This window comes from Scomber scombrus, chromosome 5 (genome assembly GCF_963691925.1).
Source record: "Scomber scombrus chromosome 5, fScoSco1.1, whole genome shotgun sequence".
Lineage (NCBI taxonomy): Eukaryota > Metazoa > Chordata > Actinopteri > Scombriformes > Scombridae > Scomber > Scomber scombrus.
This window is the reverse complement of record NC_084974.1, coordinates 23,084,407-23,372,764: the sequence shown is the minus strand read 5'-3', so window position 1 is coordinate 23,372,764 and position 288,358 is coordinate 23,084,407. Positions and strand designations below refer to the sequence as shown.

General features: G+C 39.2%; 15 protein-coding genes across 15 annotated transcripts; 5 read left to right on the top strand and 10 right to left on the bottom strand.

Annotated features, from left to right (window-relative positions):
* The first annotated feature begins 4,605 nt into the window (after window positions 1-4,605).
* gipr (gastric inhibitory polypeptide receptor) lies at window positions 4,606-15,437 on the top strand. Its single transcript, XM_062419899.1, has 14 exons — window positions 4,606-4,656; window positions 6,193-6,289; window positions 6,593-6,700; window positions 6,898-7,019; window positions 7,807-7,913; window positions 9,725-9,878; window positions 10,747-10,906; window positions 11,194-11,254; window positions 11,463-11,532; window positions 12,329-12,417; window positions 14,120-14,258; window positions 14,381-14,422; window positions 14,578-14,688; window positions 15,153-15,437. Exons 1-14 carry the CDS (start codon window positions 4,606-4,608, stop codon window positions 15,435-15,437), a joined length of 1,596 nt encoding a protein of 531 aa, XP_062275883.1.
* Window positions 15,438-17,405: 1,968 nt separating this feature from the next.
* Window positions 17,406-24,173, bottom strand: LOC133980620 (THAP domain-containing protein 5-like). Its single transcript, XM_062419379.1, has 5 exons — window positions 24,014-24,173; window positions 21,673-21,856; window positions 19,795-20,612; window positions 17,973-18,159; window positions 17,406-17,746 (listed from the first exon to the last, which is right to left on the bottom strand). The coding sequence occupies exons 1-5, from the start codon at window positions 24,085-24,087 to the stop codon at window positions 17,624-17,626; spliced, it is 1,386 nt and encodes a 461-aa protein (XP_062275363.1). The 5' UTR covers window positions 24,088-24,173; the 3' UTR covers window positions 17,406-17,623.
* A 1,951-nt stretch (window positions 24,174-26,124) lies between these two features.
* ppp5c (protein phosphatase 5, catalytic subunit) lies at window positions 26,125-35,434 on the bottom strand. The gene is made up of 13 exons (XM_062419378.1): window positions 35,338-35,434; window positions 33,084-33,325; window positions 32,253-32,400; window positions 31,905-32,026; window positions 31,762-31,827; window positions 31,556-31,654; window positions 31,274-31,379; window positions 30,911-31,053; window positions 29,056-29,143; window positions 28,901-28,941; window positions 28,607-28,785; window positions 28,432-28,513; window positions 26,125-27,316 (listed from the first exon to the last, which is right to left on the bottom strand). Exons 1-13 carry the CDS (start codon window positions 35,432-35,434, stop codon window positions 27,254-27,256), a joined length of 1,476 nt encoding a protein of 491 aa, XP_062275362.1. The 3' UTR covers window positions 26,125-27,253.
* Window positions 35,435-51,743: 16,309 nt separating this feature from the next.
* tgfb1a (transforming growth factor, beta 1a) lies at window positions 51,744-62,850 on the bottom strand. The gene is made up of 6 exons (XM_062418915.1): window positions 60,704-62,850; window positions 56,076-56,360; window positions 55,720-55,945; window positions 54,974-55,124; window positions 53,109-53,219; window positions 51,744-52,992 (listed from the first exon to the last, which is right to left on the bottom strand). The coding sequence occupies exons 1-6, from the start codon at window positions 61,032-61,034 to the stop codon at window positions 52,945-52,947; spliced, it is 1,152 nt and encodes a 383-aa protein (XP_062274899.1). The 5' UTR covers window positions 61,035-62,850; the 3' UTR covers window positions 51,744-52,944.
* A 3,375-nt stretch (window positions 62,851-66,225) lies between these two features.
* On the top strand, window positions 66,226-73,339 carry LOC133980255 (cyclin-dependent kinase-like 1). The gene is made up of 10 exons (XM_062418916.1): window positions 66,226-66,390; window positions 66,725-66,913; window positions 67,194-67,315; window positions 68,646-68,718; window positions 69,773-69,863; window positions 70,233-70,433; window positions 71,040-71,122; window positions 71,215-71,271; window positions 71,671-71,823; window positions 72,780-73,339. Exons 1-10 carry the CDS (start codon window positions 66,364-66,366, stop codon window positions 72,873-72,875), a joined length of 1,092 nt encoding a protein of 363 aa, XP_062274900.1. The 5' UTR covers window positions 66,226-66,363; the 3' UTR covers window positions 72,876-73,339.
* A 1,337-nt stretch (window positions 73,340-74,676) lies between these two features.
* Window positions 74,677-80,374, bottom strand: LOC133980252 (cytochrome P450 2F5-like). The gene is made up of 9 exons (XM_062418913.1): window positions 80,113-80,374; window positions 79,810-79,972; window positions 79,309-79,458; window positions 78,216-78,376; window positions 77,085-77,261; window positions 76,704-76,845; window positions 76,201-76,388; window positions 75,933-76,074; window positions 74,677-75,788 (listed from the first exon to the last, which is right to left on the bottom strand). The coding sequence occupies exons 1-9, from the start codon at window positions 80,281-80,283 to the stop codon at window positions 75,604-75,606; spliced, it is 1,479 nt and encodes a 492-aa protein (XP_062274897.1). The 5' UTR covers window positions 80,284-80,374; the 3' UTR covers window positions 74,677-75,603.
* A 3,215-nt stretch (window positions 80,375-83,589) lies between these two features.
* LOC133980253 (cytochrome P450 2G1) lies at window positions 83,590-88,090 on the bottom strand. The gene is made up of 9 exons (XM_062418914.1): window positions 87,820-88,090; window positions 87,307-87,469; window positions 86,997-87,146; window positions 86,236-86,396; window positions 85,773-85,949; window positions 85,345-85,486; window positions 85,010-85,197; window positions 84,347-84,488; window positions 83,590-84,098 (listed from the first exon to the last, which is right to left on the bottom strand). The coding sequence occupies exons 1-9, from the start codon at window positions 87,988-87,990 to the stop codon at window positions 83,917-83,919; spliced, it is 1,476 nt and encodes a 491-aa protein (XP_062274898.1). The 5' UTR covers window positions 87,991-88,090; the 3' UTR covers window positions 83,590-83,916.
* A 2,996-nt stretch (window positions 88,091-91,086) lies between these two features.
* si:ch1073-83n3.2 (uncharacterized) lies at window positions 91,087-93,472 on the bottom strand. Its single transcript, XM_062418917.1, has 3 exons — window positions 93,360-93,472; window positions 92,911-93,097; window positions 91,087-91,599 (listed from the first exon to the last, which is right to left on the bottom strand). The coding sequence occupies exons 2-3, from the start codon at window positions 93,089-93,091 to the stop codon at window positions 91,244-91,246; spliced, it is 537 nt and encodes a 178-aa protein (XP_062274901.1). The 5' UTR covers window positions 93,092-93,097; window positions 93,360-93,472; the 3' UTR covers window positions 91,087-91,243.
* Window positions 93,473-101,182: 7,710 nt separating this feature from the next.
* LOC133980524 (tyrosine-protein kinase receptor UFO) lies at window positions 101,183-128,801 on the top strand. The gene is made up of 20 exons (XM_062419277.1): window positions 101,183-101,754; window positions 105,172-105,382; window positions 105,757-105,857; window positions 105,973-106,155; window positions 109,373-109,453; window positions 109,602-109,717; window positions 112,073-112,268; window positions 117,586-117,725; window positions 117,885-118,029; window positions 118,380-118,397; window positions 119,092-119,221; window positions 119,536-119,627; window positions 121,925-122,020; window positions 122,389-122,466; window positions 122,999-123,091; window positions 123,861-123,982; window positions 124,627-124,736; window positions 125,179-125,338; window positions 126,648-126,784; window positions 127,597-128,801. Exons 1-20 carry the CDS (start codon window positions 101,595-101,597, stop codon window positions 128,054-128,056), a joined length of 2,829 nt encoding a protein of 942 aa, XP_062275261.1. The 5' UTR covers window positions 101,183-101,594; the 3' UTR covers window positions 128,057-128,801.
* Window positions 128,802-130,668: 1,867 nt separating this feature from the next.
* Window positions 130,669-137,853, bottom strand: LOC133980523 (galectin-4-like). Its single transcript, XM_062419276.1, has 14 exons — window positions 137,809-137,853; window positions 136,649-136,737; window positions 136,023-136,227; window positions 134,463-134,576; window positions 134,165-134,272; window positions 134,062-134,088; window positions 133,901-133,963; window positions 133,773-133,799; window positions 133,588-133,623; window positions 133,376-133,402; window positions 133,235-133,264; window positions 131,448-131,536; window positions 131,179-131,344; window positions 130,669-131,051 (listed from the first exon to the last, which is right to left on the bottom strand). The coding sequence occupies exons 1-14, from the start codon at window positions 137,851-137,853 to the stop codon at window positions 130,905-130,907; spliced, it is 1,173 nt and encodes a 390-aa protein (XP_062275260.1). The 3' UTR covers window positions 130,669-130,904.
* A 4,349-nt stretch (window positions 137,854-142,202) lies between these two features.
* Window positions 142,203-222,540, bottom strand: ryr1b (ryanodine receptor 1b (skeletal)). The gene is made up of 105 exons (XM_062419898.1): window positions 222,180-222,540; window positions 206,874-206,993; window positions 206,628-206,735; window positions 202,529-202,603; window positions 202,330-202,408; window positions 201,527-201,639; window positions 201,325-201,424; window positions 200,993-201,089; window positions 200,815-200,889; window positions 200,538-200,694; window positions 200,108-200,275; window positions 199,606-199,727; window positions 199,259-199,427; window positions 198,071-198,206; window positions 197,880-197,975; window positions 197,453-197,571; window positions 197,047-197,180; window positions 196,689-196,930; window positions 196,408-196,600; window positions 195,574-195,790; window positions 195,372-195,476; window positions 194,864-194,967; window positions 194,689-194,772; window positions 194,439-194,598; window positions 194,014-194,161; window positions 193,678-193,883; window positions 193,051-193,225; window positions 192,677-192,885; window positions 191,446-191,792; window positions 190,881-191,016; window positions 190,618-190,778; window positions 189,670-189,832; window positions 189,472-189,558; window positions 188,262-188,488; window positions 187,560-188,004; window positions 186,853-187,461; window positions 186,536-186,736; window positions 185,422-185,533; window positions 185,172-185,315; window positions 184,525-184,798; window positions 184,100-184,217; window positions 183,880-184,018; window positions 183,480-183,574; window positions 183,245-183,380; window positions 182,979-183,162; window positions 182,407-182,518; window positions 182,164-182,284; window positions 181,894-182,063; window positions 181,507-181,727; window positions 181,128-181,218; window positions 180,269-180,409; window positions 179,987-180,150; window positions 178,660-178,738; window positions 178,462-178,551; window positions 178,089-178,231; window positions 177,635-177,695; window positions 177,454-177,529; window positions 177,247-177,370; window positions 176,846-176,961; window positions 176,647-176,714; window positions 176,121-176,242; window positions 175,787-175,836; window positions 174,833-174,893; window positions 174,577-174,703; window positions 174,379-174,487; window positions 174,202-174,283; window positions 173,113-173,243; window positions 172,682-173,002; window positions 172,107-172,347; window positions 171,016-171,103; window positions 170,806-170,898; window positions 167,053-167,223; window positions 166,790-166,849; window positions 166,548-166,682; window positions 165,884-165,996; window positions 165,676-165,772; window positions 165,483-165,589; window positions 165,338-165,389; window positions 164,043-164,105; window positions 161,287-161,386; window positions 159,969-160,048; window positions 159,721-159,797; window positions 159,524-159,591; window positions 158,037-158,060; window positions 154,611-154,691; window positions 153,715-153,803; window positions 153,007-153,135; window positions 152,119-152,223; window positions 149,244-149,325; window positions 147,846-149,155; window positions 147,668-147,762; window positions 147,218-147,392; window positions 146,549-146,635; window positions 146,143-146,397; window positions 145,905-146,035; window positions 145,350-145,392; window positions 145,135-145,268; window positions 144,714-144,774; window positions 144,479-144,625; window positions 144,242-144,376; window positions 143,961-144,117; window positions 142,855-142,919; window positions 142,635-142,735; window positions 142,388-142,439; window positions 142,203-142,298 (listed from the first exon to the last, which is right to left on the bottom strand). The coding sequence occupies exons 1-105, from the start codon at window positions 222,225-222,227 to the stop codon at window positions 142,203-142,205; spliced, it is 15,216 nt and encodes a 5,071-aa protein (XP_062275882.1). The 5' UTR covers window positions 222,228-222,540.
* Window positions 222,541-227,352: 4,812 nt separating this feature from the next.
* Window positions 227,353-243,119, top strand: rasgrp4 (RAS guanyl releasing protein 4). Its single transcript, XM_062419807.1, has 17 exons — window positions 227,353-227,821; window positions 233,457-233,632; window positions 234,343-234,454; window positions 234,681-234,743; window positions 234,863-234,994; window positions 235,130-235,271; window positions 236,113-236,286; window positions 236,436-236,552; window positions 237,302-237,577; window positions 237,670-237,750; window positions 237,994-238,098; window positions 238,244-238,353; window positions 238,484-238,634; window positions 238,739-238,775; window positions 239,773-239,901; window positions 239,986-240,188; window positions 241,874-243,119. Exons 1-17 carry the CDS (start codon window positions 227,805-227,807, stop codon window positions 241,988-241,990), a joined length of 2,142 nt encoding a protein of 713 aa, XP_062275791.1. The 5' UTR covers window positions 227,353-227,804; the 3' UTR covers window positions 241,991-243,119.
* Window positions 243,120-244,004: 885 nt separating this feature from the next.
* hnrnpul1 (heterogeneous nuclear ribonucleoprotein U-like 1) lies at window positions 244,005-260,533 on the bottom strand. Its single transcript, XM_062419806.1, has 16 exons — window positions 260,453-260,533; window positions 259,645-259,939; window positions 258,129-258,464; window positions 256,791-257,004; window positions 256,551-256,624; window positions 255,784-255,923; window positions 254,570-254,669; window positions 254,339-254,451; window positions 253,850-254,116; window positions 253,285-253,407; window positions 253,073-253,201; window positions 249,389-249,557; window positions 248,225-248,488; window positions 247,510-247,658; window positions 247,153-247,404; window positions 244,005-244,269 (listed from the first exon to the last, which is right to left on the bottom strand). Exons 2-16 carry the CDS (start codon window positions 259,901-259,903, stop codon window positions 244,153-244,155), a joined length of 2,706 nt encoding a protein of 901 aa, XP_062275790.1. The 5' UTR covers window positions 259,904-259,939; window positions 260,453-260,533; the 3' UTR covers window positions 244,005-244,152.
* A 1,157-nt stretch (window positions 260,534-261,690) lies between these two features.
* On the bottom strand, window positions 261,691-263,872 carry opa3 (outer mitochondrial membrane lipid metabolism regulator OPA3). The gene is made up of 2 exons (XM_062419251.1): window positions 263,725-263,872; window positions 261,691-262,622 (listed from the first exon to the last, which is right to left on the bottom strand). The coding sequence occupies exons 1-2, from the start codon at window positions 263,864-263,866 to the stop codon at window positions 262,285-262,287; spliced, it is 480 nt and encodes a 159-aa protein (XP_062275235.1). The 5' UTR covers window positions 263,867-263,872; the 3' UTR covers window positions 261,691-262,284.
* A 1,731-nt stretch (window positions 263,873-265,603) lies between these two features.
* ppp1r13l (protein phosphatase 1, regulatory subunit 13 like) lies at window positions 265,604-287,810 on the top strand. The gene is made up of 13 exons (XM_062419250.1): window positions 265,604-265,784; window positions 272,484-272,546; window positions 272,660-272,781; window positions 273,779-274,358; window positions 275,012-275,104; window positions 275,217-275,305; window positions 276,087-276,447; window positions 276,559-277,022; window positions 277,394-277,531; window positions 284,736-284,869; window positions 285,082-285,248; window positions 286,248-286,441; window positions 286,539-287,810. Exons 2-13 carry the CDS (start codon window positions 272,510-272,512, stop codon window positions 286,572-286,574), a joined length of 2,415 nt encoding a protein of 804 aa, XP_062275234.1. The 5' UTR covers window positions 265,604-265,784; window positions 272,484-272,509; the 3' UTR covers window positions 286,575-287,810.
* The last annotated feature ends 548 nt before the right edge of the window (window positions 287,811-288,358 follow it).

Below are 288,358 nucleotides of genomic sequence, written 5' to 3'. Positions count from 1 at the left end.
CGGCTGCCAGCTGCAGCGGTTTCGCTCAATAGTGGACCAGTTTTAAAAAATGTTGTCCCCCATTAGTCACTTTGACACAAACAGATGAAAAGTTGAAAAATACAGACATTTCCCTTTAAAGCTGGACTGCAGGACTTTTGTCTCCCCCCTTGACTCCGCATTAGTCTACTCCATCACTTCTGTTGCAGCAGTTGATAAATTATTTGACACTCGCGAACAGATTGTAATTAATTTCCTATGTCCTCTTGTATGTTGTGTTTGTGTTTTTTGTCTCTACTGCAAGTCAAATTTGTCATTTAGCGACAACAAAGATCTGAACTGAACTGAGCATCACACAACCCCTGCAAGTGAGTCTTTTTATCGTCATTATCATCAGAATTTGATCCATTTGGTTTGATAACATTTGGAAAGTCTAAAAAAGCAGCACAATTAAATGATATTATCCCCATTCAGATTAGCAGAGGGTTAACCGAAAGTTAGCTGGCTCGGCTGACAGAAGTTTCTAGTGTTTGCTCTGTTCATAGAGCTGAGAGCATGTGCAGTATGCTTCATCTGGCCAGCGTGGGAATGTCGCCATTGGCAGCAGATTTAAAAACTTTGTGTACTGTCAAAATTCAGAGAAAGCTTTATCTGGCAGTGATCAGGCTTAATCAGCATTGTGTGAACTCGTTTGGCAAGGGCTTGAATGTCATTTACATGTTAAAGTTATGAACTGCAGGTTTAAAGAAGAACTATTCATTCAATACTCAAATAAAAGTGTACAAAAAAACCTCAAACAATGTAACTAAACTTTCAGAAAAATCTTGTGGGTTTGAATCACACACACACACACACACACACACACACACACACACACACACACACACACACACACACACACACACACACACACACGCACACACACACACACACACGCACACACACACACACACACACACACACACACACACAGACAAGATTAGGCTATTACAGACTTTCCTTCCTCCCTCATGACATGCTGCTTCCTCCTCCTCCTCCTCCTTGTGGCCCTGATACATAGTACTTCAGGCAGAACTGCATTGCCAGCATACTGTCCATACACATACACTGTCACATGAGGGTACACCAGCAGTTTTCATCTGCCAGCTAGAAGACCAACCACTTTACTCTCTACTTATTTCTTCACCTGGTCTTCTATTCCTTTTCTTTTCTGCCTGTCATATTCGTAACATCTTACATAATTTTTACCATCTGAGATCTTGTTAAAATTATACCAAAATGGCCTTTTCGGTAATAGTGCAATTAGTGGCGCCACTACAACAAATTTCATTTAGCTACACAGAAAGCTTTGTGAAAACAAAAAAAAGACGGAGGTGGGGGACATTTCAAATTTCCTTATTGATGATGTGCACTTTCCAGCAAATGTCATAACTGATGATTAAGAGACACATAACTAAATAAAAACAGAGCTGTGTGACATAGTAGTTTTGATTTCTTTGTCAAATGTTTATTTTCATTAAACATAGTTGTGTTTTTAACTCTCTTTGAAAATAAGTCTTTGGCTTACGTTATAAATCTCGGTCTGCACTTTCTGAGTCTTACTGCGGCGATAGAAAAATTGCATTTGAAACTTTAAAGTGTCATTTTGTTAGTTCCTGCAGATGTAAAAAGTGTTTACATCTAACATCTGTTAAACATGGCAGCCACATGGTTTTAAAAGAGACTTTAAATCTGAAATAAAATCCAAGTTGATTTTTTTTCACTATTATTATTATTTATTTATTCTTTTTTTTTTTTATTCTTTTTTTTTATGAATGTTGGGTCTCTTTAACTTAAATTGTAAAAGTTGTACTAGACCTTGTGCCTTAAAATGACTGTTGTTGTGATTTAGCGCTACATTGATAAAGATTGATTGATTAATGGATTTAAAATAACTATAATATACTATTACCATTTAAAGCTGTACTGTTATGTACTGTTAATGCTGTTATTGATTTACTGTAATTAATTGCTAAATTAATTAGTTGTTATTATGTTGTATAACTGGGTGACAATAACATGTTGCCAAAAAATGTTTGTCATCACTATGTAGCTTATATTACATGCACAAGATGTATAAAATGACATGATTATAATAAAGTATATATTTTTTTTAAAGACATGGCTGCCACAGCTCAAAGTAAAACAAATGTGGGTTTAACAGCATTATTTCAGCAGTAACTTATTTTTACAAAACACTGAACCACATTTAACACCTCTCTGAAATATTTCAACAAAAACTTTACACACCACCCTCATGAAGGTAGGATTTATTGGGCATTAGTTTTAACCCTTACCCAATAAACTGGCAGCTCATCCAACTGTGTAGCAGCTAAATCTAAAATGTGACATGAGGTAATTTAGCTTTTCTTAATTGAATCCAAGCTAAAACTACAATTTGTGGAGATATATTTGCTTGGAGTCTTTCCACCGAGAAAGTCCCCAGAGATCAGTCTTTAATGAGGAATTCTTCTGTACCCTCTCTCTCTTTTTCTCTCTCTCTCTCTCTCTCTCTCTCTCTCTCTCTCTCTCTCTCTCTCTCTCTCTCTCTCTCTCTCTCTTCTCTCTCTCTCTCTCTCTCTCTCTCTCTCTCTCTCTCTCTCTCTCTCTCTCTCTCTCTCTCTCTCTCTCTCTCTCTCTCTCTTCTCACGCTACAAAACAGGCTTTCCTTGTCACATTCCAGCCCACCAACTTCTTGGTGAGTTACAGTCGTTACCCACCAGTATTGACAGGAGGATTAGAGACAGGATTACTCTGACATCTTTCATGTTCCTCCTCTTTGTGCTTTGATGGTCTGGAAAATTCATTCACTAATCAGACTCAAAAGAGGATAGCTTGAGATGATCTCTAGGTAAGGTGATGTTATTATCTATGAGCAGTGTTGGGGAGTAACGAGTTACATGTAACAGCGTTATGTAGTTTTATTACAAAATAAATGTAACTGTAATCCGTTACAGTTACTGAGAAAAATGTGTAATTAAATTACAGTTACTTATGAAAATGTTGATGATTACAAAAGATTATTTTTTAAATGTTGATGATTATTTTTAATATTTAACATGTTACTGAATACATATATTGCTGTTTTTAATTCTTTGAAATCAATATTTTTCATATTTTGTAAATAAATCATGACATGGGCTTATTTAGAGCACAATTAAATTGTGTCACAGAACCAATTAAGCCCATGCCCGAATTTTGATTTTCTTTCATAAAATATCTTTATTTTATATTCCAAAATCTACATGAACTAATGAATACATTTTCAAATGAGAGATCAATCTTGCTTTATAAGAAATGATCTCTCTTATAAATCATGTCAATATCAATGAAAACACCTGAACTTTTTGGTGCTTAATGGGTACACTTACCCTAACAGCTGAAAACAATTAGAAAAGTAATCAAATGTAATACATTCTATTACATTGATGAAGTAATTGAAATAGTTACATTACTTATTACATTTTAAATAGGGTAACTAGTAATCTGTAACCTATTACATTTCCAAAGTAACCTTCCCAACACTGTCTGTAACTATAAAAGTGTAAAACGCATTCAAAAGATGACAAAATATTCAATTGAGCAATCACTCTATATAAAATAAATTGACTTTAATGTGATTCCAGTACAGAGTGTAACAACACATAAACATCACTGCACAGACAAGAGTCATATAGCCTTATTGAGAAATCACTATTCTATGCAGCATATATATTATTCTACATCTAAACTAAATCTTGGTAAATATCTAAGTACAGGTTCACAACCCTCCACACACATTTACAAATAATTACAGAAGCTATAATATTGGCTCCATACAGTATATTTAATGCTCATCATAATTTTAATCCAGACATCAACAGGATCCTAATCACAAAACTGAAGGAAGAAGATATTTGAATTATTTTTTTTTATAAATAACTATAGTTGGACAATGAGCCAACCTCATTAAGTCAGTTTCTGGAAGTGATTGCCTTATTGCCTGCTGACCATCACCATCACTAATCTCTATAAATAGATATCATCAGAAAGATAGTGGATGAGTTCCCAGACTGCCATATCACAATCTGAAGTGATTCAGTCTAACAATCAACAACAAGACAGTCTGAGCTATATGTCAAGTTAATTAAATTTATATTTCATAATCGCAGGAAAATGGAGTATTTCTATTTATGGACTGATTCCTGAGATGACTTTGCAGTTGACTTAAACTACTGTTGATTTCTTGTCTTCTTCCTGAGTGGCTATTAAACACACTCTTGAGTCCTGAATTCAATCTAGCAGCTGGTATTGAGTGCAAAGTTTGATTGTCAGTTGTAGTTTTGTTTATTTCTCATGCACTGCCACATTTTTAGATGTAAACCAAACATTAAATGACAATTTTTCTTTGTCTTTATCATCAGCAAACCGTTATTTTATGTAATTCAAGGCAGTGAGGTGCAGAGTTGTAAAGGGACTGACAAATGATCTTCAACTTATCCCATGATTTCCTGTACTTGACCTCTGATGATCCCTCAGTAATCCTGTTTTATCTTCTTAAACTCTGAGATGATCTCCCAGTGGCCACACATGGCATACCGCTAAGTGATGAAGGCTTCTGACACATTCCTCATCCTCATCCTCCTGGTCGGGACTGTGGTATGTACCAGAGAGACATTATGTGACATTTAACTGATGACACAGCAGCTTATGATGAGCAAGTGATGTTTTTATTGCTTTTATTTATCTGACATCCTTTACACTCATTTTGATTTTAATTTTGGGTGAAATTTGAGTCTTACAGCCTATTTCTAATGAGAAAGGGAGAGCACAGTTGTAACCTGAAACAACCCAGTCTCTGATGTTTTAAAGGGGACATATTATGCTTCTTTTTTTTTCTTCTACCTTGCCGACAAGCTGATGGTGGCTTGTCATACATGCCTATAAACAGCTGTTCATTTTGTAGCCTTGTTGCTAAGGCATGCATTATCCACTCACATATTTTTGATTAGAATTCGGCTCAAACACAGATTTGAGAAGTTGACATTTCAAGTAAAGAATGAGGAAAAACTAGTGAAATCCTGCTATAGTTTGTTGCATGATTTGTTAAAATAGCCTCCAGGGCTAGTGAAAGTCTCTTGAGTGGTCTCTTGAGAACAGAGTGGAGGGGGGGCCTTATAGAGACAGGTGTTAAAATGGACGCTTTCAGACAGAGGCTGAGCTGAGGGGGTGCATAAAGGGTCAGAACAGTTAAATTATATTTTTGAACTGTATAACTGTCAAATACAACACATAAATATGCATAATATGTCTCATTTAAACCATGTCCCTGTACAAAATATACTATCAGTTTAGTAGCTAAACCTAGCTGAATGTAATGGGAGCGTGTTTATGTTCCCTCAGTCCTATGTTCCCACAGCCCTATTTTCCCACAGCCCTATGTTCCCTGAGCCCTATGTTCCCATAGCCCTATGTTGCTACAGCCCTATGTTCCCTCAGCCCTATGTTACCTCAGATAAATAATAAAATAAAGAATTTCAGTTATGTGCATTAGGGAAATTGGTGGAAAATGAGGGAACATAAGGCTGAGGGAACATAGGGCTGTGGGAACATAAAGCTGACCCCTAATTGGGAACAGTCCTGCTTTATCTTAAGAATTTATCATCCTCATTTATAACAGTCTGAAATATACACCCCCATATTTCAGTTTAATGCAGCCCAATACAACAGTGCCTTGGCTTGCCATCTCCATCAGTCTTTCCCCTCTTCAGTCTCACGCTGTTCCTACTCAAGGTCCCTGTTCACTCTGTCTGCTGAGTCTGCTTTTAACTGCTTGTCACACAGCACTACCTCTAACTACAGCCTCGGAAATTACAGTAGATTTAAATAGACTGTCCATAAATATGTAATATGCTAAACTTCATAAAAGATGGATTTATCACAGGGTGCTGTGTTGAATTACGTCCAGTTGAACTTGTTCATGCACAGAAAATAGAGTCAAGCACTACAACACACAGGCAATGGTAAGAAATCATTGTGTGTGTTATGAGTGTTACTGATATTGATATTGTGTGTGTGTGTGTGTGTGTGTGTGTGTGTGTGTGTGTGTGTGTGTGTGTGTGTGTGTGTGTGTGTGTGTGTGTGTGTGTGTGTGTGTGTGTGTGTGTGTGTGTGTGTGTGTGTGTGTGTGTTTAGTGTGTGTCAGGGAGGACTGCCAAAGCTACATTGGAGCAATGGATCCAATACAAGAATGAATGTGAACTCCGGATGAAGACAGAGCCCAAGCCTATAGGTAACGCACACACAACTGCACCTTAATGGCAAAATTTTAATTTTTTTTTAAAAAGGATTAAATATAAATGTTAAATAGCTGAATATAGTCCTAAGAGAGTTTAAATAAAGTCAGACATCAAAGCTAAAATTTGGAAATTTCATAATAGAAATGAATGAAGATAAAAACTGCTGCATCCACTACATAATGTAATTTCCTCTCTTCTCTTCTCTTCTCTTCTCTTCTCCTCTCCTCTCTTATCTTCTCATCTCCTCTCCTCTCCTCTCCTCTTCTCTCCTCTCCTCTCCTCTCCTCTCCTCTTAGGAGTGTATTGTCATCCTTCGTTTGACATGTACGCCTGCTGGTTATATGGAAAGCCTAACTCCACAGTCAAAGTGCCCTGCCCCTCGTTCTTGCCCTGGTACAACCAAGGTATGAGTACACACACACACACACACACACACACACACACACACACACACACACACACACACACACACACACACACACACACACACACACACACACACGCACACACACACACACACACACTTTTCACAGTTTATTTTTATACTGCTATATTTGATCAAGCGTGTGTGTGTCAGCCTCTGTTGTGTGTGTTTGTGTAGTGCGTAATGGTTTCGTGTTGCGGGAATGTGGCCCTGATGGTCAGTGGGCCACCAGCAACTCCAGCCCCACCTGGAGGGACCATTCCCAGTGCAGCGATGACAACAGGCAAAAAGAAGCTGAGGTACATACACACACATACATAATGCAACAACTTTCATCACTGTGGAAAAGAGAAAATGAAATATTGATCACTGATAAACCTTAAAATTACGCAGGTTTTACAGTTTGTTTCTACTTATTACTACTGCTTATAAGGACATATTCTGATGTATTTCTCTTCTTCATGCAGAATATATCTTGGGTTGACACACTGCAGAAGGGAGTGAAACCTTAAAAAAAAGGCATTAGGCTACTTATGGCTATGGAGCCAGTGCAGTAATTTATCAGCTATCAATATGGAACCGGATTTTACACTAGTAGTCCACAAGCTGTTGGTTTTCTGTGCTGATAGTAGTTTATTTTATTGGTATGGAATGGGTTTCGGCATTAAGCAATTTAGTGCTGTAAGACTTTAGTGAGATTGTATCACATTTTACTGTTTAACCCAAACCATGATCTTTCCTTTACCCTAACAAAGTGCTTTTTGTGCTGAAACCATTTTTTACCCAAACCACGGGAAGGATTGGCGTATCATCTGCAAAGAAAAGCTCCAATTGTGCAAAATGTGAATTTGATCACATGGCTTTGTACAATCAATATCAATGCAAGTGTGTAATAATGTTGTACCAACAATAAACAGACTAGTGACATGGACGAATCTGTACTATTAGCCACTTCCTAAACAAATTAACAATTAAAAAGAATCAAACTTGATGCACAATAAATAAAAAAAAAATTCATCGTGGGGGGGGGGGGGGTTTGTCTACAGTATTTATTCACTCTTGTGTTTTGGTTGCATTTTGCTGCAGGAGAAGCAGATGTTGATCTTCAGATTCTTCAGAATAATGTACACAGTGGGATACTGCCTCAGTCTGGCCAGTCTTTCCCTGGCTCTGATTATTCTGCTGCTATTCAGGTGAGGCTTTTATATTTTACTTTACTTACTGTCTCATAACTTTAACTAATTAACCATTTCCAAAACTAGTATGTATGTATATCTTTAAATATCTTAAATACTGTATCCTAAATTAACTTTTTTTTTTTAAGTTCACCTAGATTTTAATAGTTTGATTAAGCATTTTCTCCCATTTAAAGAAAGAAAAATAGATATTCATTCTATGAAAAAGGTTTTACCACTTGCACTTTTTTTTTGCAATTATCGAGGTCAGACCTTTTATGCTGGTCGTTAAAAGCAAAATTCAATGCTTCTGTGTCTGTTATCTGTGTTGACTTGGACTGTGTAGTTATTGTTGGTGATTTTAACGTCCATGTTGACAACCCCCAGGACAGCAGCACTAAAAAAAACTGTGTTGTGTTCTTGATAACTACGGACTAACTCAGCATGTGACGTAGCCCACACACAACAGGGGCACACTCTGGACTTAATCATGTCCAAGACTCCAAGGGTCTGAAAATGTCTAAGATTGTGGTGATGATGTAATGTTACATCACTGAAAACACCAGTGAAATATTTAATCTGGTTTTCTCTTCCACACTACCCCCTCTCTTGGGTCTCAGTCAATGAGCTTGAAGGTAATTTAAATTCTAAAATTTCAAATGTTAAAGACGTCATTACACGCACTAAAGTGAAGCTGGTCCCTGGTAAGAAAAGATTTCCATGGAGAAATAAAATGCTGATTAAAATAGACAAAAGAGAATGTTGGAAAGCTGAATGCAAGTAGCGAAAAAACAAATCTCCTGGTTCATTATGACATTTATAAATTTGGAATTGAGAAATGCAAAGCAGTCATTCTCTGACATTATCACCAAAAAACAATATTAACGCACGCGCCTTGTTTGCTGCTGTCAACATGCTAACAAACCCTCCATGTTAGTAGCCTCTGAACTTCTCTCCAGCAGGGCGATGAATTTGCCTCCTTTTTCACTGACAAAACTTTATAAGATTAGTCGAACAGTCAGTGCCTTATATTTATACCTTATGCATTTATCTTCAGTAGACTCGACTACTGTAACAGCGTCTTTCCAGGTCTCCCTGAAAAGTTGATCAGAATGCCAGTAAGACTAAGAAAATGGATCATATCAATCCAGTTCTCAGATCCTTTCACTGGCTTTCTGTCTGTCAAATAACTGTCTGGATACCACTGTTGGTTTATAAAGCACTGAATGGTTTAAGGCCAAAATACGTTTCTGATCTGCCGCTGAGATATGAATCATCCAGACCTCTCAGGTCGTCCGGAACAGGTCTGCTTTCTGTCCCCCAGAGTCCAAACTAAACATGGAGAAGCAGCATTCAGTTTTTATTTTCCACATATCTGACACAAACTCCCAGAAGACTGCAAGTCTGCTGCAACTCTCAGTTCTCTCAAATCACGGATGAAGACTCTTTTTATGTTGGCATGTGTTGCTTTTATATCCTGTCTTGAAGCCTTTTATGTTTTATGCAAAGCACTTGTTGTTGTTGAAATGTGCTAACCATATAAACTTTCCTTGCCTTGCCTAAAATGATGTAGTGAAAAAAGCAACAGGCACTTAAAAGGAAAGATGCAGCAAAATGAAAGTAAACAGACCTCAGATTTTCACTTAACCTCTGCAAACAAGTGTGCGCTCTTTGTGTATGTGTGTTTTTTCTTGAGGTCAAGTTTATTCACTCACTTCCATAATCAAATCTGAGAGGCAGTGCTGACATTTCACCCTCTGTGTGACATGTATTTAGCAGTGTGATTGAATGTGTTTGACACAGCTGTGGTGTGTGTGTTATGTCTGCAGGAAGCTGCACTGCACCAGGAACTACATCCACAGCAACTTGTTTGCATCGTTCATCCTGCGAGCTGTTTCAATCCTGTGCAGAGATGCCCTGCTGAGCACTAACACTCCTGAGTTCAGGGACGACAGGAATGTCTCTGAAGTACTCAGTGATCAGGTAGGAAAGACACACACACACACACACACACATACAAACACACACACACACACACACACACACACACACACACACACAGATATCAGTTCATGGTCACTTTTGGGGACAGTACATAGATTAACATTCATTTCTTGGAGACTTACTTACACACTCTAACCATCACCACTACTTGCCTAACCCTAATCCTAACCCTAACATTAACCAATGACCCAAAAATCTTTTTTCCCCAATTGGGGACATGGCTTTTGTCCTCAATTGGACAAGTCCCCTAAGTCTTAAATGTATCCCCAAAAGTAGCATATGACAGACCACATGCACACACAAAAGAAACAGTGAGAGAGATTAAGAAAAAAAATGCAGAAAACAAATTATTTCAAGGACACTCATTATTACATTCATAAACATTGTTGTAGAATGTATTTTCAAACCTGTTTCATTCCTTAAATGAATGTAAAAACATTTATAAGAGAGAGTCGGGTACTAGTTATAATGACAGGACCATGGAATTAATACAATTTAGACTTGAGTTTGGTCTGACTGATACAGCTGGTTTATTGCTTAGTACGTTTACAAAGAAAGGGAATTTGCCTTAGGATTGTGGTGCATAACAGTCAAAAATAAGTAATCCTAAATAATATAGGAAGAGAAAGAAAAAAAATTGCAATACAAATCTGTAAAATATATTATATAAGTGAGAATGTTCTACTGGTTTAAATTGTAAATTGAAGTGAATGGAATGAAATATACCATTAACACTGAAAATGTGTCACTCCTGACATTTTGATGACATTTTATCTCTTCCCACACACACACACGAACACACATATATACACACACACACACACACACACACACACACAAACATCAGGAAGTGTCCAGCTGCCGCGTGGCTCAGGTGCTGATGCAGTACTGCGTGGGAGCAAACTACTACTGGCTGCTGGTGGAGGGCCTGTATCTACACAATCTGCTGGTGCTGGTGGTGTTCCCTGAAAACCGCTACTTCTGTGGCTACCTACTCATAGGCTGGGGTACACACTACACTACACTACCCTACACACACACACACACACACACACACACACACACACACACACACACACACACACACACACACACACACACACACACACACACACACACACAAGGAATCAGAAAAGTAGCCACATACAGCACAGTTGAAATGGACATAAAATAAAAATAAAGGGAAATTATTTATTGACAGCAATGTATACACATCATGTTTAAATTAATTTGCTGTAGTGTTTAGAACTTTCTATACTTACATATTTCATGTCTGTTTTCTGTTTTGTGTCAGGCACTCCAGTGTTATTTGTTGTTCCTTGGATTATTGTACGTTACCTGTTTGAAAACACAAGGTGAGACATTTTTATTTTAGCTTCTTTGACAAATTTTGTGCTGACAGCTTGCCTCACATTTTACATTATGATGTTCTATACTGAGTAGCCATGATGTAAGCCTGATGAAAAACACTCCAAAACTCCTGGATATAGAAAAGTCATCTGAGGAAAACCATATCTGCACCTCATAAACGTATATTATTGGTAACTTTTTGTGTGTTTGTAGGTGTTGGGAGATGAACGAGACCACGGAGCACTGGTGGATAATCCGCACTCCAATCCTGTTGGCCATTCTGGTAACGTACACACAAACACACACACACACACACACACACACACACACACACACACACACACACACACACACATACCGACACACACACACACATAGTAGGATGTTTCACAGCCTACTAAACTCTCTGGTCCATATTAATGCAGACAGCATGCACATAAAACAGACACATTGAATATGAGAACACATGTTTTCTATGTCATGTCTCTCATCATATGTGCACTGAATACTCACAGCTCCTCTTCAGGAGTGTGTTGGGGGTCACTGGTTGACATAGTGCAGATACATCACATGTACGGTACATGACATGACCCGCAGCGTGTGCTCACTGAAATCATTCAATCATGAACACACACACACATATAAAAAGAAGACTCACACACAAATGAACATGTACATATAACGAGGGTGGACATGTCTGTGTTACATTTGACTTTCAGAAGCCAGTCGGGGATTAAAGGTCATGGGTGGCTCATAGTAGCTTCCAGTCAATGAGAACTTGGTGGCAGTAATGTGAACTGGATGTATTTCAGTGTTAGGTGTTAGATAGTGCCAGATGTCTACAAATTGGGGTCAAGACTCAGTTCCAATTTAAAAGCGGTCAAACATCTAACTACTGATTTGTTTGATTTGTTTGTTGAAATCAGCTTTGATTGAAAGCTTTCATTAAAGGGTGTTCTAAATGTGATAGCTTTAAGTTCGTGCTCTGAACTGTCATTTAATGAAATTTGGAACCATATCTTTGGATGTGAACGACCTGTTTGATGAGTCTGTTATTTCTCTCATTTTTATCTCTTCAGGTGAACTTCTTCATCTTTATACGCATCATCCAGATCCTTATATCCAAACTGAAGGCCCATCAGATGAGATACACCGACTACAAGTTCAGGTTAGACACAAAAGAATGGCAGTTTTGATGTCATTTTAATTTCCCCTCAAAAAACACTGAGGGGAAAAAAATAACATAAACTTCCCCCTGCACGTACATCTCCCTATTCATTGGAAACGGTATTTGCAGTGGGCATGACACTAATTAAGTAGTTTGGGAAGCCTCCTTACTGGTGCATTTCTATCAGGAGAATAAAGTAAAAAAGAGTTGTTTATTATACAGATGATATTAATGATTATTAAGTCTTTGGCGCTTGGACCGGTTGGGGTTGAGGGGAGAGAGAGAGAGAGGGAAAGGGAGAGAAGGGAGAAATAAAGAAGAGAGGGAGAAAGGGGAAAAAAGGAGAGAGGAGAGAGCACAGAGACAGTTGACATCAATGTGACTTCTGCTGAGACTGATCGGGCTGATGAGGTTGATGAAGTGATGCATTGATGAATGTGACTGGGTGGTGATGGGGAGGTGGTGGGTCGCAAAAAACAGCATCAAGAAAGCACCTGAGCAGAGAAGGAGAACATTTAAAAAAATACAGCTGCAATATGATCGGCTGTCAAAGAAGGTGTGTCACCAAATTATTGGTTAGATTGGACCAGGTGATGTGAACAGCTGACTTCTTAATAAATGGCCCAGAAATGACGGCAGGGAAATTATGAGCTTTGACAGAAATCAGTATGAGCTGTGAGAAGGAGCGAAGAATAAGAAATTAAACTATGACGTGAGCATACGAAAAAGATGATCTTCCTGTTTGAACTTCCGCTAAGCTTCATTACAAGATCAGAGCTGAATTAATATTAGTGGAAATGCACAGAGCCCATGTCAGCACTTATCTTGAAATGAGCTTCTTATCTGTGACTGAAAGTGCTCAGAGGTTGAGTGATAGCTTTCATGGCTTTCAAATGACCTGGGTGGGGTTATGAAAGTCAATATTAATGTATGTGTAATATGAAAAGTGTGCAAAAGTTCTGCATGGATTTTTATTTGTATCAGAGTAGGACAACCTCTGAAACAACATCATGTGACACTAAAAACTGTTTTTTATAATTATTTCAAAGTTTCAGGGTTTGCAAGGCATTAGCAGTAATTGCAAGGTTCACTGTACTTTACTGCATGTCATTGTCACTTTCAGGGAAACATGCCATGGTCTTTAAAAATACCAGAGAAGACGCAATTCATAAACACATAAAGATGTTAAACATATGCAATAAACTAGAAATGCATCAAGCCAAAGACCAAAGAGGCAGGAGAGGTTAGATTAATGCCTGTAAGGAAAAAAGTATGTTAAAACAAAGCAACAAGAATAAAAGTGTTTACAAAATCTGCAAAGAAATATAATTGAATGCTTAATGCCCCTCTTTTTTCCTCTTTGTTTCTTTGCATCTCTGTGGACTGTAATAGACTTCTCTGTTTTATTGTTGGATTATGTGATTTTTTGAATTTTTTTATATTTCTTTTATGTATTTGTATTTATACATATATGTATTTTTAATTATTTTATATGTACATTTTTAATATTATTTTTTAATATATTATATTTTTATTATACTTATTATATTTTTTATTATATTCAGTGTTCTTGTCAAGCAGAAGGCATTTTTAATGCACACAATTAACCTAAAACGCAAAATTAAATTAAATGTAACTGTGCTGACACAAACTAAATCAATATATCAATGATCTGATCTGTTTCATGTGTCTTTGTCTCCAGATTGGCCAAGTCCACCCTGACCCTGATCCCTCTGCTGGGGATCCATGAAGCGGTCTTTGCAGTGTTGACAGAGGAGCACACAGAGGGCGTCCTGCGTAATGTCATCCTCTTTTTTCAGCTCTTCTTCAGCTCTTTCCAGGTACAGTCTGGATTTGTTCATCCAGGCTAAAAATAGCTGAACAAAAGCAGCACTACAAAACATAATTTCATGCTGTTTGTGCGTTTGGTTCAATTAATAATTCTAGTTCACCCTTTACACAGGGTTTACTTGTAGCCGTCCTCTACTGTTTTCTCAACAAGGAGGTAAGTGGTGTGTTTGCATGTGTGTGTGCCTTTCCAACAATGTTTAGCCTCTTCTATTTGTTTCATTTCATTTATCTCCATTTAGTATATTTACTCATTGTTACAACCCTACCGCCCACTTCTTTGTCTCACTCTGACTCATCATTTGCTCACAGGTGCAGGCAGAGATAAAGAAGAAGTGGCAGAGGTGGAAGCTGGGAATGACAGACCTTGACGATCTGAGAAACACTGGGAGCAACACACCACAGGTGGGCGCCAACGCTGCAGCCTGTCACATGAATGAATACACATTGTAAATTGTTCAAATTGTTTTTCTTGCTGTGTGTACATTTACAGGCTCTGTGTATATGAGATAAATGCATTCAATCAAATTGCATGCTTCATGGCCAAAAGAAAAGACTGTTTAAGTTAACATGGAAACTATGCTGGTATTATAAGTGTGTATTTTAAAGTATGAGCACTGGAAACATTTAACCTTTATTTAGCTTTTACTCCACTGCAGATCTTTCTTCTGTAGCTACAGGCTATGCAAGTCATTTATAAATATTTCCATAAATCATTACATTACTTTCAGTAGATTTTAGGTTGGTAATCTTTTTTATTCATATTCATAACTTAAACAGATTATTATAAGTTTGATACACATTAATACAGTGGAAAAAGTTAACTTATGTTCTCTACACTTGATTTTCCTAAAACAAAATAATGTTGTAATTTTATTGTTTTGCAGGTTGGTGCCAGTGTGCCAGTATCCAAGCATTGCTACCATCCCTGCCTCCCAGTCGCACGTTGCCTAGACAACAGTCGCCTCTCCGCCCAGCCTCACCTTTCTCCTTCTCCTCCTCTCTCTCAGCTGCCCATTCCTCACGCCTACACCAACCACCAGGATCCGCTGGGAGCCAGACAGCTGAAGAACTACTGCTACATCCCCACTCATAAACATGATGGAGGAGGAGGAGGAGGAGGAAGAGGAGGAGGAGGGGTTGACGAGAAGAGCTGCGAGAGCTACTGCTGAAAATCAAATGTGGCCTTTAAAGTCTTCTGCAAAATGAGGAAGAAACAGTAATTAGTACATCCAAAGCAATCAGACCGACTGACTGAGAGGATGTACCATCCGTTGTTATGATTGAATTACTTAGAAAACATTTAATTTAGATTTAAAGACACGCCTGGACTGCTGAGCAGAAATAAATGGATGGATCTACATTATCTTCAGTGCCAGCTGTTGATGATGTCATATAGGAAGTTGTGTAGAGACAGCCCATCGCTTGAGGAGGATCTTGAGGATCTTTAGGTATCGTGTGTTTTTTATTGATCCTGCTTACAAGTCTTAGTAACAGTGAATCTCACAGCATATCCTGGTGTGCTTCTGTGTAGCTGGCCCTGACCTTTGACCCCTCTGATGGAAGGCAAAAAATGTCCATTTGTGAATCAGTTAATATGAACTCAAGGGCTTCATGGTGGTGTCCTGCACAGTAAATCAACAGCTGACGGGACTCGTCTCCACTGGTTTCATCCCCACATTGAAGAAGCTACACAAGCTGTTCTTTTTATAACCCTAAAAATTTGTTTTGTGTTGAAAAATGGAAATGTGTTTAATTGAACGGTTTTACTGTTATGTGGATGACGTCACAACGGTATTTATCCTCTTTCTGAGAAAAGCCAATCTTCATCCAGTCATCCAAGCTCTCCTCATATCTACAACAGTGTTAGGCATACCCACCCTGAAATATTCATGTCATTTCAATCCCCATGGTACACTTTTAGATATATTTTTTTTTTTGTATTGTTAAGTTGTTTCTTAGCTCAATGTGTTCATTTTTCTGCATTAAAACAGATTCTTCATATTTCTTAATACCATTACCTTACAAATTAGTGCAATCATACAAAATTAGTCATTTAAAACCAGCTTTCATCAAACACCAATAAACACTGCTGAACAATGTTATTTGGGGGAAGAGCAGCCACATATTTTCATAAACCTATTAAAGTCCTACATGTATGGGTTTTTGCCAGCACTAAATGCCTGTTTTAGCTATGAATTACACCTGATAATGGATAAAGGATAATAATGGGTACTCTATAAACAAAGTGCAGGGTACGGTGCAGTAAGACTTGCTCTGGTCCAGCTCCTCCTGTCATATGAGGTCTTTTTACCTCTCTCTGCATCTTCTCTTTACTTCACTGCTTCCTCTTGTTACTCAGAGTCATTTCTTGTTCCGATCCAGTTTTTCACACATCCACAATATCGTTAATCTTGACAGCCTCTATTACCACCCAAAAAGGGAAAACCTTGCAGCAAATTAGATAACGCAAGTCATTATTGGCTAGTCCAACTTTCATAAAAGGATGTGTTCTGTTACATCCCTTCCCCTTGTTCATGTGTGTATAAACTCCTCAGTTAAACTTCATATTAGACTCCAGATTAAATTTATAATACAACCACGTTCTCTACTGGCTAGGAAGGGGGAGAAGCAAATGTCGTACAAGCTTTATTAGCCTTACTAGATTTCTTAGATAATTCACTATGTAGAAAAAATATTGCATTTTACATTTTATTCATCTATAGGGCAGAAACCGTAGTAGTAAACCTACTTTTGGAGATGTGAGCTGAACAGACTGTTGAGCTCGATTCAGCTGCTTTCTGTCACTGTTGAATTATCACTGTGCAGCAACATGTTCAGTGTGAGTTGGAAATAAGAGCTGAAACTTCCATGAATCAGACCTGCAACCGTCCCTAACTGTGAGCCAAGAGATAAACCAGAGTGTAATGACTCATTTTCTTTGTTGCTACTGAAGGAGCAAAAGGTCAAAAACTGTCCGCGAAGACAATTAAATCAAACTCTTTCTTATATCACTGCTGGCTCAATAATCTTTGGTAACGTTAGAAATTCAGCCCAAAGCCCATATAGAAGTTATTTTTTATTTCATATTTACATTATTACAAACTAAAAAATACTTCAGTAAGTCAAATAAAAAGTGGTTGGAGGAAAGAAGTGAAAACCTTAAAAAAAACACATTCAATATTGTCCTAAATTACTCATCAGTATTTGTGCAAAGCTAAACAGCATATCAACCACCAAACTCCCGCATTTTATACAGATTTCATTCAGTTATTAGAAAAAGGAAAAAAAAAACTAAATTAGGTAGCATTTTGTTTTCAACAGTATTAGACACATATCTATAGATTTTTTAGACACCTCACAGCATTTCCTCTGCATCATTCAGCAGTGGAGTGTACAAATATGCACCGTCATCTTCCTCATAGATGATGGCCACAGTCTGATCGGCGTCTGACACTGCTGCACTGGTCTGTATGTAAGCCTGAGGAGGATGAGACAGGAAAGAGTGAATGCAGTGAATAATTCTTTTTTTAAATGATTCACAGAGGATGCACAAAACAAATGATTTCCCAAATATATGTAAGTTCAAACATGAGAAACATTAGAGTAACACCCACATCTAAAAGAAACTTGAGTAAAAGCAGCTAGAAGATTAATGTCAACATAAATCTAGACTTGATTTACGTCAACCCCCTCTAGCTCCTCACCCTCTCCAGCAGCTGCAGTCGCTCTTCGTTCAGCAGGTTGTTTTGTCTCAGCTGGCTCACTGTGTTCTCCAGGCCCAGAAGCTTCTCCAGGTGGCGGCGGTGTCGCTGCTGCAGCACTTTCACCTTTTTCTGCAGCTCGGCCACGATCGCCTCCAGCTGCTCCTTACTCAGACTGTTCTTATGGTAGCTGTTTATGGGGAAATGGTAAAACAAGAAAAAGGTGAATGCTGTACTAAAGCATCAATAAGAAGTCAGTCATCATCCATTATGCTAAAATTACACATGGGACACATTTCTAAATATTTTGCTCTCATAAAACATGCTTTACATTTATTATTAAATGTGATGTAAAAGTACTTTTGGCTAATTCTGGCATGTTTACATTTGTTAAAATGTTTTATTAATGTGCATTGTCCCTGATCATTAAACCTTTAAATAAATAATAAAATTAATAAATAAAAATTAAAGGCAGAATGAGAAGGGCTTGTCTGTTGAGGTTTGGAAACACAATACATTTAAAGTGTGCCCCTTCTCACATGCTCAATGATACCAGAAGCACTAAAAACTGCAGTGCAAAACTATGTCGCTATGTTTTTATTGAGTACCGGTGTCACACCCTGCATGCTGTTATTGGCTGAGGACTACACACTCACTGCCCAACGGCTGACGCCCAGGAACATCCAAAAAATGAGGTAGAGGGCAGATTTTCTGCAGGCTGTCACACAGTTCTAGTGGGTCATAAGTGATGATTGAGAGGAATTACCAGGGTTATTATAGTTTATTACATTTTCATTAGTTTTTATTTTTATTTAGTTTTTCAGTTAGTTTTTTTAATTTCAGTTTAGTTTCAGAAAGTTTAACAAGCGATTAAGTAGTTTTTTTAGTTTAAGTCTTAGTTTTAGTTTTCCAGGTATTAAAAGAAGTCAAACTTAACAGGACAGTAAAAAGGGACAAAACAACAACAAAAACGAAGCTGATTTTATCTGCAATTCAGTTTAGTTTTAGTTAGTTTTGCATTGTTCTTTTAAGTTTTTACTTAATTTTAATTAGTTTAGTTAAGTTTAGGTTTTTTTTTAAACTATCATTTTTATTTTTATTTCAGATAACTAAATTATTTTTTCACCGCTAGTTTTAGTTTTAGTCTTAGTTTTAGTTTTAGTTAACTATAATAACCCTGGTCTATACATTGTTTGTGTTAGGGAAATCCTTCTCATTCTGCCTTTAATCAAAAATTGAATTGAAGAGAAACGCTCATGTTTTGGGATAACAAGTGGTTAGTAAGGAAAAGGTCTGTGTGGGGCAGAGCTGTATAACTAATTGTACAGCAGTCCAATCCCCAATAAGTTTGTCCCTCAAAATTAAGCTATCAGGGGTAATTTACACTTTTATTTACACTGTTGTTGGCTTATTGAATTCAGTGTTATGGAAGCAGATTTTTTTGAATTAAAAGTTAAAAGTGCATTAAATGTTTTATTTTTTTGCAAAGGATGGATGAATATCATGATTTAACATTAATTAAAAAAAAGATATGACTGTTGTTTCAATTATTATCATGCAGCCTGTATGTGAGGAAAACAGAATGATGGATATGAGAAAGAAAGCACGACTATTTAAGTACACCTTTGTAATTTAAAGTCAAATGTCTAATATCGATTTTTTTAGTATTGACTGTGTGCTGCATCTTTATAGGCTGCTTAATTAACTCTGATCTAATATTTAACCCAGCATCATCTTCGGCCTTGCATAATAAAGAAGATTCTCCATAAATGTTTGGATTTATATAAAAATGGACACGTGTTTGAAATTGAGAGTCAACGCTCACCAGTGCTCCTCCAGCTGGTGTTCCTGTCTCTCTGTGCCGTCCTCCTCTGGCATGCAGTTGTTGTCTCCCTCCTCCCCCTCCGTGTCAAGCCTTTCCACAGTGAGGACCAGGGACGTGGGCGACGGTGACACATGTTTGGACACTATAGGCAGAGTTGACGTAATGGGCTTTGAGCTCAGAGCCGACGACAGCACGGTCTCCGGGGAGAGCGTGAACTGAGAGGTTTCGGAGGGAAAAACGTTTGGAATTTTCTCAAAGTAGGCGATGACTTGCGTTTCGTGGCCTTCTAGGATGTCGGAGAACTCCTCCGTCGTGTAAGTTATATCTTCGACGCAGAGAGAGGTCGCATCTGTGCAGCCAAGTGTGGAGTCATTCATCACTAGCCGCTGGCCCTGAGTTAAAATGGCAGCGGTGATCCCATTCATAAGCTCCTCTTGGCTCTCACCAGCAGTACATTCGGACATCACCACCACCTCTGTGTTCTCACCGTGGTCACTTAGATCATCTACTGACTGGATCAAAGTTAACGGGAAGTTTGCACCAGCGTTGAAACCATTTACAGAAGCCCATTGATGATTCATGTCTGTCTGCAGAGATCTGTCAGGTTCTTCAACATCGCCTGACTCCACCGGGCTGGTTTCACCCTGCTGCGCTGAGTCGACAGTGATCTCATACAGGTGCACCGTATGCAACACGCTTTCTGCATCTACGGCGTCATTAGCCACCGCCCTGTCATCCAACACTGTTACGCTTTGATTACTGTTGTTGGCTCGAAGCACTTTTGGTTTCTTCTCAGTGAGATCCATGGCTTTCCGTTTCTAGAAAGAAAAAAAAGAAAGAAAAAAGCAGGTGAAATGTGAGTTCATCAAAACACAAGTAACATGATTTGTGTCCACATGTCAACTTTGAGCAATTTAAAGAGTAAAAGAAACAAAGAAAAGGAAAGTTTCCCAAAGGATCACGATGACTCATTGTTAAATGGTTGAATTTCGCTCTGGTACAAATATGATTTTTAATATTTCAGTAACTCTTTGCATTCTGGTCTGATGTAAGATCTTTTAATTTCACTTTAATAACAATAGATTTTAACATTTCAGTAACTCTTTGCTGTCTGATGTAAGATCTGCACAATTTACTAAAGGGGAATGTAGCAGCCAATAAGGTAATAACGACCAATAGCGTAATAATTTTGCCTGTTTTTAATGTAATAAAGCCGATAATGTAATACAATTTCTGAACCAATAACGTAATAACTTTTTGCCAATAATGTAAGAAGTTATTACGTCATTGGCTAGGTATAAAAATAAAAATAAATCCTTTACAAATATAATAACAGGAGCTGATAATGAATAACGACCAATAAGGTAATAATAGGTTATTGGTTCAGTTATGTAATTACATTATTGGCAAGTTATTACATTATCCGCTTTATTGCATTAAAAAACATGCATAATTATTACGTTATCGGACGTAATTACATTATTGGTCGTTATTACGTTATTGGCTGCTACAGGAAAATCACCAACTATACAGTACAACTACACTACTTCAACATCCATATTGAATCAATGAATCTGCAAATATTTCATCAGAGAGGGGTTTGCTGAAAACAAACTCCTCATAATGATTGTGTCACAAATACAAATTTGTGTCCAATTAATCAAGTGAAAGTAATTAAATGCTGGAAAAATTACACAAGATGTATTCAAACATTGCAAATATTCAAGAACTACAGCGTCTTGAAAAAAGGGATATTCTGTTGGTAATCTGTACAAAGACCACTTCAGTATCCTACACCCACGACTCCTTCAAAATGACTCATGTTGTGAGGAGTCAAACTTTCTGAATAAGACAGCATTAAGCTCCTTTTTGCTTTACCTCAGCCTTCTGGAAGACAGTGGGTACTGCATCGCTCTCAAGGTAACGAATGCCCCATCGCACTTTAAAGCACGAAGGCGCAAAATGCTCGTGGCAGATGTACTGGTGTCGAGACGGGATCCAGTTCTCGCGTTCCATGTTCCTGAGCCACTGCTGCAGCCGGTCTGGGTCCTGTAGAGGGAACCTGGGAGACAATAAAGACTCCAGATGTGAGACACTGGTCGCACTTAGGCTCTTCCAAGTGTTAAATATGTATACAATTTAATTAGAAAAAGGAAAAACATAACCATAAAGCAGAATTTACACTGTGCTTATTCATGATGATTTGACACTGTAGACTCATCACATTTTGGCTTGAGTAATTAAACACTGTTTAATGTAATGTGATCCAGCTTCAGTGTTGCATGAGCTGGCATTTATGTTGAGACATGTTTCTAATACTTTGCATAGCTGGTCTGTTTACTCTCACCGCCCATTTTATTAGGAACTCTTGTGCAATGTAATACAATCCAGTACAAAAGCTCTGTCAATAATTATACATTTACAAAGATAATACATTTCCAGTTTTGGTTGACAGTGTCAAAAAGTTGATTTTTTTTTTACTTTATGTTGATTATTGAGGTTGTAGTGGAGTGCATTATATTGAAAATGGACCCTAATATTTCGCCCTCCTCATACTAATGGAGTGGACAAAATATTACATAACATAAGATAATTATCCTTTTTTATACCCACAATGGTTCAATTTAAAGTGTTACAGTAGCAAAGTGAATAGCAAAAATAAAGAACAAATAACAAGTATAACAAGCAATATGAACAAAAGGAAATACAAATAGTAAAAATCCCTTTTTGACAATGTCAATAAAAACTAGAAATATATAAACTTCAAAAATGTAGAATTTAAAGCAGAGCTGTTGTACTGGAATGAATTAGATTACACAGGTGTATCTAATAAAGAAGCCAGTGAGTGTATATTGAATGGTGTGCCAACATACTGTTACTATTTTTATTTCCTATTGTTCATATTGCTTGTTATACTTGTTATTTATTGTTCTTTATTTTTTCTATTTTTACTATCCACTTGCTGCTATAATGCTTTAAATTTCCCCATTGTGGGACTAAAAAAGGATTCTTATCTTATTATCTTGTCTAATATTTTGTCCACTACATTAACATACATGAAGAGGAAAATATTAGGGTCACTTTTCAATATAATGCACCCCAGTACACCACCACCACTTAGTACGACCTCAGTAATAAACATTAAGTAAATTATCACCTTTTTTCAACAAAAAATCAAATCAATAAACTTCATAAATGTAGAATTTATAGGCCTAGCAGAGTATTGTGTGTTGTATTGAAGTGAATTAGATTACACAGATGTACCTAATAAAGAGACCAGTGACTGTATATTTGCATATTTATAGACTCTCTATAATGATTGATTGATTGATTGTAGTAGCCTTTTTAAAAGGATTTTAACAAGATCATTTTACTTTTTTGTGTGTGGCACAGGTGTACCTAATGAAGTGGCCGGTGACTGTAATGCACCCTATTGCACGTTCACCACCCAATATGACCTCAAAAATACACATAAAAGTAGAATCATCACTTTTCTGGCAATGTATAAGCTTCACAAAAGCAGGGTGTATGGCAGAGCTGCGCATTAAATTGCACAGGTGTTCCCAAAAAAGCAGTTTAATATGGTAGGCAGGCATTCTTAGCGCTATGTGTATTGTGTTTAATCTTAATGTAAACTTATTTTTTTAAAGATACCCCCCACACACACACACACACACACACACACACACACACACACACACACACACACACACACACACACACACACACACACACACACACACACACACACACACACACACACACTGAATCATGATGAGAGCTGTTATTCCTGTCCTGTGAATCAGCTCCGGTGTTAAGATGACATCATCATTACAGTCCAGCTTCCTGTATTGCTCGACAAATCCACGTATTACAACTGAGTGCACCACTCTCAGAAATAATAACAATTATATATATTTATATTTATGCATATATTTAAATAAATGTTTGCCCCTCTGTAAAAACTCAATTTAAGGATTTTCTACAACAAATGATGATCTAATCAGAAGAAATGAGACCGTTTCAAAGGTCAAAATAAGACGAGAATATGTAATTCGTCCAAAAAAAACAACAACAGATACTGATATTTAATGACTGCTTCGACTTATTTTAGTAGGCACATATGTAAAAGATGTTGCTTAAAGTGAGATGACGCTCATCCCAGCAGCAGCATTAATGAATCAGCTAAAACACTTGTTCAATATAAAAAGCAGCTTACTTGTAAAAGCTCCTCCTGTCGCTGCCGCTGCCGGAGTCGCTCTTACAGTTCGGGGCTGAACAGTATTTTGGCATCTCAGGTGAGTCCTCAGGTAGAGTCTCAGGGGTTGTTGTTACTGTTTGTTATCTATCTCCGCGTGTGTGCAGCTGGCTGCTCCAACAACAAGGTGAAACTCGTGCTGTGTGTTGTCAACGCGTGGCGCATAGCTGACGAAAGACGATCAGCTGTTCAGACTGTGTGATGTCAAATAGATGCGACTGTCATGCTGGATAGATACGGGAGTGTTTCTCTTCCGTAGTGCACAGTAATAAAGGACATTACAGCTATGTGGCCTATAAAGCTGATTATGATAGTAAAGTAATTTCACATTTTTTTCTAAGCTTCGTATTTGGCTTAGATATATTTCATGTTCTTGTTTTATTGATATTGTGTGGTTTGAAGTTGCTGTCTCTTATTTTCACTGTTGGGAAGGTTACTTTGGAAATGTAATAGTTACCCTATTCAAAATGTAATAAGTGATGTAACTATTTCACTTACTTAAAGTAATGTAGGCTAACTTATTACTTTTGATTACTTTTCTAATTTTCTAACCATGTTTTCAGCTGTTAGGGTAAGTGTGTTTTTCATGGATACTGACGTGATTTATAAGGGAGATTATTTCTTATAAAGCAAGATTTATCTCTCATTTGAAATGCATTCATTAGTTCATGTAGATATTGGAATATAAAATAAAGATATTTGATGAAAAAAGTCAAAAGTTTGGCATGGGCTTAATTGGCACTGTGACACCATTTAAGGCCAACGTGTGCTCCAAATAAGCCCACGTCATGATTAATTTACAAAATATAAAAAATATATTGATTTCAAAGAATTAAAAACAGCAATATATGTATTCAGTAACATGTTAAATATTAAAAAATGAGGAAAAAACCCTCCTGAGCAAAATCTTAAAGGTCTGATTTCAGATGTAACCTCCCTTGTAACCCCCAACATTTTCACAAGTGTAATTTAATCACACTTTTTTTCTCAGTTACTGTAACAGATTACAGTTACATTTATTTTGAAATTAAATTACATAACGCCATTACATGTAACTAGTTAGATACTGCGTATTGTTGTTATGGTGTGGAGGATAGTGACAGCTAATAATTACATCTCTAGAATAGAAAAAGGTCGAACTGAAAACTATGACCTATGCTTGGGTTTTCCATTGCAAAGGTGGAGAAGGAAGTAGCAGCAGCAGCAGCAGCAGCAGCAGCAGCAGCAGCACTAATGCTACAGGTGCTCCTGCAGAACTGGAGGACAGTTCAGAGTCAGACACAGAGCAGGAACTTTCAAGTACCACTTAAAAGCACAACGCTGAACATGTAGAGTATGCTATATGCAATTGTTGACTGCACAGTGCCAAATTTATAACTATTCTTTGAACTGTTATATCAACAAATAGTGTTAGCCTGCAAAATTAAAGGTCTGGTGGTGTGTAAAACAAGGGTGGCCTGTAATGAAGTCAAATTCCCAGCCTGAATTATTGTCCCAATATAAAATATTCTAATTTGAACCATAATATTATTTTAATATATGATATATGATTCAAATCTACAATTATTAAACATCTAGTCTTCCTCCATTGTTAAAATTTCCAGAACCTATGAACATGCAAATATGTGATTTCAGAAGTTAGACAAAAGTTGTCTCCTAATACACTTTTAAGTTCATTCTCAGTGTTTGTGCATTGAAGAAGTTTCAAATTTTCAGATTACACTTCTTTAAATTGAATATTGGGTCAGGATTGTCTTCAAATTAGTTGTGATGTTACAAATCATGCTCATTAGAAATATGCCCCTTTTAAAATATGTTCAATAAGCACAGAGCAGCTTTCCATTTTCAGCAGATGAAAACAGCCTTCTGGTGTCAAACTCTGCACATACATCATTCTTCATAGGTACAAGGAAAGCATATTTTTGACTGGAGGGAGGCTTTTTTTTTTGTCTTTTTGTGAATAAGTAAATAATTGTTTTTATAAATAGCCAAAATTTCAAAAATTCCCCCAACAAGAGGACACCATCAGTGACATAAATAAAGATACAAACTTCTTTCTAAAATCACTGGACTGGATTTTTTTATTCAATAATTTTTCTCCAAACATTACACGGAATCTCGATAAATGATACAGTATATATACATACACATCAGTGTATTTTATCTAAAAAGTTGGGTCACTGGACAATGCAGCTGTGCGTTTCAAGACAGGATTGCATCTTGGACATTTGTGTACTGAAGAAATCCACATATGGGGAAGTAGGGGATGGGGTGGGGTAATAAGTCACCGGTAATTGAACATGTATTGGAGACTCAAGTGCCATCAGTGTTTGCCTTACACCAAAGCTAGTTTGGAGAGGAGACTGTGCGGGAGCTGCCGGGTGAGTGGCACAATGACTGTCGAGGATGAAAATATGGAGAGCAGCAGTATCTTCCTCAGCGGGAAGCAGTGCAGCAGTGCAAAATACATGTTACCATCTACATGACTGGACTACCTAAATACACCACTAATGGCAAACAGCACCTTTCAGAGTGTACCAAGAGCCAATCTCTCTTTTTTTTTCTTTTTTCTTTTTTTGGAGACTGGGATCATCCATGTAATTATTTTTTGTATTCCTGTAAAATAAAAAAAGGAGGAAAAACATACTGTAGGATGGTTTGAGAAACACTGATAGACATGCTGCTCTAAACCCATTTCACAATGCTTTAAGCTGTGTACACAGGCCAACAACAGTACAATGCTAGGTTTCAGAGTCACAAGTCGCTCCTTGTAAAAACTGAACAATCTTTTTTTTTTTATTACAGATCTTTGGTACATACCAGCTAGTCGATCCCATCTGCTGAGTATATCAAATATTTAAAAACCAAGCAGCTCCAAGGAGACTCAGGGATTGGTTTCTTTTTCCCAGTGATGCAACACATTGATGGGGCAAAGTGGAACGTGGAAATAGGGATTTTCCAGTTTTAACTGGTAACATGAAAAGAATGTACCCAGTTCTGGACTGGGCTGGTCTAAGTGATCTCTTCCCATCTGAACTACACGTATTATATGCAAACAACTAGCGGAAGTTTGTCGGGGAGAGGGATCCCTTAGGCTAAGCATGAATGAGAGCATGTCCGAGCACTGGAGGGAGTGAGGTGGCTGGGATGGTTCAGGTCAGATGAGAGGTCGTCAGTGTCGCAGACAGACTAGAGTGGCTTCTACATCATCCCCATCTGCATTAGCGTGTTGGCATACGCCATGGGCTTGACATTCGGATGAGGCTGTAAAGAAGAGTGAGAGAAAAATAAACATTAGATTACACTTCAACAAGCTTCTTAAAAGCTTTGCAAGATGACAAGCCAATTAAATCAAACTTAAACAAAGTTTACTTCCCCAACTAGTAGCTGTAGTAGTACTTTTTACAACCCTTGTTAGTTGTTTCTGTCATCATGGCAGTTATTTATGATACATTTTTACATGCGTTTTTAATTTGTGTCATTTTAACTTATTTTTAATAAATGTGTTTTTTTTGGGGGTTTTTTTACATATTAACTTATTTTATTTTAATCTGTATATTTGCTGTTGTATAGTTTTGTATTTTGACTTTCTCTGTAAAGCACTTTGAGCCACATCCCTTGTATGAAAGGTGCTTTATAAACAAAGTTTATTATCATATTATAATATGAGCTGTCATTCATTCACATAAATTCTGTGGGTAACTTGATGAAAAGGCAAAATTAAACATGGCTGCTCTCACTGTAGCTGTGAAGGAAGACACTGTTCTTTAACACTAATGTGCAATCATGAGTCGACTGTTTTTGTAACAGTGATAAGTCTTCTCTGGTAAAAAAACAGTTTTAGGGAGAAACATGCTCAACAAATAAACCTTCATTCATATCATATCAAAAATGTACACTTATAAACTTATCATTTTGAAACAGGACCTTCAGTATTTGGATTAAGTTATTCTGTGAAAAATAAGGTTTCATGAATGTTTTTAGGTACACCCATTAACTCAATATTTAGGATACATTTTAAACAAACTACATTTAGGTAAATATAGGAAGTATTAGAATTAGTAGTATCAGAACGACTCGGATCAGGATAAAAGCCAAAGACAGTTTGTGTATAGAGGAAACACTACGTAACCCTTACAGCTCTTGAATCAATTATTACCAAAATCAACAGTCATGATGACAAAAATTATAATAAAAACATTTCATACAAAAAATAACATCTTTAAACTAAAAAGCCCAATTCCAAAACTTGTCATTAATATTTATAATTAATAAGAGTATTCCCCAAAACACTTACAATGACTACACTTCCCTATAACTTTCAATAAGACTCCACTAACACACAACCAAGTTGCCACTTCAGAGTACAGCATACTGACCACAGCAGTGAACTGGTGAAATTCTGGCTTGAGGTCAGATCCCCTGAGGTGGATATAAGCTCCTTTGTTTCCCATCTGATCACTGGTGGAGGACAGAACACAACAAGTTAAAGTGGACCAGTCTTAGTAACAGCTGACTCAACGTTTTTTAAGTTAGCAGATGTGATTTACGCACCAGTAGTTGGGTGCTGAGAACACGGTGATGCACTTCCCTGAGTGAGTGACCTCATATCCCTCAGCTTTGACCTCATGACTACGAATGATGAAGTCCAGCTTGTTCTGTTCCAGGAAGCGCTCCGTCACGTCTGGCCCAAACTGGCAGCTCACCCCTCGCTTGCTGATTGACCGGCCATTCTGTTGATGATGATATAAAGATAGACTAATTAATTCATTATAAATTCAGAAGAGAAATCGATTAAATGTTCATCTAACACAAACTAAAAATGGGGTCGGGTGGGTGTTAGCTGACCTGAGGCTGTGGATCTGACCAGAGGAGGTCACACATGGGACCTGTCAAAGAGCAGAGGAAGGTGTTAAAATGTTCCCATCTTCTTTTCGGCAGATGGTTTGTTAGAAAGCAGTTTTATACAGACGGAGAAACAGAGAGTCTGACCTGACCCCTACCTGAGTCTGGAGGCTGTCTGTTCCTTTCAATCTTCCTGAGGTCTTCCAATGTGACGCCATCTTCACTGAACAGTCCCCCGTGCATTACCTGAGATAGAGAATCTGATTAGGATCTGCGTGTGTATAATAGAAAATATTTAACTTACTGTGACATTAAAGGCTGCAAAATATCCCATTAATAACACACAACAGCAAGATGCACATAAATTATAATCATAATCAAATAATCTAAAGGGAACTCAAAACCTACCTGTTCATCTTGGCTTTTGATTAATCATTTAATAGTTTATAGTATTTTAATTTTATTCTATTGTGCTTGTTTTTGAAGTTTTCTTCTTTTTTTTTTAATTTATTTATTTATTTTTTGTCTACTTTATTATTATCATTCTATAGTTTTATCTTCTTACCAATTGTATTTGTCTATTTCTTTTGTCTTTTAGTCTCTCTTAACCTAGTTTTAGTCTAGCTTTTATTAAACTTCATCTTCTATTTTACTTTTTGTCTTTTTTAATCTATTTTAACCTTATTTTTACTAACTTTTAATAAACAGTTTTGTCTTTTAAAATTATTATTATTACTACTTTTTCTTTTCTTTTTTTAATTGTGTCACTTGTCTTATTATCAGCTTGTCAATCAGCTAACTGTAAAGCACTTTGAACTACACTAGTCTGTATGAAAGGTGCTGCATAAATAAAGTTTGATTGATAGATTATCAATCAATCAATCAATCAGAAGTTGAACTGCCTAGTAAAGGTCTCTTGAAAGACAGTGTGTACTTTCCTCTCACCTGTAACACATTTCTCCTTGTCAACTTTTTCAGTTTATTCAACAGATTAAATTTAAGGAGGTTATACTCTATTCCAAAAACATTCCTAAAATATAACACTGGTATAAACTGGCTGCAAAAATAACGCATCAATTAGACCCTGTTCACACTGTTTTAAAATGTGTTTTGGTGATCCGAACACGAGCGGACAGCCGAGAGACATTGCCGTTCGCACCTGTGTCTATCATGAGTCCACATAGAGTCCAGCTGATCACTTGTGTTCAGATTTCATTAGTGCCTACATCACTTCTGCTAGATGGTGAAAGGGTCCTGTGCACAGTGATTATATTAGTCTGTCCCCAAGACAAGTGCCAGATTTGTTTCACTCAAGCTAGCAAAGAAAATAAAAATGTTTCAAGAAGTAATGCACATGTATGGGCTAATCCAAGAGATTAAGCATTGTGATGCAGTCACCAAAACCACAACCACGTGCTGGATTGTTGAGGTATTTTCCTGTTATGTCCTTGTCGAGGACACATCAGGACATGTTAGTGTTTACACTACAAGAGATATATGGTCAAATGTGTCCCAGACCACCTCGGCAAGCGGTTTAGGTGATCAGATCATAATCTGTGTGAGGGCATACTCACACTAGGCCCGAGCACGATTGTCCCCCCTCCTCTCCTCCGCTGTGCACACATTGCATATAACAATCCAGGCCTGAGCGCGCTTACGTCATCGCGGCGCAATTTTTATGTGTTGCAGAAAGTGCTATTGCACAGCACAATGGAGATCATAATTTTACTTACTTTGTGGCTTATTTGGAATCAGTCGCATTATTGACATCACGGTTAGCACACACCACCTGAGTCCAACTGAACCTTGCCCGATCGCACCTCTTCAAAAGTGCTCGGTTATGGTACGGATCACTTAGTGTGAGTCCATCCCTAGAGGTCGTTTATACTTGTATTTAGCCCTGTCCACTTTTGATCCAGAAGCATTTTAAAACCAAGTGTAAACAGCACCTTAGACACTATTAGTTGCATAGCCTCATAACTGCTTTAAGCTCATAATGCCACTGCTGCTTACCAGTACTTTGTTGTTCATACACTGTGCGAGAGGCAGCCACTGGAAGACCTCGCTGAAGAGCTGGAACATCTGGGCTGTGTACTTGGCCTTGACCTCCCCTTCAAATCCGTACATCTGGTTCATGTTGTCTGTCTCGTGGTTACCTGCAGGTATAAATGTTAGTTACTGCATGATTTCAATAACTCAACAAACAAATACATAGTCTGTAATTCAACAGCAGAAACCACATAAAAGATGAACATGAACAAAAGCTGATAAATGAGATTGGTGTTGTGTTAAGTTTGAAAAAGTGTGACACAATAATGTTACATATTTCAGTTCACATTTGCAGATACAGCACATGCACACTGTGAGCGTTCTCACCTCTAAGCAAGTGAAAGTTGTTGGGGAAGAGCAGCTTGAAGCCAAAGAGGGTGAGAATGACCTCAAGAGAGAAAGAGCCGCGATCGACAAAGTCCCCATTGAACAGCTGAATTTCTGTGGTTAAGTGCTATGACGCACACATTCTTGGTTTAAAGCTTTTGGCTGTTGTTTTTTTGTTTGTTTTTTGAGACCGAAAGATATAAAACAGAAAACAAGCACTGCACTGAACATGTATTCGTAAGCTGTTATGACTAACTTAATGACTTTAAGCAAAAAGGATACATAGGGGTTTGTCTCTGAAGGTAGGCCGTTTAAGTTGAAGATGTTGAGGAGGTCGTAGTATTGCCCGTGGGTGTCACCGCAAACTGTTATTTTTTCTGTCTGTGGCAAAGAAACAGAGCACGTTAAATAGAGTACAAACACAAGATAACCATATTGAATGTTTAAAATACGAACATAAAATAAGGATCATTTTGATAAGTCCTTACCTCTTTTAATGAGATTTCAACAAGACTCGGTAGTTTCGATAGGACATCTTTGACTTGCACCAAAATCTGAAAGAGTACCAAAAAAAAAGATTTTAATTTCAGGTACATTTCCTTCAACAGGTGTCTTAAACTAATATGTTTACCTGATAGGCACACTTTCTGTGCAGTTTCTTCTGGTCTTTGAACCAATCCATCATCTCCTTCATGAACTTCAATGTGACCTTGCCATCTTCAAGTTTAGGGCCTACGTAGTCATCCTCGATCGCTGCAATATAAGATCATCTTAATATCAGATCAAAGATTAGAAGTACAATGAAGGAACAATCAAATAGTTCAAATCAGTGCATTTCATTATCATTACTTTCTGTTTTATGAGTTACACAATGTTTAACCCAATCAGCATAACGTTAATGTCTGTTGTAAGGCACATTTTTATTGCTTTACAATAGATTTGCTTTATAGACTTGTGTTAGATAACAGGGAAAACTTACTCATGCTTTCAATGTCCAAAGAGTCAACGACAGATTTCTTTATCTCGTCGCTGGCGATGGCTCTCTCAAAAGCCTTCTGTTTCACAATCTTGTTACATTCCTGATACTTCATCTTTGCATCCTTGTCATTTGGTCGAACCCTCACTACCTATCAACCAGAACAGGGAAATGACACATAAATTAAACATGATGGTTAATCATCAACTGGCAGCAATGCAAACCCGCTGTAGCTGCAAAGAACAGGATGTGAATAGTAATAAAAAATATGTTAAGGGTTCAGTTTATTTATCATGTAAACAGTTTCAAGTGAATTAAAAATAATCTGGTTTGTATGTGTGCTGTAAATGATCTAAATCTGATTTATTGACAATCACACACTGCTCTGCCCTACACATTTCAGACATCTATAAATACATATGAATCTTCTTTCAACCTCCTATAGCTTCATAAAGGATTAAGTCTCATTTTCTGTTGTCATGGTGCTTGATTTGGTTTGTGCAACAAACTGCAGCGTCTACAGCTAAAGCTTTAGGTCTTTGTTGCCAGAGCCCTGATATATTTATGTTATTTAATATGAGAACAGGATGAACAATAGACACCAAATTACTGGTGGTATGAGTGCCTTCAGACTTGACTAATTGGCATGATCGTGACTAGATTAAAGGATAATTCCTGCGTTGGACTGTTAAAGCAACATGAAAAGCCTAACTCATGGTGACAGATGGATAACTGGATAGCTCATTCTTTAGTTTTTTTTGAGAAAATCAGGACAAATCAGCTCTACTGTGCACATTTCTCATGTCCTAGAGTTCTAGAGGGTGTATTTCTTACCGTCTCATAGTCCTTCAGTGCAGCTTTGAACTTGCCCAGTGCCATGTTGGAGGTGGCACGGCGGTAATAACCCTTGATGTAGTTCTTGTCTATCTCCAGGGCCTTCGTAGCATCAGCCAGGGCATAGCCATAGCACTCTGTGCGTAGGTATGCCAGGCTTCGGTTGCTGTAGTAGATGGCATTGGATGGATTGAGATCCACGGCCTCTGTGTAGTACTTGATTGCATTTTCATAGTCTTTCTCTGAAAAAAAAAACACAAAAAAATCAGATGTCACATCTTTACTGGACAAGGACCATCAGCAGTTTTATAAAATGTCAAATACAAAACAGCAAAGGTTTATTATTTATGTCCTATTGGAGTGATACTGGAGCTTTATAACAACCATCAATTCATTGTTAAAGTCTTGTTTCAAGTAAAATACAAAACATTTTCCAGTAGAGCCAGACTAATATATTGGTTAACTGATATTATCGGATGATAATATTGGCCTATCATAGATATATCGGTATCGGCATATATGTTGTCTGCACTGATATTTTTTTAAAGTTATATAGGCAGCATTTTATATATATGTATCCTTTTTCTTAATTAAAGTTTAATGCGTACATATAGTTAAACTGTAAAATATCTCTCCTCCAATACATATCAAGTGTTTGATAACCACATAGCAAAAAATTTGTTTTTTATGTACATATTATAACATTAGTGGCCAATGTATAGATTAACAGCCTCTTTAAAAAATTAACTTTATCTCCAAATTTTATAATCACTGCAACTTAAATACATTTGATAAAATGATATAGTGGAAGACATCGCTTTAGGCTTAACTAATATTGACACACTGTATATTTTATGAATACAAAGTATTTGACACTAAAGATAATCCTCTCCCTAAATAAATAATAACAGCAATGTGCCTCATTCAGTATCTCAAAAAGAGCGTGACAGTATTCTGTCCAAGTATATTGGTTGTTTTAGTCATGTTTACACAGTAAGGTTGTTGATATGGCCTCTTAGAATTGCCATTGCAAGCTGGTATTAGTCAGAAAACGTACAATAATTTTACAATAATGAAAATCCCTCATGACATTTGGGTTCATGTTACTATATTGACAATTTTAACATATATATAACATTTCAGTTCCAGGCTACACACACACACGCTAATATATGTCTTGTGCATACATGACACTGCACAGTTTGCTCAGTGTGGAAAATAAAGTTATGAGACACAGTTATAAACAACCTTTAATCCCATTAAGTGTGCATACTGTACGGAGATAGCCGATGCTAACCGCGTGTAGTCACACAGGCTTGCTCTGTGTGACCTGCCACATGGGATGCAACACTTGCCAAAATCACTGCCATAATCGATAAATAGGTGGATGGATAGATAGAAAGATGCCTTTCTTTATTTGAAGTGGAATAAAGCATAAGTATGTGGGGGAACATGAGGGGTGGAGATTTGGTATTTTACAGGAAATACGCATGCAATATACTAGGACATAAAAAGGAAAATGGTGGTAAACAGAACCTTAAAAAGTATTATGACAGGACAAAATAGACAGTAATTAACATTAGATAGTGCATGTGGTTTAATGGCATTTCTAAATAAACTAAGAAGCCTTCAAAAGCAGAGTTTACACAGTGGACATACGCAGGAAACTTTACTTTCATTATTGACGGTTTTTTATAATGTCATGTTGAATGATTTCTTACTTCATTTAAAAAATACACAAACATCCAACAAGATACAGCAACACACATCGAATAAAATGATGTAAACGCATAAAAAATATTAGTAAAACAGCCAATATTACAATGACTATTAAGTGTGTGCTGTTAAAACGAGGCTGCTGCTCACACGCCTCACTTATAAACTTACACTAAAATAACTATAGACAGGTTTGAATAAAACACAAGGTAAGATTAATAATGAGTTATAATCCAAATAAACAACCAAAATTAGAGCAAATTCTGCAGTGCACTATAAATGACATGCGTGACGGCATGCGATAATACCGCTACTGCTGCTAGCTCCGTGTTAGCTCGCCGCTGTTAATTCAATGCAGTAATCCAATGAATGAAGTTAGCTCGCTGCTACATTAGCCTAGCATGCATTTAGCGACCGGCTCAGCAACTAAAGCGCCCAGCAACGGCTTAATGTCGCTCGCTGTGGTCAATGGTAACACGGTTGTCTGTTTTAAAACCGTCGACTAAAAGCCATTTCCTTGACAGAGTTGCCAGCTTACCTTTAAAGTACTTATTCGCCTTCTCCTTGAATAGCTCTGCATCATTACCTCCCTCCGCCATCTTCTTCTCACTGCCGTTTTCCAGTTGCTTCGCCATTGGCGGATGTCGCAAAGGTCGCAAAAAGTTCCTTCTCTCCTGTATGGAGTTTTTTTTATGTATAAATATATATATATAAACACTACAGCCACAGTTTTATCAGTCCTTCACTCACTCCAAAAATAATAAATCCTGTTAAATATAAATGGACAGATCAAGCTCTTGATGGTAGAAATGTATTTATCAGGGTTGGGAAGCTTACTTTGGAAATGTAATAGATAACTAGTTACCCTATTTAAAATGTAATACGCAATGCAACTATTTCAATTACTTAATCAAAGTAATGTAACTTATTACATTTGATTACTTTTCTAATTTTCTTACAAATGTTTTCAATTGGTATAGACTAGTGTAAGTGCACCCATTAAGCACCAACATCTAAGTTAATTTATAAGGGAGATCATTTCTTATAAAGCAAGATGTATTTCCCATTTGAAAATGTATTCATTAGTTCATTTAGATTTTGGAATATGAGATAAATATATTTGATGAAAAAAGTCAAAAGTCTGGCATGGGCTTAATTGGTATACTGTGACACCATTTAAGCCCATGTGGGCTCCAAATAAGCCCACATCATTCATTTACAAAAAAACATTTTTTAATTGATTTCAAAGAATTAAAAACTGCAATATATGTATTCAGTAATATGTTAAATATTAGGAAATGAGGAAAAAACCCTCCTGAGCAAAATCTTAAAGGTCAGACTTCAGTAACCCCCTTTGTAATCATCAACACTATAATTTAATTACACATTTTTTTCTCAGTAACTGTAACTGTAACTTGTTACTCCCCAATGCTGGTATTTACTCTCCCATACAAATAACACTGGTATTTACTCTCCCATACAAATATGTGTTGTCTGACAAAATCAAAGGAGTCACACATAGGTATTACCCTGTCAACTCCATTATTTGCAGATTTATTCCCAGTATAGATATGCTCTTGTTTGTAATAATGACATAGAATCTCTAGAACATGTTTTTTTTCTGTGTGTTTATGTAACAATGTTTTGGGATGACTTTTAATTGTATCTTAAAACATATTTCGAGAGGGATAGTTTGCTCTCAAATTCATGCAAATGCTTCAAATTTTTACCTGAATAACAAAACCTCTTGTGTGTGTTCATATTCACCACATAATTTCCATTGTGAAATGTCAACAAGGAAAATTCTAACCACAACCCCAAAACAACTGTATTTAAAGTTAATAATTTGAACAGTAAGCGTTGTTAGAATAGGCTTTTACTTGTAAAATTCCACCATTTGTACACTGAAATAAAATGTGATTGTTTATTTGATTACTTGAGATTAGTGTTTGTATGAGCTAGACAGACACTGATAATGACATTTCAGTGCAAATGGTAAAAAAATTAAAAAAAACCAGTAGAAAAAATGATTTCACTTCATTAACCAGCAGGGGTCAACACAGACCTTCACTGAAATACCCATGAAACACTCATGAAATTGAGCAGCATAAGTGGTTAGGTTTGCAGGCAACCATTAGACTGCCGATGAGGTTAACCAAGAAAAATGTTTATAAGGTGAGTAATATGTTACAATCCAATCATTAGTGAAAGATTAGGGCAACTGATTCATGTGGAGTTTTCCAGGTTTTATCTGGAAATGAGATTTAATCTTTAAGAATTTGAAGTTCAATAAAATAGTTAAAACGTTAGTCAGTTTAACATATAAGTACAGCCACGATCATGATTCCTTTTGGTCTTCTTCCAGATACCTCAAAACTTGAGGATGCTGCAGTGGAAGTTTCCTGCCATCTAAACGCAGCAGTTGGTCTCTGGCAACCACAGGCATGGCAATGAAGGGACAAATATGGCACAGGTGCTCGTGTATACAACTTTACTCACTCACACATGGCATCTGACGCACCCAGCCTTCAAATAACTGGTTTTCAAAAACATCACGCAAACCTTAAGCAGAAGCACATCCTAAACCGGCCACCTTTCCGCTCCCTGCACTGACGGTCAATGTGGTCAGTGGAGTCAGGAGAGGCCAGAGGGACGTCTGTCATCAGTACCAGAGGAGGAAAAGGGCAGCCTTTTGATATATATGTTTGTGGTTTGGGTTTTAGTTAGGGTTAGAAGTTCAACAGAAAGAGAGACATTTAAGAGAGGCTTGTGAAAGAGAGGATACAACCCAGTCCAGTCTGCTGCTCTGACTCACAAGCGACATCCCGCAGTCAAGAGTAAGAGGGCAAACAGTTGGGTGACTCACCACGACCCCGGTCTAGCACTTACTAACCCCACAGTGTGAGTTCACTTTCCCTTTGTAAGATTACCTATGACTCGCCTCTTTCTCTGAGCCATAACTTGTCTGGTGCTGTGATAGTTTTACTAGTAGCTGCTAAAAGGAAGAAAAGGGGAAAAACAAAAAACACACAACGAGGATGACTGAGAACCAGCTGACGTTACGGCCTCAGCCCCACATGAGAGTAAACGCAGACAGTGAGTGGGAGAGACAGTGTGGGAGGAAGAGAGGTAGAGAAAATCTGGCAAGCCGTGGTGGATAGTGGAGGGAAATTGCTGTCCTCTTGGGTGTACGATGCATGAGCGTGGGCTTTTGAGGGGTCCTGAGAAAGTTAAAACAAACACAAATGGACGAGCGCGGAGATATATGAGCAACCAGAGAAAGAGACAGATGAAGGTCACGGGGAATGTGAGTGACATTCCAGGGCCTGGAGCCAATGAATGATGAGGCCTCAGAGCGAGTGGAGTATATGTTACATAGGCCCGATCCGACCTTCGTACTATTTATTATTTGGTAGCATGTAAAACCATTGCATAGCGAGTGTTTTGAGCACCCCCCCCCCCTCCACTTTTTACTTTAACTCTCCACCTCTCTCTTAACTTTCATGTCAGACTCTGCCCAGTATTCTGTAGAAGCTGCAACTTGAGTCTTGTTTCCCCCTCCTTTGCTCCGTTCTGTCCAAATAATTCACTAATGAGAGAAGTTTGGCTTCAAGGGTCTGTGGGGGGCCGTACTTATTTGAACCATATGTTTTTCTAGCGGGCAGGGCAGAGAACTTCAAGCTAAATTAAAGATAAATTGGGAGAAAACTCATCCTCTGAAGCGCCACCCTTCCTCCTATTTCTTATTTCCCCCCCTATCTTGATTGTGCTTGCTGGGGAGACATTTGGTTCCTCTTTGAAACCACAGTTGTTTTTTTTGCTGACACTCTCTTTGAGTCATATACACATTGCGTGGATTGCTCACATTTTACAGCAGCCTTACAAAAGGGATCTCCATCTCCCCCCCGGTGGAACCCCCTGTTGACGAATGCCCCCATCAGCTAGCTTGTAAATCGACATCCTGAAATGACTCAGTGCATGTTCACTGAAGTTATTTGCACTGCAGGGGAGTTAGGAGTTGGAAATATCATGTAATTGGAAAAAGAAATGTGATGCATACCTGTCTAGAAAGAATGCTGCTGCCTTTAAAAACCCTCCTCTGTGTGCTTCTGTGTTTCTTGGAATTGCAAACAGGGTGGGTCGGAGTAAGAGTATAGAAAGCAATTGTGTTTATATTTTGCTGGGAGTCTGTTTACATTTCTTGTAGGGCTGTTTTAAGTATTAAGTAACCGTCAGTGCCTGCAAAGAAATCAGTTGTAGTATAAATCCTTGTGAGCATATGTGAATTTATAAGAATCTCAATCCAGATTAACAATATTTTAATGAAAATCCTGTTTTGCTTGTTTCTAACTTGTGCATTTATATGAAACTTTTAGACAACTACAAAGTTATTCAATAGTGATTTAGTTAAAGTGACTATAAGGAACTTTTAACTGGTCTCAAGGGCCTCTGATGTAGAGATGAGCAATATATTTATATATCAAAATCGAGATATAAGACTATATATCATCTTAGATTTTGGATATTGCATATTTATTATCTATTCCTGGTTTTAAAGGCTGCATTACAGTAAAGTGATGTAATTTTATGAATTTATCAGACTGTTCTAGCCATCCTATTGTTTGACTTTACCCATTATATCCAGATTACTGATGATTAATTATCAAAAGTCTTATTGTGTAAATATAATGTGAAAACACCAATAGTCATCCTTACTATATTATCACAATATTGATTTGAATGTATTTGGTCAAAAATACTGTGATATTTGATTTTGTCCATAGTGCCCAACCCTATCTGATGTCTTCATAAGCAAATGAGGCCATCAGTGAGAAGATTTGCCTTTTCTATAGTTATTCTAAATGCCTGCCTAATTGGACAAGAGGAGGACATTTCTCTTCCTTTAATAATGTTAAAAGTAAAGTTAGACTTGTTGTCGGCTTCCTGACTCATTAAAAAAAAAGAAGACGTGCTTAAAAGAAAAAGTGTGAACAAGCCGAGAACACCAGTGAGAGAGAGCAGCAGTGGTTGAGGCAGCTAGAGAGTGAATGAAGAGAGCGAGTGGCGCTGGCGAGAACATAGGACTGAATCTGATAAATTCAATGTTGTTTCACAGAGGTTATGTTCTAAAGCACAAATAAAAACCTCTGCACAACCCTGCGGGAAGGTGTCACATTGCTGGATTTGGTGTGAAAGCAGCCTTACATGTAACCTCAGTGTATGAACGGTACTAAAACAGAGTTAGCTTTGCTTCACCAGCATCATATCACAATTATTAATCTTACATAGCTACAGATACATCATCTCATCTCTATGCATCCTGTAAACAGCTGTGTTTACAAAAGAAAAAAAACCTTTAAAAATAAATTGCCTCTTTCTTTGACTCGCTTCCAAAACAAATGCACACGCTAGCCAAGATCTTTATGACACAAGACGGGGATGGTGCATGGGAAATTTGGTTCTTATTTCAGGAAACAAACACTCCTGCGTTTGTCCACAGGGGGTGCTAAATTCAACACAAAATGAAAGGTCTATGTAGTAACTTTAAAAAGGTAGGGACTGATGCTCTCTTAATTTCTACACTTGATTATAATGACTGAATACCAGTTTTGTTGGCTCCATTTATCCATGTTTTGATTAAACGACAAACAGAATTTACTAGAAGTGGGTTATGTGGCTGAGGTTTGAGGAGTTTCTGTCAACAATTTGCTCCTTTTTTCCGCTGTAAAAACACTTCTTTCCATAAACAAAGACTTGATTGTAATAAAAAAGCTTTTTTCAATTGAAAACAGGACAAAAAGGAACTTTTTTTTTTTTTAAAGAACTTTCTCCCATTTGTCCGGTTGACTCTCACATCCTCCATCATTAGCTTTTATTTCAGCGCTGTAACTTTGCTAAGAAAAAGCAGTGTATGGTTTTACATCATATTTGTCAGTCAGACAGACCGTGAGCATGACTACGACTCATTCTCACTCCTTTCTCCCTATTAAACAAACCAGTTTGATTTGTTAAGTTATACAGTAAGAGTAGTTGCATTAGCCACTGAAACCACAGCTCCATACCTGTGTGTGAGTGTAAGCCCACACACAGCCTGAATGGAATAAATTCTTAACTGTGGAAATGTGAAGCAGACTATGTTAGCTGTTAGTTTCAGGGTTAGAGTTTTTTTTGTTTTTTTGTTCGTTTTTTGTTTTTATAAATGGCTCATATCCAGCAACCTCCTCCTGATCGACTGGCACCACAGCCTTGTTAAAGCAAATTTAGAAAATGACTGACTTAAACAGATAATTAGAATAAATAAAAACAAATTGTTATGGGAAGCGAAAAGCAGCCCAGATTCCTTAAAAATTAGATTAGGATGAAAAACGATCTGGCAGTATGAACTCACCGGTTGGTTCGAGTCTGGCCTTTTTTGGCCATATCCAGGGATATAACGATAATTAACCATTTCCTTTTTTTTTCATTTTTTCTCTGTTTTTCAATGTGTCTGTGTCATCAGTCAGGACTTTCCCTTCCACTCATGTTCATTATGATTCTCCACCGCACATACACTTCTCCCATTCACATTAGTCTTGCCATCATTCCCTCATTTATACGCTTGTCTCTGTGTATCCCCCCTTTTCTGTCTCTTTTTCTTATTTTGAGCAGCTCGAGTGTTTGATGTGTGCTGGGCACGAGAACAAGGGATCGGATACACACCCCAAACAGGAAATGAGAAATTCAAGCAAATAGACCCATGTCTCAGTGCCTTGCAGAGAAAAGAAAGAAACTCACAGGGAGGAATGCAGATAGATAGAGCAAGGGCAGACAGTGGAGGATGTGAAATAGACACACCACACTGAATCAAGAGCGTGGTAAATGCTCGAGGTGAAAAGGTTGTTGTATACCGTATGCGAGTGAGAGAAAACAGAGAGGAGGAACACCCCGGGTATGATATTTATAGACGATGACCACCCCAGACGCTGCTCTGCATCGCCCAATGACATCACCCATCCTACGGAGCTGTAAGAGTGACAGTAAACTCCTATTTAACTGTACATGTCACAGTCTCACAGCTCTCAGCTCACAGCGCATCTTATTTTTCTCAACAGCAGCTTCTCAGTGTCTATTTCAGGCTGCGGAGGACACCAACAGTTCACTTGGGAGTCAGACTGGGCAGCATTTCTGTTTGCTTATTTCACCCGAAGATAACACCAGCTTTGTGAACAGGCTCTGCATCGCACCCACACCCCACAGTTGTACTAATGTGCTAGACGGCAACCCCTTTTGCAAAGAGTCCTAGGATTATCTATCAAAGCGACAGTGGCACACTCACACACACACACATGCACACACACATGCACAGAGCACTTGTGTGTGACCCCCCGCTGCAGCCCCTTACATCTGGCAGTGTGGTTGTTGTTTTCACGCCAGTTAACGGTAGCGGCGAAATGTTGTGGCGGGTAGTTTATTTTACATCGCAGGCTGCTCCTACTGTTTATGAGCAATGAACAACCGATCACAGCGCACATGGTCAAACTTTCCCACAGAAAGGAACCCGCATCATAAGTGACTCAGGATGTCTGGGTGCACACACTCTGACCATTAGATGACTACAGGACTTAAAAGGGAAGGAAGACTTCAATAGGACTCTGCAAACAAGGTGGAAAGGGAGACAGGGTTGTTGAGAGCGAAACCACCCCGGCTTCTCCGTCGGGGCTGAATTGTCTCAAGTGGTGTGAATAACTGCAATCTGATGTGGTGAGACAGCAATAACAAACAAGCAAAGCGGCAGACAGACAGACAAGCATGTCGCAGGAGTTCAAGACAAACTGTAAATATCTGTCAGTAGAAGAACATTACTTTCCCAAGCACGGTAATCATGAGGACAACTGGAGCACAGATGCTTTCTTGAGCCGCTAATGAGAAACTTTGCCATGTCAATACCAGCTGCGAAGCACAAATACAGAACCAGAAACGTTGTGTAGAGTCTGAAAATATCCCGTCACACATAGACAGGCCATCCAGGATGTTGTGGGGGAGAGTTTCCTCTTCCTGTTGCTGTTACCGTTGGACTTTCCTGTCAGTTAGCATTAACTACTGACAGACCTTTGGGTGCCTTCCAGACTCATCCCTGAGTCTTTTTTTTTTTTTTTTTTTTTTTATCTCTAGGGAGGATGATTCCTTACTGTGAAGTATTAGTTTACATCCTGTACACTTGGGTGGCCAGGCAGAGGAAGCAGCATCAGATCTAGGCACTCTCTGCAACTTTTTTTTTTGCGCCTACTTCTTCAGAGCAGAGCCCAGCAGGTATATCATAAAGCAAATGAGGACCACACTCAGTGGTGCAGTCACATGTGTTCATCAGGTGGTGTGAACTGGAAAAAAAACAACTAATTAAACACAGACAGTCACACTGGACCACAGAGGAATTCAATAGACTTTATGATTCTCCTCTTCATCATCATCATAGTTGGTCACCTCAAATTCATTTCATTAAAAGATTTCTCGGATACCACAGGGGACGTTGATCTGTGTGCAGAGCTGTTTGTGTCAGCTCTTGGCCGTCCCAGCGTATTAAGCATTTATGATTCAGCAGTGCCAGAGGGACAAGCTGTGGTGCCCACATTTCAAGTCTGTGTTCTGTTATACCTGCACACACCTTTTTTCCCTTTTTGTCCGTGTGTTGTGCACATGTGTATTTTTAGGTGTGTCTGTGTGTTTGAGTGTGCATGCCAAGACTGTAATTCAGCATTCAGATCGAAAACAGCCCTGCATTAAAAGCAATGCATGGGGCTGCGTTGGTTGGTGCATGTTTAATATGATCCAGGGAGTCCAAAACTGTAGTGTTAATCAAACTTTAAAAAAAGTACATAAAGTATCTTGCTTAATTTAGGGAAGTCTTTATTGTGCATGATGTTGTCCGTATAGGTAAGTGTTCATGTACTTGTGTGAGCACTTTTGTTCATACACACACACACGCACTGCACGTGTATGCATGAGTCTATTTGTATGTTCTCATGTGTTCATGTATAAAATCATTGCTCGTGTGAGTGCATTGAATGGGAGGGGGAATGAGGAAGGATTGAATAAACCAAACACTTAATTTCACCCTGCTGCCCGCTCCCAAAGTGCCTTGATCACAGGAAATGGGTGTAAAGGAATGACTAAGCTGGCTTTGACCTCCCCCCCCCACCCCCCACACCACCCCCACCCACCCCACACACACACACACACACACACACACACACACAACCCCAACTCCCTAACACCCCCACCCTCTCCTTCAGGGCTGCTTTAATTAGAAAAGCAACTCGTTTGTTTTTCTTCGTCTCAACACCCAGTCTGCCCCTCTCACTCCATGCCTTTTAAAAACGAGCGCATCCCAAGTTTGATGATGACTCATAGCATTCTCCTCCACCCATCGCTCTCATGCACTCTCCCTCTTTCTCTCTGTGTAATTCAATTGGCCTAGATTCCCTCTTTGGTGCAGAAATGTAAAAAAACAGCTGTTGCACAGATACAGTACGCGCTGTTATCTGCTCAGGTGTGTCCGATTTGCAGAATACTCACAACACACTCAAACATATGATTCAACTTTCATAGCGTCATGCCGACACGTCCATGCAGTCACTCAGGCTCAGTTGCTCAAGGCTTACACATAAACACACACATTTGTGCAACCGTGCACATACATATACACAAACACACACACACACACACACACACACACACACATGCTGCTTCAAAGGATGGCGTGTCATAAACAGAGAGACTGGGAAGGAGGAATGTGTTGTTCATTGGGGAATTCAGAGCCAGTGAGGAGAGGAAGGAGGGGTGGGGGCACACTGACCTAAGGCAATGGAGGAACACGCCACCAAGCCTTTCTCTCCGCTGTCATAATCCTTGTGTGCCCATCAATACAGATGTAAGCCCCAAGAGGCCACAGAGCGCAGCTGACTAATCTAAAACAGACCCTACACCACCTAACTGCACTGAAACACTTAACACCTCCCTAACCTCCTATTTATTCAATTAGAAGAGTCAGGTTACCATGTGATACAGACAATGAAGAGGAAGATGATATTTCTTCCTGTCCACTGCTTCAGTTTAACACAAGTGCGTATGATTTGTAGCTTTAGTCACACTTCTCTTTAATTGGAGTCAGCAGCCTTTCCCCTGCTTTAGTATGTGTGCATGTCCAAGTAAGTGTGTTTGTGAGTCTACGTGTGTGTGCGTGTGTGTCTTTGAGTGGACGTAGGAGGGTATGGGATGAGTAATAGAGTGTGATTGAACTTAAGTTTATTCCCACTGGTGAGGGTCACTGCCTCAGGGGTTCATGGTGAGCTGAAGCAACGCCCCTTCTCCCAGCAAGCCCTCGTTTCATGAGCTTCTGTAACTCCAAAATCATTCAACATTCACTCTTTAGTGCGCTACATACTGTGCTATTTTGTGGTCTTGTCCAAATATAGTGAGATTTTTTAAAAAGTGTCAAACAATGGTCGTGAAGCAGGATTTATCTACCATTTTGCAATTCACAAACAGAGGAAAAGTTTTCTTTGGACAGTCAAATGTCAAGACAGACCTAAGTAGTGTTTTTATTTTATTTTTTTCTGGTAACACAGTTCTCTATGTACAATATGAGTGTTGAAGAGCAAATGAATTAATGATTCTAAGCACTGACAATTATCATAGAAGGTTTGTTTGATTGTTTGTGTGTGCTTTGTTTTTTGTCTGTCATCCCATTTATATACCATATAGATAGATGGATAGACAGACATAAGTTAAAGTAAAGCTGTCAGCAAATTAATAAATAAAGCACTAATAGTCAGAATTACTATCTGGGAAATGAGGCTGTGCACGTACGCACATTATTATTGTGTCACACCAGCATCAGCAGGTCAGCCTTGAGCTAACAGGAGAGTGAGTATTGGGAGAGTTGAGTATTATGGTTAGCTATTAAGACTTTATAAGTCACCTTGTCAGCTTGTTTTTGAGTTATTCCGTTCCCACCAAAAAAAAACCCAAACAACAATTAAGTCCATTACATATTCAAGATGATGGGTGTTCAATTTTAACAAGCTAGTACAGCATTAGATAAGCATTTACCTTTTAAGATGGATGGAAAACCAGAGAAAGATGTTTTTTATAAATACAGATAAAAGAAACTTTGCTTTAAAAATCTTTGAGTTACAGATACTAGTGTGTCAGAGCCGAATGGAGCCAGGGGGATACTTGGGGGAATTATGGGACCCTCAAGCCCCATCAACCCCCCCACCCCCCTCTGCTGGGGTATGTCGCTCCGTCATGTTTATGAGATTAAACTGCTATTTAGGGGCTGCCTCTCCTCTCCTCTGGGTGTTCATGGTTGGACATTGTTTTCTTTTCAGACCCCAGAGTCAGATCCTTTCCTCCTATTGCCAAGGGAGATGGTAGCTGTTTATAGGGGCTGATCTGTCCCTCTGTGTCCAGGGACAGAGAGCAAGAGAGAGTAAGAGAAGGAAGGAAACGGAGGGGCGGTACCGTGAGAAGGAGCCAGTCCGGAGATGTAATTGGTACCTTTCCTTTTTTAGAAAAACATTTCTTACTTACTGAGGTCCAGCAAATGAGTCAGGGCGCAGCATGTTTTATAACCACACTCAGACATACTTTCCCTTTGTAGTTTTCACTTTGAAGAGGGTTTGAGTTTCTCCTGTCTTTGATCCACTGTGAATCAAGCTATGATGTTAGCTACTGGTTATGTGCATGACAAAAGAGAGCACAGCCACCATCTGTCGAAAAAGAAATGGGAGATCTTCATTTGCAAATGGGGTTGTTTTTTATTCCTCAGCTCATTTATTTTACGGACATTAATGTTAAAAACCTTTTTAGCTAAATATCCAGAAAAGCAAAGGTGTGTGTGGTCCTTTGTTCAGTCTCTCCCTCATTCATTTACTTCACTCCCCCTTACATCTGTTTTCTTCCCCTATCACTTGCCATGTTTTGTTCAGGTGATAACACAAAATGGTCAGGGAGTGTCTTCAAAGAGTTGGAAGGGGTTAAGAAAAAGATGAGAGAGGAAAATGGAGAAAAAGAGGGGAAGGCGCACAAGAGATATGGTGACTCAGGCTTTGATAACCATCTGGATTTAAACTGCAGGTGTGAAGTCAAGCGAGGGAATGGTGGTAAAGACAAGACAGGTGGAGAAGGGGAAAAAACCTGTCAGCAGCAAATTGTGAAGCTTTTGCATATTTAGCAATGCTGAAAACATCTAAATATTTAGTCTGTAGACACTGTGGTAAATTTTCAAGGACTTGCAAATATTTTGTTTGTATTATGTAAATTTGTTCCATTTATGGGAAAAAAATTAAAAAATCTGTGTGTGTGTGTTGGCACATGTGTGTGTTTGTGTGTGCCAAAATACGTCAACTGGAGGAGGATGCAGTGTAGTAATTGAGGTTAACAACAATTAAGAAATTATGTAACAGCTGTTTCAAATCCTTCAATTAAAGTGAATCAAAAGTAAAACACTAGAATTACTGTAATTTTATTCTACAGAGGCTATAATATGGCCTCCTAAAATGTGGTTGAATAACATTAAGTAAACCTAAATAAATGAATAAAGAAAACGGATTAAACTAAATAAACAAATATCACATTACACAGAAGAGAAAAGGTAAAAATGTTTAAAATAAAAGTCAGTATTTGCTCAAGTTTATTCAATAGATATATTTCAACAATATCAGCAACAAAATATTACAGTGAAGACAAGTTATAGCAGTCGTAAATTAGTTAAATGGTATTTTAATGATATAAATCAGTGGCGGCTGGTTAATGCGTGTTGCTGGGGCACCGCCCCCTCCAAATATCTAGAGAAAGTATATTTGAACATATTGAATATAGATTAATTAGATAATGCTAAATAATTATGAAATAAAAAGTATTTGCTTGTAAAATGCGCCTGTTAGTCTCTCATCACCTGTCAGCATTCATTATAAATTGATTCCAAATGGTATTTTATTAATTTCTATATGTACCTCCTGTGTGCGGGGCGCCAGTGTAATGGGAGTCAACGCAAGCCCTCAAATTTTTGATAAGCACATGACCTGAAGCTTCTCTCTCATTGCGCCCCGGACACGCCCACTTTTATTGGCAGCGAATTGTTGTTGTTTTATGTTTTTTAATCTACTGTGATTGGACAGTTCCGACTGTCATTCACGCCCTCCCGTCAGCTGCTGTCACCCAAACTCCTGCTGACGGTAATTTCAGGAGATGACGTTAAAGTGGAGCCGCGGAAATTAAAGAAGATTATTTAGTAATTTCTCTACAAAAACATAATTTCAAAAGACTTTCACTTGAAGAGAGAAAGAGGATAAAGCAGTTTGGACCGGACCGGCTTCAGCAGCAGCAGGTAATGGAGGACGAGCTGAGACCCAGAGCTTCTCCCGCTGCTGTTATGATAAAAGGAGCTGGCTAGCTGAATGTGGTGTGAGTTATTCCTTTTATTGCTTTATCTGTTTGCTTTTTCAAAGTGTCAGCACCGAAACGTTGTGGACAAAGACAGGGGAACGAGACCTAAAACATCTTTCTGAAAAAATGCAAACACTAAAGTAGCTGCAGCCATCAAGACAATAACATGGAGCTAAGTTGTTTTTAGCAGACTTAGCATTGCTGAGCTCTGTCTGCAGCTGTTTCACCACATCTGCCCACATGTGGACCTCCGCTATGCCAATGTCCAGAAGAGTAACATATATTCAGTCCATACCAGTGGCTGCATCCAGCAGCTCCAACAGGACATAAAAGATCAGGTAGTAGCTGCATTCCTGTTATTAATATTGTAAAGTGTTAAAAATACTTTATAAAAGACATAACTATGAAGTGTAAAAAACTAAAATGCATAAATGCAGGATAAGAAATGATAGAAGTAATTTTGACTATTACAGTTAATTTGGGGTACATGTCATTATTAACAACAACTAACAGATTACAGTGAAATCAAGAATGAAGACACAATAACTAAAATATAGGTGGTGTCTCTTTTTAAGCATATTACCTTATTGGTAACTGCTGGTAACTTTAGGTGACGTGAGTGAAATGGACATTTTATCATGTCTAATTATAATTTTTTATTCCTCTCTCTGTGGGTCGGAGATACTATACTGGGACAAACCAGGGAACATTATAGTGTGTTGTGTTGTTTTTAGATTGGTTTGCCTTTCTTATTTTATTTCTTTTGCTATGGTATGAAGTGGTGCTACGGTTTGTCTGACACTAACCCTAGGACCACCAACCATCAAACTGTGCCCCCCCCCCCCCCCCCCAAACATTTCTGTCACCAGCCGCCACTGATATAAATACTGAAGCAACCCAAATTAAAGTATGACAGTCTTAAAGCAAACTTAAATGAGTGCCTGCAACCAACACCGAAATGAAAATGATAATAAAGTAACTAACATAACAGGTATAACTGTGAGTGTGTGGCAGACATGTTTGCCGATGTGATGTGTGTATGTATATAGATACAGCACCTGGATCAACAATGGCTTTTGAACAGCTGTGTGTTTGTGAAGCCGAGCTGAGCAGCAGCAGGACACCAGGGTGTGTTATTAAGGTCAAAGTCAACTCTGTCTGAGTCCGCAGGAATTATACCAGGCCGCTTTACTGCTCCACTTTTTAATGACCAGTTGTGGCAAAAGATCAGTGGACGTATAATTGCAAATGTCATAGATGTTGTAATAAGACAGAACCCAAAATAGCACTTTCAAGACCAGCGGCACAGCAGATCACTCTTACATTTAAGCGAAATCGGTTTTCATTGTTAACTCGTAAAGCGCCACAAAGACAAAAGGTTTTAAGGCAGCGTTACACCAAACAGAGCCTTTTCATTTTCTCTGCGGATAAAAGACGATGAAAAACACCATGTTGATGCCGTTAAAGAGCCAATTATGTCAAAAGTGAATGAGTTGTTCACTCTGATGAAGTGCAACAACAGAACAATTTTCTGGTTACTCATTCGGTCATATAAACTCGGCACGTGCATCGTGTTAGTGGTGAAAGAACACCTGCTTGATTCTGAAATGCAGCACACATTCCTCACTTGTTTCTCTTGTGTAACACTCATACATGGTGGGATGGATTCAAGTGGTGCCCCTTCTTTTCTTTTCTTTTTTTTCCTCTGGGGATATAGAGCGTGTTCAGGGATGTATTTCGCTTTGTGGCAGGAGGTGTCAGCAGTTTGTTTCAGTGCCATAAAAAGCCTGAGGGCTCGAGAGGAAGCAGCTGCTGAGAAATGAACATTGGTTAGAAGGACAAGCCTACTTGAGTTTGACTTCCCTCTGGGACCATTCCATTAACACCATGATAGATTTATGAGCCTCTTGACATTCATACCCTTTGTTTGGTCATTACAGGGAAAGTAAAACAGGTGGAACTGTTGGCGTTTTAAGAAACTAATTTTAATGATCTTGTCTCCTCCAAAAGAACTCGTGTTTTGCTTTTTTTATGTTTGGTAATTATCCTGTTTTCTACAAGAAGAAGAAAAAAAAACCTTTTAGCATTCCAATTACATTTGCCTTGCCAAGATAACACAGTACATAATGTGCCTCGGCACCATTAAAATCAAGACCTGGCAACAGATCAGTCTGAATCCTTTTGAGAGGTGAGACAAAAGGGGATTCAATTATGTTGATCATGTTTCATTTTACTTTGTTTATCTGCCTTCAGAGAGAACTTTCCAAACAGGCACTCTCTGTGCTGGCTCGCAGGAGAAACATTTCTGTGCTTTCCAGAGGAACCCTGGGTAACATGACCAGCCTTGGAACAAGATAGCACAGATCACTGTCACCTTGTTAGCAGCACAAGCATCCTCCACACCACTCACTCACACAAAGCTTATGTAAGGCATTTTGACGTTGATGTGCCTGAGCCGTGGCTGTGTGTCAGTGGGTTCAGTGTTTTCATGTGCATGTGTACAGTATGTGTGTTTAATTTTCCATGTTGTCACTGCCCTTAAGTCTGAGACTTACCAACGGGTCTGGACCTGCTCTCCTCATTCCCAATTCAGCCTCATGGGCTGCCAGTAATCCCATGAGTACTGAGAGAGAGGGGTGGGGCTGGCAGGGTGGGGGTTGGGATGGACGGGGTGCATGGAGATAGTAAATAAAATGTTGGTATGGCATGTATCCATACAGTTAAAGGCAGTGCCAAGAACAGGGCTGCACGTACGGGAATTCTGATGTTAGCCGTGGGTCTTCAGTCAGTCCACAGTAAACAGGCACCCAGCGGTTGCCCAGAAATAGACCACACACACCTGGCATACGCCACGCTTTTCCAACGGTGGGTCTCTCTCCTGACCTCTGACAGTCAGTGCACAACCTGGTTTTATAAAATTTGCTGAAAGAACCACGGTGTGTGTTCTTTGCATGCATAGCAAGGTATATCCCCAATCATCAAAGTACTACATGAGAGAGATATTAGTAGAAGAGTGATGTTATACTGAAAAAGTGTAGGAAGAATGTGGAGGAATGTGGGGGTGTGAGCCTTTTACATCTGTGTTTGAGCTGCACTCATGAACTACACGAACCCACTCTCAGTTTTCATTTCAAGTCACAGTTTTCTGGAAAGTGTATATTTTTAGAAAATTATTTTTACCGAAGCATAACCTTGTTGTTGCTACTTATCATAGATCAAAACTTGTTTAACCACATAGGGCATGCGTGCTTTCATGTGATTAACAAGACAAAGCTGCAAGTCTAAATGCTACATGTGATTTAGTTTGCTTCATAAAATGCTCTCTCCGTGACTCCCTGACTTAATTAAAACGCATCATTTGCATGCTCTGACAAGTGCAACACACACACACACACACACACACACACACACACACACACACACACACGCACAGCCTTCTGACAGCTCACAAAAAATTTCCACTCCCACGTGATAATTTAACATCAATGTTTATTTCAGGTTTTTTTTATGTATTAAGTATTTACACAATTTCAAATGTTAAGTGCACTATAAAAATAAGGTAAACAGAAAAAAATGTGTTGCTTTATTTCTAAAACGAATCACAAAAGTTGAATTCTTTGGAAATTACTGAATTGTGCAAAAAGCATCACACTTCAGATGAGAGTAAGAACTTGTCCGGAAATGAAAAGGCAATAAAAATCGCCCCTAATTTACTAAAAAACAGCAAATGTATGTATTGTGCCTGAATGACTCCTCCTTAAAACCAGCAACACAACCACATGCCTGACCCTCACCATCTAAAGAAAACAAGTTGGCTGTAAATGCCGCAGGGAAGAAAAACATGGTGTCACCACGCTTGCAACCACTGATATAACTCATGGCTTTGACATCTCAGGAGCCGTTATAAGGACAAGCTGACATTCAATCATGAACACAAACAGAGTGACAAAAAAAGCATTGTAAAAATCATGTGGGTTGAAAAAGCAAACAAAAACCTGATGGACGGTTGATGTGAAATGTTGCTTGGTTGACTGAAAAACTCCAGCCTCTCAGTTAGAGGGAGTTTCCCCAGGTTGGACTGTCCCTGTGGTTGTCTGCTGTCCTTTATGGTGTTGCTCTCTCCAAAAACACCTGCAGCAATATCTTCCAGGGAAACCCCAACAGTCACTTTTTTCCATACCTGGGATTTAGCACCTTTAACTATGACCTCTTTAGGAGGATGATGTGGCAAACAAAAATGTCCCAGACAACCACCTGTGAAAAGAAAAGTGTTCTTCCATCAAGGTCATTTTTGGTCCTCATGTCCTTTGGTATCCTTTATACACCTTTTTTGTGTGTGTAATAAATCATTTTTTTAATACCTTAACCGGGTATCACTTCTTAGCAGATCCGTCCAGCCAACAAATAAATTAATTCATTTCAAGACAGATATTTTTTACTACTGCAAGGAAAAAGTATATTCACATAGAAAAAGAAAATCACCTATGATATCTATATAAAGAATCCATGGTTTGATGTGCTTCCAACATGATAATGGCAGGACTCGCAGGAGGAGCCAGACAACAAAAATCCTGATGAATTCAAACATTTGTTCCTGTTGTCCACTCCTTACGTTATTCTCTTTCTCTCACTCTTAGCAAGATATTCTCGTCTGTGGTCTCAAACACGACTTCTTCCATCTCAATTTGTGTTTGAGGGGAGGCACAGCGGTGTATTTTTAGCTGCACTTGCAGGACTTCACAATCATATTGGACAGCTGCTCCACCTGAAAGCGAAAATCAACAGTAATGTGATGAATCATCTGTAAGTGTTGCTTTCGCCTAAAATGCTCTGTAAACATTTCACCTCAGAGTGAATGTTACTCAGTTGCGGTATGGGTACCTTGTGTTGCCTGCCCACGTAGTAGAGGATTGGAAGCGGTTCCAGCGCCTGGGGAACGCAGCAGGGCTGGGCCGAGGCTCCCGGGTTGTGATGCTTGTACAGGGCCAAAATCTGTAAACAATTAGGGAAAGACATGAAAACAGAGAACTCGGCTCAGAGTTTCATCGCATGGCATGTGCCAAAGCAACTGTAACACAAAAGGACCAAATTCTAGAGGATTTACAAGTTTGCCCAGAAAATGGGGGGATAAGGGATACATGGGTCCCAATGACTTAGTGCCTGCTTCATGGCAAGGTAACACTAAAACAAGGATATTTGACTTTTTTTTTTTTTAAATCCAGGCAGCAGCTATAAAGTCTTGTTTATTGAACAATCTTAGTGTATTCCATTAAATTATTTTTTGTTGCAAATAATTAGTAATTCAAATAATTTATTAGAATAATTTAAATTATTTAAATAATATCAATACAACATTTTGGGATTAACTGTCAGATTTACAGCTTCTGACACAAATTTTTTAGCTGCGTGTGTCATTTTGACGAGACTTACTGTCTATGGTGATGCTAGCAGTTGTGCTTTGAGCTTGATGTTCATTTAATGTTAATGCACCAATGTTTATGTGTACAACATTTACAATGTTAGTTTCGTGTAATAGTACACTAACACTTGGTAAGTTGCACTCAGCACAGATCATTAGTTATAAACCAAAAGTATTGGACGAATGAAAACATTGACTTGATGATAGAGCTCAATGAAAAATCAGGGAATCGTGAAAGTTATTACAGTTAATCCTGAGAGGGGCATGAATGTCTGTACCACATTTGATGGCAGTGCATACAAGAGTTGATGAGACGTGTCGCTTAAAACCACAAATGTGATCCTCATGTTGGTGCCAAAGGAAACACAGTCACAGCATGAATGTGTGTGCAAAAATGCTCGGCTATCCAGCAGATGATTAAATATTTTCTGGAAAAAGTAAAAATGCTTAACCCCCAGTACCCCGACTTCGCTTCTCTTGGCACAATTATGAATTCTCTGGACACCATGAACAGCCTATCTGTACCAGATTTCATGGAAACCCATTTAATAATTGTGAAGACATTTCACTTATACAAAATGTAAAGCTCTTGGTGGTACAAAAAGTAAGGTCAAGGGATCACCAAAGTCAGTATGCTTCATCTTCTGGGTACCATGATCATCCAAATAAATAAAATCTAAAAAACAATGCTCATCAATCCAATTGCTGTTGAGATATTTCAGGGTGGACCAAAGTTTTGGATCGATAGATCGACCAACCAACAGAATGACTGACACTACCATCCCTAGAGCATGGCTAAAGGTTAGGGTTAAGGTTAGTCAAAATCTTATATTATTTGAATTAGGCCTCTAACATATGACTACTGTCATTAAAGCAACTACAATGGACATCTATCAAATCTATCAAATGACTGTGGTGTGAGAGGTGTCCCTTGTCCCGATGAACCTAGTATTTTGACTGACTGCAGCTTTACAGAGCTTTACAATGGGTTTTAGATCATTGTTTAGTTGTCCACTTGCAATTTTACTGTTTTGGTTCACTCACAGAGCTCTCAAAGTGTTGTTTTCAACCCCTACCATCTGCAGCAAAATCTCACATTTGAGAAGCTGCAAACCAAAGAATGTTATGGCAATTTTTGTTGAAATGTATCAGAATCATCATTATTTTTCGTTTTCTGTCAATCGGCTACAGCCCGGAGAGTCAAAACAGTCCTTCAATAACCACAGAGGGAGAAAAGCACCAGTCTGAGCTGCCAAACCACCGTAACGTATGCCACCATGTAATCAGATGTGGATTGCACACCACACAGCAAGGTGTTGCACCCTACCTGAGAATATTTGTTTTCGGCATTCCAGATGTAGGTGCAGGACCCCATGCAGTAGTTAGCATAGTAGCCCGTCGGCTTGTGTATCCACTTCCAGCCCAGATCTTTCCTGAAGTCGATGTACAAGCTCCGCACGCAACAGGTCTCAGTCTGGCTGCATGTGAGAGAACAGAGAAACATCTTTTAAGGGAAGTGTGTCATGCAGCATAGATGTTTTTATAGCGTAGCTGCTATATATTGAGATGAGATACATTCTGGGTTTAAATGTAGGTGTCCTGGACTAAGGACAGTTTTAATGTAATAATACTTTATTTCAGAGGTCTTTTCCATCCTAAACAAGAACCGTCACTCTCTTTTCCTGAATTAAATTATGTGTGATACACTGTTGTCACTTCTCCACCCAAAGGAAGTGACTAGCACTCTATTGGCTCATGAGGAACCCCGGCTCTTCCTGTCCACATGTTAAAGTGTCCTTGAGCAATGGCTCCTAGTCAGTTGACTCGCATTGCGAACTCCGTCTTGTGTGAGCGTGCTTGGGTGAATGGCTGGCACAATGTAAAGCATCCATTTACCATAAAGCATTTAATGACTCGTCATGTATAGGCTTGTCAGGTGGCTCAACGAGTGTAGTTAAAGTTTCAACACTTCATTTCAAATCTGCCAGTGGTTTAAGTTGCCCAGTGAAGCATTAAAAACAAATAAAATAAAACCCAACCAAAAAAGGATGTCAGATATGTAGGATTGCTTACGCTGTACAGGTATCCTTTGTTTCAGTGGAACGTTTACTGCGTGAAGACAGGTGGCTGCTGACGTTTTGAGGGATAGACATGGTCAGGATGTAGGGCGGTTGCTGTGTCAACTGCTGCATCATTCCTGTGTCTCCCCTGCCATTTGTGGTTCCAGAAACTGCAAAACCGAGGCCACTTGTGTCACTGCATTGACAGTGCAGCTGAAGTTGGAACTCCTGCTCATCATCTGATAAGAGAGAAATGTACAAAAATCAGCAATCTAAAAGTGGTTGGTTGCGTCATTGTGTTTGCATGAGATTGCACATGGGCCCAACTGGTGTAAACAGATCACTGGATAAACTGCTTGTTTAACTCACCGGTCCCTTTGAGCCAGTTCTGCAAGGTCTTTGTGACATCAATGGACAGCCACTTGTCTTTCAACTCATTAGTGATGAAACGGGAAGCGAGGTAAAGAGGCTTTGACCCCTGACCCTGATACAGCTCCACCCGCTGCTCACTTTGTATCACTGTGTTCTTGATGAGCATCCGTAGCTCTGCGCTGGTCAGCAGGCGGTAATCTCCCACACTTGCCCGTATCTCGGCGATGTTGAAGGACATTGATATTATGTTGGAGTTCTTGGTCCTGTCGGTGTCATTTTTTTCTGTGTGATTTAAAATGGACATTTACTTATTTGGAGACTTCATACAGCTATTTAAGACATGCAAGTTCAGGCAAGGTGATAATCCGCCTGATTATCACAGCTGATCAAGGCATATTTTAAATGTTTGTTCTGATTATTTGATTTCACAAGAGATTTCATATAATCTGGCGTCTTAAACCATCCTCCTCCATAAACAAGGGGAACCACTTTGAAGTGTAATTGTAATGACAATTCTTTTCTGTTAAGCATTTTAACTTTTTGTGATTTTTTGTGAAGTTATCTATGATATTTCTTAGTCTTGCAGAATTTTTTATTATGTTCAAAATTGAAAGAAAAATTTGCAATGTAGAGCTATATAATGTAAAAAATATAGATATTGAATTAGGAGTCGCTATCTATATATACTACATATTAAAACACTTACATATGGGTCAAAGACCAGTATTACTAAGGAAGAATAGAGCAGCAATTAGAATTTTTGGTATGAGACAAATGCATTTTGTGGTTGTGGAGGGATTGTGAGTTTTGGGTACCTCTTTTAATGGAATTAAACCATAATCATAATCTATACAGTACATACACTTTACGATACACTTTTGTACTTTTTTATCTATGAACTTTTTGCTGCATTACACTACAAATATTCAAACTTAATAGTAATATTGTATCACACTTGCAGATGTGGTGCATACATGCTGGAATGTACTACATGGAAAGATAAGAAATGTAATAATAAATGTTTTTAACCCTTTTTTTTACACCCATCACTAAAATGGGTGCACAGTGTTACTCAATAAACTTGACTACAGTCGAACACTTATCTATTCCAGCTGTTGTCAAGTAGACCATGAAGAGTGTTTTGTTTTCTTAATGTATTCCTGCCCATATTTGCAAATTTTATCCCAGAGCCTGCTCATATCATGACAGCAGGAACATTCCCCACGCAGAGCCTGATAGAAAACAGAGCCAAGCTACTGAAGGCTTTAACACCATAAATCTACCTGCGATACATTGCACAGGATTAAGTCAGACGGAGACGTGCAAAGATACACAAGAGTGAAACGCAGCGTAGAAGGAGAGAAGTGAGAGGAGGTGCAAGGGGGGGGGGGGTTGTAACACCATAAATGCAAAGAAAACAGCAGGGTGAAGTACGCTCTCATAGGAATATAACAGTGACAGATAGAAGGGTGTGTGTGGGGGTGCAGGGAAATTGGAGATGTGTATCAATGGAGCCTGGGGTCTGGCCCAGGCCCAAACTTTCTACTTTGCCTCAGCCTGCCAAAGCCGTGATTCTTTGCTCTCAAGTCCGGGAATTACTCTTTGACAGCAGCTACAACCCAGCCTTGCATATTTGCTGTGCCTAGACAGTCCAGGCTGTACCACAGTCCCGCATGTCACGGCTGCCTGTGTATCATTTACCAGTATCACCATCTGTGCCGCTGCTTAGGTAGGGTTTCACCCCTTTTTAGTGAAGCCAAACTGAAACTGAAACGAGCTGGTGTGGAGTGTAAAGGGAAATGAGATGACATTTTACTGGTCCCACCCAGAGAAGAGTCAAATGTTTAGTTGTAAGTGCATGAATGGAAACACAGAGCGTCACAACAGTGCACAGTATGTGGACAGCAGTGAAATGGCAGTGATGTACCAAGGAACGCTCAGCATGGAAAGTCACCGTCTCCAGCGAGTTTGAGTAAACTGAGATAAATGTGTTAAGGGTTAGAGAAGTGTTTACGAAACAGGAAATTAGGTCACTTCCCCTAAGAAGCATATTGGCTGCAGTGCTGTAATTATAGTGAAGCTTTATCCTCGCTTCTACTTTCCAATTAACACAGCTTGCATTGTCTCTAGGGGCATATGACTGAACTGTTCATGAGATCAAAATACATCTTTGAGGGAACAAAGTATGAAATTTCTCCTCCATGCTCGGCTGAGAAAAGAGCCCTGCTCTTCCAGATAGGTGTAAAGATAACACCCTAGCCTGCATGCGAATATGGGTGTGGGGGGATTTGTGTGTTGAATCAGGGCCTATCCACAGGTAAGCCGGGGACAGCTGTTGTGACAGGTAGGGAGACAGCTCTGTAATTACGAGTGGGAGGAACCAAATTCCAGCAACAGGCTAAATACCTGCCTCCTTCATGCGCTGGGCTCCACCCTCCCACAGCCCACTCATTGATGTGCTTCGTTACCCAAATCACCCCGTCGCGCGACCCCTATTGCTACTCTTTTCCATCGTAGGATAGTAGCAGCTTAATTTACTCTTAAATATTATAATTGCAAATGCAACGTGACTGTTCTCCAAAGACGAAAAGAGTTCCCCCTGTAAATATGCTGAATTACATTTGGACCATTTACCATGCTAACTGGCTGAAGGAATTTAGCCCCAATCCACCACACAATTACCATGATGGAGAACAAAACTATTAAGTTATTAAATGCACCCAAATATGCATCCCTGTTGGCTGTTTTGGCGTATCAGGAAAGTGAGAGTCCCATAAAAAGAACCACAAATTAAAATGCAGAACAGGATTGTTAATGCATATTATAAACAACGTTGTTGTCGTGTTGGATTCTATTTTAATTGGGTTGTCAAACTTTGTTCATTCTCTGTCTTTTACTTCTCACAGAAGAGCAGAAGCTGCATTCAGTCCCACACCCTCCTGCGTGTGAGGTTGTTTTTTTGTGGGGTTTCTTTTTATAATAAATGCAAGACATTTCTTGCTAGGCCTACACACGGACACTCATATACTTGGGTTCACCCTTCCCCAGTGTATGTGTGGAGGTTTTACTCTGTTTAAAGGAAGCTGTGCTGAGGGTTTAGGACAGTGGATGGGTGTTCTCTGGCATTCCACAGAGGTAGGAAACACATGCTCCCCATGGGCACCGCTTACACCGGACCTGAGTCACTCAAGATCTCAGTGGCCATCAGCCTGCCTTCCTTCCTGCCAAGCTGCCCTGTCACAAACACGAACAGGCAAACACACTGATAATATTCTCAGGAAACCCAGCAAAGAAAGGAGCGAGGGGTAAAGAGACAAAGAAAGAAACAGAGAGGAATAACCATATAAGACAGAGATGGAATTAAATGGAAAATGAAAGAAATAAAGATATTGTGAACAAGTGACAGGATAGGCAAGGGAGAACCCAATACTCAAGTTGCAGGAAACCCCCAATCCCTGAGGGACAGAGAGAGAGAGAGAGAGAGAGAGAGAGAGAGAGAGAGAGAGAGAGAGAAAACTAAAGAGAGAATGAGACAGGGTGAAGGAGTGCATTTCAGGGCTTCTCTCGTCGCCTGTTCTTAGGTTTTCGTCTGAGCAGAACAAAATAATGCTATTCATTTTGAAAGTCCCTTTGTTCTCCTCTTTTGGTTTGCACACTCCTAAGCATGGTCCATCCACTCAAGTCTTTCTTTTGAAGTGGCGGATAAAGTAGGGATAGTGTGGATGCCTGCCTGATAGGGTGAGGAGTATAGACATGTAGAGAACAATGAAAGGAAGAAAAAAACCAAAATAAAATATGTTTATCATAACAGCTTGGGAGTTATTGCACAATTACAGCCTAAAGCCATTTGGCTGAACAAATATATGCCGGCTAGCCAAACAAACAGTGCTAATAAAGCAGTAAAAATGCCATAGATACCACGAAAGCAGCACAGAGCATCAGACCAGATGCAACACACAGTCCTGCTAACTTGTAACGCCTGTGATCTCTGAACTCTTCAAGCTGCCTAAAGATGTTGGGTGGAGATCAGAAGGGGTACACATGTTGAGGGAATTTATGGCCCGAGATTGGAAGTGATACCAGCTATTTAATGTGATGCTGATTAATTTGATTGTTTTGGTTATGCTGAAATGTGGTGGGCAACTTTAACAAAATAACACTGTGAAACATTGGCTCGAAACAAAAAAAGTGCCTCAAAGCATCTTTGTTGTTTAGTACATTTATATACACTTGTTCTCATACCAACGAGCACCTGCTCAATTTGTTTATGTCATAAACATTTCTGATGCCAAGTAGCACCTCTAACAGGGTTTTTTTTTTCACTTTCACTTTTAGTTCGTCAACGTAATTGTTGGGTATTTTTGTGTGTTTTCCCAGCTGCTTATAGTGTTGAAAGTGTCAAAATTATCTATCAGGATCTGTGTGAGTCTTGCACAATGTGCCTTAACATATGCTATCCTGTAATATAAATATCAGCCATACTATTATTTGACACTCTTATTGCTGTAGTTAAACCATCAATAGTTACCTGCATTTTTTACTATGGCTGTCCATGTGTGCACTGTACAGGACTAATACATTGACCAATTTATTGACCAATGTATTCTGAGTTATCAGGTACTCACTGGTCATGTTGAACTTGTGTAGCACTTTGGCAAAGTACTCCTCCTCCTCTTGTTCTGTTGAGATGTCTGTCTGGACCTGGGTCTGCTGTTCCTTCAGCATCTCCTTCGTGCTGTTGTAGAGGGACATCAGAGGGGGAGGGATCTCCTCATCGTCTCCAGCCTGATCTGGCTCAGGCTCCTTTGGCAGACGCAGTTTGCTGAGGATCTGGCTCCTGATGGCCTCAATGCGCTTTTTCTTTACCATCTCCAAGTCCAACGTCTTACACGTAGACATACTGCACGCTCTGCCCACCATGTACACAACCATGGCAATCAAGAGTGCCAGCTTCATGGTGCCACCCTCACTGTTGCAGCTCTGCAACCACTGATGAACTTCGGTTATTAGCAAGTCCTCTCTCACCTCTTCCTTCACTGCCCGCCTCCAATCCTGGGATGCTTACGGAGCAGTGAATCACTCGAGGGAAAGGTGTGCCTGACGCAAGGTGTTTACACACAGCAGAACAATTACAGCAGTGTGGAAGACTTATGAAAGTTCAGGTTTACTGGTGTCACCGCTGTGAAAAGCACCTAACACTTGTGTCTTCTTTGCACAGGAGCAGGTGGAGAATCCGTGTGGGCAGACAGACAGCGGAGTGATGAGCCAGCTTGTGACTCACCCACACAGGTAACACAATGACGTCTCAGACACTGAAGTGAGCCCAGAGTGGAGCTGTCAAATGCTAACAGAGCCCAGCCAAACATGTACACAGACAGTGTTCCAAACACTTAGAGGACTTGTACAGCACCCATCAGTCCAAAACGATCTATCAACCCTCAACAACATAAACTCAACAAATCCAGTTCTCACACTCGTAACTTGTAATCAAACTGAATCCTGTTTTAGTTGAAGAAAACATATACACCTCCACGTGTCGGCTCAGTGGTGTACTGCTCACCGGGCAATTTCTCTTAACATGTCCCCAGAGACCAGCCGAGCGACAGAGAGAAACTGTGACACTTTCTCACTATTTGACTCTAACGGTTTTCAGCTGACACTACTTCCTGTCCTCCCTGACCTACACAGTCTCTTCACAGATCATTCAGGTTTATTCTTTACATAAACACAAAATCAAACACGTCCTCTCCAAATGTCTCTATAGGGAAGTGAATAGTATTGTTACGTCCTGTGTTTAAATAAAAATGGCCTTCCTATGTCTTCTGTTTTTTTAAGTTTGATCAGATGACCTCGGGCTTCCTTTACAGCCCTGATAAAAACTGTAAGGGGCTTTGTGTGAGTCAGCCCAGAGTTAATCAAATATCCACGGTAAAAGAGAGTACAAAGACGGTACAATCTCACATTCACAAACCTATTCTATTCCAGTCACAAACCTAAGCAGTGAAGCCATGAAGAAAAAGGTTCCTCTAGAAAAAAACAAACATCTGACAAACTTTATCGCTCTCTGCTCTGACTTTTTTTTTTAAAGCAATAACAGCATGTGATCTGTGTACAGCTGCAGTTTACCAGAAAATGCTTTCAACGCCTCCGACTCATGCCTACTTCACACATAGTGCAGCTGTCTCCTTAACTGTGTCTTCATCCTCAAACACAATAATATGATTGTGTACGGCTCCCTGTGTACAAAGCCTCAGATGTAAACAGCTCAAATTCAAGGATGCTAGATATGAATGGATGAAGATATATATATATACACATATATAAAACATACAGCAAAACTCTCTGTCTGTCAATGAAACACTGTCCTCCTATAACAAAATCTTAAGTGTTACACACCTTCTCTTTACATGAGTGTACCATCCAAACACGACAGCAGTAGCGGTAGTAAAAGTCCCTCTCAGCTCACACTGTTTTGTGAATCGGAGTCTCGTCTCTGTCCTCTCCTCCCTCTATCCATCCATCGATATCACCTTGTTCATGCCCTTTTGCAGCTCCTTCACACCTTCCCTCCTGGGTCTCTTCTGACACAACTCCCTATTCACACCTCTATTTAACTCCCTGTCTCTCTCCCTTTCTCCCTGTGCACTCCCCTCTCTCACAGTGCTTGTCAGAGCTTGCTGGTGACAAAGTGATTTGTGGGAGCTGTGAGCCGAGCTAACTATTCTCTTGCACTCACTCGCTCTGCCTCTTTCTCTCACTCACTCTCTCTCTCTCTCGCTCTCTCTCTCTCCCCCTCTAACTTTTCTTTTTTTTGTGTGGTTCCTGTTACTCGTCTAATAGAGCGAAGAGCTCTCCGCCCAGGAAATGAGGGTAACGGCCGCAGTGTAAAACATCTGCTGTTTAACAGAGCTTCGCTGCCTGCCTTCTGTCCACATCAGGAAGCCAGGAGCTGAATGACTGTGAGGCTCCAGCTCTCTCACACTCTCTGGCCTGTCTGCCACTGAGGCAGTGATGACTGGCATGTCAGCAAGCCTTGCATGGCACTAGTGTCTCACAAACTGACCACATTTTACCTGTTGGCTGTGAATGTGAAGGGCTGCCATGCCAAAGAACTGAGACACTTGTAACTAGCAAGTCTAAAAGTAGAATAGTGGACTTCAAGGAATGGAGAGCCAACAGGGCTGGACCTTGTGGTGTGCTGCCCCAGGTCTGGATGCTTTTTAGAGGTTGGGTTGTGTATTTTCAAAAGGAGGGCTAGACTAAAACAAACCGGTGATGGTTTAAATCATTTTGTCTCTGTCTGAAGGGTGATTCATCAAGGAAGTAAAGATAGTAAATTGCTATAATACAGTCTATGATCTTGGATATTTTTTGTATAGGTTTCGTCCAATTATGTTCCCTATAGGTGCCAATTCAGTGGAACAGTTACGAAGAAGAAGCTATTCATCAAATACTGGAAATATATCATGACATTTGACAGAGAGAAAATCCCCTGAAATACCAACGAGGATACAAACACAAAACGACCTCTCAAACTAAGAAAAGACGGAAACTTTCCTCATAGTGTCAACAGCAAAGTATCTCTGATTACTATTAATGATAAGAGGGTGAAAGTAAGATGAGTTTGACTATCAAGTGTCAACAAGTTTATCTGTAACTTGTCCTGGTCTATGGGTGTGTAGGAGCTTTGATGGGTGTGATGCATTGCCACCTGGTGGTTAAAGATGGTACATTATCTTTAGGAGCTATTAGAACTGATGATTGGCCTCTTGGCGCGAAGAAGTAAGGGGGCTGATCACTGGAGGAGGACGTGAGACTAGGAAGGAAAGTGCCGCAAACTTTGGCTCCATATCCTCTTTTATTCAGATAACGTTTCAGCCCTCAGGCTTTCAACAATCATGTCCTCTTCTCTGTGACACGCCAATAACTTCAGTCCTTATTACATCTTCTTCCTGTATCATATTGATTTAAATACAAAAATAACAACAGCAAAATTAGATTGAAAAAAAACCTGATTATTATAGCAGGCTACATGCTTCATCAAATAAAAGATAAGGAGTATTTATTCTTGCACATTTAAAAAAAAATATTCATGTGATAAAAATGAATTGCTTCTTAGCTCTGATATACATAGAAAAATATTAAATCTGCATCCGAGATTGAGCTACAGTTTGCATATTAGATTGTGAAACTCCAGGCCCGTTGAATATAAGATACAATGATAATGAAAATGTAAAACCACAGATTTAAATTAGGTATTTTGGCTCAGTATATTGTTTAATGCATGCTTGTGATTATTTATTATAACAAATTTAACATTTATTCTTTATATAATGAGAGCAATGCAAGTGTTCCTGACATTCAAATAAAACCTGATTCATAATCCAAAGTAAACACTCTGGTCTATTTCTTCTGCATGGTCCTCTGAACACAGCAACCTCTGTGCCTTATTGACCCTGTGTCACCAGCATGTCTTACCAGTCTGCCATGGGGCATTTCATACCCTTCACCGCAGCGTTTCAGTGCCAGTGCTTCAAGGTGTCTGTGTGTGTCTGAGCACAAGAGTAAAACATGGTGTCTGCTTTTCCCATCATTCACTTTGCAGTCCTAAGCGATTCTTCTTGTGATTTGTCAATAATCCCAAAGAGCTGCGGCAAACCCTGATGTCTCTGAGCCAGGCGAGCCAAGGTAGGGCGCTGAGGGGGAAAAATTCACAGTCAACAGACAGAACACATAGTCCACAAATCATAGGACCACATCAGAGTTGTTCCTCCATATATCACAGCTGTGACAGAGTAACATGATGTCAGCTTCTTTGCAACTGGTGAGAATACTGGAAGTGGGATGAGACTTGTACTGGAACTTATTTGGACACTTTATATGCTGCTGGCCTGTTTTTACAGTTTTGACATTATATAAAAGCAGTTAAAGTACACAATATTCGGTACATTACAAGCAGGAGTGAAAGAAGGACTCAGACCTTTCACTCAAATAAAAGTAGAAACACAACTAAAAATGCTTTCTTACAAGACCTGTATTCAAAATCTTACTGAAGTAGAAGCACAGAAGTATTATCAGCCAAATTAAAGTATCAGTAAGTAAGTAAAAGTACACATTATCCCTCTAGATGGCTGATGTCAATGTTATTATTAGATTAGATAGATATTAGATTTTATTAGTAATGTGGGTGAAAAGTTATAAACAGATTAGTTAATGCCAAAATACTTGTACTCACTGTAGCTCATAGTCTCCTCTGTCTTTACATGCTGTGTCCAATTAGTGATTATAGATTACATGGATTATAGGGGATGAATTTGCTTCGAGAAAATTAGCCTATGCATCTTTATTGGCAATATTATCCACTATATTAATTATTCTGTTTATAGTGTTGTACTACTACCTGCTATTTAAAACGAACAATTAACAAAAGTAACATCAGTAATTGCAGAATTTGTAATTTACCTCTTTTGATCAGGAAAATGGTCTAGTCCAGGGGTCCTTAAGGGGGTCCTCAGCAAAAAAACAACAACATTTATTTTCATTATAATTGCATAAATTATTCTACAAACAACACAATTGCATAATGTATGACTACTTCGATCATACGTTTCATACACTTCCTGTAATAATGCATCTAAAAGCATACATTTTACCAGGTGAGGGTCCGTGGTCTAATTTGTGTCATTTTGGGGGTCCTTGATGTGAAAAAGAAGAAGAAATATAGCTCTAGGCTACTTTATATCAACGTGCATCCACCTCACGTTGTAACACCTGTCCTTAGTAACAACGCATGCGTGTTTTAACGTACGTAGGCAGCTTTGTGAATGGCTATCCTGTATCGTGCCGCACTATTATTGCTTTTTTTCTTTTCTTTCCAGCGCAGCCTGGAGCAAGTTAAACGTCGCAATGAGTAAGCTGGGTCACTACTTCTGTTTTCATGAATATAGATACGGGACACAGCATTAAAAAAAAGGATTAAAACTGAAGATTTAACCTTGAGTCAGTGAATTGTTTTGAAGGTAAATAAGCGGACAGGGTAACCAAGGTGCAGACGACGCACAGCAGGACGTGGAGACATCACAGAGAGAGAGAGAGAGAGAGAGAGAGAGAGAGAGAGAGAGAGAGAGCAGAGAGAGAGAGCAGAGAGAGAGAGCAGAGAGGGAGAGAGACCTCTGAAATCATTACTGTAAAAACAACGTTAAGGAGGAGTAGCTGCCCACATTTGCAGCTTTGTGCGGACTTTTGATGGACTTAAATCATCCACAAGCTCACTGCTGACCTGTCGATGAGGAGCCTTTCAGATTCTGGACAGGTGAGTGCACCTTTATGCTGTGCGCATGCAGGATGTGACACTACAAAAAAAACCTGTAGTTACAAGAGTACATGAGTTAGTTTTGGTAACAAACAGCACAACATCTTCTAGATTATTGTACATCAGCAGTTCTAAGGAGTCATCAGGTATCTCAGGTTACACCCTTTTGAAAAATAATAACTAGGCTATAACCTTTAATCACTTATACATTTTAATCAAGCCCCAAAGAAAAATACTGTAAAAATATATCTGTCTTTATTTTATTTGGGCAATAGTATTGGTACAGCTTTATTATTTCTGAGTAAAGTGTTTGTATATATTTTGATTTTGACAGGTGACAGCTACCAACTGCCCGATGGAGAAATATGAAAAACTGGCCAAAATTGGTGAGGGTTCCTACGGAGTGGTGTTTAAATGCAGACACAGAGACACCGGCCAGATAGTCGCCATCAAGAAGTTTGTGGAGTCTGAAGACGACCCTGTCATTAAGAAGATAGCCTTGCGAGAAATACGTATGCTGAAGGTGAGCAGACATGAGTATCACCTAATAGTATCAAGTTTGCTCACATCTACTGCCACACATGGACACGTGCACTCACACAGGTCCATGCGATCACTGAGTCTGATCTTCTGTAACTTTTGTGTCTTTGTGAGGCACGTGTCATGCATAGTTTGCTATCATTATTCTTTAGCTGTTGTAGTAATTGGGACTGTAACAGTAGAAGTATCTTTAATTAAACATTTCATCCACCGGGTGCTTTAGAGTGCTGATACGGTGTCCGTGTCCTCTGTTGATTATGCAGCAGCTGAAACATGTGAATCTGGTCAACCTGCTGGAGGTCTTCAGGAGGAAAAGACGGCTCCACCTGGTGTTTGAGTTCTGTGAGCAGACGGTCCTCAACGAACTGGACAAACACCCTCGAGGGTAGGTTAGGGGACACACAGGGGTTCAGACCAAGCCATATGATCTATTAAAGTCTTCTTGAGAAAGATTTGAACAAACCTGTTTACACTCTGGAAGCTGTTATGAATTAGAGAAGAAGTGAGATATGTTAGATAGCAAAGGGCCACAAGCAAAACATATACGACACACACACATACAAAAATAAGAGATACTCTTTAACTTGAAGGATCTGTTTTGCTTGCCCTTCTCTATCAATTATTGACTTCTCTTTTCTTCTTCTCTAATGAGTGACTTCTCTTTTTAAGGAGTCATCTATTTGGTTGACCATACAACTCATTTTTTTTATTTGTTAAATGATGGGTTCACAATTTTCTGTCTTAAAACAACAGCCAGGTGCCCATATGAACAGTGAAAGAGTTCTTACTTGGTCCTGTTCATGCTGGCCATAAGAAGATCCCTTTTCAATAAGTGCTTACAGTGTAAGTGATGGGGGCCAAAATCCACAGTCCTTGTTTCCAGTCCTGTCTGAGTTACTCAAATAAAGTGGAAATCTAAAAAATGTCCTCTTTGTGTTTCTCACAGTGTTTTCCTGTTCAGCAGCAGTGGAAGGATCATTTAACAAAGAGAGAATTTGGTACTAAAATTACTAACTTCAAAACCTCATACCAACTCATATTAGCATCAAATAAACTTAAAAACAAGGAGAGCTGTTGATTTTGTCCCTGGTAACTTATACTGAAAGTGCATTATGAAGGGATCTCTTAATGGCCAGTGTCACCAGGCAGCAATAAAAAACATGTGTCAGTATTCATTTTGGCTCCTGACTGTTGTTTTAGGTGAGACGTGAGAAATTGTGAACCTGTCCTTTAAGAGTACTGCCGATGAGAGACAGGCAACAGAGGGAAACGGAGTTAATCAAAAACAGGAAGTCAAGACTGTTGCCAAAAACGCAGAGTGGTGGCAGTGGAGTGAGGGAGGAACAGCAGAGTCTAAAGAAGAAGATAACTCAGATTCTTCTCTCTGCTTCATGATTTGAGCACTCCTCATATAATCTATGGTCACAACATAAGATTTTAGACCTGTACCAATAGCTAGTTGCTGTCTGACTATTTTTTCTTTTTCCCCCTAAGGCCGCTGAGCAGAAACTCTAGCTGCTCCTGAAAACAAAGGCACTGTTGCCGTTAGAGACAGGCCTAAGGTTACCTGGGCGACAAGAGGGCCGTGTAAAGCACCACTTCTTTTGAGAAATCACTGGAATAATAGATGAGGACAACATGACTAGCAAATAGGTTTGCGCTTGTTGTGTTGCTCTTACAACAATCAATATTCATCTGTCTCGTGTTCTCCGCAGGGTACCCGAGGCTCAGCTGAAGAGTATAGTGTGGCAGACTCTACAGGCCGTCAACTTCTGTCACAAGCACAATGTCAGTATATTTATATCTGGTATGAATGTTTTTAAAATAAGTGTTTTCTCTTGTACTTAACCTTTGATTTATTCCCACTTTTTTTTGTCCTGATTTCTGTTTAATTTAACCCTTACATACTGTTCAGGGTCAAATTTGACCAATTTTTACATTTGAGAGCTGTAAAAATATCATATACACATTTATTTTAGCTGGACTTTTCCTAATGTGACCCACAGTATACAAACATTTAAATAAACAGCTTCATTTTTTACATTTTTGTGCAGCTGAAACACATTTTAATATATGCTAATGTACAAAATATGCATTCAAACATGTTGTATTCATCATATTCTATAAATGTTCTACTGGATCATAAAATAGTGATTGTGAATTTCTTTTTTCCATAAGATTAATGAAACAGAAGGATTAATCAAACATTTATTGATGCCTGACGGTAAATTTATGAATGTGAATTGGTGTAGAGACAGTATGTAAGGGTTAAAAACTATACTCACATTAATCATTCCTCCTCTCCATACTGGTTGTGAAGTGATCCTATCAAGTTATAATTGATTATTATAACAGTTAAACACTTGCAAAAGCAGTTTTATTTCAGTGTAGTTAACTCACTTCCTGCTTACTGCTCACTTACTTATAGCTTTACTTGAAATATGTCGTCTAAAGTATGTGTCTTGTTTTGATATCTAGCTTAAATCTGACAAGCTTATTTTCCAGTAAATTAACATTTTCTTAGAATCGACTGAAGCTCTTGATCAGATGGTTTTTATCACGAGTAGGGCTGAGTTTTCAATCAGTAATCTGTACTGCTTCATACCACAAACTATGTGAACAACTCATACTTTTATCTAAAAATGAATCATGTTTCCAGGCCACAGTCTGACTTTGTTGAGGTTCAAATTCTTCCACTGGGAATTATCTGTTGTGACTGTTACGCAGTATACAGTTTCAATATTAAAATGTGTATATGTTTCTGATTCCCAATCTGTCAGCCTTAATATAAGCCTCTTTCTTCCATGTTGCCTAAATCCTTGATGCTGGGCGCTTGTTGCAGTGCATCCACCGTGACGTGAAGCCAGAGAACATCCTCCTCACCAAAACCGGAGTCATCAAGCTCTGCGACTTTGGCTTCGCCCGCATCCTGAGTAGGTCCAGAGAGCCAGAGTGCGTTTACGTGCATTTAGCGCTATTGTGCCTTTAATGACTTATTCAGCACGGAGCCTATATCAGCTCCTGCCGATGGCCTCCTCACTTTCAATGTTTCAAATAATGCATTGCATAGGAAGACCATTCAACCAGTTAGTGCCTCTCTCTCTGCAGTGTGTCTCTGTTTACCCTTCATGCCTTAGGTTGCGGACGGTGTTATGTTACCATATATTAACGTGGTCATTCACCATGCCTTGTAATCCCTTCCTCTACAATGTACATGTTATTTAATGTTCATTATTCAGTATCCAAGTGGATGTGTGTCCCTACAAGTTCATCTCCATCTGTCTGTGTGTCGGTATACTCAGCGGGACCAGAGGATGACTACACAGACTACGTTGCGACCCGCTGGTACCGGGCCCCTGAGCTACTGGTTGGGGACACACAGTACGGCCCCCCTGTGGACGTGTGGGCGCTGGGATGTGTCTTCGCTGAGCTGCTCCACGGGAATCCCCTCTGGCCCGGGAAGTCTGACGTTGACCAGCTCTACCTCATCCGAAAAACTTTAGGTACACTAACAAGAGGTCGTATCAGTAGGTGCTTAAAAGGTGCACTGTTAGACATTTCACGATGGAAGGTTGTATTCTTTGTGTATTCATTGTTCATCAAATTTAATCGCATAATTATCTAGATTGTGTATACAGATAACAGCATTTGAATTCATGCATAAGTCACATATCTTATACAGTAACACACCGCCTCGTGGTTGCTCTGCTTTGCTTTCACTCTACAAATGATTTTCACCAGAGTTAGCTGTAATAGCAGATCGAAATCTACCTTTTCAAGCTATTTTGGTCCAGTTGTTTGGTCCACACTTGAGCACCTTTGACAGCTCTCACAATAGCCTAAATGAGCTGAACATGATGAGGAAACACACCAGAGTTAATCAGTGCCAAACCAGTCAGGTTAAGTGTAAAGGTGCCTTTGAGAAACAAAAAGAAACAAGAGAGAAGGCTTTGCTCTAACATCAAAAGCTCACATGTACTGTCAAAATTATAGCTCAGTTTTAGTTAGGTCTACATTTTTTAACAGAAAAATTTGCTTAAGGTTGCAAACCATTTCTCAAAACATCCAATACCAGGTGAAGATTCTGATTGTTTCATTTCTGACCTCAGGTGACCTGATCCCTCGTCACCAGCAGGTCTTCCGCTCCAATGTTTTCTTCAGTGGAGTTTGTATTCCTGAACCTGACATGATGGTATGAATCCTGTTATCATTGAGACTGCGTGTTCTCAAAGGACACCAATAAGTATGGTTGATGCTATTATTTACTTGTTTCCCCCCTCTTAGGAGCCTTTGGAAAAGCGTTACCATGAAGTGTCACCTCATGCTCTCCAGGTCATGAAGGTCCGTTATGTTTACATGTCATAGAGCTGGACTGATATATTAGCTTAGCACATAAATCAGTATCAGTGTATATGTTGGTACAAAAAAGTACAAGAAGTTGCTGTACAGAAAAGCTAAACCTGCTATATGTTTGAGGTCATTCTTAAATAGTGTTGCTATTACATCGTTTGTCCACTTTGGGCACTGGCACATTCATTTTTCAACAGTAAAATATTTATCTAAGTACACATCTTGATCACAATATAATACAATATACACAATACAATAGAAACACTTAAGTTGGTTGACATAATTATCAGATTTTTCGAAACTTTCAAATACATTGATCAACCTCAAAGCCCAGTATGTGATGACAAACAAGCTCTGAACTGTCACCTCGGTGTGTCTGTGTGTGAGCAGTCATGCCTGGTGATGGACCCCTCCCTCAGGCTGTCCTGTGAGGAGCTGCTGGAGCTGCCTTACTTCCAGGAGGAAGTAGGTGCCAACTGGGGCCGGGAGGGCGAGCGCCCAGGAAGACGACACGACAAAGGCTCCCGACGCAGACAGGCAGGGGTATGAATGCAACCATCACTGTGTCCCCGCTACAGTCATGAATGTGCTTGAGTTTGTCACTTTTTAGTTGCTCAGTCACTGGAGCAATAGCAGAGAGCCAGAGATAAAATAAAAGCTAGGCGAAATTCAGTGTCACAGATGCTCAAGCCAAAATCTGTCTTTTAGTTAGGGCTTTTTACTGCTCGATACATTTAAGGTATTGACCGGGATAACATAGTACCAAATAGTATCAGAACTTCTCCAGTGAAACAGTACCTGCATTCAATTATTTTTGTACTCGAGTCTATTAAAAAAAGGACTAATTGTATGGTCCTGCTCACAGCAGCGTCAATTTAATGTGACGTGTGATTGGCCCTCCACCACAGCAGCTACAATCTATAAAAACTATGGTGGTGAAGTTGTTGGAGTTGGCGGTTCAGTGTGCCGAGATGCTTGAAATATCAAATGGAAAAAAATGGGATCATATGTAGTACTCCACTGGTACTCCACTGGTATCAGTATCACTTTAAGGGTAATTTTTAAAAATTAAACCCAGACCTACTTTTAGTATAATGGTTTCACCCCCTTTTATGCTTGAAAGATGCTATGTAGAGTTGGTATCTACATTTTTATGCTTAGTATGTTCCAGTCAGTGAAAATATGTTACACAGCTTATACCTATTAATCACAGAGGTATGAGGTACGTCTTTTCCTCTGCCAAACATCACGACTGATTCAAACCGACAACATCTGCAGTTCTCTGAAGTAAGAAAGTACCAACTTTTAACAGCCACCTTTCAAGTGTAGAAGATTTTTAAAGGATTGTTCCTCTCACTGTTTTTACATCAGTTGCACCATGCTTGAATATTATCTCACTATTAATGAAAAAAACATGTTAGAGAAATGCACAGGAGAGCGTTCATGTACTTTCTTTTCCTTCTCTCTCACTCTTCCTCTTTCCTGCTCTTTTTCTCCAGGCTCAGTACCTGCCTCAGTTACCAAACAGCAACATCTCACCAGCACCAGACTTCAAGAAACAGGTGAAGCACAAATATCATCTGCCCAACATCTAACAAAAGCAAGGTTTGAACTGACTGAAGAGCGACACATCGTGGCAGAACGGAGACATGCAGGACTCGTTTTCTGCTTTGTGCAATCATTTAAATACAGTCCAATTTAAAGATGTGTGTTGGTGTGAGAGTTGGAAAGTGTATTTTATTTCAGTCACTTTCACTTGACCACAGACTTATTTAATACTGGTGACAAAACAAACTATAGTTAAGGTGTTTACAGATGCAGGTTAGGCAAAAGACAAATCTCACTATAACCAAAGAATGTATAATATGTGCGTTCTGCATTTTCAAAGGTCAATTTAATGGTATAAAATAACTGATGAAAGTCATCAGTGTGCCATCATCACTTGGTGAAAGTGAATTGAGTTGCCTGGTGCACTCAATGACAACAAAACATCCCAATACAGGTAAATACAGGCTAGACAATATGTACTATATAGTACATTGAGATTAATCTGATGAGCAAGATATTCATTAAGACACAATTATGTTTAAATTGTATTTATTTTCAGGAAATATTTTTTTCTAGAGAATTCAAATTAATGCATTAGACAGCTTTAGGCTTATTAAGCATTTACATTTTGTATTATAAAACTGAAAGAGGTGAATATATAATAGAGTTCAATATACAGTACTACACATTTGTGTTAGTTCTTGCCTCAGTCTTGTTAAAGGGAAACTTTGGTATCTTTCAACCTGGGCGCTGTTCGGCTGCAGTGTAATCTGACGGGACAATATCATGCCATCAGTACGTCCATTAAAAGGCTCCATATTGTTATTATGTGTCTGATAACTTTATGGAAAGTAACCATACAGAGATATAATTGTCCATATTAGTCACTTTAGACACAAGAAGATGTTTCCCTTTAGGGTTTAATAAAAGCTACCATGACAGCTGAGACTCTCTGAGAGTAATTTGATGGGTTCTTAACATATTGCAACCCCTGTATTGACATTGATCCCAAGAGCCTAACATGGACATCCAGTCCGTTGCTCAGACACAAGACAGTAATACACAGGAGCATGCATCAACATACTGACAGCTTGAAACACAGCTTGACCGATCACCTGAACTCGAACTCATCAAATTACAGCCGTGACTGATTGTTCTTCATAGCCTTCTTCCTTTCCTCTGGTAAGAATCCTACAGGTGGTCACACCATGAATTGATGAATTTGGACAAACTCAGTACCTTTTCACCAATAAAATAAACAAGTATACAATTATTTTCATGTTTTATGGTGTGATTAATGTATTCTTTCACAAAATGCATATAGAGACTGGACAATAGACACAATATAATCACTTTAAACCTATATACATTCAGATTACAGTAATAAAATGATGTTAGGAAGATATGTAAACAGAGTGCAAACACTGATGAAAACTACACACACATAATTACTGTATGATAACATATCTTGCTCCTTTTGATGGCCTCCTAATGCAGAATAAGCCAATCTTCCTGCATTTAGGTATCTATGCATTGACAGGTGGTTTATAGAAATTAGGCAGAAATTAGACAGTAGGGGACTCATTTTGCTTCCAGGCATCATTCACAAGATTATTAGAAGTTCATTATATGCACTTTGTATTCTCAACTCAAAAAATAATTTAAAAAAAGTAAACCATTGTGAGATGAGACAGCTTTGATGAAACCCTTTTTAACATTTGGTCATCTAGTAGTCAACCGTAGAATCAACCATTGCATGTTGGATGTGAATGTTTCATTCAACAGATTGTAATTTACTGCAGCTACAATAAGGCTGACACACAGAGTAAATGTACACGTCACACAGTGTTGATTTTCATAAGGTCTTTTAATGGAAGTACCAGTAAGGCAAGGCAGCTTTCTATATATAGCTCATTTCATACACAGGGGCAACTCAATGTGCTTTACATAAAAACTAAATATCAGATGATTTAACAGTAACAATTGGAAACATAAAAACATACAATAAAAAAAAACCTGATTATAATAAAAAGAAAAAAAGTACCATTTAACAGTAAAAGGTAGAAACATTAAAACATACAATTTAAAAAAGAACAAGTACATAAAAAATAGAAAGAAAGAAAACAAAAAGCTAGACTAAAATAGAACATAAAATATGAGAGTGCAGCATAAAATAATGATTAGCATTAAAATTATTAAAAGAACATACAGTGCAAATAAAAGATTAAAATTTAAAGAGCTTTAAAGGAACTCAATCATAAGCACATGAGCTGTAGAACCAGTAACACCATTTAAATCAATGACAGCAGAGTTGACTGTGCTGTGCTGGTAAGCATAGATTAGACTTTTTTGTTTGTAATTTCACTCAATTATGATCATTACAGCAGTCCAGGGAATTCACACAACAAAAACATAACAAAAATACAGTTTACATTCCTCTTGGACTTTTTTTTCTCTGTGTGTTTTTCCTTTGGCAGTAGCATGGTCATTTTTTCAACAACAGTTCAAATGCAAATATCTTTTTTTTACTGAGAATTTAGTCTTTAGACGAATGGTTTGAGAATTTATGTAAGACAAAAGCTATTACAGAAATTCAGTTGGGCACATGGAAACACTTTCTTCACTACTGAAAAGAAACCACACCTACAGTATCACAAATAGCAGTTTGGTTTCTACATTTTGAAATTATGTGCCAACGTGTGCCCTCTTTGGGACCCGTAAAAACGTAATAAGGGTTGAAGACACAGGTTGAAGTCATATGCTGTAAAATATCTGTTAGCACCGTGGCGTGGCGATGACGTGGTACCTGCGAGGCAAATTAGCAAAGCTGCTGTACTCAGGACTGAGGTCTATGCTGTCGGGTCCTCCGGTGCAAGAAAAGGTGAACTGCTGCAGAAGTGACACCAGGAAGATGAAAATCTCCATGCGAGCGAGGGACTCTCCCACACAAGATCTCTTTCCTGAGAAATAACCAGAAGAAATAGATTGAGATTCATTTTACTGTAGTCTTTGGCCTATTCTACACATCATAGCTAATATAAGCATGACAACACTGCGTAGCCAGTTGAACTGAAGTTCAGCCACATATTTACTTAATAATCTACCTGCAGAGAATGGTAGAAATGCTGGATTTTTCTTAAAGTTGCCATTCTGGTCCAAGAAGTGCTGGGGGTTGAAGGACCAGGGAGTTTCCCAATGCTTTTCCTCTTTTAGCACAGAGTGTAACAAGGGTATAATTATTGTATCCTGTTGAGACGAAACATTATATCAAACAGAGCGTTTTATATCACCTGTAAATATTCTGCAGTGTTTTGGGTTTTTTGTTTTTTGCATCAATGCTGTTGCTGATACCAGAAACTAAAACCAGGATACCTTAGGAATTGTGTAACCCCTAAAAGAGATGTCCTCTAGTGCATGGTGGGGGACATTCATGGGGACAATATCCATAAAGCGATGAATTTCATGAATGACTGCATCTGTGAACGAAAGGGACTTCCTGTCTTCCATGAGAGGACAACGGTCCCGTCCAATCACAGTGTCAATCTCCTGCTGGATATTCTCTGCAGAATGAAAGTGGTTGATTAATCAATCAGTAAATCAACATAAAATCAAATCCCTGGTTCCAGCCTCTTCATTTGCGAGGATTTGATACTCTGATTTCTCAGCTTTTATTTTTTTTAGACTTGCCTGACAATCATGCAACCAGTGACAAGGTGCTAGATTAAGAGCGATAGTGCCCTGAGTCTATGAAAGTAAATCTGTGACTTTACAATGATCAAGTAAAACACGTGTTAATAAGTTAATACATCACTTGATGTACAAGTAATTAGATTAGTGTGTACAGCTTTTCTTTTACACTCTTTTGTGTGTCCTACCTTGTATTTTGGGGTATCTAACCAGAACATTTATTGCAAATCTGAGAGTGGAGCTGGTGGTTTCTGTTCCTGCCAGGAACAGGTTCAGCACTGTTGACACCAAGTTTTCATAGTGGAACTCTGTTGTGGGAATGTGCTTTTCCTGCAAAAACAAAATGAGAACCAGCTCACCGATTTGACAATAAAAACCTGAAGGATCAAAACTCTAGATGTTAACATGCACTTGAAGGGAGGTCATCAGTGCACTTAATGTTTCAAAGTCCTCAGTAAGTACAGATTAGAATTAGTAAGAATGCTAAAAATGCTAAAAGTAAATGGAACAAATATTATTACTTTTGTCCACTGTGGTTCATTCTGGCTCATGAACTGATTCTTTCATACCTGATTTAATTTGGTGAGGAAGCAGTCGATGTAATCTCTTGGGCAGCTGGGGTCCAACGTGTTGTGGTGCTCCTGGATCTTTTTCATGGTGAATCCTCTCAGCTCTTCAACTTTGGCAAAAAAGTTGTGGTGTTGACCCGGCAGCAATTCCATCAACCGGGGGAAGATATTATACAACTGTAATGGGGAGTGGACAGGGCTCGTGAAAAATATGTCTCACGACCAGTTTTACCAGAATAGAGAGAATCTGGAAACCTTTAAGGTGCCTCTCAAATAAAACGCTCCCTGCACACAGACCTCAAATCACTCCCTAAAGCACTATACAATACATTCAGCCAACTTAACTGGAGAAAGACACCTAAAACTATGCGTGGGTTAGACTTAAACTGAATATAGACAAACTTTAATTGAACATTACGTCTTAAGAAAAGTAAAATAAGTAAATAAGCAGAACATAAGAAAATGAAGAAAACATCTGGAGCCATTTGACAGCATATACTAAACATTGCATTAAGAAAAAATACTGCAAATAAGTAAAAAAGCAAATTATGAGACGGATTCCCTAATTTGACACAAACACAGAAAAGAATACAACAATAGTGTGTGTACAATATCTCAATATGCTGTTGTGTTTTTCAGTTGCACTCTTTGCTATGTATGTGCAGTCCAAATGGTTAAAACGTTTTCTTTATTTCCTTGTTCTTTGTCCATTTGTAGATTTTCTTCACTTGCTATGAGTTGCCCTGTCAGCCATCGTAGAATACACTGTATATATTGTACATATTGATAAAAGGGGGGGGAAGAAATTCTTATCATTTCTGATCTTTCTGACTATGAACACATCTTGTTAAGTATTAAGTTAATGTATACGAACCACAAAAAGATAATTAACTGGTATCAAAAAGCTGTCAAGGCAGTAACAGTCCTATACGTAGCTTATGAAATTAATTAAGAGTGAGGTTAAATAGTGAGTTTAAATGGTAGCCTTTGAAATATCCATTATCACCTGTGCATTCCTGATGAAAAGCAATGAGATGAGCAGAGTCCCTACAGAGTGGTTGGATTGCAGTGGTCCTCCAAACCACTCACCCACCCATCAAGCTTCACTTTCTGTGCACCTTCTTCACCTACCTGACCGCCGGGTCTGCTGCCAAATCGCGGCAAATCTGAGATGATCTGCAGAATGGAGAGGAAGTGCTCGTCGTCATAGCTGAAGCGTTGACCGAACACTAAGCAGCAGATCACGTTGGACACGGTGCTGCTTAAGAAGTACGTGGGATCAAAAGGTGCAGCTAAAAGGAAAAAAGAGAATGCTTAATACAGCTTTGCCTTAAAATTAGAGAGAGATAAAGTAGATATGTTAATATTTAATGAATAAATAGAGAATAATAGATTAATAGAATAAACATATAAATCACAGTAATTATAAAATGAAAGTGAGCCTTTATCATGTTTTCAAGTTTATATATTTTCCAGTTTTGGATACATGTGATTAGATGAATAAGTAAATGTATTTCTAAAGTAAATCTATTGTGTTATCAGTACCCTAAAAGAGGAAATAGTCAGTAAGTAGTTTTTCAGTGTGCAGACTTCCACATAGATCATAGATAGACACTGGGGATTAATGTAATTAGGTCTGTCTTGGATGATTGTGCAAAATGTGGGTCACATAGATTGAGTCTTCAAAAGGGAATTTTTGGCATTGAGAGCATAGAGTGCATAAAGTCAGACCTCATTTGTCCCTGCTCATTCAAATCTGTCTCCGCCTGACATTTTGACTTGAATATACATAGATTACAGCTCAGATTTCTCAACCAATTTGTCAAATACAAAGTAACAAACTACTATTAATAAAACTTCATGTAGTTTTGTTTGTTGCAGGAAAATGAAGGCAAATAACCTAACATAAACGGCACACTGTTAAAAGCTAAAAACATTTATAACTCTCTAGCACACATTGTCAGTAATATACACACACACACACACAAAACTGCATGTTTCATGCAAGCACATATTTTTCCTCTCAGCTTTACAAACTGAAGTACACATTTGTGCATTTGTCTTTAAAGTCATGTTGAAATCTCCCCCGCCCCATTTACACAGCTTATTTAAGCAAGTTTAAAGCCCATAAATGCTGGTTTAACTGGAACAAGACAAAGAGTCACCTCCTCATGATTTTTAAAACACAAATAAAGCAAGCACAGTCACTCTTGCAAACACATACCTTTGGTACTATTTATGCGGGCGATCAGGTGTTTGCTCTCCTCCTGGATCCACTCCTCCATCCCTTTACGTCCCATCCCAAAGTCTCTTAGCGTTGTCAGGGTGAAACGTCTCAACTGACGCCAGCGATCTCCATTACTGATCCCCAAACCTTTGAGGACATAGATGTGATAGTTAAAAAAAAGAAACTCTTAAAACACTGTTCTCCAAAAAAGCTTGTATTCAAATAAAAAAAATAAAAAAAAAACTTTGAAGAATTTTGGCAGGAAATGTAATCTATTTTTCCAACTTTGTGATTTTGTAACATATATATATATATATATATATATATATATAATGCAAATACATGAATACATTTTACTGTGTATTTAAGTCTCTTCCATATTTCATTAGCATTATAGGTGCAACAGAAGAGAAACATGATGCTTATGACCGAAAAATATGAATCAAATCTATGATCATGTTCAAATGTTACACACATCATAACAAATGTCCACTTTACCATAGCCTTTGGTAGCTTTGACCATGAGAGGAAGCTGTCCTCTGCCAGTGAAGTCATCTCCTTGATCCACCAGTGCTTCCTTTACAGCATCGTATCCCACCAGAACCACAGCTCGCTTAGGGCCCAGGTACACAGTTATCACAGGGCCATAGGTTTCACTGAGCTGGAGATTAAACAGGTGAATAGAAAAACATTTTATTCTTGTCCTGACATGCCAGGAGAAAAAAACAAAACAAATTAAGACAGGTATGTACAGTCACATAAGTAGGGGGAAAACAAGCTATCAGTCTCACCCACACTCACCTTAAGCAGAGTTTTAAATGGAGCTCTTTTGTCCAGCTGCAGCAGGTTTCCTATGATAGGCAGGGCAGGGGGTCCAGGAGGTAAACAATACTGTCTACGACTCTTCAGGCTCAACAGCCACAGCAAAGTTAAGATCAGCACTGCTAAAACTAATGTGCCAGAAAACTCCATAATGCTCCGAAAAAAAGGAAATATTCTACCTGTGTCCTCTGCAGTTGACTAAAGGTGCAATCTGTCAAGGAGTACATGCAGCTTTTATAGCCATCGCTTGTTTAGGTAGACAACCCTTTCACCTGATTTTCATGGCGAGTTTTGGAATGCAGCCAAGCCGGGAAGGAAGTGAGAGGTCAGAGTCGCTGCAGGTCTTTGAGCATGTTTTTGCACAGGCCGAGGCTTTCCTGAGGGTTTATCTGAGAGCAGTTTGCCTGAGCACCCTGACACAGATCAAATAATATATTCCACTTGTTACAAATCCAACTGTACAGACCTAATCAAGAGAAATGTTGAGTATATATAAAGAGTAATATATCAAAATCAGAAAGAAAACAGCTTAGAAATTACACAAAGACATTTTGCATAAGCAGATAAAAGGAGGACTTTAAAAAAAGGAGGGTTTTAAATTAACCCAACTGTAGAAGTTTGAATCAATGTAGTAGTAGCAAGACTGAACCTACTTTGCAAGTCAAAACTACAACTGATGTGATCACCAAAAGCTGCCAGAAAATAGCTGGATATGTAAAGAGTACAGATTTTCCTGTTCAAAAAATTACCCTAGGGACCTTTTTTTTTCCCAACCACGAGTTCAGAACATGCACAAGGTGCAAGCTGTAAGACTTTGAATACCCACAGTTGTTAAAAATTAAATTAAATTAAATTAATATAATGTCAGGTTATTGTACAAGTTATAATTGTGTAAGGATGTCACTGATGTAAGATATAGTATGTATTGACTTCCACCTGTAGTACAAACTATGTTACCCCTGTTATGATCTGGCTTAAGTGTTCACAACAAAGTGGAGGTACACCATGATGAAGAGTTAAAGAACATTTATTAAATCAAATTAAACAAAATAATCAAATATTAACAGTATGGGATGAGGATGTCAGTCTGCGTGGATGGTAAATGTGTGTGTGTTTTAAGGTGCATGAAAGCAAAGTAAATAACTAAATATAACTAAATCAAACCAAAAACAGATATAACAGAAGCAACAATCAGTCAGAGGAGGGAGCCAGAACCTCCTCAGCTGCATCACAGTGCCAATAACCTGTGCACACAGTGGGCACACAGATGTCACCATTTGCCCTAACGAGCACCTGCAGAAATAGGGCAGAAGGGTCAATCCTAAGGCCAAACAGAGATGACACCAGGGGTCATCACACCCCCAACTCATACAACTATGCAATGAGAAAAGTCAGGAGAAAAGTCAGGCCACCATTGATTCTGAGATTATGAAACACATTATCCTGCTCATGTTTGGTCACTAAACAGAGCTTTTTTTTATCATCTGCTATCATCAGGTGTGCACTAGAACAGTAGCAGGCAACTTTGCTTCAACTTATGTTACACTTCTCATTAAATTCCTAATAAAACGTGTAAGAAAAAAAAAAAATCTCCTATGTGCGAGTGTTACCTGCAGATAATCACATGAGTGCAGGACTGGTTTTGAAGTTGCAGTTCAGGTGTGACCAGAAAATCACAGTCATCTGTTTAGTTTCTTCTGTCAGTAGAAAGAGCAGTATGGTAAAGATCACTGTGCCGTTATCAGTGAAAATGTCATGTCAGTCTCATAGAATTGATTTATGATGAGATTATGTAACATATTTTGTTATTTTATGTTACCCTGGACAGGTTGGTTTGTAATTCCCTGCACATTGATCTACAGTAGATCATAAATGCATGAATATAAGGAGGGAGGAGTCTTGCTTTTGATAATATGAATCAAAACCTACTCAATTTTACAATAATTAAGACCAGTAATGATTGCAGGTTTTATTCAACCACCACTGCCCTTCATCAGGCTTGCATGATGTAGGTTAAGGGACATAGAATAGGCCTCTACAATGCTTTTTTAATTAGTTTATCAGACCACCTTAGATACCTGCAGCCAACATGTTCTTACATAACTGACTAATAATAATACATCATACTCTTTATAATACATTAAATTCACCCACTCATGGCAGAGCAATTTGTCGTTCAAGGAGGACACTTCGACGTGCAGACTGGAGGATCTGGGTATCAAATCGTCGGTCTTCTGGTTAGTGAACAACACATTCTACCTCCTGAGCTACAGCTGCCCTCTGATGATGATTGTTTTGTTTGACTACCATCTCCTATGAGCGTATATAGTGCTGTATAAACAAGAATCATTTTCAAATGAATTCTGGTTAAGGTACGGCAAAAGATTTAATAAACTTGTTAAAGTTAAGGAAAAGTCACCTTCATGGTTTGAGGAAACCATCGCTGACTATTGGCAGGAAACTGGATGCCAACTCCATTTTAATCAACTAATAATCCTCCAAGATTCACCTGATTTGGGGTAGTGAGTGTTTTTGTAGTCATGCTTCACAAGCTACCTCTTTTGGTTTATCTTTCACAACAGCCACAGAAAAAAGCTAAGAGTAATGATACAGAAAAAGCAATTACACTGTCTGCAAGAAAATGACCCAGTTTGTCTTCTTGCTGTATCCTTGCTGATCAACTGATCTCTTGTAAACTCTCCTGCAGATGCAGTCTTTCAAAATAACGTTATTTCATTTTTCAATGCTGCATTCATCCAGTTTAACTGTTATTCTCTGTGTAGTTTCAACTGTAACAACCTTGTATGGCTTGATTGTTGGAATATGAATACAACTGTACCAGCACTGCTACTTAGAATAAATGTAAATGGTTAAAGAAACTAGATCTAGATTTTACAGAGGGACAATGTTAAAAGACTGTTTGAGAATGACCTTTACTATTTCAAGGAGAGTTTCAGTGGCCATTAAAATCCCCATGAAATGACACTCAAACAGGATGTTGGGGTGGGACAGTGCATGGAAGGATCATTCACAAGTGTAAACTAATAAAATATCAGTTTGGGAGAGAAACAATTTTATTTTAAGGGAAAGGTGGACAAGAGATTCAAAGAAATATGAAGGTTTTATTGATTTCAATTTGAATTTATGTGCACTAGTGCAAGATGATGTCACCATTTAAGATATGCGAGTCATGTTCATGGTCATTTCATGGGGACTTCAAGTTGTTATACTGTTTATTTTTTACAGAGGTGATGAATTTGATGTCTTGGTACTAAGAACAAGTAATGGTTTTGTGGGAAATTGTAAAAATAAGGGTACAAAACTAAATATATTAAATAAACCCCAGTTTTAGTTCATGTCTATTCTAAGTGGATTAATTAAAAATGTTTAATGCTCTTCTTCCAATCAAATTCTATGTAGAAATACAACACATACATTATAAAGAAAAACAACCTCTTAACAGGGATACACAACTTTATTCCTCACTAGGAAGTGATTTATTGCCATCTGTACAAAAAAGGACATGGTACTCTATAGTAGTAATAGCAGCAATATATTTATGAAAATAGATTTATTTTTGTTGTGTACAACAAATACATGCAGGCAATTAACACAGGAAGCAACAATTGATTTAAAAACAAAAGAGGATTCATGCTGTAAGAGACACGGTTGCTTAAATTTTGAGTCTGATGGTCCAGTCTTTATATCACTATACAGCAGTGCGTGTTGTATAGAGGTCCTGGTGAGTGACTCTGAGCTTCAAGCGATGGTAGACCGTGTGTTTCACCGTGGCGTGGCGATGATCTCATACCTACGTGGCAAATTGGCAAAGCTGCTGTACTCTGGGATGAGGTTTATACTGTCAGGGCCTCCGCGGCAGGAAAATGTAAAATGCTGCAACAGTGACACTAAGAAGATGAAAAGCTCCATTCGAGCCAGTGACTCGCCGACACAGGCTCTTTTACCTGAGGAGACATAATCAAAAACAAGGAGCTGAATGATTAAAAACGAAAATTGCTTGTGATTTTAAAAAGGAGAAAAATGTGAGATATTACACTGTACATGTAGCACAAAATGAAATGATTAATGAGGTTGTTAGCATGTTAGCACACCTAACATCTATTGTTCTAAAAATAACTTTTTAGTTGCCAACATCTAATAGTTACATTCATATTCATTGATTATTAGTCAACTAACTACTTGTGGGATATACCTGCGGAGAATGGCACAAATGCTGGATTTTTCTTAAAGTCGCCATTCTGGTCCAAGAAGTGCTGTGGGTTGAAGGAGGAGGGAGTCGCCCATTGCTTTTCCTCTTTCAGCACAGAGTGTAACAGAGGAATGATGACAGTGTCCTATTGAGACAAGACATCATGTCAGTCATGCCTTTTTTTTGCACTGAACATTATATTGCAAGGTACACTCCAACAAAAAGGACAGGTTTACAATTTTTCAAATCTGTCTTAAAATAACAGCCAGGAACCCAAGTGAACATTGAAACAGAGAAAATATAAAGAATTTGAGATAGGTTCTTTGAAAAAGTCAATAATGTACCAAGTTTATCCATCTCCCCAATCCTCAGAAACTACCCTATGTATGTGTAGTTATTATAGCTGCGAAATCTGTTAAATATTGTCATACTCCAAGACAAACAAGCTCTGTAGTTAATGTTTGAGTGATTACACCTGTAAAAATGTTTTATCATATTGCATTTGATATTTTCATATTTTTTTGTAACCATATGTCAACGTTAACAATTTTCTGTACGGCTTTGGCAATATAGGTTTCTAATCTGTCATGCAAATGAAGCTTATTTATTGTCTCTTTAAGACAAGACAGACTGAACATATCCTTTAATGCCATCATGGAAGGATACCTTTGGGATTGTGTAACCTCTGAAAGAGATATCCTCGAGTGCGTAGTGAGGGAGACTAAATGGGACAATGTCCAGAAAACGCTGCACCTCATGGATTACTGCATCTGTGAAAGGGAGGGACTTCCTGTCCTCCATATTGGGACTACGCTCTTGTCCAATCACAGTGTCGATCTCTTGCTGCATTTTCTCTGTGAGCGATATAAAGCAAAAAGTGTTGTCCAAAGTGTTGCTATGCATGTTATCAGACAGGTGCATCTACAGACTTATTAAGTACTTGATCACAAATGTATTGAGAAGATGAAAAATAAAAACTCTTCTGTAAAAAAGGGACCCACCCTGCATGTCAGGGTGTTTGATCAACACAGCTAGAGCATATCTGAGTGTTGTGCTGGTGGTTTCTGTTCCTGCCATGAACAGATTCAACACTGTAGACACCAAGTTGTCATAGTGGAACTCAGACGTGTGATTGTCCTTTTCCTGTGGGGACAAAGTGGTAAAAGTGCTGTAAGATGCACAATAGTCAAAATTGTGAAATAGTCAACAGGTGGCAGATGAGCTTTTGTTTCCCTAAAATTTGAGTATTTGAATAATTCATCTTTATGAAATATTTCATTCCAAATAAAGACAATTTTAAGTGCCCGATTGTAATATTCAGGGATTATTTAAATGGATACAAAGGAGCTTTAGGTTGAAACCCTCAGGATGAAATTGTTCGGTTTATGTACTCAAAACAAAAACTAATTATCCTCAAGTTCTTTCTAACCTGATTCATTCGGATGAGGTAGCAGTCGATGTAGTCTCTCGGGAAGCTCGGGTCTAGTGTCTCTTTGTGCTCTTGGATCTTTGTCTTGATAAACGCTCTCACCTCATCAACATAGGCAAAAACTGTATGTTGGCGGCCGGGCAGACGCTCCATGAGCCAGGGGAAGAGATTGTACATCTGTGGGAGAAAAGCACACAGCAGACTGCAGCTTTGTTTCACAGGACATAATAACATTGTGTTCAGCAGGTTGGGACATTCAATCCAATGTGTTGTGCATAAAATGTAGGAAAGTATTACAGAATAGTCTTATGTAAGATGTTTTGGACACCATATGACAATCGGACCAACCAATCGGACCAACCAACACCCCCCCCCCCCCCCCCCCCCCCCCCCCCCCAAAAAAAATATTGTATTTATATGTATTTATAGGACTGATTATTTGACTCACCCCAACCCCACTTACCTGACCCATAGGGCTGCTTATAAATCTCAACAGTTCAGGAATGTTGGTGAGGAGTTGCAGGAACTGCTTGTCTTCAAAGTTGAACCGTTGGCCAAACACCAGGCAGCAGATCACATTGGACACAGAGCAGCTAAACAAGAAAGTGGGGTCCAAGGGCGCACCTGAAGGAGTCAGGAAAACAATGTTAGACTAATCAATTAAAAGCTACAATTATAACTACCATTACTACTCAACTTAACTAAAAACTGCATCACAATCATTGGCTTTGTATAGTAGCACAATTGGCAAGGGTGAGTTTAGATATTTGTTCATGATCTCAGCCAAATGTCTTCATTTTAGAAACTTAATTCAACCAACAAAATATACATTTTAAAATATCAAGTGAGTAGGGTTTTTTTTTTTAAGCAGTTTATGTAACAGATGCCGCGTTTACTTTGCATTGACTGCCAAAAGAAAGAGATAACACTCATTTTCACACACTTCTTAATTTTTACTTTAAGTATTTTACTTCTTTTTAAAAACCTGTTTATTAATAGTATTTGTTGAAAAAAATGTAGGCTATAAGTTTCATTGGGGTAGAAGGTTGGATTGTTCTCTCTTTGGCCATATTTAATGTACTGTATTGAAACAAACCCACTGAAACTGTAGCACCATACAAACTAAACTTGTCCTGAGAGATTATAAATAATCCTCTTTCACATCAACCTCATGTGCTCTCACAACAACAACAACAACAACAACAACAACAGCAGAAAACACACCTTTAAATGTATCTATTCGGTCCCTCATGTGTTTGCTCTCTTCTTGGATCCACTCCATCATCCCTTTGCGTCCCATCCCAAAGTCTCTCAGGGTTGTCAAGGTGAAACGTCGCAACTGACGCCAGCGCTCTCCATTACTGATCCCCAAACCTGACATACACAATGTGGAAAATAAGCAATGCTTGTTGATCTAGTGGAGGCAGGCAGGAGAAGGCAAACAGATAAAGAGACATGTAGGCATGAAAATATGCACACAAAAGAATCACTGATCCCAAGACAGAGATGACAGATTTGAAGTATTTTGTGTTACCATAGCCACGAGTAGCTTTGAACAGAAATGGAACGGGCCCTCTCCCTGTAAATTCATCTGCCTGATCCACCAAGGCCTCCTTCACTGCATCGTATCCTACTAGAACAACCGTCCGCTGCCAACCCAGGTACATTGTCATCACAGGACCATATTTTTCACTTAACTAGACAAAAAAGAGACATGCTTGTTAGAAGAAGAAACACTCATGTATTGTTATGCCAGTGGTCTCCAACCATGCTCCTAGAGAGCTACTGCCCTGCATGTTTTAGGTATCTCCCCACTCTAACACACCTGATTCTAATAATTAACTAATTATCAAGCCCTTGACAAGCTCTGTGTTTTGCAAGTAAAATTCACCCTTAGAAAGTAAAGCCAAGCCAAGTCAGTACAACCAAATAATGACGAGACAGTCTGCTTTCAAGCTTTTTTTCAGATAGGATATGTAATATAGGTTACTTTATGATAGAGCATCAAAACCAATAATGCAAAACAAATGTGTTCCTAAAAACTCACCTTGACAAAGCTTTTAAAAGGGGCATATTTGTCCAGTTGTGGCAGGTTTCCTATGAGAGGGAGTGCTGCAGGTCCTGGAGGTAAATAATACTTCCTGCTGTTTTTCACGCTAAGTAACCAAAGCAGAGCTAAGATAAACCCTGCTAAGCTCACTGTTGTAAAATACTCCATAATGCTTGTTGCACTTCTCGTCTCCTTGCTGGTCAACAGATCTCTGTTATACTGATTTCCTCCCTGTGATTTAAGCAGCTGGTTTCAGGTGCTTAATTGCACCATAGTTCAGTCATGTGACTCTCTGTTTACTTCAGTACACCTTCAACTGCTTTTCACTGGATAACAGCCATGCATGAGCAGAGGCAAAGCAATTTGTTAGAGTGTTTGACTTGACTTACATTGACATGCACTTACTCTGTTTTCCTCAGGAAAGTTAAAGAAATTCAGAAGTTTTATTAAAACTGTAAGTTACTGTATTTTTTTAAAAGCTGGGTTCATGTTAAACCCCAGAAACTTGAACTTTGAGGTATACTTGACATGCTGAAGTTGTTTAAATGTGAGTACTATGCACTGTCAACAAGAGGCGAGTAGTCATGGCTGGGTTAACATTACTGAGAGGACAGTATGACATCTTAGGCTCCCTCTATGATATACAGTTTATCAGGCTATAGATGATCAAGAAACTCCTTTGAACACGCTTTCAAGTATGGTCAAACTTGCAAAACTCTTCAGCAAAAGCAGTAAAAACTAGTAATAGTTTTGTTCCTAGCAATGATTAACATGCCAAAGGCCCACGTAGCACAATGCCAAACCTGCTGTACTCTGTTTTGAGCTTTGCACTAATATGTGAAAAGGCAGGAAAAGGAGACATACTACAGCGGTGACACCAGGACAATTAAAAGCTTAATGTGAGACACGCCAATACAAGCTCTCATACCTGAGAGAAGAAACACTGCATTATGATGAGAAAAAAAAGGATTGTAGAGTAGTACGTATTATGTAACACAAAATGACTGGCTGCCATTAGTCTTTGGCAAAATCCTCCCAGAGGCTGTAGATGTTGAATGTTAACAAAATACTTATTATTCTAATAGTCGGCATTCATTGTAATCCAATAAATTGATAAACCCCATAAATGTATCATCAGAAAAACACAATTTTCCATGCATGTTATGTACTCAATCATAATATATGTTGAATCTTAATATCTGAAGTCAATGAGTGGAGCTTTAGTGCGTGGTTATGTAACACATTCTATGTTTTGCGTTGTATGCAGTGCAATCACATGGAGATAAGGATTAAAGAGTGTGGCTGAGGAGAGAGGGATAAATGAGCAGTCCAACAAAGCTTTCACATTCTCTTCTCAGATACTGTCTGCAGACACATTGCTTCATGCATCATCCATCTATTAACATGTTCATTCAGTAAGTGTTTTTGGTGAATATTCAGACATATCTACTCTTTGTTTGGCTGCTTCTCTTTGCACCAGACATGTATGTGACTAACTTGTGAGGCCATAAATACAATTTATTTTTCCTCAGCTTCTTTGAGTTTTTGCTGAATGTAAAGGTGTTTCATTTCTCATTCATTTCATCTCCTCATTTCTCTCTCTCTCTCAACCCCAACCAGTCAAGGCAGGTGACCGCCCATCCAGAGCTCAGTTCTGCTTAAGGTTTCTTCCTGTTAAAGTGGAGTTTTTCCTTGCCGAGTGCTTGCTCATGGAGGAATGTTGGGTCTCTTTAAATTAAATTAAGTCTAGACCTGCTTTATGAGATAAATAACTTTTGTTGTGATTTGGCACTATATAAATAAAGATTGATTAATTGATTGATTGATCAAATCCGTGTGAAATCACCTTCAGATCAATCTGCTATCCCATAATCTCTTAGCATTGCCACTGTAAAATACTGTATATGCCACCAACTTTAGATAACTTTAAACTTTAGATAAAATGTGAAGGAAGCAGTCAAAGAAGCAAAGAAGATGTGATTGAATGATCACTGTTCAATGTGATCGATGCCCTTTATCCACACACCAGTGGACATTCAGGAAGCCAAAGATAAATGCAGGAAAAATAAATAATTGATGCCTTTGATTAGAAAGCTGTTACTGTAGCTCTTGATAACTTTGAGGAAAGTTACCATTTGCCCTCTTTGGAATAAATGCAATCTTCATGCATTTTCCACCAGGGCCTATTTTAGTGTGTTGCATTCAATGTCATCACAGGCTTATTAGTTTTTCTGAACAGGTGCAAGACAGAACAAAGCATTTTTTGAATCTAAATTGAATTGCTCATATGCAAAAAAAATCCACCTTGACAAAAGTCAAAGGTTAAAGGTTAAGTTCAGTATGACCAGCCAGATTGTACTGTTCTTTATTACACCACATTAAACCCCCATGAATAATGCTATGAATTAATAACCAAACTCTCACCTTGCAAAGGCTTTTGAAAGAAGCATTTTTGTGCAGCTGTGGCAGGCTTTGTGTACAGGACTGAGTCGTGTCAGCCATGGAGGAAAATTATCATTTCTATCAGCTGCAGCAGAGCTAAGATAAGCCCTACCAAAATCACTGTTGTAGAAATCGCTCCTTACAGTTGGTCTTATTGCTATCTCCTCATTATTCAACAGATTTCTCTCACTGCACACCCATTTACTGTCTCCTGTCTCCTCATATAGCCCACTGCAACACAGAGAGATTGTTTTTGATGTGAGACAAAATCTCTGATAAGCACATGCAGCTATTCAAGCTCTGCATATCCCCCTGTTGTGCAAATCTGCTCCATTATCATCATTATCATCCTCTCCAAACCATGGTCTGCCTGTCTGCACTGTTGCTCAATACCAGCCAACAAACACTAGATAAATGCAAGAAAGACGCCTGGTCATGGTGACAGGATTTATTCTGAGCCCACCTTTCATGTAAGATACTGGCATTAGTAGATGGTGGGTGAAGGGTTGATTTCTGAAAGCAGGGCAAAGGGAAATCAAGCACCAATGGAATGAAGATAATGAGGAGAAAGTATTTACAGTGTTCACATTTTTAAAAAATATATATAAATTACAGCGATGAGACATACAGTGGTGAAACAATATTATAATTCTGAGACTCAAATTACCTCAGAAATGCCTGTGTGGCTGTGTGGGTATCATTTATACTGCTCACCCAGTTAAGCTCAAGCTGTCCTGTAGCATGGAAAGAGTGATACAACAGAGACAGACAGTGTTCAGAGGAGTCAAGATCATAAATGATTCACCTGAGGAGCATGGGCATAAATCCAGGAGGGACACCTTCATTAATTTATAAATCAGACATATAGTTAACCCAATGAGTGGTTAATTGATAACAATACCCTTATATTATAAAAGGATACCAACACAGGGATTTTGAAAGGTCTTTTCAAACAGTTTATCTCTTTTTCTGGCCATGATTAAAAAGCAAATCCTCCACAGTCAAATGCATCAAAGTCGGAGTCTCCTTCAAAGTCAAAGCTGTTGAAATGCGGGGAGTCGACGTCCTGGCTGCAGGCGTGAAAAGAGCTTCCTGCGGTGAGCTCGGATAAGCCTCCCGCGCCATGGCCGAGCTCCGGGGCTCTGCTGGCAAGTGGAGAGGAAGGAGAGCAGGAGTTGAGGTAGCCCATAGCAGAAGAGGCCGCTGCCCCTCCCATCAGCAGGCACACTGCCCTCACGGCCCGAGCATCACTGCTATTGCCATGGCGAAGACAATCTGACACACGATGAGGGGGGGCCATGGAAACGCTCCGCAGAGGCCGCCGTGGTCCACTGACTGTAAGAGAAATTATAAAATAATATCAACAGCAAAGAAAGATAAATAAAGTGTGTAACTGTTTTTATTGATTTCACAAAACATGGGGAATATTGGTTGGTTGTCAAATGAACTGTTTAATCTGTAGTTTGGGTTTTGGAGATTATTTTGTCTGCAGTCACCCTGGTTTTAAGCAGAGCTGTTACACAATCCCAAAGTCTTCCAGGATTCCTGAATGGGTGTAGGTCAAGTAGCAGCAAACTCTATTTTACATGATGTGACTGATAACTGTAACTAAACACTAATATTAACTATGTGCATCAGATAACACATCAACAACTAATGAGCCAATTTCATTTCTTTGTTCATACCTATAAAGCCCAGTTGAGCAATATTTTTGACAATAACAATGGATCAAATTACTTATGAATCACTAATCCACAGTTTTTTGCAGCTTTTAGCTTCTTTTTGTTCATTGTTTTGGTTGTCTGGCTGCAAGCTGCTAGTGTCAACGATCTGCCAACTATTAAACAAAAGAAAGGTAAACTAAAAAGGAGAACTGCAAAGAATGAAAGCATGTTTTAAAGCGCAAGTGAATATTGGACTAAATATTCATCAGGTGAAAACATATATGGTATGACTCCAATGGGTTGCTCATGTTGATATGTGTCTCCTGGGTTTATTTTAAAGAGAAGATGACGTTTTGACCACACTTGTTGCATAAAGTGACAGTTGAAAAAAGCATCAGATACAGCTTTATATAAAAATCTCACACCTGATAGTAAGACACAATCAGTGACCTAATCAAGTTACAGAGGTTCTGACTTCATCACAATAATAGAAAAACTTAAGAGCAACGTTTCATTTTATATACTGTATATTTTTGACAAGAGAACTCCATACAGACTTTACTGTTTCGAGTATGTCCCAAAAATGTTCAGATGTCTCAATAACTCAGCATGAAGAGGAAAATCTGAAAGTAGCCCTTACATTTCTTGTAAAAATCCATTACAGAATATAGAAATGCTGCAAGTTGTACACAACAATTAAGTTTATCTAAACACACTGTCGAGTGGTCCACAAATCACACTCATCTGTCTGTATCAGTTTCAGAGAAACTTCAGTTGCCACTCACTTTTGTTGTATTGCAAGCATTACAGCATCTTTCTTAATGCCACAGATGTGTTGTCAAATTGCAGGTTTTTTTTACAGTTTTTTCCTGTAGTTGCACTTCCCTGAGCTCTCTAAGCCAGCACACTACGACCCCAAACACAGCGTTAATGTTTGAAGTATTTCATATGTCAAATAACTACAAATGACCTAATAGCGAACCTTGATTTTTGCCTACGTCTCTGAAGGAGCCTCCCCGTTCAGTGACTCGAGGCAAAGGAGGGGTGCCCTCACAGACCCTGGGTGACCCAGGGTCTTTATCACTGGAGGAGTCGGGCAGGGGGTCTCTGTCGGTGATACAAGGAGTGATGCTGCGCTGTCTCTGAAGGGTCATGGGTGACATGACGCCCTAGAAGATGACACAAATACATAATTAACACAGGGATAAACTGGGTTACAAACACACAGAAGCCTCATATATATCATAATATATCTTTGTAGATTTATAGCCTATGTGTTCTCAGATATCATCAGGAAATTATAGATACTGAGATAGTTAGATACACTCATCTATAAATGAGAATTGAGATCTTGAGATGAAGAAACATTAAACGGGGTTGAATGAACGACGCAACAACATGACCAGACTGCAGTCAGAACTGCTGACTCACCTCTCTCACTTTCCTGATTAACTTCAGCCAAAGACTGTGAAAGGTAAATATGAGTCATTACAACTGAACCGGAGCCAGACTTCATATCAACAATCAGGTGTGTTTTCCCAGTCTTATAAAACATTTGCATGATAACAAGTTGGACAAAGGAGAACTACATTCCAGCATATGAGCATGTGTGTGTGTGTGTGTGTGTGTGTGTCAATATGTTACCATGTGCATCAATATCTGATAACGAGTGGGGCAAAGGACATTTGAAATCCAGTCCAGTGTGTATGTTTGTGAAGGTGAAATAGTAATCCTCCCTATCTGAGAAAGGCGAGAAAGCTGAGAAAGCAGCAAAATAGCTCCTTTGGTGGCAAAATATGTAAAAAGCTTGCTACAACCAAAGTTAAAACACTTAACAATAAGCTTATTTGAAAGAGACCCACTTGCAGTCATCTGGGTTGTCTGTTAGCAGCAGCAGAAACTTGTTTTGTGGCAGGATGAGGGCGAAGCAGCAGTCCCTCCTGCCCCCTGGAGGCAATTTAGGCAGATCAAGGATCTCTCGTCCCTCTGCGATCGACTCACAGTTGGTGTGTAGTACTATCACCTGGTCTGGAGGGGACTCTGCATCACGACACACCAGCAGGCTTCCTTCCATTGTCAGTACAATATACTTCTCCTTCCATTGCTTAAACATGAAGCCCCCTGCAGCAAAAAACAGTATCACAGAGGGAGCCTTGTGGGGTTAGTCTATTTATATTTGATTTTGATTTAAGAGGATATTGCAGTTATCTTGTGTGATTGAAGAATAACTAGAAGATTAACATTAAACTACTGTAGGATAGTGGAGAGTCTGTGTTTGTTTTCCTTTTAACCATTTTCTGCTATTCTTTTGTTTTTTTAAGCCAAAACGCCCATGAGATTTGCCTGAGCTATATTGTACATCACAGTAAACACAAACCTTCTGTTCTACTATTATGTAATGTCTTAGAGAGTAATTTATCACTCGTTGACCAGAAAAATAGAAATAATACAACAACAACAGCAAAAATAATACATTAAAATTTCAATAGATATAATCTGCTGAAAACATAATGTTGCTTTATATATGTCTTTGTCAAATTGAACCCTTCTTGTTGGGTCTCATTTATCAAGACAGCATTTGATTTCAAGTTAGGGCTTTTCCAAACCTGTATATAAAAATTACACAGTTATAAAAATAAGAAAATTGAAATGAATGTGGCCTGAAATTCCAAATAACTAGACAAACAACCCAATTTCATTGTACTGCTGTGCAATAACAATAAATGAATTGAATTGAATTGAATTGAATTGAATTGAATTGAATTGAATTGAATTGAATTGAATTGGATTGAATTGAACTGAATTTAATTTAATTTAATCGAATTGAATTGAAATCTCAGCGATGAAAGCAGCACCAATGTGTGAATTTTACATGTAAATTATTATAAAATGTAACTCCCTGTTAGCCATCCAGAGCAGCTCTTTGATTGTAAAGTGAACCTTTAGCTGAAACAAAAGTGTCTGTTTTTAGAACACATTTCGGGACAGCATGCATAGCAATTGATAGTAAGTGTCCCAGACAGCCGTCCATCCTCTAATAATGATAATAGATGGAGAGCACATGTTGATGGACAGGGAAGGTCTGCTCTAGTTCCCCATACAGAGGATTAAAGATGAACAGGTGGATTTTGCAGAAAAGAGAGCGAGAGAGAGGTATAGAGGTATTGTTTAGATTTGATGCTAGAGGTTTGATATTATAAGGCATTATTATTAAGGGATTTTACTATTATTAGTCTACACAGTCAGGAGAGAAAAGAAACATATTTGAACTGCTGACATTACTGGTAAAGTATAGTATCCTCTGCCTCCGTCCCCTGAACCACCACAACGCCTCTATCAGATGAAATCAAGGGAGATATAAAACAGATGTAACATATGCACAAAGGCATGAAACACTGGCTGAGTCCTGTATCATGACTTGGCTCGGAAAATGTACATCTCGTCATTCTGTAAAAACACATCTGGGAGTGATCATATCAGACAGAGTGACTCTCAGACTGATATCGCTCATCTCTGGAGTGCTGATATGAGTAAATACTCCTCTTTAGTAATTGATGAGTCAATAGGCCTTTGAAGAATAGAAGAACTGAGATCATTCAAAAAGTATAATGATTCATTTTAAAATGTTTGGCTCTTTTTTTAAATATGTATTTTTCTCTTTAATGGGAAGTATAGCTCATTTAAGATCATTAACTCTGATCATCCACTGTCTGCTTACCAGACTGTAAAACCTGCAGTATAAAACTCAACAAGCAACACTACAGATAATTTGACTCACTCGATACTCAGGAAGCCTAATGCATTAAATACATATGATCTCAAATATCTAGAATGAGCCCAGACATGTCAAAACAACAAACTGACAAACAGATACACCCTTTACATGACAACTGCACACACAGATGAAGGAATTAAAACAGACCTACCATATTTCCGGAGGAAGCCTCGATGAACGCCTGCCATGCTCATGTCTGTGGTCATCAAAGCAACAGGGACTGCAATGTGAGACTGAGAGAGGTAGAGAGAGAGAGAGGAGAGGGGAGTAATCCCCACTATTTAGGCCTTCCTCCCTTAAACCTGCACTGTTGTGAGTGGATTTGGAGCCGATGCCCGCTTATGCACACATAAACATGAGCGTTAGAGGCCCAAATAATCATAGCAACGATGGATAAATCCTACCAAAAAATATCCAATGATTGTCATTGCGGCCATCACCAGATGTCATATTGGACTTTCCCATTCCTCCTCTCAGGAAAAAACATGCACAGATATAAGCCTCTATTTCAAGTCCTGCAAGCAACATATGGCAGATTCAATGATAATAGCTTATCATTAAAGTGCCATCAAACCTGTTTGCCGGTGTATCTCTATGCCTCAGAACCAGGGCTTGGATCACCTCCTGCTCAGGCAGATTAAAACAGAGGGATTATTATTCTTGCACAGCTGGAAGCCTGTTGTTGCAGTGCTGTGGATAGGCCCAACCAAGATTTTTTAATCTGTTCAGACCTGGGATGTGTGCCCCACTTTCCAAGCGACAACCTCCAAGATATTAACTGTTTTTCAATGTCATATATCCAAGCTGGATTAAAAGTGACTCATTGTATCAGCCTGTGTTCACTTATCACAGTTAGAATAACATTATGTAACAGGAGGGATCAAGAAGGGACACAGTCATACCACAACCACTCCACTCGGGTCAAATATTCAGGGATAAATGGGTTGTAAGATGGTGAGACACACAGAATTTATTCATCACAGTGAGGAAATTAAATTCAGCAAGAGAAGACAAATAGCATTTACTCAACAGATAGATAAATAAATGTATGGCTGCATGAATGTAAACATTGTCTATTTTCACTTTGTCATCATTCAGGGAGGTTAGAGGTCACATTCATTTACAGTAGAAGAGCCCCCCTGCAGCTAAAACCAGCTTAATGATTTGTTCAAGGATGCTTCAGCAGGCGTGACAATTAAACAATGGTGTCTACAGTAAGACGGTAATCTTCCGATTGGCCCCAAAGGTCTCTTCCTTAAAGAGACTTTGGGTCCTCTTTCAAAGATATTTGGGATTAGTAGGACGTGATAAGTACATAAACTAAGCATTGTCATTGAACAGGAAGTAGTTTTTGAAAAAAAGAATGTCCTCATATGGGGGACAATGGATTTATTTGACTGTATAACACAATTGATTCCCCAGTGTATAAAACTGTTTAGTTAAGTTTCAACCATAAATTTGATAAGGTTTTGTACCTGGTCACTAGGTGGCACAAATAACTGTGTATGAACAAGGTCAGCAGGTCAAAGTTAAGTAAAATGAAGTATAAAGTCCAGAAAACCCAAAATGTAATGTCCCCATATGAGGACGCAGGGTCGCAGGAGGTTAAGGAACAATAAGCTAAGCTAAGCTACACTTTTATTAAGGGGAAATTATCTCAATTTAAAAATTCGGACTACGTTTTTCCTCCCAATCTCATCTTCTCATGTGCATTGTGGAGATTTATGAAAGAAAATCTTCTAAACTGTGGATTCAGGGGGCAAAACTCATTGAACAGAGACACCTCCCTGACCTAATATGCACTTATCTGGGGGCCTTCTTCTTGGAAGTGAGTGCCCACGGTGTCAAGAGGATTCTAACACATGCAGATTGAATGCGTTCACACGTATGTGACAATTAAAAATAAGCACTCTTGACAACCTAATAGAAAAAGGTGTCTGTCTGGTTTTATACAAACAACAACTGAAAGTAAGTGTTGACAGGACATCCCAAATCATCATATGAAAGAAACATATAAATATAACTTAAATACACACAAAAGGTCTGTAAAAACCCACAAACACAAAAAACAACTGAAAACAAACTTTATAAAAATCAACATACTTAAGAAAAACCTGAAATGTACAAAATGTTTGTTTTAAAGCTAATTTCTTATTTCAGTGACTCTGGGAGTTTATTCACAGTGGTAATTGGCAGTGTTTATGATTAATCCAAAACAGAGCTAGTTATTACAAGCCAAATAATGATTGAAAACCAGGCCTTATTCCCCTACAGTGACAGTAAATTTTCCATCTGACAGATCTGTGCAATCAAGTGGTATTTTTCTGAACTGTATACACTTTTAAAACAAATCAGATGTTAAAAATCCCAGGTCAGATTCTTAGTTATGGCTCAGATCATCAGACATCTGCTGTGTGGCTGATATTAAAGCTCTTTTTGGTCCACCAGCTCCTGAGAAAAAATGTCTCCCTCTCTATCTCTCTTTGCTTAATTTGATTCTCACATCTCATCAACAGACACTACTTAACTCTGACTTTCCATTTGCCAGTCTAGACTGTTGAATCTCATTAAATAATTATACACCTTATGCACACTAAACCATTTTGGGGGGGATCTGGGTACATACTGCAGGTACATTGTTGCATGGTTGTTGACAAAAGGCCCCATACAGAAAATTCACACATTCAGAGCAACTGCAGTAGCTCACAGGACTTGTACAGTATGTATCTAAATAAATGCTGAAAAAGTCATATTTATGAATATATACAGTACTATTCATTTCATGTATTTTCAGAATAGAGTATTACAATATACATATAATATACTTAACCCTTACATACTGTTCAGTGTCAAATTTGAACCATTTTTTACATTTGAGAGCTTTAAAAACACCATATACACATTTCTTTTAGCCAGACTTTTCCTAATGTGACCCACAGTATACAAAAATGGAAATAACATTTACCAACATTTGGTAACACATTTTTGTTGTTGTTGTGCAACTGATACACATTTTTACATGTGCAAATGTACAAATTTGATTTGTGTTTATTACAAAAAATAAATAAATAAAAGAGCAGCATTCGAACGCATTTTATTCATATACTATACAAATATTCACCTGGACCATATAACAGTGATTGTGAATGTATTTTTCATTTGATTGATCAAATATTTATTGATGACTGACTAAATCTATGAATGTGTAATAACATATCTGGTACAAGTATCCTCAAAATGAATATATATATATATCATCAAAATGAATATATATTCATGTATATGTTTGGTAATCAAAAGTACATCAAAAGTACATATAATATATTATATTATTTTTATACTTATACTATATGTATGTGTGCTTGTTTACTGATACCTTGTCTGATGTGCAGCATGAGGGTTTTGCATTTTTTTTACCAACAGGGGGCAGAAGAGTCCCAGGCAGTCCTGTCACGTGTCATTACAGTCCCTGTGATGTATCAACAGGTTGGGGGAAGTAGTTTGTCTTTGGATGCATCCAGTTTGCAGTCAGACGAAGAAGAAGGAGAAGAGGAAGGAGAGGAAGGAGAGGAAGGAGAAGAAGAAGCGGTTAAATCAGTGTTATCACCCCAGGTGGTCTTGTAGCTGGGAGAGCAGAAGTGAGGTGTTTCCCATGTCTGATGGCCAGGGGAGACTGTCCTCAGAAACTAATTAAGTTGTTTTGTCCACCAGGCAGAACACAATAACAGAATAGCTGGTTTCCATTTAACTTGTTTTGCTGATAAGGTGGTTTTATAACTGGAAGCATGAGCTCTCAACTCTCTTAATCCACTTTAGCTTCACTTAAAAATCCCCAAGTCTTAAAGTCTCGGTGTTTGGTGAAACAGGTTTTATGGATTTTGGTGTGGCTTAAACCTAAACACAGCCTCAGATCTGATGCCCATCCCCCTCAAAACCCAAACATTCACTCCTTCCAGACCCATCCAGCCCCAAAAACCTTGTGTTTTGGAGTAGAACACCCCTCTTTCTTGTACAGGACCCCCTCAGTGACCCTCTTCCCTCCCTCCTTGCCTCTCTCTCTGTGCCTCTATCTGGGAGCAGTGAGAGCACCATTGCTCAAGCTCCTATTGAAAAGAGAGCGTATACAATGGGGTCTTTCTCAGTCCCTCTCTGTCTCCATTAAAGACCCTGGGAATACAACACTGTCCACAGGGCCATTCTTAAAGGGCCAGTGAGACCCAGGTCCTCGCAACCTGAGTTCCAGCACTTCCCATCATTTTCATGGGAAAAGAAAAAAAAATGCTACAAATCAATTATTTGTGAACGCTATGTGAACTCTTTGGGTCCTTCTCCCAGACAGGCAGCACCAGCATCACTTCCATCCAAACACTCACAGTCTACTACTCAGAATGCCTGATGGGCATCAGGGAGAGACAAATTTACTTAGACTACGGTTGATGATGCTTCAGTCTGTTTTGGCTGAGACAGCACGTTCAAACAAATTCCTAGACATCTTGATGACATAATCCTGGTAATGTGGAGTAGCAATAAATACAAACACTAACAGGTTGAATAAGTATTATACTGTATATATATTTTATTTTTCATTATTTCTCTTTTCCACTGCCTCCATGGGTCATTGGTATGGCTAAATTAAGGTTATAAAAACATTTTAAACAGTTTTATGTGTTTTAAACACATCTTAACTTTTCATTCCAACTAAAAGTCACTGGGAGGAAGAGGTCAAAGTTAATTTTGCCATATGTACAGGACATATAGAGGATCTCAACCCCCGGGGTTAACATATACAAGAACATATTCATATATCAGACTTCGACTATGAAATTACAAGGCACACACCATGAACAAAACACAGTAATAATAATTATAGTGCAAAAAAAGAGGTGATGTTAAACTTGTACTAATAAGTACCAAGACATCATGAAATAATACAACAGAAACTATAGAAGCAGCCAGTTATCATTCACAGAACATTACAAAACAAAACAAATGAAACCAGGTCATATGCAACGATGAAAACAGATGTGATTATTATTGACATAATGTGGCTTTCTAGGATTCATTTACTATTAATGGTGCTGATAAAGCTATTGTTACTTTTCCTTAATAGACATAATCAAAAGCTTTAAGCTCATTGTCTCATTTGTTTACACGGAAACAGATTTTCCTGCCTGGACAGAGTGATGTCCATCATGTTGTTGGTCAGTTCATAGTGGACACTTACACTTTGTTTCAAGCGGGAAACGAGTGATTTACTATTTACAACCTTTGGGGATCCGTGTAATTAAAAAGCGAATGGGGGGATTGTGTTGAGAAAATCAGCATGCCGCGGGGTTTCTTACATCCTCTGAGAAAAGGAGGGGGACTCAGGAGGAGGAGAAGGGGGAGGAGGAGAGGGAGGAGGAGGAGGAGCAGGGTGGAAAGAACTTGAGTTGAGGAATTTGAATCCTGTTCAAGGGGGGAGAGGGGAAAAGAAAGCGCCAGGGGAATGTCTGGGGGAGTCTGAGAGAACCGGTGGGCAGGAGAGAGTTTGGAAGACAGGCTGCAGGAAACGCAGATTTAAAAATACTCATTTGGTTACTAGAAATAGACTCGGTTTTTTGGACAATTTTATCAGCAGCCGAAAAGTTTGGCGCACCCATTGCTTGTGCGCTTTTTGCGTAAAGGACCGGACTCAGTATTGAGATCAACCAAAACAACCGCACATAAGGGGAAAGAAAAGACGTTTGAGCAGCACTTTTTTCTCTCTTTAAAGAGGAACTGAAACGAGTGGATCTGCTTTGCTTTGGCCCCATCTGTGGATAATCTCATTTTCAGCATCTGCCCGAGTCACAGCAAAACTTTCTCTCTCTGCGCACAACTTTGTATCTTTGCGCTGCTGGGATGCGGTGATGGAGTCCGGTGATGTTTCCAAGATGACTGCTCTTCTCATCAAGCGCGTTTTCAGATGTCATCTCCTGTCAAGAAAAACCATAAGCGGGTCTAAATGGTCGTTTTTGATCCTCATCGCCATTTTATCCGCTTGGCCAATAACCGCAGGCACACTGACAGGTAAGTTAGAAGCATGTATCCATCTGGACTGTTGTTAATCTACATAAATGTGAGGAAAACATCGTAATGAGCAATTAGCCCAGCCAGCTTTTCTCCTCCTAACTCGTTAAATTAATTTGCTTTGGGGTGGCGAGAGCAACCACAGCTGCAAGTTTGTCAACATCTGGCCAACATGAAGGAATTCACTTCAGTCATAAAAAAGCTTTTTAAAACAAGGTGAACAAAGAAAACAAATAAAAGATTAGTTTTATTGCTTCATTCAGTCTGATCAGGCTTAGATTTTTAATACTTAAGTTATATTTAGCTGATGTTGATCATTCATCAGCAGGTAAAATATAGACTGCAGTATTTGGCAGGTATAGGCTGCTGTTTTCTTTCAGTGTTTTCAATAGCTAGTCATGTTGACGAGTGCTGCACGAACACCTCTGCTTTTTAATATTGCTGAGAAGTTATCTTAACCAGGTATCCAGACCAGGATTCCCACCAGTCATGGTGTATCCGGAATACTGTGAAGTTTTAAGAGATGTATTCCAGACAGGGAAGGGGTAGCAGCTTAAAATAAATCCTGCTGGGAAATGAGAGAATCATAACACACAACTCACTGCACAAGTATAGGGCAGCAACAACATGCAGTACATCTCTCTGTGTAGAAATAGGTGGAAACCCGATGGTGGAATTTTAGGAAAATTATACATTTTAGTTCCTTTTACACGAGGAACACAGTGAGGAAATCCTTCCAACAATCATTCAGTAATCCTTATCTGCTATAAAAATCAACTAGTTAAGACTTGCAATCCATTAGCTACCTTAGCCTGTGGATGACATGGAGTCCCTGTGGAGGCCTCCACCTGTCAGCTCATGTGTTTTGACCATTATGGTCATGCTGTACCTCTGCCCTCTGCAGATCTATGACCAGGAGGGACACTGACACTGCAGTGATTTATAAGTTTAGACTGACAGTTTCAAAGGAGAAGTTTTCCTGATGTCTAAGTTCTTATTTGGATGTAGGAATGGGCTGAGGCCCAGAAGTGAGGGGATGTGAAGGATGAGGAGGATTTTTTTTTTTTTTTTGGGGGGGGGGGGGGGGGGGGGTGAATGCTTGGGTTTGTGAGTCAGAGCAGGTCTGAATCAGACTCAAGCAATGAAATGATGGATGGGGTTAGGGGGCAAAAGTGGTGGAGAAAGAGTTGGGAGGGGAGGTGGCAAAATGTGTAGCCATGAATCCAAAGAATGGCATGAAAAGGGGGCTAAATGAGAGGAGGGCAAAGGCGCCGCAGTGAATGGAGGGGCTGAATTATGCTGCATTAAAAAGCCAGGAAGATAAAGGAGGGCGTGAACGGAAGATAAATGCACGTACTGTGTTGAGAATTTTTGGTATGTGCATGTCCACTGACATTTAACATCTGAGCATTTTTCCACAAGGGAGAAGAGTAGATGTGGGTAGAAAGAGTGAGATTTTTTTTTTTAAGTGTGGGACTTCGGGGGAATTCAGGGGACAGAAGGGAGGAGATGGAGTAGTTACAAATGAAACACTGGAGGCCACACACACACACACACACCCACACACACACACACACACACACACACACACACACACACACACACACACACACACACACACACACACACACACACACACACACACACACACATACACTGCCTAACCTCAGCCTGCTCTGTCTGTCTACCTCTGCATTCACTTAAAAGGTCTACAAGCTTATCATTATATAGTATGCAGTACCAAGAGTCAGAGAAAGAAAGTAGGGCTGTTTTTGTTCAATATGGCCCTGAACAAAAAACAAAAACAAAACAAAGTCAAGGCCACGCAGATTTCTGAAAGAGCTCAGCCAAGCTTAAAAATAAAGGGAGGAATGACTTCTAACGCCAAAAAGCACACAGAGACGGAGAGGCGGTGAAGCAGAGACTCAGCAGGCCCCTTCATTTATTGCATGCTCTCAGAACAAGCTTCTTTTTTTTAATGCTGGGTTGTGTATCTGTGTGAGTGTGTGGGGAATACATGCACATTTACCAAAAATAAATAAATCAAGGGTATCATTCACTAATGAGTCAGATAAATGCTGACAAAGTGCAGTTTTTGCACTAGAAGTCTATGTTTTCAGCAGTTGAATTATAGGTGTTTATGTGTTTTTTTTTCCATGGGATGGGTTGCAGTGGAGTCCTCTCGGGTCAAAGTGAAGGGGTCAAAGGTTGAAGGTTGGCCATGAAACAGAAAAGGAAGGCGGGTTGACAAGCTTGAGAAAACCTTTACAGGCATCAGTCAGTGAAACAAGTGGGATTTATTCTTCTTCTGAAATTCAAGAGCACAGGCCAAGTTCACATATCTGTATATTATTTTATCTTTCTTCTGTTTTATCAACAAAAGGCATAGTTATGCCTCGCCTTGGCCAGCTAAAAATGTCTTGGCATTTTTATTTGATGCTGTAAAAGAAAAGGAATCCTGTTGAAAAGATCCATGCCCATCATATTTATGCATCTTGGCCAGCTTAATGTGTTAGAGTAGCTCAAACTTTTCTTTTATCTTTGAGACAGCATGCCTGCCTAGCACTCAACATCAACAGGAATAAGAATACCTGTCATTTCTGATGAATGTCTTCAATGTAAGAAAACGCAGAGACAGCAAGAAAAGTTTATACTATATCATTTTTGGGATACTGAACAGATTTGCAGACTTCTTGGCAGGCAACGTTGAATGTTGAATCTCTTTAAATTAAATCTTAAAGAGTACGGTTTAGACCTGCTCTATGTGTAAAGTGCCTTGAGATGACTTTTGTTGTGATTTGACGCTATATAAATAAAGATTGATTAATTGATTGAGATTGGTTGAACATGCAGACCTATCATTGAGACACCCTGAATATGTTTAGTGTTTGTGTTGAACTCTCTGCGCTTTGACACTGTTAGAGCTGCAGGAGCAGCCGTCCTCTAACAAGGAGCCTTTGTTCCAGTATCAGCTCTGTCCTTCTCAGGTCAGCCCCTCTATCAGTGAGAGACACAAGATAAAAGGAGTTGTTCAAATGGCGGAGTAGTGGTGGATAAACTCTGGGTTTACCAGCTATAATCGTATCTCACTGTAGGCGAAACCAAGCCCATAGAGCATGAATTAACACATTTATCAAAGCAAGCAAACAAGCAAATGAAGCTTTTTAGTCATTGAACAATTATTTGATTAATAGACAAGTCAACAGCAATTCTGATTATTAGTTAATCATGTAAGACATTTATTAATCACTTCATTTACATATCCTCAGGTCTAGAGCCATACAGTATGCTTATTGTTGTAACAGTCACTTTGCTAAATGTGCACTATATGTTGATGATGTTATGTATCATTTATGATTTTAACACATGACAGAAAAACTAACACCTAATCCTGCTTCTTGCCTTTCTTCATCAAAGATTTGGAGTTTGAGCGGAGTCCAACTACTGTCATCTCTTCCCTGGGAAAACCTGTCAAGATGCACTGCGCCCTGAAGGGTAGAGGGGGCGAGGAAGAAGACCCCCCTGACGTCATTTGGATGAGAGATGGTGTGGCGCTTCCGTATGCCGACACCAACCAGTTCCAAGGCCACACCGGCAGCAACAGTTGGAAGATCATGAGCACGCTCAGGTGGGCATTTAATGATAAATATCATGAACAAGAAGAAGCCACACCTGACTGAAAAAATGTCGCTCGGGCACCTACGGATTGTTTATTTCCTGTTTCTACACCTTCAACTAGCTTAACCGGTACTGTTGCTGGAATGTGTCACCCTATTAACTTTCAGCCAATGTGGACCTGTTTGAAATTAGGTCTGAAAGAAATGATAAAACCCAAGCAGAAGCTCATATCTCCCCTGCTGTAGCTTAATGTATTTAATCGCAGTATGATTGGATGGGTAATCAGGGTTTGTGTCCATATCTCCTGGTTTTATCTGTGTTGTTTTTCATTGCTTGATCTTTATGAAATCTGTTAAATTACACCTTTTTCTGTACACACAACAGTATTGAAAAGGTCCAGCTTCAAGACATGGGCTCCTATCGATGTGCTGTTCTAACAGAAGGCCACAACACTTTTTCTGATGAGGGGGGCATTCAGTTGGAGGGTGAGTTCATCTTAACTTTCTGACATAGACACAAATACAGACCTACAAAAAGTGCTACAATTTTATTTGGCTTGTTAAAAAGGTATAGAACCTGATTAATCTCATTCTATCTCAGGCCTTCCTCACTTCTCCATGGAGCCTCAGCACATGTCCGTAGTGGCCAACATCTCTCTGAGTCTGCGATGTGTGGCCCACGGACCTCCAGAGCCAGTCAAAGTCATCTGGTTGCAGAACGGCGCTCCTCTAAACTCCCTGACAGACCCGGTGGCCCTGTCGCCCTCCACACTCAACCTCACAGGTATCATTTTTCACTATTTAATACCTCAGCACTCAACACCATATGTAGACGGCTTAGTCAAATCCATTAAAACATGCGGCCTCAATCAACTCCTCAAGTCTTCCCACTTTGTACTGATCCAGCCCAATATTCTGTTTATAGTTTTATTAAACACCCACAAACAAGCAGCAAACACCCACATTCGAAAAGCTGTAACTCATAAATGAGTCAAACGTGTAATCAGTTATTATTGATGATTTCTACCCACAGTATTAACTACTTAATTAATTGACTTCAGCACTCAGTTGGTCAAGTAGGAAGTGGCTGTCAGCAGCTCTTGACAATCAGGTAGCAAAGTTTTTTAGCTTACTAGAAAAAATACAACTTCAAAATCGACGTTTTAATTTAATCCATTTAGATTGATTATAATAACCGCCTCAAAAGCTCCACAGTAACTTTCCTCTATAGTTTCAAAGACTTTAAAATCCCCCCTTCTTGGCCACGAACCACGAAATTACTGCCCTCCCCGGAGAGAGCAGGCTACCTGGCACTGTGCCAGTAGATCCATTGAGGATGTGTCTTGTGGTTGTGTGGTTTACGGGTAAAGGCAAAGCAGCATGCACAAGAGAGACTATTGGGGGAAGGAAAATAGATGTGCAGAGGACATAGAGAGATAAAAGAAAGACAGAGAGAAAGGAGGAGGGTTTCTGGTTGCTGCTTGAATGCAAACCACAGCTGCCTGCCAGATAGCTGGCCTGTGTTAAGTCCAGTAGTAGGAGGCCCGGCTGAGTCAGACGCAAGGAGGGAGGAAGAGGCGGCGGCGGTCGGTTTGAAAGATCTGGTTTGACTCATCGGAGCTGGCTGGCTGTTGTTGACCAGGACCTGTTTGATAGTAACTACACTCACATCTCTGGAATGGACAGCTGCTCTGGCAAGACCACAGGTCCAAACCGAGGCAAACACAAATCATCTTTCAATATGCCCATAAAGAGAAAGGCATGAAGTACATTTAACCAATAAGGAATTGGGGCAAGACATGTCTCAGTAACTTCAAATATGAGGTGGTTTCCATTGTGTAGAACTGAAGCCTTCTGTGTTCAACCTCTCCATGTCAGACCACCCTTAAACATGCACAAAAGGCCAGGCCATATTTGTTTAAACCATAGTTTTTGGTCATGGGTCATGTTGTAGACTAATGTTTATTCTATTAATCAAGAAAATTATTAGATTAATCATTAATGGAAATAACTGGTAGTTGTAGCCTCAAATCTAATATGTCTGTGAAGTCATTGAGGTCATACAAGGAGGGTTGAATCAAGGGCTAATGGACTTTGTTTGTAGACTTGAAGTGGTTTGTAACTAACTGTTGGGGAGTCTTAGGTATTTGACCTTGTTATGAAGGTAATTGATGCCATTTGATTTAGTAGTGGCTGCTGCAACATTGGAGTAGTCAAATGAAGAGTCAAATGAGGCCCCTAATGTTAAATCCAGTATGCTGGAGAGTAGAGACAAAACTATGGAAATACAGTATACATACATACAGTCATATAGACGTGCTTTCTGTCTGCATTGTATGTGTCCAGGAAAGGAAGCACCAGGCCTGGACTGTATTTCCTGGCTGGTATAAACACTGTTGGTCAGTACTGGTGTCCTAATGCAGGAGTTTTACCTAGTGACCTATTTTGACACCCGCAGCTGATCGGGGGATGTTGTGCTGTGGTTTGCTTATGGGGAAGGAAGGAGACAGAAGGGCAAGTGGCGCAATCCCGAGATGGCCTGATGAGCAGTTCATTTACCCACACAGCCAGCGGTCATCCCTCACCCCTCCTTCCCTCGCTCTCTCCCTCCCTCCCTCCTTTTCCCTGTACCCCCTGTTCTTTTTCCGGCTGTGACACAATGGAGGCATGGTGCCGTCGGCGCAGAGCAACACACTGCGTAATTATGTGCGTGTCGCAGTTTGTGGCTGATTGACAATGTTGGGGTGTTAGATAACAGTGATAAAACTTGAATGTCACATGTTTCAGTGTGTGTGTGTGTATGAGTAAGCCTGTGTTGTGGAATGCTTCAAGTGCATGAGCATGCTGTGAGTCACTTTCTGAGAGGACTGATTCTCTGTTGAATGTCAGTGTCTGTCACAGTGATTTGCCCCCTTCACAGGAGCCCCAGCCTCTTCAAGGCAGCAGCTCAGCCTTTTTTTTTTTCTTTTTTTTTTTTTACACCTGGAACCCTTTTTTGCTTTCAAAACTAAATGTTCCACTTCTCATTTTCAGTAAGCTGAAGGCATGAATAACAACAACCTGTCAGACTTTGACTATGCAGGTTAAAGATGCTTACGTTTAAGAGTAATTCTTGGGTGGTTCAAATTAAGTTAGATTCCCCATTAAAGTTGGAATTTGTGTAAAACTGATATGTATAAAATGCAATCTAGACTGGATTACATATAACATTGTTTAAACAGTATCTCAATGACTGTATTTCAGTTTGGAGCAGGCCCTAATTAACTATTTAAATGTAATATTTAAAATGCTGTTGAAGCAACAATTGTATGTAATCTTAGATGCCAAAATTAGAGTTACCCCAGGTGTCTTACTGTGCATATATTGATTATTTTCTACATCAGTCAAGACAACATAGTCTCATTTTGACAAAACATGGAGGGATTATACATGCTTGTGCAAACTTCTAACATTAAAAGGTTACACATGCTGTATTTTTTCCTGACAGTAGATAAGAATTTAAGGGTTTTAAATTGAGCGTGATAACTCCAAAACACTGGGAGCAATGTTAAAACAAGAATGTCTTGGATTGAGGGGTTGCTGAAATTTACCTTTAAGAGGTTATGACTGCTGGTCTGCTTTTGATGAAATGTGGTGGAAAGATGCTTGGCACTGATCAGTGCAAGGTGGACCTGCATTACTTCTGGCAGACATGTTTTATTTGTTTGAGCTAGACTAACAGTAATGACTCACTAAAAGCGATACTTTTACTTTACAGACCAATCTCCCCAAACAAGCACATAGTAACCCCAAAACTCATCATAATACTGTTGACAGAGTGATCACGTTACCTTATGGAAACTATTACCCTCACAACTATTCTCACTTCAGCTTGAACTTTCACACCATGTCTCACATTAAAATTATGTCGGACTCAGCATGCTGAGCAAGGATTTCTGGTTTCAAAAAGACCCCAGATGTTCCCACTTCACATGCATGTGTCATTTCATTTTTTCATCCAGGTTTGAACAGGACCAGCACTTTTTCTTGTGAGGCCCATAATGGCAAGGGTGTGGCTACCTCTGGATCTGGTACCATCACTGGTAGGTGTTGTACTGTGGAAGAGCATTTCTATCAGACTATCTTTGTTAACTTTGGATATGTTTTGAATATGTTATGAATTATGTTATTTGGCCTCTTTCTTTCTTTTTTTGTTTGTTTCTTTATTTGTTTGTTTCTTTCTTTCTTTAGTTCTCCCATCCCAGCCTCAGAATGTGAGAGCTGTAAACATCACTCAGACTTCTCTCCGTTTGTCATGGCAGCCTGGTTTTGGAGGCGACTACCCAATAATCCGTTGCTCTGTTCAGGTGAGACAACATGAGATAAACGTGAGAGGAGGAGAACACAACAACTGGCTGAGAAAACAAGCCCGGAAAAAATCCCTGCAACTGTTTGACCTTCATGTTAAACAAACACATCAGTCTTTCCTCTATTTGCTTGACTCTGATTTCCACAGACCAGAGCCTTTACCTTTTGCAAGCCCCTAATTTTAAAGAAAAAAGCCCTTGCTTTTCTTTTCTTCTCTTAACTCATCCTCTACCCCTCCCTGCTTTATTCGTGTACCAGTGGATCAAGTTTCACTCTGGGAAAGTGGCCTCCTGGACTAATCTTATGTAGCACCACTCCCTCCCTCACTCTGTCCGCCGGAGTCTCTCTGCCACTATCCTGCTCTGTGGACATTGCAACTCGTAGCTGAGAGGAGGCACATTTTCTCCTGGAGAAGAGAGCAGTGCAGCACCACCCCTACATGTCTGTTTCTAATAAAGCTGCCCCTCATACCTCTTGCTGCTCTACATCCTCCCCCCCCTACCCCAATCCCTTCACCCCTCCCTCACCCTCACAGAGGAACAAGGCGAGGGGGCGGCTTCAGCAGAATGGGGCAAAAATCTGAATTTAACGGTTCATTGTGTGGCAAAGAGAAACATGAAAAAGGCTACAGTGAAGAGGACAAAAAGATGTTACTGTGCTCCACAAATGGGAGCATGAAGAGCAGAAAGAAAGAGAGAGAGAGAGAGAGAGAGAGAGAGAGAGAGAGAGAGAGAGAGAGAGAGAGAGAGAGAGAGAGAGAGAGAGAGAGAGAGAGAGAGAAACTGAGAAACAGAGAGAGAAAATCAGTCAAAGAAAACAGGAAAAGGCAGTGACAGCAGGTATTGTGGGTCTGAGCCATGCGAAGAGAATGTAGGCTGAAGTGTGACTCAGGGCTGAGCTGTACAATTAGATTAAACACACTTGTTTACAGGCTGGACGCTGATTCATTGAGTCAGGAATGACTCAATCTGGTTCTCTTTTTCTCATACACGTTCATACGCTTCTCATTCATACAGCTTAATATTCCTTGGAATCACGAAGCACGCCATAATGCCTCTCGGCTACTTATGCAACCTCTGAATACAGTAAAAGTCATTGTCAAAGCAGTGCCTAACATCATCTGCTCATACACACACACACTCACACACCTAAACCTGTTCGTGTGGCTGCTTATTTATTTTTAGGTGTGTTTTTGAGAAGTTTTAAGCTCAGACTATAAACCTAGCATGTGAAGTCCAGTCCGTAGCCTGCTGGAGCAGCTTGATAACGAGGAAAAAAGCAGAGAACAATGATTGCGGCAACTTTAATGTGGTTTTAAGATTGTTGCGATGAAGCATTTTTCCAGCCTTGTGTTCCTCTTTAAATGTGTTTACCACTGAGATTTTTTGCAGAAACAGCAGGTTCCTGCCTGTGATTTTTGGTCGAGGAGTTCTGCTTTCAGTGCACCTTGCTGTGTCTGGATCATGTTCAAAACAGCAATGATGCACTTTTTACACTGTTTTGGAAATTTACACTTAATGACCCTCCCCCCAACCACCATCACACACTTAGTCCAACCTCTTGCTTTTTCTTTCACAATACCTCTTATCCAGTACAGGCAGTTACTGCATATAGGGTCATGAGGAAAATTAATGCAAAATAAAGAACTTTAGAAAAGGAAATGGGAATTATAAGTTTCTTCCACCAAACCTTGACATAATGGCAACTTATTACTATCTATCCTCTAAACCTAATAACTTTAAATAACTTAAAGCTTATTGATATATTATTTACAAAAAACTAACATCTACAGACCGACTCAAATCCACAAATTAATTTTGATATTGATACTGATGTTAGATTAATATTAGTCAAATTAAATGTCAAAATTCACATGTATTGACATATAATAATCAATGTTAAACATTGATTTAATTGCTTTATTGTGTAATTAAAGTATTAAATGATTGAGTAAGTAACAACAATTCAAGTCAAAATGCTTTATTTGTCCCTCAAGGGACAATTTGAAGCAACCCAAAATCGCTTGTACACAATTCATTTACACACATAAAAATGAGAAAAAAACAAACATGACATTTCTAATGATAAACATGTTGAAGTCTATAGCTCCGTCTTCATCCATCTACATTACTTCAAAGACTTGAGCTCTGTCTGCAGTCTTCTTCCTGTTTGTGCCATAAAACAATAAAAATAGATTACCCACCAAATCTGACCTCATAATCTGAAACCCAGTGTAAAGACAGGAAGAGGCTCTAAATCTTATTAGCAGTAGTCGTTTTCATTTTATATTTATGTATAAACATTTAAAAAAGTTGGAATACAGCATATTTAAGTTTATAATTTGAATGTTCCAGGCCAAACGAGCGGGCGAGACCTTCACGGCAGGCCCAGATGAGATGATCCACAACCAAAATGTGAACATCCCACCAGCCACGCACCTCATCGGGGACCTGGAGCCCCACAGCCGCTACGCTGTCAGGGTGGCCTGTCACAGCAGCCAGGGCCCGTCTGATTGGTCTCTCTGGGTGGAGCTACAAACATTAGAAGGAGGTGAGAGCCTTTCAAGTGAAGAGATGTTTGTTTTCAACCTGCATGTGTGTGTCTGGTGAGAGAGGGAGAGTCTGGTGTGTGCATGTTTTTCTATCTTTGAGAGACATTTTTCTGTGTTATGAGGGTTATGACTTGGGTTGAGGTTCAGTTGAGGGTAAGAGTTAGGTTTAGGCATTTAGTTGTGATGGTTAAGCTTATGGTAAGGGGCTCTGGGATACATTACGTCAATGATTCCCCACACAAGGATATAAAGACAAACTTGTATGTGCATGTCTCAGTTTAAATGAGACATGTCCAAGTCAAGTTTCAAGTCTCAAGTATTTCAACATGTGTATTTCAAAGTTGTGTTAGTGTTTTTACATCACAGAGACATGTTCCTTTAATGCATAGGTGTAATTAAGTTAATTGATTTATTTAAATAACTTTAAAGTTTATGGCTGTGGAAGGGTTTCTTATTGTTAGTCCAAACTGTGACTTAAGTCTGATTCTAGTCTCAGTCTCAAGTCTATAGATTAGATAGTTATTGATTAACTTTATTTTACTTTTTGCTCATGCAGTGGTGAAAGGCATGTGAGTGTTTGGCCTTTTAATCTTGTGTTGCAGCTGTTTACTAATGATGTCTAATACCTTGAGCTGTTTGTTTGATTGTTTGCTGTCTTGCCTACAAATCAAGCTGTCATAAGCTCTTCATGCTGACTTTTTGACAGGTTTATTTAAGAAGGTGAAATGCCTAAAAGGGTTATTATCCTTATTATAAGGAGCTCTTAAATGTTCTTTTAAAGCATTTGCCCCATGATGCATTTTTCTAATCCTTTTTAGACAAATATTATTCACTGTAGTTGTAATTCTGTCGACTGTTTTTCAGCTTGACTCTAAGACTTTCTGAGAAACTTCTGTATGATAACAACAAGTCATCGAATCAAGTTACAATGGACTGTTAGTCATAATATTCCTCCTTGTGCCGCTCTAACTTAGTCTGTGTTTATGAAGAATACCAGACACAAGTCACTGTGCCTCTGTGAACCCAGCTTTGAATGTAAACTCTTGAGGTGGAGGGCGGGCTGGTATTGAAGGGATGGGATAGGGTGGAGACAGAAACGGGGGAAAGAGGGAGGGCGAACGTTAAATTCTCCTGAAAGGCCTCAGTTAGGATCGCAGCACTCTATCCAAACTGTAATGCTAGGCTGCTGTGTGTTTGAGTTTAAACTGAGGTGGGATTTTCCATGCCAGCTCATGCTGTCTCTATCCTTGGATGAATAGCAATGGAAATAGCGTAAGAGGAGAGATATGCCATGGGAGGGATGATGGGGGCTTTCCATAATGGAAGCTACTTATAATCTAAAAACACTTCAATGCAGCATTTCTCATAAACTGAAAAAAGGGGAGAAGTAGCACTCCTTAAAATGCCACAGTAATGGAGAAGGAGAAAAAAAAAGTGGCTGTGAGATACTCCAGCTACAGAGAGGATTGTCAAGTTTCAGTTCTTTATTTCAAAAAGTTATAGGATCTGTGTTTCGTTTCTGTGGAAAAGCCACTGTTGCTGAATTTTATTATCTTCCTTTTGGACAATATTGTTCCTTTCTTGCTCTGGCAGCTCTCTCTGCACTTTTCCTAATGAGCCAGATGATGAAAAAAAAGAAGAAGAAAAAAAAGAGATACGATTCAGCTGCTGGTCACAGATAGTTCAGGAGGTACTGAAGGTCAAAGGGAGTGAGAGAGTGAAGAGCAGAGGTAGACTGAAAACAGCTCAGGGTTATTTTCCATGTCTCTCTCTCTCTCTCTTTATGGTTTTAGTGTTGAAGACTGTGACAAAACTCCCAAAAGACGCCATTGTTTAAATTTTTTCTTGAGTCTCTTTCTGCTCCGTTTGTTTTTTATTAATAAATTGTGCAGATATTCACTGCACTACAGTATCTGTTACATGTGTCATCCTGGCATAAACATCCCCATTTGCTGCTCCTCAGTGTCCTGCCTAATTCTTAGTTTTTTCACTTCATTACATACTCCTGCCAGTTCGTTTGGTCTCATATTCTTCCTCAATTTCCTCTGAGTAGACTGGGCTATCCTCTTCTTCTCTCGTTTAGTTGTAGTAGTCTTTTCCAACCTCTTTTCCTAAAAAAATAAGAACACTATTGAGGAGTTTATTTTCCTGCATCTCCAAACAAGCTGAACAAGATTCTTTTTTCTGAATCCAGTCAGCTTCACTCCTTCATCTTTCTTTTTCTTTTTTTTTTCTTTTTTTTTTTTTGACCTCAGATGACCTGTGATTTCTCCCTCCAGAGCACACAGCAAGGCACTGTGGGAAAAAACAAAAAGAGAGTGGGTTGACGGTGGGAGTAGGCAAGGAATGGGTGGAAGAGCAGGGAAACGGGGGAAGGGGGCGCTTTGAGAAAACACTCATTTTTCTATTTTCCCAAAGCCCACTATTTTCCCCGGAGGATGAGAGAATAGAGAAGGGGGGTAGTGAGTAATGGTCGGTGGGAGAGGAAGCAAAACGACCCATGTCACCCCCCAAATCCTAAAGCTGCAATGAGATTATGTTTTACATACCCATTCTGTAAACGCAGTTTCCTTTCACATCCTAAAATAACTCCAGAAATGCATCTATTCAAAAAACAAAGAAACAAACAAACAAAATGATCAACACTGACAGTCATTATTGTGGGCTTATACCACATTTAACATAGTTTATTATGCTGAAACAGCAACAAAGAGACTCCTGTCCTGATTCCCTGTTGCACATGTATTTCATCACATCTGTTTGTACCCCTAAAATAGAAATAATGCTGAATTGCAGAACTTCCAAACTCAAAAACTCACCGTCCTGATGGAAGTCAGTCATAACAACGTGGCAAACACCCCCCCCCCCCCCCCCCCACACACACACACACACACACACACACACAAATGTTAATCCAGTTTAAAAAGGCCAACTACTGTCAGCAAATTGTAACCACAATCATTAAACAACCCCAGTTTGCTGAAGATGCACAACAGCCTGTTTCGCCATAAAATCGTAACAACTTGGACGTCCCAGACATTTTTGATGACACCAATATTTGTGCTCTGACAGATCTGGGAAACATGTTTCCTGTGTAGTTCTGAATTTGTTTTCATTGATGGAGAACAGACTTCAGATCTCAGGCCTATGACTCAATTTTTTTTGGCTTGAAGATGACCCCTTTTCCATCCATGTGTTCACCCACGCCTAGACAGAGAAGACAAGATGAAACCTACAGAGAGAAACGGGGTGACAGCCCCACGGTCAGATCATGTTTAAATCCCTCTGAGCGGGGTTATGAAACACTGCTTCATCAATAGCAGCTCACAACAGGATGTGAAACAGTAGTCTGCCCTGGATGCAGATGTTAACCTCCGCTGTTGTGAACTAATTGTGTCTCAGAAGTGTTTGTTTCTCAGCCTCTTGCCAAGCCTGAGCTGCTTTTATGTGGAAGAAAAAGTAACACATGAGACTTTTTTTTTCTTGTGTAGTTTCTGCATTTTTAGGAAACGCTACCAGCACACATCTCGTTTTTTGGTTTTCCCACATTTTGCAACTATTTTTTTTTTTCCTCCACAAGGTTTTACGTCAGTGGTTAACATCTCTTTTCGCTTGAACTCATAGTTTCATGAAAAGAGAGGCATTACCACAGAGAGGGCAGTGAGGGAGAAGAAAACTTGGAAAGAAGGGAGATGTAATCATGTAGAACGGGAACGGGAGGCAGGGAAAAAAGAAAAGAGATGAGGAGGGGAGGGGAAGTGAGAAAGTGAGCAGCTAGGCAATAAGGAAGTGGAGAAAGAGGTAGAGAGACTAATGGATGACGGAGTATAGGTGGAGACGAACGGCTGGAACGAACTTGACTTGGAGATTGTTTTTGTTGCTGCTGGCAAGCAAAACGGGGACCACATGTGGAAACAATCACCCGCGAAACGCTTCCTGATAACATCATCCATAGCCTAGGCCATGTTTCCCAAACTCACACTGACTCAGTGTGTGTGTGTGCGTGTATGTGTGTGTACGTGAGCTCGTCATAGGCTACTTTTGGGGACAGCATGTCCAACTGGGAACAAAAGCTGTGTCCCCAATGAGAAAAAGTTTTTGAGTCGGGGTTAGGGTTAGGTTTAGGTTTAGGTCTGATTTGTGTGTCTGCGTGTGTGTGTGTGTTTGTGTGTGTGTGTGTGTGTGTGTGTGTGTGTGTGTGTGTGTGTGTGTGTGTGTGTGTGTGTGTGTGTGTGTGTGTGTGTGTGTGTGTACGTGTGGGTTGTCATATGTTACTTTTGGGGAAAGATTTCAGACTTCAGCCCTTTTAAGTGGGGATGATTTGTCCAACTGTGGACAAAAGCTGTGTCCCTAGTTGGGAAAAATGTTCGGGTTAGTGATAAAGGTTAGGGTTAGGTCTCGTGTGTGTGTGTGTGTGTGTGTGTGTGTGTGTGTGTGTGTGTGTGTGTGTGTGTGTGTGTGTGTGTGTGTGTGTGTGTGTGTGTGTGCACGCTTTAGTGTAGGTGTGTGATGGTGTCCAGCTAGTTTATGTAACTTGGTAAACCTGCAGACGGAGTGAACTGCAAAGACAAAGAGAGCCTTAACTCAAACGCCCACAAAGGAAATAAGCAGTGTCGTCTCCTTGCGAAAAGGTTCTTGGATTTATGTGCTATACAGAGCATTAATAACAACACACACACAAACCCACACACACACATTCCTCACACTATTTCTAGCATGTTATTCAGCTAGGTTTTTTTCTCCACTGGGTATTTCTGCTGCCAGAAGCCTTTTTCACTCTCTGCTCCAAAAGGCCAGGAAAGAAAAATGGCAGGGTCCAGAGAATAGAGGAGAAAAATAGGGATCGACTGCAGGGAAGGGACAATGTGAAGGAGGGAGAAACAGGCCTCAGCACGTGTCCATCTGTGTTCGCCCAACCATGCTGAGACAGAAAGAGTGTAGTGGCTTCTGAACCCAGCTTATCACCCCTGTCTGTAGTTGCTTAGGTAGCCTGTTTTTTGTCCTAATAAAGCCGAATTCTCCACATTCTCTGACATCTTCCCCTTCCAGCTGTTGTAGTCATCCACACCCTAGAGGTTCCATGCTGTCAAAACAACACACGCCTTGCTAACTCCCACCCCACTGGCCTCCGGCCACCCGGCTCATAGTCATAGCACTGCCGGCTCCTCATTCATACCCAAAATCTTCTGACATATATGCCACCGCACCCTGAGCTACATGCTTACCAAACTTTACAGCAACTCAACATGTAAAAAGTCCCGGAGCTATGTGAAAAGTAAAAGGCCTTCATTTCCTGTTGTTTTTTTTGTGTCCCAGTGCCAGAAAACCCACCAGTTAACGTGACAGCGGTTCTAAATGGGACAGAGGTGCTGCTTATGTGGGAGGAGCCTCCAGGGAAGCTGAACGGAGACCTACAGGGCTACAAGGTTGAGTACAGCACACCGTCCACACGGCAGGTCAGTCTGGGACAAATGTGCTCACAACAATACACTCAACATGAGAACTTGTCATAGTTTCTAATGTTGTTCATCTAATTGAGATTTATAATGACAGATATTAAGAAAATATCAAATCAGCTTGATATTGACACTCTCCCTCTTTTCTTTTGTTGGCAGACTGTTTTGAATACTACATTGGACACAGAGCTGTCAATCAATCTGTCTCTCCCCTTGTCCAATGTGACCTTTCGAGTGTGTGCCTATACAGGGGCGGGGCAAGGACCCTGGACCCCTACACAGACTCTGACCCTTATTGCTCCCGGTGAGTGACAAGAAGTGTCAAAACTACTAATGAACATACATAAAATAATGTACTTAAATCTTAAAAATTGAATGATTGCTGAAATAGATTACTTAATAGATAAGTAGAATAGATTACTTACATTAAACCACTTACATTGAAGCTTTAAACCATTTGATTGATTATAAATCATTTAGTAAGCAACAACTTCAGTAGCATTCATATTGATCTAAATCTGATTTTCATTAAGTTGTAAGATGTTTCATTTAATTCTTCAAGCATAAACATGTAAAGATAAGATGTTCTTATTCTCCTGAAAGTCAAAATACTGACCTGGATTCTGCTTCTCTTTTTTTGTTTTACTCCCACAGAAATGGAGGAATTTAGAGGTGAGTAATGACTATCTTGCACATGCTCTACTGTGACCTCTCATAGTGGCACCGAATGACACAGTGACAGTGGAAGTGAGCTCACACTGTTGTTTTTTTTTTCTAGCACAGGACTTCTCTTTCTTATTTTCAGTCACCATGAGTCTGATAGTTCCTTCCTGTGTATCACAGAAGAAGAAAAAAAGGGAAGGAAGAGAAAAGAGGATCTCAGAGAGACGGGGAGAAAGGGGAAGAGGGGTGTGAGGGTGAATGAGGAGACGCATCATAAATATTTATAACAGGCAGGAACAGTGCAGCATCTCTGTTTGCTTAGTCTAATAGAGCCAGACAGACAATTCAAACAACAAGAATGGGAGATAAAAAGAGACGAAGAGGCAGGGAAAGTTGGGGGAGGATGAGTGTGAATGGGAAGAATAGTTGAAAACAGTGGTAGGGGTTTAGCAGTAGTTTGTGGGTTGGCTGTAATTAAATTTTATGTGAGTGATGGGACTACACGAACACCAAAGTAGATCCTTTAAAAATGAGGGGAAAAAAGCATATTACTTGAAGTAGATTCTTGGCACAAAAGTGACATAAAGCATTAACAGGCTATCTGACGAGTTAAAATACATCAATAAATAATACAGCTTTTTGTTTTTTAAAATCAACACTTTAAATTGCTGTTTTTTGTCTCTGTTACACCCCTTCCCCTCAGGTCTGTCGTCGCCCCCAGCCTTTTCCTGGCACTGGTGGTATGTGGTGATGGCCATCGCCGGCGCCGTAGCCATAGCTGTGCTCATGGCTGTTTACGTGGCCAAGCTGCGGCGCAAGGAGACACGCTTTGGGTGCGTAAGCTGTCACTGCCTCTCGTGGGCGGAAGGGAGGGACTCGATAGCGGTGCCAAACCAAAAAAGTTTCAGTTTTTCCCAACTCCTTGACCTAGTTGCCTCACTTCTTGCATGCATTCTGACGCATTTGGATGTCGTAGGAAGACATCTGTGTTTGAAAGAGCAACAGTCAACAGTTGTTTTGAATTACAGAGCAATGCCATGCTTTCAGCTGTGTTTACACATCTGTTTGAGTGACTTCTCATTGTGTTTTTTTTTTATTTTATTTTTTTTACTCTGTTTTGAATGATGTGTTTATGCTTTTTTCACAGAGAGGCGTTTGAGCCCATGATGGAGAGCGGGGAGCTGGTGGTCAGGTACCGCGCTCGCCGCACATACAGCCGTAGGACAACAGAGGCAACACGTGAGTTCCCCTCTCTCTGCCTCTGCATGCTCCTCAGAAATATGACGCTTCACGTTTGCCTGTGCCAGCATTGACTGTCCTTACAGCGGTAAGAGATGCGAGTGTCTCTCAGCATGCCCAAACAGGTCTCTGTCCCCCCAGGATAATAGCAGCTCCATTCATGCCCTGGGCTCAGATCCAGCAGTTCAGATGAAGGATATATTTGGCTTTTAATGACACACAATGACAGCTCTATACTCCACATTTCAAGCAAGGATGCACATCAGTTTGTTTAGTTGATCAGAAGGCACCAATGTGAACGACTAAGGGGTTAATTCACATCCAGCAGCTGTCAAAACAGCACTGGAGTGTTCAGTCAGCTGACATACTCCACAACAACACTGTGTCCCTTATACTTCATAACCTAATGTTTTATCTTTTATAATCATATCAATTAGATGTACAGTAAATCCATTGCGGTCCATGAAGTTATGCTCTGTGCAGTCAGGCGTAAACAGCAGAGGGAAATTTGGTTTGACTCTATTTTAGTCATCTTGTTGAGCGAGAGAGAGCAAAGGAAGGAGGTGAAATCAAGATAACATAATGAAGAGGTCGAAGACATGAAAAAAAAGGTATACAGTTACATCAGGGAAAGAGTGACATGACGAACCTCTACAAGGGATTAGATTTCCATCTTAAGCAAGCTGTAACAACAGATGATGAGTTATTGGAGCAAAGGGATCATTTCACCTTCGGGGAGCTACGTCCAAGTTTCAAGTCTCACCCAGGTGGAGCGAGAACTTCCTAACAGTGCAGCACAAACCAGTAGATTGCAGCGGTCTGTCTGCTATAACCAGCCAGTAGCCCATGTGAATCCTTGTGATTACCGACAGAGATACACACCTGTAAACACTAGCGTACAGACTCACATTTCACACAGCTGGGTCCTGACATTGTCCCTAGTGTACTCTCAGTGTTTGTGTAGACTTCATACACAAGTCTCAGCTTGTCACAGCCACAAAGAGGCCAAGGGAGGAGAGGCAAAAACTGAAAAGAAAAAGAAAACCCAAAAAACGTTTTCATTCAGTGAGTAAAATGAGATGAGCCAAGAGAAAGAGATGTGGAGATAATGCGTTCTGGAAGTGAATGGGGAAATGAAGGAAGGGCCAGATTGGAGGGATTTGGGCGGGATTTATGCTGCTAATGTTGACCAGTAATTCAGGCCAATTCTCAGGACGAGGTCGAACCCCGAGGCTTCTGTTATTGCATGCATTGACTAATAGCTGGTCACGCTAGCATATGTTTGGGGATGCCTGTGGACTGAGCGCATTATTGTCCGACGCGTGGCAGATTGATAGTGTAGCAGCATCTGGAGGGAGATCTTCAAACATGTCATTGCCTTGACATACCCCTGGCCCAGATGTAAAAACAGAGCTAATGCCTGTAGCGTAGCCTGCTCGCCACTTTAGAGCTCAGTGACAGCACAGAGAGGGGACTCAGAAATGTTTAAACCAGTTTAATATCTCTGACCTCATCTCCCCTCCCCAACCTGCTCCCTGAAGGATTACATGGTCATGTTTCTCACACCTGACAAATGGTCTAAGAGGACAAAGCTCCAAAGTTCCATTACACATACATACCTTGTGGACTGGAAAGAGTTTTGTGTATATTTGAAACAAGATACGAAAAACAATAGATTCTCAAATATGTACTACATTATTTATTTAGTTTTTGTAATTAACTTTTTATTGATATCAAAACACATGGTTTCATCAACATATTACACCCTGTATAAATGTTTCCTAACATACAGTGCAAACCATAAACAGTCATAATCTTATAGTCATCCATAAAACGAGTCCAAGTACATTTTTTTTCAGTTCTCTCTCCTTATTTTCACTCCCTTTGAGCAGATTCCTTTTTCTCCTGATGGAGGATATCAAAAAAACGTATAATCTTGTGAACAAATAAATATATATACAACATTATTATAGCTTTAATTACAGTAAATGTTATTATTTTCTCATTAACAAAAGGATGAAACTAAAAAGATTTAATGCACATTTGTAATTTAGTGGGTTTTACCATAAAACAGATTGTCTCAGCTCACTTAATGTCTTGTTTTCATTCTTATTTGAATCAGCCAGTGTTAATTAACACATTGTTTTTTTCTCTGTGTTTTTTTTGCTGTTTTTTTTGTTGTGGTTTTGGAAAAGCAAGGGCGTCTGCTTGGTACAATTTGTCTGTTTTTCCTCTCTTTTCAAATGTTGTTCATTAGAGTTCAAACCATTGAAATTCCCCATTTTTTTCCTTCTCAGTGAACAGCCTGGGCATCAGTGACGAGCTGAAGCAGAAGCTCCAAGATGTGATGGTGGACAGACATAAACTAACCCTAGGAAAGACCCTGGGAGAAGGTACTGTTTGGTTTTGTTATCTTTGTCAGACTCATTTCTGGGACAGACTGAAGTTAAAATGTAGAGTACAAATAAGACACAAGGAGCGCACAACAAGCAGCCAAGAAAAAGGCTTTTGTAAACACTTTTGTATCAAGGTTGGTAGATAGTCAGGACTTATCTGCTATAGCTTGCTTTCCACTTATCCACAGTCATTTCCATCTGGCACTAACCTTGACCTTGGTAACAGTTTACAATGTGATAGCCTCATAACCCTGTAAGGTCAGGAAACTACCCACCTTTCACTATTCAATGAGTTTATTTAATTTTCTTAATCTAGAAAAAACATCTTGGAGTTTGACATTTCATGTTTTAATGTATTTCTTCAGGAGAGTTCGGCTCTGTGATGGAAGGGTTGCTGACTCAGGAGGAGTCGGTTCTCAAAGTCGCAGTTAAGACTATGAAGAGTAAGTATAGACAGTTAAAGTACTCAGCAGTGACCACAATGAATCCATTCATCTCGGGAACACAGGCACATTTGACAGAAAGCCCCCAGGGTCAGAAATTAATGAGTGTTTGGGGCAAAAATCTCAGTTTTTGATCAGAAAACAGACTAAGATGCAACTTGTTATATTGGCAGAAGAAAAATTAGAGCCCCCATAAACCATAGTGCCAAAGTAAAGACAATTGTGCAGAAACTCCAGAGTTGAGGGGGCGGGGGGGTGACTTGAGATTTGGGAAAAACAGCACCACCCTTTTCAGTGAGACATTCTGTGACTTTCAAACTGTGGTGAAGAAGTTAAAACAAACTTAGTGGTAAGAACTGCTTGCATGAATTAATTAACAGTTTAATAAATCCGTGAGCCGAAACACCCTCTTGTAATAAAAGCTTATTTTTTACCCTGGCAACCTCTCAACCTGGCAGAATTAGCGCAATGTGTTACCCAACTGAGCTATACAAAACCACAAGGCCTCACCTCTATACTGTCTCCTTTCCAGTCGCCATCTGTACTCGCTCAGAGATGGAAGATTTTCTCCGTGAGGCCGCCTGCATGAAGGAGTTTGACCATCCCAACGTCATGAGGCTTCTGGGTGAGTTACCGCTTGGCAAGTCAAAAGTGAGCTCATCCAAGACACTTTTCTCACTTTACCCCTAGTTTCTCTGCCCAGGTTTTGAAATATCTCTAAAATGTATGCTTGAAACGGTGGGGTTTAATAAAAATTCATTTGTGGTGCTCACTACATTTTATCATGAGTGTGAGTGTAAGGGCACCCATCCTTGTTTCTATCCTAATATTGTTGCTTGTTATTTTCTTTTTTCATTGCTTAGTTTCTTGGTGTCTTGAAAGTCAAATAAAAATGTAGTATTTTTAGTTAGTTATTATTATTATTATTATTACATTAGTAAAATATTCAACAGCAATGTCCCTTTCTTTCTTAGTTATTCAGGATAATCCACAAACCTCACTGTCAATAGTTTTAATTGAAACTAATTTCTGCCAAAGGAATAGTCCCAAGTGAAATTCTTTACTGCGTTTTTTTTGTAGATTATCCAAAGTCACAGGGACATTGTTTCTGGAAAGACAAGTTGCTGTTGAATTCTATTAAATATCATTTTTCAGCATTAAGATATTTTGGAGAAAGATATCTCAAAACCTGGGCAAATAAAATCAAAACTATCTCGACGGCCAAAATGAAAATCATGTAAGGTTTTTTTTTTTTTAGGAGGAAAAGTGAACAGATCCTTTAAAATACCCTGCTTAACATTTGGGATTATGTGTACAATTGTGTTAACCTCTGAAGGTACAGAACATGTGTGAAGTCTGTATGTACAATATATTAAGCCGAGGTGTTTTTACAGGTGTGTGTCTGCAGACTGTGGAGAGTGAAGGTTACCCCTCCCCTGTGGTCATCCTGCCTTATATGAAACACGGAGACTTGCACAGTTATCTGCTATACTCAAGGCTTGGAGACTGTCCTGTGGTAAGTCTGATCACAACATATATTGAAAGCACAGTGTCAGCGACATAAACACATGTGTACACTCAGGCAGTCACGCATATGCAAACATACATTCCACACAATTTAACAGCTTAATGGGTTCAGGGTTTAGAAGTTCACATGAATGTCTGTCAGCAAAATGGGATCCAAAAGGTCAAATAGATGTAAAGTATTTGTTACACTGAGTCCCCAACCACACCTTTTTGGCAGCATTTACACTCTGAGATCATGAAAAACACAATTGGAGGAGGAGAAGGGGGTGCATGTTGTTGCTATCTGCAGCTTTATTTATTAATGGATGAAGTATTTTTTTGGAATGGATAAGTGCTATACGCAGTGAGTCTCTGAAGAGCTGGATTGAGAAACACAAACCTAATCAAAACAAGATTCCTATGAAATGTTGAAACATCCATGCGTTAGGCAAACATTCAAGAAACACAGTGGTGCTGAACCCTATCCTTCCCCCAGGAGTAGGCTGTTAGAATCTGGAGCAGAGAGCATTCAGTTCAGATTGATTACAGATCGCTGCACAAAAGGCCTGCAGTGCCCTCTGCTGTTTTAAAAATACATGTCAGCTGTAGTGGATGTGTGGATAAATCCTTTTTTCTCTCTGTTGTGTCCTGCAGTACCTCCCGTCTCAAATGCTGGTAAAGTTCATGACGGATATCGCCCGAGGAATGGAATACCTCAGCAACAAGAACTTCATCCACAGAGACCTCGCTGCTCGCAACTGCATGTATGCACAATCTCTGCTTCCGTTTTTTTACTCTCTCAGTTCCTTAATGTGTTCATCTCTTTCCTAATTTACCTTCCATGAAATAGTTGAAGGCGGTCTTGTCTTTAAAATAAAAACTAAAAAACCACGAGACAGAAAGAAAAATATGTATGACAGGAAGCCCAAAAGATACAAAAAAAAAGGCATGACACTCTCTGAAGGGCAAAAATAGAACATTTACCATACAGTGCATCATGTTCTATAAGATGAAGATGTGTTTTGCATGTATAATCTTATTAGCAAAGTAACTATAGCTGTCAAATATAAATGGTGGCTTAAAAAAGTGCATACAAGTAAATACCGTACATACGTACATACAGTGTTTCAGTACTAATTTCCACCACATCCTGAATGACCCTTTTCAGCCAAAAACAGCTCCGTAACACTTGTCTCTCTGTCTCAGGCTGAATGAGAATATGAACGTATGCGTGGCCGACTTTGGCCTCTCCAAGAAGATCTACAACGGAGATTACTACAGGCAGGGACGGATCTCCAAGATGCCTGTCAAATGGATTGCCATCGAAAGCCTGGCTGACCGCGTCTACACCACAAAGAGTGATGTGGTTAGTTCACTTTCTGTGTGTTTGTGTCAATGTGTGTGTGTGTGTGCTTGTATTAATCCCATTTTGGGGCCACAAATCTGTTCAAAATAATGGGGACTCACCTATCATCTGGGGCCAAAAAGGTTGGTCCCCTCAAAGTTCACCAATTATTGTAGGCTTAGGTTAAAGTGGTACTTCAAAATCTCCTCAAAGTAGTATAGAAAGACTTGGTAGGAGTTGGAATATGATTGAAAAAACTTTGTAGTTTTCCTTAAATGCAGCAAACAGCAGCTTTCATTAACCTAAATTTTGTCCAGAAGTGATAAATTAGTATCAAAGCATCCAAAGAAACATTTCAAAGCACTGCTGCATCGTAATCCACTTCTCTATGTCACTAATTATAATACTTTCAGCTTAATGTTTTCAAGCTTTTGGAGTTTCAAGAAGGGTGATAGCACCACATGTGTATTTTAGTGTGTTTTATCCACATTTTGGCGCAACTGAGTATTGAGAATTTACTGAACATATGGACGCAAAGTGGAAAACAAAATTACGCTGCAGGAGTGGTTTGACCAGTTTTTCCAGATGGTAACTATTAGATCAGTTCTGTTGTAAGGCAGAAATAATTGTACAAATCTCTTACAAACCTTTTATGACTACTGGGGGTGAGTGTTTGGTAGTAAAAAAGTACATTTGGGTGACTATAGCTTTAACCTAAGGTTTTCCTTTCCTTCTTCACCAAGTGTTTGCTCATGGGGGAATATTGAGTCAAGGCACGTACAACTGAACAACCACCTTAATTAATCATACTCCTAACAGGGCGTTAAACAGTCTGTATCTCCTGGTGCACGTTGCCTGTTTAAGGGTTAAACTAAGTACGATCTATACCTGCTCTATGTGAAAAAGTGCCCTGAGATAACTTTTGTTGTGATTTGGCGGTATATAACTAAAGCTGAATTGATTTGAATTGAATTAAAGGCACAGTCCACAGTTTGTTCTCTATCGTCAGTGGAATATCCTGCATGTTATTACCAATATATGTTAGCGATATTAAGTGAAACAGCTGGTAATATGACTGCTTGTATATTGGTGGGACCCTGCTGTCAAAGCGTTAAAAAGTTGTACATTCTTTAGTAACTTGAAGGGATGAAGGGGGATTCTCGGAAAGCTTAGTCACACATAGCAGTTTTATTTCCATTGGCAGTGTTTGACAAGTGCAGATTCGTGTTTGAGTGGTGTATGGCAAGGTGTGGAAAACCTACAGGAATTTAAATGCCTCTGTCTCTCCCCTCTCATCTCCTCTCTTTCTCTCTCTCTCTCTCTCTCTCAGTGGTCATTTGGAGTCACCATGTGGGAGATCGCCACGCGGGGCCAGACGCCGTACCCTGGAGTTGAAAACAGTGAGATTTATGATTACTTGAGGCAGGGTAACCGTCTCAAACAGCCTCCGGACTGTCTGGACAGCATGTAAGTGTCTGCTCCTTCACTGCAAATTCCTCACAAAATACACTCAGCTAATGATGAAGTACCTTGGAAATCTCTTCAGTCCTGATTTGAAATACCTTTTTTTCTTTAAAGCAATCACGGCTTAAAGCTAAAAACAGTTCCAGTCTATCTGCTTTTTTAAGAGGCTGAGATGGCATTTTGAATAGTTCCAAGTCTCTTTAAGATTTTTAGATAAATGCACCTTTTCTAAACAATTTATATAGATAGATATACACTCCAATTTGAAATCTGGAACGATGAATCTAATTCAAAAAACACATCTAAATTGTTGAGTAACATTTTGAAAAGCAGTTTATGTCTTGATTTTCAGGTAATGCATTATTTTATAGGTACCATTATTTCTTAAGAACATCCCAGAAAAATCCTGAAAGGAACATATTGGTGATAATTATAGGGAAAACTGAAAGTATGACATCCAAGTACCTAATAATTTATTTGAATTTGTATTTGATGATAAGATAGTTAAATAGAAAATAAAATAAATAGAATTTGTAAGATGAAGATTTTGAGATTTTGTTTATCTTAATTATCAATCTTAATAAACTGAAAAATTGAGATTTATTTAAGCCAAATTCAAAATATATTTACCATTGTGTTAAATTTGTGAGTCCTTTCCAGTAAATGTGAAGCTTTAACACAATATACTGCACATATCTGTTCATTACTAGTAAATTATTAGGAAACTACCTGTAAAAGGATGTTTTACTGTTTTTCACACGCTTTAATAGTGTGTACTCATTAATTATGCAATTAACCTTAATTGTTCTCTCTAGCTACGCCCTGATGTTCTCCTGCTGGCTGCTCAGCCCCAAGGATCGCCCATCGTTCGAGTCCCTGCGCTGCGAGCTGGAAAAGACCCTCGAGGATCTGCCAGACACCCAAGACCCAGACGAGATCTTGTACGTCAACATGGACGAGTCTTCCATGGAGCTCGGGGCTGTCGGCGGCCGTGACCCCATTGGTGGGCCGTCCCCTCTGTGCCTGAAGGGCCTGGACTCTGTGACCACAGTGGAGGTCCACCACCCGAACCGCTACGTCCTCTGCCCCCAACATGAAACCAACCGTGCCCTCTCTGACTCCATGGAGAGTCTGGACATGCCGGTGTCATCCTCCACAGCCACGCTGCCTCTACAACCGTCCTGCCGCTCCACTCCCAACGCCACCCCAGCTCCAACCCCGACGGTAGAGCTGCTGGAGGACATGGAAACATCCAGGAAAATGCCCTGGCAATGATGCTTTTTCACTTTACAAAATGACAAGACTGGTCCCTGCCAGAGTGCGCCGTCCTCTCACCCCAGTCAGAGAATAAGATCCAGCCTTTTCCTACTGACTGTAAGAAACCTAATGTGCCCAAGTACATAATTTGCACAGATACACTCATACACACACACACACACACACACACACACACACACACACACACACACACACACACATACACACACATACACACACACACACACACACACACACACCTGAAGGCATTCCAAGGAAGTGAAGGATTGGGGTTATTTCCTTTTTCAACCCCACCCCCACTCTCGCTTCTAAAGTGAGCACATTTCCAAATGAGTCTAAAATTGAATTTGTGATTGCTGTACCAGGAGGAACACTGTTACTGGTGGGTTTACTGCACACAGACTGCAGCACAATCAAAGAAAGAAATTCCCAGTCGTTACAGCAATAACCTGCCACATCTGTTCCCACCACGTGTTTGCAGTGACCTCCTCCTCAACATCATTAAGCTAAAAAAAAAAGAGAAAAAAAGCAACCATCTTTGTGAAACCACCTCATTCACTGCCAAGACTGATATACAACTGAATAAACTCAGGAGCTTGAACTTTCCCTGTGAGGAAGTATATAAGCGCTGACATTGAGGACTCACCACCTGAGGAAACTAGAAACATCACCTATCATTGGTGGGAAAGACAGGAAGAAGCAGTGGTGTCTCCTTCCCTGAACTAATCATCTGGTCAAGACAACTGGCTGCTTTAAGACTACATTACAGGTCTATAAGGAAGTATGAAGGTTTTTAGGCTAAAATCACCATCATTAACTGTTGTTGGACAAGATCAAAGTCTTTTTTTCGGCTTGTATTTGGTTCAACTCTTACTTTTGATGGGTGTCATAACTTCAAGGATGGTACATTTTTAAAAGATATCCTTTAATTGAAGTTCACCGTACCTGAAGTTATGAGCATTTTTACCTGTTTGCAATTGAATAAAATTAAGAGAACCAAAATTTAGCAAAGAAAATGAAAAACATCCACTGCAGGCTTTAGAGACTCTATGTAGCTGTGTTTTTATTTTCTTTTTGCTTATTTGTTTAAAATCTACAGTAGTATGTTTGAAAGCCTAATGTAGCTCTAACCATGCTCCTTGCATCTCCTCCAGGGGTTTTACTGCTAGTTGTGCATTACGCACTGTGAGCCATTTACAGTTCACACGAGGAACCCGCGCATGTCCTGATCCATCTTTTGTCATGACTGCTCAACAGTGACAGAGGTGCTGGTGCAATCAAGAGGGTACTAATAATAATCAGAGGAAGGCGGACAGACTGAGGGTCGGTACGGGCTCGATGGCGTTACCCAAAGCAAATGGCAGGATAAGCTCCTCGCCTTTGCTTTTGGCTCAAGCACAGTGTTATTACACATTTTGTAATTTTTGTATGCTGATTTTTGTATTTCTACAACTTTGCACTAATGTTTTTATATCAATGTTATGTTTGTTTTATAATTTGTGTATCTTTTTATGCTTTTTAAGTGACTTTCTGTACATTCTGAGTCATTCTGTAGACGCCTCTCATGAAATCTGTTCACATGTAATAATTGTGTGCGTTCATAAAGGCAGACGACACGGTCTGTGAAAGCATTACGGGGCTTTTAAACTCCATTCAATGGAGTGTTTTCCATAAATGAGCAAAGTTTGTTAGACTGGGAAATATGACTAACCTCATCATCTTACATCATCCTGCCACTCTTTTATTCTGAGGTATTTTTGTTTCTTGAGGTTTAGCTCTGTAAATAGACGTCTGTTACCAGCAGAGTCAAAGGAGGAGACAGAAAGCAGTTACTGAAAAACCGAGTGCGAGTGAAGATCATCCAATCCTCTGCTCAGTTCACCATCTGCAACTTTGCATCATGTATGCACTTATTTATATATACAGTTTATATATATATTTGCTTTAGTTCATAATTTTGTCATTGGAATGGACGTGATCATTTTCCAACACACATTTTGGGAGAACAAAATTTGTTTAAATGAGTTGCAGTGTTTACTCAGTTGTACACATCAAAGGTACTTATATATGAAACAGTATACAGTGATTTGTTATACCTGTAACATAACTGAAATGTTAAGATTAAGTGTACATTTCTCGCAACATGTTTGGTACTGTATCTGCATTATTTGTGAACCACAGCAAATGGTGCAGAGGCTGAGGCACCGGTCTAATTTGGTCTTCATGAATATTTCACCAATTTGAATGCAGGTACACCCACTGTAATTATACTGTGTTTTTGTACCTTTCTAGTTTTTAAAGATGTCTTTGAAGAATAAGAAAAACTTTTTATCCAAACAGATTCCAGGTATGAGGTGAAATTTCTTCTTTGTGATTACACTCAGTTTTGATCTCAGAATTTCACAACTCTACCAAGTGCCTTCAGAGAGCCAGTATTTTTGCATTACAGTAGATTTGTGTATGTTGTAATTGTCCTGGTGTGTTGAATTGGGAGAGGACTGTATAACTGCCTTTATTTTTGTCACTGTCATGATTTTTAAACAGTTTTTATACAGTACCTACAGTATTTTGTATAAGAAATAAATGTGTTAATACAGTTATTTTCCTGAGCTTTGATGTGTTCTCACATTTTTATTAATTCAGTTCACCAGGTATGAACAATACAGCTCAAAATTAGGTAATGTTATGTTTTATAAAGACTTATGATCACACAGCAGGACAATTTCTGAGATGATCAACAGTGGCTGACATATCATACATGAAATATCACTCAATGCCTAAAAAGAACATGAAATAGTTGAATAATGAACAGAATGAACATTTTGATGCATCAGTGAGTGTGGTTTCAGAAGTGAATGTAGGAGATCTGTACATCGCCTTCAATCTCCAGCATATCGACCTCATTAAAGGATCGCAAGCGGTGGAAGAAATCGAACATGTGCTGCCCGTTCACAAAGACCTTAAATCTCTGGTTCCCACAGCGAATTGACATCTGAGAAAATAAGGCAGAAAAATCAAGACATCACTCAGCTGTAGTCAGTCAAAACAATGCAGAACACATCTAAATCACATTAATTATGAGAGGAAAATACGAAGAATGAATAACAGATACTACTTACATCAAAGTACTGTCCCTCCATGAAGGGGCTCATGCCGAGCTCTCTTTCCTCCTGACCCCAGTTACTTCCAATACAGCTGTTTCTCACCACAACCCCATCCCTCACTCTGGGGTTCATGTGGAAGGCAATGTCCCGAGATCGGCTCACCACAAAGTTGATGCACATGCTGCAACACAGAAACCCAGGACTGCCTCTTAGCATACACATACCTCCTTATACTGATGAATGCATGCACACACACACACACACAAACAAACACACAAACACACCTGTCTGCGCCATAGGGCACCATGCCTCTGATGATGATGGTCCTCTTAGGGTATATCCCTCCTGGGATCATGTTGGCGTATGGGATTGGCTTCAATCACACAGCAAAGACAAAATGTGACGTTAAATATCTAAAAAAGACTCAATAGTAACACCTGTGACTTCTGTTTGTCAGGCTCAGTTCATCTTTAAACTGTCCTTTATCACTGTCATCATTTAGCTAATTGCTAACTAACAACTATTGGATGAAAATCTTAAAGATTTACCATGTTAACATACTTTCAGTTGTTAATACTAAGTGGAATTAAAAAAAACCTTTCCAAGTTTTTATCTTTTTCATTTTGTTCTTGTTAATCGTTCTGCTACCTCCCGATATTTTATATAAGTACAATCCTGGCTTCTCTTTACTGGCTCCCTGTTCATTTTAGAATTGATTTTAAGATTTTACTGATCACTTTTAAAGCACGTATGGGTCTATCTCCAAGCTACATAACTGACATGTTGACTCCATATGAGCCGGCCCGCAGCCTTAGATCCTCGGGTGGGGCCTTTCTGGTTGTTCCAAAGTCAAGGCTGAAATCTAGAGGGGACCGTGCTTTTGCCATCAGGGCCCTTCAGCTTTGGAACAACCTGCCCGAGGAAATAAGGCTCACACATTCAGTATCTTCTTTTAAATCATTACTCAAAACTCATTTCTACAGACTAGATTTCATGTGATGTCATCTGCTTGTTTGTTCATTTTGCATATTGCTACTGTCTTTTTATTATTATTATTATTATTATTATTATTATTATTATTATTAACTTGTTTTTAATTTAAGACACCAAAGAACAGTTAAAATGATGACTTAATTATAATTTCTTAGTACACTGATTCTTAATTGAAAGGATTTACCAGAAGTGATAGTTTGTGATTATGTCTGTGCTGATGTATGTTCGATTCATTTAATGTGTTGCAGTTCCTCTATGTGACCACCTGAGGGCACTAAACACTTTAATTAATACACTCCAGTCAGCAGTCATGTTCAACAGTCACTATGTTGAAGGTGAGACTACTTTTAAAATATGTAGAAACTCACTAAAAACATGAAAGGCCCTGTCTAGAGTCAGTGTTTGGTTTGTCTATTCTGGGCTACTATAGAAACATGGGGGTGCAACATGGTGGCCTCCATAGAAGAGGACCCACTCCCTATGTTGATATAAAGGGCTCATTTTAAGGTAACAAAAATGCAACATTTCTTATTTCCAGGTGATTTTACACTAATTTAAAACAAACTTATGAATATTGAATTCCATTTCTGCCAAGTCTGTTCTGCTACATGCCACTAATTATATTCTATAATGCACCTGTATAGCCAAGACACTTCATAAAAAAGTGTGTCATTACATAAGTAACATGATAATGAATATGACACACCAAAAGAATATTAACAAACAATGATAAGTCTACTTTCATGGCTACATTGACATTGACCACTGGAGGGCAGCCAGCACTCACAATTAAAAACAGGTCAGTTGTCATTTCACCTCATGTCAAGGCAGACAAAATAGCATAGCTGCACTTCAGTATCTAAATAGTGTAGACACACTGTCTAAAATAATAGTTATGTAATGCTAGAAACACACAATCGACCTTTCAAGTGTCAAGTGTCATAACATGTTGTACACTCTGTCTCCCATCAAAACACATAAACCAGGTGACAACTGTAAATAGGGCCTCACAATAAGTGACTGTGCGTCAATTTCAATGAGTGTTATCTTTCCAGAGAGAAAAACACAGTTTACTTACAGGGTTGTAGACTGGCTGTGCACCCATACCCTACAATAAGATATAGAGAGAACAGATATAAGATTTAAGCATGAAAGTATCACATATGCATTTTGAAGATGCTAACTTGAATGTGAATGTGCAAACATGCTGTTTTCTAACCGGCAGGTTTGATCCTGGGAATCCTCCCTGACAAAAAAAAAAGAAAAAAGAAGCAATTTGTACAAATTTGATGCTACAGTCCACATACAGCCTGTTGATTATATACTCACTTCATATTAAACATACATATGCCATATTAACCAGTTTAGGTTAATATGAGGCATCAAATTAAAAAAAATAAAATGCATATAGAAAATAGAATTGTTTCATACCCCCATACCACCTCCCATGCCTCCTGGATATCCACCCTGTAATGAAATTAATATTACATTTTGTTTCGCTTTTTTCTTCCTCTTATGTTTTTTAGTCATGATAGTGATACATGCATTATAAATACATGTGTTTGAACATGATCTGGACTCTGATAAAGATTATAAATGAAAGTATTTATTCATACCCCCATTCCACCTTCTGGACGCCATCCCTGTTAAAAGATGATGAACATGTTAAATACTGTTTAATGCTCCAATTTATTTTGTATTTATTGCCTGTCATGAACCATAAAGGCCTCTTTAGTATACTTACTCCCATTTCTCCTCCCACACCACCTCCGCCCATACCGCCTCCCATGCCACCTGGGTATCCACCCTGGACATTAGTTAGAAGGGTTTGAAAAAATAAAATATTTAAAAATATATATTTGACTATATTCTCAGAACTATTTAAAGGAAACAAAACCAACATACCCCCATTCCACCACCTGGGTATCCTCCCTGTTTGAAAGCACAAACATGTTAAACACATGTTTACACTTGAAAGATATTAGTATCCTCACATTAAGAAACTTACCCCCATGCCTCCTCCCATGCCTCCTCCCATTCCTCCTCCCATGCCTCCTTCCATACCTCCGCCCATGCCTCCTCCCATACCTCCGCCCATGCCTCCTCCCATTCCACCCTAAAAAGAGTAAAGTTTAAGTTGACAGGAGGGTAACCAAGATCCAGTCCTCCAGGATAACTATCCATACCAACTTGAGCACCCTGACAGAGCAGGAATCAGGTACTCGTGATTTATTATTTAAGGCTCTAAAATGTCATTTCTTTTCCTGAAAGAAAAAGTAGTCAGGTGGAAAGCTGAAATATCTCACCCCTATGATATTAATCGTCTGGATGGAAACGTCTCCTGCGATCTGCATTGCACACACTCTCTCCATCGGGATACGGTGTTGGAAGGTGTGGAAGTCATTCCCCTTGACTTTGATCTGCAGCAGAATAACGTGTTAAATGTAAAGCAGACACTTACAAAAATTTCCTATGGTAAAATACTAGACAGTTTCTGTGACACTAGCGCCTCATGTTCCTGTGGGATGTTTACCACAGTACTGTAGCTCAGGCTTCAAGGCACTGTACCAAACATCCTGTGATTCTGTATCATAAATCCTGTGGTACTATTTTATAGGCCTACATACTGTAGTACTGTAATATACATCCTGTGGTAATATACCATGCATTCTGTGGTATTGTACCACATGTCTTGTAGCAATATACCATATATTCTGTGGTATTGTACCACACATCCTGTGGTAATATACCATATATTCTGTGGTACTGTACTTTATGTCCTGTGGTAATATACCATACATTCTGTAATACTGTACTATATGTCCTGTAGTAATATACCATACATTCTGTAATACTGTACTATATGTCCTGTGGTAATATACCATATATTCTGTAATACTGTACTATACGTCCTGTGGTAATATACCATATATTCTGTAATACTGTACTATATATCCTGTGGTAATATACCATACATTCTGTAATACTGTAATATACGTCCTGTGGTAATATACCATATATTCTGTAATACTGTACTATATGTCCTGTAGTAATATACCATACATTCTGTAATAATGTACTATATGTCCTTTGGTAATATACCATATATTCTGTAATACTGTACTATATGTCCTGTAGTAATATACCATACATTCTGTAACACTGTACTATATATCCTGTGGTAATATACCATACATTCTGTAATACTGTAATATACGTCCTGTGGTAATATACCATACATTCTGTAATACTGTAATATACGTCCTGTGGTAATATACCATATATTCTGTAATACTGTACTATATGTACTGTAGTAATATACCATACATACTGTAATACTGTGCTATTAGTCCTGTGGTAATATACATTACTTTCTGTAATACTGTACTATATGTACTGTGGTAATATGCCATACATTCTGTAGTACTGTAATATACATCCTGTGGTTATATACCATATATTCTGTAATACTGTACTATATGTACTGTGGTAATATACCATACATTCTGTAGAACTGTAATATACATCCTGTGGTAATACGCCATACATCCTGTGGTAATATATCATATATTGTGTAATACTGTACTATATGTCCTGTGGTAATACACCATACATTTGGTGGTATTGTGCCATACTTTCTGTGGTACTGTAAGGTCGTACCACATGAATACTGCAAGAACATTTTAAAGTGTTACCGGAAATGTTTGTAAGGGGAGTGTGTCATGATATACACTGTCAACACTGGTCTAGTAATAAATAATTATGTTTAGTCTGTTTAAGGGAAGTCATGTTCATATTTAAACATAGTTCAACTTTAAACAAATATATGTGTGGACTTTAGTATTCTAATGTCTGGCAGGTCTGACCGTGTAGCCCTGTGAAGTGGCCATGATGACCATTTCAAAGGTTTCGCCCTTGCAGAAAGGCATATCACGAATCTTCTCCTCTGACTGCCATTCTCCATTCTCAAAAGTGTTGAAGACCACTTTGTCCCAGCCATCAAAGCGAGGGTTGAAGTGGAGGGCGACGTCGCTGGACTCAGACTCTCCACATAGCAGGTTGATGAAGAACCTGCCAAAAAGGAACAGCAGGTAAACCAGACATACTTATATCACTGAAACCTGAAGTGACTGAAAAGTTGGTTTAGTGTTAGAAAACAGAAGAAATGCAAACAGTGTAGGTGGGGCCAAGATTGAAAAAACTTGAGTATCTTTTAAAAGATCTCATGATACAGTCAGGTATGTGCAGTGTTTACTTTGTCTGCTAATGGCCTGTAAAAGCACTGCCGGCAATTCAAATATTGCTATTTTGAAAAGGGGAGGGACAATGTCTGCTTTGATACCTGCTCCACCCTGTGTGATATAACACAATGTGTACACTGTGTTTTTAAATAGTGCCAAAAGGTTAGTGGTTACATTTTCCGAAATGTCTCATACAATATGAGCTAAACGCACAAGATTTTAACAGTCAAACTTATGCTTTTTAATCTCACCTGGTAATATCATCAGGAATGGACCCCTGGATGTAGATAGACGTGCCATTCCTCAGTCCCCCATAAATGGGCCCACGATAGGGGATTTGCTGTACAGTGCACAAGAATACTTAAACAATCTGTCCAATATAACCAAACATGCAAGACACATCTCCAAATATAAGCCACATTATACAGTAAACTGGTGACTCATGTACAACACGTAGCTGTGGAGGAAAAAAATCAGTATTCCTCAAAATAATGCATGTAGCAGTTCTGTAATGTTACTGTTTACTATCTTTGGCTGTGAGGATGGTTATTCATCTTAGGTTTATTTAACTTTATATTTTCAAATATCAATACATAACTCAAGACTATTTCTCTCACAAAATTGTTTCTTTTTTTCTGGTTTTGGCCCATGTTGCAATTTTCAATAAATAAATTGTTAATTAAACTATGAATACTTAGAGAAATCTCTGACAACAAGTTTTAATTCTTTATACTCAATGTAGACAAATATCCATGCACTGACATGCTTAAAATATAGTTATTGTATTCAGGGTACATACAAAAACAATTTATTACAATCTAGAGTATAATTAGGACATACTGTTGTACAGCATGTAATATGATTTTATTTAAAGTAATTTGAAGAAGTTTGGAAACCCCATTTAAGAAGCCAACCAGTGAACTGGTCTGTATGAACTATGTCACACTTACACTCACTGGCCACTTCATTTACATACACCTGTGCAATCTCATTCAAATCAATGCAACAACTCTGCCACAAATGCTACATTTACAAAGCCTATATATTTTCAATATATGTTGACATTGTGAGAAAAGTGTTCCTAATATTTTGCTCACCTCATATATTTTACAATCTCAATAAGCAACATAAAGTAGAATTATCACCTTTTTAACAATTTCAGCAGAAACTGAAAATATATAAGCTTCATAAAAGCAGAATTTATGACAGAGCTGTTGTATTAGATTAGATTGCAGACGTGTTCTTAATGAAGTGGTGAGTGTATATTTAGCAAGGCTGCCCCCACAGGTGATTAAATACTAATCCCCTTCCATTAGTGCAATGCATTACCCACCAAGCTGTAGCTGTACAGAGCACACAGGAACCATCATACCCTTAAGACTTAGCAGCAGAACTCAGAGCGGATACTCACAGGGCTGTAGACTGGCTGGTAGCCAGGAGGAGCGACAAATGTCATGGCAGCAGTTGATGAGAAGGACGAGCAGACGGAAACAGGAGAGCTGTCAGGCTGCTGGATGCCTCGTTTTATACAAGTGATGAGGGAGGGGCAGAACAGGGTACCAAACCCAGGTCTACATTAATATGTTTACTTTGGAGGCACGAGATGAACATTAACCTTTCATCCAGCAGAGGAGTGGCACCTTGTGACAATAGACACAAAGTGTGTGTGTGTGTGTGTGTGTGTGTGTGTGTGTGTGTGTGAGTGTGTGTGTGTGTGTGTGTGTGTGTGTGTGTGTGTGTGTGTGTGTGTGTGTGTGTGTGTGTGTGTGTGCAGAATGTAGAAGGAAAAACCAACATGACTGAAAACTGTAGTCTCTATTGATGCAACTACTATCCTTTCTAAATCATTATGGCTTATTTTCATAGAAATTACTACACAGTGGCATAACAACTGGTCTGTTCTTTTGGTGGTAGAAAAGACAAAGAAACTTTGTAACTTCCAAAGTGGAAATGTGTGGAGACTTGATCTCAGCTCAGCACATAAAGGTTTCATTCATCTACTCCCCTGAGATTAAACTAGTTGTAAGAGGGTGTGTGTATGAATTATGAAATATCCAGCGAGCCTGCCTACTAAAAGCAAACAAAAAGTGGCCCTTATCTACCAGTTAGGTCACTCTGTATAATTTTATATGCATACTACATGAAGGTAGGTCAGGCCCACGAGTGCTTCGTAAACATACAAGCTGGTCATTACACACAGACACACAAGCAAACACACACACTTAATCTGAATCAGAACAAAGCCTATCATAGTGATACCAGGGTGTTTCCTGAGAAGCTTAAAGCATGACTTAATACATTTGATATATTTGTTGAAGATAAGGATCTGCCAAAGCCACCATGAAACTGTAACACTGACGCCTCAGAAAGAGAACATCTAATTTAATAAACTGTATAGAAGGCATCTTAATGTCATTTAAAGATCACTGTCAGTGTCAGTGCAACCTTTGCAAAGCATGAAGAATGCAAGGGTCCAATAATCTGCCAAAGATATTATGGTATAATAACAAATATGTATCATGGCAGAACAGAAAAGAGGCATTTTTTTTATTACTATGGTCCTGTCTATGGAACAGCCTTTCTGAGGACCTGAGGGCAGTAGAGAGTGTCAATATTTTTAAAAGCAAACTTAAGATCTTTTTTACCTGGCTTTCAACTGAATTTTATTTATTAATGAATCTGCCTTTTATTGTATATTTTAGCCTGTTTTACTACTTGGACCTTTCTGTTTATTCTCGTTTCTTATTCATAATCCACCTTTTATGTCTGTTTTACTTCTTTACTTTTACTCTTTTACTCCAAACGTCGGTGTACAGTGAATTTATATTATTCTTTATTTTTATATATTATTAATATTTTAATAATGTTTTATAAGCTATTTATTCATTTATTTATTTGTATTTCATTTATTTTTTTAATCCTACCTCTAGTGTTTTCTCATTGCAGATTATAGAGAATTATGATAGCATTTCCTGAGTTCCTATGTTTAATGATTTCTTTTTGTTTGTTTGTTTGTTCTGAATATGTAAAGTACTTTGTGTTACATTGCAATGTATGATAAGTGCTATATAAATAAAGTTTGATTGATTGATTGATTGATTGATTGATTGATTGATTGATTGATTGATTGATTGATTGATTGATTGATTGATTGATTGATTGATTATTAGGAGTGAATGCATCATGTATGCCACTTAATTTGATCTAACACTATTTTTTTTACAGTATTTGCATTGTAAATATTATTATCTTAAGGTAAATAAGTAAAATAAATGCATATTTAATGCACATTTGTGACATCTGACTTGAGGAAAAGTGAAATCAGAAAATCCAACAAGGGACAAATAATGAAGAAAAGATGCTGCACACAAACCTTAAAATGTTAGCAAACAGAAAACATCTCAAGCTGACAAGTACCTGTAAATGTATTTAAATATATGTTACAGATGCAAATTAATGCTGACAACAACAATAGTTACAGTACCTTATTCACACACATTCGGGCATTTGTACAAATTATGCTTTAGTGAATGTTCAGTCAGGAAGACTGCTCGGTTCTGTAGTTTTATTACTTAAACAATATCAATATCATCTGTGTAATAAACAATTAAAAATAAATATAATTAGCCTGATTGAACTATACTTGTAGAAACTGTGGCCTAACTGTAGAACTTAACCCTAAAACGAAGTCTTACCTCTCAAAAATCCCTTGAGAAAATCAGGACCAGACAAAATGTGCTCACTTTTCCAATATGTCCACACACTTAAGGTTTAAAACTGCTCAAAAACGGTAGAACAACAAAAGCAATCACACACGCAGATAGAGACTTATATGTAAATGAGAACACATGTTCACAGTTCTCCTTAAAATAATCTGTTTATTCTGTATTGAAACACAGGCTTCAGTCAGAGGACACTCAGTCAGGTGGAAAGTAGTGATCTCCATTCAGCTCCATAACATCAGCCGCCTCTGTGCAGACCACAGCGGCAAACGTACACGTCAGCAAACAAAACATCGCTCTGCCTCTGACATATCGAGTCATAACATTAAATACAAGATGGAGAGTTTGTGGGTTTGTGTGTTTGTGTAAAGTACGTATTGTTCTGAGAGAGACATAGTGAGACAGAACTGTCTGAGATCAATGCATCACACATGACTTTCTTGATTTGAGAAAAATAACTGATATGCTGGACTACTAAAAATAGCTATCATAAAAACCTAACTAGCAAAAACAAAAAGCTAATTTGCTCTTCTGACTGCAAACTGGGCGTTTACTTTCAATATGACCAAATTCTCTTCATCATTGTGGATTTCACAACGGGACACAAGACACGTTAATGTCTGACAAAGTAGCATGGATTGTTTAAATTGTTCAAAGCCCTAAAGAAAAATAAATATATGTATCTATGATTTATGTAAAATATGTATTTTCATCAAATGGCCTCTTAGCAGCAGCCTAGTCATTACTCAGTTATACAGATGACGCGTCGGCCAAAATGTATACATTAAATACATTCATTACTTATTTTAATGCACTGACAAAAACGTATTGTGCATAAAGTGTCATAAAACAGACTGTTGGCCTGAAATACAGACGGGCTAAAACGGTCGTCTTGAGAAGATTTGATCTGCATATAAACAATAAATAAATAACCTTGGCATCCTCCTATACTGTATGTGTGTATATATCATCACTATCTTATATGGCACAGATACACCAGTGGAGATAGGGGACCACATACATCCAGGGACGCATTGTAAGACTTCAGAGTGCAAACTGGGTTTGTCTATACAGCTGATTCACACTGGTATATGTCACGTACGCAGATGATACTCTGTTGTTATTATCTTGGCAAGTCAGTTCCACAAGAGTTCCCTTAGACAATCTCTTGTTTAAAGACACGTTTCTGAGTCTTGAAAGAGGAAGAAAAGGAGCAAGAGGGGGGCCTAAAAATGTTCAACGTTCCCTCAAGGACCTTTAAAACATGACTGTGAGTCGTTCTCTTTCAAAACTGTCTCTCACTGAAATCACCAGAAATCGTAAATGAAATATCAGATGGCAGCAGTCACATACAAAAAAAATAAATACAACTAATCTCTAATCTAATTCAAATAAAAGTTTTAAAAACAAAAAAAATCTAAACTATCTGATGGCCAAAGCAGTGACATTGCTATAGGCACTATGACACAGTGTCTACACAGCCTGCATAGCGAAAGCAGCACATTAGCAGAGGAGCAGCAGCTGCTTCAGTCTTCTGTCTGTATCTACACAGGACGCGTTCAGGCACAGAATTAAGTGTGGGTCACCCGAGTTTTGGCAGCTGTCAAACGCCAACACACAATCATTGTAGCATTAGACGGACGATTGAAAAACACGGCTGAGACTCTCTCTATGTAGACAAGCTGTAATGTTACAACAGTAGCGACTGAAATAGCCTATTGTGTATAGACACAATTGATATGCAAGGCAATCTATGTATATTTTACACAAAAAGGCCATGTAGTGTATTCATACTGGAATAAAAAGGCCCCTGGCTTCTTGCGTCTGTTTATGCCTCTCTGATATTATTATTCTGCTTTTCTCAAATCTGATCTGTTGACATTCTGCTGCAGGTGGTACAGTAAGTGCAGTCAAAGTGTGCATAGCTTCAACAGAGAAGAGAAATGTGCAGACAAAGGGCAAAACTAAGACATAGACATGTTTGATTTCTAAATTCCTAATCTTTCCTCTCTCTCTATGAATCTCACTCCCCTCCTCTCTCCTCTCTTTCCTCCCTCAGACGCATGATTCACGACGCAGGACGTTATCCGAGCTGATCCTCATACTGCTTCCTGAAGCAGTCACCGGCAGGGAAGAAGTCCCAGCATCGCTCCTGGTACATCTTCCACACGTATGACTCCTGAAAGACACCAGTGAAAAGAAATGTCACAATTTAAGAACATAAGAGTTAAATATTAAATGATTTTAGACATTGTATTGCTTACTGACCTGTCCTGTGTGTTCTGTTTCATCTTTATTGATGAGATACATTAGGAAGAACCTGAAAAATAAAAAGGGAAATACAAAGAAAAAGGTTACCCACTCATTAAACACTATTATTTCTAAAAATCTAATATTTCAAGGCTGCCTGGAGGCTTGTAAGTAAAGATAATTAATCTAAACATAACAAAATGAAGACATACTGCATTTAAGGCACTTCAATTGTCACATCTGCACTCTGAAAAACTGCACTCACATGTAGTTGGCTAAATTGTGCTCTTCTAAAGTGTGTGTCTCGAAGCCGTGCGGCGTCGTATCAAAGTAGTCGCTCCCTATTCCACAGATGAAACACTTTGTCTAGAGGACAAAAAAGGACAGTTCAGATTAAACACGTCCCCGCTTTACAACCTGAAGGAGAATTGAAGGTGGATTAAATAAAGTGACCAGTAAGATCCCGGTGAGACTCATTATCTTACCTCCATATCCTCTCTGACCTGCTCCTGCTGGTCTCTCAGCTCTCCAAAGGCATCAATGATCAAACCTGACAGAAAGACAGATGCAGCATCTCTTACTAGTCTGGAGAAAAGAGTGCTTCTCAGTAAAGATAAGTCGAGAGGGTTTTCTTTTTCCCAGGAGGTCCACGTCAGGATTCTTTATTGTCACATCATGACTGCAGGAACACTCGATAACGTCTTGTCTCCATCGGGTCTTAAAGATCAACTTGGCCTCATTACATTTCTATGAACTGATTAAAGCAACTGTGTTTAAAATGTCAACAAGCACTTTTCAAATTATTCTGATGGCTCAAGATTTGATGTAGAAAAATGAGACAATCCTCAGTATCTTCGGTGTCCCTGTGTGCGTCTGTTTGTATACTACCTCTAATTCACTTTATGGATAGTGGCTATCAAATAAATGCTGTGTGGGATAAGGTACAGGAGCATCTGTGCCAAATCCAACAGAATGCTAAATAGCTTTTACCTACAAGAAGTCAGGATCAGACTGTGCCCTCCCATGAACATGCCCACACCCTCCCACCTACTCTCTGACCCCCTCATCATTGGTGGTCACTCGTTGACATGCACCAGCTGTCAACATCGACCTCAGAAATGCACTTTGTCTCCAAATGCACTTTAATGCACAGTGCTGCTAACTGTTCGAACTGTTTTGTTTCATGGTGATTAACACACTTTAATAGTTTGCTTTTCTGTTATTATTGCACTGCAAAAGAAAATGAAAAACTAGAACCTTGAATATTGAATGTATTGTTGATTGTTTGTGTGAATATAACAGCGCTTAAACTTTTACCATCAACATTTCTTATATTTCTATTTCAAATAGATTGCCACATTTACTACACGTTAATATAATGGCAGGATCGGACCAATTAGAGCCTACAGAAAAACTCCCATTCTATACTTTAAATTATGAGCAGTTTTCTTAAATCTGACATTTTTACAGTCATTTTTACACAATTCCGAGTTCAGCATGATGGCTGGATACAGAGGAGCGTCGACCTACAAAGCAATTTTGTTTGAGAGAATAGTCACACAGCCAAAAACATACTGGAGACAGCTCATACCCTGAATGATAGCCAACAGGATGACAATGACGAAGAAGAAGAAGGTAATGTCAAAGACCACACGGTAGAGCTCATATTCATCTCCAGCGGGGTCCTCAATTTCATCTCCTATACCACCACCAGCACGCACGCCGACATACATGTGGAACAGGTAACACTGTAGGGGGGGAGAAAGAGGTCAGCTTAGAAAATCATGATTTATTAAACATCAGAATTATCAACCCAAAGTAAAGTTGACCTCTTCTAAATTGGACAAATTTGCCCTTTAATCGTCTACTCACAGTCATCATGTCATCGCACTTCATGTCCGGCTCATCCTCATCCTCACTCATGTTGTAAAATTTGCGGAAGAAGTTGAAGGCCACCACAGTGTAGAGGTACACCACTACGGCCAGTAAACCCACTGTCATCATCAGCTGCAAAGAACAGACAGATGTGTCATTTAGTAAAAGTTTGCGAAGGGAAAAAAGGTGTGCACAAAGCCTTGCGATGCATCATTACGATGGAAATGTGCAGACCTGTTTGCCATTGTGAGTGACAGAGGACAGAATGGTGCGCAGGGTTTTCACTCCCATGGCGATGTCCAGAAGATGGCAGGCGAAGAAGAAGTTGTTGTAGTGTCCAAGCATAGACATTAACAGATACCAACACAGGTAAAGGAAGGTCTAAAAGATTTTTAAAAAAGGATGTCAGTAACACCATACTCAAAACATTATTGTCTATATTATACCATGAACTGTTTCCTTAACTCACATTGTCAGTGAACACAACACCAAACTTCCAGATCTGGTACTTGATGTCAATAGATGTTATCCTGGAGAAGAAAGAGAGAGAGAGACACGTTTGTTCTGTGATGTTTTGTACTATAAACCTGTTAATGAAATTGTTTATGTAAAGAGTGCACCGTGATAATAATAATATAATAATAATAATTTATAGAGCAGCTTTTCAAAATCCAAATTACAAAGTGCTTAACAGGCAGCAAAATACACAAATCATAAAATAATTGCGTAATAAAAAGGAACAAATAAAAACAATTGGATGAGTAAAAAACATTTGAATTGTAGGAAAAAGCAAGAATAGACATAGGCATATTCAAAGGAGATAAAAGTAGTTCAAGGAAAATTAAAAACTCAAATAAAAACAGGAAAGGCTCTCCGATAAAAGTACATACCAGCTGAACATTGAGGTGTCAGGCTCAGCCTTCTTTTCGTGCATCATGGCGCTGACATCTAGAGAAGCCAAGTCCATACCTAGCAACTCTGCAATCCTCTCTCTGCCGTAGATGTCCCCATATTTATCCAGCACCTAGATATCGTATACTCACGTCATTTCACTGCAAGGTACAGTATATCTCTACAAAACCAGTTTGAACCAAAGTAAACTCACCTTTCTTTTCACAAACTTGTCCCAGTAATTGTTGGGGAAAGAGCTGCATTTCAAGAGAAACATCGAGCGAGAGAGAGAGAGAGAGAGAGAGAGAGAGAGAGAGAGAGAGAGAGAGAGAGAGAGAGAGAGAGAGAGAGAGAGAGAGAGAGAGAGAGAGAGAGAGAGAGAGAGAGAGAGAGAGAGAGAGAGAGTTAATTTATAATTCTGTATATTAGTTCAAGCCTAATTTAACATATTGTTACAGGAGTGCTTCTAGTTCAGGTCAGGTTCTGATGGGATATTAATACTATTGAATATCAAATATGAATATCAAGCATTATTTTCCCTAAAATTGAAATTAATTGAAATGATGAACCTGCAATAATGAGGATTTTGTTCTTGAGTCAGTCCAACACAAACACCATTCATAAATAGTTATTTTCTTAGATGATTATTCAGTGAGAATATTCAGAGGTAAATTTATATCGAAGACCTCTCTAGGGTCACCAATTTGCCTGATTTGAAAGTGTGTGAAAATTTGAAGAAAGTTTGTGAAATTGCTCCGGCATGTCTTACGGAGTGTTGAGCACCAGTCTGTCCCATTGGCCCCTGATGTCGTCGTCTTCGGGCTGCTCAGTGACATAGAGACCATCAAACTCCAGCTTTCTGGCCAGCTCCTTCTCTCTCTTGAATATAACCAGAGGAACCTGAAGGATAAGCAAAAGACCAACTGTGTGAAACTTAAAAGTAGACAAAAAAAACCCTATTGGTGGGCTTTTGTGGAGCAAAGTTTTGTGGAGTAAACATCACACACCTTGAGGCAGTTGTAGCCAATGATGCAGAGGAAGGAGATTATGGTGTGGACGATACTTAAAAAGGCTAAGGCAGGTTCCATGTAGCCCGTGCTCTCCTCCAAGAAGAAGTACTGGGGACCTTCATCTTCTTCGTCTTCTCCTCCATCATCTAATCCAGAGCCTTCTTCCTCAGCACCAGAGCCTTCGAATAAGCCAGAACCCTCAAACAGACCAGAACCCTCAAACTCCTCTTCACCTCGAGGACTGTCAGACACCTGGGAGACATCAGACAGAAGATGAGTCCTGGAGGACTTGCCCAGTCTTGTGTACATTTTAGTTATACAGCATGACACCAAATACGTTGTTCTTTAAATAAATCAGGGTCATTCAGAAGAGATACTAGTTCATTTTTTAAAAAGCACAGACCTTGTAGAAGAGCAGGATGAAATTGAGAGCGAAGGCGATGAAGAGGGCCAAGAATCGCAGGTTGTAGAAGTTACGAGAAAGGTAGTTCTGTGGAGGGAATAAAGAAGTGAGAGAGACTTGAGTATAGTGTCAACAAAGCACAAAAGCAACAGTTTACTGCACGGATACTTAAACGTGGATAAGATAAGGAACGATACTGTGCTAAGCCTGAAATTGTGCTTGCATCGCGCTGTGACACTACAGCATGGGGATTATTGTATTGTATTCTTGATATTCTATAAAATGTTCTCCTGGATCATAAAAGAGTGATTATGAATGTCTTTTTTTTTCACTGAAAGCTTCATTAAGGTTTAATCAAACATTTATTAATGACTGATGGGGAATTTATGAATGTGTTTGAGTGTAGAGACTAATTATCAGTCAGAATATGAACAGCATGTAAGGGTTAACATGAGTTAATATACAGGCAAGCATACTGAGATAAGACCATCATGAAAAATTATATCCCAAGACTCCCTAAATATCAAACAACTAACCAAAAAAATCAGTATTCATTTCTAGCATCTACAATCCTTATAATACAGTACAAATATGTTTAAGCACAAGTCAAACTATGGCATCTTACAACCTAAATCCAACAAATATGTACTGTAACAGACAGGGGCTCACCATGAATTTCACCCTCTGAATCTCAAGCTCATTCCACAGCTCAAAGCCCTGCTCAACGGGTTTCTTCTCCTTCTTTGCCTTGGCCTTCACCGGTTTCTCCTCCTCCTCCTCGGGCTCTTCCTCCTTTACCTCGGGTTCAGGCTCTGCCTTCTCTGCCTTCTCGCCATTCTCGGTGCTGGAGAGGACACAAGGAGTGAAACGAGAGGATTTCACTGTTTTAATATTTAATTAACCTGGATGACTGCACAGTCGGATAATATGAACTGTCTATATTAAAAATTCTGGATAGTGAATTACATCAATTTTTCAATCTGATAAAGTTAGTAGATAATTCATGATAACTTGCACATTATTTCCAGCTGGGAGCGGTTCAATATTAGCATGAGGAAACATTATCTTTAACAGAAGCTGCTCAGTTTTTAAGTTAATCCCGACAGGCAGACAACTTACTCTGCTTTCTCGGTCTCTTGAGCAGCCTCTTCTTCCGGTTCAGCCTTTTCTCCTTCTCCTCCTTCTCCTTCCTGTCCTTCGACTGCGGTCGTCAACTGTTGTAATAGTAGTTGGCTGTTAATGAACTGATTAATGGGAAGAGTAAATGTTACACAACTATCAGAATAATACACCTCACCAATTTCTTCTTCAGCAGCGGTGTACCCTCTGGAGTCGGAGGTTCCTCTGGTGTCGTCTCACCAAAGTCGCCAAGTCCCCCAGGAGTGTTGAAACCAGGCAGGCGTCCTTCCCTATCCTCACCATCCTCCCCCTCCTCCTCCTCTCCTACCACTGCATCTAAGAGATCTGCTGCTCCGTCCATTTCTTGGTCCTCTCGAGCCCCTGGTTCAGGTGGTAGCTCCCCGTGAACTTCGTCCTGTGTTGGATCTGGCATGCTGGCAAGGATCTCAGTCACCGTCATCTTCTTGGCACCCTCCACTAAGCCTCCGCCAAACAGCACCTTCCATATGAGTGTGAAGAAGCCCTTACATATACTGTAGACAAACATCAAGATACCCATCAGAACGGTGTAGATAAACGTAGCCATGCCGACCACCATCTCCTTCACCGTCATTTTCCTTAGTTTCCGATAACGACGTCGCAGGTTACGGAAGGTGAACATGTTAAAGAAGTTAACCACACTTGTCAGGAAGTCTGCAAAGGCTGAGGTCGACTCTGGAGGTGCACCTTCTCCGTTGCCATCCTCTCCTTCTCCAGTGTCTCTTTCATCTCCTCCGCCCTCCTCTTCTTCTTCATCATCTTCCTCTTCTTCACCTTCACCTTCAGGCTCAGAGATAGACGCAGCGATGTTCATCTCAAAGATGGTGTCCTCACAGAAGTTTACAAAGAGCTCCATTTTCTCACTTTCACCGCCCTCGTTGACCACGTCAAAGATGAACTGCCGTTTGGACTCTCGAACTTGTGGCATCTCCCACTGGTTGCGGTTCGCCTCGCTGATCTCAAAGTAAATACGCTCGATCTTCCTGCTGTATCCCATGATCTCGATGCGGCCGAGGAAAGGACGGAAGTAATTGAGCACGCTCTCTGCCTGCTCCAGGAAGTTCTGAAGGCGAGCGTCGTGGGGTACGTGCTCCGATAGGTTTGTGAGCAGAACGGCGATATTGAATCCAATGTCTTTGGCTGGCTCCTGAAAACGATCAGCAAATTCCTCAAAATTGATCATCTCGTTCTCATCGGCCTCTGAGCAAGAGAGGAGGAACTGGATTTCTGAGGGAGAGTATTGCTTCTGGCTGTCCATGGCCTTGGAGAAGTCCTTCTTGGAGATTAGCCCACGGGGATCCGTCACATAGTCACGGAAAGCATCAGATGCAACTATGTCCTTGAGCTTGAGGAACATGTCGAAGAATTTAAGGATCATCTCCACATTGCTGGAGGACTCCACCAGCATGTCAACCATCTGCCTGGCAATGGTACCGTTTACCACATTGCCTAAGGTAAGAGGAGATGAGGAAAACATGAAACGTTTGACAGTATGTGACAGAATGGAGAGGACATCACTATACCGGCAAGGACCTACCTTCAAGTAGGGACAGAAGCATCACTACCATGTCCTTCTGAAGATCCAACAGTTCCTTTAATAGTCCAATTTGACTGGAGTCCTGTAACAAACCCAAAACACACAGCAAAAAACACACAAACAAACAAACAGTGGAGAAAACAATGTTCTTAACAAGAATACTGACTGAAAATTCTCATTTCAATGATAAATATATCACAGTTTGATTTGAGAGGTTATGTGCTCCTTTCTGGTAGGATTCATCTGTTAAAAAGTTGATTGCATAACATTTAAGAGATAAAATGGTGAGAGACGCTACCTCAGAGTGAGTTCTACTCCAAAAATGATCCTTGGTTTGCATTTTTAAACAAAGAATATACATTTTTAACACTGGAAAAAGCAGGCAGGTATGAGATGAGGGATAAAAAGCCCTCAAACAGACATCACTGCCTCTCCCCTTTATCTAAAAAAGTGGCGGATGCAAGCAAGGAGTACATACACACATATTTGCAGATGCTGATCTTAGCAATCCTAAAGACCTGCACCAGATGATAACAAGAGCCACTGTTACTTTACACAGTGGTCTACAGTAGTTGGCTGGTGGAGATCTGGAGGAAAAGGGTGTCAGGATGGGAAAGCATCAACTACTTTGCACGTGCACTGCTCAACATGGTACCTTGTAACACCACAGAAACAACAAAACACGCGAAGCATGACTTTAGATGCTTTAGGTAACAAAATTAAATAAATCTCATGAATTAGGAGGAAATATTCAATCAATATTTGTTTTTACATGAAAGCAAAAAGCAAAGAAAATCAGCTAATTTAAATTTTAAATACACACACCAGACTACTAATAAATTTAGTGTGGAATAAAAGTGTCATCAATGTTTCTACTTGTTGTAAACAAAATTAAGTTTTTTAAATTTAAGAATGGAATAAGATCTTTGAAAATACAGCAAAACTGTTATTATTATGCACTATCATTATAATTATTATATCTATTAATTATAATTATTTAACCAATTTAGAACTTAGTATTGATTCAGCACTGATGTCCCTAATGAGTGTTTATTCTTACAGAGTCTTATAATCTGTTTCCGATGGCCAAAAAACCTGAACCATTATTCTGGTAAATGCAAAAGATAAATGAAGAGAAATGTAAATGATGCAGGTTGTTAAGCTGTGTCATAAAGAATATGATGATCAAGCATGAGATATTCATTCAAGCATGATGAGCCTGTAAATGAGATGGCATTGGCGGAGAGACACAGATTCTTACGCCATTTCTTTGTCCGGGATCAGGGTGCATCTAACAGGGTTACACATCAGAATAAAAATGTTATCTTACAACATTTTTATTACATTTTTGTATTTGTCTAAGCCTGCACATTGTTTCACAGATTTGATCATAATCAATTAATTCTAAATAAATTATAGTTTGAATTGCCAGGCCAACATCTGTTTTATGTCACAATTTCAATTAATCTGCATAGATCTACTTTCTTGTACAATACAAGAACATGAGATATAAAATATGGGTAATATATTATCCCTGCATATGTAAAAGTAAATTTGTTGATGTAAGCACAAGGTTTCTAACCTAAAATGACCATAACTCCCCTTGCAGAGAAGTTGTGGTCATTTCCGGTCATTTTTTTATAACCTTACATTGAAAAGATCTTCAAGATATAAAAACACAAAAATGCATTTTAAACAGCAGCAGCAGTAGCAATCAACACTGTCACACACAATTCGACTGAGTAAGAAACACTGCAGCTATTTGTTAGGTCAAAAAAGGTTAAAGACTGCGGACACAAATTATTCAAAGCAAACACACGTTTGTCAAAAGCACAACCAAACACTGAGCGCTGGTCAGTACAAAATGAATAAATTCTTAAATCAGGGGAGGTGGATTAACTGTATTATACAGAAACAGAAAATGTAAAGTGAAACAGAATTCAAGTAAGAGAGAGAAAGAGAAACAGTTTTTTAATCAAATTGTTTCTGCCATCTTAACTTGAATTTATGTTGACAATCTGAATCAGGTTTTAAGACATGGTGACGGTGATCAAAGAAGGAGAAGTGTAATAAAACATGGATAAAACTAGCCAAAAACTTTCTGATACCTCTTTGAATGCTAACTGGAAAAGAGTAAAAAAACAAATATAAAATCAAAAGTCAAATCAGACTATTTAAAATCAATTATATCTATAACATAGCCAATAAATATTGTAATTGATATACAAGATTAGTGTAGGAACAACCCGTTTAATTACATATCTAACAACATATTGTATAAACGTATAAATGTATAAACGTATTAACACATAAATGTATTGTATGATTGTATTAATAAATCATTAATGTAATTCTTAAGGAGTAAAATAGACACTGCATGTAAATGTGAATTACAGAGTAATATAACCCGAGGACATCCCGTATAATTTTTGTTTTTATTAATTTATAATATTTATAACAAGCTATCATCATCTGTCTTTAACATGAAATGGTTTAGTGAAGAGGCAGAAACAACCTGACAATGTAAAGAGGGGGGAAAGCCAGTTAAGATTAAAAACCAGTTCATTAAACAAAAGAATAATCAAATAAATACATACTTTACTCTGGAGGAACCGTGAGAGAGACAGTTAAAAAAATTAGTATTCCCAAAATGGACATGTGAATTAAAATATTATATGAATTATTTTTAATTGTTCTTCTTTTTCCAAAATTGATTTAATTCAACTGTAATACAACAAATATTGAAACATTATTGAAGTGTAAAGACATTAAAAAGACATTATGTGAAATACACTGAAAATTGAATTCTCTTCTCTTTTCTCAGTATGGCTAGAAACTGGTTTAAAATGTGTGTATTTATTAAAGTGTATCTTACCTGAGCAAGTTTCATCATCATGTGAGCAAAGACGTGCAGGAAACCCACAACAGCATCCCACAACCTGCTGTGGGCCAGAGACTGCTGGTTACCAGTACAGGGACCCTGACACACACAGAGACAGAAAGTGGAAAATATGATATCATTTAAATACATTTAAATTCCTGTATTTTAATTGCATTTTTCCAATCTTGAACAGCCATTTCCCTTTGAAGGTGTTCCTTGTTGATATAGAGACTTTGCTCATCAGTGGAGAAAGTGCACAGGAGTCCAAGACGTCTTGTGCTGAAAATGTTTATTGAAGCTTGGCCAAGGAGAATAAAAATATTACCAATTCACGCTTCTGTGCATGATGCTGCCTCAATTCTGAGAACGTGGTCCTTCGTGGATAGTTGTTAAGCATTCACAGATGGTGCCACAAATACTCTATGTCCATAAATGGTCATACTCAATACATCGAGAGGTATATGGAATTATCCTACTGGTTTGTTATTCTACAAACAAGGAAATGTAGTTACCTATCTGTGGGTCTAGGGAGTCAGACAGTCATATTCTCTGACCTTGGTTACCACAGAAACATTATCAGAGTGACTCCGGCTTTCCCCACAACACCACAAACAGCTACTCAGCGTCTCAAGGAGAGAGGACACTTTCTCTCTCTGCCAAGATTTAATACTGTTTCTACTGTTTCGACCTCAAGGCCCATGCTTGAGCCTGTGTATCCCAATAAGGGCACCTAAAATGGAAAATTCCCTAACACTTATCACTGCTAACTGAGACCTGCACAGAGTCTGCGTCTCCTGGAAATCCTCATTTGTTACATTGGATCAATAATCCTACACGATTCTACTTTTAATCCATCAATCATTCACACAGCAGCTTTCTTACCTGGATGTACTCAGTCAAGCTGTTGAAGACCTGTTTCGCCACAGTCATTGCTTTGGAGAAATTCCTCTTACCAGGCTCATCAATGATGTCTTTTCCTGAGTAATACCAGTAGAAGTCACTGATGGACTCCTACGTACAGGAAGCAGGAGGAACAATACAGGATTGTTGAATATTTATATCACAGTATTATTGAATCACAGTATTATAAAGTGTGTTTTGTTCTACTTTATGTAATGTAGAGGTACAGTTGTCTTTTGGCATTAATATTCGGGGAGAGTAGCATATTTGTAAAAAATCAATTCATGTTTACCTGACTTAAGTTGTGGTGCTTCAGTATAGCAAAACTAAGATTGCATTATTTTATTAAATAAATGCATCAAATACATTTCTCTGTCAAAAACAGCAAACAAAAGACTACTCCAATTGCAGCAAAAAATCTATGAAATTCACAGCAAGAAATGGCTGTTTTGCCTAATATTTTAGTTTTAAGACTGTTTTCATTGTGAGTGACTTGGATGTTTTTCTCAGCGATAAGTGCAGAAATGTTTTAATGATAATCAACTAAAAAAAATGGTTTCTGTAAAATCTATACATAGCAAGGTCTGGTTTCCCAAAGAGTTTTAAATAGTAACTTATTGATGTCAAATGACCCTTTAATAAGACTTTCAATGGGACAAATGGATGGGAGTATCAGTATATAATAAAGACCTGTAGTCGAAGGAGGTAGTCCACAGTGCAGATGATGATATTGATGGTGGTGGTGCTGCCTGTCTGAGTTCTCAGGTAGTTCTGGAAATCTGAAAATGGACAATGAAAACAAGATTCATTTTAAAATGAGATTTCCAACTATTGAAATACCATAAATTCATTAAAAAGCAAGTACTCAAATAATAGCTGGGTTTAATAACTCTCAGTGAGACAGGAAATGAAGCTTTAATGAAAGTTCAGTCAGGAAAAACTCTTCAAATCTTTTGCATACTGAGGTCTTCTATTATGATGTTTATTATTCTATTGATGTTTTTATTTGCACTGGGGTCACTGATTGAGAATCAGAATGTCATTCTCTTGTGTATGCAAAGGAACAGTGAAAATGACAATAAAATTTGAGTCTTGAATCTTGATAAATACCTTTATTATTATTACGTGAGCCCCACCACCTCCCCATCACAGCCCAGTCTCTGCAGATTCATCACTTAATCACTCATCAGGACCACGACCACCAGTGTCTGGACTCAATGGGGGGATTTATCTTGCTGCTGCTCAGGACTTAGGTCCCTCATATCAAAATCCCCCATTAGAGTCAATGTGCCAAAGACTTAATCATCAATATCATATATTATAAACAATTATTTTTGCTTCTGTTACTTGTCTTTGCTGATTGTAAAGGCAGAATATCCCAACATGTTGAACTTTACTTTTAACAATTCAGATAGAGGATGATTCATCAGGTGTATGTATGGGACAAACAATTTAAGATTAGCAAAGAAACAATTTTTTGGTGCCTCCAACAGTGCAACAAAAACCAGTGCCAACTTTTTTTTGCAGGAGCGCCACTTTAAACGAGCCTGAAGTTTGTTTAACAGCTCTGCTCTTCACTGACTCACCATTATTGTGGCCCTCGCAAAGAAGCTGAAGGAAGCGGAAGAGGTCGCATGTAAATTCATCGTCAGCCATCACTTTCTCATCTGGACAGAAGGGAGAATGGAATTAATCAGTGCATGTGCAAGAAAGTTTTAACAGTCCCAGTACTGAGTATATGTGAAGTCTCTAATTTTTGCTGTGTTATTCTGTTAGAATAATTACCTTGCAGAAAAAGTACATAACAAGAAAAAAACATTTTTACCAAATGATTTTACTTTCCTTATAGATGTTTTTTTAAGTGCTTTTTTTTAATTAGATACTCAGTACTCTTCTTGGTTATTAGGTTCCCAACACAAAACAATACACTCACTCACAATAATCTCCCATCTTAACAAGTCATTTGATCTTTTTTGAGTCCTAAATTCAGATTTTTGGACAACAAACAAAATAATTCTGCTTATGAGGAAAGATTAACCAATAATCAACTTTTCACAGGACAGAGTCATCTTATTGAATCTAGAGTAGTGACTTCTCTTTCTTCTGTCCCTCATTTCTACAAATAAAAAAGCAAGGAAAACAGCACTGGGTGTGAAATTATATGTTTTCTCTCTTGTTTTAACAAAAAGAAGGTTAAATCTTAAACCAAATGATTTGTTAAGATGGTTTACATGAACAGTAAAGTATTCAGATTAGACCTTTTGATTAATTTTAGGTTATCTGTGGGCACATCAGCATTTTCCTTCATTAACTGGACAGTATGTGCGATGACATTGAGGCACAGTGTTTAGTGCACTTGTACTGTATGTACTGTATGTATACATGTTTGTATGAGTGTATGAGCAAAAAATGACAAAATTGTCAGTACCATCACACCACTCCCCTGCTTCCATTAGAATATGTTAGTGAAAACCACAAAGACCTCTGAGTCTCCATCCATTTGCAGCAGGAGAAGGAGGCTGAAGTTTCCATACTGACTCCACTTTTGGATTTCTTTTCCTCCTGCTTCCCTCCCACAAACATCTTTGTACCTTTCTCTAGCTTCTGAAGCAACATAAAGGCTACAGAAAACATCCATTTATAACAAAACTCAAATGGACAGCACATCAAACACTGGTCACATAACACTGAAATGGACATGGAGTACACAGATAAATGAGGACAGTAAATAACAGGGAATAACACGTATACTGTATACTGTATACACACACACACATACATACATACACATAAATATATATATAAACACACACACAACATGAGACACAAATGTTGACAGATAACTTTGAGGCACACTGTCATGCAGGACAGATCTACTGAACTCTACAAACACCATTAAGCTTTGAGTATGGGCAAAAAAAAAATCAGTACACAATGATTTCAGTCCAAATTTGGGAGTTAATCACAGTCGTTTTGACTTAAATGTTGCACTTCATCACATTTTTATACACATTTTATAGCTCTTTATTAGCATGCTATCAGAAACTATAACGGTACATGAAACATACAAAACAAAACGGTGCGGTGGTGATGTTGAGTTTCACGTTTGTTTGTTTTTTCCCCACAGCAACAACAAACATTTAACAAAGCACCACAGAAGAAATATGTAATCATAGTAAGTACTGTCACTTACTATGACAGATACTCAAATATATAGTATCTGCTGTAAGCAAAGCGCTGGGATCACATACAGCAAATAATTAATACATACATTAATAAATAATTATAGGATACATCATTCAGCATGATTTCATTACTCCTGCATTATCCTGTCTGCTATAGTATTGCAGTGTGCACATTAAGCATTAGGAGGAGAGTATTGTATACTAACAGTATTTTTCAAAAGGCTCATACATTCTAGAAGTCTTGACTTGTTTTTTCTCAACATTTTAAATTAACACTTATTTTTTCAGTCCATCACTCTGTTTCTTTTATGATCCACCCTTTGCAACTCAGATTATTGGTAGCTGTGTGTTATTGTCCTGAACAGACAAAGGATTGGAGAAAGAGCCCTAGCTGTCTTTCACACAGCTTAACATAATGAGGGCTCAAAAACAAGTGTTTTGTAGTTTAATGTACGCTGTTACTGTACTTAGAATAATATTTCTTGTTAAATTATTCCTTAAACAATGAGGTCACAATTAAATGCTGTGACCTGATATGCTATAGAAAATCCTGATAAGCTGTCATGATAAAATGGGAAAAAAAATCAAACATTATGTGAGGTCAGTGGGTATTTTTGGGGTATGTGAGGATTTATAATGCAATGGTTTTTACACAGATGGTCTAGCTGTGTGGGTAAACTCTGGGCTTATTACTACATCTAATATTGACTGATGGGATTAAAAGGGAGATACAGAGCTTAGAGAGGCTCTACTGCTGCTGCGGTTCATTTCAGAGTTTCTAGGACACCAGGTCAGTGCAGTTCTCCATGATCTACTTGAGAGAAACTAAGTGGAAAAGGAAGAATGAGGTTACTGCCTTTCCTTCCAATCAGGGAAGGAGCACCGGGACAGATTCAGGTAGCCTGCCTGATTTGTCTGCTGATTGGCCCGGAGTGTCAGGCCAGTGTCAAAACACATAATTATTAAGGTAAATCATAGCAAAAAACAACACGGGACTATCACATTCATTCAGATCTGCAGGCATGCAGTCCTCACTCCCTTTCATCGCTTTTGACCTGATGGTAAGATCCATGCCTATCGTGGTACATGTTTGGTCAACGAACATAGACTCCTGCATTAACAACATCATCGCTTGTGTGCAAAACACAGTGATGCAGGATTTTCCCATTTTACCAATATAACACATAGACACAGTGCCTTATTATATTGCATAAATTGAATGACAGACAAAAACTGTGGGAGTCATCCCTATGTTCCCACAGCTTTATGTTCCCACAGCTTTTCCTACCATCAAAATTAGGCCCTACTTTTCCTTAGGCCTGCATTCCCACAGCACAGGTATGGCCATTCCCGTATGCACATAACGTGTTGTTGCCCCCCCTTAACTCGTTTTTTTCAACCATGAAAATGCTTGAAAGACAGGTGAAATTCTTTGTTTTAATATTAAACTGACGGAACATAGGGCTAAGGGAACACAGGGCTAAGGGAACATAGGGCTGAGGGAACACAGGGCTAAGGGAACTTAGACACACTCCCAAACTATGCTAAGAGTTCTCTATTACGTTTTAGTGTCATTTATGATCGTGCTAGTTTATCTGTTCTCTCCTTTTCTCTCTGTGTTTGACTGTGGGCGGGACTCACAGACACACACACAGAGATGCACAGAGTCGACAGCAGAGAGTGAACCAGGCAAAGTACTCGTGTGGTCAATCGTTGCTGTAAGCTCAATAAAACCGTAACAAGTGAAAAGCCAAGAAGCAATTTATCAAGCCATCTGCTCAACAAGAAAAAGTGTGCAGAAAAGCAATATTTTCAACTACTTTATACTCTGTTTTATAATAATTAAAGAACCTTTTACTAATGAAAAAGAACCAATAAGAGTATTGATAAGCTTAAGATAAAATTCTAACCATATCTATCCCTACAGCTGGTAGGTACTTTCACCCTGATATAGGTGTCAGGTACACAGTGTGCCATAACATATTTATATACATTTTATATATATTGTAATAATAGTTTGAAATGATATGAAAACGCATTGTTTTTAGTCAAATCACATAAGATTTTCTTTTTCTCTGCCTCTTCTTGCTGTGTTGCTGACTCAGCTATATTCTGCATCTAGCATATGATGATTTCAGTCAGTTTAATTTTGTAGTTGTTATGTTATGTTGCTGTGATTATGAGATGAAATAAGAGCACCTTCATGATGCGCTTTGAAGATTTGGATGTGGAGAACCTTACATGTGTGCTTATTTAAAAAATAACCTATATATGTGGAAGATAAATAATAATCATGCAGATTTATGTCTGGATTCACTTGCGTTAGGATGTGGATCTGGACCAAAGTCTGCCTATTGAGTAGCCCTGGTCCATGAGTCATGAGACTGACAGTGTGTGAGTTACAGTAGATCTGTGATAAAGACACTCAAGGATGAAAGTGTAACTTTACAATCACTTTAAAAGGGAAAAAAGGGCATAGAGGGCATAAGCTCAGATTCAGTAACTTGAGTTCAGATTCAGAAAACTCATTTTGAGGTTTCCATTACAATGTAACAGTGTACAAGTAATTGTAAAGCTAGATTTCACTGGGTCCTTGAGTGAGAAATGAAATGCATATTAAGTCCACAGCAAGGAAAAGACTAGTCAGGTAAAGAGCTTAAAGAGACAGAGAGGACAGAAAAGGAGAAGAAGGGAAAATATATGAGAGCAAAGATTCATTTACCACGTTCTAGCTTCTTATCTGAGAAACGTGTGAGCAGTAAATTGACAGGTGGGAAAGACATGGGCATGAGGGGTAAAGGGGTTGAAATGGGCAAAGTGAAACGTGATGTGGGAGAGAGAAAGACAAAGACAGAGACGCAGTGAGTCCAGAAATCTCATGGCTGTCAGCGGGTGAACAGTTTCATACACGAATGGTCAAAAATGCCTTGACTAAATACAAGAGCGTCATGGATCCAACACCCTCATTTAACATCAAGACATACGACACACACATGAAAACATACCTGCATCCAGGCATCCATAAACAGACACAAACAAATGCACACAAAAACAATAGACTACACATTGAAACTACAGATTAACAGATAATATCACAAACAAATGATGTGGCTGTGTGTGTGTGTGTGTGTGTGTGTGTGTGTGTGTGTGTGTGTGTGTGTGTGTGTGTGTGTGTGTGTGTGTGTGTGTGTGTGTGTGTGTGTGTGTGTGTGTGTGTGTGTGTGTGTGTGTGTGTGTGTGTTTGTGTAGCAATATGTATAAGTATGAGTATGTTCAGATACTCGTAGGATGCTGTAGACGATACTCACTAGTACCCTCCTCTGAAACCATCCCAAGTCCCTCAGCCTTGTTCTGTCTCTCAAAAGCATTCAGGTCCAAAACACTGCCAACATCAAATACTCAGTAAGTTTAACAAGTTTAGCCAGTGATTAGAGTACATGTGTCTCATAAACTTCATAAATCAAAATGAAGAAAAGAAATTAGCAAAAATGTCACAATGTTTTTTACAAACCTGCAGGTCTGCATCAGAGACTGAACGCTGAGGAAGAATCCCACATCCTTTTTATCCTTCAGATAGTCCAACATCCTCTGCACATAAGCAAAAAGACATTTTCTTGGCAACAGCAATAAAGGTGTTAAGATTGTGGTTAATACTGTTGGGAGCCTCAAATGCACTTTAATTTCATTTCCTTTTCCAGCTTTCAATTAAAACATAAAATCATCTAAAATCTGTGGCAAAACTCTACAGGCTCTAGTTACCTGCTGTACATCACTGTTGCCTCCATTGAGGATGGAGATTCCCAGTTTGAGTGTGGAAGAAACCATGACTCCAGGTTCACCTGAAACAAGGAGACACACAAATTGTTCATGATTATCATCACAATTTTTTGACCTATTACATTATTACTACTGTTATATTTCAAATATTGCTAATATAGTTTTCAATTCAAATCACTTTAATGACCACAAATCTAAACTGGTGTAATTTCCTGTACAGTGTGTAACAACACAGTTTCATTAATAACATCACACAAGAATTACATGGCCACTAAACTCACAGAACGTAAAGAAATTGGGCATTGTATTGCTTTGTGCTGGCATTTTAAAAACGTAGATAGTGTCCAGGGTCAAATCTGACTATCTTTACATATGAGAGCTGTAAAAACACCCTACACACATTTTTTTAGCTGGTCACTACCTACTGTGACCTGGAATATAAAAAAATATTTAATTTTTGTGCAGCTGATACACATTTTTGCATATGTAAATGTACAAATTCAACCTGTATTTAGACAAAAACAAAATCACCATTCAAACATGTTGTATTCTTCATATTCTATAAAATGTTCTTCTGGACCATATTGCTGTGAGTGTGAATGTCTTTTATCCATAAAATAAGTTCCTACACTCTCTGCTCTCTGACAGCTTCATTAAGGGTTAATCAAACATTTATTAATGACTGATGATGAATTTATGAATGTGAATTGGTGTAGAGACTAATTATGTTTCACAATATGAAGAGTATATAAGGGTAAAGACTGAACTGCCCTACAACATTACTGCATTTATTAAACTGAATTTCCAAAAATGTATGCAGCAAAAATTGTGGGGAAAAAAAAAAAAAAAAAATCCACAGTTATATCCACAGTTTTTTAAGCATTTTCATAATAACACTCACTGAGGTAGGATCATTTGCCTCGGCCATCATCTGATAGATTTTCTGTGTGTAGTTTAATATCTCAAACTGCACTCATCTGATTTTGACAACATCTGGGAAAGTGGCATTTCTCAAATCTGCATCTTAAAATTCAGTTTTACATTGACTGCACTGATGAGTAACTTATAAATAATTAGTCATCATCATATGTTTTTGGGTTAAGTTTTTATGTTTAATCTTTGCAGTTATTGTAAGGGTTGGCCGCTAAGCATGTAGCAGATGGCTATGGTTACAATAGCTAAAAGATCAATTATTTAAGTTAATATAATATCCTTACAAGTGATACAAAAATGTGTGCATGTGTGTGTGTGTGTATGCATATTGTTGAGTGGGTGGTCCTTGGTGGAGTTTAGCAGCTACCTTTACAGGCGCTGATCATCTGCAGCACCATCTCAGCAGCCCCACGGTTGTGTAAACGGGACTGCTGGTACAGAAGTCTCTGTTTCTCCATCTCCTTTTCCTGTGAAGCAAGGAAAGAGGGACACAGCTGTAACCCTGCCAACACAGACTGCACTGCCCCCCACACTCACTCGCACACAAACACACCTCGTAACCACATCAATCCTGAATAAATTAAATCCTAACTAAGCCTAATTAGACAAACTTATTTTCCTAATAACTTCAAAAGTAGTTCAGGAAAGACATAATTTAGCTCAATATATGAACAAAAACATGATTGCTTATCAAGAAATAGCTTCAGCTCCTAAAAGTCAAATTTTTTTTAACTTTAATTTAAACTCAAATTACATCTTATAAACAATACAGCTTTAAAGATTTTTATCACTTATGTCCGAGTTAATTTAACACTATCTGGTCTTGTTGGCTAAGCTAGGTTAACCAAAATCTCTCGCTGAATTAGTCGCACAGAGATGAAGCTAATGTAAATGCTCTCTTCTGTCACCAAGATGGCATTTACGTGTTGGACTATTTCTGAAATTAACCAAATTTGTACTTCAACATTTTGGGTCAGAAGCTGGCTGCAGCATTAGTCCCTTAATTCACGTAAAAGCCAAATCAAAGCCAAATAAAAGTCTAAAATACACGCACACACAGACACGCAGAGGTTCTCTTCCATTATACACAAGGTGTATTAGTGATAGAGGTCGTTATTCCAGCTCTTGTCATCTTACAGAGGCGGCAAACGTTCGATGGCAGCAAACATTTCATCCCCGAGCATAAACACACGCTTCATACACTCTTACGAGGAAGTGACGGCAGTTGTCTGAGTGACACTTACAGCATGCCATTCCTGCTTCCAACAGTACAACTAAAAGTTTTGTTCTTTCTAAATAAAACTATATTATTAATGTTTAATTGCACATGTTTGCAGATCTAAACTGCTGTTAATGTTACACATATTGTAGAGAATATAATTTAGATCAATACAATACAGTACTCCACTGCACTGCTATGCTACACTGTACTGTACTACACTATCCTACATTATACTAAAGAAAATGATACAGTATAGCTGCTATAAACATTCCTGTTGACAAAAGAGGTTAGACTACACCCACCCACAGCACACCATGCATACAGCCCCACCCAAAGCATCTAGAACTCTATCTACCCCTCCCTCAGCCCCCCCCCCCCCCCCCCCCCCCCCCCGCCCATAAGCCTGACCATGTACTAAAAAAAGAGAGATTAGAGAGGTCTTGGTCCTCTTTCAAGCAAACTATGTGTCTGTCATACTTTGTGGTGAGTAAAACGAGATGTGAATGTGATTGTGTGTCTGAATGTCTGTCTGCGAGAGTTTCAGTGCGTGCTTGCGTGAGTGCGTGTTAGGGTTTGGGACTTTTGTATGTACGGCTGACTGTGCAGGCGTTTACTGTAGTCCATAAGTGAGCACAGAGAGGGAGACGTCCAATTCAAAGTAAAGACAAACAAACTCGAAGGGATTAATTGAGGAGTTGTTAGATCTCAAACTACAGTTGTCAAGTGAATCCATGTGGGTCAATACAATCCAATTAGCAGGTGAGTACAGGAAGGTGTGAGTCAGGAAAGGGTGGTGCAAGTCTAGGAGAGACTGATCACAGTCAAGCTAGTTATAATGTTAGAAATACTACTGCAGGGTATGACTGAATAATTGTTATCACAGTTTCAAAAAATAACTGCTCAGTAAAGACCTGGATGGCAACATTACATTTCTGAACACGTATCAGGTGCAAAAAAAAGGGAGTAGGAGTAGGCAAATAATGATGTTCAGTGATGAAGATGACTGTGGGAGAGAATCAATACTGAACTCATTGAAGAGATCCTTACAGTTTACTGAGGAATTTGCAGTGCAAATGGGTGTAATGTGACCTTCCAGGAGACAAAATCAATGACTATCACTACAATACCACAGTGTCCAAACCTGGTTTTGAGCCAAAACAAACCAGTGAGAAAAACTATTCATTTAAATCATATATATATATATATATATATATATATAAAGTATTATATTATCATACTAAAGGGTTGATGAAGTGTTTTAGGTGCTGAAGAAGAAGCACTGCCTGTTTGATTGATTTGAATGATTATTTAAATTGAAATATTTGTCTTCTATATGTATTTCAAGCTCATTAGTACAGAAATTACACAATTTTTTTGGTTTTGATGCAGGTGGCGGTGGCATTTACATAAGCGATCAGTAGATATACTGAACCATATAGCCCTTTAGTGATTTGCAGTAGACTTAAATCAACCCCTAAAAATTCTGCTACACATCAGGCTTGGAAAGTGTGATTCTGACTTGAAATTAATCAGCTAGCAGAGACTCAGTGGTTTGTTTTGACCTGGGTTTCAATTTTTGTTGTCTTTAGCTGCACCATCTCTCTGCACTCAAGTCATGCAAGGAAAGGAAGTAAAACAATTGAGACCGCAACATTGATCTGACTGCTGGGCAGAGTCCAGCAAAGGCATGCACAGGTCAGTCCATCATAGCAGGAAATAGGAAAGTGGTGTGAGTGAACGAGAGAAAAAAAAAAAGGAAGAGAGAAAAAAAGGGTCAGGTTGGGGTGGGGGGTAGTGCCGAGTGTGAAGATGTTGTGTGATCACGTGTGGGGAGTTGCTTCTCCGCTGATTCCCCTGTGCCCCATCCCCTGGTCCCCCCATACCATCTCTGTCTGCCGCACCTCAAAGGCTGGTTCCTCCCCCTCCTGTTCTCCCCCTTCGTCCTCCTCATTAATGTGGCAGCTCTGCAAGGAGATGACAGCAAGTCAGCAACTGAGTACAAGACCACCTCAGATTAAAGCAGATGTAATTACCAAACGAGCAAAAAATATGAGTAACAATGACTAGCTGGTACAGTTTAGTGGTGATTAAACCACCAGACTTAAAACAAATCATAACTACTACAGTACTACCTGTGATTTGGCACAAATCCACTTTTTATACATAAGATTTACATATTTTGCACCCAAAGGCGAATGGGGTGCCAATTTTACACGATTGTCATGCATAAAGGGTCGTCCACACTGGGAACAATAACTATAACGACAACAATGTGAGTGTCCACACTGAGAACGACAATGTCCTGTAAACAGCGGTGTCCAGACAGCTGTGTCTGCAGCTAATTATTGAAGAGCTGTTACTGCTGTAGTATTTTGTACGGAGAAATAAAAAGAGAACCAGAAGAGTTCAGAGGTGGGTGCTGATTCAGTGTGTTGATCAGAAGTATTTCAGACACTATTTGCTGTGATGTTTTATGTGTTTACAGACCAAACTGACCCGAAGCAGATGTTGAAGCGCAGTGTGCAAAAGTGAACCGTTGCAGCAGAGACACACAGTATGAGCACAGATCCACTTACAAAGATCCACTAACTTTGTTGTTACAAATTATAATAGAAAACAAAGTTCCAGCATCTTTGTAATAGCAAAGACCTATCTAAATAAATCACCTCTGGGTGTCATCCTGCTCCAGTTTACAGTTTACTGAAAGTGATTCCAACGATATCGTTTTCCTTTATCGTTATAGTTGTGGTGTGGACTCCTCCATCCACTCGAGTTAGAACAACATTTAAAACTATACATTTATAGTTATCGTTTCGTTCTCAGTGTGGATGGTCATTAAAGGTTAGTTAATGAAAATATTAAGGAAAGTAAACCATTATCAGCTTATTTTGGGGTTAAAGTAAATCAATCTTTAGTTTCAGTTCAGGTTAGGTGACTGAAACTATTTTATAACTATTTTAAAGTTAAGGTAAGATTTTGATTAAATAACAAAATGGTTTTTACAAGTAAGGTTAAAGTTAGGATTTGGGTAGAAAATGATAATAGAAATATTTGGTGTTAAAGGCAAACCACCCATATTAACATCATACTCTCTGCTGTGCAATTAACCAGATAATAATCCGGGCAATACTTTGTTAAGAGAATATATTTCATTTTTCATATAATTTTCCATATGCAGAGCATGAGATTGTCTTACCTTTGCCATAATATCAGCATATGACATATAAAGATGGTCTACGTCTAGCTTGCTGTAATGAGACAAAACAGAACCAGAATCAATTGCCTCTCATTGAGGTCCAGGTCAGAAAAGTGAGCTGCAGAAGAGGTTAAGATGCTCTTACGTCTTTTCTGTGAGAGCGGTGCGACTGAAATGAAGAATCAACTGATGAAGGGGATCAGGCTTTGTCTCGGTCTCCTCTTCCTCTTCCTCCTCTTCTTCCATGGCTTTCTAATTATTTGCGATAACACAAATCGTGAGAATAACCACTCGCACACAGCCATGCTATCTCAGATTTAAAGGGAAGGATAACTTACTGATAAATCGTCAATCATCTTGTCCTCAAATGAGTAACCCTCAGTCTCTAACCAGTTGCGCTTGTATGCATCCAAGAACATGTTGGTTGCCCTGTGCCTGTGAGTGGAAGTCATTGAGAATTAATTCAGGAAGGTTATAATAGCTCATATAAAGGCTTGTAATGTCTTTAAAGAATGGTTCATTATGAAGCATGAAGAGAATAATTACGCGGGGATGTTGTACAGGGGCGTCATCCTGAAACAGGCCACCACAGCCCTGCGACGCTGTTTGGACAGGAGCTTGTGCCAAACCATTTTCTTTGACTTGAACGGATGCTCTGTCTGAAGAGAGAAAAATTCAAATGAACAAATCCTTCCTGAGTATATTTCACTATTTTATGCAACAGCCACCTTTGCAGGGATATAGCTTCCTGGTGCTGCCTATGGACGGGAAAATCTATACTTTAAACTCTAATGTGGCAGCCCTTATGTGTGATTCATGCAGCTGCAGAGCTTTACTCAGGTCTGTTGATGCAAAAGAAGACTGATTTCTTTTCAATTTTCCATACTTTGCCAAACTGTCAGATTCAACTCACATGCCCACTTTTCCAACAATTAGCCTTCAACTGGCCACCAAAAAATTCCTGAACCTTGTACGTAAAACAAGAGAAAAGTCTGCACACTGCAGCTCCCAATGCAGGTTTATATTTGGATATCAACAGCGTGACATTTTTGAGCACAATCCTCTTCTTCAGACTAAAACTTTTATCTTGTTTTTCATTTGTTTTTTGGTCCAGCACCTGATTTATTCATATTTCTGGATGTGCACGTTCACTACAAACTTTTGCACCTTGTATGTAGTCATGTCCTTGAGCTTGTGTCTGTATACTCACCACCTCAATGTGGTAAAGGACAGCGGACACCTCCTGTACTCTTTTCACCACTTTCTCAGGGTCCTCGGCATCTTCAGCTTTTCCAGACATCTCCTTATAAAGAGACATCTGCCACCTCATAGCCGGATCCTCCACCTGAAACAAAGGGTCAAATGTGAATAATAGATGTTTAGATATTCATAAGGGAATAGGCATATTTATTTTCTTATTTAATATGCAAAACAATTAAAGGGTTCACTCACTTTGCCTTGCAAATGGAGATTATTGTGCAAGAACTCCCTCACCTCTTCATCCGTGTCTTTCTACAAGGGACAAAGCCAAGATTCACCATTTATTTAATCATTCAAAACAATCACAAATATCCTAAAGTTTAGTAAAGAACAATATACTGATGCTATGAATGTAAAGCACTGGATTTAGATATCAATCTGCAAAGGGAAAAATCAGGAAGTGTATGTTGGGACAGAATATAGTCAATAATTTGGCTTCAAACACATCACAGTACCAGTGAGTATCTGATCTTTGCAAGATTGATGAGCTCCTGGTCTGCAGGAGAGCACATGTTGAGGCCGATGGGAAGCATCTTCTTCAATGCCGCTACAATAAGGGAGGTCTGCACAGAGTAGCGATCGCCCCGCCGCTTCTTTTTGGTCCGCTCCTGCTCCGAGCCTCCAGACTAAAAACAGAAAGAAACACTCAAGCTGATCCATCACAGTCGGGCTCAAAACATTTACTGTTAGAAAATATTTCTGTGGCATCAAAGACTCTTGTAAGTATCCAACAAAGTGATGATGTAAAACTACCTCTTAAACCAAATATAAGATATTTATACAATAAGATGGAAAAAACCAGCAGCTGAGAAATATCCTGTAAAATATCACAACATGCTAAAAAAAAACAACAACTGAATAAACAAGATTCAAAAATTAAAAATTAAAAAATTCATCAGCTGGAATCAGACAGACCAACAACTCCAGTTTCTTGTAAACAACAGCTCCTGATGACGTTTCAGGTGCTTCATTGCTGCATCAGCTACAGTGGTAACACACAATGCAGCCTCACTGTTAGTAGTGCCCGACAGAGGAAATCCAGTCCGCTGGACAGCACACAGAACAGCACAAGACTAGGGGGTCAGCTCCATCGCCCTGGAGCTCTTCTCACACACTCCTGTCCAGAGGCAACCAATGCTCATTACTGACTGTTGTCTGGCCCCACAGCACCCTCTCTACCCTTAAACTGCACAGCGTGTGTGTGTGTGTGTGTGTGTGTGTGTGTGTGTGTGTGTGTGTGTGTGTGTGTGTGTGTGTGTGTGTGTGTGTGTGTGTGTGTGTGGTTCAAAAGTGGTCTTTGGACAGAGAGAGGCGCTGTAATGATCAGGTAACAGACGCTCACTACAGTAATGCTCATCTGATCGCTAAGGAGAGGAGGTTTTCTCGTTTGTCTAATAGCAACAACCATGAAAGACATGAAACGGTGATTAGATATTCAATGATTTCATATTTTAATGGTGTCAATGAATGAGCATGGAGGGACGAGTCCAGTCCAGTTAGTTAATATGATGAGAGCTACCTGGTGATGTCAAGCTAGCTTCAATCCCCTCTGACAAACCCAGCTGGCTAATGCTACTGATGAAGCAAGTGAATCAAATGGTGACAGTGAAGGATGGTATGGCTTTTTATTAGGTGGTGAATAAAAAGCCGATAATGTTGTAAACAATACTGAAAAGAGAAGAGTCCCCCAGCGCAAGATTTTTTTTTCAACTACAAAAGCTGAAAGAAATCCAAGCGACAACAACACATTTTTAAACATCACAAATGGCACAGTAACACAGTAACCACCACTGTATCCCACAGGGAAAATCTAAAGGCAAACTGTTTATTAATCAAAAACAAAAAAACAGGGTGATGGCGCTCGGCCGCAGGAGTGCACACTTCAAATTAGATACACAACCGCTCAACCGAGTGCCATGAAACCTCTCAGGCTTCTAAAATCTACTGCAAAGAGCTTTCATCAAGCCACTCCAGACCCCTACTCAAACATACAAACACACACACATATATATAAACAGACAGACACACACACACACACACACACACACACACACACACACACACACACACACACACACACTACTGACACACTCTTACTCAATATTACCCAAATACAGTCATAAATATGTCCCACTGACAAAAAAACCCAAAACATTTCAACTGAATCTACATTATACAGTAGGCCTTTGTCATTTCGCCCATATGCATTATCATAACATTGCTATAACTTAAAGACTAGTGAGTTATTTTTCTAATGGTATCTATGTGTTTATAACCCTGTTTGTGTGTATGGGTCAGCGACAAATAAGTACTGGCAAGATGAGCAATTCAAAAATATCTTTAAAAATAGTTTAAAAAGCAGCATCAGGTTTGTTAATGGGTCAATGACGTATAAGGATTTAGAACAACTCAATTGTAGAATAATAAAAACAAGCATATCTAATGCAGTAGTTCAAACATTCAGAATGTTGTGTACCTGACAATTCATATTACAAATTAAGAGATTTTAGTGGGTTTTTCAAGATTAATTGGCACTGGCCTTAAAAAAAGACATGTGGTGCGACCACGATTCATCTTGAAATAAATTAATTTACTTAACACGCTTCACATCTTTTTTTACAAGTTTTCAGTAATATAAAGTGTTTGGAAACAAAGTATTTGCATTTTTTTTAAATCTTTGTAAATGATGGTCTTTTATTTATATAAGACATTTCAAGATGAATCATGGTCGCACCAAATGACTTTTTTTTAAGGCCAGTGCCAATTAATCTTGAAAAACCCCCATTAAAATCACTTTCAAATTGTAATATGAATTGTCAGGTACACAACATTCTGAATGTTTGAACTACTGCATTAGATATGCTTGTTTTTATTATTTAAAATTGAGTTGTTGAAAATCCTTATACGTCATTGACCCTAATATGTACATTTTGTATTTTTGTTAGTTTTATGTCATTTGAATTTTTCTTTTTAACCAAAAGTAAGACTGAATGCTCTTGAAAATGTCAAATGGTGTAACCACGAAAGAATGATAAATATTAAATATTTTATCCACCTACAGTGTATTTAAATAATTACTTCATTAAAAATGTTTTTTAAATGATACCTGATTTACACGATTCCCCAGATTAAATTTAATATTTAGAACAATTGTACTCCATTTCTTTTATTTAATAAAAAATGTATAATGTAAGATAATGCCAAACTATTTGATATGGTGTTTTATTGAGAATTTAACAAGTTTAAGTTTATGTTTGGAATATTTCAACATTGAAATTGTAATGCATTTTGTCAATATTGAGCAGGACATATACTAAAAATATCAAATGTTTCTAAATAATTTGTGACGAATGATGTAAAAATAGCTAAAAACCAAAGTGTTGTGTTTGGTACAAAGTTTTTATGGTTACACCACTTACACATTTTTGCCATAATCCTCTAATATATTATTTAAAATGGATTAAAAGCAGAAATGTTATGGTGTATCCACAAAAAAACTATGTGTGCAAGTTATTCATAAGTTTATTTTCACATTTTAAGCACTTTAAATTTGACTAAACCACATGGACACAAAAAACATCATTGACCCGTAAGCATGTGTGTGTGAATATCAGGGTCTGTGTGTAAGAAGTGTGGTGGTCCATGGTAAAGCTTGATGAAATGCGTCCCCCAAAACTCAGGGTGCCATGCGATCAGCACAGCGCTCGTGCACAAACACAGTCTAACCTCTCCATCTCCGGCCTAGTGGCCCAGCGTCCAACCCATCGACACAGGATATAAGGAGAAAACACAGTTAGCGACACTCCTGCTTCTGCCTGAATACCAAAAACTGACTCTTAAAAACAACCTGGAAATGAATGTTATTAGTCATGAAATGGCTTATAATATTCTTACACTTCTACTGCTTATCTATACAAAATAATTTATTATAAACTGATAATTATCTACAGAATAATTATTTACCTTACCTTCACATCCACAATAACTTGAAGGAAAGAAAGGAAATAACAGCTGATAAAAGGCCTAGAGATTTTCTTTTAGACTGTTGCCTGCTTAAAATGGGAGTTGTTAATGCATTATTAATTATAAGGGTTTGGTTCCTTTGATGTGTTACAGCTCAAGATATGAAGTAAGTGATTTGACATCTCAATAAATGACAGGCTATGTGTTGTTTTTTTAAAGCTACTTGTCTGCCTTTCCGCGCTCACCTTGCTCATCTTGCTCTTACTGTCAGCAGTGAGGAAGGACATGTTGTTGATTTCATTCATCACCACAAAGTTCTGCTCCTCTCGTTTAAAATTCTGCCAAAAATAACAGAAAAACAGGGTTTGGCATGACAAAATAGAAAAAACAAAACACAAAAAAAATCAAGAAAAGATCAGAAAGCAGCAGAGAGATGAGGAGGACATGTAACTCACGTGGGATTTGGACCAGAAAATAAACACTTCTCCCACCATCCTGAAGAGCTCCTCTGCATCTGGGTCTGGACAGGTCAACCATCTCGCTCTGTAGACAAACACAGCAATGAGATTAACAGATTGACTGCTTGAATAATAGTCTGTGAGTCCTAGCCAATAGCTGATAAATAATCATACCTTATTTAACTACAACTAACCAAACTGGGTTCATTTGCAATTCATTTTGCAAGACAATCTTTTTACAAATATCAGACACTTTCTCTGCAAACAACATAGTCAAGTGGCATAATAATATCCTTAGATGCTGAGAAAGCTTTTGACAGATGGCAGAGGGATTAAGTCTTTCAGCTAATTAATACATTTGCACCACCAGCTGCAGTACAAACACTTTTATAAACTTCCATCTTCCACTTTCATAAATGCATATGCCTATGTTGGATTGGGCAGTTCCCATTATCACATTTTTTATTTGCTCTTGCTATTAAACATTTGTCAGAAATAATCAGATTGCATACAAACATACATGGTTTGTTGGTCTTTCAAATCCAGAATGACCACTCTCAGCTTTGGTAGATTTATATTTTTCTGGCTGTAAAGTTAATTTAAAGGAATCTAAAGCTTTGCCACCTAGAAATATAAACACTGAGCAGGTTTTCTTGCAAGCAAAGTCAGTTCCTTGACATTGAGACATCCTTTACAATAAAAGAGGTTTTGGTGTATAAATGACATTAAATACAGTACTATTGTTTAATCAAAGTGTTCTTAAAGAAGATTTATGCTCAGCGACTGAGCAGAAGTAAGTAGTAATGCTAACAATATACAGTTGTTTTTTTTAAAGATTTATTTTGGGCCCCTTTGCCTTTATTTATATAGTAACTGGCAGAGAGGCCGGCAGGAAACAGGGAAAGGGAGGGGGGAAGACCTGCAGCATAGGTCCCTGGCCCGATTCAAACCAGGGACGCTGCGATTACGTGGCATGCGCTCTAACCACTCGACCACCAGGTATCATCAACAATATATCGTTTTAATGCAACAGCAATAATTTGTCCTCCATATTGTAAATAACAGCATATTTAAGTTTTGCTACCTACCTGTTATTGTCCACGTAGCGGATGAGCAACGGGTAGAGAGCGTACAGGTCTCGACACAGCACAGCAAACTCATCTCGGATGGTCCCGTTTTCACTGTCCACCTCCGTCTTGCCCTCCATGCGCAGATGATCCTCCTCGGCCACCACCTTCCCTGAGCGCTTCTTTAGCTTCTCCATGGTGGGGATGAAGTGAGATTTAAGCATCTCTGGTTTAGCCCTGTTGACAATGGGCTGGGCGAACACTGGACAAGCGGTACAAAGGAATCAGCGGTCATCAACAGTAATAGTTTACTCCAAATAAGAGATGTACAAAATGTGTAAATGATAATCTATAATAAATGTACTGCTTGCATGACAAGTAAGAATCACTATAAAAGTACATTTTAGTAGTTTGCAAACACAAGACCTAACTAAGCAACATTTATGATGCACAAATAAATGTAATAAAAATCAAGAAGACACTTTTCTTGCAAAAATCCAAAAGCAATTGTTAAACTATGAAAACTTTGGTTGCCAGATGATGTCTTGGATCACCTGGAAGCCTTTTGTCTTACTAAACAGCCTCGGCTTACTGACCTGCCAATCTTTTCATCCAGGAGGCTTCATCTATACCCAGGTTGTTAACCACAATCTTCATGATGCTACCCAGCAGCTTGTTGAGTTGCTCGGAGGTGACGTCGGTGCAGAGCTGGCCCTCCTGCTCTGGGAAGTTCTCTAGGCCTCTCTCCCACCAGCGAGGGAGGTAGTTACACAGCATGGGCAGGGTAATCTCAATCACATGGGGCATTTCTGTGTAGCGTGCACCAGACTCAGCCAGATCATGGATCTCCTTCATCAGGATCTCCAGCTCTGGGATGTCAGGGCACAGCTCCTCCACTTGGTTGGGAAGACCCAGAACTGAAGGGGGAAAGATTACATCAAATAAGATGAATGTAAAATAAAATGTAAGGGTGATGTGCTGGAATGGGGAGGAAAATAAAGACAAAATGCTTTTTTTTTAAACCCACTGGATCTCTCTCTGGGGGTCTTGGTGGTATAAACAGAAAATGTGTTGAACTCATTCAGTGTTGGCTCCAGGAAGGCCACTGGCATCGCAGCTGCTAAGTGGGCCAAACACTCCCCGAGAGCCGGTCGCTGTCTGTACAGGCGAAAAATAAATACCACAATAGTCAGAATATCAGATTGTATACATGGGTCATTTTTTCTGTTTATGTTTCTGTTCTGTTTTTGTTTATTTGTTCCTCTGAATCAGGCGTCTAAGGACAGAGAGTGTTGTTTGCTGAATAGACGTATGATTTGTGCTCTATCAATGACATTTACAATTAAATCTCATGTAAACTGAAATGAATGAAAAAGCCTTGTTTTGATTGAATGATGACAGTTAAACAAATATATAAAGGTCAGTCACAAATAAGGGTTGGCAAGATGAGCAATTCAAAAATATATTAAAAATAGTTTTAATAGCAGCATCAGGTTTGTTAAAATGTGCATTTTGTATTTTTGTTGGTTTTGTCATTTGAAATGACATTTGCAACATTTTTTTTAACCAAAAGTAAGACGGAATGCGCCTGAAAATGTAAAATGGTGTAATTACAAAAGAATGATAAATATTAAATATTTTATCCACCTACAGTGCATTAAGTGCATTTATAAAAATAATTACCTAATTTTAAAACATCAAATGAAAAGAAATAAAAGAAGCATTTCTACATTTAAATTTTACTGCATTTTGTCAATATTGAGCAGGACATATCCTAAAATCACCCATTTTTTCAAAATAATTTGTGACAAATTATATGAAATTTGTTAAAAAACCATAATGTTGTGTTTGATTATTATGATTATGTTTAATTATTTGTTTTTATGGTTACACCACTTTTTTGCCATTATCCTCTAATATATTCTTTCAAAATGGATTAAAAGCAGAAATGTTATACTAGGTCCACATAAAAAGAATGGGTGCAAGTTATATAATTTTTTTAAATTTTAACCCCTTTAAATTTAAATCATTAACCCATAAACAATCAACAGCAAAAACTGTTCCTTCCTTCAGAGTTAGAGTTTAAACTTATAGACAGACAGAGATCTCTACTCACTTCTCTACATGTGGAGTCTTCACAGTGCCCAAAGAGTAGATGCTGCACATTGTACGATAGCAGGATATTTGCAAGTCATCCACTGAGGATGCAGGGAAGAGAGGCAATATATTAATTCCTTTGTGTCACTAAATCAAGAGCCATAAAAGGCAAAATATTAACCATTAATTCACTCACACATGACGTCATCTCCAAACTGGTGCTGAGCGATGTGGTCAAACAGTGACGTGAGGACCGGCAGCAGGGCTGTGGTGGTGTAGTTGATGTTTTGTGCCACACCCTTTACCTACAGGAACACACAACATACAAATATCAATTTACAAGACAAAATGAACGAGGGTGTATAAAAACAACGCAACGTGGTTTGTGACTGACCTGGTTTCGACTGGACACTTTACCCAGTTTCAGATTCTCAACCATCTTCTCAATGTCATCAGCAGCACTCTCAAAGAACTGACGCAGACCAGCCTTCACAATCTCAGGCCCTGATTTCATGACAGTCCTTGAAAAGAAGGGAGCAAAAAAACAGTCATAAAAAATACATATAATCTCAGTTAGTTAGTTTCTATTTTCTTTCTGCCTCTCAGAGTGCTGAGGGTGTCATCTGAACAGATGAGCGAGTGTGAGTTACCTGGCATCAAGTGATCTTGACAAAATGTGCAGACAGTTTACCACTGCACCTGCATCCGTTCCTAAAAAACAGCACATCAAAGATGAGTTGTCAGAGCTGTCTTACTCTACAAATCCACTGTCTACAAGAGGTTGTTAGTAGAGTGTGTTAGAAAACATCAACCAAAACCAGAATTACATCAAAACCTTTCATTTATTCCCCCATCACAGATACAAAATATTCATAACTAAGAAAACTTAAATAGTAAATTATGGAACAGTCCTTTAACATGTCACATATTTGACACCCTGTGCTATATTCTCTGTTAATAAATGATCTTCTTAACTGCAGTACCTCCATTTTGTGGTTTTGACTTGGGCACTTTTCAAGTGGCAGATCAGTTGAAGTGTTGAATTAGACCACGTGCTACTTGTGAGCCAAGCTAAAGGTCACAGGGTCAGTGTGAAGTGCTTGCCAGTGTCTAATCACCACTGGTAACATAAGAGTGACTGACTTTTAAAGACACATGGTGGTGAAGGGGGAGGACAATGAGGATAAAGCATATACTGCCTCATATAAGCCAGGATGAAAACACATCACAGAGCTGCATTATACTGAGGTTTGTTGAAACCTGCGACCACGACAGACATTCATGCTCAAAAATCACTCTCAGTTGTGTGAGTGCCAATCTGAGTATAGGCCTTAAAAGCAGATAAAGACAATTCTGAAAACACCAGGCTGCAGAAAACATCAAAGGCAAGCAGAAGATGAGCTAAAGAGAGAGAGAGAAGCATTAGACAAGGAGATCCGGTAAAAAGAGGGAGGAGGGAATGAGAGCGTGGGAGGTTGGTTAGTATGTAAACAGGAAAGTATGATAGAGGAAGATGTGAAAAAAGATCTGGATAAAATAAAAAAAGAAATTACACAGGAAGACATATGGTGACAGGGCATAATGCCACCATGCAGATTCCTTACCAAAAAGAGAGACTCTGTGCCTCACCAAAGCAGCCAACTTACAGAAGATACTGAGGTAGGAGGAGAAAATAGGAAAGGGACGGAGAAGAAGAAGGGAGGACGATGAGGGGAAACAGGGCAGGAAAGATGTTTGAAGTGACACAGAAAGCAAAAAGGGAGGTCAAGAAAATAAAGGATATTGCAAAACAGGAGAGAAATAGAGACACGAAAGAGGGAGATGACATACACTATCATACAAAGGTACTGTACTAAAGGAAAGGCAAATGGTAAAGAGTTCAAGTCAAGTAAATCAGAGTACAAACTTCTTTTTTTTGTAAGCTTTTACTGAACCTACCTTGCAATCATTTCCTTCTCCTTATTGGATGAATGCCCTCCACTACCCAAGACTTTAGCAGGAGTGGAGAGGAAGTAGAGGCAGTGATTCTTGAAGTACTGATTGATCAGCGGCAAGAGGATCTGTAAAAAAAACAAAAAACAGCAAAAGATTAAATAAATATTAAATACATAAAATAGGAACTTACTGAATCACACACAATCATGCACATGCTGCCTTCTAGGGAGGTGTTGCCAATTAGCACCCACTATGAACATTGTGATACTTGCATTGGACAGTTGTTTCAGCCTGTCTATGTATATTTTATCTGTCCCTATTAAATAAACCGTAATAATAATAATAACAACAATAGAGTGGCATAAAGGGAAGACAGATGACATTTCGACTCGTTGATCTGTCTCCAAACCATCAATTTTGGCAGTAAGTTTCAGGAAGATCCTATCCCCTATCTCCTCAAAGTGTGAGTTTATGTTAGTACTTGGCAGACAAACAACAGGAGAACTCACTGAAGCATGGTATAACTCACCTTGGCAAAGAATTTGATCTCTTGTTCATGTGGTGATTTCTCCACTCTACCACTACTAACCACAGCCTCTGTTAAAAAAAACAACAACATTTTAAAAATGTGAGCCTTAATCAAAAGGTAAACAATAGACAAAAAACACCTCGCTATAAAGTGCTATGCCTGTGCGAAGCCTCTATCTTAGACTCTCAAACTACAGTACCAAGATGAGCGATGAACTCCTGGGCAATGTCCATCCATTTGAGAAGCTTCTGGAGGAAGCCGTAGGCAAAACGCTTCTCAATGGAGGAAATGTCCTGCTCCATGTCCTTCATACCCCTGCGGATGGAGAAAAGAGTGATTGGAAAGGAAAGAAATAGAGACATTCAATCTTTATTAGATTTTAAGAAGGCTAGCACAAAAGGCAAATGACTGTGTGACATTGATATAAAATGACACAAAGTCATTTAATAGTAATAAAGAGAAGATACTTTGTATATGCTTAAATACAAGCAAACACAAGCACACACACCCAAAAGTGCCTGTTTATACCAGTGGAGGTGATGCCATGAAAAACTGTTGGCATCGGTGAAAACACTGATCCTAAACTGAAATGGTAACTACCTTGTCACAGCATATCCATTCAGCTGGAGGAACTTGAGCAGGTCCTGGGCCTTCTCCCTGTCCCTGGCCTTCTCCTTAGCCGTCAGGGTGTCATAAGGCACAAGCAGAGGGTGGCTGCCACCGCCTAAAAGGTGCACAAGACATGTTTGGACTCAAAAGGCTGCAAACCAGCAAAGTGTATTTGAGTGTAATAGAAGTCTGTTTTACCTTTGTCCTGTAGCTCCAGCTTCTTCTTCCTGCCCCAGGTGTTGTGGTAGTTTTCAGCCAGCTGCTCAGCCATAGACTGCATTGAGACAGTTACCAAATTAATCTGCAAAGCTCCTGACACATGTGTAACCAAAATACGAGACCTATCAGTGCTATGACAGATGGATAGAAAGACACATACCTGCAGCTCTCTGGACAGGGCCATTGCTGCAATGTCTATTGGCTGAGGGTTGTAGCCTTGACTGGGATCATAAGTGGCCTGAAGACAGAAAAACAACATTATATAGAGCAGTGGCTCTCCATTTGATGTTTTGGGATCTCAAGAGGTTCCCAAAAAAGGGGACTACTTTAAGTTCACCATTGTTTTATTTTTATTTACTTACTATTTATTAAGTGTAAAATGTTTATGAATGCTGAGATTAATAGATCAACATGTACTTTGAACAGGTAGGTCTCACCCTCTTTTTTATTCCCAATATATAGCTTTGACAGAGGGATCAATATGAAGGAGGATATAAATGAAAAATAAACATTGAGTCACTCTAGATATCCAGATCCATCCTTTCCCAATTAGCCACATAGCAAGCATCAAAAAATTCTCCACAATACTGATCTTTTTTTATCAATCCTCTTGCACCTGAGCAGTTTGGGAGATTTTTCGTGTGGCAGTTTTCTTCTCGACTTCTATTTCGCCATCCCGGGCTTTCTCCAAGGTCCACTCCCATGCCAACATGGCTTTGATGGATTCCTTAATGGGCCAGCGATAGATCTCCTTATCCTGAGAAACAGAGATGATGAGAAAAATGAACGAGGAGCCTGTAAACAACACATTTCTTTAGAGTCTGTGAAGATCTCAAAATTAGGAATGAAAAGTTCATGGCTCAGAAATACAAGTTTAGCAGAGCTGACTTCCTTTTATATGAAGCCAAATTTGTATTAATAAACAGGCCCCACTTTTTAGTGCCTATGTGCATTTTGTGAGGAAGGCAGAAAGAGAGGAATAATTACCTTTTCAGAGAACGTTTTGTATGGTCGGAGCATCGGGTGCGTCTTAGCATTCTCATCTAACGTCTCTCCGTAGGTCCAGTTGTTCTGAATCTGAAAATGTATTTAACCGTTGAGAGAGTCATTAAACTTTAAATGTGTTTCAAATAAACAAACAGAGACTTGATTTATAACCGGGGATTTTAACTTTTCACAACTGACCTTTTCAAAGGCCCATTTGTCATGAGTGTGCTCTGCATACTTGTTGATGAATGTGTCTAGCCTCTCAGGGATAATTGTGCTGTGAAAAGAAATAACTCACATTTAATTCTCCGCAGGTAAAAAGCTTGAATTTATGTACAGAAAAGTTACTGTAGTTCTCTCTCTTAAATTGGAAATTAGATACTTCTGTACATTCATGACAGCACTTAAAATAATTATCTTACAGTCTTTAAAAAACAAGATTAAATATCTTTTTAAGTATTCATTATTGACAAGTTGGTCATTAAATGCAATACCTTAATAAGGATAACTAATGCATTAACAAAGAAGTAACACTACGATTTGAAATCAAGAGTGCAAATTACATTTTAGTATTAATATTTTGCTGGAAAATCTACTTAGTACAGTAACGAAGAATTTGTACTTCGTTACTGAAGTATGAAGTACATACTTCGTTACATCCCATCTCTGCTGATTTTTTGTTTGAAAACGACTGGAAAATAATCTGATGATGTACTGGAGCCTCCGAAGACGCATTGCACGTCAATTCAGGAATAAATATAAATGAAATATAAAATATATGAAATGAAATATAAAATTTTATCCACAAGTGAGTGCCCCCATAACCATGATTCATTACAACTAGGTTGTTTTTACCTGTTTGTTTCAGGTTGCTCACTACCGGAACCGCACCAGAGTTCAGTAGATGGTGCAGATCGAGACCACCTCTTTTTGTGGTCTCGGATCGGTTAATTTGGTGCGGACCTGAGTGCGATTGTTGCATTCTGACTGACGCGGTTCGATTAAAACGCACTGAATGCTGTTGGTGTGAAAACGCCCTTAGTTTCCTGTATGTTTCCCAGTCAGCATTTTCATTCATCTGCCAGAATTTAACCCAAGCGATCATCACTCTGCCTAAAGACACTTATAAGATCTGCATTTATCCAGGGTAGATGTCGTCCCTTGACTTTTGAGATTTTCCAAGGTGCATGCTTGTCGACTACTTGAGTGTAAGAAGTCCCAGGCATTCTGACCATTTGGTATTAACTGGTACCTTCCATACATAGTAGATGACCGAGTGGTCACTAAAGCAGTCTGACAAAAAATTAGAAGTTCATAGAGATAACAACACTGTTGAGGGATAAGTTAGAAGCTAGCCAGCTCTGAAAATCAAAGAGGGTTGTGCAAGATTGTGATCATATCAAAACATATGCACAAAATACATAAACACAAAACAAACAATAACACAAGAAACACAACGCAACGCAACATATATTTATGTAAGCTAACTATTATTGAACTGTTATTTTTTCCTCTCCGTGCTCACTTGGTGGTCTCCACTGGTTTGGGATCAAAGTTGCCTTCAGCATCCACAGAGGCCTTCTTCTCAGTGTTAGAGGAGAAGGTGGCGTCCACATAGTCAGGAGGGATGGCTCCTGCTATAGCACAGAGGCAGGGCATGGTGATCTTAAAGAGCTCTGCATCATATTTCTAGAGATTGGATGACATCAGAGGACCCAAGTTAATAATAACATAAGCTTAAAACCACCTATGTAACTGTACAGTATAAACATTGTTGCTTAACACTAAAAAGGTTCATCTCTCTAACCTTGTGGGCACAAGATTCAAAAATTCCCCAAAAGAGTTTACGAGAAAGATGCAGCTCTTCCTCTGAGGTCACCCCGAAGTTAGCCCATCCGTTAGGCAAGCAGTAATATTTCCAGCAGCGCTCGTAGTGATTGGTCAACAGCTGAAACAATCAAATCATCGAGGGAAATACAGAGGAGGTCATTAGCAGGCATAACAATTGTGTAATCTTTTGTGTTGGTAATGCATACTCTTCATAATTATTATAATGGTACCTGCATGTATATTACATCTGTTTAATGTCTTAACCCTTATGCCTCCTTAAGGACATTTTTGACTTTTTAGTTTTTATTTTCTTGATCATTTGGGCTGTGTTCATGCTTATAGCATCAAATTCTCCAAGGACATTCTTTTTAATATATGTTTTTTTTATTTTAATCATTCACTTATAACAGGTCTATAATGTGTAGATGAAATTGTTCCTCTGAACTCCTTAGGGACAAAAATGTCACCATTGAAACCAATCATAACTAAATTTTTTGACCCCAGAATCCATGTTGTTGCTAATCATTGATATATCCCAGACTGGGATAATCCCCCCAAAAAATATTTCACTTTGCATTTAGTATATAGAAAATATTTCATTTTTTGTGGGTTTTTTTATTTTAAAAAACTGGCGTTATATATAAACAAACTGGCATTTAAAGGGTTAAAATCCTGAACATGAATTCATATTTGATATTTGTTATCAGGACTGATGTTGGTTAAAAAACATAATTCATTGAAAGTAGAAAATAACATTAATTTATAATATTTTACATTTTTGTCCCTAAGGAACTCAAATAAACAAAAAAAATAAAACTAAATAAAACCAAACAAACCTTGAGAGGCATCTTTGCATATTCATTGAGGATGGGCACATCAAATACCAGCCTTCTAAGCAGATGCTGTAGCATAGAGGGTCGAAGGTACCTGTGAACATCATCAAAATGTTTCATGAGGTATGCAACTCTTTTAAACAGGCCGGGATATTGTTTCTTTGATGTCTTTCAGTGCCTATTTTATTGTGCAACATAAATAAATAGACTGTTTGTGTTTTCATGTTAACTATTTTGCTCTTCTAGTTAGATATCGTATCTAAAGAGACTTCCTGGTTAAATAAACATAAAGTAAAAAATCTGTTCATTATTATAACCTTGCAAGTGTCTGATTACCATTCACATGTTGTTTCTAAAGAGAGAAATTTGGATTAGTACTGACTTGCAGAGTGACATGAGGCACTCCTCAATGACGTCCCGCTGAGCCTTGGTGAGGGCTCGGCCGCGGGACAGGCGATAGATGGTGTGGAGCATGGAGTCAATCATGATGGCCCGATGGTCCGTCCCAGCAAACAAGGGGGCACACTTGGTGAGCAGAGGCAGAACAGCTGAACAAAGGTAGCGGTTTAGTGCCAAGGCCATTTCAGTGGTACAGAATGTTACCTAAAACCAGAGAAGAGAGAAAAACTACTTATATTGATTGCAGGACTTTGAGTGAGACAGAGACAGAGATCACATCAACATACAGATTTCTGAAGATGACAGAAGGTACATTTCTCTTCCTATATTACAGCATATTTGTGTACTTGTTGAGTCTTTTCCTACTCACAGTGTCCAGAGAAGCTGAAGCTCTCATGTCCGGCAGGAAGCCGACCTCCAGGACATGCAGCAGGAAGTCCTGGTTATCAATACCGTAGACTCTGTCAAGGAACAGCACCATGGAGGCCTTGTGGTCTGGCACAAAACTTGCAGACATCTTGGGCTCAATAATCTGACCATCTGTGGTTTAGACAGAAGGAGTCATATATGCAGGAGGATACCAGAATATGCTCAGATATTGTACATTTACACAGTACATTCAGACAACTTTGTATCTAACCTTTGCCGTAGGCTGGAATCTGCACAGACAAGCTGATGACTCCCACCAGATCCTCTATGGGCACCAGAGACCTCAAGATAGCCCTGATTCTCAGAGCTTCACCCTTGCCTGCTTGGATCAGCTATAGATATAAACATTTTGGAATTACCGTATGTGACTAACCACCACTCATCAAACACAAACTGCTCCACTGTGCCCAGAGGCCTAAGAGAAATCAATGTTGTGTAAAGCTTTTCTACTCACATGCATCTCAGGAGCGCAGCGGCCCAGCAGATCGATGAGGGCTGAGTAGAAGGACATGATGGCATTTCCCAGATGCACGCGGTTCTCCTCCTGCTGTTCCTCACCACCAAACCTGCAAGACAATGAGCAGTGAAAGTTATGTGGCTTTTTGTGAGAAATGATGAGAAATGTATCTATTCATTAATTAACTGATTGATTTATTTTATTCAGGGATCTTTAAGATGCAAAAAATATGAGGGATAAAGTAAGAATACTCATTTCTAACATCATCTTACGATAAAACATTTAAAAATAAAATCTAGAAAAGGTTCAAATACACTGATGAAATCTTCCCAAAATCTCTATCATGCACAGCTGCAATCTTTTAAAAACTGATGACGTTTTAAAATGTTGTTGTTCTTCCTAACTAAGATTTTGGGAGTATTAATGTGGTGTGAGACATCATTCTATAACTGTTGGGATGTGAATACACTACAATGCAGCCTAGTTTTAAAACAATACACAAAACGGTCCATTAATCAAGTTGTCTCAGTTGTAACAGTGCAGTATCATATCTATATTCCTTCACTTACATGAAGCGCCTGTCTTTTTTGACAGTGGGTCCGTCCCTCGCCGGATCCTCTGAGATCTTGATGGCCTCCTCCATGGCAGCCAGCAGACCGTTCCCACCCTCTCCTCTCAGGGCCGGGCCGAAACACTCGGGCCGACGGATGAGCAGACGCACCACAACGTTGGCGTTCTCCTCCACGCTCTCTCCTGTGTGGAGCAGGTGTGCAAATGTTAGTGACAGTTACTCACAACTCAAAACCACTGATTGTGATATGAAGGGGGGGCTGACCATTAACAAAGACTGCAAAGCGGAGGAAATCCAGGTATCTCTCCCCTCCACAGGGGTTCCAGCCGATGTCAGGGTAGCCCTTAGACATGAGCATTGGACACATCTGCAGCCCGCAACCCGCCAAGTACGTCACCACCTACATCATCATGCATATGGGAGAGACACCACGACAGCTTATAAGGTAACAAGTCGACTTCTTCTGTTTTTCTTGTCTTTCTTATTGATTTCCACAAACCATTTCCAGGTCCTGCTCCTGCAGAGCCAAGGCCAGCTCGTTGTTGTCAATGCAGGAAGCAGCAGCCACATCCAGAGGGGTGGACCCACGCATGCCTGCAAATGAGAAAATGGCACACACAGTGAGTATCTATTTGTTGATTCATTGTGATATAGTAATACAGATATACATAATATACAGGCAGAATACATAATACAGGCTCACGCTTCCAGGTTTTTACCAATTTCTGAAATTAGTTTTATTTTCTCCATTTCACAACAGTTTACAGTGAACAGGATCCTCTGCTCAGTTTAGAACCCGATCTTCACATCTTAACCTGTGTTTTTAAATATTTAACATAAATCCACTATTTAAAATAAAAAATGTGCAGTACAGCAAACAGTGTGATATGTGACCCGACACTGACCCAAGCCGATGCCGCTGTTCTGTAGCAGGTAGCTCAGATGGTCAAACATGGAGCGCTGGTTCTGTCTGCTGATACGACAGAAGTAACACAGGAAACGGCAGCAGTTTGTCACCATTTGGGGGAATCGAATCTCCTGTAGAGGAAAGTAACATTATGCCTTCTGTAGATTATGCAAACTCAGGCAATAAAGTCAGGTGACAAACATCACAGCTACCTTTGAGTCTCCTCCTCCGCCCAATACATTGACCATCACTTCCATGACAGTCTCATGCATACCAAGAGCTCTCATCAAATTGGGGTGTTGGTAGAACACCTTGTTGTTCATGATGTTCCTTGAAAATTAAAAAAAAAATTTAAAAAACCCAAATTAGAGTCCAAATTAGATTTTTTTTTAACTTTTGAAACATTTTACTGTGTGGTGGTGCAAATTTCACAGAGCATTATCTCAAAAACCATGTTAATTTTCAAAGAATTTCCACAGTGAAGTAAAAATAGCAAACTGATCATTAACAGTGGATGTAGAATTAAAAATACATTACTGACAAGAAAATACAATAATTCATAATCAGTATCACATCTCACAACTTTATCTTTGCTACAGTTACATTAAAAAATACATATAATCACTCCCACACTGACCCAATGCTCTGGATCATGAGCCGCTCCTCCTCTGGGCCCATCTGGACGATGAGCAGTGAGCGGATCTGTCCCAAACATTCCAGCAGGTCCATGGTGTCCTGATAAGACACCGCGTTGATGGAGTAGGCTTTGGGCAGCGCTCGGGTCAGCTCGCCGAGTCCGTCATACTGCCTGTGGAGAAGGCTGAACATGAGACGCACCAGCTCAGGGTTCTGGATGAACGACTCCTGAGCCCAGTGAATCATGGTGTGGGAGATCAGCTCCTGAAGGGTGCCTTGGTGAAGTGGACACAGAGAGGTACAGTATGTTTGTTGCGTGTTTATTTTAGACTGCTGTGGACTGTGATGGGCTGATTTTAATACTTTTGGTCTGAAACTGACAGTGTATGTTCTGTGCAGTCATTGAATACCTTTTAATTTTAGCATTTTCTGTTTCCATTGTCCAAATTACTCAAAATTGGTTTCCCTGTGAGTTTCATTGTCAACAGCCGTTTGACTACCTGACACTAAAATTCCAGTGAAAATATTAGTTAAAGTCATGAAATACTTTTTTATATGAAATGTAAGCCTCTGCAATTTTTTTTGACTATATAAAAAATGTCCATCCAGTCATTTTGATATTTAAGGTGTTTTGGCTGTTAATCTTACTGGGTTTTAGTTCCTCCTCGACCTCTGGCTCCTCATGTTCCTGCTTCGAGCGCAAGTTCCTTATTCTGTCCACCATACTGAGGAGTCTGCCTCTCAGTGATGTGTCCACCTCCTCCTCCACCTCCTCCTCCTCAATATGTATGCCTATGTGTAAAATGGGAATTCACCATTAAAAGAGTGTAAAATACTTCACATAAAAAGTCCCACCTGAAGAGTAGAAACTACACAGGATCTTTAAAGAAGTGCTTACCGCAGTGAAGCAAGATGTCATTGTGAAACTCTCCCAGAGTGTCCCGCACATGCTCAGGCACTGGACATTCCTCATGCTCTGGACAGTGCTTAAAATTGGTCAGCATAAGGACCTTGAAGAAAAACAGTGAGACAATCCATCAGCATATTATTTCTATTTAGCTTCTTCCTGTTTTACATGAGGCAATTTTATAGACCTTCTTGGGGTTTTTCACAAATGAATGGTTTTATTCGTTGTTCTTGTGTTCTCAATGGCACACTTGTAACATCTTGCACCTGATGCCCATTTCTTTAAAACAAAAGTACTTGTAACAAAAATCTACCCCTGCTCTGGTAGATGCTCACCCAAAAATCATTGTGAGAATGACTCAATCCCAAATACAACCAAATGTTTAAACAGTAAATGGACTGCATTTATAGTCTCTCAACCATGCAAAGCATGTCACACAACATGCCACATTCACTGATTTATACATATGCTGATGGCAGAGGCTGCTATGCAAGGTGTCTGCTCATCAGGAGGAGTTTCTAATCATTCACACACTTACACACAAATAGCACAGCCATTGGCAGCAATTTGGGGTTCAGTATCTTGCCCAAAGACACTTCAATATGTGGACTGGAAGAGCTGGAGATCAAACCACTGATTTTCCAATTAGTGGACAACCTGCTCTACCTCCTGAGCCACAGCTGCCACAGTCAGTCTGTGATCTTAAATAGTCAGATTTCCATCTCCTCAAGCCCATGAAGTGTAGACACTGGGCCATTGTTATTCTTTAAACCAATACAATTACCTTATTTGTATCTAACCAAAAAACAACTGTTTCCAAATGTGTGAATTTTAAGACGCAAAGCAAATCAAAAACCTACTGAAGTATTTCCAAAGATGTTATTGTCCTACTTATTTGTCAAAATGTTCTCCAGACTTTTGTTGACATAATGCCACAGAGCTCTAAATAAGTGACACTAAATCTAAATCTATGTCAGTTGTCAATTTCATAAGAAATTATCTGTAAACATGTAACTTCAGGGATGAATATACTCCAAATATTTCAACCCCACAACTCATATATGCCAAATCTGAAGAGGGTTTCTGTAAAAGGAAAAACTAGTACCTGGTCTTGTGGCGGTGAACGGAACTCGCGAGTCTTGCGTGCAGTCTCAGCAGCGGACATGGTGAAAGCTCTCATCAACAGGTTGTAACGAACTCGCTGGTTTGTCTGAATATGGTTGACAAACTGGTCTGAATAGGCCACAATGCCTTCCACTCTGTGTCGCAGCTCACAGTCACAGAAGTACTGCAGCAGCGTGCACATCTGACAGAGGGAGATAAGAGAGGAAGAAGAGTTAGAGATGCGTCATTTGTAAAAATTTGTAAACATGTATGTAAATGTTGCACAGATCAGTGTACATGTATTAATATCAGAATGACCTGCAGTTTGACAGACTCAGGCAACTTCATCTGGAGTAATCCCTCCTCAAGACCCTCCTCTTCCTCTTTCAATACTGCCTCCAGTGCCTCTGCCTCCTTCTCCTCCTCCATCTTTTCGCCATCCACTTTTCCACCTTTGGCCTCTCTCTCTCCTTCCTCCTTCTCCTCCTCTTCTCCTTCCTCCTTAGGCTCAGTCTCTTCTTCCTCCTCCTCCTCCTCCCCTTCTTCCTCCTCATCTTCTTTCTCTAGATCTTTCAGCTCCTCTTCCTCTTCGCCAACCCCTTCATCCTCAAGTTCCTCGGCTAATTCCTCCGTCAGCTCCTCCTTTGCTTCTCCACTTTCCCCTTCAGGAGCTGCACCCGCCTCAGCTACCTCTGCTGCTGCCTCCTCCTCTTCCTCTTCCTTTCCACTGAAAACGTTGGGATCGATCATCTTGAGGATGTGCTTGGTGTCGTCGTCATTGAAGATGCCCATGATGAGCAGTGTACTGATGAGTTTCAGGATTGGGACAAAGTGGAATTCTACGCTGCCTCCTACTGGATCCCGCATAGCCTGACTACCATCCAGCACAGCCTCTGTTAGCATGCTAATAGCCTTGGTCTTCAACTCCTGTGGGGGAAAAATAAAAAATAAGCAAAAGGCAACTGAATTTTATTACATGTTTTATTACATTCTTGGTACATGTAACAGTGCAACCTGTGTCTTACCTGCAGAGGGAAGATGGGACTAAGGGTGTACAGATCAGGATCGGTGCCGACAAAGTTGATAGATGAGAAATGTAGTTTGGGTCGTAAGCAGGTGGTGAGACCCACACCTGGGAGAGAATGGGCCTTCTTTTCATCAGGATAGAGCTTGATGCTGAGAGTCTGCTCAGTCATGGGGACAATAAACTCCCTGTTGGTGCCCAGGCGTGCCCGCTTGGCAGACTCTAGGTGGATGCTGATGAGCAGGTCGTAGTAGCCGCTGCGGAGAGGTCCGGGTAAATAGGTGTTTTCAATGGCGTAGAAAAGCTGGGATTCATCAACATGGCTGCACAGGGCATGAGCTACACGGTTGTTGCCCAGTGCACAGACAGCGCAGTAGAGCATGAGGGTGTGGTAGTGAAACTTCATCAGATCCTGGCGCTCCGACAGCTCCAGTATGTCAATACACCTGAGGAACAAACACAGACCCAAATACCAATACTGATGAGCTAACCCTATCATAATCATATCATTTAAAAATACATATAAATCTTCACTAATAACATTTTCATTATGTTGCAGTTCCACATTTCGGAAAATAAATTGCTAATTTTGATTCCTGTTCTTTTCTTGGTGAGACATCAGAAAGAAGAAAATAAAAACAGAGCCGAAATATCATAACCTACTCCTACTGAGAGCTGTCGGGTTACCATCACTCTCTCTGACCTGTTCTCCTCCGGGATGTGCAGGGCCATCATGATGAGAGGTTCAGTACACTCTACCATCCAGCCCAGCCTCTCGCTCACTCTGCCCACCTCCGGGTCGAGGAAGTGATTAGGCATACGACTCCAGATAACTGGGGTCAGCATCTGGACATCCAGCCTGGGAGGGCACTGCGGGACTGCGTTATTATGCTCGCTGCGGAACATAGCTGCTGAGATGGGCATGATGTTCTGATAGGAGAGAGGAAGACAATCACAGAGAGAGAAATAGCAGACAGTGAGGTTTGAAATAGGGAGTAAAGCATAACTCTGATACTCATTTCATATGGTGGCACTGGTGTGATGTGGGTTCATCCTACAATGTCAACACATATTCAACCCATGCACATATTCATATAAGATCTGTGTCACAGTTACATTGAAATAGACAGCGAAACACACAGAAACAATGATAACATATGATTATGTCATAACTAAGAGGCTGCTGCACTATTAACCTTGTCAACAGTGCTGAACTCTGCTTTGTCCTGAAATGCTGGAGGAAATTTGATTTAATCTGTAAATTGATTCAAGATTCAAGAAGTTTATTGTCATATTCATAGTAAAAACACGGCGGTTCAGACAATGCAATGAAATTCTTACTTTGCTGCTCACCCTTACAAACAATAATAACACATGACAAATAAATACACACAACAATAATAGATAAGAATAAAAAAGATTAAAAAAAGAAAATTAAGCCAGATCAAAAGAATACAATTAAATAGGCAAGAGAATTTATGAGTTAAATGATGTCAGAGATGCAGTTCTCAGTTGAGTAAAGAAGTATCAGGTCATCAGGATAAACAGCTACTTTGAGCTGGTTGTCATCGGCATAGCAGTGAAAATCAATACTGGGCTTACAAATTATGAGCCCTAGTGATAAATATAGGTGGTAACTGAAAAGCAGTGCACCTAGGATGCAACCCTAGCAATCAATCTTTTATTGAGAATAATAATCAAATTATTGGTGGTGTATTTTCAAGCATATATGAAAAGTATGCTATTCTTTCAATTTCGGTTGTTTGTTGTAAACTGCAAGAGAGTCTTTAAAAAAAGTCTAAATGAATTTACAGTTTGATTTTGCTCCATTTATATTCTGTTCTGGGTTGTGTGAGAGAGAAAAAAATACAAAAAACATACATTGCAGTATTTGAGCAACAGTAATTTCTGACCTTAAGTTTGCCCAGCTCCAGCTGCAACATGTTCTGACTGGAGGGCTGAATGAAGACAGCGGGGAACAGCTTGGTATTGGGCTCCACCTGAAACAAAACACTTCTGTTTTTAGTTCTCCACAGCATCATGCAACTCATCAACACAAATTTGAAAGGTGAGTCTGAAAAACTACAACTACACATGTAGAATCTCTTTACCTGGTAGAAGGTGTTAATCTCCTTTCCATTAGCTGTAAAAGTCATGAGACCTGTATCGAGGTCGACCAGGCAGCCAATCACCATGTCCTCCTGGCTGAAGCGGGTTTGCTGAGTGCTGACCAGGTCCCCTCCCCAAACCATGTAACAGTTACTGTGCTTCATACTGCAAGGAAACAGCAAATGCAATGCGATGTTAAAAACTTTTTTTTTTAACTCACATTTTTCTTTTTTAATGTTTTGTTCATTCGGCTGGTTTACTCATTGAGTTTTGCCATCGTAGATTTATCTTCCTGGAGGTGGTTTTTGTTGTTACCTTTAAAAGTGTTGTGAAGCATATAAATGGAGAAAAGAAGGGGACCAAGTATTAAACCTTGGGGGATACTACCAGAAATAAAAGACAGTGTCAAGTTCCTTGTTTCTTCACTACTACTGTTACTTAATTTGATAGTCAGGTGTTTACAGCATGAAAACTGTTTGAAACACTCTCAAACTAAGGTGCCATTTGAGCTCAATTATCTATATCTAGATATCATTAGAACAATGTGTCTTTGTCATTTCTCTTTTGTCTTTACACCCACTAGTGAGCCAATAAAATGGCTTCACCTAAAGATACTCCTTACAATTTAAATCAATATACACGGTTGCCCATAAAGTTGGAATAATTTTGTTTTCAGAGACATTCCTCTTTTTATTTTCTATTTATACACTTCAGTAATCACCTTTGACCAGGTGCAATTATATTGATCAATACAATTTTGAGAATATATACACTTTATCTATCAAGAATAAATCACATTGTCACAATCATTTCATGAGAAGAAGTAAAAAAATATTTTATTCCAACTTTATGGCCGACCGTGTATAATAAATGTATTGATTAAACATTTAGAACAACTTGGCATTGATCCAGTGAATTAAATACCATTTATATATATTGGACAGACTAACCTGTCATGTATGTTGCCTCTGTCATCTCCCACAGTGACAGTGACACTGCGTACTTTGGTGAGGTCAAAGGTCGGATCAAACTGGTGGTAGTCAGGGGTGACCCAGCCGATCCACACACCAGAGGGCTCCTGCCCGGCAAAGATCCTCACAGAGTAGTAATACTGGAAATAGAGAAAGCAAATATGATAGAAAATAACTCTAATACAAGGAGGAAGACATCTAAGAGCAGTAAAATTGGATTATATATATATTTTATAGCTTACAGTGGTGGTATTTAGGATGATCTCAGGGTCATCTCTGTCATCCGGAACCACGTCTTCCATCAAACGTGGCACCGTTGGAGGGGCAGGAGGAGGGTTAAGAGGTGTCATGGCAGCCTTCCTGGCCTTTGAGAAGAATCTGTGTGCATAGGGATATATTTAAAAACTTGCATTGCTCAATTTTAAAAACTTGACCTTCGCAATTCCACCGGCTATAAATCACTGAGATGTAAATGTTGAAAAACTGAACTGAACAGAAACCACATAATTCTGTCAGTCAAATGCCATAAAGTGCACACATATTTACAAAAACAAAAGAAAGGAAAACAAAAGGACAAAAGAGGTCATGTGTATTGTTGAGTCTAGTCTAGTTGTTGCAGGATGGAAGACTCGTACAATGCTGTTCAGGGGACAGTTTGTATTTCGGTATCAGGTTTAAATTGTGACTCGCAGCAGGTTGAAAAATAATCATAACTGACAGAAAATTGAGCAATTCTGCAGGGTCTCAATCAGTGAGAATGAGATACTTTTCTTTGACCCGTGTTTTGATTTAAAATAAGAAACTTACCCTCTTTTCTTTCCTTTTTCTGACAGAGTGTCCTTCTCATTTTCCAGAGAGACATCCTTTGGTATTGACGCCTCTTTCTTATCCTCATCCTGCTCCTTACGGCTGGCAGACTTCTTCAGAACTTCAAACTCGGAGTCGGGCTCCACCACTATCACCTCCTCCTCGGGTATGGTGAGGACACCGGTGAGCAGTGTGGTGCCCGCGTGGACCTTGAAGGTCTCGTGGAACTGGACTGGCATGCTGAGTCTGAGGAACATCATATCTGTATTGGCGTTCTGCGACCCAAAGGTCTTATGGGTCAGCTTCAGACACGGTGCGCTGTCCACTGTCCCATCCACACGGGACACCTAGGAGAGAATATGTTTTAAGGTAAATAAATAATCTCCTATTCTGACTAGTTCTAGCTTCATTAAACACTAAGGGCCTGATTTACTAAAGGTTGGCGTGTGTAGAAACGTGTGCAAACTTGGCATCATCCGCAAAAAAAATGCAAGCTGATCTACTAACGCAGCGCACTGAGGTTTGTGCCTTTCAAATATGCAAGATAATACGCACTGTCCATTTAGTACGTTTCCCATAATGAATATGTAATATGGGGCGTTTCAACCCCAGAAGGCAAAATACAGGGAGGAGAAAATGCAAATATGTTATTTAGCACATTCATTGTGATTTACCAAACCTGAAGGTATTTTTTCTGACGCTAACTGCGTCTATTAATAATACCTTTGAAGGGCAGGTATTAACCGGCTGAGCACTGCACACAGATGACTTATGTTACTATGGGGAGGAGAAGACGGAGGCACAATGACAGAATATGCACAGGATGGATTTTTTCCAGCCGTGTTAATAATTTTGGAGTGAAATATTTTTGGTTTTACTAACAGCATTGACTTTGTCACAAATACTCTCCCATATGTCGGTTTTTCTGGTAATATTTGGGTTTTTTTTATAACTCAATATATTTGTTAACCTCTTCCACTAGAACCTGATCAAATTTCATTTTGCGCTTGCAGCTTTCTGCTCGTCCAAACTCGACACACAAAACCCTCATTTAAATACTGCTGTCTCCACCCTGTTGCACCTGTTTTCATTTACGCAGTTATTCTTAGTAGATCACCTGCAAAACGCACGCAAACTAAACGTGCAATCTATTGCACTGCGCATGCAATTTAGTACCCTTTATTTGGGATCTTAGTAAATCAGGCCCTAAAAAGTGTCACTGAATAGTTACCTCAACATGCTGGTGATCAGGTGGTACAGGCACAAACTGGGGTAAGCTTTTACTGAACCACATGGTAATGTCTCGCTTCATATTGATGGCAAAGGGCTCAAATCCTTCCTGCAGGCCACAGATCGCAAAGTAGCGCAGACTGCTGACATTTTGACCAAGATTAATCCTTCCAATCTGAGACAGTCCCAGGGCACACACTGGGATAAAACCTGAGGGGAAAACCACAGTAAAGTAATTGGTTAAAAAAAAAAAAGCCACCAGTTTTCCTGCTATTTTATATAGACTGTAAGGCTGCATGCCAAAACATGATTTTTATATATCTCCTTTTTGTTAATTCTACTAACGCTGATTAAAAATGACCATGTAACTCTCACCTTCCCCAATTTCAATGTCTTTGAAAGCCATATCCGAGCCTGAGTCGCTGATCAACATTTCTCCGTTGAGCGTGAACATGATGTTCATCTCAGTCAGGTCAATCATACAACCGACTACATCACCAGACTGCCACTGGCGACCGAAAGGATCATTGCCAACATGCCATCTTTGAGCCTGAAAAAGGGTTAAACATAAATAAATGATATATGAAGGACAACTTTGGATTTCCATTCAAAAAATAAAGATACCAGTCTCAAGCTGTAGGTCACTCTAGGAATATTTTCTAACTTTAAGAATAAGTATTGACTATTTCCTAGCTATCTATGAACTCAACTAAAACATGCTATTACTGAAATGTGGTTTATTTTCCATACCTTCATGCTTGTTTAAGAGATTTTGCCTTTCAAAGGGTCCTTAAAAACTGTTTATTCTTAGTTTTAAAAGTAAAGAAAAGAGCGCATTTGTTGGATTGTATCCTATCTCATCTGTACATCAGTTTTGAAAAGAAGATTATGCAGCTATCTGCCTAAACCTTTAAAAGCACTTGATTTGCCTCCCAACTTTATTGAATTGGTCTTAGAGTCACTCTGATTGAACTAAGGTGACCCCTGAAAATGTTGACTGACCTTGTTGCCATTAAAGACGTAGGCTAGTTCATCTGCTCCCAGTTCAGTATCGGAGCGGACATTAGGACGAGCCCAGCCCACTCTCATCTCCCCAATGGTCACTGCCTCAAACTCAAAGTACCACTTTCCTTGGGTGACAGCGTACGACTTCTCTGCCCTGAAGATTCGTACTTTGTCACCTCGGATGTTCTCAAGGCCATGGCCAGCTGCAGGTTGATAGAGTAAAGATGACAAGATTAGATTCAGGAAGATGAAGGAGATATTGGAGATGTTCTGGTTGCATTCCTTTGATGCACATTAAGATATTATTGATTGATGTAAGGTAAGCAGACTTACTGCTCTCCTGATCTGGAGGCTCAATGTTGTAGCCGTAGCCAATGAGGGTGCGGACAGCGTTGTTAACACTGTCTCGGTTGGTTTTCTTAGTTCTCTCGTCCAGCAAGTTGTAGGGTACCAGACGAGGGTTTCGCTTATTCAAGATGTCCTGAGAAGGGTAACAGAATATATAAATGGATTTAAAAGTATCTAAAGGATAAGTGTTTGTAAAGCTTATTTACCAAAAAAACGTAACCTCAATTGAATTATACCTGCATAAATGAACATGGAATATTCATGTTTTTTCTTTTTAAATATTCCCACAAAGTTAAATGTGTAAAGTTTATGTAAATGTGTGTTAAGACATGCAGAGATAGACTTATATGAATTACACTTACCAGATTTGATTTGATTTTGATTTAAGCTCAGAGAGGAGTAAAGGTTACCTGGACAATACTGTAGGTCCATCCTTGCCGTACCCGGTCCCTTGCCCAAACATTATGTCCATTTTCTGCCAGTTTTTCCACAAGCTGGTTCTGGTTGGGTGTCAGCCTGACATGGTTGAGGTCAAGGGGGGCAGGCTTGTATCCATTGCTCATCACATAGCTAGAGAAGAGACAAATCCATATTCACATATACATAAGGGAGAATGTAGAAAGTTAGTTTATACTATCAAATATATATTTGTCACTATACGTCTTGGGCAGCTTGATCTTTTTGAGATTCTCTTCTGCTTTCTCGTCACCCATACCAACGTGGCAACCCAGCGCCAGGAGAGTCCTGCAGGATGCAAAAGGAGGCAGACATCATCAACTTTGACCCTCACATCTCTAAAACTGAAACTTCTTCAGGATCTCAATCAAAAACTCACTTGAGAGTCTCTCCAGACATCTGCAGGTTATAGTTCCTCTCTGGTTCAGGGAGACTCTGGAAGTCCACCAGACAGGGGTGAAGTTTTTTGTTGTCATCTCTAAACTGTGGAGAATAATGATTGTAGGTTACACATGAGCAAAAAATACTATGCCCTATGCTTCAGTTAAACTACATACACAATATTTGTGATGATATACACACTGGTTTTGAAAATGATGCAAATTTAGAGGTGTTAAGCTTCTATATTTCTCAATTTTCTCCATTTTCAAAACTGACATTAATCAATGAAAAATGTTGGTAAAAGTTAAGGATTTTTTTGTGTTTTTTGAGAACCAACAACACTAAATGAAATACTGCCTCCTGTATTGAAGAATTCATTTCAATTTGGGATTTGTTTAGTTTTTTCGTAAAGTGATTACATAGCGATTTGAAATATTGCTCTCATATTACTCCGGAGATCCAAATCAAATTTTTCATCTGTATTGCAATGCTAAGTCCACACTCACAGTCCCGTAGGTCCAGCCCTGCTCGATACGAGTGATAGCCCAGAGCTCATGAATATTCTCCGCCAGCTTCTCTCGAATACGCTCCAAGTGGGGTGGCAACACAATCTATACAGAAAGCAGACAAGAAATAATATAGCACATCTTTTTTTTTTACCTAACCAAAGCCTACTTTTATATTTTTTGGCTTTTCTGAGGGTTTTACCTGAACAGTGTCCACAGGGCAGGGGGTGAACGAGGTATGGGTGAGGGACCTTGTGGGACCCAGTAGGTTGCGCACACCGTCAAAGTCATGCTTGTACTCTTTGATGGGTTCAATGCGCATCCTCTCTCGGGGCAGCAGAGCCTCGTAGCATGGGGCATAGCCAGGTGGGGGCATGAATTTGAAGTCTCCGTGACGACCACCAAGGAGGAAGCGAGCTCTGAGGTGACAGAAACAGAGTCAATCTTTTATCTGTTTTACAAAGATATCTTTATATACTACAACAGACCTTTGTGACAACAGCACTTCAATCTTTATAAGGATCATAATAAAATAAAAAGAAACAGTTATTTAATTTCTGATTCCAATTCCCTCTGTGTTTCCCTCTCTGCCTGCATTAGTAAATCAGCCCCTTCACTTTGAGGAATCATTAATAATAAAAGTTAAATTAGTAATAAAATATATTTTGGGCGAGAAGAATCTCTAGGGTTTTCTGGGGGTTTCGAGTAGAATGAGAGATAATTTAAAGGAATTTTAAGAATTACAAGTCACAGCACTGTTTGAAGCCTAACTAATCATTTGACATATTCTTTCAAGGAAAAGTAGTTTGGGAATTAATTAATTTGAATTAAATTCTTTATATGTTTTCTAACAATGGTAGGGTGCAAATAAATTAGCCTCTATGTCTGCATCAATGCATTGAATTATTATTTGCTACATTAATTTGCAGTTTTGCCAATTAAATAAAGAAATTATCACAAATCAATCAAATTAATCAAAAGAAAATGAGGGGAAAACTTTTAATGAACAAACTTTTTTTATTTATTTTGAACTTACTTGATTCCGGCAGAGAAACTGAGGACAGGGAAGAAGAGGCCGTCCACATTGAAGTTTTCAAACATGCCCTGAACCGGGTGGCCGTTAATACGGAAGGAGATACTGGGCACGCTCAGATCAAGACAACAGCTGACGACATCATCAGCAGCCAGAGTGTGTGTGCTGGGCGAAGCCACCTGGCGTGGTACGGTACCTGAAGGACAGAGTGAAGAAGTCATAAAAACAGAACATACATTATCATAGCAAACACTGTAATAAATAAAATAGAGAAATCATCTTACCTGACCACAAGTGCAGTCCATCATAGCCATAAGAGTACAGATCATCTCCCACACCGTTGCCTCCCCAGCCTTCTCCTCCTCCAGGGTAGGGGCTGTAGCCCTCCGTCATAGCCCAGCCAACACGCAGATGAGAGGCCTGTGCTGTCACAAAGGGCTCCACATAGTCTACCATCAACTCAAAGTACCACTTCTTATACTGCGTGGACCCCTCACATGTACCCAGGAAGATGTTGGGCCTGACACTGAGCACAGAAGAGAAAATAAATCAACACACAACTGTTGGTCCGAGTGAATAGTGACCTCCAGTCACAGTTTGTACCTTTTGTAGTGTAAAAAAAATCTTAGCAGCAACTGTTACCTGGTGGCATAATTTACAATATTGGTCTGCAGCAAGAGGTCACGACCCGGAAGCAGGTTTTCAGTGATGAGGTTCTGATTGGACCTCACAGCGACACCATTACACACACAAAGAGAGCGCAAAACATCCAGGACCTGAAGGCAGGAGGGAGACAGAAGACGTCACTTTCACCTCAATAACTGAATGCAGCCAAGTAGACAATTCACACTTTCATCTGGCTGCAACTGCAACTGGTGTTTCAATTTTGTTCAAGCACCAAGAAGTATTTTTTTATGAGCCAAATCCAATTTTAGGATGCTGTAACATTCAATTCACCCCTGCAAAAGTGTCAATGCTACCAACTAGAGCCAAATTTTAACTGGCATTACTTCCCTTTCCTGTCCCTGGCCAGGAGAAAAAAACAAACCTTGTGGTTCCTTCCGTGCTTGTCCAGCAGAGAGATGATGGATTTAATGTGATTCTCCTGGATGATGTTTAAAACCTCAGGGCTTTCAATTAGCACACAGTACAGCACCTCAAGAATACCTAAATGTATAGAGAAGAGGAATATAATCAATTCTTAGCATGTTTTAAACTAGTTACTACATTTATACAAGAAAATAATGCTGTAATACTTCAGAATATTGTTCAAAATAAACTAAATGACATTAAAAAAAACTGCATAAAATCAAAGAACAAAATGGTCTTCAGCCTAGACATTCACAGACTGATCAATCAGAGATTTGTGTCTGAAGATAAAAAATATACAGAGCCAATTAAAGCAATTAGACAATTCTAAAGATAAACTCTAATTCGGTGAATGTCTCAGTGAATAACTGAGGCCCATCTGATACCTGAGGAGGCCTCCAGACGGTCCAGCTTGCTGACCAGCCAGTCCAGGTTGTCACAGAACAAAGCGCAATTTGAGCGGTTCCCCCTGATTAGAGAAGCTTTTCAATAGAGACAGAGAGAGAAATAATGTTACTTTATCCAATACAGGCAGCGTTTAATTTGTATTTTATTTAGTTTATAGTGATTTTTCTACCCAGCAGTTCATAAAGGAGGTTGACAATCTCCTTCCAGGACTCTGCAGCTTCCTCTCCGGCAAAGTCAGAGAAGTGAGCAGCAGTGTTGTACACATTGAGGCGGTCGATGCACTCCAGCACGATGGTGATCATTCCCTGAGAAGGAAAACAGACACAAGGAGGACCAGAAAGGTTATTGATAAATCATTATGAAGTTGATTTTTTTTTAACATTTTTTGTTGGTATTGGTGTCAGCATTATGGTTTGGTTTTGTTAGATTTTAGAAGTGTGGCACAGCTCTCGCAATACTATCTTCTGTCTTTACTTTTTTATTTCACAGTTTTTTGGCCTATATCTCCTTCTTCTGCAGTATCCGTTTATCGTAGAAACATAATTTGAACATCAAAAAATGCATCTTCTACAGGAGATGTATGCTATTACCTTGTGGAAATGATTAACATATGTGGTCAGTTATTATGTATTTTACATTGAATCATACAGTGGAGTAAAACAATATTTGCACAGTGTGTTCCTTAGACAATACCAATCAATTGATCACTCAATTGATTAACTGATATAGGCCTCACTCATTTTTTGGTAAACATTGTTTTGCTCCCGTTGGCACATATTTCATCTAATCTTCGCCCAACTTGGTACATACCATATTTAGATGACTCTGAACAAAACTTTTGAGTTCATTTTTGGGTATCATTTAGTTTTTGTCTGTTATTTGGTCTCTAGTTTATATTAGTACCTCAGATTGTGGCAACAACCACATATTAATACATGTGGTACTTTATGTGGTCTCAGCTTTCACCTGGGGACAAAAAGTTGATACCTGCTAGATTAACCATTTATTTAATTGTAACAAAGACTTGTAACACGTTTAAAGTTTTTACAGTTACAGGTTTAAAGTTTGGGTAAATGTTACGTTTACATGTAACCTGTGTTTATGGTTACAGCAAGCCTCAAAAGACTAAATGTAAGTCATCACATCATGACAAATAATAAAAATATGTATATATATATATATATATATATATATATATATATATATATATATATATATATATATATATATGTATATGTATGTGTATATTTTGTATATGTGTGAAGTTACAGTGACTGAAAGCCAGAAAGCTTAAAAGTCCTTCATGTTGTCAAAGTACAAGTTGTGTGTGAGGTTGCGCAGGCAGCAAGCAGATTACCTCTTCTTGGAAGAGGTTCTGCCGGTTGCGGAGGGAGCGGAGCTTGGTCTGCTTCTCCTCGTGCTCCAGTTCCTCCTCGGGGGGACGAAAGTAGAAGATGAGATCCTGAAGAGAGAGGATGACTCCCTCCAGAGGAAGTGACACAGACTCCGGGGACTTGTTCTTTCCACTCAGAGAGTCCAAACCCCTGAAACCAAAAAAATGCTTATTTAAAATGACAGGCTTTCTAGCTCATGCCAGCAATAGTTGAAAAAATATTTATTAAAATCACTGCAGTTTGTCACAAAGAGGTTTTCTACTCATCTCATCTCATTTCTTTTTATATATTTGTGTATTTATCAACTTACTTGATGAACTGCCTGAAGAGGCCCATAGTGCTGTAAATCATACGAGCAGCCTGAGACTCTTCAGTTTGGGAGCGGGACACAGTTAGAGCATCGTCCATATGACCCTCCTGATGCAGAATGACCTGGAGACAAACAATACAACAATATTATTGCAGATTACATCCCTCAGTACTCTCTGTGCTTCTCCTACAAAGCCTATTTCTGGTGGCTGTATCATGTAATAGCTTTGCAAGTACGTTAAGATATTAGGATAGCCAGATTTAAGAGACTTTACTCAATCTACTGTCATTATTATACATTATTTATTATTATGTATTACTTCTCTAAATGATTAAAACACACAGAGCTCAAAGACAAATAACTTTTGCATGCAAAATCTTATGGTAACAACATGGTAACATCTGTAGCAATCTTTTTGTTTTCTGGAAGTCTGAGTCTCAGCTATAACTGCTTTTTTAAGACATTATCTATCTTATCTTGATCCCCAATGAAAGATCCTTACCTTCCTTTTCATCATTCCCAGACGAGCAGCTTTGGCATCTAGTGCGGCGTATGTGAGCCACAGGCCTGTGGACACATGCTGGACGAAGCACATGGACTCTCCGTACTTTATCTCAGGAATGCCCATCCCCTCAACATCACGCTTATGAGCCACATCCACCTTCTCCTGCTCAGGAGGAACCGGGAGGAAAGAGGAAGTGGTGGGAGAAGATAAGAAAGAGGTGAATGAGAGAAGAAATCAGAGCATAATAGCAGATAGGCAAAAGACAAAAGAAAGAGTCTAGAGCAATTCAAAATGTTAATTTCTGGGGTGACCCGATAGCCTACTGGTCATATCCTGTCTCTAATCCAGTTCCTGTCTTTCTGCACTGTCAAAAAGTCAAAAATGATTTTAAAAAATCATCTTATAAGAAAAGTAAATTAATCCTGACCTTTGACACACGGAAGCAGAAAGCAGACAGTTTGGTGTTGGCCCTCTCTGGGTCGACTACCAATAGACCCTTCTCCTCATCCAGACACAGGTACCGGCCTGTGGTGATGTGGCGAATGCGGAAAGACTGCCCCCACTTCATGTGGCTACCACTCCAACTGCATGAAGAAAGAAAAAATATTTAAAAAGTCTTTAGATGATGATATATTGTTGTCATCGCACAGGATTTCTACACCTTGAATTTATCACCATTTACTATGACTTAAGAGGACAATCACCTGATTCTCAGAGGCTCCAACCTCCACAGGGATCGAGCCTGACTGCACACAGCACCGCCTTCATAATGAGCCATCCTATAAGAGAGTCAGGGCAGACACATCACATATGATCCTATGATATCAGGATAACAGCATATTACGCTGCTCAAAACACAGCTCTGTTTCCTCTTCTTCTTACCTTCGCTTTTCCTCGCCTTCTTCTGGTGTAGAGATGGCCAGACACTCGTCCATATGGCCGTGGAACAGCCTGAGAACGTGACCGCCTGTCAGAAACCCTGAGAAGAGGAACACACACTACATGAGGGTGCATGCTGTGTGGACATGTGTGAGTAAATTTCTCTTCATGTATATGTTAAGCATACATTTCTGAGAGCAAATTTTCTCCATGCTCACAGCTGATCATTTCCAAAATCAAACTAGATTATCTACATATAGCAATTTTTACTTGAACATGTGTGTGTATGAACTGGGTGTTTGCTGAATGGTCTCTCTAAAGCTAAAGTTTTGTACCCTCAGCTAGTTCACATCCTGAACTAATTGGGTTCATATTCCACAGGGTCTGCATGAAGGAGGCATCCACCATCAGATCTCCACTGGCATAGGACAGATGCTAAAGACAAAAGACAAGAAAAAGAGTTGGGAAAGGAGGAGTTTAGCACATGAATCCTCCATCATTTAACAGTAAAGTAGATGGCGTTTTAAGGGGTCTTACCAGGTATCTCTCAGAGGACACACTGACGAGGATGAGGTCGTCACCCACTCTGACCTTCTCACCTTCTGACCTCTGCTTAGAGGCTGGATGAATGGTCCACCAACATGCCTCACCTGCAAGAAGAAGAAGAAGAAGAAACAACTGCTTAAATGTATTTAAACCATTTGGATGACACAAACTCAGAAGAGGGCTAGGGTTAGGGTTCCATATGCAAACAAATTAAGTACAATTTGTAATTTAGGATGAACTAGGATGAAAAATGTGTGTTTACTCAAAGTATCATTAACAAAAACACAAAATATTTTCACTTACTGCTTCCTCAAAGTAATATATAAACAATTTTAACAATATTTATATTTCTCAGCTAAACTAAAAAGTGACATAAATAAACTGCAATAGAAGATATGCACTGCTAACACCATTAAGGACATGACTCGTGAAGACAAACTCAGTGAAACTTGAAAACAATAAACTCACAAACAAATTAAACAGAAAATGAGTTCCAGTAAACAGATAAATGCAGGCCTAGAAAAGAAAAGAGCATGATTATTTCCAAGTTTGGCTTTACCTATTTAAACTTTGTTTACATTCATCCCTAGCTGTGTCCATTAGGTTCTCAACACTAACATGTAATCTAGATGTTGGCCATGAGGACTGTGCAATATGTCACCATTATCAGTGGATGTGTATATACGGTATGTATGATTTTATCTTCTGTGAAACTGCAGGATGGACTACAGAACAAAATTCCCTGTGGAGAAAGTAAATTATATATTATCTCATCTTACTGTATCTTATCATACCAGTGGAGTCTTCTTGTAAGCCCACGTCAAAGGCCAGCTTGTCTGTGAGTGACCGAGATGTCGTCAAACAGCTCAGGTACTAGGGAGAATATTTTTATTCAGGACATGATCAGAACTTTGCCAAAATGCAGGTAAATAAATACTTTAAACTACAGGAATTAAACATTTAAGCTATGTTAAAGCACATATCCAGTCTCACCATGCTTGAGTGGTTGTGTCTCAGAAGGATGGCATGACCGTACAGTAAGGTACGATGGCCTCCACCTTGGGACGACTGGAAGGGAAGAAGATAGAGAAATATTCAACGATTGAGCCTCACACAGCTGACAATAAACTTCAAATATACCTGTATCACACAGGGAGGAAAACAAGGGTATATTTCAGAAGAAGACATTATTAAGAGTTCAAATAACTGAGGCAATGACTGGATCACAACATCTGCTGACACTGTTTTGTTTGTTGAGACGGTGCTTTATAATTGTTTGTTATATGTAGCATTTCTTGTTAAATCTAACATAATGTATATGCTGCATATGATGTGAAAGCACAGGCTTTTACTTAAATAGCTCCTTTGGGGACCAATCAAACTGTGATTGTACGCTATTCTCATTTTATCTTAGAGATCAAGAAAAGATTAAGATTGTTTGTAAATTTTGTATTGTAGCAATTTATAAGCTGACTGTGTGTTGGAGATTTATGATTGTGTTAAAGCACATTACTGAAAAGAATAAAGAATTATAATAAAGCAGAAGTCATTTGTGCACAAATATTATTACCCAATAATGGTTTTATAACAGTCCTACAACACTGAACGATGACTTTTTCCCAAAACACACAACAGTTTGGGGCTGACAGCAACAAGAACCACATTTAATACAGATAACAAAGTAGTGTAGATTTATTGCTCAAACTGAGACAATATTATGTGATAAATCATTATCCCATTATAATGATGTGACTGACAAAGTTTGACATATCACAAAAACAAACTTTCAATCCAGTCACCACAAAGGCAAACGTAACATTAAACCATCCTACCTTTTCTCAACATTCAGCAAGGATGCAACAAGAGAACACAATTACTGTAGCAGTGAAAGATAGATAAGCTAAAACAACCATTTATTCCAACCAACAGGAATATAACGCTAAGCCCATATCCCATAATCCACTGGGGATGAGTATAGGGCAGGTATGTCAAGGGGGAGCAGTGCACCATTAACCCTGGCCTGCATTAGCACTAAACTCAGTTAGGACAGGTGGGGTTGTTTGTGTTTTCCCAAGTGTGTGTGTGTTTGTGTGTACATGAAGAGGGAGATGGGCCTGTTCAGAGCTCTGGGGGTGTCCCGTTTCCTTATCTTCCCCTCAGAGTCTCCGTTGGGCTGCATGCCATGCTATTCTCATCCTCCTGCTCACCATTAGAAAGGCCTCGCTCATCCAACATCCTCCAGGATCTTCCTAAACTAGCCATGATAATGCAACTAATAAAAATGCTGCAAATATACATCCACACTTTAATCATCACATCTTAAGTTATATTAGCCTTTCATCTGTCTCTCAAATATAGCTGAAATATGACACTGGGGTTTCCCATTCGTATTCAATGCAAAATGAGTCTCTATTACTGTCTTTCCCCTGATGATGTTAGCTACAGCTGTTGCCTATGAGTAAGACTCATAGGAGGATGTTTCTTGGTTTTCTCAGCAAGGGTGTCTGATTGTATGTGTTAGACTGGTACAAAAAGTTAGGTTTAGCATATGGACAAAAATTGCATCACCATGTTTCACCTATTGAAAAATATGTTGAGAACTGAAAGCTAGTGCAGAAGAAGTTAGCTTAGAAGTGAAATAGTAGTTTCAACTTTCCACAAACTGGGAATGTATTGATACTGATCACCAAACCGTCTGGCTACTGTAACAAATCACCATGTCAAGAGACTAATAATTAACTAATTATACTTCATCAAATTGTTATATATCAATATTACTGGACGCACACACTTAATCTTGCTTTATCTTGCTGCAGATAATACAGTATGGGATTCCCCACATTTCCCAGAACACCTTTTAACCACCCCAGTCTAATATTTGCTATCAACTCCTAATGGAAAGAGCAATAGTTCAACAAAATAAGAGCAACAGGGCTTGTTAGAAAAGTGAGAGTTACACTAAAGACACAATAAGTATTTTACCTGCGTTACACTTGGTTAATTTAAAGGTGCTGTTGGTAAACTACAAGTTGATCACTGTCTTAAACTTCTGAATGGATGTTTCACTTTAATATTGCTTGATAAAAACTTGATAGCCTATAAAAGCTTGCATGTTGATTCAGAATTAACATCTAAATCTAGGTTCCTAGATGTGATATGATATGTTTTTGAGATGTTTTCCTCTGGAATAGAAAAGTACAAGAACTAAAACACATAGGGCTGATTTCTTGTACAAAAATTAAGTCTAGTCTAAGATTAGAGTTGTTTTTAAATGGATATTTCCACAGAATCTTGTCTTTAGTTTAGGACTAGTCTTAATCTATGTCTAAGAAACTGGACAGTAATGTTTTATCCATATGGAACTTTAATACATAGTGTGGATGTTCTTAAAATCATTCAAGTTATATGAATCTGGTCTGTTTTTGTTCTGTATAAAAAAAGGAAACAGAAATTAGGCTGACATGATCGAGGACCAACAAAAAACAATGTGCTTAAACATAAGGAACAACATCAAGTGAGCTGAGGTATTAAGGCAAGGTGCTGGTGATGTTTCTGCATGAAATGCAAATGATTGATGCTTTGTGACACCTTGCTAGATCTGTTAATGTAAAGTAACAGATGCATGTGTAATTAATCGACACACTACAAACACTGCAGCCTTAACAGCAGCTTTCAAACTGCAGATTCAGATCATTTTAGTCAAATTAATTTAATGTCAAGCTTAAAGATCTTAACACTAACTATCAGTTCGTAGATCATAAGCAGCTCCACATATAAGATTAATCTAAGTACAATAAACTTGTTTATTCGCCCATAAGTTATTGTGGCTAACAATTAGTGACAGGTGTATAGAGCAACCAACACCTCCGGGTGAGAGCTAAACGGGTATGAATCGAGATGGGAAAATGATACAGCACAATTTAATTTAATAGGACATCCAGTGGGAAACAGGACAGGAACGCGGACAGTTGCCATGTTAGTTGGGACACACGTTACAGGAAATAAGACATGTTAACAGACATACCCATTTGTCCAAATCGACTGCCTGCTAGGCAGAGAGCAAGAAGGGGAGGGGAGGGGGTGTCAGATAACAAGTTCTTTAAAAAAAAATTATAATAAAATAAATGCAAAGTCCTTCGATGGTGCTTACATAGACTAGAGAATTATAACGTATAGTATGATGAACTTTAAAGCCAAACAGACTTTTTGATATGACTAATTGATCATTTTGGTGCTGTGACAAGTTTCTTAACACCAGTACTGTTCAATCATAAACACAGACATACATTTTTAACTACTAACCCAAATCCTAACTGTAATAACTATAATAAAACCCTTATTTATCATTCATAAGGCACAACCTTATATGTAATATAATAAAGAAGGAATAATTCATTACTGCCTTGCAAGTATGGGCTTGAGTAAGCAGTGTCTGATAGAGGGAAAATTATCTTCAAGGAACACTGTGACATTTTTGGAAATAAGTTCAGTTGCCCTCTTGCACACAGTCAGATGAGAAGATCAAAAGCAAACGTATCCCTGTGTCCAAGACAGAGAAAGGTCCCAGAACTATCTGTCCTAAACTGGATGCAGAAGAAAATAACAAGCATTTGAAACAATATGTCTTCAAATAACCCCAAAACTCTCTTATTTACATGTTATATATTGTTTTAGACTGCAAACTAGCCAAAAGGGATTTGTTCCACATGAGTGCAAAACTGCCAACCTTACAATGAGGACATTATTTCTGCAATGCAGCTGTGATTGTCAGTCATAGCGTCAAAGTGAAGAATAGGTGTGTTAAAAGTTATTTCAGTTTATGTTAAATACTACACAAGATACAGAATGTCCTGTGATGGAGGACAGGAGAAGTAGATTACACTGTACTGTAAAGACAAAAGAGCTGATACATTTCTATACAGTCAAAAGGGCAAGAGGAAAGTGTACGTCTCTATTTGCCATTCAAATTCCGTATTCCACTGAAGCACTTATGCAATATCTCACCTCTAAAAAAACAAAAAACTCTAAGTCTGCATTCCCTTTCCACATATTGCTTCTCTCTATGACCCATTTCCTAATGTCTGTTTCTGACTCCTACCTCGGTCATCTCCACTGTGTTGGCCAGCATCTCCTGCAGAGCACGGACCGACAGGGACTGCTCCAGAATAAAGGTGCATATGGCCAAGTCCGGGGGCACATTCTGCAGACACACATATACAGTACAGGAGTAAAGATAGCTAGAGAGAAAGACAACTTTATTAACCACCAGAGGGGGAAAAAATAGCTTCCATGTTGGTTACAGGGATAAGGTTACAGAGGATGGTTATCGGAGTCTTACCTGAGCATTGGATGTGGTTTCAAGGAAGCAGAGACGGTTCCCGAAGCCCTCGCAGGACAGACAAAGTTTAATCTGCTCCTTCAGGATGGAGGCAGTGCACTGGAGAACGACCTGGTCATCCTGCACCCAAAACACAAACAAGCAATTAGGGACACATTTGCGACATGTTATTTTATGCTCCTGCTACTTATTTGTGTTTTCAACCACACACTTAGATCATATTTTTCCTGCTGCTTGTCCCTGCTCTGCCTGCTTTTTCACATTTTAGTACACACCGTTTTCTTTAGTTTTTTTGAATTTTTCGAGCAGTTCTTGAATAAAACTGGCTTGACATGACATTTTGTGCAGGTATTATTGTCTACAACATTGACCTTTTATTGACTACATGTTTCGTAAGGAGTGCAGAATAAAGGAAAACTTGCCTACAGCACATTTTTATAAAGGAACATATTGTGCAGTACACAATAACTAAACATGTGGTGTTGATGTGCAACCAGGAGACTATCCAACCTAAAGAATTATAAAAGTGATTTTGTATGTTTTATCCCTGTAAGTGCTATTTTAGATATTTGAATCAAACAGCAGCAACATTACAGCAATAATATACCCCCAATTTGTGATTAAGGTGGAAAAAATGGGCAAAAACACAAATAGCCAATTGACAAGGCATCATAGAGGCATGGTAGACACACACAACTCAATTTTACAAGCACTGTCCTAATAGACAGTAATTTGTTGCCCCCCGTCAATCCCAGGACCCTCCAGAGGCTGGTGTAAATACGGCGATAAACACCCCCTCCCCTGTGAAACCCACACCTGACACTTGGCATTCTCAGCTGTTCCTTCTACTCAGTCATTGTGCAAGTGGATCCATCACTTGAAGGACCGAGGCGTAAGATCACTGGCATCTAGCGGTGAGGGTGCAGATTGAGACCAAATGAATACCACTGCCCCTGACCCCCTCCCCTTCAAAGTGTTAAGGAGAACCAATGTTGGCCGCAAAACTCACAAAAATATGAAAGGCCCTCTCTAGAGCCAGAGCTACTGTAGCCTCTATGGAAAAGGAGATATAAAAAGGCTCATAATAAGCTGACGAAAACTCAACTATACTAATTTTAATGGGATTACACACTCTTTTAAACATACTTATGAATATTAGATGTCTAGATGTCTGTCATGACGTCATGTTTTTGGACTGTTTGTGTTCTCTTGGTTCCCAGTGTGTGTTCAGTCATTTGATTTAGCTTATTTATATTTTGGTTTTGATTTTCAGTTTGCTCTGTGTTTTCTTTGTGTGCTCCTCTTCACACCTGCCCTTTTCCTCGTTAGCCCTGCCCGTGCTCCTTGTGTATTCCATATAGCCTATCAGCTCCACCTGCGACACATGTTCCCTGTTGTTTGATTAGTTTGGTTTGCATTAAAGTGTTGGTTTTCTTCTCAGTCTTTGTTGGATCCTTTGTCTAGTTTCATCAGTTTTTTTTTTGTTTATTTTCGTTGGTTCTGTTCAGTGCTAATTTAGGTTTTTGTACACATGTCCATGAAATAAAAGCCTTTTTCTGCACCCCTGCTCTCTTACACTTGTGTCAACCTGCTCTGCTTTTTCATGACAGATTTCACTAAATCTTACACGCTGATCTTTTAAACTGACTAATATTACTCTCTCTCTCAGTTCTGGACAGATTCCTGACTTCTCTCGCCTTTCGTCTAACAACTAATTAATCATATCTCCAAGTTCTTGACCTCCTCGCAGTCTTTCCCTTATGATTCTGCACCATCGATGTGTCATGGCTTAGTGTTTTGGATAATAGGCAGGCACTTTAAAAGCAAGGCCGAGGGCAGCGCAGGAGTTTGCATGTCTATGTATATGGCACGTAGCAGGAAAATGGAAAGTGATGCATATCAGTGACCTCATAACACATCCTCCTCTCTTATACCCAGAGGCCTCTAGTGTTTCATTGGCTGAAGAGTGTCCCGTCTTCCTTTAGCTGGGCTATCATCTATCTCTCCTCAGCCTAGAAACGTCTCCTCTGTCCTGTCCTCGCGTTCCCTGCTTTGCACTCTGGAAAGTGGAGCAATGTGCCCTCTCTCTCCCTCACTGCAGACGTGAGCAACACCACTCAATATGCAACTCGAGTGTTATTAAAGCTGTATGTGGGCATTACAAACATGACTATTAGCAAAATGAATGACTCTCATGTGAAAAAGCGATATCAAGTTCTTAATAATGTTAAATCTTTGCCAACTCCTTCGCACAACAACATTAATACCTATTACTCACCCTCTTCAAAGCTGAGTTTCAGAGTGATCGCTACTCTACATGCACTATAATGACATGGATCTCTGTTTTTCAGGGCTGAATGTAGATTAAAACCAGACTTCACTGCAGAGAAGTCATACGGTCACAGAAAGAGTTGAGCTGAACTGGGCTGAACAAGAGTAACATGGACTGGAGTGTGTTTTGAGGACGGTGCACACAGACCCAGAGCGTAGTCCCCGTTAAGGTTATAGGACCGAGCTTGCGGGTGTCTAAAAGCAGACTGAAGTAACCAAGTGACTCATTGCTCGGAGACATTTGTGTGTGATCAGATGACAACTGTAGACAATCTATGCCCCCAACGTTATACAGCAGTCCTACCCTGTGGCTTCAAACCATTTTACAACCATAGTCTCACATGGCAGACCTGTTACTCTGCTTCAATTGATCTACTTCTGCAGTCAACATCGAAAAAGGCAGAGAGGACCTACAGGAAGCTCAAGAGATCAGGCACTAGACTCCATTTTTTATATCTATAAAGCACTTTGTAAACATGATGTTGAAAATGCTATAAAAATAAGCACTATTACTATTATTTTAAAAAATATATATAATTTGGATTTTGATTAACTGCAGGATATAGAAAATGTACACAGTAAGTAACTATGGAAACTTTTATTGGAAGCCATGAGTGTAAAGAAATTGGGTATTATAAGTCTCTGTTGGGTCCATGGAGGGTCCATTTTTTTCATCACACAAATTGATTTTAAAACAAGATATTTTGCAGACTTAGCCTGGCAAGAATAGATATAGATATGAACCACATTGCAAAACCTTGACAGAAAATGGCTGGTTACCTGCAAAATTGACTGATGGTGCAGTAAAACATATAAGCCTCATCCAGTATTTACCAGCACTTTGCTAGTATATGGTTGGACCTGTTATTTTACAATGAGAATAATGCACATATTGAGAGAAAAACATGAGTAAGTGCCATAAAGCTAAGTTCAAGTCCAATAGGACGTAGGTGGCAGCAGGCAATGCCATCGGGTGCGGAGGTGTTCATGCAAGTTGTTGTTAGTCATCAATCATGACACCAAGGTTTCAGGCAGACTTTGCAGGCATGAGTTGGGTTTATTTTAAATGGTAAATGGACTGTACTTATATAGCACTTTTCTAGGCTTTCGACCACTCAAAGCGCTTTTACACTACAAGCCACATTCAACCATTCACACACACATTCATACACTGATAACAAAAGCTGAGATGCAGGGTGCCAACCTGCTCAACAAGAGGAAATTAAGATTCACATACACACTCATACACTGTTGGTACAGCCATCGAGGGATGTTAAGTTAAGTATCTTGCCCAAGGACACATCGACAATCGACATGCAGACTGGAGGAGCCGGGATTCGACAACTAAGCACAGCAGCCCCATTCTAGTTGGATATTGATCTGTGGCTGGGATGACTATGCGCTTGGTCCTACAGAGGTTTTTTTAATCCATGCCAAGATGTCAGCAAAGCATGGATGACGCAATCCGTGCCAAGCCTGTGAGGCCCTCCTGTGGGAATGATAGGAAGAGCTGGGTATTGTCAGCATAGCAATGGTATGAGAAACTATGGGGGTGTATGATGTTGATGTTATTCCACTCTTATTGTTAGGGTACTCCAACTTGAAATAGTACTCCGTCAAGTGCTTCATCATCTATAGAGCAGTGTCCTTTCAAGAGTCACACTGTGAGAATCACTTCCAATTTGACCATGTGAAAAGCTGACTTAGAGACCACACAAACCCTTGGGCTTAACTCATCGTTTTATTAATAGAGGAAGGCTTTCAGGATTTGAAGGATACATGTGATGCTTTATTGTAAGCCAACTACAACTCCTGATTATTTGTTAATCTCACATGACCATATTCAATGGCGCCAAGACAGGTGAGTGAAAGTCAGGATGTGCCGGTTATCACCTACCTGACCCACTGAACTTGCACCTTGCAACGGGTAAAGATTTGTACGTATAACACATTCAATGCCCCATCAACACGTGGGTATAAGGTTACAGCCAAACTACATTTGGACTTGGCGGCTGAAGCATGTGCACAATGTGGAAGTTCGGGGTCAGAGGGAGACATAGAGAGACAATTGGATCTAAACTGACAGACAGTTACACAAACACACCAATGTGCACAAATAGAGGTGTGTAATGCAGCATTGATTTACAACCAGAGGTACAGATAGTGCCTGAAAGCAGACACCTTTGTATATTCTCTGGGGCTGGTGCACTTGTAGACAGAGGGTAGCCAGGGTTCCCCAGACAAACAGGCATGCTGCCCACCCTACACAGGAACCAAACAGATGCAAAGCGCTGACATACATCCAGTTCCTCAGATTCTCCCATGCTCTCCTAAACATATCGTTAGGATGGGCGAGGAGGTGTTAGTCTACATGTGTGAACATAACTCTTGCTGTGGGCAGTGTTTTTAGATCATTTGATTTATTTTATCATTTTTTGTAAAACATCTGATTATGAAGGATCTTCAAGTTCAGATAGGACAACAGAGCCTTAAATAGACAGTAAGGCTGACAGTGATCAGTTTATCTGGTATTGTGTGGGACATTTTTACACTGTCTCAACTTATGCTATGATGGGAAATGAACACCAGCATCCAACCAAGTGCTGATATATTTTTAACTGAAGTTGGAAGGTCTGTCTTCTCCACTAGCCAATAAATAATCATTTATGGTTCAGTATTTGTTGTGTGTTCAAAGTCAACACGCAAAACTGAGAAACTGGAGATTATTATCCATTATCCAAAAGTTCATTTCCTGGCTTAAATGAATGAAATAATCAACTTTGATATATTATTAGCAATTAAAACAGGTTTTATATTGTTTTAAATGTTTCACAAAGACTTTTAATCTGTGTTTAATTAATGCTTTTCCACATTTTCAACTCAGTATTGATTTACTGTTTCAGCCTTTCATACCTCACACTAAAATTTTGAGTTGACAAAATTCCACCTAAAATCTGCCCTGCAAGCAAATCATTCTTATCATATGAACAATAAATTCATTCTCTCATTCATTTCAGCCTGATGTCCTGATGAAAGTGTGCTGATGCAGACCACCCCAACAAGACATCGATTATATTCCAGCAGACATAAAAAGAGTGATGGATAGCGCATTGTACAGTATGTGGGTGGAGAAGATAACAGTTCAATAAGGCAGAGGGGAGATTGGTGATGGGATGCAGGCAGTGTGTGTGTGTGTGTGTGTGTGTGTGTGTGTGTGTGTGTGTGTGTGTGTGTGGGGGGGGGGGGGGGGGGGGGGGGGGGGGGGGGTTCCCTTTGAAAACTGGGAGAGACTGTGCAGTTGCACTATCAGCATCCTCCATCAAAGACTGCAGTCTAAAGAGCCTTGTAGCACTCTACCTCTCCTAAATTATGCACTTTCACTCATGTATCCGTCTCTACTTGCCAATATTTCTATAAGAAAAAAAAAAAAACTACCACTTTTCTCCAAGACTTTTTTCTTCAATTCACTTCTGTCTTGTATCATCAGTCTCAAAGAAGATTGTAAGGGTACATTTTACCTATTTTTAATAAATCATTGCATGTGTTAATATGAAGGCCTGGATGAGAGTTTTGGTTATATACAGCCCATTAGTCATACACACCACCTATTACCTATTACCTCTAAAATAGCCAAACCATCACCTTAACCCATCACTGTCAATAGATACAGATTTGGCACTGCACAGGTGGCTACTGCTGCCATTTGAGCGTCTTTTACATTTTAATGTCTTTAGATGCATTATAACGTGGGAGGAGAGATGGTTAAGAGAGACGACACATTTGCTTTCTTTGCTTTTCATTTGTGTTTTCTTTTGTATAAATTGTTACCGTGTTTGCAGCCAGGCAGGAATTCAGGACAGCACTCAGGTTTATGTGGTGAATTTTTTTTTTTTTAAAGAAGTTACCAACAACTAGACAAATATCTTTTCGATCTACTGCTTATCTCTAACAGTGTGGGCTTTTCCAAACCTCTTTTAAATAAGTCAAATAATATTATGATTGTAGTATTAACCATGTCCATACATTAAATAATAAGCAACTTGTAATTTGCCTTTTTAGCTTGTTATTTTACTGGAATTAAGGGTCCACAGGGGCTGATGCACCAACACAGTGTGATAACTCTACAGCCCATTAAATCTACTTAAACCTTTTATAATGATGCATGACCACCTTTACGAATATAGAAAAATGTTTCCAACTATCAGATACTGTGACTCACATTTTCAGTATAGAAAAAAAGCTTTTACTGCGATGCCTCAAAGGAGAAGCTTCTTGCCCTCAGCTTTGGCATCACGATACCACAGACTAAATTAACTCTAATTAGTCAGAATTAGCTCTATTCAAACACTGTGAAAATGCTGATTTTTTATGAAATATTTATCATCTTTCCATCTTCAGGCTGTTGTATTTTTGGAGCTGCAATCCCAGGACAACAACCCCTGTAGACTAACTGATAGACAAACAACAAAACAATTATTTAGCTCATGAAAACAACCTGGAGAAAAATGTCTCATACTTGATGCTGTAATGCAGGAGTCACTTCAGCCTCTTGAGTGTATCTCTAGTCTAGGTTAATGTGATATGGATGACTGGCTTTTACAGATAACTTATGAAGTACAAAAGTTTAAAGTGGCTCGAGACAAGAAAAGTTATTGTGCTGCGCCAAATTATTGCTAATAAATCTTTCAGCTAAACACAGACAAGAACATTTAAAAGTTTCATCTTTTTTGCATTTTTCTCTCTCTTTCTCTTTACAATATTGTCACTCCATGTCTGTCACACCACACTACTAATTTCTATCTGTTCTCCTCACCAATAGCCTCTCTTCTCTGCACTCTTATTATTTCATTGCTGTCCTCTTTTCTCTTATTCACTTCTCTCCATTACCTCAACCACTCTGCTCCGGGCCTTCCCCCTCCACTCCTTTCCTATTTTAGGTGGCTGCACCTGTCACTATCACATTCCCTCCCTTTTGCTGACCAGCAGATACTTCGAGGTCTCGCTGGAGAGAGAGCCAACAGCAACTCTCTTGCTCATCGGGACATTACTGAGCACAGGACAACTAGCTGATAGGCCCTATGACTGATGAGAAATAAGCAAATAAGTCAAAACAACCAATCATTGCCCCCCAAAATATCACAGATTACTAAAGCAGAATATTGAAAGGACAGATCATCACTTAGACTGCTTCCAGTGTATTTATGTATGTACTTAATACACAAATCCAGATGTTTATATAACACACTGCAGTAGATTTAAACCCTAGGGGATATGTAATATATTTGGGAGTTGTTGGACTGTGTGTATATTACTGTTTTATGAGTGGCATTCTTAACATTTTAATTCATTCATCTTTCTCTCTCCTTCTCTGTCCCCCTCTCTTTCATTCTGTCTTTCAGCAGCCACCAGATTAAATTATTTAATAGACTGTGAAGCAGACATTCATGCTCATATAGTCTGTTTTAGCTTGAAATAATGATGATTCAGTTATTCAAATATCATGAGCGTGATCATATGCGCTCTCTTAAAGCTCAGTGCTTTATACAGAATCAGGGGTTAAAATCTTCTCAGAGGCTACAAAAAGAAAATATCAACAAAATCTTGGTATTGTAGGTTAATAAGAAAAGTATCTACCAAACAGTGTTATGATGATATCCAGGAGGGGGCTAAGTCACGGGCAACTGGACCTGCTTTGGATTCAGGATGATAATGTTGCCATATTTTATTATCTCTTGGCACGATCACACAGACAGATACCAGATACTGCAGTCTAGTTCAAACTGTGCTCATTCACAAGTCAGCTCCTAACAAACACTAAAGGTTTTTCGTGACACGTCGTGATCCGACAGCCTAAAAACACCAGCTTGATTCATCCTGCTGGCTCAGTTAAACACTCTACAAACTACCAAACATCAAACATTAAACAGCCTTTGCCCATTTTTTTATAAGACGATAAGTCTGGCAGACAGCAATTCAAGAGGAAAGCACCATGATAAATAAATTATTTTAGCTGGCTTGAATCCATAATACATCCCTCCAGAAAAGTCTATTTGTAATTTAGTAAGCAGGGTACTTTCCTGACCAGCAAGCCCTCTATGAAACTGATGCATAATCCCAACGTTGAAAAGTAAGGCACTGAGAGATTTATTGTGAAAGGCAGGCAACATCGCCTGCTCCGAATGAAACTATAGCTCAATGGCCTTTGATGTGAAATATTCCAATATACAGTACATTGGATGCAAAGTACACTTTCAGAAAAGCCAAGAAAATCACAAAAACTCACATTTTCAACTACAGATTTTTAATTTTATTCTACCTTACATCCTCAAATCTCTCTTCATACATTTATCCTTCTCTTGAATCTCTTTAGTTGTAACAGGACCTTGTTCCTATACAGCTCTGAAGAAGTATCGTCTGGCATATTTCCCCAGACAACCTTCGCAGCATAAATCCGAGCGCCTCGAGCCAAACTGCACTGTACTGCCCTGTGTGGATCCAGAAAAAAAGTCTAATATTTACCTCATCATCTCCAGCATTTTTCTCTCTGACAAAACTCCAGCTGCACACACACACATATTCTGGAGGATTTTAGGGATTTTGAAACAAAGCATTTTTGCTTAGTGAGACATGACAGTGTAAATATTTAAGGGGGAGGGTCTGGACTTGTTTAGCTACAAAACATTTTATGCTGTACTAGCATTGTGTTTTGCATATTTTAGACTATTTACTACAATTTGCATACACTTTATTCTTTACATCAATGCAAACCGTTTTGCCAACTATGCTGCTGTGTTTCAGAGAATTGAATGTAACCTCTATGCACACACATACACACACACACACACACACACACACACACACACACGCACACGCACACACACACGCACACACACACATAGTCAGACAGCAGTTTGCGTAACAGTTGTGTAACTTTGCAAAACCTGGCTTCTGCAGGATCCCCCCGCTCCCTGTTCCTGTCTCGTGCCTTGGAGAGCAGACCAGACCAGACCAGCCACCTGTTCATTGTGTAAACTGCTGCGACCAAAGCTAAGCAGACTAACAGGTGCTGCATGTGCATGTGTGTGTGTTGTTGACCCGACGGGGATGTGTTCATCTCTCGGGCTCACCACTTCTAAAGCTCGGCTTCGCTCACACCCTCCTCACCCTTCTCACCCCCTCATCTGATACTGAGATACGGGGCGACAAAGACAGTTGGGATGTTCACATTTTTTGGGATTTTCTCGTTATGTATCATCTCAACTGCAGAAATGGAAATGAGCAACTCAAGCAATCCAGACATGATAGAATTACACTCCAGAAGGGAAAGATAAACGTGTTTAAGAACAAAGAAAAAGAGAAAGATATTGAAAAAGAGGAGTTAATGTTTTGTCAGAATTCAGTGAGAATAATCCTTTAGGACAGGGATGTAGAGGGCTGTTTGTCGCTGCTGCTTTTGAACTGTGCCATCTGTGTTTTTCCTTTTGTTGTTGTTGATGAAGGCAGGTTGAGATCAGGCCAGCACTGCATTTATTCAAAATCTTCTTGAATCCCTTACGAATACTATATAGGTCTAATTTCAAGAAATTTTAAAGGATTAAAGTAATTGATAAATACACAATGACAAACACTCAAAGTGATAAACAACTCTTTGTTAATTAAACAAAGAATGATATAAAAGAAGAGGTAACTGGAGTTGAAAATCAGCCAAGATGGCTAAACTGGCACATTTACAGATATGTTTATTAATGTGCATTGTCAATGTAACTTTAAACTGTATAAACAATAGAGCTTAACTAATATGTGTGCTGTACAAACTAGTAACTGGATCCAAAACTGACCTGGCTATCATAATCCAACCTGAAAAAAGGCACCACCTAAAAACACACAGCAGCCAACAATCCACATTTATCCTGAAAGCACTGAATAGTTCATATGGTTGTCTACTTTAACCCTTACATGCTGTTCAGGGTCAAATTTGTTGTTGCACATTTCTTGTAGCCAGACTTTTCATAATATCACCCACAATATACACAAATGGCAATAAAATGCAGCATTTTTTTATTTTTCTGCAGCTGATGCACATTTTTAAATATGCAAATGTTCAAGTTTGACTTGTTAATTAAATAAAAAATGTGTATAGCTCCAAATCACAACAAAAGTTACCTCAAGGCACTTTTCACATAGAGCAGGTCTACATCGTACTTAAATTTAAAATGAAACAAAAATGTGTCTGCATTTAAACTACATTTATTTCAATGTGTATTAAAACCAGTTTGACATTGAACTATAGTTGTTTGAAAGCTGTTTGAGAGTAAATAACCTTGACATCTAAAAAAGAAAAAAATGTAGTCAAATTATGATAAAATTTACTACAGGGCGTTGAGGCCTGCTTGTGTCACAACTGCCCCAAAAAATTGACCGTTACAACAATAAACAAGATCTCACACACAGAGATACACACACACACACACGCACACACACATCTAACACATCACACATCAACCACGTCTCCCAAAAGGATGCAGGCAAGTAGGACACCGACTCCTCTGGCTTTCTCCCTCCAGAGTGCACTCGCTTATAGTGGCACACTATAAAAAGAACCTGCTGTTACAGACAGGAACTCTGAATACCGCCTTCAAACCCGCTCGCCTTTTGTGATTCACACCGCTAATGTGACATTGTGTAACAGTGACACAGCTTTTACTGTCATCAGTGTGGAGAAACAAGCAACATTATACAAACTCCAGCTGTGTTTATAGTGTAATGATGAGATGCTTCATCTAAAGTGCAAAAAGAAAGACTTCTGGCTATAGCGAGCACATGTGGGGGCTTGAGTGCTTTCAGAGAGTGTTGTTGTTTTAAGGGAGGATGGTGAATACTGGATACCTGCAGGTTGATGAGGGGGCATCTACTTCGTTTGAGAGGAAACAGGATTTCGGAAACCTGCTACTTACTGTACAGCAGGCGACAGACTGTACAACTATTCAGGCCACACTGCACTCACTCGGTATTGTACAGTATGAGTCACAGGCCTAGGCCTGTATTAGAATAGCACAATAAAAACAGAATAAAAAAGAGCCGCCCTGCTGAGTGACTGATGTGTTTGAAAATTACCGATATGACTAAGAATCTCCCGTGTTCCCCATCTGTCACACTCAACAGGATTCAGCATTAAAGGATCTTATCTCCTCTTCCCTTTCCTCTGCTACATGCTCATGAGGGACACAAAAAATACTGCTTTACTCACAAATTCACACACCCACAGCTTTTCTTCTTATTTGGAGGATTCCCAGCAGGGATGAAAAAAAGAAGAAGTAGAGTAACAGAGGAAAGTGACAGGATTTAAAAATCTGTCCTTTTTTTCAGCTGCTTCCTCAAATAAGACAACAACAAGTTTACCAATCTGCAGGAGCGCTCAGACGCTCACATGTTGACAGGTGTGGAATAACCGAATAACCTACTGTAGTGTTTATGCTCCATCATCTCATTCAAGGAGGATTTTTTTCAGTATTTTTAAAACTGTGGGAGACTTCAAGTGAACGCACAACGTGTCTTATTATTCATTGCTCAGCTCATAAAGTTTAACCTCATAAAATCATGATATGAGAGGGCAAATAATAAAGAGCAACTGAGGCTGAAGTGAGCATGACTAAGGAATAATGCAGTTACATTACAGCATCATAAAAGGTTGTTAACTCAAGACGGCATCACTAATAAATTCCTATGAAGCCAGTTTATTAACCTCTCGGTCTTATATCATGATTTGAGACTAGGTATCGTCTTAGATTATCATGATATAGCATGAGTGTTGTCTTTTCCTAGTTTGAGAGGCTGCATTAAAGTAACGTGAACACACTGTTCTAGCTCTTCTATTATTTGCCTTTACTCGTTTAGTCATTATATCCACATTACTGATGAATATCGACCAAAAATCTCATTGTGTAAATATTTTGTGGAAGCACCAATAGTCACCCTACAATGTTGTTGCAATATCGAGGTATTTGGTTAAAAAATGTGTGATATTTGATATACTATGCATGCAGACAAGGTGCTCTTCAGAGTGAAAATAACTCTTTAATGAAGTAAAACAAAAATGTTATGAGACTTTGCCAGATCAGAAGCACATGTTGGATTATGTGCTTTCTGTGTGTAAGTCAGTGTTATTTAAACATCATTAATCATTCCTTATAGCACAGGAATTTTACTCTTAATGACTAACATGCTAAAAGTATCTCTGAGCTCATAAAGCCTGCATATTTCGGGAAAGCAAATTACTTTTTGGGACACATTTGCTTTGGCATAATAAACCAAAATTCAGTGTGTGAGATTTTTTATTTATTTCATTTGGAGTTAATGTTATAATGACTCATCTTCAGCTTCTTTGGAGCTATTATTAAACCAAGTTCGAGTCACGAGTAACATACATGTTCATCTAAACAAAGCATGCTGGTGTGATGAAAATAGCACTTATTTAAACATAAAGGCTGAATTTGCTCACATATTTAAAAAAAAAAAAAAAAAAAAAAAAAAAAAAAAAGTTGCATTAAATTGTTGAAAATTATTAATAGAAAACAATTTCTGACAATCTGAGGAAAAGCGAGTCTTGCCACACAGGCCGTAAACCTTCATGACAGGTTATGTAACTGTAAAAAGAAAAAAGAAAAAAGAAAAAAAGAAAAAAAAAGATATCAGATTAATATATGACAACAGTCTGCTGCTCCAGGTGAGGTAAGAACTCCTCTGTGCTCCCACTCCCACTCATCACACCTCCTCCGAATACAACCCAAGGTAAAAACCCCAGCAGAGAGAAAAAAACAGCTGACTCACACAATGCCTCCCATCACTGGCCTCTAATTAAAAGACAAGAAGATAACACACAGACCATTTGGTGGATGCTTTAAACTAAAGCGCCTTACAGAAACCACAAACACGTTTTTAGCCCTGTGTGCGTGCCCTGATTGGATATAAACCCCTGACCCCTACAGCGTTAGTGTCAAAGATAAACCCATTGAAGTACCCGAGACATAAATAATTCACGCATAGCTGCATTGTTTTGCCTTTTGAAGTGTTGGTGTCTAATAGTTTAATCTTAACCGAGCCTCTCAAAACCAAATGACAAACCCTCTAAAGGCATTCAAAGCTTTTGGCTGATGTATCTAACAATTAATTTGCTGCTTTATAAAGAGAAGTTTTTTTTTTTGAAAACACTCTTCATGGTTTAGTAATAGAAGCAGCAGCTGTGTTGCTCCGTAATTTGCTGTATTCTGAATGTTGTGAGCTGACTTCAAGAGCCTGAAAGGAATCTTGTCCATTAGTATAATTTGATTGTGGTCTTCCTGCATGCCGTCGCTGTGCTCTTTTGTACTTGAACTATAATTATTATTACTAGAATTATTATTAGTATTATTACACAGCTAACTGGATAAGAAGTGCAGTACCAGGATCTCACATGATTATTGATAGAAATAGAGCCTGGCAGCGATTTAGTAATATCATTTATTCACCTTCTGTGGAGTCATAGTGTAATTTTTAACATTTTTGTCATAATTGATATCCTATTAATATACTGATGTGGATTTCGGACCATTATTCTATTGATTTCAACCATGTCGCCCCTTTTTAGATAGAAACACTGACTTTTGCAGTGATTTAAATCATCTTCCAAGTGAATAATAAATAAATAATCTCAACCTTTTTGACTCCCTGATCCCATTTTTCTGCTCAATTTATCAATTAGTTGACGAACAGAAAATCAATCAGCAACTATTTTAATATCATCAATTGATTATTTAAGTCAAGCAAAAAAGCCAAACATGTTGGTTTCAGCTTCTTCTCAAATATGAGATTTGTCTTATTATTTTCCTTGTCTGACATCATAGCAAATCAAATATGTGACCTTGAGCTCTAGAAATGTTTTTACTGGCTTTCACATGTATTTTATACTGGGCCAAACATTTCGTTAAGAAAATAATCAGCAGATGAATCAATAATGAAAATAATTGTCAGTTGTCGCCCTATTCAGATACACAGAAACATCACCAAATGGAATAAATAGCAAAATAATATAGTATGTTTCAGCTAGTACATCCCTCTCTCTAGCTCCCTCTATTTAGCTGTGGAAACACAATTCACCAACTCAGCTGTTTTGGGTCTTTTTTGGGGTATTCCCCCACTGAGAATGAGAGTGTGACGTTGATATCTCTCCACACCGTGACTGTGTGTTAGCCTCTCCGTAGAAGACATGCAGCCTTTGGGCCAGCTGTCCCCTGCAGGCTCTGGGTAGCTTGTTGCACTACCTCCTCACCCCACACTGACAGGCTCTACTTTCCTCAGATATAAATAGATAACGATGCTAACAGATGCACCAGCCCCTGTCTATCTATCTGTGCTCACACACACACACACACACGCACACACATATGCACACATACACTGTTACCCACCTATTCTTAAACCCAGAACCTTCTGGAAGTCATACATAAAGCTGATTAGGTGAGACAATGAGTAAAATATCAAAATATGATCATCTAATGTAGGTTACCAACCAGAGATTTCTGCGCTCACAAGAGATTAAAGAAATCAATTACCAAGTTTAAAGAGAGCAACTATTAAGCGGGTCATGGCACATCCAGGGCGGCGCAAAAATAGTCAACTATATACAGAAGCTAGGCTTGGCTCAGAGATCTGCAACTACAGATTTGACTTAAATATCCAGGGCCTGGGAAAGCATATGTGTTGAAATGAAGAAAAAGCGGGTCAACATTTGAGCTGTGAAGTTGATGCTGAAACCTCAGGAGTAAATTTTTGGTCAAGAGCTTAATCAGCTAGAGTATTCTGACTGTTTCTAAAACAGTATTTCTCTCTGTTCTTACAACTCTATATTTCCTTCTACAACCCCTAAAACTCCTCTCTCTCCTCCTCCTCCTCTTCAGTGCAGGTTAGCCCTCCCGAAAAGCAAACTAAAGCAGGACTCACCGTTCGCAGGAACTGAATCTCCTCCTCTCCATCTCCCCCTTCTGCCATCCTTCGCCGAGGGTTATTCGCAGCTCCTCGGGAGAGAAGAGAAAATCCTTTAGTTTTCTCTCTTCAGGATTTGGATTTTTTATCTCCTTTTGTCTTGTCCCTCCCTCTCTGTCTCCACGTTGCACCTCTCTCTCTCTCTCTCTCTCTCTCTCTCTCTCTCTCTCAGTCACTCTCCTTCCTTCCTTGTTGCTGTACCCCTCTCTCTCTCTCTCTCTCTCTCTCTCTCTCTCTCTCACTGTCTCTTGCTCTTGGTGCTAGTGTGTGTGGGTGTGCTGGAGGACAGCATGAGTCCTATGGCTCTCACGGTGTTGTGAGAGAGAGTGACGGGGAGGTGAGGCTCTCCCCGGCTCCTCTCGCCTTATGCACCCCCCCACCCACCCCCCACCCAACCGCAGAAGGAGAAGGGAGGGGAAGGGAGGGGAGGGGGGTGTCAGATGGGTGAGGATGGGAGGAGCAGACACCTTGTTATACATTTACACCATTCCCCATCCCACCATGCCACCATGTTTGTAGAAGTGGGCCACTCCTTCACACAGGCTGCCCCCCCCCCCCTCCTTCCAACACACACACACACACACACACACACACACACACACACACACACACACACACACTCACCTTTCTCCCTCCCTCTCTCCCTTCCTCCCTCCACATGTCTGAGGCTATAAAAGGAATGGAGGGGTGAGGACTCAGTAGCCTTTGGGGAGTGTGCGAGAGCAGATGCACACACACACACACACACACCTTAACTCTTAAAAGTGAATAAGTCATCTGCACTCACACACCTTCAGAAACAGTGTGTATGAGTCTATTAACACTACATGAGCTGCTACGCATCCAAGGGGAGATATTTACAAGATCCAGATGTCTGTATCACACGACATACAGCAGTTGAGAGAGGAAGAGTGTGTGGGTGTGGTTTGATCGGATTTGACCGATCTAACCAAAATCATTAGATTCAGATTCTGCTACGATTAAACTCTGATTGGTCAATGTACAGAGATACTTGATTCACCTTTCTTCTTAAACTAATGAGACAAAGCATGAATACAGTACATCTCATGTTCATTGAGGACTCCATCATTAGTCGCTTAAAAAAATAAGTCTACAGAGCCTTTAATAGATGTTTTAATGTAGTAACATGTCAGATTATAATCACTAACAACCCACCTCAGGTTTCCAGAGCCCAAACTCATGTCTTGAGATGTTGTCTGAGGGGCAGTTTTTAAAACACACAGAGAAAAGCTGCAAAACTTCACTTTTAAAAGCAAGAACTAGCAAAGGTTCAGGATTTTTTTTGCTTGACATAGAAATGAATAGATAAATTGAATATTTTAAACTGTATAAATGATGAATGGTGAATACATTTCCCCATCGTGGGACTAATAAAGGAATATATTATCTTATCTTATCTTAATTTCTTGTTGATTGAATATCCGATTAAATGAATAATAACTAATAACAGCACTATTTTTCAATGATCATTTCACTGTATTTCAGCGATCTACACTCTTCACTTAAAAATCACCTTTATCCTGGAGAAACTTAAAACCTGTCGGAGCATATTCAGTGATGTGGATACTACTCATGTTTTCTTACAGTTCAATAAATAACAGGATGAGACGCTTTGCTGTGTACAGACATTATGTCACACTTTAAACTGTACTTTTCACACTTCCCCCCATAAAATTTCAGGTTTTATGCTTCATTTTAAGCAGCAAAAGGTGCACTAACAGTAGTAATTAATTACCAACTGTGTGTTTTAACGTCACCATTATTTAACTGTGGTAATATCCCTGTTAAAAACCTCTAGACATCTCTATAGTTGCAAAAAAATAAAATAAAACTCAGTGTAGTGATTTAAAAGGGGGTGGGGGGCCCTCCTGTGTCTGGCTCACCAGGCGTGATGTTACAATGCCAGCATCATTCATCTATTTCCCCCCCTTTCTTCTTATTTCTTTCATTTGTGACTCATTATTAGAAAACTGATGAGGAATTTAGTGATTTTAATGATTAATGATTAAGCAAAAAATGGAGAGAGAAAAACATGAGGATTTGCTGTTTTTTACTGTCTTTTAAATTCTATTATTTTCTCTATAAATATACTTGGTTATTGAATTGTTGGTTGGCTGTGACAAGCTTTTTGAAGATGTCTCCTTTGGCTCTTTTTTCTGTATTTTCTCTCATTTTAGAGATTTTATTGCAGCCTGGTTGTAAACATCCATTTTAATTTCCCAGTAAATTGAGTGGATTTCCATTCAGCTTGCCTGTCAGTCTCCATAAAACTTGAATAAAACCCTTTAAGCATTCTTTTCTTTTAGCTTGAAAGAGATATTTCACTATTTTACACACAAAAAATGGATACACAATGTGCAGACTTCTAACGCACGGGCCTATAAAAAATGTGATATCATCTCACAATTATCAGCAGCTCTGTCTGTGCAGACTGATGCATTCCTGAAGGAAAACGGTGGATCTGCATGAGTGTCAGTGGCAGGCACACCCCTCCTGGACAGACCAGGCGAGAGAGAGAGAGAGAGAGAGAGAGAGAGAGAGAGAGAGAGAGAGAGAGAGAGAGAGAGAGAGAGAGAGAGAGAGAGAGAGAGAGAGAGAGAGAGAGAGAGAGAGATGCACCAGACACAGAAAAAAAAAGCTTGAAGTCTGAGCGGAAAAAAGCGCATCACACACTCCCGGTGACCACCCCAGAAGAGAGAGACAGGGTGCACACATACACACATTATCCTTACCTCAGTCTCCATCTGGTATCCCTCAGCATGCCGTGCTTCTCGCCCATCTCCCACTGCTGCAGCAGCCGGCAGCGCGAATAAGATGTTTTTGGGGGACGCTGCTGCTGCTCTCCGGGATGTAACTCCGTCCGCCCGGCGAATAAAACCGAGGAGAAGAGAGGAGGCGGAGGTGGAGGAGGAGGTGATACGCCACTGTAGCAGAAATAAAAATGAATTCTGGGAGTTAGAGTCCCGATTAAGAAGAAGTGATCTGCTTGCTTTTGCCAAATCATGAATCCGCCTCTGCTTAAATGTTGCAGTTGCGGTGACATGCCTCAAGGTGGCGATATTGTACAGAGATTTACACTCTTAATAGACTCATAAAGACTGCAATAACTTTTAAAAAACTCACTCACGGAAGCAATTAATAAAGGTAAGCATGGACTGAGATGAAGGTCGGATGCTGTTTATTCTGCTGATTCATTCAAAAGAGGGAAATAAGTAACAGCTCCAGAAAACAACTGAAACTTAAAGGACGATGGTGTAAAGATTTAGTGGGATATATTGGCAGAAATGGTATATAATATATCATATAAGTATGTTTTAATTAGTGTATAATCACCTGAAAATAAGAATAATTGTGTTTTCGTTATCTTAGAATGAGCCACTTCTATCTACACATGTTTCTACTGTAGCCCAGAACAGACAAACCACACACTGGCTGTAGAGAGGGCCTTTTGAGGTTTTTTGTTGTTTTTTTGTTTATTTGTTTATTTGTTTTTTGCAAGTTTCGTGGCCTACATAGATTGTCCAAAGGTGATCAACTGCAATCTGCAACCTCACCTAGATGCCACTAAATATACACTGGTTGCACTGGTTTTTTTTATTAGTGCTACTTTGCTAACAACACAAGTTAACACATTTATCAAGACTTAAAAGAATAACTCACATTTCTTACAAACATATGAAGTAAGTTTATTGAACTTTAAACGCCCCGTTCATACTAAATTTAACACAAAACCTGTTAAAATAAGCTGTGAATTTCAGTTTCTATTCATTTCGTTGCCATTATTGTAACTTACGTCAATACCAATACCGACAATTTGAATGACCTCTGCCCTTTTACTGGAAAGTCAAAAATAATTCTCTGATAAAAGGAAATTCACAGTTTCACACATTAGTCACAAAACATGCATGAGGTGGGTGTCATTAAGATTCACAGTGAGGGTGCAACACCTGTTAAGTATTGTTGAATAATGATTTTAAAAAATGAAAGTCAATAGCTTTTCTATTTTTTTTTTACTTTCTTTTTTTTAGTGTGTGTCCTTAGATTTACCAGCAGAGTTTACTGCAATTCTTCCTGTTTTGAAGAGATATTGCTTAAGATTACAGTAAGATTACCACATTGCCAGGAAATAGCATTAAATACTTTTTGGTCATCTGCGACATTTCCATGTACCCTGCTCAAGTCCTTCAATGAGCCACTTTCTATCTATACTTTCTAATGCAAATTCAAAATGCATTTTTAGGTGTTTTGGATGCATGCAATGACTGCAGGAGCCCTGCTCTGTGTGTTTTTCCCTGCTTTTGAATGCCATATCGCCCACTTTCTCTGCCAGCCAGTCAGCTTCCTGCACCAAAGAAGCCACCTCTGCAGACTTGGGCACATTAATGTCCCCTGTTTGGTCGCCTCTTCCTTTTGGTGTGTTCAAACAAGGATGCCTTTGAGTCCCTCTGTCCAGCTGCACGGCTACATTCAAAAGCACAGACACTAACTCCCTGTGTAATCACTTGCCATCCTGAGAAATGACAGAGGGAGTAAAAAAAAAGAAAAAAGAAAAGGAAGAAATCAGGATGATAGACTTGATTTTGGGGACCCTGGAGACCCTAGATGAACAAATCTAGAAGGGAGACGCAAGTCAAGATTTAACAATGTTATCAGACAGCTGATTACTTTTCAGGAACTGATTCTTTTGCCAAGTTCACTCAATGTCCTTGAAAACTGCATGAAAAAAGTGACATTTAGGTGTGGCCTAATTTTTTTTTGCTATGTTGATGCTGTGAAAAAAAAAAACACACAGATGTCGCTTCCTGGAGTACACTGATGGTGCTCAGATGATTGCTCATCACTATCTCTCTCTGTAACTCTCCTCCTCCTTCCTCTATTGGTACTGCATTTGTGTTCACTATTCTCTCTCTTTCGCTCTCTCTCTCTCTCTCTCTCTCTGTCCTGTCTCCCCTCCCCCTTGTGTATGCACACACACACACATACACACACACACACACACACACACACACACACACACACACACACACACACACACACACACAGAGAAACTGATGTGAGTTCCCCTATCTGTCAGAGCCAGTTCCTCCATTTAAGATGCTGACTTGTTTATGTTGAAGAGGCGAGTGAATTACTTTTGTTAGACCTGCACTGTACTTCGAGGATCGTTTTGAAGCTTTTTTCCTCTTTAACATGCCTGCTCTGTAGCAGGGGGAGAGGCATGAAGTCTGTTTTGTTGCTGATTTGTGGCTGATAGACATCTTCAAATAGCAGAGAGAGAGATAGAGACAGGTTGACGTGCAGAGTGGTTAGAGAAGCTGCTTTTAGGCGTGGAGTTTAGTCGATGACTAGTAGGTGGGCAGCCTTCACCCCCAGCAGCTCTCTGTCTCGTGCCCAGTGTCGCTTCCCTGGGCACAGAAACACATAGAGGACACAGAGGAGGAGAAGGAGGAGGAGGAGGAGGAGGAGGAGGAGCAGGGTCAACCATGGAGCTGTAGAGACACGCTCAGATGCCCGTGGGAACACCAGTGGAGGAGGAGTGCCGCCGCGGAGAAGAGCTCTGCAATGAACAAGACCAAGAGGTAATTTTTTTTTTAAAGAAAAGAAGAGGGTGCAACAAAACTGAGAGTCTGCTGCTCAGACACGCTTGCAGTTCAGTTTCTCAGCAAGTGTAAGTCTAAGTATGTGTCAGCAGCGAGCGTTCTGTGTGCAGCAGAAATGTGTGAACCTTGAGGTTATATCTGAGATGCAGTGTGGTTTGTGCGAAAGCTATTGTCAAGCCGAAGAGAAATGAGGGCATTTACTTTTATTTTCCGCTTAGTGAGTGCGTATATGTGTGTGTGTGTGTGTGTGTGTGCGCGTGTGTGTGTGTGTGTGTGTGTGTGTGTGTGTGTGTGTGTGTGTGTGTGTGTGTGTGTGTGTGTGTGTGTGTGTGTGTGTGTGTGTGTGTGTGTGTGTCTCTTCTGCTGTTTATTTAAATCTAGCCAGAGTGCAAATGGAGACAGAGCGAGCTTTATGTGTGTATCAAAGCACAGGTAGCAGACACACACACACACACACACACACAAAAGTCACACACTGGCACACGGTCACAGCTAATGTGTTTGACCTGCATATCAGTGAAAAATATCAACTTCTCAAATTGTTTGTGTGTACTGCACACAAGCAAGCCCTGACATTCAACAGTTGTTACGTGCCTGTTGAGTTCTGCCTGCTCACCTTTCCATGGAAGTTTGTTCTGCTTTTTCCATTCTGTCCAGTAGTCTGAATTTACATGTCAGTCCAGGGATATTTATGTGTGTGTGTGTGTGTGTGTGTGTGTATGTGTGTGTGTGTGTGTGTGTGTGTGTGTGTGTGTGTGTGTGTGTGTGTGTGTGTGTGTGTGTGTGTGTGTGTGTGTGTGTGTGTGTGTGTGTGTGTGTGTGTGTATTTGAGCTTAGATACTGTTGAGAAACTATATGTTAGGTAGCTTTAATAGCCCTACATTGGTGCTGTTGTACTGCTGCAGTTGTGACCACAGCTCTTATTGCCTGGAATGAAAGGGTTGTGTTGAATATTAAAGTTAGAAATGACGTGTGATTGAGCTACCTGAGGTGGACTGAAAAAGTAGGTCACATTACTGTACATCCCCTACAGTGTTTAGCATTAACACACAGGGTGAGGATTAGGTTTTGTTAACACAAGAACAAGAAAATATCAAATACATTTTGTTACAATGAGACTTGAGGGCAAAAGAAAAGGAAATAATAATAATGTATCAGTCAAGAACAAAAAGAAGAAAAGGAGTGTGTGAGTTTTTAAAGATGTATTGATGCAAAAGGTGTGTGCAGTAGTTCAGGTGTGTTTTCCTTGCCTGTTCATTTATGGCCACATTTCAAACAGTTTAAACATCATCTCCCCACACAAAACAGATGAAGAGATTTGTGGACTGTTGCTGCAATTTCTCCAATGCTAACTACAATGGTTGGTACAGTGACTTCATGTTGGACCAAATGGATGAATGGCTCATTGCAGTAGATGCATCCCCTTGATGCAGAGGGGGGAACAAGAACGCAGGTTGTGAGAGGGGAAAGCGAGAGAAAAAGAGCAGCACACAAACAAGGCCTTCAAAGGGCCCTTGCTTCAATTAATCAATTAAGGGAAGAAAGAGAGGAATTTGCATATCCCCCCGCCAGTGTGAGAGCGAGAGAGGGAGGAGAGGGAGGGAAGGGGACTGGATCTGTAGCCAGGAGTCCTGACATGGATGGGAAAGAGAGTGAGAGGGGGATTTCCAAAGAAAAAAAAGGAGAAGCTGTTTCCTGAATGGCTTGAATAGAACAAGGATGAAGAAAGAGGAAAAAAGTGGGTGAAAAAAAGAAGGAGGTTTGGAAGAACTTCCTAAAACCAAATCAGTGATATGATGCTGTTAAATAAAGAGAAGTGTTGTTTATCAGATTCTTGGGAAAAGGTGAATTCAAATGTCCAAACAGTATCTAACTGTGCTCAAATTTGCATGGGAGTTCGCCGTTCTCTTGACTGTATTTACCAACAGGACTCCTCAGCTCATTACACAGAAAAGAGACCATTGACTGCTCGGCTGCCTATTACCTGCTCAGCACTCAGGGGGAAATTCCCTGACAAACGTCATGACATCAATAACATTTCCCCATCAGCACTTCTGTTTGTAGTAGCGACGATTGCGTCGCTCGGTCTGTCGAAGCCATCGCTTCGACAGACTGAGCTGGATTCACTCTGAGTCAAAGACAGAGATGACAAGTTGTAAAGGGCACTGAGATAAGAAAATCAAAGACAGTAAAGTTATATGATGTTGAAAGGATTACTTTATTCATCAGTTTGTTTATATTTAATAGGTCATGATCATTTAAGCCTTTATATTATAGTTCATAAGTCTTGCTATTTGCTTACACATTAGTTTGCACGTTATAAAATACAAAAACCTAAAAAGTATATAATGCATATATGAAGATATTCACACACTGTATATATAGTAAAGGACAACATTTTTTAAAAATAAAGCTAAATAAAGTCATTAATTAAAGCAAAAGTGGAAAAGCAGACACCTGTCCTTCTTAACTGAGAGGATTTGCTGCTTTCATATTTATATTACTGCAAAAAAACAATGATTTGAATATGTTACTGAGAGCTCTGGGAACATATTATGGCCATTTTAACAATTTATTGACATTTTATATTTTAATAAATGAATAGACCAGTTAATAGTGGAAATAGTCATTAGCTGAAGACTTGGAGTCATATATTAATTTGCACAAAGGTAGAGTTGAAGGAGCCCATTGAGGCCCAGTGGCTTCACTGGGCTCCTTCAACTGTTGTTGGGGACTGTATAATAATGTATAATTTATACATTATCATTAAAAAGAAAGTGTCTATTTGAGATTGCTAGGCATAAGCTAAACATATTACTGCTGTGAGATAAAAATCATATAGAAGGATATTAGAAGAACAGCCTTGTTTTTCCTCCAAGCTTGATTTAAAAAAAAAATGTAAACACTTTTTGATATTGTTTAATGGTTTCTGAAATGGAGATAGGATCATCAACTCACAGAGAGGTCCTATCCTCATTACAGAGTATCTAATGAAGGTACACACTGTGCTGTTTAGTGTTAGTGTTTGGGATTCAGTAGCCAGCTGGTGTAATGAGGCAGTGGCACAATCTGAATCCGGTCATGGCTGAGGGAGGAACGAGTAGTGCAATGACTGTGATGGCTGCATGGAACAGCTCGTCCAGGCAAGCAAGCAGCTGGTGGTATAAATACATCAGTGAACGTCACCCCGTACACCTGTATGAAACCGTGCATCCATGAGTGTCCGTTCATTTGTTGTACATAAAGCAAAAAACCCAACGATCTTGTGAGACTGGAGGGTGGATGCATGTGTATGTTGAGTAATACATTATTGTGTGTGTGTGTGTGTGTGTGTGTGTGTGTGTGTGTGTGTGTGTGTGTGTGTGTGTGTGTGTGTGTGTGTGTGTGTGTGTGTGCGTGCGTGCGTGCGTGCCTGTGAGTGTGTGTGTTTGTGCTGAGAATGAGAGTGGGCTGGGGAAATGAGCCGCGCATACAAACACAGGTTAAGAGAAGGGGATGTAGGTCTGGTCATTCAGGGAACTTCACCAATTCTCTGAACTCACAGTGTTTCCTGGTAATGTCATCATATGAGCTGAAATATAGAGGCCGACAAAGTTTCAGTGCATTACACGACACGCACTGCTTCTGTTGATACATGAGGACAAAAACTTGAAACCTGAAATTCTCAAGTAAAACACAGAATGACTGAAAACTTTTTGAAGGAGGTTGACACACTCATTAGGTTTCATTTACACTTTTATTTAAACTTTGGTGTCATTTAACAATTTGGCAGGAGGCCTGTGACTCAAACCTTTAAGTCTTCTGCAATCTAAAGCCAAGATACAAGTTTAAATCTAAAGAAGTATGAAAAGTCAGTCATTTACTTGTTATTGTGAAATACCATTAGACATTGCTAAACTGTTAAACTGAGCCCCTGATCTGAAGAGGAAGCATTAATTGCATCATGAAACAAGGGAGTCCCCTTTCAAAAATGTTTAAAACTAGCTCCACATTAAGACTGCACAATTATACACATAAAAGGCTTGTTTCCATCTGATTTTCATGAGCTCAAAATTCTTGTGTAGTTGCAAGTGGACCCAAATCAATCAAGTTTCACTGTAGGGTACCGCCAAAAGGTGTGATCTAACCAAACTCCTCACTGAACACAACTACTGTCAGCACTTTTCTACCCAAATTCCTTCTGTTTGCGGAGTAATATTGAAACCTAAAGTAGATATGATCAGCATTGACATTGTCCTACAGCTGTGGTCCCTTATAACAAAGTGATGTCCTCTTGACAGCCCTTCTCACAGGTTCAATTGGGGTGTGTCTGTGAGCTGTGATGAGTTCATCGTAAACCACAGAAACCTTATAAAAAAAAATATTAAAAAAATAAAGGGAGATTAACTATTTAGTGTTTTTCAACCACGAGAGGTAAAGATGGGGTGACAACACTGTATGTTCATAGCATTCATATTTTTCTATTTATAGATTTTTCTATTGACAGCAAGTGTTTGTCAGACAACTTCAAAAAAAACTTGCAAACAGGTTGCCCAGTTTTTACATGCTGTCCTTTCTTGCTGTTCAGAGTTTACAGGCAAGGTGTCAGATGGCAAAGTGAATACATATCAGAGGCTGTGAGTTAATTTCCTAAGGAAATCCTGAGAATTTCAATGGTTTGCACTTTAGAATTAGATGTGTGATGTATTGTTGCACTGACCTCATCCAAATGTGATGTAATATTGCGCTTGAATGAAAAGTAAAAGTATAATTTTCAGCCTAATTTTAAGATCTAAAGTGCTGTAGTAATGTAGCTACACCTTACAGTCACACAGTAAAACCATTTAATATACACAGCAATTTGTAAAAGGAGTTATAGTAGCCATGATAATTATAGTTATAATAATTGAATTAGATAAAATATTATAGATAGTCATTAACTAATTTAACTAATTTCCTTTGTAGCACTAAAATGACTTGAAAACAACACATGTGTGAGGTGTGAGAAAGGGAGGTTAGCACTTTTACCAAAGCAAAAAACATCAAATGTGCATAAACACTTCACATCAACACAGAGAGGTGAAATAGAGTACACCTGTTTATCGCAGGGTCAATGTTGTGCCTCTCTTGATCCTCAGGGGACCCCCCACACACACACACACACACACACACACACACACACACACACACACACACACACACACACACACACACACACACACACACACACACACACACACACACACACACACACACACACACACACACACACACACACACACACAGTGTGTCCAAATCTGTTTTTTGGACCGTTCTGCCACTATCTGTCTGCCAGGTGGCTTCAGGGCTACTAACACAGAAAGCAGTGCGTTTGTTTGCAGTTGTTCTGCCTGTGCATGATGGTTCAGACAGCTGCAGTGCTGTAGCACATCTTATCAGATGTGGGGAGCTGCATTTCCTCAGAGGTTGACCTGCACTACCTCACCACACTCTGCTCTACTTATTTCTAGTCTACTTATACTCCCTATTTGTGTGTGTGTGTGTGTGTGTGTGTGTGTGTGTGTGTGTGTGTGTGTGTGTGTGTGTGTGTGTGTGTGTGTGTGTGTGCGTGTCTGTCTGCCTGCCTGCCTCTCAGGAAACCCAACGTGGAGAGCTCTGGTGTGCTAAAGAGCAGAAAGCTGGTCCAGCGGAGGAGGAATACATGTCCCAGTCCTCAGGACATCAGCCGGGCCCTGCAGAGCCCCAGCTCTGCTCCCAGCGCCAGTGCTGCCAGTCTGGATGAGCTCATACATCGCTGCCTAAACTGCTTTGGTCAGTCCCCATCCCTACGTGTTTACATGTGTACCCAAAGTTTGTCATGTGTCTTTATTATCGAACATAGGTTATATAAAAGAGGGATGCGCGAGACTGAAAAGGGGGAATCCAGGGTGAGAGAGACAGACAGACAGTGAGGGAGGGAGGGAGACAAAGGGCAGTCTCATACAATCAAGCTTTGTTCTGTTTGACTGCAGAGACCATCCAGCTATTCCCATGCACTGTTTAACCATACCAATATCTCTCCTCTGTCTGTCTCTCTTTCAGTGGCCTATTTCTCTCTTCATCAGTCAGTTCAACTAAATGGATACCACTAGAAGTGTATAGCCTAGCATAGGTTATTGGCTGGTTTTGAGATATTCAATTGTGAGAATCCAGTGAGAGACATTTACCAAGACCTAGTAGCAGTTATGTCCCATTATGATAAAAAGTATATATGAGGTAAATTAGAAGGCTACAGTCACCTAATATATCTCATACAAAGGGGAAATGGCAAACACACTCAAGGAAAGTTGTCAGTCTTAAAATCCACCTGAGCTGCATATCTTTGGGTTTGACAGTAGAAAACAACTATGAAGATTTAAGCTCATGCATGCAGGCTCACTGAATGAAATAATCTTTAATGTACTGAACTGAATGCCACCGTGCACCCAAGAGTTTGTGTTATTGTTATTTTTAACTGCAATAATCCTCCCTTGTGTTTGCAGATTTAGAGGGGAAGCATTCCAGCCCCAGAGGGTCCCAGCTGGTCCACATGACCCTGATGATGCACAGTTGGGTCGTGCCATCTCAGACGTTCGCCCAGAAACTTCTCACTCTATATCCTCCACTGTCGCCCAGCGCTGTACTCCGGTTCCACCGGTGTACTGCTCACAATCACGTGACCAAATTCATTAATCAGATCAGGAAACAGGCATGGCTTTGTTTTCTGTTTTTTCATTCCTTGTCAGCAAAGCAGATTTGAGGTATATACCCCTGCTGGTGTTTAGTGTAACACTGGGCCATATCTGCACAGTGTGTTCAGATCCTTGACTCTTTCTCCCACCTATAAGGATTGTCCCTCGGATAGGAGAGGACTGAGACGGGCACAGATCTGCCATCTTGTCAGGTGAGTAAGGGCAACAGGGGCCTTAGCGTATTGTATGATGACGATGAGTGTGACAGAACTGGTTGTCCTGCTTTTTTTTGCGAGTAGTAAACATATTTTATGTCTTGCTTCGTGGCAAGGCAGTGGATCAGCCAGTTCCCAGCGGTATTTGAGGCAGACCCCCTCCTTGAGCAGACCATGGGGGACCTGTGGGCACTGGTCCGGTCAGACAGAGAGGAGACGCACTCGCAGCTCATCGACACCTCCTGTCTGTGAGTCTTGTTCTGATGTTTATTCACCATCATGCCCTGGAGGATTTGTAGTTTGCTTATTTGACCACAACACCAAAAAGTCTTTCTATAAATAGAAAACCGTCTATTTCTGTCGCTTGGCTTTTCTTTTCCTAGAAACCCTCATGCAAACATATCCCAGGCACCCTCGCCCTCTGTGAAGAAGAGGAAGGTGTCTTTGATCTTCGACCACATGGAGCCAGATGAGATGGCTGAGCATCTCAGCTACCTGGAGTTCAAGAACTTCTGTACCGTTTCAGTGAGTTCAGAGAGCAGCTTCTCAGTATTTGCCGTGCTGTGTTTAATGAGGCCTCATCACGTTGCCATGACTTGCAGTGATGTTGCTGCTCACAAAACAAAGACTCAACAGGTGAAAGTGTATAACATGAATATTAAATAACACATTCAATTGAGTAATCACCAATTAAATTGCTAAATATGTTGCTGATGGCTGATTAAGACAGATAATTGTATCAACAACCCAAGAAAACATCATTTTACAGCTAAGCAGAGGCAATCCTTTTTTCTCTGCATGTTGAAGCATATTTGAAAGGTGTATAAAACTTGACTCTAATGCACTGGTGTTTTTGTTTCTCATTGGGTTTCATGCAATACAAAGACAGTTTTGCATGAGTCAATATGAAACAACAGGGGTGTGACAGTATCAAACACACTCCAATAGTGTCACGCCACATGTTAGGGCCGCGCCTTCCTATGACTTAACTTTTAGCAAGTTCAAGCATTTCATCAGCAAGATCAAATGGACAGTTTACTCAATTAACATTTATATCTCTACACTCAAACACCGTACAAAGAAAGTGGTAACACAAATTCCCTTTTATTATGAGGTCAGGTGAGATATTTATTCCATGGCCTCTTGCTGTTGAGTGTGTGGTAATAATAAAACACGGTTTTGGGAGTCAAAATGAGTTCATCACTCCAAGTCATGAATACAAGGGAGGAAACAACGCCACAGATGTTGGAGATAAAAGTTTAGAGTAAAAGTTTAGGATGCAGCTTTTAAAGCCTGCTTGAACAGCTTGAGTGAAAGTGGTGCTAAACTGCAGCCACCTGCTGACCGCTGCTGTCTGATTGGCCAGTTCCTGGACTACCGCAGCTACGTGGTGCGAGGCTCAGTGAGAGACAACCCTGCTCTGGAGCGCTCAGTCATGATGTGTAACGGAGTCTCCCAGTGGGTCCAGCTGATGATCCTCAGCAGACACACGGCCCAGCAGAGAGCGCAGGTCTTCACCAAGTTCATTCATGTGGCTCAGGTAAAAACTGACTGAATGATGAAAAACATCACAAAAACTGGAGTATCAGAGAGATTTTCGTTTAGCTGCTAAGAGCTTAACTGTTTGGGTTTCTTTTTTAAATTACTTTATGTGCTCCTTCATTTACTCTTGTGCTTATTCCTTGACAGAAACTTCGAGCTCTGCAAAACTTTAACACTCTAATGGCGGTAACTGGAGGCCTCTGTCACAGCTCAATCTCCCGCCTAAAAGACACAGCAAACCTGCTGACACCTGACATCACTAAGGTACGTTCAAGATCACACATCAACTATGAGTCAGCCTGTTGCTGACTGATCCTCACCACAAGGATGGTGATGAGAGAACGTTGCTTTCTTGAATCATCCTCCTCCCTGAATTTTGATATTTATGACCTCTGTGTCAAATTTATCAGTGCTGACTTTTTAACCAAGACCACTTTTTGTTACTTCCATCTGTCTGTCATGATATATCTCAGTTTAGTGAGATTTGGTGGCAGATATGACCTATAACTATTAACCTAAAAAAAATACCAGTTTGTGTGCAGATCCCAGATATCAATTTAACTTTAATGAAGTTTTTGTCTTATCCTTCATTCTCTCATTTTAGTTGTATGAGTTGAACAAATATCACTCTTCCCTTTCTTAAAAGAAATCATTTAATATATGGTTTGATGGAAAGCCATTGGTTGTATTACAAACAGTTGATGCTACATTGAAGAGGGTTTTATAAAATGGCATTTATTACTGTGCTCTTAAACCACTGAGATGTGTATAAAGTTTGAGCATAATTCAAATGATCTTGTTTAAAGGCACAAACAAGAAATACTTAGTTAGTTTTATATGTGTCTCAAAATGATGAAACAAGATCAAATTGTCATTAATTAAGAATTAAGAATATTGTTTGGACCAAATGTTCTTGTATGATGACTTCAATTTGTTTATCAGATCTTTTTATGGTTACATTAAAGCCAAACTAACAGAGACTCATATATCATCACTCTCCTGCTCTCTGTCAGGCCCTGAGCGAGATGACAGAGCTTCTCTCCTCGAGGAGCAACTACAGCAACTACCGGCGGGTTTACATCGAGTGCAGCGGCTTCAAAGTGCCCATCCTGGGTGTGCATCTGAAAGATCTGATCTCGCTGAACGAGGCCCTGCCAGACTACTTAGACGAGGACAAGATCAACCTGGGCAAGCTGCAACACCTGTACAGCAACATCAACGACCTGCTGGCCATTCACAGCTGCACACCACCGTTCGAGGCCAACAAAGACCTTCTGCACCTGCTCACGGTATGAGACAGAAACAAGGAGATGAGTTTTAAGGATTCAGATGAGAAGAGTCAACGAGGAACATCTTAAGTTATGTTCTTTTAATGCTTCAGCTCTCTCTAGATCTATACTACACTGAGGATGAGATATATGAACTTTCATACGCCAAGGAACCCAAAAATCCCAAGATCCAGGTCAGTAGATCTTCAGCTTCACACTTGTTTTAACCTCTTTTTTTTTCGCAAGAGGAGGGAAATTGCTGTATTTTCTGTGGGTGTAACATTTTTGAAAATAAAGCAGAGACTAGGTGCTATAGTACATCAAAGTCAACCACATCAAAGCGCTGTACGTTAAGGGAAGCGTGTTATGTGGTGGGTGTGCTCTTTTTTCCCCCATTGTTTCTCACATGTGCAGTGTGTGCATTTATTGGTCCACAGCCTGTAGCACCAGTTAAGTCACCCGTAGTGGCTGAGTGGGGTTCGGGGGTCACACCTCGGCTCGACCCCGACACCATATCCAAACACGTCAAACAGATGGTGGATGTGAGTATGTGACTCTGCAACAACCTCCTGTCTTTCACTTCCTTTTACTTGGTGGACTAAAGCAGAACTAACCAACAGCTCCTTGACAAGTGCAACTAAAACTCTTTTTTTTTTTGTTTTTTGATTGCTCTGTTGCCCCCTGCAGTCCATAATGAAAAACTACGACCAGAACCAGGACGGCTACATTTCACTGGAAGATTTTGAGAAAATAGCAGCCAACTTCCCCTTTTCCTTCTGCACTCACGAAACTGACAGGTGAGGAAGCTGCAACACGCATACAGGCCTCTCATCATGACGTGGCTGCAAAAGCAGATTAAACACGAGACAATTGTTGAATGGTCTTACTCATTTTTTGTGGTGCACTTTGGAACATTTTTTTGCCCAGGCAGGGACAAATCAGCCGTGAAGAAATCACCTCTTACTTTATGCGGGGAATGTCTATATGTGCTAAGCTGGGCTACAACTTCCATGACGCGCATAACTTCCATGAAACCACCTATAAACGGCCCACTTTCTGTGACACTTGTGGAGGCTTTGTGAGTATCCACTGTTCCCATTTTTGGTTATATATATATTAAGTGGCCAATCAAACTCTAATATCACATATATATCATATCATATCATATCTGCCCTCTTCTAGCTATGGGGAGTCATCAAACAAGGCTATCACTGTAAAGGTAAGATTATAAAGACAAACATTAAAGGTTCAACGGCAAGTTCTATATAAAATAAAAGGGGTTAAAGGGTCAGTTCACCCAAATTACAAAAAGAACATATTTTCTCAGTAACCTCGAGTTGGTATCTTAACCTGAGGCACCAGATGGTAGAGGCACATTCAAAAAATACCTGGCAGGTGACTGGATTCAAAATCTGTCCATTACCTTGTGACGCAGTTGGATTTGGGAGACCACAAGATAACGCAAGAATCTTCATAAGACGCTGATATGTCAGAATCACCGGTGGTTCAGACGTAATTGCTTAACTTGAAGCCTGACATGATGGATCTTGCAAGGTCATGATCTCACGAATCAAGCTGCCTTGCAAAGCAAATCTGATTTGGCCTTGCAGATCATTTTGGTCCAGATTTAGAGATATCAGTCAATTCAATTCAATTTAATTCAATGCCTTTACTGTCATTGCACAGCAGTACAACATAATTGTGTGTCCCAAGTGGCTAATAATACATAAAAACAGCAAGATACAACGAGACCCGTAAAAGACACTGTCGATAAAAAAAGAGAGAGAGTATAAAAAATAGCAGTGTCTTCTGCTGCCACCCACCATTGAAGTGAAACTTGTGTGGTTTGTGGTGCTCAGAACATGGAAATATTAGATTTTAAAAATTCAAAAGTAGTATGTCATTTTAGAAACAACGTGCTGTCTACTTTCATATTTATTTATTTATCTTTGTAAAAATTATACTAACTTCCACATCAATGTTAGCTGATTAATATTATTTGATGTACTGTTGTTGTTGATTATGTTTGTCTAGTAAGGCGTCCTTGAGTGCTTTGAAAGGCGCCTTTAAATAAAATGCATAATTATTATTATTATTATTATTATTATTATTACTTTGGATAATCTACAGTTTGTTTGTAATTTGAGTCAACTGATCCTTTAAATGGTAACGCTGAAGTTGACGTTTCAACATTTTCTCTCTTTTCTGTCTCTAAGACTGTGGCATGAACTGTCACAGGCACTGTAGGGATCTAGTGGGAATGGAGTGCTTGAAGAAACACAAAAACACAACCGGGTCCTGCCCGTGCACCCCTGCGCCCGAGTCAAGAAGCAAGAACAGTTGGAGTACGTCATTTTCCCTTTTTTTCCCCAATCTATGAAAACAACATTGAACCCAGTGAACTTATGTCTTTTATATTCCCCCGTCAGGTTCAGAGGATGAGACCTTTGTTTTCCCCCAAAGTAACGAGTCAGAACACAACAAGGGCACTTCCATTTGGAAAAATTACACCGATGACTCAACGCTGTCGCACCGCTCCACTCAGACAGATCCTGGAGTATGGACACCTGAGAAAAAGGACAAGAGGGGATACATCCACAACTCTCTTGTACACTCATCCCCAGAAAGAAGGGTGAGACACAGCGTTAATATAATACCTACAATTTGATCATACAGTAGGACGGGGTTTGTTAATCTGATTTTTAGGTTATTAACCCTCATATTCTGACCCACAGATTATTCATTAAAACCTCATCAGTCACATACATGAATGAGTGATTAATCCTCAATGAAGCTTTCAAAGAGCAGAGTTAATTCTTTAGTTTTTATGCTTTTTGTTTACAGAGAAAAAAAAAGTTACAATCACACCATAAAATAGTCCTATGTTAAATTAACCAGGAGAACATCATGATTTGATTTAATTATATTAAATATAATAATTCATTTAATTATTTTCTATGAAATGTTCTATGAATTACAAATGACCACAATATACTGTAATAATTTGAATCTGTACTGTAAATATTGTTATTGATTTACTTTAACTAATAGCTATATTAATTAAATGTTATTATGTTTTATCACTTGGTAACACATCATCACATTATTTAAAAAATGTTTCATCACTATGTAGCAAGATGTATCAAATGAAAAAAATACAATAAATAAAGTATTCAAGAATTTATATTAAATATGGAGAATGCAACAATATTTTGAAAGGTAATTTTTGAATAAATATGGGTCAGACAGTCTACAAAAATGTGTATCAGCTGCACAATTTTTTAAAAGTTGAAATATTTCCATTCTTTGTATATTTTGGTTCACAATAGTAATGAGTAATTTTATCAAATGAACAAATATATGCCAGTCTAAATATCCTGATTAACTTAATGAGAGATCCTGTTCCTCACTTTGGTTAAACACCTTCAGCTGCTGCTACAGGAGCTAATAAATAATCAGTCAATCAACAATATTATACGCCAGGAGTATAATCTTACTACTATGGTTTCTCCTTACTATAATGTAGTATTTTCACATAGTTGTTGAGGACATATTAAAATAAATAGTTCCAATCTCCCGAAAGTACTATGGTGTAGCCAGTTTTGGAAAGTCAAGATTCACCTTGTAGATTATTTTTGCTGTCATGACTCAACCAACTCAAGCCACTACATATATTATCTTTTAATGATTAAGGTATCTTTCAAGTTATTCTAATCGCAAATTGTCAAATTTTTGCCTGTCAGAAACTATCAGGACTATTTTATATTATTACAACTATGTTTCACTATATTGTCATTCATTATGTTTATGCATCACTTTCCACTTATAGGTCTTGAGGTCTTAATGTTTCCAATTTTTACTATAATTGGGGGTTTTTGGTTTTTTTTTTTAATTCTATGTTTTTATGCTTCCAGTTATTACTGTTAAATGTTTGTTTTTATGTAAAGCACATTGAGTTGCCCCCTGGGTATGAAATGTGCTATATAAATAAAGCTGCCTTGCTTTACCTTATAGGTGCCCACAGGAGGAGTTATATTAATAAGCACTTATATCTGCTTATAACTACATTTTAATAGAGCTTTATCATGGTTGTAGAAAGCCAATAATTTTGTATATAGTGAGTTTTTATAGGACATATAAATATAAATCTGCATATAAATCTAAGTTCAAGTGTGATGATAATTTTGGAGATTTTTAGGTAAAACGAAACTTCATGAAAGCTTTTCTTACTAGAAACTGAAAGGGGAGGGAGGGGAGGTTTCCCACAATATAAAGGAGCAGTTTTTCTCGATGATAAATGTGTCTCCTGTGTTACAGGTCAACACGCTGCCACACAGAGCTCGAGGCTGCTCCATGCCTGTGCCTGTTTCCTTCCTGCAGGAGAAGATGGAGGAGCTGCATCTCTACAAAGACAAGAGCAGAGAGCCAGACTGACCCCAATATCACATTAAGAAGCCCCCCCCCCCTCCACTTCCCCCCTCAACCCCCCACAGACAATGGACAAAATATCCAGATACCACCATGTTTCTGACCAAGATATGTCAGACTGGTGTTGAACTGATGAGGTCTTCTGGACATTCACTTTTTGAACGCCAGCAATGATTTAACGGACTCCTTCGTGTTTCAAGTATGGTCGTGTCACGTTTTTTGATTTTATTTTTTTGTCAGCCTTATTAATCGGACGTGTTATTTAGGCTTCAAACATCGGATTTCCTACCGTAATTTATGTACACCTCATTTGTCTCTAGAGCAAGTGCCTTTGGTTCTCTGGTGCTAAGATCCTTCACAACCTCAAAACCCTGTCGTTTATTTTGTCAACGACCTACAGAAGATGTAGGCATAAGGATTTCCTGATCTTAAATATACACATATATAATAAATTATCCAGGGTAGGAAATTAACACTAACCACCTCCAAAAAAATATTGATAACTTTGCCAGCTATATTTTAAAACTCTGCTCACAAATTTGGGAACCAGCGTAAAATTGTAATTTGTTTGGCTTAGAAATGGATGATATGATGTTATGTTATATACAGTATGCACCATTTTTCAAGAAGTAGATATTACTATACAATTTATAAGGGATCTGTGCCTTTAATATCTCTTGTTGTATTAAGCAATGACAATGTTGCAAAACATTGAGCACGGCTTCTTTGTTGCAATATTGGATTTACTGGAATTTTCCATTTATGTGATGAGCTACCTTAAATTGTGAAGAATTTAATTAGGCCTTTACTTTCAATTCATTTCCAGGAACAATTATTAAGCCTAAATCACTGATCTCTTCTTTGGCTGGTCAAGTTAAATTCATCTACCACTGTGACTCACAGTGAAAACAGTTTATTTCCTGCCCTGACAACATTTTTGACTTGTAAATGTTTCCAAAAGTTCACTCACGGTTCAGCAGGACTGCACTGAAACTGTACTTATGCTCCAAAATTGGCAATTATTTTTTAGAAAACATGTTTTTGTGTTGTTGTTGTTGTTTTTTCTTTGTCCACGATTTCAATCTAGTTTTTACAAAAAAGAAGAAGAGAGAAATACACCAACAGTGACAAATCATTAAGTATGTGTTGTGTTTGACTTTACTCAAAGGCAGAAAAAAAAGGGACCATATTAACATTTTCAGGCGTATACAATTGCATTTATTGTATAAAGACATGAAGACAGACAGCTTAGGGTAACTGGTCATTATCAGATTTTCATTTTTAGGTAGAAAAAAAATGGGTTCAACAGAACAGGATTTTAACTACTGGACTTTATGAACATCAATCACAAGGGGGATTTAAAAAACAAAAACAAAACCCTGCACGTACAACTACTCAACAAGAGTGGCAAAATATTCTGCTCAATCAAAGAGTGGATTAACGCTTAAATACTACAGTATCAACATCTATAATAAAAATTTAAAAAAGCGGCATAATGTTTGAATTCTATTGGGAGTAAATAAAAATGCGCTCCCTCGATAACTGAAAAAATGTAGAGCAAGACAAAGGGGGAAAAAAAGAGGGGGTAATGAAATTAAAAAGCATGCATTTTTGTTCTTTTTGTAAAGCTTCTCAAAAAACAAGCACACTTATTTAGGCTTTGTTGTAGTTTTTTTTTTTTTTCTTCTTTTTACTGCCCTGTTTTACTGCCCTTTTTTCACACTATTGCATCCTAAAAAATATACACAATGAACCTCTTCAAACCTGTAGGGGGGGTGGGGGAAAAATGTGGAGCTTTGCAAGTTCAAGACATCCACATTCAGATGCATAATAACATTCATTAATGTTTTGATACCTATCATCTACCGCCTCACTGTCACTGCTTAAAAGTAAGACTTCATTCAGTTAAAAAAAAAAGAAGGAAAGAAAAAAAAAAAGACAAAAGACATCAAACTGTATACATGTTTATGTGTACACTGATTGGTGAGGAATGAAGGCTGATGTGTTAAACCCTGACAGAGACAGTTGTGGTAGGTGACTCGTGGAACTGTACAAAAAGGTCGTTCTGCTGCAGAGGTCTGAAGGAAGGAGGGATTTTTTTGTTGTTTCTTTTGTTAGGACACAGGTGGTGGGTGCAGGGACAGATGCAAAAAAGGGGGCAAAAAAAGCTACTGGGAACCTGAAGATGAGCCTTGGCTGCCCTGTCCAGGGTAGCTGCCGTACTGGCTGTAATACTGGTTCCACTGGTTCTGGTTCTGGTAGTACTGCTGCCACTGCTGAGCGTACTGGAGGGGGAGAAAACAAAGAGGGAACAACAGTGAAAGCGTTTACTTTAAGGCTTTTTTAACTCAAAATGTACTCACATTTTTTATAGCACATCCCGAAGAACTTAGGATAACATTCAGAAGAAATACTCAATTTAACGCAGTGGTCTCCAACCCTGCTCCTGGAGAGCTACTGCCCTGCATGTTTTAGGTATCTCCTCACTCTAACTCGTTATCAAGCAGCTGAGGCTTGTCAAAGGGCTTGATAACGAGTTGATTATTAGAATCAGGTGTGTTAGAGTGAGGAGATACCTAAAACATGCAGGGCAGTAGCTCTCCAGGAGCAGGGTTGGAGACCACTGATTTAACCCTTACATACCGTTCATATTCTGACCCATCTTAAAGTCTGTGTAAAGTCAATCCATTGATTTACTTCTAAACACATTATACATGTTGGAAAATGGTTACAGAAAACATGTGAAAAGGCTGATAACTATGCAGTACTGAATTGTGGAGATAGAGCCTTAAACTAGGGATGCTAGATATTGACTTTTCTGCCGATATCCGATATTGTCCAACTCTTAATTTCCAATACTGATATCACCCGATACCGATATATGCAGGCGTTTTACACCAAAACTGTTAGGTAACAACATAACATATCTCCTATTGTGGAATTAACACATTATGCCTAATTTTATTGTGATGCCCCGCTGAATGCATACATAAATGCAACATGGCTTTCCAAATGTAAACACTTCAACTTAAGTTATGGAAAAAAGCACTGCCATATTTATTATGCTGCTTTGCAGTCATTGCAAATTTACTATCCGTACGACACACTTGGAAATAGTTCCAAAACACAGACATAAGCCCCATTTCTGGAGGCGGGACCTTTACAGGAACGTCCTCTCACTCGGTCCTCTCAGCTGTTGTGTCTCCATAGCAGAGTAGGACCCAAATAGGACCCACTGGACTCTGACGGTGACGTCACAGAGGCGATTCGCCGAAAACATAACAGAGAAAATGACAACGAGGAGGTAAACCTCGTTTCTGGTTTGTGTGTTTGTGTACATGGCGGTGGATGCTATGAACTTTTTAGCCACGGTTAGCGAGTAGTGACCCACAAGTCCAGCGTGTTGTTGTTATTATATGTCATCAAGCGCGCGCCGGTAAACGTCCCATGCTGTGTTCATGCAGGCTCGGAAATGCTGATGCCTACAGAATAAACATCGGTTATAAAAACCTGATACCGATACTTCCTGATATTACATTTTTAAGTAAATATCGGAGGGCCGATATTATCGGACATCCCTACCTTAAACGGTTTCTCACCCTCTCATTTTTCCTTATTTTCTGAGCCTGCAAAAAACAGCTACACCGTGACGTAGTGGTTTGCCAGCGTGACCTTGGCCCCTCCCCTACTATATAAGACCGAGAGACCGCTTTCCTCAGTGGTTAACCTGCCTAGTGGCGAGTTATTGTTACTACATCTAACACTACTACAGTCTACAGTTTGCCAGTTAGGTGAATTAGCAGAAGAAAGCTCTCAGACATAGCGTCCATGTTTCAGGTAGCTGTGGTGATTTTGATTGACAGGTGACACTTGTTAGGAGGCAGGGTTTCAGTGAATTCAGCAGACACACCCACTGCGTTTGGGAGCAGTGACAGAGGCTGATTTTTACACAACTCTGAACCCTAATATCATATATTTGGCGATTTTATTAATCATTCAAATTTGGCAGGGTGGTAACATCACACTTTTCTGTGGTATGTCAAACTCAGAACACACATTTATTCTTACTTACACAGACTTTAAGTATCCCTTTATAACAAATGGCTATACAAAATTTTGAACCACAAATGTATGTTTTCTTTACATTTGATGCTATTATAGTGAAAACACATTCACAATCACACTTCATGTCATCTATAAGAACATAACAGTCATAATTAAATCTGTTAATTTATTTAAAAGTGACAATATTTGAATATTAGGCTTCATGATAACCTTTAACACCCTCTATGTGCAAAAAAACATTAAACACATTAAAATATTAGGGGGGTCACGATTCTCCAAATCCTCGATTTGGTTTTTTAAGGTTCGATTCGATTCTCAATCCCTTTTTTTGGGTCCTGTTAGCACAGATGCCTATGCCATTTTTAGACTAATCATGAGTGATATAATCTCCATCAGTTGTTTGCAATGTACCACACTAAGGCCCTACTGTCAAAATTAAATAATTTATTAGCAATATAATGTAACAATTACTAGTTTCAGCAGTCAATTGGAAACTTACTGTAAACAAAAGAATCATGTAGTGACCCTTTTGTAACTGCAGTGTGCACTCTTCATATTAGATGATATTCAAGTTCACAACAATACAAAAACTAAATTAAAACAGCCTAATGTCCATAGCCATCCCTGAACAATTAAGTGTGTTAACTGTCCTAACAGTGTCCTAACTGTATCCTAACAGTAGCATCTCTGGTGCTACAAATACTCCTACAGCGCTAGTTATTGCTTTAGTGCAGACATCCCAACTCTCCCGTATATTGATAGCGGCTCCCTGACGACCGCAAATTATATACAATCTCCCGGAATCTGCAGCGAGCGAGCAAGAGCGCGCGCTAGAGAGTATCTGCGTGCGTGCGTGTGTGTGTTTGTGTGACTATCAATGCAGCGCGTGTGAGAGCAAAGCGTCCTGATAGCTCTGTGTTGCTGCGTATTATTTTTTCCCTGTTCAGACTTTATAAAAATCAATCTAGATACAATCTGGATAGGCAAAAAAAATACATTTGGGCCTTATTGGCCTACCCTAAAACAGATCCATGCCCTTCAATTGCTCCCTTGATTTGTTTGTTTTTCGATTGTGTGTACAAGGCGAGGACAGACAGTGTTACCTGCTGATATTGCTGGTTGTAGCTCTGTTGTTGTTGTTGCTGCTGCTGCTGCTGCTGCTGCTGCTGCTGTTGTTGTTGCTGTGGCTGCTGTGGCTGCTGTTGCGGCTGTTGCTGGTGGTGGTTGTACGTCTGTGCAGTGGTGGGCGTCTGGCTGTAGCTCTGGCTGTATCCCGGGTACTGACTGTAGTTGCTGTAGTAGTTCTGGTTGTAGCTGCCCTGGTTGTACCCCTGGTTGTAGCTCTGGCTGTAGCCCTGCACATGAAGCAAAAAAAAAAAAGATCAGGAGAATAGATTAATTTAGTACTACTTTTATTTTTAAACTCTCAAATTTTATACATAAAGGTGATCATTAAGTACCTGGTTGTATCCTCCTTTGTTGTAAGGAGCCGGGCGATTGTAGCTTGCTCCTGACTGCTGGCTGCGGTTATATCCACCACGTGTGTCAGAGCTTCCGTCACGGTAGTTGCTGCCCCAGCGGTTTTGGTTGTAGCTGCCACGATTGTAGCCTGCCAAAAAAACAATACAAGAGCAATATAGACTTTACTGTATTAGACACTAACCTCAGTTTGGGCCTCTCATGTATTGGGTCAAATTTGTCTAATGGTTATACAATAAACCCCACAGTTCCATAAAGTTGTTGCAATTTTCATTTTCAATAAAATACATTTAAATAATTATTGCTATGTTATATTTTCATGTCTTCGGTAAAATAGGACATGATATTGTGTGATATTAAGTGTTTTGTCTCCAAAGATGAGTGGTGTAAAAACCTAAAAAATACACTCTCTCTGCTCTCTGAAACATTAATCAAGGTTTAATCACACATTTATTGATCAGTCAGATCGGCTATTGACGCTTTCTAAACAGATCTGTGGTTCACAAATTTGTACAGACACTTTTTATGAGGGGATTCTTAGACCGGGTCAAATCACAGAGTTAAACATGTGGTGATCTTTTTAAACCAATGTAAAGTATTCTCAATTTTAAAAGATGTTTTGGGAATAAACTTTTAGCAGAAACATGCCAACATATACCAGCTTTAAATGATGAAAATGCCGACTGCTACGCTTACCTCCTCTGTATCCACTGCCTCCGTCTCCGCTGCGGTTCTGGTAACTACCGCGGGAACTGTCGCGGTTGTCGTACCTCTGGAAGCTACCGCTGCCACGGCCACGGAAACCACCCTGCCTGTTGTCAAAGCGTTTCTCGGGGGGCGGTCCAGCTTTTCGGCCCTCCTCATTGTACTGCTTCAACAGCTTGTCAGCCTCGTCGCGCTGCAGCTCAATGTACGTCACCGCCTCCAGGAAGTCGCAAGCCTCAGGGATAGTAAAGTTGGCTTGGAGAGTGGACAGAGGTGACCACACAGGAGGAGGAGGAGAAGAAGAAGAAAGAGACAAGTCCATCCAGCGAGAGACGGATGAACAAGGAAGAGAGAAAGAAAGGGGTAGGGGTGGGGGAGGGGGGGTTGTAGTGAAGACCAGAGCAGCCACACCACCGGAAGACAAAATGAAACAATAATTATTAACGTACAGGGGCGGTTCAAATCATAGAGAAACTAAGAGCAGATAGATGAAAGCAGATGGCAAGGTACAGGGAACAAACATCACCTCCAGGGAAACATGAAGGAAACATTTGTTTAAGCTTGACACGGGAGAGGGAGGAGACTTCAGTAGAGGTGGGGAGAGGGGTAGAGGGGTAGGGGGCAGGGACAAAAAAAGGATAACTAGAAGGTTGGTGAGAAGAGGAAAACAGCACTGCAAACCAAGGACTCCTAATTTTTAACACTGTTAACAAATGAACGTCCAACAACTTCGGTACGTGGCTGCTTGTAAAATTTCCATCAGAAACTGAAAGACCACATTCGGGGGAAAAGCCAATTGTGCAACGTTAGCTCTACGAGTACACGACCTCAACCAGGCCCGCGTCTCAGTTTGCAGTGCATTAGAGGTAAGCTGTATGGCAAGTGGCAGATAGAGGGCAACAAAATAAGAAGGAATCAAAATATTTCATGTGGACTGGTTTTTAAAAAAAAAAATGTCCAGGTCTGATAGCAGGCCAAAGGCTATGATTGGGTGGGGTGGGGGAGGAAGTGGGGTGGGAGGGGGGGATAAAGGGGAGCATCTTCCAAGTTTGATTTTTTTTTTTTTTTTTTTTTAAAGAGACAACACATAGAAAAAGGTAAAAAAAAAAGTAGATCTGGTGTTTTTTTATTTGTTGTTTTCCACAGCATTCCTACCTTTCATTTCTAAAACAGCATGATCGGGCACATCCTTCCCCTGCTCATTGGTTTGCTTTAATGTTCGTTCTTTTAAATCCTCGTCCGTGGGACAAATTACAATAGCCTTGCGTTGAAAACCTTCAAAAGGACGCATTTTTCGTCTCCTTGCTGATCCATATACATTTGTCTAGCAATGGTGACAAGAAAGAGGTAGAAGCTTGTTTGTTATTGTTTACTTGTACTGGCTTTCCACTGGAAGGAAGCTGGAACCCTGCAATAATGAAGTGAGAGAGGTTTGGCTTGGATGTCAAGTCTACGGTTTTTACTCAGGTGCTAATGGCCTCTCATCACTCCACAGACTCACCTCACGCTCGTGCGTCCAGGTGCGGGCGCCACGGTGCCTGCTGATGAAGGTTAATTACGGACACAGAGGGGGACCCCGTAAATATTTAAAAAAAACCTGACTATATGGCTGTATTTTTAACCCTCATTCTGTAACATAAAAACATGCATTTCAGATTTAATCAATGATGAATAGATATATTTATGTCGTTATTGTGCTTTTTAGGGTTATGTTCTCATGACAATGTGCTGCATGTTATGGTTTAAAAATGAATTCTACTGTGAGGAACTGTGTGCAGTGTTTTCACGGTCTATGCCACAATTTATAATCTACGCATGTTCTTGCAAAACATGTAAAAATAACATCCTGAATGCAGAGTTAGGATACAACAGCATACTTATGTGATGCTACTGCAATATTTTACAAATGTGCCGTTTGTAGGACGTTAAACACCCCCCACACCTTTCCAATTGTTTACCTGTGCAGAGCTATGAAAGGATCCAGGGTTTGAACTTCTCTCTAAAGCCCTATTTGGTTTTTCATTAATTACACAACTATTTCAGTGTGTAAAAATGGGCGTCTCACATTTCAATCATATTGCATCACCTCCCCTCTCTCTCTCTATAAAAATCTACTTTTTACTCCACCTTCCAATGCAGCTGATTAAAACCCTTCAGTTTTCTGACAAGCTCAGACAACATCTTGTACCAACTTGTTCTGATCTAGCACAAACAATCCTCGACGGTTACTGAGTCAGATTCTGGTTCCTACATAGTTCAGATTCAGATTTTCTCTTCTTTAAATTATTAAAACATGTAAAACTGGAATAAGAAAACATGCAAATACAAGCTTCCTTCAAGTATCGATTGTCATAAATTACAAGGTGCTGCAAAGTTCTTATTGGTTACGTATTTAAGTATAAATATTATGTCATGCCCTATTTAAGTTAGTTATACTGGCATTAGCAATTTCTGAAGCATTATAATAACTGGTAGCATCAAAAGTTATTCATTTTTATTTATATTAGACAGAATTTCTGCATCAAATTCTATAAAATGCTATTTATGCAACAACATATATATATTTTAACTGCGCCCCTCCTATCAAAGTTGGGTTTTGCTTCTTGTTTGAGCTTCATTGTACAGAATGATACATATGCAGAGTTTGACCCCGGAAGCTTTTCATTAATTCATATATTCATTCATTAACCTGCTGCAAGGAGAAAAGTGCTTAAATCCTAATTAAGGGCGTGTACACACAGGCACGGTTTATGATCTCACCGGATTGGAGCAAACTGAGGTCCAGTATGCAACTTGCACAAGCGTGAAAAGTAGAAACTTGAAGCCTCCAGTGCATATACATCGAGAACGGATGGATTTTAAATAAGACTAAAAACCTTATCAGACACACGTTTTTTACATCTCTTATAAAACTAAAGTGGAAATTATCTTTTTTTGTTTATTATTTACATTATTGTGATTATACTACTACTGTCATCTGTGAAGCTTAGCCACACTAGCTGCACCATCTCTAGTCAGCTATATTCTGATAATTCATTTTCATTGACACAACTGGCTCCAATTCACTCAATAAATAAGGTTCAGCTACAAATTACAGTCACAATTGAAAATGCAACAAATCTACAAACATGCAGATGAAAAGACTGAACTCATACAGCTGGTTTATGCTAAATAAGGGAATAACATTTTACCACTTGACAGTAAACCTTCTCGTTGGGTTCAAAACTCAACAAAATACCAGCCGCAGTCAAATAATCACCCCGTTCACTCAACATTAACCAGTGGTGTCTAACCTGAACAAGACGACAGTCAACACAAAATGACAAAACACTGTCAAAAAAAGCCATGCAGTTCAAACATGAATATAAAGACTAAAGCTCCTTTCTTCATGCACAACAACCCTTAGGTTTTCTGGACACTATCTGGAAGAGCTGTATGTGTGAACACGAATTTCAAAACCAGTCGAACCGGACATTAAACAAAGGTTTTACCCTGCAAGCTCCCTAATACAAAAAAGTCTGTGTACTGTCACTATGTGTGAGAAAATGTGTGTATACAGCAGGTCACTTTCCGAAGAATTCACAGCTAGCAAGTGGACGTGTTGATGAGGTTTCCATCATGCGACCGAAGCTGGATAAACGCAGCAGGTCAGCAGAGCGGCATTGTTTTGACTGAGCCTGAACGTCCTGTTGTGAAAATATAGCCCTAATGAGAGTGTGAGGACTTCCTGTGTTATTTCTGGTGAAAGTTTAAAAATTCTGAAATACAACCACAGCATACTTTAAATGTCATGTCTTGCCTCGTGCGCACTCAACCACACACAACCGCGCGCCTAAACCAAAGAGTATTTCCAGTAGGCGACAACGCGTCTGACACGGACAGGATGTGTGAAAAGGTAAATGTGAAAACGGCTTAATATTTATAATTTAAAAAAACAATAATTAGTACATAGAATAAGTCTTAAAAGTGCTATGAAACATTTTTGTCGGTGGAACAGTTTCACTAACGTCGTAACTACTGGGAACAACCAATCTTGCTAGTAACCAAACATTTCCATTAATGACTATCTACAAATCACACACAATCGTCATCATTTTAAGAGTAAATTCTATGTGAAGCGAACATTATTAGAGCACGAGCCTACTCCTGACGGGTCCCCCACACTTACCTCGACTTACCTCATCTTCATACGGACTCTAGTCCCTTTCAAGACAACAACAGACAGATATAACCTACCTGCTAATACTCACAGCATCCATGGCAAAGATAAGGCACCGCCCTCAGACCCACCTACCTTTTTTAAAATCACATTTGCTGACCACAAGGTTCTGAAAATCTAAAATGTGTTAAGTCATTACTTACCTTCAGGGTCAATTTATTAAAAAACACACTCAAAAGTTCCATGTATCTCACTTAAAAATAGCTTTTAACAAAGCTATCAACTCTGTCTTATGAAATTAGCAACAGAAGGTGTTTTTCTTACTCACCAGTCAGAGCTTACTTGTTTCTCAACATCTTTACATAGTCATGGTTTACTTGTACATTGTTGAAATTCACAAGACAAACAATACTGTAAATTATGACAAGAAATAGCGAGTGCAAATATACTGAGGGATGAAAACATGAAATATTTCTGTCACTTATGAGAGCCATTAATCATTTTCTGTTACAATACATGACAAAGCAATTGACAAAAAGGGTGATCAATGCTTCTTCTACTCTATAATACACAGAGCCCCCCTGAAAGATAAATAAATAGTCCATTAGAGAGTGATCATCAGGGCACATTGACTGACTGTGGTGAGAATCAGAGCAGAAGTGTGGTTGGGAGGGCAGTACCTGATCCAGGATGTAGTTGCGCCTCTTGCGTGCAGCGATCTCGATCAGCCTGTTCAGACATTGGGTGGCCTGCTGTATCAGGACATCCCACCGGCCGGAGTAGTTCTTCTGGCGACGCAGACCCATCACCTGCGGAGCAAAATGAGGCAATGATGGACTGTGAAGCTGTTATTTTTTGTTTGTTTCTGGGGTGGGTGGTGGCCCAAACCAACCTTCATCTTGTCCATGATGGCGTTGGTGCCCAGGATGTTGTACTTCTTCTCAGGGTTGGTCTCTGCGTGCTTTATGGCCCAAGTAGTCTTTCCACAGGCAGGCAAGCCGACCATCATCAAGATCTGAAAGTGAACAACTGGTTAAATTCTGAATGAGCGTTATTACTTGATAACCTTACTTGACATGAACTTCAGTTGATTCATTTATTTGATCTTAACATATTTAATCTATCAATTTATCAAAACTTAGTTTCATTTACAGCTTTTTCTTTTCTTTCTCTTTTTATGTACTTTGTTTTATTTTTATCATAATTGAGTTTTTTTTTTTATTGTTTGCAATTTTCACTATTCAATTGTACTTTTTCTTTTTCTTAAAATTTGTTTTTTTTTAAAAATATGTTATTGTATGTTTTTATGCTTCAAATTCTTACTGTTAAATCATCTGATATTTTGTTTTTTTACGTGAAGTGCATTGAGTTGACCCTGTGTATGACCTGTGCTGTACCTCACTTTTATCTGTCATTAGAGTTGTATTTAGTGCGTCATTATTTCAGCGCTGCCGTACCTCGCATTCAGATTTGCTGGCAGGTCCTTTAGTGCCTCTGATCTTGTCGTCCATGTCGATATTGTGGATGTAGGTGTATCCCTCCGGCGGGGGAAAGTAAGGCTCCCCCTTCTGGCCAAAGTTGAACTCAACGGCGCAATTCTTCACTAGGACGTGAGGGAAAAGGGCCCGACCCGCCAGCGCCTCCTTGGTCGTCCGGAAAGCGACGCCCAACGACACGCCGTTCTTGGAATAGCCCATCTCCACCTCTTCACCGCTGTCGAAGTCCTGACATTAAAGTCACGGGGCAGAAAAATAAATTATTTAAATAAATCTTTAAAAAAAACAGAAAACAACACAAAATCAGCCGAAACTGAACCGATGTTAATTACACTTAGTTGCCGCAACATTTTAGGTAATTAAAGGTAATTTGCATCATTACTTCATGTCCTCAAAATCCACATGACGCTATTAAAAGATCAATCTTAAATTACTGTTTCCATTACTTACAATATAACAACCGATGACATCGTTTTCACCAAACTTCTCGCCAAAGTCTGCAAATTTACAGTCAGACGATTTCTTTCCTGTTCCTCCATATCCAAAGGAGAAGGGCTCCTCACCTGAAAACATAACAGAATGAAATGCATTGTTTTTATTTAAGAGTAATGTACTCGGTTAAAGCAAAAATGAACTCATGCCAAACATAATTTTGACCCTTCGGATAGTTGATCCTCTCACCAAGCTGAGTGCTGCTGTGGTTGATGGACCATCCAATTCTGACCACGTGGGGGTCTGGCTCACTGCTAGGCAGGTGCTTCACAGGAATTTCCTCATTGATCTGAAACAGAGCAGAGAAGTCGGGTCAAAAACAGCTATATAAAAATGAGAAAGTCACCTGCTTAGAGGGTGTGTAACAAACAAATGACTTAAATGTAATTGTGTATTATTTGAACAATTTCCTAAGTTGTGTGAAATAACAGAATGTTATGACAGCTGGTGATGATTAAGTAATGTGTGGTATTATCTCCATTCTTCATTTGTACGAGGATGCTTACATCAGGCCAAAAGAGTACTGTAATGCTTCTATATAAAAAGGTACTGTATGTTCATAGTAGAAAGAAAGAAGCTGCTCATTCACTGTTTAAAAAATAATAAATGCGTACTGCTTGTCTCATATTTAAGGGAACGTTATGTAATGTGTGGACACAGCACACAGAAACATTTATTTACAGAAGCTCAATGTTTCACCACATGAAATCCCAAGAATTGTTGTCACAATACCAAAATTATGAAGTTGATGCGATACCCGCCTAAACAATCAATCCTGATACTGAAACAATACAATGAAGACAACCTGAAACATCAGAAAAATAAAGGAATAATATTCAGTTTGGATGTGAAACATGAACGCGGCTTCAGTTTGGATGTGAAACATGAACGCTGCTTCAGTTTGGATGTGAAACATGAACGCGGCTTCAGTTTGGATGTGAAACTTCAGTCTACATTTTATAGACTTGCACTGCAGGCTTGCCGAGACTACGTAAGTGAAATACTGCCATATTTCACTCTGTGCATCTGCTTTGTCAGCAAGTCGTTGATGGTCTCCAAGAGGACTTATTCTAGCAGCTATGCCCCCTGTTCTGTCACCATGAAAGCTGCAGTTGGATTAGAAACAGAGCGCTGCACACACAAACTGCCCCAGTGTCACATCAATGCAAATCATTCGAAACACGGCTCTTGTAAAAACAATGTACAGTAATAAAGTACAGGTAATAATAAAATGTGTATCACCGTTTTAAAGGGCAGGGCACTGCAGTACATTTTTAGTATCGCTATATTGTGAAACACTGACCCGTAGCTCTGTCATAAAAGTTAACGCAGCCATTTTATCATTTGTATGTGTGAAACATACGTCTGCCATTTAATGAGTGATATACTCGTGTGTAAATTACCTTCATCTCGTAGCAGACACGACCCTGGGTGACACCGTGTGTAGCTCGTGCTCCAGCCCACAGGTAAGCAAAACCTTCGATCGTCAGTGGGTAGCCGCTGTAACGATCTCGGGACACTTTGAAGTGCAGATCACAGTTGTCTGAAAAAGAAAAAGAAAAACCAGCTTAAAAGATATTATATATCTTTGTGAAAATCTGGTACAACAAAGAAAGTACTGAAGCTCTGAAATAGATGACTGGGCCAGGACAGGGCTCTGACTGGTTAATCGCAATTGTACAATGCCCCACACCCCACTGGTACATTGAAATGTTCACAGCAATACATCAAGTGGTTACTGAGACATTTCACTATATGTAGATCAACATATTGAACAGACAATATTATGCTAATATGGAGACAATATCAAAGACTATGTAAGTTATTTTTTTGAGAACGTTAGAAGTAAGATGGAGGACAAAAAACTAAGATAGTTAAACCCATTGGTGTGTACAGCAGCAAAAAAAAGAAATGAGAGATGTTTAAGTAAAAATTGCTTGAGCACTGTATTGACTGGATGTACTCTAATTTCACGCAATTTACGTAGCAACCAAAAATATTTGATAGTCATGGACCTGAAAATAACACTAATGCATTCCCACATTAAACTATCATGACACAATAATCACTGAAAAGAACAAATACAAAGAACTCAATTGAAAGGAGAGAGAGAAACCTTCATGGAAAATGTCTAAAGGATAAAAACCTGTTTGTTCATCTTCTTACTTACACGTATCAATTGTAACAAGCGTGTCATCAATGTTTTCTTCCTCGTCTTCTGCAGGGGGCTGTGGTGTGCGGGATCTGAACGATATCAACAGAGTATGAAGTTAACAGCCATAACAGACACTTTCATTGACAAAATTAATCTTAAAAACAGACCAGTGTATTATACTTTTGTGCTGATTTAAAACACCTGCTAGTAGAAACAGCTTAAAATGTTAAATACCACAGTGTATAATCAGCGTACCTCTTGTCCTCACGGTGCTCATAGTAGCCGTAGCCCCTGTTCTCCTCGTACGGTCTCTTGCGGCTGTAGTTCCCGCCTTTATCAGCCTCCACTTTGACTTGCTCAGCCTGAGCTGCGCCGTCTTGCTCATGCTCCTGCTCCGTCCCATGATTATCCTGCTCTCTGTCTACAGGAGCCTCGGAGTCATCTTCAGTTTTGATCTCCACTTTTACTTCTGAAATGATAAACAATGACAGGGGAGGCACATGTTCAGACTTACAACTGTGTACAAACAACTGCAAATCAAACAGAACAGCCTGGCAGTAAATCATATTTTCTGATGTATATTATATACAGTTTTTGTTGAGAATGTAACAGATGTTTCTACGAAGGGTGGAGGAGAAAAAAAAATCGATACAGCATTGTATCGCGATATTTTGCGTGGCAATACTGTATCGATAGATGGACGCCAAGTATCGATCTGTTATTATATACGTTGTAAAAGAAAATGTAAGTTTTTGGTAGAAGAATAATAAAATCAATTGCTATTTTAGCCCGCTAGATGGCTCTAGTTTGTTTTCTGGTGAGGTCAGCAGAGGTGACAGTCAGTGTGCAGGAGGAAGTTTTCCTTTGGGGGACATAATTTGCGATTGAAAAAAGGTAACGGATTGCAATGTATCGCCGCATATTACAATATATTTAAAATCGCAAATCTATTGTATTGTAGAAAGAAAATGTAAGTTTTTGGTAGAAGAATAATAAAATCAATTGCTATTTTAGCCCGCTAGATGGCTCTAGTTTGTTTTCTGGTGAGGTCAGCAGAGGTGACAGTCAGTGTGCAGGAAGAAGTTTTCCTTTGGGGGACATAATTTGCGATTGAAAAAAGGTAACGGATTGCAATGTATCGCAGCATATTACAATATATTTAAAATCGCAAATCTATTGTATTGTGACACAAGTATCGTGATAATATCGTACCGTGGAGCCTCTGGTGATTCCCAGCCCTTGTTTCTACAAACCTCTAAAATACTAGCGGTGTCATTATGATGATACAGTTTTATAGTAGACCTGTGAATTTACTGACACAGGGACTGTCTCTCCTGAAGGAAATGAAGCTGGCCATTTGCAAGTTCTTCTCTCCGATGTGATGTGACAATACAGGTCTTAAAGATCTCTCTTTTACTTTACCAACTACATGTATTCAATGATGAAGATAGAACTAACAAAGTAATACAAATTAGTGAAAACGCGTGCACGGATAGACCATGTGTGTAGGTGCCTTAAAGTACAAAGCTTCAAGTTAAATAAAGTATACATATTTTCTTTCAGAATTATTTGTGACAGCAGGAAAAAAATCACCTTCTTTGTTCTCAACTTTCTGCTCTGGCTCTGGGTCTGGCTCTGGCTCTTGCTCTTGCTCTGGCTCTTGCTCTGGCTCTTGCTCCGGCTCTTGCTCTGGCTCGGGGACAAGCTTGTTCTCTTCCTCGGGCGTCACGTTGGATTTGTGTATGTCGACGTCCGCTGTGAAGTCGGGCATGCTGTGACCCGAGTCTGAAGCTGGTTGACTTTGGTAAGGCTCACCCTCTGCCTCCTCTTCCTCGTAGTAACCACCTGAATCTCTAGCCTCATCATCTTCCTCTTCTTGGGGCACGTCACCTTCACCATCACCGTCATCGTCCTCATCCTCAGCTGCTTCTACACAAGAGATAGAAAGAAAAACGTATGGTGAGTTTGATTTATTTGAATTAAATCAGAATAAAGGCCAATCTTACACAATAATTCTCTTAACTGTACCATTTTGATCAAAGGTGAGGTCAAAACCAAATGATAACTGATACTTGATTTTTTTGGGTCAATACGGATATTTAAAGGTGAAAAAAATTCTGACATTAAAGTATTGGATGTATGTATTAACTTATATATGTGCAGAATATATACATTAACACTAATTTCTTGTAATGAACCTTCAAATATGATTGAATGAACGCTTGTGACAAAGATATGTAATGGAGCGATCATTACATTTTACAACTTAACAATAAACTTTAATGTATAAAATCACTGTAGTGCACTGAAATAGCAAAAATTTACTGGGAATTTAATAATTATAAATAACTATTATAAAAGAAACACAGAACATAAAAACATATGTACATATATTAAACTTTAATCAAGAAAAAAGATCATATGCATAAAATGCTGTTTATATAATTTCAAAATAGAAATACTGTTGTATATTAGACAACATATACAACGATACCGATATATGTGTGATAAGCCAATATTGGCCGATAATATCAACTAACCAATATATGCCTGGCCCTAGTGTCAAATCAGATAGGTGAAAGGGTGTAAGCTAAACTTGCTTAAGGCATAAAACACTCATTGTTTCAGTAGTGGTCTGTTTAAAAACTGCATTTCAACTTCAGTGCCACACATCTACAGATAAGATAACATAAGATAAGATGTCCCCCCTTAGGACAAACTCAAATAGACTCAAATAGATAGCAATACAGTGGAAAACAAGTAGCAGCCTAAGGGTGAAAGTGTACTATATACGATAAAATAAATAAAACACTATGTACAGTAAACTGGATCTTTCAGTAAATAAATCTGCAATATATAAATGCGCAATATGCAGACGTTCCTGAGATCATATACAGAATATACCTTCATTTAGATAAAAATAAATGTGCAATGTGCAGAAAATCTGAGACATACATGTGCAATGTTCCTGGGACTTACATAATAAGGTGCTTTTAAAAAAACAAGTGTAGCATTAGTCTGTTTTTAACTGTGAGTGAGAGGTGTATGGTTTGAGTCTTAATCCTTAAAGTGCGCAAAATATAGAGAAATACCATGAAACCAGGCTCACCTTGTTGCTCAGGAGCATCCTCTCCATCATCGTTATCTTCATTATCTTGGAAGTCCTGGCAGAATTCATCGCCCTGCTCCTCCTGGTCCCCCTGGTCCCCCTGCTCCCCCGGCTCCGAGGTATCAGCCTGAGATTCAGCCTCAAGAGCGGCTTTCAGTCTCTCCACCAGGTCCGCCTTCAGGCCTCTGGTGTCCAGGCCACGGCGCTGGAGCTCCTCTTTCAACTCGTTAACTTTCAGTTTCTTCACGTCAACGCTCATTGTGTTCCTGGTATTTGTGTGTTTGTATGTGTTTTACTGTAAACGAGCAGAGAGAATAGACAATGGTCAAGTACAGCTTACAATACAGCTATATCTAACTTTCAAATGAGTGTCCTTATCGCGGCAGTGCGTCTTCAGCCCAATCGGCTGCTTTAGCTGCTCAACGTTACCCGGGCTAGCAGAGTTTGATAGATACTGTATTTGTCCCTTGCACCACTACGCGTTTATAAGCATTTAATCGAGTACTTACAACTACCCCAACCAATATTATAATTGCTTGCAAAACTAAATAATTACTAGAGCATTTATTATTGTTATTATTCAATCTAAATCGTCGCTACGTGGCTAACGTTGGTAACCTTATTAGCATGTAGCTAACATACAAACAACCGCTGCCGGGCGAGTTTAACTTTATCTGTGATGGATTTACGAGCTGTGAGCGTTTCTCTAACTTAACGTGCAAGTTCTTTAGTTAATGCACGGTTTGCTCTGGTCTATAATGTTGTCAGAATGCAAATTAAGATAATAAATAACAACGTTGAGGCCTACCTCCTCTTAAGCGGTTTGCGCGGGTCAGCCGTGGTGAAGATTTGTGACGCCGCCTAGTGACGGACACCGCCGTGACCTCATACCGGAAGGTAACCGTATGTGCGCGCTCACACCGTGGCACGAACGTTCTCACACACGTTCTTTTAAAAAAACTGCGGCGCATTTATGTACCTATTTTTACACGGTGACACTTTGTACTGCAATAATTGTTCAACAGCCAAATTTAAAGGAAAATCGACATTAATTAGTTTTAGCAGTTTGTCTGTTCATCGTTGGAACGCTCCAAATTAGGAAGTGAGGTAGTGTTTACATGGAATGCATGCTGGGTAATGTAGTGTATAACCAGATCAATCACAAGTGTTGGGGAATAACTATAACTATACACGCAACAGCGTTCGTAATTTAATTACAAAATAAATGTAACTGTAATTTGTTACAGTTACTGAGAATAGTTACTTATGAAAATGTTGATGGTTTCAAAGGGTGTTACATCTGAAGTCAGGCCTAGATTTTGCTCAGAAGGTTTTCCTCTTTTTAAAATATTTAACATGTTACTACATGTAACTGAATACATACATTGCTGTTTTTAATTCTTTGAAATCAATATTCTTTATATTGTGTAAATAAATCATGACATGGGCTTAGTTGGAGCACACATGGGCTTAAATGGTGTAACAGTACCAATTAAGTCCATGCCAGACTTTGGACTTTTTTCATCAAATATCTTTATTTTATATTCCAAAATCTACATGAACTAATGAATACGTTTTCAAATGAGAGATAAATCTTGCTTTATAAGAAATGATCTCTCTTATAAATCATGTCAGTATCCATGAAAAACAGCTGAACTTAGATTTTGGTGCTTAATGGGTACACTTATCCTGACAGTTGAAAACATTCATCAGAAAATTAGAAAAGTAATCAAATGTAATAAGTTACATTACTTTGATTTCAATTACATTAAGTAATTGACATAGTTACATTACTACATTACATTTTAAATAGGGTAACTAGTAATCTGTAACCTATTACATTTCCAAAGTAACCTTCCGATCCCTGCTAATCACAAGAGGCAGCAGCAAGCAGTTTGAAATTTGCTTACATGAAGTGAAGCACAATGTTATTAAACGCCTGTTATGTCTGGAGTGAACCATAGCAGGGTGGGGGTGATTTGTCCTAGTTCTTTATTTTCAGTGCAGTTTCTATTCTCTGAAATAGTGTGTACAGAAAACTTCCTATTAACTGACACCATACCATTTTCTTTATTTTACACCATCCTCTTACAGTTTTCATCACATCCAATGTACATGTGTTTGGCCTTCAATGGAGTGCATGAAATGTTTGAGATATTATAATTCAGTGTCACTCATAACTGAAGCCTCTCAACACGAGTTTCAAGAGGATTATGGAAATTATGATGTTCAATGATTCTTCTTAGATCACTGAAATTAGATTAGAGAAAGTAATATCCTTGAGCTGTTCAATCAAATATATTAACTTTGAGATCACCACTGCCTTACACTGTAAATCTTCATACAGTCAACTTCACAATGAACATGCAAGGTCAGTCATAGAAATACACTATGAATATCATAGCAATCCCCCTTTACACAGTTGTTGCTCAAAACATGAGCTAATTATAAACACCCAAATCCACAGCGCACTGATATGTTAATGTCCACCACTGACCCTGCTTTATGGTCAGAGGACAGTATGTAAAGCAGGGCTGTTATCAGGCTGTATTTATATGGCAGTACTATGTTGGTACTATGTTGTCCCCCACACTCATCGACCAACAGAGAGTACCATGATAAAGCAAAGAACAAATGTGATTATTTGGAAACAGATTGGGTGGGAACAGGAAAAGACAGCAGTTGCCTGTTGATCTCTCTCAGCTGAGCATCTAGAGTCTCTGTGGTTAGTGCTAGTTCTGCTAGTTCAGTCTGTAGGCCATTAATGGTCTCATTCAGCTCATCCTCCTTGCGGCGAGAGTTAGAAGCCTGCCTGCTGTACTCCAACACCATGCATCCGCCGCCGATGAGGAAAATGATCGCCTCCCCCAGCAACTCTGCGCCCAGCTCTGCGGCCGCATCTTCGTTCAGTGGCTTAATGGTGGAGCCCCGAAAACCCATGATTCGCATCTTTGTTCTCATCTCGATCCAGTGATACACTGTGAGGACAAAGAGCATACAGCACTTGTTAGGTTAGGTAAACAGCCCTGGCCCAGCTGTGAAGCACAATCGGTTTCAGCTGGATCTGGACACATTTAAATTCTACAATAAGTGTTAATAATGACATGTCCATGTTACTGTCCTTTTATTTCATGCTGTCACTGAGGCATGGCAAGATTTTCTCCCTAACGTAATGTGTTATTTTGTCTCACTCTTTGTTTTGTTGTTCTGTATTTAACTTTGTGTGAATTCTGTATTTTATCACTAGACCTTTTTCTATGTGGAGTCATTTGAGACAGGTTTTCTGTTAGAGCACCTACAGTTTAAATAACATGGTATTAGACTCAGTGACTTAAATTAGACTGAAATCCTCCAAAACTAGGACTACCTGTCAACTTCATAGCCTCTTTCTGCAGGTAAAAGCCATTTTAAACAAGGACAGCAAGTCTATAAGCATACCACCTTATCTTATCACCTCTCACTCAAATGCGTATAGTGTATCTTTGCCTGTCCTTCACAGTGTGGGCGTATATAGTTTCATTTATTGTTACCTCTACATATATATTATGTTTTTTATTTACATTCAGATTTATATTTATATCATTGGTAGTTATACTTCTTTTTTATATTCTGCTGCTTTGGCACACACATAGTTTTTATTATGCCAATATTTTTTGTTAAAGTTTTTGCTTTTTCTATAAGACATCCAGGCCACACTGACAATCTTTTTACTTTCTGCTTGGCAAATAAATCTGATTATGAGAAGATGAAACAATAGGCCACAATCGTTGGCTAAATATTTATACATCTATTGTCACATTTTGGACAGGATTAGGGGATAAAAAAGACATTTAGGTTGCTAATCTAAAACAGTAGCACAGGCTTAATACAACCTGTTCAATGACAGACACAGCCCGCCCTCTACGACCTTGCCTTGGCTGTTATTGGTCAAACAGATACACCGATGGCTATGATTGGCTAAGCGGTTTTGACAACTACAATCCCATTGGCTGTTAGAACCGTCCTAGCTCGATGTGTATCACCCGGGTGTCCGACCATCAAATGTAGCGGTCATTGAAAGCCGTTAGCTCGGTTACTCACGCTGAGCCGGCGGCAGACAGACGTAAGTCTTAAAGAACTCGCTTCTCCGGGCCCCGGCTTTGATCCGGTTCGCTACGGGCTTGCTCATCTGCCTCACTCCGAGGTAGAGGAGCTTGGCGATAGGGAAGGCACCGACAACCATCTTGGCGGAAACACCTTCAACACACTGAGGGGCGGAGCATGTCGACGTTACGCGATGACGTTGAGAAGAGGACGTAAAGTCAATAGCCTGACGCAATAGGGTTTTTATTTTCCCTAGGATGGCAAAGTCTTGAACTGCCATACTGTACTTCTTATTCTACTGGAAGCCAATCAGAGGCAAAGCAAGGCAGTTTCAGGGCGGGTTATGACTTCGCCGTCCTGTGGAAAAAAAGCCCATTATTGCTAACTTGTCATTGATATTTCTTGTACCTTTTATAAACATAATATACAAACAATTTATCAATTTTGGACAGTTTTTAAGAGTCTCCCTTTTTTTTTAATCCACATGATTGGGCTATCACAGATATATCGGTATTGGCGAATGTGTGCCGATATTAAGTTATATAGGCAGCATTTTATGTATATTCGATTCTTTTTCTTAATTTAGATTTAATATATGTATGGGTTTTTTCCCCCTGTGTTTTTTAAGTCATAGCTAATTATGATTACTGGATTCCCAGTGGTGTTTACTGACATTTTATACAATAAAGTTTATTGTTAAACTGTAATATATCAATATCCTTTATATCTTTGGCACAAGTGTTTGATAACCACATTTGAGGGATCATTTCACAAACATAAATTTCCTGAATCTATTTTTTCTCCTAGAACTAAATTCTCTACTTAAATCACACAGTTTATTAAACAATATCTTCATTTTATGTTCTTAATACGTATTTGTTATTCAAATCTGATTTGCATGTGATGCAACTGTATACTTGAATGTTTGTATAGCCTATTACCTATTTGTAAAACCTCACCCACCCACCCACGTGTCCAAATACGCAGTACTTACTTACTTTCCACTCGCATATTGCCCAACTCGGCTTCTGATTGGCTCTTACTCAGATATTCGCCCCACATGCCTGAATCTAACCAATCAAACCAACGAAGGCAACTAGTATTAGCCAATCAGAGGCAGAGTAGGGCGGGTCTTCGCTGAATACGGGTGGGGAAAAGAAATAAGAGTGCAAATATCTAGGTTAAACGTTTTCTCACCGCATTAGTAATATCAATTTGCACCGTCTCACCGACGTCCCATTGGAAGTGGTCCATTTCTTTTCATAATCAGTGATGTAGTGATACTGGACCTAAATCTTGCATAATCCTCTTTGGCATCTTTTGGGAACGTTAGAAAACAGACTGACACAATATATGTAGGGCTTAAACTGCCATATGTGGTTTAGGAAGTGATGTATGGCATATGAGGTTACCACTATATCAGTTTGTAAGAAAAAAACCCCAGAATAAATTAATTAATCAGCGTTGCCTTAGATGCCAACTGTCATTAGAGTTGCACAGTAGCCTATGTAGTAAAGGCATACTTTACAAGCGGCACTATGCAGTTATGTGCGTTACAATATATAGGACAGTGGCCATAATTAAATAAATAGGCCTAGGCTAAAACACATTAATAGCCTTTGAACATGCTCTGCCATCCTTATCCTACTATATCATTCATCATCAGCATAAAAAATGGTCATAACTCCCAATTTAAAAAGTCGACAATCATTTACAGGCTGTGTAAAAAAAAAGGGGGGAAAAAGCAATGTGTACCCTACCTGTACAGAAAACGCCAATTAAAAGTGCAAACTCAAACTATGATTCACCTGGGCCAGCTGTGGAAGTAACACCTGGCTCGGGTTACGGCGGTGTAGAGAGAGTCAGAGGGGCTGGACTCTGTGCCAAATAACTCAACTCAGCACGCAGATAGGACTGTAAATGTCTGGAGACACCACAAGAGACACACAGACTCAGTAACACACACGACTTCAGGAAGACAAGGAACTGGAACAGGACGGGGAACTTTCTTCTCGAAGTTTTAGGAACAAAAAAAAAGAGGCTCTCATTTTTCTGAGGTAAGGAAGATTTAATGCACCCATACCGTGCGCACCTCTCTGCGTATGAACCGTGTGAGGTGAAGATTCACGATGAATAACACTTTTACTGTGTTGTACTATTAGTGTGTCGTTGATTTAGTCGTTTTAGTCGCTTCGCTTCATTCATAGTGGTGAAAACGCCCTTTTTTCCCCTTTCTGGATAGTTCTTTCCAAGATGTTCTACTTCATTGTGAGGGGCATTGAATGTAAGGAGGAGCTTATTGTGCTCAGACTAATGAAAATCAGATGTTTGCCTACTATTTTTGTCTGGTGTCTATAACCACAAGAAGAAGTGCAACAGTTATAGTTGCTGGACATTGACAGACGAAATTGCAGCAATGTAGCTTTCACCAATCACTTGAAACGGGCAGTCATACAATATGCAGCTATTTACTGCATGGAAACCACTTTAATCAGGAGTGACTACCCACAGGAGCCTATAGGGATTTTGAAATTGAAATAGTGGTTTAAAAGTGATCTTAGTGTGATATTAGGATGCTCACCATAATATTGTGACCTGTAGAATCAGAGTTTAGTTTAATTTGATTAGGATCCCCATTAGCTGCAGCCTTGCTAAAGCTATTCTTCCTGGGGTCCAACCATAAGCATAAAAGAACATAATGAATACAAAATATAACAATACAACATATTAAACTAAAAAAGAAAAAAAAGAAGAAGGTAGAATGTATATATATATATATATATATATATAAAGTGATTTTAAGTGTATCTGTGATCCTTTAATTGCTGGAGCTCCTTATATTCTGCTTCTTGTGACATTGTAGGACAGTCATGTGTCAGTTATTTGATTCATGTAGGCCACTGTATTAGCAGGGTGGATCAATGAGCATAATCTGCAAGTAAACCAAGTCTTCCTTTCAGAGTAGGATTTCATTGGCATTTAACCAATTTAGGAGTTCTGCCCTGGGTGTAGTTATCACATCAAAACCAGCTGGGTGGCATTGTATGATGCACTTGCTGTAACCTGTTGCCTTAATAGTTTTTTACTTTTTCATAAACTCAATTCCATGGAAGTTCTTGTCTCTTCATGTTATGCATCCCATTTTGCACCTTGAACACAGTAGTTTGAACATGTAACTTCCCAAAAATGTCTGTTATGTTGTGTCGTGCTGAGAGATTCCTGAGTCACATGTGGTGGAGGACAGTATGGCCCCAGAAGCGAGGAATGTACCCTTGATGTCTGCAGAGAATGGTTGTTTCCCTCAACAACTGCATTGTTAAAGATTGTTTTCTTTGGCAGTGACAGTTTCTTTAATGAATAGAGTCGACCACGTGAGTGAGTGTGTGTATGTGTGTGTGTGTGTGTGTGTGTGTATGTGTGTGTGTGTGTGTGTGTGTGTGTGTGTGTGTGTGTGTGTGTGTGTGTGTGTGTGTGTGTGTGTGTGTGTGTGTGTGTGTGTGTGTGTGGAGTTAGAAAGGTTAAGCATTTCAGTGACTAACCAGAGAAGAGGTGAGGGTTTAAGCATTGTTTTCAAATATACTGGGTGGATATTTATTGCTAGGATTTATATTTGTTGCAATGTGGAAGTCGAAGTCATGATTAATGTATGAGACATAGATCAGATGTCAGTGTGGATCTCATCACTCATTAGAGTCAGCTGTAACTGAACAGCTCATTTTGCTGTGGAAAAAAGTAAATACAGTACAGTGTTCTGCTTGGTGGTAGTTTGATCATAATTTTATAACCTGTAACACCTGAGGCGATCTTTGGATACACCTTTTTTGGTAACACAGCAGAAACTCTGCATGTAATAACCCTTAACACCACATATGAATGATTTCCCTACTTGAATGATGTGACACACATTCCTAATGTTTTACACAACGGCAACATAGCACCTCCAACCTGTAATTGCACAATTAGCCTCAGTATTAACTCATCACATTACATGCCAGTGTGTAAACAATACATTGGATATTACCATTGGACTCCTGACATGAAAATACGTCAAAGGGACTTTAGACCTGACTGATATGCCAGATATTTCAAATATGTCACCGCAGCCGCATAAAATCACATCTGGGATCAGTAAGATGTTTTTTCACACCTGCGTGACCTATTTTAGTTTGAGTTGTCTGCATGGTGACATCCTGCCAGACTTTTTTGACAGCTTGCACTCCATGAAAAAGAATAGTAAAGTGTTCAGTTGTGTCAGAAGAATATATTTTTTATCATTAAGTTTCAGCATTAAGTTCCCAGCGAGGGAGGAAATGGATGGATGCCAGGATTGAAAATAAGGAGTACAATAGAAACTGGAGAATCAGTTAGATGTGTAATCGGGTTTGTTTGTGAAGGACATGAAAGGGTTTGGAAAGAGGGAGGGACTGCTTGTAGTCATGGTCAGACACACCCTGGCATTCTGCAAAGCTAATGATTATTGTCTTTAATCCTTCGGTCTCCCTTCTGCTGCTCACAGGATCTATTTACTTTTCTGAGTGTCCACTAACAAAGTTTAAAAGTTCCCAAATTTAAATCAAATTAAAGTCCGGTATGCAGAGGTAGATTTTTTAAGCACTCATGCATGTTTCTATCTTGTGTTTTCCTGACGCTTCCACTGGAGAGAGCTAGTTGTTGCATGTTTAAAATGGTTGAGCTGGCTGTTGTCTAAGTGCTGGAAAGGAACTAGAAAGAAAATGAATATGAATATGTTTTCCAAAACCCTTTTAAGAAAGCAACAAAAGTGCAGCAGCAGGTCAGCAAGCCTGGAATAGAAGACAGCACTGCTGCAGTGGTCACAGCTGACAGCCCGTTTTAACTTTTCAGATTTTTAATATTTTCCTGTCAGTATTTAAAGATGGGAGGCCGCCCTCCTCTGCACTTGTATATTTGTGTGTTTGTGCTCATGTAGTGAATGCTTCTCTTAATGTCATTCCTCCTTTAACTTTCCTTTTAACAAGTCTGCCCAAGGCTGTTTACCTTGGTCTGTTTGCACAGTAATAAAATATGCCGATAAGAAACACAAATGAAGACGAGATGCAAATGTCCAACACATGCTGTCCAGATAAAAAGAGATCATAGAAAGTCTATTACTGCGAAACCACCAGACAACAACAAATAATGCAAATCCAAACATGTCGAAATGACAACAAAACACAACATGGTGGAACAGATCGAACATGAAGCATAACATCCGTAAGGAAATAAGGCAATAGCTTTGGTTCAGTGTATTAATCTGTGGATTTACCTTTCAAAATGCATTAGAAGTTGACAATAACACTGATGAAGATAGTTTTTAGTTATGTGCTATAACACCCTTTTTCTTAGCAGGTAACACCATGTTATAAGCAATCATGTAATGAGTAAAGAGAAAAAGAGAAACTTCATTACCAGATACAAACATAACTAAGATAAGATGATCCTTTATTGGTCCCACGATGGGGACATGTACAGCATTACAGCAGCAAGTGTAAAGCAAAAATAGAAGAGCATCACTAAAAAAGGATAGAGCATTATATAAGTACACATGCAATAAAAACAAGTAATAATTACTCATTAACTCTAAGATTAAATGGAAATGATAGTTTTGTTGTTGATAATTCCGAGTAACACAAACAATAACCAACGCAGTAAAAGTTGGCACAGTTCCAGTGAAGCAAAAACAAAGGAAGGATTGACTGTGCTGAAGAGTTTACAAGGGAGGGAAGAGGTGGGGTGAATGAATTACTGAGCAGGAAGCCAAGAGTTCAGTGAGCTAGAGAGTGACCTGACCCCTGTGAGTCAGTGAGAGTGTCATTTCTTTTTGTGTGAGCTGCTCTTGACAGAGATAAGCGTCCCAGACTGTGCAAATGCCTCACTGGGTGGAGTGGTGAGGAATGTGAGCAAGCAACCTGGCCTGACTGAAACACAAAGAGCCCCTGCAACGGTTCAGCAGAGCACACTGTGTGAAGAACACTTATTATCTAACAGCACCAAACACTTCACATTGATCGTCTTATGTAACATGTTGTCCCCTTGCAACTGTCTGAGGTTAAACTGGTATCTGGGACCAGTATTGGGGAGTAATTAGTGAGATGTAACAGCATTATGTAATTTAATTATAAAATACATGTAACTGTAATCCGTTACAGATACTGAGAAAAAATTTGAAATTAAATTACAGTTATTACACTTAAAATGTTGAAGTTAGGCCTACAATTATGCTAAGGGGGTTTTTTTCCTTTATTTTTAATATTTAACATGTTACTGAATACATATATTGCTGTTTTATATTAATATTTTGTAAATAAATCATAATGTTGGCTTATTTGGAGCACACATAAATGGTGTAACGGTACCAATTAAGCCCATGCCAGACTTTTGACTTTTTTCATAAAATATCTTTATTTTATATTCCAAAATCTACATGAACTAATGAATACATTTTCAAATGATAGACAAATCTTGCTTTACCATAAATGATCTCCCTTATCCATCATGTCAGTATTCATGAAAAACAGCTGAACTTAGATTTTGTTGGGCTAAATGTGTACACTTACCCTAACAGCTGAAAACATTTGTTAGAAATTTAGAAAAGTAATCAAAAAGTAATCCAATGTAATAAGTTACACTACTTTGATTAAGTAATTGAAATAGTTACATTACTTATTACATTTTAAATAGAGTAACTAATAATTTGTAACCTATTACTTTTCCAAAGTAACCTTCCCATCCCTGTCGGGACATATCCAGTGATTAAGAAGGATGTGTTTTATCAGTTGTTGTTTAAGGTCTGCATAGTTTTATAGACTCAGCAAGATTTTCATGTACAGACACAGAAAGAAACAAATGTGCCTTCTCTCTTCATGCCTGAATTAACTCCAAGAGGCTTCAAGGAATTGTCCATCTTGTTAATCTAGTAAAAACGATCATTATCAATTTAATCTGAGCTCCTCATGTGCTAATACAAATCTTGTTTTTCTGTTGCTCTCTCTCTCTCTATATGCAACTAAAGAAGACCGATTTGACATTATTGGATGGTGTATTTTTTCACCTCCAACAAGCGAAAGGTTGTTTCTAAATGAACATGTAGATAAGAGCTTTGTCTTCATGTAATGCACTGAACACACCATACTGATGATATATTACAGTTTGAGAGTAGCTGTGGTTTGTTTTTGAAGTGGGTAACGTACCATAATAGCTCTCAGAAATGTTGTGTGGTCAAAAAGCAGGCAAGGCTGTTGAATCATCAGTTACAGTGGATCCTGTGTTTTCCGTGGGCTGAGAGACTGACCTCACTCTCTGTCGGTTTCTGTATGACTTCACTTCCATGACCATTGTTAGCTAAACTAGGACTAATGACACATAGCTGGCTCAAAACATTAGGATAAACATATGATTTAACTGCGATTTGAGATATTTCAGTAGCCCCTACATGCACATATGTATTATTTAATGGAAAGAACACAAGTTATATATCATACACACCATATCAAAACTGTTTCCTCTTAACAATGTCATAAACTCAATATTAAGGCTTTACAGTAGTTTAACGAAAAAGATGCACTAATAATTTATATATATATACTGTATAATTCATGAAGAAGACACCATGTACTAGTTTGCTTTTTCTACTTTCTTTTAAGAATGACTATAAATGACACATAGCTGGCCTAAAACATTTTATTTAACTGCGACTTGAGATATTTTATTAGCCCCAACATGCACATATGTATTATTTAATGGAAAGAACACGTTAGATTTAGAATAACATGGGACTTATCTTATCCAGATGTGCATGAAAGCCACATTTGGACTTATTGTTTCCTTTAACAATGTCATAAATTCAATACTAAGGCTTCACAGGTGTTTAAAGAAAAAGATGCACTAATAATTTGTGAATGTGTATACTGTATAGTTCATGAAGTAGTTTGCTTTTCTTTTTTTCTTTTAATATGTCTTTTGTAAGGAATAATCACAAATTAATGCAAAATATATTTTTAAAAAACACCAAAGTTGCCAGACTTATTGCCCCTTAATTGAAGATCACAATTCATCTACCCAAATCACAAAATCTGATATGTTATATTAATGAGAAGAAAATAAACTGTAAGTGTTCAATTCTGAACAATTATTCTCCATGTAGATATTTTAAGTGGTTGTTAAACATGCAGGAATTCTTTGGTATTCATTTATTTATTTTTGTATAGCTCTTTCCACCCAGTAATTGACCAGTTGACACACTCAGCTGTCTGGAGTATTATGTGTAATCTAACGTCATCCACTAGACAAGCCGTGTGCTGCACCTATGTGTCTGTCTGACCGAAACTGACTGTCAGACAGACCAGTCAAGTTAAGCTGCAACACCTGGTATTATAAATACTGTGGTTGAGTCAGCAAGAGCAGTCTGAACAGACAAATGTAACCTGCTTTTCTAAAAGGGCCTCAAAGGGGTGTGATGTAATTTAGTGGTGGGATCAGTTGCAGAACTTGTATCAAGCTTACCTGCTTACCTGTTTTTTGGGGAGGGTTTGTGTGTTTCTTTGCAGTATGAGTCTCTCTTGTTTAGACATGAAGGGTGTTCATGCTTGCTCTCTCTCAGAGCAAACCCTGAGGCTAGAGAGCAGGGCCTGTTTGTACGAATTTTAGAGCTGTTACTGTTAATTGATGGTGTTAGACTCTCTTTGTAATGCCTGTGCTGTGTTTCTTTTCTTTCTTTCTTTCTTTCTTTCTTTTTTCAGGAGCCAAACGCTGCTAACCCACAGCCATGAGTTCTCAGACGGGCTTTGGCAGCAGCATGCTCTGTGAGTTTTTCCACAAATCCTTAATGTGCCTCTGTGGCTTTGTTTGTCTTTGTGTGCATGGGAGTAATAGTCTGTGCTAATTGTCTGTGCTGCCTTTTGTTATTTATATTCAGTCCAGAGCATAAATGATGACCTGAATGCATCACTGGCTACAGCAGATGAGTTATCCAAAGAGTTCAACTCCTTGCTAAACCAGGTCTCGTCTGACAACAATAACACCAACTCTGCATCTCAGGTATACACAACCACACACAGGCACTACCTCCAGTTTAGGTATTTTTTTCAAAGCATTATGAAACAATTATTTTCTATTTATAATAGTGTTTGAATGTGTGTAAAAATGTGAGCATGTCCCTGTTTACTGAGATAAAGTCCCTCACCCTTTCCTTGCCAGCCTCTAGCCTGTTACTGCAATTCAATGGGGTTTTCCTTTAGAAGATGTGTTTTAGTATTATTTTATTAAAAGATAAAACCAATTATTGGGCTTTTCTGTCCATATTTGGATATACATGGGTTTGTTAAAATGTACATTTTGTATTTTTGTTGGTTTTATGTTATTTGAAATTACATTTGCACACCATTGTTTACCAAAAGTAAGACTGAATGCTCCTGAAAATGTCAAATGGTGTAACCACAAAAGAATGATAAATATTAAATATTTTATCCACCTACAGTGTATTTAAGTGGACTATACAAATAATTAATTAAAAATTTGAAATGGTTCCTGATTGACATGATTCCCCAGAGTAAATGTAATATTTAGAACAATTGTATTCCAAAAAAGGTTATAATGTAAGATCATGCCAAACAAGTTGATATGATGTTTTATTGATAATTTAGTGTTTTTAAGCAAGTTTAATTATTTGGTACAAAGTTTTTTGGTACAAAGACATTTTTGCCATAATCCTCTAATATATTCTCTCAAAATGGATTAAAAGCAGAAATTTGATGCTGTGTCCACAAAAAAAGAATGTGTGCAAGTTATTCATATGTTTATTTTGGACCCCTTTAAATTTGACTAAACCACATGGACTGAAAAAAACGTCATTGGCCCATATATTAAAACATCATTTTTTGTAGTATTTAGTCGTATTCCATGAGTTGAGACCCTGGGCTTGCTGTCAAAGGCCAATGGGTTGTTAAATGCTGACAAAAATAACACATTGTGCAAACTTTAGTATTGAGTACAGTAGTAATCATTCATTATTTATTCTTTAATAATTTCCCCACAGACCACCTCTATAATCGACAGAGAGAAGCCTCAGTCCACTGGGCTGTCCAGCACCTCCAGCATCAGTACAAGGGAGTCAAGTATCAGCAGTAATGGCAGCTCCTGCTCTTACCCTTTCTCCCAAAGCTCGATAACTACCCATCCTTTGGACTCCATGATATCCAGCAGCAAAAATGTTCCACCCCCTCCTGTCTTCACCAGCCCGCACTCATCCCCCAAGATCCAAAGGCGTTCACACTCAACAGTTCCTCGATCTGGATCTGAAAGCTCGTACGGCCAGCAGAGCCCCAAACATTCACCCATTAGCCCACGGCGAACTTCCAGCCCTCATTACAACAGGAGCCCGCGAGGTTCAATAACTTACATAGATAGAATCCCTTCTCCGAGTCCCACAGCTGTTTCCTTTGACCCGTCACCTCGGTCTACCTTACCCCACTCTTCCTCCAACCTGCTGAGCCCTTACGACAGCAGCCAGATGGGCCGCAGGTCACCTCGGCCGGACAGAACACCTTCTCCTTTGTCTTTTAATCACCCAGTGTCCAACACGCTTCCCCGAAATTTTGGCGGTTTCAGACAACCCGGTAAGTGAGCTGTTGTTATCTAGCGACAAGTGAGTGAAATGAAAGTTTTGGGGCAAGTAAATGCAGCAGAAATAATTTAATTATCATGGGATTCAATTGACTGTAATTTTATGGGAGTCATTTTGAGTTAACATCATGTGCGAGGCAGGATTCCACCTGAAAGATTGTCGTACTTTATAATGGAAACACAAGAAACAACAAGATACAATGAAGGACTTTGTGATCAGCTTTATTATTGTACTGCTCACTGCTCAAACAACTTTCAGTGTGATGCAATTTTTCCATTTCAATGACTTAATCTGAACAGAGCCTCTGTGTAATGCTTTCTAATCTGGTAACAAATAAGATTGGTATACATGTGCCAAGAGAATGGGTGAGTCAGAGTCAGCAGTGTCAATCACCACAAATAATTAGTCTTTTATGTTAATGAATCATAAACAGTTGGTTTTCATTAGAAGTAGGTGTGACGGTCAGGAAATTGACACTTGATCAAATTGAACAAACAAACAGGCTTCATAGAATTCAAATAATCCTACTAATTTGTAACAAAAGAAGTTCATTACCCCCACTTTCTAAACATTTAAACTAAAGGAGTTATGAAAACACATTGTAATCTCTCTCTTTCTCTCTCTCTCTCTCGCATTTTCTCTCAGATGAGGTTGTGCAACGACAAAAGAGTCCTGGAAAGTGGAATGAGACAGATCTGGACGTGTCCTACGAGAGGAAGCCTCACCACAGCTATGACAGTAAGCTGATTTCTACCGTATTTACTTTTACGTGAAATTGTAGTGTTACAACAAATACCATAGGGGTGAACTCTTGTCCTTTCTCCTCCTACTTCACACTTTCCTGTTGCAGAGACTGAGTGGCTGCGGCCGTCTGTGTCAAACAGCAACTGGAGAGAATCCAACCTTGATGGCCCTCCTCCGGCCCCAAGCCCCAAAAAGGTGCCTAGTTTTGACAGAGAGTTTCATTGCCAGTGTGAGATTTATGTGAATGGCTTTTTTGTGGCCCAAAAGATGCTTTTCTTTGACACAGTCGATCCACTTTCACAGTGCTCTATCCATTAAGCCATTCCTTGAATTCCATTCCCTGAATTTCTTGAGAGGCCACAGATATTCATCAAAGGGGAGCCGTCTGGTACTGTTCACAGATAACATCAGAGTGAAGTGTTTAACAGTGTGGGCGTGATATACAACTCAATATATTTAGAGATGACACACCTTGCAGTGACTGCTTGAACTCAAGAATTTGACCATAGCATTTCTTTTTATAGCGGCATTTGTCCATTTTTAGCATCCAGGAAACAGAAAAGTATCAAGAATGATGTAAGCCATGTGAGAAATAGTCAACACCATATTTAGGCTTGTTAAGATGTAATGGTTAATGTGTCAGGAAGTCTAGTATTCAGCCTCCTTTTGGCTCTGTTGTTTAATATTATTCTATCGGACCATTTGGTGCTTAGTGGGTAACGTACAGTTTTATTAGAGCATTTTGCTGCAGGAAGTTGACAAGTGGTTGCCTAATGGTTGATGAAAGAGGTGAGATTGAGACATACAATAAGTCAAAACAATGAGCTAAAAGAGGCTTAAAAGTCCCTTAATGCTGAGTTAGGTGAAAAATGATCTGTGATTTAAGCACGATGATAGATCCTTTCACATTACACAATCTTATGAATAAATTAATTGGGATTAGTAATAATTTACTCCTCTATCTCTCCTCTTCCAGGATCCTCGCTCTCAATCTCTCCAGTATTCCCATGCTTCACTCCCCCGTAACTCGCGTATATCACTTCCTCCAGATGTTTCATCCCCTTACCACCCTCAGCCCATCCTTTCCCGTATTTCTATTCCTCCTACATCCAGTCAGTCCCGTCAACGTAAGCCCATCCCTCTTTCCGTTATCATGCGTCTCCAAAACCCCCACTGGGGCGCGATGTCAGCACACCACCCCATAGTGCTGGGGCCAGAAGGTGACATGGTGCCTTACCCACCTGCTATGCCTATCCCAAGGGAGTTCTTCCACCAACCTGGATTCCCGCCTCAGCAACCCCCACCTGAGCTGAGACAGCCAGCAGTATACACTGACGGTAAAACATATTTGACATTAGCACACATCCCCTAAACATGAATATTCACAACATCTTTGTTCAGCCAGTTCTGCCTCATAATCGTGTGTGTGTGTGTATTCATCTTGGCAGTGCTCAACCCAGGGGATATTGAGGCAGAGTTAGAACGGCTGGACTTTGTTCATCACATGCCTGTGATTTCGGAGAATCCCAGCACGCATGGCAGTACGGTGACTGAGCGTGGCATGCAGCCAGCTCCGCGGCCCCTCAGCCCCACCAGGCTGCAGCCAGTGGTGGCGCCTGAGGCCCAGAGCCAGGAGATCCCGAACCTGGAGGAGCTGCTCCGCATCAGAGCGGAAATCCCCCGGGCCCTGAAAAGACGGGGCTCTGTGGACCAGTCACGTCCCCTGAAGAAGGCATCCCATTACCAGCCTAACCAGTACAAAAATCTCATCAACAAGCTTTTTCACAGGAAGGACCATCGCCACAAGGGGGAGCAAGGTAGCGAGACAAGCAGCTCTTCAGAAGAGGACAGCCCTGCACATCCTCCTTCTGTACTTCCTCAGACATCCACGATGGTTCCCCATGACTACAGGGTAAGAAATGGGTTTTCAGTAACTGATGATGTAAAAATGTCTGGTTAAAGTAGAAATGTCTTATGCTGTAAATAAATCCTCTAAATTGGTTGAAAATGTAAAATAGCCAGTTAATATAGTATGTGGCTGTATAAGCCAAAATGATCATAGTATCATGTTAAGAATGTACTATGTCAAACTGCATATGAAATATAAATCTTAAAATATAATTATTATGCTTCCATTGGACTGCAAAGGGACATTTATCTGTGACTTCATCATCTGGCAACCATTACCAATAACAGCAGTCTATGTTACATTATGTTTTTAAAAAGTTCTTTGCGATCAAGTGTTTTACTTAATGCAAGCTATCATCCTGTTTGTCCCTTCAGAGCTACCACTCTATTCTGCGGCGGTCCAATCGGGATTTTAAAAGTACTGGGAGGCGAGCTCGGCTCAGCCCACTCGTCCTGCTGCTGGACGGAGCGTTGGTCGGAGAACTTGAGACGGTGCAGAGGGCCGTTCAGGAGGTACATATACCTTATCTACTGTCACTGACACTAGAGCTACTACTACTGTACTACTACAACTACAAATACACTGTTCTTACTGCAACCCCCAGTTAAAGTAATCATACCTACAATACTAAACCCACTCAACCAAAATTAAAAACAAATGTTAATATTGCTTGATAAAAATGAAGCTTTGATTCATTAAGGGAAGCAAAATCACAAAGCATGTAGACAACAACGGTAAAACTGATTCAAAGAATTCCAAAATTTAAAGACTACAAACAATATTTATATAAAACAATATAGCCGCAAACAGAAATTCGTCAACAGCAGAGAGAAGCAGCTCAATCAGCCAAAATTAAAGCCATAAGAGGCAACGAGCGGGTTTGAGGCATCAAAAAGGTGAGTCATTTCAGCTAGTTTATTTGTGTTTAAAGGACTCACACCAACAACATACTTGTTTAATCATCACAAAGCATTTAGCATTTCAATAACTTCCCACTCAAGGTTTGCCTTCATTGGGTGTGAATGAAACTTGGCGTGTATATTCAAGAGATAGCAAGGAATGTCTTTAGTGAGTTTAATCAGGATTGCTCAAAGGTGTCTTGAGTCATTAGCAAATATGTGTTAGGCCACGCCCACTTGTACCAATCAATATGGCAGTTCAGATTAGACACAATACTGGCCCACAGAGCATGTGCAGCAATTTTGGTGAAATTCTGTCCACTGTGCTTTCAGATACACATTTATGGCGCCCCCTATGGGCCAAGATCAAAATGCTCTAGACCTATTCCCAAATACTCTCTAACGTTTTATACAAATATGTTACCTTATTGCTATATTTACCATCAATTTTAAATCTACATTTTCCAAAAATATTCTCAGTTCTTTTTAGCTTTCATGAGCTGCCTCCATAAACACATTTCATAAAGTTAAAAACTTGTTCAAGGACTTCCGGAACGACGAGGAGGATGTAGGACGCGTTTCGCGGAGGCTCCGCTGGAATGTGACTTTTTATACTGTTATATTGCACTGCTGTATTCTTTTTGTTGGCGTTTAGAGCTATTTTGCTGCCCTTCCTTATATGTGAACTACTTTTCCGTTCGTGGGCACTCTACAATGGCAAGCCGAGGGAGAAGCGATGCTACCAAAACAAGCCGCAGCAAGCCCCGGCTATCACCTGAGCCACAATCCCCGGAACAGCCAGGTGCTGATGCTAATGCTAATGCTGCCCTTCTGCTGAATATGAGGGATATGATGAAGGAGATGGTGGACGAAATGCGCTTGGATATCCTCAGTAAGTTTGAAACCACCGTCTCGACGGTAGTTAAAAGGGAGATTGTGGCTGCTTTGGAGCCCTTTGAGAACAGACTTGCATCGTATGATAATACAATCGCGGATCTCGAGCGCTCGGCCACTGCACACGACACTGAACTATCCGACCCCAGAGTTAATGTCAGCAAACTTACCGCCACTGTTGACTCTCTGTCCAAGAAATGCGAGGACCTGGAGGGTCGTTCAAGGTGGAACAATATTCGCCTGGTGGGCCTCCCAGAGGGTACGGAAGGTCCGCGTCCAACTGATTTCACTGCCCAGCTTCTACAAGACATACTGGGTCTCGACGACAAACCCATACTGGACCGTGCCCACCGCACTCTACGCTCCAAACCTAAGGACGGCGAGCCTCCTCGTCCACTCGTCATTCGGGTTAATCTCTTTCAAGTCCGGAACCACATTCTTCGGCGAGCTGGAGAGGCTTCCCCACTTTTCTACATGGGCAAGAGAATTTCGATCTTTCCCGATTTCACCCCGGCGGTGGCTAGGAGGCGGGCGGCTTTTGCGACGGTGAAGAAGGAGCTCCATTCCTGCCCTAATGTCAAGTTTGGACTTCTTTACCCAGCGACACTACGCATCACAGGTTTGAGTTTCATTAAGGAGAATGTTAGAAGGGGGGTTACACCTGATGATATTTAATGGTCATTTGAATGTAGCTGCCCCTGTGGACTATTATTGTCTTTCACCCTAGATGCCTGGTTTGAACTAAAGTGAACACTAATGTACAGCTCGGATGTGACGCTGATCTTGTTTTCTTGTTCACTCCTTGGAATCTGGATTTTCTTCAACATGGCTTAAGGTGACTACTTGAATGCAAGAATACCTCAGGCATAAACTTTTATCACTGCAGGTGCTTAATTACTGTTACAGCATTCGTCGGGATGCTGCATTTCATTCTTTTTTTTATCTCCTTTTTCTTCATTATTGTTCTATATAGTAAGGCTGTATTGTATTTGTTTATCAATCAGCTTTTACCATGCCTAGTTGCAAGTTCATCTATTACAGTGTGATCTCATTGATTTAACTCCATGTCACATTTCCAACGCCTAGTATTTGTAGTTGGTTAGTTGTTTAGCGTGTGCTCTTTTAGAGCCATAAGAGGCGGGATAGTTTGTTGGTTCAAGGGGTACATTGCGCGCATCCCGTTTGGGGGGATGCTTCCGCTAAGGTTCATTTGGGTGGGTAGGGAGGGTATATATGTGGTTTTCATGTGTCTGTTTTTGCTTCCTTCTTCTTTTTTTCATTTTACATCAGTCAAGCTCTCCCTGTTCCACTTCAATTCATCATTTATGGATAATATTCCTGTTTCCTATCTATGGCCTCGCCTAAGGTAATGTCTTCTGCTGGGGGTGCTATTAGATTCATAAGTTTCAATTGTAAAGGTCTCAATAATCCTATTAAACGTAGCACGGTACTACACCATCTTTACCATCTAGATGCTAATGTCATTTTTTTTACAAGAGACCCACCTCAGAGTCTTGGACCACCCCAAATTGAAGAGAGGATGGGTGGGTCAGACTTTTCACTCCTCATTTCAAGGCAAATCTCGGGGCAAGGCTATCTTGTTGCATAAATCTGTTCCGTTTGTGCATTCAAGTACTATCTCTGACCCTAATGGCAGATTTGTTGTAGTTGTTGGCCAGATTCTCAACACCCGGGTGGTCTTGTCTAATATTTATGCCCCTAATTATGACGATGATACCTTCTTTAAACGCCTGTTTTTAAATCTCCCTGATTTGTCTTCACACCACTTAATATTAGGTGGAGATTTTAATTGCTGGCTTGACCCTCAGCTGGTCCGTTCCTCCCCCAGAACTTGTACTCCTTCCAAGTCGGCTAAGGTAATCCAGTCTTTTATGGAGGAATTTGCTGTTACTGACGTCTGGCGCTTTTTTAACCCGAACAAGAGGGAATATTCTTTTTTTTCTCATGTTCATCATACTTTTACCCGCATTGATTATTTTTTTAGTTGACAATAGGCTGCTCTCATTGATTTCAATTTGTAAATATGATGCTATCGTTATCTCTGATCACGCCCCTATTTCTATGGATATATGTTTAAAGAACTTTAATTCTGCACGTGCACCTTGGCGTCTTAATACTCGCTTACTTTCGAATGATAATTTTGTTAACTTTGTCTCAAATCAAATTGATTTCTTTGTGGGCCTGAATAAAACACCTGATGTGTCTGCCTCGGTTCTATGGGAGGCCTTAAAGGCATATATCAGGGGCGAGATAATCTCTTACACGGGCCATGAGAATAAATTTAGGAAGGAGAAATTAGGCAAACTGACACAACGCATATCTGAACTTGATAGGTTGTATGCTACTCACAAAATACCCGAACTATATAAAGAACGCCTTTGCTTACAGGCAGAATTTGATGTCCTCACGTCACAACGCACTACTGAACTTCTCCTTCAAACAAATCCCTGAGTTCTATGAGCACGGCGATAAAGCCAGCAAATTGTTAGCACACCAGTTATGTCAGACATCTACTTCTCACTTTATCCCACAGATTCGTACTAACTCACATAACACCACTGACCCCCAGGAAATTAACAATGTGTTCAAGGAATTTTATGCCTCTCTTTATTCATCTGATCATGACATTGCGCCTGATTTTGACCCTTTTTTTTTGAAAACTTGGACATTCCCTCGCTCAATCATTCTGCTTCCGATGAGTTAGAGAGACCGATCACGATTACTGAACTTCAAACAGCGGCGTCATCACTGCAAAATGGTAAGAGCCCTGGACCAGATGGCTTTCCCCCTGAATTTCTTAAGAAATTTTGGCACAAACTTGCTCCGTTGCTATTGGATATGTTCAATGAATCATTTGAATTGGGTCACCTTCCCCAAACTCTTAATCAAGCCTCCATCTCCCTTCTTCTAAAAAAAGGCAAGGACCCATTAGCCTGCACCTCTTATCGCCCAATAAGCTTATTGAATGTTGACTTTAAATTGTTATCCAAATTGTTAGCACTTCGCCTGGAATCATTCCTCCCTTCTATTGTTTCCCTGGACCAAACAGGGTTCATTCGAAACAGGCATTCTTTTTCTAACCTTAGACGTTTGTTCAATGTGCTTTATAATATCACTTCTTCCGACACCCATGAAGCTGTAATATCCCTAGACGCCGAAAAGGCATTTGATAGAGTCGAGTGGGACTACCTCTTTTATGCCCTAGAAAAATTTGGTTTTAAGAATAATTTTACTTCATGGATTAAGTTGCTTTATTCAGCACCACAAGCCTCGGTTAGAACAAATAAAGTCCATTCTGAATACTTTCGCCTGTATCGTTCGACCAGACAGGGCTGCCCTTTAAGTCCTCTCCTGTTTGCAATCGCCATTGAACCTCTCTCGATAGCCCTTCGGTCTAATCCCCTTATTACGGGCATATCCAGATATGACACTCAGCTGAAGGTTTCCCTTTATGCAGACGACCTCCTTTTTATATGTCTCCAACCTACCTGTCTCAGTTCCCGCCGCCCTTTCTACCCTTCATTCCTTTGGGAAAATATCAGGGTATAAATTAAATCTAAACAAAAGCGAGATATTTCCTATTAACTCAGCTGCTAAGATGTGTCCTTTGGAAAATTTCCCCTTTAAAGTTGCTCTTCATGGCTTTGTTTATCTTGGAATCCAGGTTACACATAAATTTGAGGATCTTTATAAAGCTAATTTTACCCCCCTACTAACCCGAATCCAGAAAGACTTTGATCGGTGGTCTTTGCTCAATCTAACGTTGATTGCACGTGTCAACTCAGTCAAAATGAATATACTCCCAAGACTCTCTTACCTGTTCCAGTGCGTGCCGCTTTTCCTGGCTCAGTCTTTTTTCCATAAATTAGATGGCTTGATCTCAGCTTTCATCTGGAATAAGAAGCCTCCTAGGCTACGTAAACAATATCTGCAGAGACCAAAGCCACTGGGAGGGCTGGCCTTGCCTAACCTGAGGTTCTACTATTGGGCCATCAATATTAGGATTCTTAAGTATTGGCTTCAATATGAGACTTTTGATCCTCCCCCGGCATGGTTAGTTATTGAGGCGAAATCAGTAAATCCTGTTTCTCTGAACGCCTTAGTGCACTCTCCTATCCACTCTTCCACCTTTCCTTACACTAAAAACATGATTGTCAAGACCTCACTTAGGGTCTGGGTCCAGTTTAAGCGTTTTTTGGACTACAAACATTCTCTGTTTATGCTCCACTAGCTGCTAACCATTTTCGCTTCCTAAGCAACATTTCTTTAGATATTTACAAGTCCGCAGCTTTGTTCATGACACATTCCCTTGCTTCCCTGACTTACCTTCGGACTCGGCTTTAGATAGCTTTCTGACACCAATCCCCACTCTTAAGGGCTCTATCTCATATATTTACAATCAAATCAATCTTTTACGTTCAGGGTCTTTAGTCTCATTAAAGTCACTTTGGGAGGGTGACCTGGGGGTGGCGTTGTCAGAAGAAACTTGGACGGAGATTTTACGACGTGTTCATAAATCTTCTATTTGTGCCAGACACAGTCTTATTCAGTGTAAAATTTTACACCGTACCTATTACACTAAGGCCCGACTGGCTAAGATTTATGATAATGTTACTCCAACCTGTGATAGGTGCCTCCAATCTCCTGCAAATTTGATACATACATTCTGGCTTTGTCCGTCTTTACATAATTACTGGACTGAGATTTTTAATACTCTATCAGAGGTAGTTGGGGAGGAATTAAAGCCAAATGGTCTGACCGCACTCTTTGGGGTTACTCACCCTTCTCTCAGCAAGGCTAAAAAGGATGTATTTGCTTTTGCGACTCTGTTAGCCAGGAGACTGATTGTTATTAATTGGAAATCTGCAACTTCACCTTGTTATACTCGTTGGATTGGAGATGTTCTTTATTTTCTTAAATTGTTGAAGATCAGACTGTCTCTAACTAATTCATCTGATAACTTTGTGAAGTTATGGGTCCCATTCCTTCAGTTTGTTAAGAGGACGAATCTATTACTCGCGCCTGACTGATGTGACTGTGGCAGCTTAGCGTGGTGGATACGCTACCTTTGTCTGTTGTTATCACTGTCTTTCTCACTGACTTGACTGATGTACTTTTTCACTTTTTTTTCTTTTCTTTTTTTTTTTCTCTCGGGGGGGGGGGGGGGGTTGTTTTTTTTTTGTTTTTGTTTTGTTTTTGTTGTTTTTATATATATTGTTTGTTTTGATTTATTTTATTGTGGTTGTTCCAATTTCATGCAAGTTGTTTGGGTATGCAGCAATCCTTAAGGAACACCCTCTTCTGTTGTTTCTCCAAAAAGAAATGATGTGTACTTGACCCAGTATATGTAAATGTATATAATTGTATACATCTGCAAAACCCAATAAAAAAAAGTTTGAAAAAGAAAAAAACTTGTTCAAACCGGTCTGAGCATCTGAACGGCAGTAAAGTGAAGTGCCAAAGTCGATGCTCCAGTTCTGGAAAAGGACTTTTAAGAGCTGTTGACAAATATGTTATAGAGTACCAGTCAAAAGTTTGGACATACTTTGTCATTGAAGTGAATGGGAAGGTGTGTCTGGTACTGTATATAAACTTTATTTGTCACAGGGAAGGGTTGCCGAGCATGTATTCACTTGTTTAGCTCTTCACCTCTTCTTTATACAGAAACTGATTTTGCCTGAAAGTAGCTCCGTAAAACAGCTTCTATTTGTAATTTAGCAGTCTTGGGTTAAGCTCAAGGTGAAGGCTGATAAAGTGGATAAAGTTAACTTACAACAGACATTGTCCAAAAACAGTTCTCAATTGGATATCACGTGTTCTTGATATTTAAAAGTATAAGAATATGTGACGTTAAATACAGTTTAGCTGATAAATCCTCTTTTTCTGTACATGTGTTCTTTAGATGAACGACCCCAGCCAGCCAAATGATGAAGGCATTACCGCCCTTCACAATGCCATCTGCGGGGGCCATTACAATGTGGTGGATTTCCTGGTTCGCATTGGAGCCAATGTTAGTGCACCAGATAGCCACGGATGGTAAATATTTACTTATCTTTTTTTTGCCTACTGTATATCCTATCTCTTATTGACTTTGGCCTCCTATCGCAGGGTACATAAAGAGTATTAGGTGGCATGTTTTTATCTTGTGGCACTGTGGATTTCATCATATGTTCTGGATATTTACAGAATGACAAAGTTGTACCTCAAATATTTCATCACTGGTGATTTATTTATTTTTTAACCTGCAGGACTCCACTTCATTGTGCAGCCTCTTGTAATGACCGTGCTTTGTGTGAGTTTCTGGTGAGAAACGGAGCTGCTGTCATGGCAGTGACAGAGAGTGACAATGCCACCGCCTCTCAGAAGTGTGATCCTTACGCTGTCGGGTTTGAGGAGTGTGAGAACTTCCTGAGAGGTGAGGCAACTACACACACACACATTCACACACCCTATGATCCTGTACTCTTTATGAATGTATAAGAACTGGTTACAGAGTCGTGGGTGGGGCCCCATTCATCGCTATGAAAGTTATTCAGTCATGCGTTAAGTCATTAAGACCACTGCACCCAGGGAGCATTTTCACTTTGCTAACTTTCAGTTTAGCCCTCTGGCTAACTTGAATGGGAGTGAAATTGTTACATCACGCAGCTCTTTTTAGACATTTTTGAAATGTGACCAAATAGATCAAATTCTGATAGTGAAACGATTCATTTTGCAGGGTTGTGATGCTCAGATATATGCATCCGCTAATTTACAGACGTCTCTTTCACAATGTCTGTGGGGAAAAGTGTTTTTGGGTTTGATAGCATCATGTAACATGATAATTACACAGTTCGGCTACTATGTCAAATTGGCTTCAAAGCCCTTTGAAGCGCTCTTCCTGTATCCACTTCTCTTTATAGATCCATGATAGTCTTACGTCAGTGCTGTAAGTTGCTACATTTACTGTTTGCTCTGATCTTTGCACTTTTAATCACTGGTTAGATTGACAGATATAAGCTTAGTCTCACATCATAAAACCATGAATGCTCATCACAAATTGTGAAACTATCACACAATGTATTAGAAAATGTACATTTATGTCCCTTAGTATTTATTCTTAGATAGGTGTCTTCAAGGGAGAGGATTTAGAAATACATAGAAGAGTTTTTTATACATTGTTCAGAGTTAATGCCACTTTCAGTCTCTATAGCATTTTTTTAATTAGTAGGAAAAACTCTGGGAAACATAAGACTTTTATATAAGAAAATAAATTAAGTAAGTAGTTCAAGGAGAAAAAGGTTTAAAAAAACAATAGTGGAAATTTTTATTTTCACTGTTTTACAACTATGTAACCTGTGATCTTTTAGGCAAGAGATACTAGTCACTCTGATCACTAGTCTAAACGACCACTTTCTGTTTTTTATGATGTCAGGTGTGGAGGAGGCCATGGGCTTGGAAAACAGCGGGGTGCTGTACGCTCTGTGGAACTACCCGGCTCAGGCCGCCGATGAGCTGAGCTTCAAAGAGGGAGACATGGTCACTATTCTGCAGAAACCTGAAGGGTTGGACTGGTGGTGGGCGTCGCTCTGCGGCAGGGAGGGATTTGTTCCAAACAACTACTTTGGGGTAAGATTGCAATTCCCACATTAAATGCTGAACAAGTCAGTGTATTCATAATGCAGAAAAACGATCATTATTAATGTTTGTTTGGTTTTATTTTCAGCTTTTTCCAAAGGTTCGACCAAAATCTCTCTGCTAAGCGGTGTCTTTAAACTGAGGTCAAACTGAGGACTGTCTCAAAAACGGCTTTCCAGCGTCACACTGTTGAAAGGACTTTGTGCGATTATGAGAAGACTGTGTTGCTGCAGGGCATGAGAAATGTTTTTGATCACTTAGTAAAGGACAGTTGAAGGGGAAGTCTGACAATAATCTTTTTAAGAGGATGTTACTTGTATTGGCTTTGCTCTAAGTGTTTCATTTTCTAGTGAAGTTGAGCTGTGCTAAATTTGTCTATTTATCAAAGGGTTACAAAAGGGACATATTTTCTGTTGTTTTGTTCAGTTCTGTACCAGTCAGAAGTTGATATTTCTGACTCACTGGCTGGTTAGTTATCACAATACAAACAGTGGCTGTTGGTGTTCAGACCACTCGTCAATAAGGTCAACTTAGACGTATGCTGTCGACAAGCATGATCCAGCTGCTTCAACTTCAATCAGAGTAAAATCAAGCTGCTTGAAATCTTTGAGAGAGTTTTCTGTGCTGCTACATCAAAGAAGCATCCTCAAAAAAAAAAGTGGTCAGGAGTTGAACTTTTTTCTTTTATAATATGTACATTTTGCTGTTTTTTGCAAGTAGTTTGTTGGATTATTAGTGTTCTTCTTCCTCTTTTATAGCTGGCCTCCATAGTCTCAATAGCTGCTGAAACTATTGTGTGAATCAACTTCCTGTTGGATCCTATTAATAATCACACCTATAACTTTACTAGCCAAATACTATTTTTAAGTTTGAAGAGTTTTTTCTACCAATACGACTGTAGACTTAACATAGTATTTTTTACAATCAGCCACAGCAACAATTTGCCTGTATTTAGTTGGTTTTCACTTGGCTTGAGTCATTATACACCATGTAGGTATTCTGTTATGCTGCCTGTATAAATTAACCGTTTAACCTGTTTTCTACGACAATGACACAGGTGTTTTTGTGGATGTGCCAGCACCTTATGTGATAGCTATATACCATTGGCATGTGAGAAAGACCGTGTGTGTATATATGTGAATGGGTGAATAAAAGGCACAAGTGCTTTGGATAGAATTTCTATATAAATGCAGTCCATTTACTAGATGCATTTGTTGTCTGTTTATTTTAATGGGGTTTTTTCAGTTTTCAGTGTAACCCTTTGTTTACTAGGGACTGCTGTACACTTGACCTGTAAACCCCTCCAAATGGGACAAATGGTGACCAAAAGATTTAATATTCAATAAATAGATGAGTCACATGTTTTGGGGGTTTCTGTTATTATTGTTTGTCATGAGTATTTGTGGATTTAAACAAGACTGAAATGTCATTTACTGACCAGCAGATGACACTGTATGATCAAGTATGACCCTAGCACCAATTTGTCAAAACCACCAACAAATATAAAGTAATATATAGTAAAATGAATTTTATCAAGATGATTTTCTGCACTTAGTCAGGCGCTTTATTAAATCTTCTAACTTTGTCTCTGCCTCATTGAAGTTATATTTATTCTTATGTTATTTCTCTCTTCTTCTTCTTCTTCTTTTACACCACAGAGCATCAGAGCCACTGCTAAATGTATCAATTAGCTGCACTATTATGCACAAGTGTAATTACTAAAATAAAAAAAACCTACACATGATTAATAATTTTTTAATTAAGTCTGACTCAAGCCTTTTGATCTGAACTATCTCCCCCCCCCCTGTGGCCTTAAGAAAACACCAATGCGTGCATGCTGCATCACAATCCCTGACGAAGATTAGTGTCAACGTTGTTTGAAGCTGACAGCTGTTCCCCCTTTTTAAT

Coding starts and splice junctions, on each gene's coding strand:
- si:ch1073-83n3.2 (XM_062418917.1), bottom strand. CDS start 93,091: ATGTCACCCATGACCCTTCAGAGACAGCGCAGCATCACTCCTTGTATC. Junction 91,600..92,910: donor AGACGTAGGCAAAAATCAAG/GTTCGCTATTAG, acceptor TTTCTCTTACAG/TCAGTGGACCACGGCGGCCT.
- LOC133980252 (XM_062418913.1), bottom strand. CDS start 80,283: ATGGAGTTTTCTGGCACATTAGTTTTAGCAGTGCTGATCTTAACTTTG. Junction 79,973..80,112: donor CATTTAAAACTCTGCTTAAG/GTGAGTGTGGGT, acceptor TTTAATCTCCAG/CTCAGTGAAACCTATGGCCC. Junction 79,459..79,809: donor CAAAGCTACCAAAGGCTATG/GTAAAGTGGACA, acceptor ATGTCCTCAAAG/GTTTGGGGATCAGTAATGGA.
- rasgrp4 (XM_062419807.1), top strand. Junction 235,272..236,112: donor AGAACTTCTGTACCGTTTCA/GTGAGTTCAGAG, acceptor CTGATTGGCCAG/TTCCTGGACTACCGCAGCTA. Junction 237,751..237,993: donor CCAAAAATCCCAAGATCCAG/GTCAGTAGATCT, acceptor ATTGGTCCACAG/CCTGTAGCACCAGTTAAGTC.
- opa3 (XM_062419251.1), bottom strand. CDS start 263,866: ATGGTTGTCGGTGCCTTCCCTATCGCCAAGCTCCTCTACCTCGGAGTG. Junction 262,623..263,724: donor CTGTCTGCCGCCGGCTCAGC/GTGAGTAACCGA, acceptor TTGTCCTCACAG/TGTATCACTGGATCGAGATG.
- LOC133980523 (XM_062419276.1), bottom strand. CDS start 137,853: ATGACATTTGTCGCTCCTCCTGGCTACCAGCCAGTCTACAGCCCT. Junction 136,738..137,808: donor ACCAGCCAGTCTACAGCCCT/GTGAGTATCCGC, acceptor TGCACTGTACAG/CAAATCCCCTATCGTGGGCC. Junction 133,624..133,772: donor GTCCAGAAGGTGGAATGGGG/GTATGAATAAAT, acceptor ATTTCATTACAG/GGTGGATATCCAGGAGGCAT.
- ppp1r13l (XM_062419250.1), top strand. CDS start 272,510: ATGAGTTCTCAGACGGGCTTTGGCAGCAGCATGCTCT. Junction 274,359..275,011: donor TGGCGGTTTCAGACAACCCG/GTAAGTGAGCTG, acceptor ATTTTCTCTCAG/ATGAGGTTGTGCAACGACAA. Junction 277,532..284,735: donor TGCAGAGGGCCGTTCAGGAG/GTACATATACCT, acceptor TGTGTTCTTTAG/ATGAACGACCCCAGCCAGCC.
- hnrnpul1 (XM_062419806.1), bottom strand. CDS start 259,903: ATGAGCGTTGACGTGAAGAAACTGAAAGTTAACGAGTTGAAAGAGGAG. Junction 258,465..259,644: donor GGATGCTCCTGAGCAACAAG/GTGAGCCTGGTT, acceptor TCTCTTGTGTAG/AAGCAGCTGAGGATGAGGAC. Junction 253,202..253,284: donor CCATCATGGACAAGATGAAG/GTTGGTTTGGGC, acceptor TTTGCTCCGCAG/GTGATGGGTCTGCGTCGCCA.
- tgfb1a (XM_062418915.1), bottom strand. CDS start 61,034: ATGAAGCTGGCACTCTTGATTGCCATGGTTGTGTACATGGTGGGCAGA. Junction 56,361..60,703: donor ACACAAGTTCAACATGACCA/GTGAGTACCTGA, acceptor TAAATCACACAG/AAAAAAATGACACCGACAGG. Junction 52,993..53,108: donor ACGTGGGCAGGCAACACAAG/GTACCCATACCG, acceptor TTTCGCTTTCAG/GTGGAGCAGCTGTCCAATAT.
- ryr1b (XM_062419898.1), bottom strand. CDS start 222,227: ATGGCAGAAGGGGGAGATGGAGAGGAGGAGATTCAGTTCCTGCGAACG. Junction 200,695..200,814: donor TTGGAGCCTCTGAGAATCAG/GTGATTGTCCTC, acceptor TTCTTCATGCAG/TTGGAGTGGTAGCCACATGA. Junction 177,371..177,453: donor GCTGGAGCTACAGGACAAAG/GTAAAACAGACT, acceptor TGCACCTTTTAG/GCGGTGGCAGCCACCCTCTG.
- LOC133980620 (XM_062419379.1), bottom strand. CDS start 24,087: ATGCCAAAATACTGTTCAGCCCCGAACTGTAAGAGCGACTCCGGCAGC. Junction 21,857..24,013: donor GACAGGAGGAGCTTTTACAA/GTAAGCTGCTTT, acceptor ATTGTCTCCCAG/GTTCCCTCTACAGGACCCAG. Junction 18,160..19,794: donor CACCAGCTGGAGGAGCACTG/GTGAGCGTTGAC, acceptor CCCCATAAACAG/CTACCATAAGAACAGTCTGA.
- ppp5c (XM_062419378.1), bottom strand. CDS start 35,434: ATGGCGAAGCAACTGGAAAACGGCAGTGAGAAGAAGATGGCGGAGGGA. Junction 33,326..35,337: donor GGCGAATAAGTACTTTAAAG/GTAAGCTGGCAA, acceptor TTTTTTTTTCAG/AGAAAGACTATGAAAATGCA. Junction 31,828..31,904: donor ACAGAAAGTGTGCCTATCAG/GTAAACATATTA, acceptor GTACTCTTTCAG/ATTTTGGTGCAAGTCAAAGA.
- LOC133980524 (XM_062419277.1), top strand. CDS start 101,595: ATGGAGTCCGGTGATGTTTCCAAGATGACTGCTCTTCTCATCAAGCGC. Junction 109,454..109,601: donor TGGATCTGGTACCATCACTG/GTAGGTGTTGTA, acceptor TTCTTTCTTTAG/TTCTCCCATCCCAGCCTCAG. Junction 117,726..117,884: donor GCACACCGTCCACACGGCAG/GTCAGTCTGGGA, acceptor TTTTGTTGGCAG/ACTGTTTTGAATACTACATT.
- LOC133980255 (XM_062418916.1), top strand. CDS start 66,364: ATGAGGAGCCTTTCAGATTCTGGACAG. Junction 67,316..68,645: donor CTGGACAAACACCCTCGAGG/GTAGGTTAGGGG, acceptor TGTTCTCCGCAG/GGTACCCGAGGCTCAGCTGA. Junction 71,272..71,670: donor ATGCTCTCCAGGTCATGAAG/GTCCGTTATGTT, acceptor GTGTGTGAGCAG/TCATGCCTGGTGATGGACCC.
- LOC133980253 (XM_062418914.1), bottom strand. CDS start 87,990: ATGGAGTATTTTACAACAGTGAGCTTAGCAGGGTTTATCTTAGCTCTG. Junction 86,397..86,996: donor CCGAATAGATACATTTAAAG/GTGTGTTTTCTG, acceptor TGACTCCTTCAG/GTGCGCCCTTGGACCCCACT. Junction 84,489..85,009: donor GAGGTTACACAATCCCAAAG/GTATCCTTCCAT, acceptor TTGTCTCAATAG/GACACTGTCATCATTCCTCT.
- gipr (XM_062419899.1), top strand. CDS start 4,606: ATGAAGGCTTCTGACACATTCCTCATCCTCATCCTCCTGGTCGGGACT. Junction 9,879..10,746: donor CTGAAGTACTCAGTGATCAG/GTAGGAAAGACA, acceptor CACAAACATCAG/GAAGTGTCCAGCTGCCGCGT. Junction 10,907..11,193: donor CTACCTACTCATAGGCTGGG/GTACACACTACA, acceptor GTTTTGTGTCAG/GCACTCCAGTGTTATTTGTT.